A 251,309-nucleotide genomic window follows, 5' to 3' on the forward strand; every position below is an offset into this window, starting at 1 on the left:
TCTAAAGCCTGTAAAACCTTAACATTGCAAGCTCTTTTGGGAACTACATGTTACAGTAATCCTATTTTTTCCATTTACTCCTTTAGGAACAGTGCCAAAATATTTTCTGGAAGCCCGCTTTTCTAAGAAAATGCATCTTTTGATTTATACCTTATTTTTGATTTATATCTTATTTGTTGGCACTGATAATTAATAGGCTAAGGCTGGTCCTTTCACACTCTTATGGATTACTGGAACTACATTAAGTCCTGGAAGCTTTCATAAGTTAACAAGTCTGGCTCCTGTTACTGTCAGACCTGTGCATCCCAGAAATCAATAAGGGTTTGAAGAATGTATTTACCCTGAAAGCACAGGTGCAAGTTCATGAATGAGAAACAGTTCTAATTTAAAGCTGTGCCTTCAGAGAGATGCCATGAATTATTTTTAGCAGTTACTATAAGATCTTGGCAGAGGCCTAAAAAGCACTTACATATACTTGTACATAAAAACTCAAAACTGAGATTCCCCAAATTTTTCCTCAATTTCTGCATAACTATCTAAACTCTGCAGGTGCCTAATGTGTTCTGAGTTTAAATGTGTGCATAGATGTGCAATAGTCTTAAAGAGCTAAATAATTTGGCACAAGCCTGACTATGACCAGAAACTAAGCAGTCTTCTTTCTTTGTACATGACAGGCTCAAACTCATAGGCAATGCATGCTAAGTTCAGGCACTGCACAAAATGCAGGTGTGGCCATCCCTGTCTTTTGAAATACATCAGTGTAAGTGACATACTATCAATGTTACATCACAGAATAACTAATTGATGAAAATATCTGCCCAAGTGATAAATGGGGGCATCAGGGCTCCTCACAGAATGGAATGACATTTCTTATAAAAACAATCTGATGGTCATTTGGTTCTCCTAGGAAGAAAGCATTCACTTACCTTTTTAGGGTGCAATAAACTTTGATGTTTCTATTGCAATAGCTGGCACCTCTTCAACAAGAGGGATGGAAAGCACCTGGTCTCAAAATAGACTATCTGATGTTTAAGCTGAGTCTCCAGAGATGTAGATTTGAAACCCTCAGGGGAAGGACAGTATTCAACCCAATCACCTATTTCCTACCCAGTTACTGCAACATCTACATTAGTGTGTGAAAGGGTAATAGAGCATTGGCACACTGTCATTACACAAGCAGAGGCATCAATAACAACTCTATTTCACATTAAGGTCTTTTTACTATACCTTTCTTTTGAGAAGGGATTGATTTTTCTCATGCGTGTTAGGCTTGCTCAGTGCAATAGTAATTGATTAGTCCAGTAGGGACACTTAGCATAACTATGTCTAATATTCACAGGTGGGATTCAACTTGCCTCAGTTTTAGTGTCTATAATGTAGGTTGTTTACATGTAAGAGAAATTTGAGGGCTTCTACTACATTCAGTAGAGAGATCAGTCCAGTCAACAGACTCTAGAAAGCTATTCATCTCATGCTAGGGTGGACACCCGCATGTGATCATCTGAATATCTCTCCAGGCTTCAGCTCCTGGATTATCTACATCTAGATATACTATAATGTGAGCAAAGACTCCTAGTACACATATAGACAACAGCTCTAAAATTAAGGTAGAATGAATCCTACCCCATCTGCATTAAAAATATGATGGAAAAGAGGCAGCCATAGCCAGATGACTGGTGTTATATAAGCATGGGCTCAATTTTTCTAGTTGAAAAAAATTCTCAGCAGGTGTATACGTGTATAATGATAGAGGTAGAAGAGAAAAGCCAGGGAATCAATAGCACATACAGTATTGAGCAGATTCCCTAGGTATAGATCTTGGAATGGAGAATTTTTGATTTCATAGAGTTACACAAGCTATGAGTCTGGCCCCATTACATTTGTTTAACAGTTACTTTCTTGGTGGTCCCAAATGAAAGGCCAGCCTCTGATTCTCCTGACACTGGATTTACACTGATTAGAGTCAGAACAGATAAACCCAAAGTTCTCCACTGGCTTTACATAAATGTTTTCCAAACCTCTTTTTCTCTCTGTGGGAAGAAGTTTTGCAAGTTTTCCAGAAGATCGCTGACAACTCTTTTAAGACTTGAAAAACCAGTCAGTGAGTCAAGTTTGGCGTGATACTAATTAATAATGATAATCAGTGCTCTATATTGCCTTTTATCTTCAAAGCACAAAAGAAACGCTGACTTGGCATTAATTCTCACAATATCTTCCATAACCTTGCTGAGTATACTAACAACTGAGCTGCTGAGTAAAGAAAGAGAATGTAACACCTCTCTTTCTACCTGTGCTCTATAAAATTCACATAGGCACACAGCTCCTGGAATAGGCTCCCACTATGATCGGAAACTGTCCATATCTGAAGTTCAGCCAAAGGTGGATAAATTCCCCAGAGTTAAAAAACGGAACACAGTTATTATTTTTCACCTTGTGTCTGCACATACCAATTTTTGTGATTCCCTTTCTTAGATGCCTTATGCTCCAGAGGCAGTGTATGCACCTCACTCATAGTCATAAATTCCAGTACTTAGCAAAGCACCAAAAAGTTTAATGCTGTAATAAACAATTTATTTTTACAGCTCTAACTCTAAATTATTCTTAGAAATAAAGCTCAAGAAAGAACCTCAAAGATCTCTCTTCTGCTCCTATGGCAGATGGTTAAAAAAAAAACCCAAAAAACAAAAACCTAAGAGCATATGACAGATTTGTCCTTCTCGAAAGGTTAACAGCAGAGCTAACTTCAAAGTTAGATCAGGTTTCTCAGGGAATTTTCCAAGGATAGAAATTTCATTACCTCTCTTGGCAATCTGTTTCAGTGCTTAACCACTCTCACTCTGAAGTATTTCTTCCTTATATCCAAGCAGAATTTTCCTTATTACGACTTGTGACCATTACTTCTTGTACTTTTGCTGTGCATGTCTGAGAAGTCTTGCTGTATAACCCTCCTTTAGGTCACTGAAGACAGGAATTTGCTCCCCTTTTAGCTTTCTTTTCTCCAGACTGAACAAAATTTATTTCCCTCCAACTTGTACACATGGGCTGCAGCTGCTTAATCATCTTAGTGACCCTCTGCTGGACTCACTCTCTCTGGTACTGGAACACCCAAAGTTGGACACAGTATTCCACACATGGCCTTCAGAATGCCAAGTAGAGAGGAGTAAAGACTTCCCTTGACCTGCTGTCTATACGCTTGTTAATTGTACCTTGGTATGAAATTGGCCTCTGTGACCAACCAAGCACATTGCAGACTCATGCTCAACTTGTTGCTTGCCAGTACCTCCAGGTCCTTTTCTGCCTGGCTCTTACCTCAGCAGTCTGTATTGCTGCATGAGGTTGTTCTGTCCCAGATGCAGAACTTCACATTTGTCTTTGCTAAACTTCATGAGGTTCCTGTCAGCCCATTCCCCTCCAGCATGTCAAGGTTGCTCCAAATGGCGGCCATTCCCCTCAGTAGGGTCAGTCCACCTCATTTTCATGTCATTCACAAACTCACACTCTATCCCATCATCCAGGTTGTTGATTAAGCTGTTAAACAGTATTAACCCCAATACTGGCTCCCAAAGAACATCACTCATAACCAGGTGCTAGTTAGACTTAGAGCCATTGAAAGCCATGCTTTAAGCCTGGTATTCCAGACAGCTTTTCATACAGTTTGTAGTCAACCCAGTCCATATCTCCCAGCTAGGTTACAAGTTGCTATGGGATGCCACGATGCCATGTCAAAAGCCTTGCTTAATTCAAGGTAAATGACGTACACTGTTCCATCTGCCCCATACACAAAGCCAGTAATCTCATCACAGAAGGTAATCAGTCAGGCATACTTTGGCCTTAGTAAATCCATGCTGGCTGTTCCTAACCACCTTCTTGTCCTTCATGTACCTGGAAATAGCTTCCATGAGGTCTTTCTCCATAATCTTCCTAGGGACTGATGGAAGGCTGACTGGCCTATAGTTCACTATATCCTCTTCTTGCAGTGTTTAATGATCAGTATAACATCTGCCTTTTCCCACTCATCAGGGACCTCCTTAGGATACCATGACCTTTCAAAAATGATACAGAGTGGCTTCACAGCTCTTCAAATTTTCCTCATAGATCAGCTTTTCTAAACCTCTTACCACGCTTATTGTTTTCATTCATCATTCATCTGAACTTTTAGTAAAACATAGTCACCATAACAGGACATAGCATTCCCACTATTGCATATCACTACACTCTAGAATGAAAAGGAACATTACATTGCTGACAGCTGTCCCCCATTTGATTCATAATAGTGCCCACACTAGCTAATTTGAGATAGCACTGAAGTCTGGTAAGATGAAATAAAGATATTCCTGATTCATAGTATAGTGCCCAGATTACTAGACAATGTCTTTATTCAGGTTTCCAAAATACTGAATTCAATGAGACCTGGTGATTTATAACATCTGTCATGATCGGAATAAGATTCCATGACCAAGAATTGACTTGATCAAGGATTCTTGACCAAGAATTTTGTGATGTGGGATTAGCACAGATGAACGAATAAAAATAACTCACTTGTTATTAGACTCATTGTATATGTCTGCCCTACCATAAAAATGTAAAAATATTCTATTTCCTCCCCAAATTAGGTCACAAAAGTATTTTTAGCAGCTTGGTTTTAGTTAATATTGTACTTAATGTTAAGTATATATTCTAAACTCTAAAGTCTCTCAATTTATTACATTTAAATTTTAAATGCTCAATACAGAACATAAACTAATTAATTAATAATAATAATTCTTGGACAAAATAGAAAACAAAACCAGATTTCACCATCATAGTTATTTTGAAATACTTATTTAAAAATATATTGTATTAATTTTAAACCTTCACACATTCAGTTAGAAGCAGCATTTCTTTCTGTCTTAGCACTCAATAAGAGTTCATTTTAGTATACTACTCTATGCAGGTGCCTCCTGTATTCCTTTTTCAATTGTCTATCAACACAATGATCAACAACAATGAAGATGAAGTAACACTAAAAACCTCCTAGAGAACCTTTCCATTCCCACAGATACTGGAAAAACAAACAATCTTTTTGAGCTTCCTGAAGTCCAGTAAATTTAAGTTACTTAGAACCAACCACACAAAAAAGTTCTAAAGCTGAAGGTCATTTATGAAGAAAAAGCTACTCCCTTCTCTTCATTTATCTAGAGTAGAGGACTACTGCAGATAAACATCAGACCATCTAATTAAATAGGCATTTGAATTTCTCATAGAAATGTACTGACAATCAATGAAGTTATATCCAAGAAATGATTTAACACGGTCTTTGTACAAGACAATTAAACAGGCAGTCAGAACCTTCAGTAGCTTCAGACAATAAATAGTATCACTAGTTGTCTTTATGAAGAGTATAATGCAAAACTTGAATGGGATTGTGGCTGAAATAACTAGCAAGGTTCAGATCAGAAAGGAAAAGTAGTACTTTTATTATGAGATGAAAACATAAAAATTTAGTCAGACTGCAGTGAGGAGCATCTCTCATCTAAAAGGGATCTCAAGATTCTAAATCCCATCTTTTTTTTCCATGTGAATAGGGGGAAAAAGGTATTAAGTAAATCATTTAAGTGACCACTGGAAAAAAATGGAGGAAGATCAGAAAACTCCAGTTAGTTTTCTGCAAAAAACATAGTCTCTCTTGAAGAATGGTATGCATTCATATCCATTGCATATGCTGTCTTCATTATCAATAGATATGTTCCCCAAAAGTTTCAAAATCAGTACATTTGACCAAACAAAGTTTCTGCCTTACCCAACGCTTTTCACAGAAGAGAAGCAAAGTTTCACTACTGTCTAGCAGACAATAGGCACACTAGAAAGACACCCTACTTCATATCATACTGCATTTCAGGAGATGACAAATACTAAATGTAGAATGGGGGTGAAAAAAAGCAGTAGCTTGAATAATATTGTCAAGTTTGGTTCTCGGTCTATCCAAAAATAAAGACAGAACAAAAGGAAAAAACTGAGGGTGAGTATGAGCAGATAAAACTAAACAGTTGCATACAAAAGGAAAATAAGTTTGTACTCTGTGAATCACACAGTACATGATATAAAACACAGACCATCATTGCCCAACCCAGTAGCAATTATACTTTGATTATTATATAATTATAAATATATTATATATATTATATAGTGACTATATTGTATAAAGGATTACTATTTGGAAATCTGTGCAATTTTGATATCTCATTTTCCTATGTAAAACACTTAAAGAACTCATTCCATTAGCAAATATGTCAATCTTAATAACAAATATTGTATAAAAATTTATGATTTTACTTAACAAATCAACACTTGATTTTTTGAGCTTCATGGTTGTTTTGCCATTGTGAAAATTTTATAGACCATATGGTAATATGTGCATTTTAAAATGCTTACATTAAATTCAAACTTATACTGACAAATAAAAAAGTTTGATTTATCTTACACTTTATAATATAATTGATTCTTCCCTGATTATGTCTATTTATTTTTCATTGAATTTTTCTCTCCTTGCCCACTTAAAATGTTAAATTTTGGAAGTCAGATTTTGATGATGTTTATCAGTGATAAAAATTCCTTACCATTTATGAAGAAACTTCAGAGCTTTGACAGCTATTTTTATTATGAACTACATTGTATTTTAATGAGCCTTATGTTAACGTCAGGTGTTAATACTTTCATGTTTGTTTTTAAATTAATGCATTTTTAAAAGTGTTACCAGTTGCATGTAAAAAATGAAAAGTTAATAATTAAAATATATTCATATTTAAAAAAAGGCTGCTTAGAAAATTGCTCTATTTAAGATACAGAAGCAAATTCTGCACTGGTTTATTCCTCTGACCAGAAGGTCATAGGATTTGTAGGGCAATCACACAAGAAAAAATCTGCATTGTATTTCTGTATTTTGTAATAGACTGATATGAGATCATCGCTTTTTATCTTTCCTCCTCTTTGTAGGTGAGATGATAAACTTAATAAAGAGCTGCCATCTGAAGGACTATCTGCATATTTGGAGCTTCCTGAGTCATGTCTGTATCATCCATAATCATACAAAAGCCTATCTAGCATTTTCAAAATTGTCTAAATGGTGAATATACTTTGAAAAATCTTAACATTTAATTCTAAACAGTTTCTCCAGTTATGTTATTTATCCTTCATCTGATATCATCGAAAAGAGCTCTTGTATCATGTTACTAGAGATTAGCAAGAACCAGGAACACTCTCTCACCTATTCAACAACAAACTGACAAATTCTTTCAAGTAGATAGCCATAGCACAAGATTGCAATCTCTAAACTATAGGTGAATTAGTAGTTTCTGAGGCAACCCAGATCAAGGAAAATAGTTTAAGATAAGCTTTCAAAAACATGGCTAGTTTATTCTGTAGGCTGTTCTTCATTTATACTAGGTCCTTTTTCAGCCATAGGTTTATGGTGGGAAGATACAGGGTCTAAAACACTCAGCTCTGGAGCCACTGAGCTGGCAATTTACACACCCGCTCTCCTGTGTGGCATCAAAGCATCTCTCTGGCTTCTCCAAAGCCAAAAAAAAGATGTATGGCTATGCAACTGCCAAGAACATGCATGTCATACCCTATTCCTCTCTGTAATGTAGAGCTGTTTCATTAATGTGATATGACATGGAAATATGTCCAGTGAAGGAAGTGGACAACTGTTTGATTCCAGTCTACATGATGGATGCCTCTGCCCTGCTACATTTTTCTTTTTAAAGGGGAGTTTTCCCTGAGCTCTAGAAGAACTATTTTTATCAGTAAACTTACTCATTCTCTTTGTTCTCTTATTTATAAATAATGGTGGAACCTGAAAAATTAAGTGGTATTTTATACTACTTCCTTACTCACAGCTATACTTGGCCTTAAAATTTAGAATAATTAATAACATTTTCTTTGCTCATAATGTAACTTTTGCTACATTGAAAACAAATATAGCATTATTCTTGGAAGCCTTTCCTGGCAGTGCATGTTTCCTCAAAGCACTGGCCACAGGTGAACAGTAAAAACGCATCTTTTTCAGACATAGGAGGGATTCCATTTCTTTGCTCTGTAAGAAAAAGTCAACATATTTTTACCACAGCAACGTACCATGTGAGTTTAAAAGCTTCTGTAAGCAGTGGCAATACATGCACTAGTTTGTTATGGATGAAAATTTATTTCAAATGCGCCCCTAAGAAATATAGTACCCAATGCCATATCTTTCCATGTTCCTCATGCCATTAACAAGAGAATAGCAGAATCTAGAAAAATCCCAGGGCGCTAAAATTCCCTGAAATCTTGTGCATTACTTATATCTAAATACTAGAAGTAGTAACTTTTTCTGTCTCTCTTCATAAGATTAGTTTAACCTTCAACACAGATGGAGGAACAATATCCTTCAGACAACAAAGTCCCATGAAGAACTTATTATTTAGGAATTTCTGTGTTCTTTTGTAGGGAATGGGAACAAGGTGAAGGTTATTTTAGCAAAGACATCCATTTCCTTCATTCCACTACTATTCTCCTATTCCAAAATGGTAAAGAACTGCTATCTTGCTGAAGAACAAGCTTGCTTTTGTGCTCTTGGAACTGTGGAAGGAAAAAAAACCCTTCTCAAAAGCAGCATTTCTTTGTGATATTTTCTGAAAAACATTCACTGCAATTTTTAGATGTTTTGTTTAACTAAAGCTCCTTGAAATTCAGGGCATATAATGTTTGTGAATAAAACTGGATCGTAATTAAGCAGTATTTGCAACAAACTTTGTACTCCTATTGCTCATGATTGTATGGATTACAAAAGTATCCTAAAAACATGTTACCCTTAGCTGAGGCTATCACAACATTATCAGTGTTGTTTTTTCCAGTTAATTAGAAGACAACCATTTTCTTCACTATAATTAGCAAGTAGTATAAGACAGACAATGTTACTAACAGATCAGATCAGTCTCTTAGCTCTCTTGGACTCAAGTTACTGAGTGCTGGAGACAGTCTACAGCCTCAGATTGAATACAAAGGTTTACAAGGTTGTGTGACATTATGGAACTCTCTACTATAATAGTAAATTGTATGTGCAGGAGGCATAGCTCTTTTGAGTCTTTGAGACTGTGGCTTGACTTCCCATAAGGACTGAGATCCATCAAAGTTCTCCTCATCTTCCACCCAACACATGAGAGAAAGAAACCATCACTGCAAGAAATAAAGAGAAATAATACTTCACAGGATTTTGAGTTTTGGGCAATATGTGCAAAACTGAAAGAATAAATTGTGAATTCAAACTGTTCCAGCAGGTTTAAGATATTCTAAGAACCCCCCTCCCCCCAACCCCCCCCCCAACAAACTGCCTGCTCAATTTAAAGAGGTAAACTGTATCAGTGAAACACTCACTGAAAATACAGAAACTATCCTGTGACTTGGACTTTGGTATCCTGCCATAGAAGTGGGTACCTTGCTCCTTAGGCTTAAAAATTAAATCCTCTCTTGCTATTTTTACCTGGCCCAAAGAAAGAGAAAAATATTTTCTCTGTAGTTCTCAAGAGTACCTTCACATCCTCAGTTGTCTGATATATTCTCCTGGGAAGTTTTGGTTTACAGCCCTTTCAGCTAAAGGAGGTAATAGGATATAAGTCTCTCATTTCCTTGGCAACTATGCTAACCATTAGGTTATTCTATGAAAGAAAAGAGCAAGCCCAGCTGAGTTGTCTAAGGGCAAAATTGTTGGTGGTTACTTTCAAGAAAAAGCTATCTCAAGGCATTCTAATCAGTTCTATAAGCTTTCATTCAGCTAAATGCTTATTTATGCATTTCATTCAGGTAAATGCTAAGTGCAAGTGGATAAGATAATGAGACAAAGGCAATAATAAAAGAAGCCACAAAATATATGTACTAGATAAGGTTTGGTGGTGAAGAGCATTTCACACTGATGTTAACAGCATTTAAATAAACATAGCTAAATATAACTTGGCCCATACTGCGATACTAATGACACTAACCAGCACACAACTAACTATACTTCTTAGTCATGATGCCTTGTTGAGCAGGTATGTCTTGAATAAAGCTAATCCAACACAGAGACAGACAGAGTTAACAACTAAGCAATACGCTCAAGATCACTCTGTTGCCCTCTTTATTTCAGCATAGATTTACTAGAACTCTGGTAAGTTAATGCGTTACGTTTTCTCAGTTTTCAAAATGTCATGCAGGCTTCAAAAAATTATTTGATTAAGAATTAAAGCTAGAAATGCCTTAGGTTTTAGTTTAATCCCTGTGAGTCTATTCCTTGCATTTTTGATTTCGACAGCAGCAGTCCTACCTGAAATAAATTCAGAGCATTCTGGTTCATAATAACACAGCTAAAGTTAAATAAGAAAAGCAGGTGGATTGTTTTGTCAGTGAGCTTAGTTTTCTATATTCTACTAACAAATGAATAGCTTCCAGAAGCACCTTGTCTTTAGTACATTAACTGATAGCACATTCAAACTGCTACTGTCTTTGGTGTAGCTATATTCTGATTACAATGTCATTCTTTAACTTTAGCTGTGTTTTGAATTACTTAGAAAGTGTTTACAGTCTCCAGGAGTCTGGATATCATGGATTAAAACCCATTATGCTGGACAACATCCCTAAATCTCATCCTCCAGTCCTTTCTCATGCACAACTTTCACTTGCTTTTCTTTTTTATTTAAGTGAGACTTCTGCTTCATGTGGTTTTGGGGTTCAGTTGGCCTCCTGTTTCCTATCTATTTTCTTACAGACAAGGTGCTTCCTCACAGCTTGTTTCCAGCTGGTGGCTGGATTTGTCTCTGCTTTCTTAGGCAAATACTTTGCTAAAATCCGTAACAGGAAAGCCAACTGACAGATGTGTACAAGATAAAAGCATTCTTTTCTCACAAACATAGCAAATTAAAATTACACAGGAATCTATATTCACAGAGCTAGATTCCCTCCACCTATAAAGCATCCTACTACCTTATGCATTGATATGTTTTCAACATGACATAAAAATTAGTTACATTTATTCTGCAAAGCAACTGCATAATGAATTACTACACAGAACTACACTGTATACATACACCCTATGACATCTATTCCATCACTTTCACCAGTTCTAAATCTAACAGGGTCTTCAGAAAAACAATTTTTCCCCAACCTTCTTTTAAGATCAAAAGCTGAGATTTTTGTATGGCTAAGGGATGTCACTTTCACAGGAAAAATGTAATAGATATAATTGAACAACATGAAATCTCCTGGCAGTTTCTTTATGGAACAAAGCTGTAGAGAAATTCTGAAAATATGACCTCTTCTTAAAAACAAAGAAAAAGTGACAGTGGTTGCTTATTTGTCTTCCTGGCAGTTATTACTAGGGAATCCAGTCATGAGGGAGATATGTTCAACAGCACCGAGTTAATGAATCCCAAAGGGAAATAGGAAATGGGCAGACTCTAACCTACCACCCTGATAAACTCATGCTAAGTAAGTTTATCTGCCAATGAACATGGGGAATTTTTTTTAAGAATTCTTCTTCTCAGTTTCTACAAGTAGGACATTGCTATCATCCTCTCTGATCATGCGCATACTTTCTTTTAAATGTATTGCAAAGTATTGACTCATAGAAGTCATTGCAAAGTTATTTGATTTCTGGAGTTTTGACCAAAACTGAAGTACAGAGTCAATATTTGACTTCTTGTCACAGAAAAGACAGACACCTGCCAGGCTTCAATCTAAGCATCTCCTCTAAAGTAAGTATCCAAGTCTAGGATCAGCTTCTGTAGAAATAAGGCAAAGACAGAACCACAACAGCTGGATTCCAAAGGCGCTCACTTTCACAGACATTGACATCAACTGCTCTGTTGTTTCTTATTTACATTCTTATGAAGATGTTTGATCCCAATTCACTTTGAGCTACTTGTTTTGGCTCTGCCTTCCAAGTGGGGCACACAGAAAAAGAGCACTTGCATAATGACAGTTTTGGGAGATTCCTGTAGTCTCTCTACTAGTGTTACATGCAGAGCCCAAACCATTTCTTGCCCTCGTGTTGGAAATGCCCACATAGTCTTGAAAACTGCCTGCAACTGTATCTGCTCTTTCTTTCCTGTCCAATACTTGGTATTCTTCCAGTAGCAGTCCTAAGTACCATCTATTAATCTGCTCATTCATGTCCTCATTGCATTTGGTCATTTCAGGAAAGGGAAAGGCTAGTATGGATAGGAATGAACTTCCTCCCCAGTAAAGAATACGTTATATTGACTCCATTCCCATTTAGTGGCTAAATACTCTTTCAGCAAGCACTCTCCCATGGGAACAGTCTCTGATTCAAGAATAGATCAGGTGCTCTTCTCCATTACCTTCCAGGATAATATGCTGTGTTCCCTACCTCTGAAGTGACTGTCTGTAAAACAAACTCATTAGGAAAGCTCTGTACAGCTGTGGACAGAACTGTGTTTCAAGGGTTCCCTGAAGCTTTGTTGCAAAATTCCCTCCTGATTATTTTCCTAAAGGCATCAAGGTCAGTCAGGGAAGCAACCAGGATGCAAATACAATGGTGGCTTTTATCAGGAGATAAATGATATATTTTTTAAATCTTTCAAGCAGATCCCCTATTAAGACATGAGTAAAATCAAAAAGTCAATCAGGATAGTTTGAACTTAATCCCTGTGCTGAGCTTAATGCTGTCTGTCTGGCTTAGAGAGCAATGCAGATGATTGCCGAGCCAGGAACAGTTGCTTGTAGCAGTTCCGAATTGCATGGCTCAACCACAGGCAGAGCACCCTGACTAGGAATGGAGACGCACCCATGCACTGAGAACTCACCACACTGAGGCTTTGTGGGATGCGGAGTGAGAAGTCAGTGGTTCCCCTTCCTCTTTGCATTCCTGGGCAGCTGTTGCATGATTTGAGCTGTGGTGAAATTATCAGATTGACCTTTTCAGCCAGTTAAGTGGAACGAAGTTCTTGAGTAAGCTGCTTTCAGACTGATAAGTCCTACCACTCAGCAGTGCTGAGGTGTCTAGTTTCAGAGAGCCCGAAGTTGAGTCTCACAAACTCAGTCTCTCAGACTTGCATAGGACTGGGGCAAAGGGTTTCTACATAAAGGATTGTGATGAGATCATTATTATCCAAATAATCTAACTTTTCCATTTTTACCTGATTAAAATCCATTTAAGCTATTTCTCTGGAACCGCATAGGTAACTAGTGTTTTTCTGTCAACTGTGGAGGAACCTGCAGAATATATGGGTTCATGGGGCCAATTACACTATCATGCACTTAAAATCACACTTGCAGGTCTCCTACCTCACGTGATAGCAAGTCTGCTATCATCTTTGGGATGACAGTTGCTGAGGAAATCACCTGAAGCACAGCTGCTACAATGCCAACCACTCTGCCAGATCTCATCTTGTCCACATCTCTGTCATATGCTGAACAATCTGCTGGATCCATAAAGCATTTCAAGAGACTGCTCCTGCTCATGGTGGCAGAAAGGTGCCATGTCAGCCCACTGATCTGAAATCTCTCCTCAAAGTGTGTTCATTTCCACGGTAAACATGACCTGACTCAGCTGTCTAAACATAGGCACCTAGGGTATCTCTTCCTGACTCCTGTAGCCAATGAAGAATGGTGCACATAGACTTGTGTCATGGCTGGTGGTTCTGTGTATAGGCTACCCACGGCATCCTGAATTCTCTAGTGCATCTCAAATGACACTTACCAGTTATGTCTGGGGAACTAACCTGAGCTCTGTGTTTTGTGACAAGACTAGAGCTAGATAATCTCACTCTTGGCAGCGGCTGAGTCAGTTCTTTCAGTACTTTTGCAGCAGAAGGGCTGGTCTCCCATGAGATCTTGAGCCAGTAGCATCTCAAGCTATCACCTGAAGCATATGAATTAAGCATCTTGTCTAAAGCTGAAGTCATGACAAAACCCTGGAAAGGATATTGTGATATGGATTCAGAAGAAAATGTCGAGCTGAACACATTCATTGCTTCATGATTTTGAGTTTCCTCTCCTGTTTCTTACAGAGGGGACACATTAAGCTGAACTTTCTCCTTCTCCAAATGGAGCATGAGGCACAAAAAATAGTTCCAGGGAGAATCTGGTCTCTATACCTCTACAAGGGAGTGTAGAGCCCAGATCACAGGACTCTTCAGTGGCTTAGTTGAATTTAATTTAAATATAAAGTGTGAGAAGCTGTATCCACTTGCAACAATTATTGCATGCTTCAGCAAGAACTCCTCATGTGTGTCACTTGTTTTGGAAAACAGATTCATCAGGCAGATCTCCTCATCAACTTAAATCTGATTGGAAACAGAGAAGGAAACCTTCTTTCATGGGAAAATATTCCAACAGGAGGGAGCACTACATTAGTATCTCTAACTCCCAAACGCTGAGTAAGAAAAATCATTTGGGGCTTTGGTTAGCACGGAATACCAGAGGCTGAATCCTTTATAACTAACATTACAAAAGGTTGAATTTTTTTTTCCCCATGCTAACCCATGCAACTATTTCAGATTTCTGGAAAAAAAATACATAATTTAGATTAAGTCTGATTTCTGTGTCTACCAGCCAAAAGTGTCACAAGTCATTGGTTAGTCTTTGGATTTACCCTATCTTGTACCAGAATTGTATGTTAGGTCATCATAGGATCCATTTATAGACATGGGAGAAGAGATAGAAACCTCACGAATGTCCTTATGTTCTCTCAGTAGCATCTCCAGATGGCAAATTAGCCCACCTATGATCTGAATCACCCACTGACTGTTGAGAGCCAAAGGCAGCTGTATTTCCAGTTTTGAATCTTCAGTTTCTTGCTTAATGTTATTTGGAAAAAATTGGACTCTAAAATGTTTCAGCATGCTGGCTGATTAAGCTCATTGTTGAGTTTTATGGAATGAACTGCTGTCTGCAGAGCAGAAAGCAGAGTTGAAAAAGAAAAAAAAGAATTTCAGTATTTCTTCTGTGTAGTTAAATAAAATAGTCAGATATGAAGCACTGGTTCAAGTTCAGCATTCCTAAAAGAGTTTTCCATTTTTATCATCACCAGTCCCATTCTCTTATGTCTATTCCATCTAAAAGCTGTACTGGTTTTCTTATTAAATGGATTACCTTAATTAAAAATCTTAGAAATTATTTACAAAATTGCCTTGTATTTTCCCCCAAGCGGTTGAGCTAATCTAGCTTGCAACTATATTTCTTTGGTTAATTTTAATCAGACTTGCTGATCTCTCTTTTATTTCCTAACATTTTTAATATTTTACTAATTCATTTCTCTGTCTCTTCTTAATCATTGTTTCTTGTTGAGTATCCTTGTTTCTCCTTACTTTCTGATATATTATGTCACAAGACAAGTTTTTATGGTTTCTAAAAAAACCTGGTCCATTCTTCGATATTCTTAGCGAAAAGTCTACTCATGAGAAGGATCATCTTATCTTTTCATATATCTAAAAATTGCAAAAATCTATGTGGCCTACAGTCTCAGCATAAACATGCTAACTGAGGTTCAGCTAAGAACCTCAAAAGAAATTAATATATTCTTTATAAAGTCATGGTTTTCTATTTTCCTCAGAATACAACAGAAGTAAAAGTCTGGAAATGTACAAGGTAAAAAGATCTAGCAAAAACTAGATTATTAATTTTGGAAGCAAAGGAATCTTGTTGCAGAACTTCGTTGAACTGGAAAAAGTTAAGGCCTTGTATCTGACGTGTACCTCAATCAGTTGACACAGCAACATAAAGCAGCAGCCAAAAAGCAGTTCCTACATAAATAAGGACTGTTTAAAATGCAATGGAAAATTAATAGGATGAAGAGCAGCTAGAACTTTTCTATTAATTAAGGTCCGCAGACTATATTGGGATACGGCTTTAGCTGAAAGTGAACTGACATGAAAAACAAAATGATAGTAGCTGGAAGCAGGATTCTTGAAGATTGAAATATGTCTTTTTCTATTGTGGAGGTCAGGTTGGTAGGGCTTGGCAGAAGGCTTCTAATGAAAATGACTGAGTGAAAGTTTAAAGGCTAAGGAGAATGAAGGTATTTTGGCTGTACTGGCTCCTAAAATAGGTCTGTATCTAAAGGTACAAGTGTATTCAAAGCTCACCTATAATCAAAATAAAAATGGCCTTCTAACAGAAGAAATGAAAAGCATGGCTGCATCACCCCATTACAGGAAGAAAGACTTGCAGCTCACCTATAATCAAAATAAAAATGGCCTTCTAACAGAAGAAATGAAAAGCATGGCTGCATCACCCCATTACAGGAAGAAAGACTTGCAGCATGGGGCACATCTGCCTTCACATCCAACTACTTTGCATTGCATTAAGATGAGTAAAGAAACTGAAAAAAGCATTGTAACTGCCTGATTAAAGGAGGTCTACAGCTTTTATGTACTATTTATCTGTTTCAAGCTTTAATTAAAATATGGTGGGCATCTCTGGAGGGCAATTCATTCCATCATAAAAACAGGTGCTTAAGACAGGTGGGATGAATTGCCCTCTGGAGACACTCATCTCTTCTTATTTACTATGGAAAGAGCTTAACTAGTGTAGGCAAAATAGCTAATATATATGTATGGTTAAAATCAGTGAATCCTGCCTGGAGGAGATTGATTATTAGCTGCTAGTGGTAGATTTAGATATGTTACTTACTTAATTAAATATTGAGACAGATTAGACTGAGATACCTAACCTTTAGATAACTAAAATTAGATAAAATAAACCTTCCCTTTTGTGACAAGAATGGCTACCCAAGAGAAGGGGCTGTAATTCAGCTTCTAGCTTATTCCAAGTGTGAATTAGCAAAGGCCAATAACTTTTTCCGCATTTATGTTACTGTTGTGAGGAGGTAATACTCTAAAACTTCATCAAAATGTAGCTAACTAAATTTATATTATATTTTATTGTTTTAAATTCATTATTCCAATAGCTGTTTTTATTGGAGGGAACTGCTAAGAGGTGTGTCAGGTCACCCTAATTTGAACAGTTACATGTAGCACTTCCAGGTTATTTCTGAGCACTATATTGCAAACAGTCCTATTCTCACATCACCTGTAAGGCGGATCTGGAACAAAGGACAGTCTGTCTGTATATGACCAGTAATTTTGCAGATTGCTCCAAATCCTTGTATCTGTGTGCCTTTATACAGACATAAGGAAAATATATAGAGCGATATTTGCAAAGCTCATGCTTCATTTCTGGATAAAACTTTGATGAATATCATACTTGTATTTTTGTTCTTTGGGGCTTTTGTTAGTAAGTGTGCCATACAACTTTTAAAAAGGAAAAACATTCAAAATTAAAATTTAAACTAATTGGTTAATAATCCACCTATTCTACTTTAATGGATAGTCAGTGGTCAATCATAAATTAAGAAACTTATTTTAAAAATAAAGAGAACGAATACATCAATTTAACTTTATAACATATAAAACTGTTCTACCTTTTGCTCTGTAGAGTATAAAAATACAGGGAGTGTAAACAGATACAGATGTAACCCAAATAGATATGTTTCTACTTAAAAACCATGACTGCTCCTTCAGCTGGTTTCTAATGATTTCTACAACACAGAATATTAGCCTGGCATTAAATTTATATAACAAGAATGTGATTCAGTTAACTCTCTTTTTAACAGAATATTTGAGACGTTGTGATATTTGATTCCTAATTGCATTAATGCAACAAACATTAAAGTATAGTTTATACAGTTGTTACTTTAAAAGTTATTTTAAAACTTTAAATTTTATTGTGACCAGCACTTATTGCTGCCCACATTGATGCTTGCTGACGAACCACTTGTTTTTAAATATTTCTTTAATATCTTCATATAAACATTATATAAAATATATACAAGAATAGTGCTTTTGTTATACAGACAAACATAGAATATTATAAGATCCTGCAGGTCTTCACTGATCTTAGGGGCATGACTAAAGGATGGGGTCAGTTGTACTCCCTCTTCCAGCTATGCATACCTATATTGCTGCCTAAAGGATGTTTCCAGCTTAATAGCAGGCATCCAGACTGTTTTCTGGCAATCTAATCCAATGCTAGGGCAGGAGGAATTGTCTCTTTCTGATACACTCTCCAAGAATTTCAAAATCATCTTTTCAACGGCAATTATAGAACTGGATATACTGTTAAATACCTCAATGGCTTGGTATATACAGGTAGAATCATTTTTCTTCCCTTCTCTCCACTTCTCCAGTATATAATGAAGGATTACACTATGCCCTTTTTGGTACCACACTGTGCCTGAACATTAAAGTAACAGACAGTATGGATTCTTTAAGAACTTAGGAAAATAGCCTGCTTTTCTTTGTGAAGAAATGGTACACACCTGAGAATCAACTAAAGTGTATGACTCCCAACTCTTAAACACAGGCCAAGCTGAGAGAGAATGGCATTACTGGGGGTGAGGAAGAGGAAGGAGAAAAAGGTGAGAGGCTTTAGGCTTTGCATTAACTGAAGGATAGCAGTGGGGTGATTTTTGTTCGATGAACTGATTAATGCTTTCTTTTTTAGTTTGTTTGTAAAATAAGGCTTGTCTGTATAATTGCAGTAGTTGTATGTAGCTGGCAGCTGTCATGACTAGCCAGCTTTCCTGTTCTTGTTTCTCTTAAAAACAAAAAAAAAGAGAATTCCTGAGACTTGGTTTTGTGTACTAGAGATAAGATTCTCACTCTTTTTTCTTTTATTAGATTGTATTAAAAAGTGTATTCTTTGATAAACCTAGTTTACTAAATATTCCTGATTGTAAAAAACAAAACATTATGTTGCTCCATGGTTTTTTATATGCCTTTCTCTAATTTTTCTATTATTGATCTGTAAAAGAATGGGGTTGTATTCCTGACAATGATAGAAACATGTTTTGTGGTAAAAGCAAATCCTATGGAAGTGTCAATCACATATACTGATATATTTTTGAGAAGAATTTGTCAATTGGCTAGTTCTTAATTCATTTATTTTACAGCTTACTGCTTTCTGTGCTGTTGTTATCTGAATCAAAATACCGTGTAGTACTAACTCAGATGCCTCTAAGCTTTTACTTCTGCCAAAGAGAGAAAGATTTATTCAATGAGACTTATTCTTATATGGAAACATAACAAATATTATTTCACCTTGTTTCTCTAGCACTGCAATCTCTTCCATTTCCTGACTAAGGATTGACACTAAAATAACTAAAGGATAAATTATTGTTGTCATCCTGGTTGTACTTCTGAATACTAACACAAAAATCATATTTTGGTTGTCTTTTAATAATCTTTGACTACCAGGAAAGTTCCAGGAAAAAAAAAATCTTCGAATCAGCAAGGTTTTCAATCAGCACTTTCAGAATTCTTATGTGCCACTTCTCTGTAATCAGTTAATTTAAAAAAGCTTATTCCTGTCAGTCTTCTTAACATCTGTCTTAAGTATTAACCGAATGAAAAGTGCCTGACTGTTTCTAGGCAATGCAAGTACTTTCCAGATACAGAACAACCACATCAGAGTACTTAATATTTTTAACCTTACTATCTCTACTGACTAGTAAACAGAGGGATATACACCTCTTTGGGATATAGCTCTTCCGGATATATGTTATTGCTCTAAGTCACATTAGTCAAAAACCTTCCTTGATGTCAGGTTCTCTTTATTCATCTACCTCTTTTAATGTCTTAGAGTACCCTTCCCTTCTTATTTTTTTCCCCCCCTTTTCTCCACATCATGGTTGGTTTAATTCTGATTGTTGTCTTCATTTTGCAACTGAACAACAGGCTTTAGCTGTTTCCTCTTTCCTGACTTTAAAACTCTTTTAAAAATAATAAAATAAACTTTGAAATTCCCATCTTTTAGTATTTTTTCTGTCTCTATTTCTTCCTCCTAATATGCTTCAGTGAATTATCCTACCTCTAGATCTAGGCCTTCTAAAACACTAAATGCATATAAATAGTCACAATGGTTCTAAACAGAATACTTTTAGTTTTTTTCAAAATAATCAAGTCATTAGGATAGGTTTCTTGGTGACCACCAAGTTTCAGTTCACAGATCACCTGCATACTTAGTCCTTGTAGTCCAAGACAATTGTCAGCTTGAATGTAAATCTTCATATTTTAAAACTATGTTTCTCTACAAACTCCAGTTTTGTTTGAACCTTCATCACGTGTTTCTTGAAGTCCTCATAATATTAACATTACTATTTTTTAATGTTAAAGATGAGCACTGTCCTTTTAATAGTTTCTTTGGTTTGACTCCTTTTCCCTTTCTTTTTTAAAGTGCTGGAGTGATTAAACTGCCCATAAAACTATGTATGTACCACTAAATATAGGAGGGGAAGAGTCCCTGGTTCACGGTTTAGCTGGCATCAACTGAATCATATCCAAAATGCTCAGGACTGGCTTCCTCTAGAGTAAACTAAATGCACCTATATATATGACTTTGCATACAGCTTTGGGATTCCTCTGTGTACAGAGGTATGTATGATGTGCTGCCGCTTTCCCTCACATACCATCACAACCCTGGATTTCAGGAGAGCACACTTTGACCTCTTCAGGGATCTGCTTGGAAGAAGCCCAAGGGAGACTGTCCTGGAGAGAAAAGGGGTCCAAGGAGCTGTTTGGTATTCAAGGGTCACCTCCTTCTAGCTCAAGAATAGTCTGTCTCAGTGAGCAGGAAATCAAGCAAAGGCGACAGGAGGCCTGCATGGATGAACAAGGAGCTCCTAACTAAACATGAAAAGGAAGCATGCAAGAGTGGAAGAAGGGAGACAGGTGACCCCATATGTGTATAATACCTGTGGCAGCACAAGACTCTTCTCAGTGGTGCCCAGGGACAGGAGGAGAGGAAATGAGCACAAACTGAAACTCAAAAAATTCCATCTGAACATTTTTTTTTTTTTTAAATATTGTAAGGATGGTTGAACACTGGAACAGATTGCCTGGAAAGTTGTGGAGTCTCCATCCTTGAAATACTCAAAACTGGACTGGACACAGTGCTGGGCGACCTGTTCTAGCAGACCTTGCTCTGAGCAGGGGGGCTGAACCAGATAATCTCCAAAGGTTCCTTCCAACCTCACCAGTCTTGTTGTACTATGTTTTCTCTGAAGGGGTAGTAACAGTGTTTTACCTTCACGTTCATACGAACTGTCTCACAATTTTTAGTGAACCGTTTACATATACTGAATGGTTGTTCATATTATGGCAATTTCTTAATGCTTCTAGCATGCTCATATAAGCATTAAACAATAAAATATAGTGACACTTTTCAGTTTTGTTCTTGATGTGCTAGGTGCAAATCTGTAGCATATATTCTGTCTTCATGTGCTCTCCTTGCAGTGTGAAACATCTTTCTACTGTTACACCTCATTGTTTTGCTGAGATTAACACATTTTCCTCCCACAATGATAGAGATTATCTCACTCATGCATCTTTCTTTCCGACTTGATCTATTAAGTATTCAACTTATTTTCATGCTCATTTTACAGCTAACAATGTGTTTTAATATCTTCCAGTCTCCTCTGGAGTCAGCATAAGTGTCAAATAACACCAGCCTCTGATTTATTCTCATCAGATTTTGAAAGCATCTGTAACTTTCTAAAGATCCTGATGACACCAAATCATCTATCCACTGTGTTTTATCACTATTGGAGACTTTCTAAAGAAGTTTACAGTTCTTAACCATGCTGCTTATATTGTTTCATTTCTGTTCAAGGGAATTGCAACACTCTTCTCTCACCCATTACTGAGTTCTCTGTAAGACTTTTGTTTTATTCCCCTTAATCAACACATTACATCATATTTAAGAATTTGTCTTTCTAGGCAGGTTGAGGAACATCTTTTGACAGCTGCTAACATAATACTGCAAAGTTCCTAACCAGTCCTGGTCAAGTTCTGGATATCTTTATAATAGAGAAATCAAACATATTTATTGTGGCTCTCTGCATCCAAGCATAAAAGTTGCAGCATTATCCTCTGAAACTTCTTTTGTTTGCTGGCATGTATGTTTGTGTATGATAGGCCTTGGGAGGTATAAGAATATGACAGACATGCCTCTTTAAAACCTTTCTAAGTTGAAAATAATATTCAGCTCTACTGAACAGTAATAATGGCTGAGATTTGTCAGCTCAGTTGACCAAGTATTTGACTATCAGTGCCAAATCCAAGGATAGTGTTCTACTCCAGTGCCACTTGCAACAGTGGGAGTATCTGGGAGTATCATGAGTTGGTATATTCTTTGGGTCAAAGTAACATGCCCTGCTACTCGTAATAGTAACAGGAGAGTGTCATCTCAGTGGTACAAGAAGTAATTAGAGCTGCTTGAGTTCACTTCCTAAATTCAATAATAAATTATAATCTCACATTTTCAGAAACTCCAAGAAAATAACTTTACATAAATGGGTAAGTGGCACTTTAATAATAAGTAAGACATTTCCATGGATGTTTAACTTTCTGGGTGTATCTATATGTACATCATCATGCTCTGGTGTGTCCTTACTTTTTGTTGTTGCCTGTCATGGCTTTGTTTTACTATCATTTCTTCATCACGGGTTTTATCCATTTGCAGATATTTTAGTTTTCCCGCTTCTGTGTCATGTCTCTTGGCAGGTTTCTTATCTTTTCTATCTTCAGCTCTTCCTGTGTTCCTCAAACAAATTATTTAAAAAGGGAGAGCAAAATCTAAGACTGATTAGTAGCTTGTAAAGGACATTTTTCTCAAGAATTAGTCTTATATTTAGTTCTGACACATGATCATTCTTTGGAAAGATTCATCCTAATGTCCATATTACCTGTCGGCTTTCATCATTATTTATTTCGTTTTAAAACCCTTCCCGACATTTCAAATACCACATTAAAATGTCCACTAGGATTAAGTTTAGAATAGGCATGTGTTCCATTCATATTCAGGGTAATCCTTCAGTCAGTGGTTATAGCTGTTCCTTCAATGATCACCTTAATTTTTGCTATGGCTATAACTCTGATCCAAAGAGGATTTTGTTTTTTTCTTAGAACATGAATGTTTTGTTTAGGGCATTGCCTGAATTTCTATAATGTGATTTTGGTTCTCCCAAATACAGAAGTTCTGTTCAAATGCAGGATGGTATTCAGGTCTGCTTTCTCTCCTACTGTATGCTCTGCTTCTTGCAAAGTCATTTTGTTTGTATTTTTCACTTTTCTTGGAGTACATATTTTATTTACTCCCTGCATGTTTCTTGTAGTTTGCTAGCTTAGTCCACTGTGATATCATTTTATTTTCTTGTCAGAACTTGTAATGTAAGATACAAATGTGCTTGGATCACTGAAATCCACACTTTCCCTAAGTTTGACAGTAAGAAGGAAAGAAACATGTCTTTGGTTGCTAATCACGTCTCTGCAAATTAATTCACTAGTTACACTAGAACAGGCTGAAATATGATGTGCCTGGAACAAGTTCAGTGTTGATGCCCTTGCATCAGTGAGCCACTAGCCTCGTGACTATGGCACTCTTAGAAATATGAGACACTGAAGGAGTGGCCAGTTGAAATTCACTCTGACTCATATACTCAGTTTGAACCAAGGGTTTATATTTCTTAAAATGTGTGAACAAGATGGCTGTGACTTTTTTTTCCCCTCCTCACATCTCAGGCACAGCCATAATGTATTTAAATAGTCTGCACAAAATAGAACAGCTTCAGCAAAAAATGAGAGAAAAATCACCGCCATAACCTTTCATATAAGGTGACCAGAAGACTTTTTGGGAAGTGGAAGATGTGGTTTCGAATACGGAAAACCTGTTTTCAAATCCATCCATAGTAAACATCAACATTAAACTAATCTTATGGAGCTAGACCAGTTTCCTTGAGTGTTGCTACAAATACCTGGAAAACATAAAATTATTTTTGGGTTGAAAACATACTTTTCTTTTTTCATGGAGGTGAGAGAAATTTAAAAATTATCCCCACCTAATGTGAATGGATTCTTCTCTTGCACAGCCACTAAGCTACAAAATCACATAGTCTCACTTTGACTTATTTGTGTGTGTCTGTGCAGGTGTTGGAGGAAGGTGGGTGAAAAATCATATCAACTTCACTCACTACTTGGTCTCCTGATTGGGCTGGAAAATAACCAAAAATGAGTTTGGCTAACAGAATTCAGTCACCCAGTATCAGAGTAGCTTTTTTCTTAACCTTATGTTAAACTATCACTTCTGTGAAGTAATTCATCTAAATGCAGAGCACATTGCCTAAGCTCTATGGCAAAACTCTGTGCTGGTAAAGAACCCACTTTGTAATGTAATATAATGTAATGTAATCTGATATACTTTCTGTAAAACAACTGAGCTATGAAAATGGTGTTGTTCCCCTCCCCCCGCTTTGAATCAATATAGCCATGCCTAAAAGTACCTTTTGCAAAGTGATAGTTTATAGTCTTTTCCCTCTACTAGTCAACATTATTTTCAAGTAGCAGCTGTAAGTGTATCTCTGTTTTGTTTGTTTCTTTGATATTAAGCCAGTATCATCAGGTTGTGTTGTTAGTAATTCAAGTATGTGTGTTAGCACATGTATGCCCATTCACCGTATGCAGGAAAGTGTTCTGTCTTGTTTGGGTTTATACGCTCTCTAAGGAGAGAGGTCTGTTTGAACACCAAAGAAGGTGGTGTTTGAAGGAGTAGTGGAGGAGGACTTGGGGGTGGCACGTTTTTTAGGTCTTTTGTTTGTTGCCTAATAAGCCACACAAGTTAATTCGGTTATATTACCTAGGAGTTACTTCCCAGTGGAGAATAGTTTCATTCAGTGGACCTAAACCCACTGTAAACAGAGAGAGGCGAACAGAGAAAAGCCAGATCGCAAGCCTGGGCTGTGAAGTTGATGTATTATTTCATGTGACAGCAGTCTTATAGGCGAGGATCTGTGCCCTATTTGCTTTGCAAACAAACTAGCAAAAAAAGATGAATAAGGAATGGAAGAGGTGTGCTCCATGTCAGAGACAAAGAAGTAGAGGAAAACTCAGACTCGAGAAAAAAGCCAGAAAGGAGCTGCTTTGTTGCAAAACCTTTACTCAGACTTCTGCTAGCTTTGAAATGGATCTCTTGCAGAGGGAACACAACTCTGCTAAGACTTTCCTGGCATGCTTTGAGAGATCATGCACCACACTGCGTATGAGAACATCCACAGTTTTTCCCTCATTTTCCAACTAAAGGAAAAGATCCTGATAATCTGTCCACAGCAGATGCTACACATTATTAACAGTTCAAGGATTTTGCATTTACAGATGTCAAACCATGTTAAGTCATAAGATCTGAGACTTCAGAGTCTTCAGAAATGCTGTCTCCATGTAAATCATGCTACAGCTCTAAAAAAAGCAAATAAAGGAAAACAAGGCTTAAGTATAAGGTACAAAAATAATAGAATTTTGATTAATCTACATTCAACAGAGATTTGAGGGAAATGCTTTAAAGCAAAGCATTCAAAACTGTCACAGGCATAGCCCCTGATGCTTCTAAACATAGCAAAGACATTCACAGAACAAGGATTTTGGGGAGAAAAGATGTGAAGTAAATGGAATCTCATTTTGCGTTGGTGGAATGGGATTGAGAAGGGACAAATAGTGAGGGAGCCAGCTGGATCCCAGATTCATTCCATGTCCTACTAAGTCAGTAACAAGCCTCCAGAAGAAAGATCCAATTCCCAATATGCTATAAACATGCCACTAAAGCATATGATAAACTAAAGCACCTCATGGCAGAATTAACAAAATACATGTATTTGGATGCAAACCATTTAGTATGGTAAGGTATAGAAATAGGGAACACTCCATGAATAATGGCTGAGTAGGCCTTGGCCAAATGCTTTGAAATGTGTTAAAAAACAAGTTAAATAAGAAGTTGTGGGCTGCCTACTTGCCTTTTGGTTTAACTGTTTATAATCTCTTCCCAGAAATATCATGCATAGCCCTTGTTTCTAAGGACCATTTGAAATGTGTTAACTCAGAGTGGTATACCAAGTAGGAAAAAAGTTACAAACACACCTATGGATGTGGGAACTTCTCATTGGCTGATTTACTGATGCACATTAGTAAGAAAATCATCTATCAAGCAACAAATGTAGTAGTCTTTAGTAGTTATAAGTTCATGGGGCATGTTCATGAGCAGTGACAGCAAACAGGACAGGCCATCAGACTGATTCTGAAGGACTTCTGAACAATCTGTTCTTCTAAAACTAACTTATGAAGGCACCAAGTGGAGGAATTGAACTGCTAGAAACCCCACCTCAAAGCAAAAGGGAGAAGCTGAATGGAAAAGCATTTCATTCTGTAGCAGCAAGTAGGAGATGATAGCAAAAAAAAGTTGATTATTGTCAGAAGTAAGATACATTCTGGTCACAAAGCACTTAAGGGTCATTTTCATTTGAGTGAGGTCATGTTTTGAGGGTACAATAAATTCATCTTTCAGGCATCTACTGCTAGATCAAAAACCCTGCAGCTACATAAAGCAAAGGGCTAATCTGATGCAAACCAATTCTCCAGAACTACCCTACTACTTGTTTTAAACAAATATGAACCTGTAATCATTCTATCCCAATTGCAGTAGTATTGGCAACACTAGATCTGTGATGAGGCTGATCCAGATGAAATGTGTCCTGGTGAGTGTTTTTATATTGCATGAATCTAGTATTACCCAAATCAGTCTTGCAGAAAGAATGTGAAATGTGAGTACTGCACCTAATGTTTAAAAAAAGAGGAAGGGGGGGAAACAAAGGGAAAAGTGTGTTCCTCATTGGAAGAAGTGTGATCCTCACTGGAAGAACAAAAAAGTGAAAATATTGCTGGGTTCCGTAACACCCTCACTAGTTGTCAACCATTTTGTATTTCAAGTGAAGGAAAAAGAGCTTGGAGTTGGATGTATGGATGATGGATGATGGATGATCCAGAGTTATTCTTGCTTGGCAAATCCCAGCTGTTTCATCAAACATTATTGCGTATCATAGGCTGAAACTTATAGGAGAACTATACTCTGATCCTGTGGATACTTAACAAGATCCTCCCCAACAAGGAAGAAGAGTTGAGATTAAAAACACATGTGTAATAGTAGTTGCAGCTTTCAAAGAATAATGTTTGCCACACTGTGTGCAGTTCTGTACAACATAAGTCCAGACAACTTTGGGAGTTTGGAGCAATATGCAAGAATTGTAATAAATTGCATCACTTCATAAAAGCTTTCCAGCACTTTGCTTTCATGGTGCACACATTAAGACAGCTACAACAACAGCATGCGTGCAGAAGAAGCATTCTGAGAGGACACTGCTACAAGCGGAAGATAGTCCATCTGTCAGCCAGTATGCATTTGGTGAGGGATGAATTACTATTTGGATGTAAGAGAGGCAGCAGGTACAAGAAGACCCAAAAATGAGCTGAAAGTTTTTTCCTAGTTCTTGCCTATAGGAATGATTTTAGTCATTTGCTAAAAGAGGTGCTAGAAAGACTTATTACTCTGATTCCCAGAGGGAATACAATTTGTTGGTGGTTAGCACCAAATGACATGTTGCTTGGTTTCCTGTGGGTCCTAGTCTCACTGCCAGATTATCCTTTTCTTTTTTTTCTTTTTTGTGTACACTACACTATAAGAATTACGAGTTAAGACTTTTTACACAGTTAGTATTTTAAATACGTCTCTTTGGATGGACTCTGGTGCCTCTAACTGCATTCAGAGAGTAGCTTTTTCTTCAGTTATGGCACTAATCTGGCTGTCTTTCTGTTACCTGGACAGCTACCTTTGAGAGAACTTGTATGAATTTATTTATCTTTGACATTCCCAGCTCTCTGTAAAGAGTACTTGAAATTCGGCAGGAATGCGTAACCATTGGTGGGCTATATGCAAGCTTAAGAAATGACACTTACATAATTCACCTGTATTTGCCATTACGCAGGAAGAAAGTGTTGGAAAAAATATTTCTCTGTATTCAGCAACAGCAGCTTTCCAGGCTTTTAAGGCCCTCTTTTGAAAAGAGAAAATATGATAGCGTGCATCTTATTTGGGTGGTAGTTTTCTGCAGACTGCAATCCAACCTGCATTTGGCATGCAGACAAAAAAATGTACAAAACGAAAATATTGTTTTTAAAAGTGTCCTGTCATCTGTACAGCTGAAGTTTTCAGCTCAGTACTGCAGTAGAAGCTGTGATCAATAGCTTCTGGCAGCAATGAGGGGGTAGGGACAAAGTTGCAGGGCTAAGATTAAAACAGATGAGAATAAAACGTAAGATGAAGAGAAGGCAAAAAGGTAGTCTAGAAGAAAGAAGATAATACAGGAAGATACAGTGTAAGATTGCTTACTGTGATGCCTCCCTTACCCTCTAAACATATGTAAGGTATCCTGGAGCCAGTGAAGACAGTTTAAGGAAACTGAGGCCTAATGTGGCAATTGAATTTAGTAAACTTTTGTTATTGTGTTATACAAGAAAGAAAAAGAGTATTGTTTCTTGAAGAGCTCCTGGACAGCTAGCAGCAGAGCACAGAAACCGGTCACATAGTGCTGGAAAAGCCAGGCTCTGCTGCTGCAGTTAGTCACACCAGCTTTCTTCCGGCCACACACCTGAGCAGCACAGCCACCAGCCCTGGCGTGGGGCCTTGTGGCAATTTGGCCAGGCCGCGAGGGCCATCGCTGCCGAAACTGGGAGTTTGTGCGTCTTGCCCGAATATCACAGGACACCCAAATAAAGCAAGACTTCCTTCAACACTGAGGGGGCGAAGGCCGGCCGCGAGGAGGTGCTAGGCCCTCCAGGCTGTGAAATGACCCCCGAGCTGAGGTAACCGTGGGCTTCTTCTCTAGTAACGTGGGGCACCACAGCCTCAAGAGAAGCACAGGGGCTCCCTAACCCCAGGGGGCTGCCGCGACCGGGGGGCAGGCGCCACCCCCTCCCCCGCACTAACGGCAGGCGGGCTAACGGCCGCCGCGCGGGGGGGAAGCTGGAGAGGGCGCGCGCTCGCGGCCGCCCGGCCGGCGCAGCAGGTGCCAGCGCCCGGCCGGTCCCAGATTTCCCGGGGGCCGCGCGGGAGGCGGGGCCGCGCGGCGCATGCGCCCGCCGCCCCGCCTGGCACACGGCGGGAGGCGGGGCCGCGGCGGCGGCGGCGCTGGCTGTGCAGAGAGGGCGGCGGCGCTGAGCAGAAACTCCGAAGGGGAAGCGGCAGCCGCTGGCCTCCGCCCCCTGCAGCGGGAGGAGGAAGCGAGCGGCTGGGCCGCCCTCCCCCCCTGTACCCCCGCCCCCCCAGCCCGCAGACGCGCGGTCCGGCCCGGTGCTCGGCGCGCCCGCCGGCGGGAGGGAACCGCGGCCGGCTCTGCGGCCAGGGCGGGCGGGCGGGCGGGCAGCCGGGGCCCCGAGCCGCCGCTGAGGGCGGAGGAGGGGTGTTCCCGCGCCCCCGGCCCGGGTGGATGCGCAGCCTCGAGGGCGGTGGCGGCGGCTTTTGCGGCCTCTCCATGGCTGGGCCCCGGCGGTGAAGGCAGCGGGAGCCGCCTGCGTCCGTTGTCTCGCCGGGAGGCAGCGCAGCCACCAGGGGGCGGGCGGGGAGGGGGATGAGCGCTGCAGGCGCCGCTGCCGCTGCCTCTGCGGGAGCCGCCGTCGCCGCCTGCACCGGGGCCGAGGGCGGCTTCTTCTTCTTTTCCAGCGGCTCCGGTGCGGCGGGGCCCATGGGGCCCGAAGAGGGCTGTGCCGGCGGGCTTGGAGCCCTGCCCGGAGCCCTGGCGCCGCCGTCGCTGGGCTGCCGGGGCCGCTACCAGCTGCTGCTTTCGGGGAAGGCCCTGGCCGACAGATACCGGAAGATTTACACGGCGGCGCTGAGCGACAGGGAGCTGGGGAGTCACCCGGGAAGGTAACGTGCGCCCATCTCCCTCCCGGGCGAGGCAGATGCTGCCGCGGCCGCTCCCACCGCGGACTGAGAGGCGCTTCCGTCCCGCTGCCCCTCCCGTCCGCTGCCCTTCCCTGTCCCGCCGTCACGCACCGCCCTTGCCCCCGCTGTCCGCGCCATGTGGCCCCTGGTGGGGATAACGTGGCCTGGAGGGGGGAAGGGGGTGGTGATGTAACCCCGCTGCTGCCCGAGGACCATCCTCTCTCTGCCACCGAGGCCCTGCCACTAGTTTGGCTGGCGGCGCTGTGCAGATGGCGCTGCCACCCCCCCGAGGCCAGCGAGGCAGTTACCTGTGCTTGCTTCCCCTCCCCCACCGTGGAGACTTGGGGCTAGATCACGCCCTTTTCACGAAGGATAACCGTGTAAACTCCGCTCCTCCCATCCTTTTGCGGCCACCTAGGGTGATAATTCATTTCCTCATAGTTTCCATGTTGAAATCTGGATAAACAGCTAGCCCTTTGGACAGGCCTTGAGTCTCACTTGTGTCAGGGTCTGGCATGCCAAGTCTAAATCTTGTGTTTTCCATTGAGACGTTTTGCTGCCTCCTTTGCACAGCCGCTGCATGTCCTGCTAGTGGGTCATCCAAGTAAGCGGTCTTGCTGTTTTGCCTTATGTCAGCCTCTGGCTGTCTCGCCTTATTCCTCGTGGCGATCTCTTCCCCTGCCACTGTGTAGGCAGCCTAGCTATCCTCCAGCCTGCACCGCGGGCTGCCCTCTGTCTGGAGGGAGACCGTGTCCTAGCTGCTGGTAGCCTATTCCACGGGTGGGCAGGGCAGAAGGGTGTCCCCCTCCCCTTCCCAGCACCCCAGGCAGATGATGCACCTAGGCACCTCACAGGCAGCTGCCAGTCTTCACGCTCCTTCATCCCCAGGCCTGAGCAGGACCTGCCCCCACCCGCCCCTGCGGGCGCTTTCCACCAGCGGCGCCTCGCTGCCCTCCCCCAAGCCTGGCCGCGCACCGGCCGTGACACGCTGGCTCTCCCAGCGCCGCCCCGGCGAGGAGGCCGTAGCGGGAGGCTTTTGCCTCGCCGTCCGGCAGCCGCGGTGCCGCCGGAGGGGAGGAGGCTGCCGCAGGGCGACGGCGGCGGCGCGGCGGGCGGAGGCGATAAAGGGCTCGCGGCACGTGCTGGCGGGCGGGGCGGTGGCGCCCGGCGCGAGCCGCCCCTCCCCCTGCCCGGGCGGCCCGAGGCGGCGGCCGTTACCCCTCGGCGCGGGCAGCGCCCCGCCCGGGGCGGCGCTCCCGGGCCCGGGTGGTCGGCGCGGGAGGGGGCCGCGGGGCCGCGGGCTTGGCGGACGCTGCGTGACGGGGTGAAAGGCGGCGCTGAGGGCGGGGTGAGGGGCTCGCAGCAGGAGCCCTGTCGCGGCGGCGGCTTTGTGTGTGGGGGGCAAGGGTGGTGCTACCTCGAGCCCCCGTGGGCCCGTCTCTCCCGTGTGAGGTGCTCCAGTGCGCCCTATTGTTTTGCTCCGGAGGCTGCTGAGGGTGTGGATGACACGAAAAGAGCACGTTCCTGTATTTGCATCCTTTACTGGTATTAAGCTGTGATGTGGGTGGCGTAGTCGCAGTAGGACTATTAAGTCATCCTTGTTTGAAGTTTGCAAATGGTTGTAAAGCACTAGGTGTCTGTAGGGTTTTGGGTTTTTTTTCTTTTTTGCTTTTTCTTTTTTTTTTCTCTCCAGTGTGACTTGAACGGGTTATTTCCTCCACAAAAAGGGTGCATGCGGGAGTAAAATGCAAGAAACCAGAAGAAGAAAGTAACTTTCCCATTTTGCTTTTCGCAAGGGCAAGAAATGTGGACTCTTAAAACACTGACATTTGGCATCTTTGCAATTACCTGATCCTGTTCAGAGTATGTGATAGGGAAACTAATTTCTTTGATTCGGTACCTGTAAGAGTTTCTGTACTCTCATTAATCCTTAGCTCACTGCTCATGCTTTTTCTTTTACATGCTCTTTTCCTACTTTGAGTCCTATATCATTTAATCCTGGTAATGCAAACACTAAATGAAAGGAAACTTAAGCTTTAATCAACGATGTGGTTGTTCCAAGGTGTTTGGACATTTACCTAAACTTTACTTGTCTGTATCTTTTTTTAAGTTTTAGTTTTGAATTTGTTGTGTGCTCAGTGCCTTTTGGTTTTCAGGATAATTTAACTTATGTCTTTTATACTTACTGTTTTAGAAAATAGTAGCTTTGAGTGTGTGTGAATCTTGATGTTTCTTTTAGTTGACATTCTTAAAACATTTACTTTTAACTCCAAGGCAGCACAGATTGCATTCTTCTTGTATCTCTTTCTTACTGAAACACTATTACGAGAATGTCAATTAAAAGAAACCATGAAATTCAAAATTACTATATATCTGTATTTTTGAAGGCTAGATTTGATCATGTCTTGGCTACATTGTGTCCTCTTAGAGCAGATCAAAGAAGTCAGAATCCTCTACAGAGGGAAAACAGATTACAGTGAGTGAGGGACAACTAGTTTATATTGGTGAATACAGCCAGTCTGGACTATAGAACTTTTAAGAGGAGTAATATTTAATAATCAACTAGTTGTCCAGTATCTCTTGATCCTGACCTCCGTATCTATTGTATCATACTCATCACAGCCAAAGTACTGCTTATGATCTCCACTCTTTTTCCATACCTGTGTCAAAACAATCCACTAAGGTTTTAGAGATTTCAGCTACCTGACAGTCTTAAACAGAAGTGGTCAAAAATGCCAGTAAAAATTCCAAACGTACTTTCTCTTTAGAGATACTTTAAGATAATTTGTGACTGCATCTAGTTGTCACAGTAGATAACCTATACTGTCTTAATCTTGAATTAATCTATCTGATATTGTTATAACATGTCTTGATTTGATTTTTATCCATTTGGAAAATTGAAGCCTCTAAAGCTCTCGTTAACGGTGTTTGTGATGAGAAAAATGCCTTGAAGTAGCTTAAAAACTAACTAAAAAATTTCTCATGTGTTCAGAGAAAACTCGTGAAGAGTGATAGTGTAACCTGCTTGTGGTATGTTGACACAGAATTTTTGCTTCAAGTGCACTAAGTAACATTCCACCCTTACAGTGGTGTGACAGATGCTTCAGTGAGCACTTTATTACAAACCTGACCTTTATTTTTATGAAGAACTAGAAAGCAGTATCAAAATACTTATGCATAGACAAGGAGAATGAAACACTGTAGAGATTATTTAGGGCTACATGTAAGATTAACTTCACATTTGCAGGGTGTTTGTTTGAAAGTAATGAATATCACGTGTTGAATGGGATGCAGTCATTGGCTTTGAAGCAGAACTAACAGTGCTTTGCATTCCTTATGTGGTACAGGCCATGGTGTCATGAACACTTTTGTCTCCAAAAGAAACAGTTCCCTTTCTATGCTTGTTTCCCCTGCCATGCTGATGTAATTATGTATATAGCCTCTTGCTGTACCAGATTAAAGACCTGCTCTGGGTTAAAATTAACTCATCAAAAATGGTTTGTTTTAATCCAGATTAATTCCCCCATCTGGCTCACCTTGCATTTTTACCAGTGCTTGTGAGAGCATGAGGGGAAGAGTTGCCCAGGAAGTTATGTACAGACAAGCAGGATGAGAGAAGCTGCTTCTTTTGTCGCTAGTGCCAGCTTAATACGTTTATGAAAGAAAAGCAGAAAACAGTATCTTATCTTGTAATATATAACCATCTTTGGTCAGATGAGAACTTCAAGAATATAGTACTATTAACCATGGAAAACTTACATGTCAAGTCAAGATTGGTTTGAAAGATCTAATTTGAGTATACTTAATTTGTAATCTCTTGTTTTATGGCTACTGAAATAAATGAAAATGACTAGTAGTTGCATAATAGCTAGTGTAGCTGTAAAAGTCTGTAAAACACTAGTGGGAAGTATGAGACTGTTTAGAGGGCAAGTAAAACTTCATGTTATTGGAGTACTGTTTTTCTCCTATGCTTGGTGTTGAGTGGATGAAACTGGAATTGTGCTTTGTGTTACTGAAAGTAACGTTAACTGTTAGCTGTTTTCACCTGAAACTTTGTATTTGCAAAGTAAGATAGTTTAAGAGTACTTATGATTTTTGTATTTTAATGGCTTCAGGTGAATAGTATTTCTGCTGTATAACTTTAAACACAATTCTAGCAAACACTGCTATCCAACTGATTTGCTGCTATTCTCTCTTGTGCATCTCAGGATTTTTCCTAAACTGTTGGTCCCTTTTCTCTTCTTCCAACTGTATGTACTACAGAATCATCAGTTAGGCTTAGTGTGTTCTTTGAGAGTTTTTTTAATATATATATCCATATATCTATATCTATCTATCTATCTATCTATATATCCATATATATATATATATATATATCTCCATATGGATACATGCATAAATTTGTCATGGCTTTGTGGCCTGTATGGTAATGAAAATTTTAATTACATAATTTTGACTAAATTGAATTTTTGATTTTTACAATGACAGGATATTCTAAAATCATAAAAATTTCATACTTGTGTCTGAGTGTTTTCCCATCTGTTTAAACAGCTTATCAAATGGACTTAACCAAGAAGATGATGATGATTTTTTTTTTTCCCCTGAAGAAAACCAGCTCAACAACTGTAAAAGTTATTATGCAGAATTATTTCTAAATAGGTTCTTCTTTGGTTCCATGCACTTTAAATTACTTGTGGGGATTGTGCCTTGGTTTCTGTAGTAATATTAGATGTCAGAGGTACAGCAGTATTTATTGAAGCTAACCAAAGACAGAAAAGCATGTATTTTTAATGTTGAAGCTTCTCATTACTTTGAGAGGGCATCTCTCTCTCTCTCTCTCTCTCTCTCTCTCTCTCTCTCTCTCTCTCTCTCTCTCTCTCTCTCTCTCTCTCTCTCTCTCTCTCTCTCTCTCTCTCTCTCTCTCTCTCTCTCTCTCTCTCTCTCTCTCTCTCTCTCTCTCTCTCTCTCTCTCTCTCTCTCTCTCTCTCTCTCTCTCTCTCTGCCAAAATTCTGATATTTCTTATGCTCATTATTAGAGGTAATGTCATCCTGCTGTGGTCTTCACATTCTTGATTTATTCTTCATATGGGCTTCACTGGAAACATGCTATCAATTATTTTAAAAATAGTAATTTAAAAATACAAATGATTTTACTGGGTTACCTGTTTTGCCCATCTCTTCTTTATTAGAGTTGCCTCTTTTAAATAAGTTCTTCACAGAAGAAAAGCTTCTATCTGTATGCTGGGAAAAAACAAATCCGAAGTTGGCTTGCCTTGAGATCAGGGAAAATTCCAGTGATGCCTGGAATGTAGGATTTCTGCTGTTGACCTTCTACTTGTTTTTTCCAGCCATTTTGGCTGACGAAGAAGCAGCTAGATTCTTTGTACTTGAAGATAAAAGAAATTTTTGGAGGTAGGCCAGCTCATCTGCACTCTTAGTGGTAAATTATGCATCCTTTGGAGCAAACTGATCACTAATTTAATGTTTATGCATTTCAGAGTTGACCCTAAATCTTCCCTTTGCTAAAAAGTGCAATGCTGATTTGGCCCTGGAATGTTTTTAATGTTTATTTTTTCAGAATTTTATTGGAGAAGGGCTACTGAAGTACTTTTGCACTGCCAAGTTAATAAAAAATTTGTAGAAACCATGTTTAGTATATGTAGATATGCAAAATTTGGTTGTTGTTATACCAGAAAGCCTTAATTTCTTAAGATCTAAAGCCTTTACAAAGGTGTTAGCTGTTTTTGGTTTGAGATTTGGATTTTTTTTAAATGAAATTATAATTCCAGAAAGTTTGGAAGCTTTTTGTTTGAAAAACTGAAGATTATATGTGAACACTAATAAAATAAAGAGATATTGATGTTTCTTACGAAGTGTATTGCATCATCTCTCTTTTTATTTTTCTAAAATAAGGTTCACTGCTGTTTTTTTCAAATTCCAATGTTTTCTAAACATTGTTTTACAAAAAGTTGAAGCATAGTCCATATGTAAACTTAAAACTATATTTTATTGGACAACTGATGTGCTGTTGAGTCTTGCATTAAGCTAACCCATGCTTCAGAAAAGGTGATGAGTTGCTGTCCTCTGCAGGCTTTTTAATTGGAATATAATAGTGTTTTAATTGTTTATTGTGCTGTGGGTTAATAGGGATTAAATAACAAGTAAACCCATGCATTTTAGTTAGTTATCAGTTTTTTCGAAGTGGTTAATTTAAGACACTGTAGTAGACACTTAGTCCAAGTCCAGCAGGGTTTGTATTCATGCAGTGTTAGCATGGCGAACACAATTATCATGAAAGCTGAAAAGAAGCAAGTAAACTGCCTTATTGCAAAATTTTTATAAATCAAGGTGTTAAGAAAATTCAGGAAGGAAAACACTGGCAAATACGCTAAAATTTCTAAATGTGTTTAAAAGGACAAACTGAATTCTCATCATGAAATTGCTTTGAGAGGCTTAGGATATATGTAATTTGAGGAATTACAAAACATAGAATCCATGAGGAGAGTATTCAGGTTCTGTGGGTTGCTGGAAATGAATCTCCTTTTCACAAATACAGAGATGGAAATCTCATTAGAAGTCTAATGATGATAAAAGTGCCTTTTATCATCATGCATTGTGTAGTCATGCATTCTTCTGTTTCTTATTTAGAAGGATAGGGTGCAGTTTGGGAAAAAATCAGTGCCTTTCAGTCAGAAGTTCAACTGTAAGCTATGGCTGGAATTGAACAGAAGCTCCAAAAGAGCTGTCAAACTGGTCTTTTTAGCTAAGAGTGTGGTTGTAGGTCAAGTACCAGCAGCTACTGTGTTCAAACTGTTAATTAGTGACGTTCTGAATGTTTACTTGTGGAGAAGGAAAACGATTGGGTGTAGAACATGTCAGTTTGTTACTGAATAATTTGTATTGGTACCCTGCCCTTTTCGCTATAATATCTTGATTACTGTTGGTTAAACCTTTTTTAGTGTTCATGTGGTAATTGCCTCTGGAACTGTCTTTCTAGCACAATAAATAATGATGGTGCTGGATTGTCGCATCTTTCTCTACTCCCATTACTGGCTCTTGAGTTTCAGCTTTGGCATTTGTGTAGATACTTTTCAAGCATAGGTATGCACTTATGTCATTTTCCTTTGTTGCTAGATTAATTCTTAATGTTTGTCAATCTTTTGATATCATTGCCACCTTTAAGGATCTTGCTGGCTCAGCATGCTCTGAAGTACTGCATTTAATGTGTCTTAAACTTTTAGATGGATTGTCCTTTATAAATGACAGGTTTGGGATTACAGACGGGGATATTTTTGTGACTGTGATTGTAGGCATTAGTATCTGTACAATGTCAAAGTTTTTGGCTGTGGCAACACATCTGGCTCAAGTGTTAGCATTAAATTATCTCTGTGTGAGCTCACTTTACACGAATTTTGTTTTCTCTGTAGATAATGAAATTTCCTCTTTTTCACTTTAAACAAATACATGTTGCCTGACTATTCTGCTGAAATTCACAAGAACTTGGAATTTTCATATGCAAACATTAAAAAAAAAAAGACCACACAACTTCTAAGTGGGACAGAGGGAGGGGAACTCTCATATTAGAGTTAGAACAGTTGTGATTTACTGTTTCCTTAATATTTTAACCTGTGACTGATTTTTCTAATTTATTTCAAGATGGGCCACTGCTGGCAATTCAAGGAATAGCCGGAGTTATTTGGCTTAATTGAAATTGAAGTTTACCTAAATTTTTTTTCAGGTATATGAGTTCTGTTCGCAGTTTTAATGTGAAGTCTGATATTCTATTCTCAGTATTCTTCAGACTTTCTAAGCTACATGATCCTGGGAGATTCTTCCACCTCCTGATTTGAGACGATCTGTGTACGTGTTCCAGAGTCTCTCTTTTCTTTAAAAAACAAACAAACAAACAAAAACCAAAAAACAAAAAAACCCCCACTTATTATTTTTAACAGAGGAAATGCCAGTTAACATTTCAGTTTCAGTTACACTAACTGCCCTGGCTTGGTGATGGTCTGTTAGGTGGCAAATACAGGCAGTTAAAGTTACACTGTAGTCAAATGTTGCTGGAGCACTTTAAGAAGTTAACCATCCCCCACTGCTAGCTGTAATGGATGTCATAAATGGATTTTCTGCTTCCTAAAACCTTGACACTGAATTTGAGCTTCTAGTATGTTAACCATCTTTTTTTCTTTTTTTCATAATATTTTCAAGATACTTATTTAGTAAATTCTTTTCTTGGCATATGACTCCAAATATGTTTTACCAAATTTGCAACTTTACAACAATATTTACAACAATAGAGTATTTGTCTTTATAAAGAACACCTATGACATATCAGTAATGTAGTCTTTCATACTGAAGCACTTTCTGCAAACTGTGTTCCATTTCCTGTGTTAACTTTAGGCACTCGATCCCTTGCATCATCTCTCAAATACTTGATTGTATTTCTGCCTTTTTCCTACCAACTTGCCATAAGCAGTGCTTCAGACTGAGGTGCTGGTTGGCATAGTAATGTTTCATTTTAATAAAGCTTTTATATTTTAAGTATCCTTTTGCTAAGTAATCTTTTACGGGCGTCTAATGCCTACCATTCCTCCATTCCATAGGACCATACTAGAAATTGTCACAACAGGAGGATGGGCTAACTGTGCTATAAGTGGCTCCATTAACGTATATGATTTATGCATGTTTATGTATAATACGCTTCAGTTCTTTTCTTAGTATCACATATTTCATACTAGATATCATGTGGCTCACTACATTGCTGTAGACAGGTGAATGTGTTGATGGACTTAATCACACAATTCGTACTGTTGTCATAACTGAAAGATGCTTCTTTCTTTGCATGTGGTATAACTGTAAATACTTTAGGCTAAGAAAACTGTCGAGTTTTCCTTTTCTGATTTCTTTTGTTATTAATTTATTGACTCTAGATCTGTACCTGTTGTGCAGCTTAGAAAAGAGAAGCCATAATGCAGCTTCTGTGTCCCTAGATAACTTTGATGCTCTGTGCTTAGATTAGTGCCATTCTTCCCCCCTGCCCCAGCCTAGGACTTCTACCCATATAGATGCTTGAGTTCAAGAGAAGGTGGAGAGAAGACCCTTTCTAAAATTAATGAGCTGACTTTCTATAAAGTAGAAATCTAGGTTTAGGTCTCCTCAGACCAAGATTCATTACCTTCCTGTACTATTTTCATGGCAAATACTTTAAGCTGCTGGACAGGTGTGTTAGAATTGGTGTCACAGCCTCTTTCTGAGATGTCTTAGTGAAAGTTGTTGTGGCTGCTATGCTTTGTGGTGAATTCAATGCTCTTGGTGCTTACTAGAGGCAGCTGGCCCTCTTGTTTGAATCAGGTGCAAGGAAGACCAGATTAGGATTTACAAATAGGCTTTGTTACATGTGGCTTTATATGCACATGGAGACTATCTCATATCTATATTCTTGCGTCTTCTTTGTTACATAAAAGATTAGGCAGAAGTTTTTTGGATTGTTTTCTTGCATTTATGATACCAAAAATTGCATGATTGAGCTTTATATGCCTGCCTGCTCTTTTCCTTGTTTTGGTTTTACCCTAAGTCCCATTACGTGATTTTAACTTGTTTGAACTTAGAAAATTATTGAATGCATTTAGCTCTTTAATAGAAAATACTGTGGTTCAGCTGTTGTTTAGATTTAAAAAGTTTTAAAAATTATTATATTGAGTTAAAATTATTTTTTTCAGTTCCCTTTTGGATGCAAAGTGCAATATGTGTCTATTTTAAAGCTGGGAAGAAATTTTTTCTGTCTGGGACTTTCTTAAGGCAACTTAATTCCTTGCAAAGCCAGGAGAGGTGCACAGAATCCTTGACTCATGTTCCCAAACATAATTGTCTAAGGTAATGATTTTTGAACTGTGGTTTATGTACTCGGGGGGAGGGGGTGAGAATTTTAGCGGTTCAACAAAGGAAAGTAAGAAAAAGTCAAGAAGAATAAGCTTGTTGTTAGTAGTTTTTTATTTTCAGTAGAGGCTTGGATTACTCTTACTATTTTTTTATTTGTTTGTTTTGCAAATGAAAGTAACTGAAAGCCTCTTCTCTAACTTGTGCTACAGTGCCATAGTACTTAGACCATTTTGGTCCTGCCTTCCATCAGTCTGTAAAAATGTTGAGCTAAGAGTGTTAACCTTAACAGGGTCAAACCCTGAACTCTTCATTTCCCTTCTCCGGTGTCCTTGCTGCAGTTGATAACACCACCCTTTACTATTGCTGAGCCTTTAATCCAAGGATCGTCTTTATACAGATCTGCAGTCAGTCACTCTCATTTCATTGAGATCAGCTTGTTCTTAAAGACCTTATTCTCCTATTTTTATTATTATAACCTCTTGTCGCTTGTTTTGATTATTTTACCATGAACTATCTGTGTTCTTCCTAACAACTCGCCTCTTATCTGCTTTTGCCTTTCTCCCATTGGCCAAAATATTATTTCTTTCTAACAAATATACTCGTATGTTTTTGTTATGCTTGGGTGTTCTCAGACTAGTCAGATCTCTATTCCTTTTTTCTTCAATCAATTCTTTATCCCATTTTATTTCTAGAATATAAGTTGTAGTGTTTGCCATTGACAATTGCAAACTAGTAAGCTTTATTTCAGTTGCGTGCACTAGGTGATTGTCTTGTGTTGTTCAGTGAAGACAAAGCAGGATTTATTTGGTTTACTTGTGATAGTAATCGCTCTATGTAAGGATGCTGTACTGTCATTAACCACTGCTAAAGTGCTTTCTCTCAATAAATACAGTTCTTCCTAAACTTCATGAGGTATCTTACCTCTCCAAGTTGAGCCTTTGATAGAATCATATCAGCAGAATTTTAAGATTGCTTTGTATGCATTTTATTTGGCTTTGGTGGTTGCATTTAGATGGGAAGGTGGCCAAAAGGTGCTGATATTGTCATTTTTGCAGTGATTGAAAACCTTTCTGTTAAGGGTGAGAGAAATACATTTATTTTATATGAAAAACCTTGAGGTAGAATATTTCCTTTCTGTATGTGATTTACAGATCTAAGTTCTTAGATAATGTTGCAGCTAATAAATGAAACATCAGATAATTACAGAGGCAAACCTATAACTTTTAGTGTTTATATTGAGGTCATTTTCTTTGTGTAGAGAGTATGTTGTAGAAATACATTCTTGCATGTTCTCTTTGTTTATACAAGATATTTTTATACTGTTTAAAAAGCATTTGAACTTATAAAAGGGAGATTGACAAACACTGTTTTGCACTTTTGCAGCTCTGTTATGGTTAAATGAAAGTTAAATGTATTTTACTTTTGTAGTTGGTTTTAATTTCATTTGTAGTACACGCAGTATTTAGATTTCAGACCATACTGGAGAGGTTTAGAAAGGATGTTCCAGGAATCCGAATAACCCCTGTCTTTGTTAAGCCTCCAAAATTTTAGTTTTGAAGAAGAAAAAATGTTGATTGTTTAAAAAGTTTGTAATAATAGTAACAATACAGATAGATGTCGTAAGCTTGAAAAATAGCTCTGGGTTATAAACTGAGAAGTCCAGTGCAAAAAAATGTGCAATTCCAGCTCACAGATAGCACATCAAAGTCCCAAGTAACAGACAGTCAAGTGGCCTTTTACTTTTTCTGAATCAGTGTGTGGGGAGGAGTTCCAGACTGTAGTAATGTGACTATTGGTCTTACCTCAGTCTTCCAGATCTATCTTTGATGTCTTAACTGTCTGTAGCATCCGGTTAGCTCTTTATTCCTCCCCACCCAGTGTTCTCTCAAATCCATCTGTCTCCTTTAGTTTTCAGTTTTTCTTAACCTCTTCTCTTCAGACACCTTACAAGCCTAATTTAGCCCATCCTACTCATCTGCCTCTGTTTTCCTTTAAGCCTGTCTTAATTGGCTTGCAGCTGATATTCCTTACCCTGGTTTAGAGGGTTTAGGTGGTAGGATTTTGATGTTTTTTCCATTTCTAGATATGATATTTAGATGCTAATTTATGTTTTATATTGGGGAGGGGATAAAAGTTAACATCAGAATGTTTATTTAATAATTCAAAGATGATACAGTGACTGGAGGTGATTTGGAGGGCAGACTGTTAGAATGAGGGTTGAGCTATTGCCACTTTATTAAAAAACTGGTGAAATTCCTCAAGCATTACATCTTAGGCTTACCAAATGAAGCTGCTATTAATATTTTAAACATTTAAAGTCATCTGAGAGTCATAATGTCATTGTAAACAGCAAAAATTGTCAAGCCTTAATTATAGCTGAGGAAAAACTCAATTGTGCTGTGTAATGTTGTTTTGGGATCTGCCTGTCAAGTTGGAGCAGTTTCCCTCTCCAGTGATTTTCACAGCTGAATTCCTTAAAAAAATACCCGGTATCCCATTGGTAAAAACTACCAGCAGTACTACTACTGTTCAATAAGAGTAGATAATCTACAGGTGCCTTCAGGGCAATTCTTAGGAAAATAGACCGTAAGTAGGAAGGATGTCCATTTGAGGCATATGTGTCTGTCTTCTGACAAGAGGTGTCACATGAAACAAGTATGTGGAGTGCTGAACAATCATTTCTTGCAGCAGAGCTATGGCTGCAAGATGTGGTCATTGCAGTACTGGAAACATGTATTGGATCTCTAGACTGTCAATAGAAGTAAAGGGCTTATGGGCGGAACTGAAAATGTAGCAGTATGTGCAGAGCAAACATGGTGAGAGTTACTCAGAAACCCAGGAGTACTAGCCAGTGGCTACAGAATTTTGTTGGAAAGGACACTCTCTCTGAAGAGTCATGTAGAGTTTATTGCAAAGTTACAGTGGAAGAATTTAAATGGTGTATTTATTTCTTCAGAAACATACATTCTTGGCTTTTTCTCTTTCCTTTTGTAATTACAGGTAAAATTTGGGTTTTTTTATGAAGGAGGTATATGGCATAACTGTACAGTCTGTGTGCATATATATTTCATAAAGCTTGATAGTTCTTACAAAATACTTTGCATCATGCTAGGAGAGTGTATACATATTTGTATGATACGTATGTGTGTGCAAGGTTTCATTTTATACAGGTGCATTATCTCCCTCTCAACTGCCAAGTCCTTGTGGAATATTGATCAGTATTATTGCAGATGATGTGAACAATTCAATTATTAAAGCTTGAAGAGCTATTGTTTGTAAGCAGACTTTTTATTTATTAAGAGAACAGATTGGTATTTTGGGTTATAATGATATTTGCTGTCTACTGGCACTGTTCAGTGGTTGAAAGTAAGTTGGATGTTTGAACGATAGAGGGGATGTAGCTGTTGGCTACTTAGGCATCAGAGGGAGGTATCTGCAAAGGCAGTAAGTAAAGCAAGGAAAGCTTAAGAAAGCTTAAGAAAGTTCAGTAGTAGAATGCTTCAGATGTCTTGTAAGGATGATGAAACATTTGCTGAGACCAGTCAACATGAATAGCTCACTTTTGCACTGGCTGGGATTAATCCTTCCTATAGTAGATTTGTATTGTGGAGAGCTAGATGGAGGAGTCCAAAAGAGTCAAGGATAGGATTAGGAGTTAAATGGTATAGATTGGACCTAGTGCTTGAGCTCATTTTCTGAATATCTTTTATTTAACAATATTGCTTCCTTTAAGTGACACATTCTGTATGCCAGCTTCGTAGAAAGTATATAATGTTTTGATTATGTGAGATGTTTATTTCTTTCACTTTCTTACTTAGCACATTGCAAGGCAGTTTCTCATGGTAGATACTCAGGATTCTTGGCAACTGCAATGCTAATACTGAGATCTTACTGGAGAAATCAAAGGAGATTTTCACTGGCAGGACACTTACAGCACTGCTAAATATGGGAGGTATTGTGTCTGGAGATTCTTGAGAACTAGTTGCTTTTGAAAAATAAAGTAATCCTCCAGTTTGTGGAAGTAAGGCTGATGAAGCTTGTGGCTCTTTGTAAATAAAAAGAGGTACCAAAATAGAGTACACGAGTGCAAGACAAAAAGCAACTTGGCTATAAAACATGCTTTACAATAATATTTAATGTTTGTATTTTGTTTTCATCACTGCTACCCCTTCATCTCCTTGCCAACATCCAGATTCTCCTTGATTTTTTTTTAGCTGCTTAGTTTTCTGTGCATAAAACCTCTTCTCCATCTGTTGATTAGTCCATTAGAGCTCCGCTGTTTTCTTTTGTTTTGCTGATTATAGTCAGCTCCCTTAAGTGTGGCAATGCTTGTTTGTCCCAAGCTTATGGTGAGTTGTTTTTCTGTTTTTCCTTTGACTTCATGTTTGCCACATGCTTGTCAATTGATAATGGTGATAGTTTGGACGCCCTGTAAATAAGATTAAAAAACAAATTATTTCTTAGTTTATAGTGTGACAAAGGAGGAAATATTTCTGCACAGTTTTGAGATGTCTTCAGAGCGTTATAGTTGAAATTCTAGAGCTAAAAGGTAGTGAATAGTAAGTTTCTTGCTAACAGGTGCACTGGTCTGTCAATTGTAGTTCTCTATTATTGCATTTGATATTAAGATGCTTTGAAGCTTCGTTACAAATTTCCAGCTGTTCTGGAGCACTTTGGAGAGTGGAATAAATGACATGGGAGATTAGGAAGCCCAGCAGAGGCTGTGGTTGTGTTAATGTGTCTGTATAACAGATCTATCCTCCATCTGTGTAATCAAGTATCAAATAAATTATCAGCTTACAGAAGATACGGAAGAAACAAAATACACATTGTAATTCAGCAGAAGAGTACCTCCTGTTTTTCTGCATGGTTGAGAAGTCAGATGCAGATCTGGTAGAAAAGGCAGCCTTCCCTTATGGTATGTTAAAACAAATAACGTCAGTGATGAAAGCAAGAATATGGAAAGAACAGGCTAGAGAGTAGTTAATGTTTACCCAAGAGTCTGATAAAATTTCCCCTTTGGGTGTTTGAAAAAACTGGCTGAGGCAGTTTCATAGCTATTAGGGATTATCTTGGAGAATTCATGGAAGATGTATAAGGTTCAATAAGACTACTATAAAGTGAACAGGTAAATAGTCCCTGACTTGAAAATGGATAAAGGAGAACTCAAGGTACTCTAGAGCAGTTTGTGTAGATTTACATTTCTAAAAGTACTGGAAAAATTTCATGTTATATAAAAGAAGGTGGTGAAGTAGACACAAAGTGGATTTATGATGAGCCATGGCTGGGAAACTGAATACAGCATTATTAACAGCTGTCTAAAGCTCATTTTCAAATAATTATAGATGATCATTAGTATTTTCCCAAAATAAATCTTTACTTTAAATGCTAAGCTTGTTTTAAAATCAGATGATTTAGTTTGGATCCAGCTTCAAACACCCTGTCTTCCAACTCGAGGCTTTCTCTGAACCAAAACAAACCTTACAATATCCTATTATAGCAGATCAGATAGGACTATACCAGAAACCTACCTCTAGTCTTGGGCATGCACCAGGAAGCATGTACTGAAGTCCAAGCAGATGCAAGTGAGAAAAGCATGAGAACTGGTGTTGCCCCTCTCTCCTTACTGAATGGTCTGTAGCCTTCCTTTCTCAAGTGTTTTTTTTTTTTTCATGTTGTCCTACCAGCTCTTCTTTCCTAGAAGAATAGCAGGTTTGACTTCTGGACAGCCAGTTTGACTCCTCTGTTGTAGATGGAACTACTGGAAGGTGGATTCACAACTATTTAGAAAACCGCCCTTGGCAGTTGCTGCTGAATGGCTTGCTCTCAGATGGGCAGAATGGGTGAAGAAGTAGCAGTAGGTGTTGTCCATCTGGATCTGTCCTAGGTCCTGAAGTATTCAATCTTTTCATTAACCATTTTGGTGATGGAGTTGAGAGTATGCTAGTGTGTGCTTTGTATATGATGCCAAGCTTGGAAAGGTTATAAGCATACTCAAGATAAGAATAATCTCAATATGTGCTTAGCTTCAAGAAAAAAAAATCAGTAAGCACAGACATAAAAACAACTTCGTGAATAAAACATGAGGTAGAAGTTCTTCATGATAGGTTCTACATGTTATATAGAACTGTAAATTGAATGTGAATCAGCAGTATCTTTCTGTATGAGTGCTTGTGCTTTTTTCAAAATGCATTGGGAAGTTTTTTAATATACTTTAGGACACCTGAAGTAATTCATGACCTTTTTTTGCACTTAGGGATTGGGGGGTCTTTTTATCACTTTTTTTTTTTTTCCCCCTCACCAAGAAGGACTAATTGTGAATATGAGAGAATAGCAAAATTAAATGGTAGTGACATAAATGGTTTGTGGTTTAGAAAATATGACTGTTAGGCTTAAAGAACTGATACTACTTAGTTGATAGAAGACTTATTTCTCCTCAGTCTTCAAATAAATTCAAGCTAATTGTGGAAAAAGAATAAAGACTAATCCCTCTGAGTAGCAGCATAAGCATTGGGAATATCAACCACCGCTCCAAGTTTTGTATCTGCAGACTTCCTGCAAATGCACTGTGTCTTATCATCCAGATCACTAATGAAGAGGTGAAACAGTATTGGCCCCAGCATTCACCCCTGGGGGACACCACTAGTGACTGACCTCCAGTTGAACTTTATGCTGCTGATTGCAACCCTCTAAACCTGGCAGTTCAGTCAGTTTTCAGTCCACCTCACTGTCCACTTATGTAGCCCATACTTTCTCGGCTTGCCTATAAAGGTGATGTGGAGATGATTATGAAAGCTTACTAAAGTTGAGGTAAACAGCATCCACTGCTCTCCCTCTATCAGGTGAGCCAGCTTTCTCATTGTAGAAGGCTATCAGGTTCGTCAAGCGTGATTTCTCGTTCATAAATCCAGGCTGGCTACTCCCAATCACCTTTTCTTTCTCTTGTATGCTTGCCTTTTATAATCAGTTTAGTCAGGAGCTCCTTGTTCATCCATGCTGGCTTCCTGATGCCTTTGCTTGACTTCCTGCACATGCAGATGGACCATTCTTGAGCTTGGAGGAGGTGATCCTTGCAAATCAATTAGCTCTCCTGCAACCTTCTTCTCTCCAGGACCATATACTGCAAGGTTTTTCTAAGCAGGTCCCTGAAGAGGCCAAAGTCAGCTCTTTCCTGAAGTCCAGGGTTGTGATCCAGCTTTTTGCTTGCCATGTTTTCTCAGGATCTTCAACTCCACCATGGTCACTGGTGGAGTTGCATGGTTGCTGTATCTATGGCTGCCCCCTAACTGCCTAACTCTGACCAGTTCTTCTGTGTTTGTAAGTATGAGGTCTGCCAGACCACCTCCCCTCATTGGCTTCTCGATCACCTGTTTCAGGAAGTTATTGTCAATGCACTCCAGAAACCTCCAGGATTACTTGTGCTGTGCTGTGTTGCCCTGCTACGATAAACATGCTAGTTGAGTTTGGACATGGAAAGGTAAAGGAAAACCATCAAACAATGGTACAAACATGTGAAAATTACTGTTTGCAACTTTTAGGGAGGTATAAATTATACCTCAAAGAGACTAAAAGAAGAGAGTGATGAAGTCATGGCATTTTCTAGGCAGTCGTTTTATGCTGATACAACTCGGTTTACTCAAAATAATCTCCTCTTCCCCATTTCCCTTTTGTAAACAAGTCTGTAATACTTCAGTTCTCCAGTGGTAAATTAAGATGTAATGCTTGTGTGTGCTATAGAGTGACTATGAAGATAAGTCTTTGAAAAACTGTGAGGTGCACAGACGTTGTTGTAATACCCTTATTCAAAAAAAGAAAATCACAAAGAGATACAGACTTGAAACTGTCGCGGCAGTATTTGATCTGCTGGGTAGGAATTAAGGTAGGTAAGATAGGACATGGTGGCTGATGTCTAACTGCTTTGGCCCAATTAGTTTTTCTCTAGTCTTGTTGCCATTTTGGCAAACATGATGTTCATTTTATTGTGGTAGGCTTTCCATAGGGTATTTTGTAATTTGTGGATCCTTTATGGTAGTAATATACCTGTACAAAGAAAGCTGTCAAACAGACTAGCGATTATGTGATTTCTGCATGTAAATATGAGTATTTTTATTACTGATCTTGAGCTGTTGTTCCATATGAAGTAGCTGAGGAAAACAGAGTGGAGGAAACATCAGTTAGTTGCTTTTCAACCAGTGTCCACATGTCAGTACTCTCACTTCAGTATGTCAGTAGATCTGCAGCTTTTTAGGGAACTTGATGCTCTGATGTTTTTAGAGACCCTAATGATGATGCTGAGATATGATGGCAACTACAGAGCTTTTGGGGCTACGATGATTGTAGTTTGGAGTTGCAGGTTACTTGATTAACGGTTACTTTACTTGGTTGTTACAAAGGTAATGCTTTCTGCTTCTTATCCAACCAAATTGACTGTCAGTGATAATAATTCAGCAAGTTGAGGGAACAAAAGAATGAGTCAATATCACTAATATGACAGTGTTTCACTTCAGTGTCACTGAGTGGTTGCTGCCTCTAAGAGCATTTTCTCCATCAGCCCTTTTCCCTACTTTTCCCTAGGATGCTTAGCCACCTCATCAAAACCAGCAAGTTTAGACAAATGCACTGAGTTAAATTAAGTTGGAAGTTTTTATTTTTATTTTTTTTTAAAAAAAGCATGTGCTAACATGTGGCTTACTAAATTTGCTCCTTTCTCAAAAATGTACTCGAAGATTTAATCAGCAATAGAATGACTGGGTGTAAAGCTGTACTAGCTATCATGACCTTTGGTAACACATTTCACATAGAAAAGTTTTGGGTCAGACAGCAGTTTAATACAAGTTTGTTGCCTTAGCAGCAGGGACAGACTAGTACTTTTTTCCACTCATGAGTAATGTTTTTAGTGTTATTTGGCCTCTTCTAGGTGTGCAGGTGTGACACTACTGTTGCCCTGTATTTACTAATTCAGTGGCACTGTTGGGGGGGGGGAGAAAGTCCAACACACAGACTTCCTGATCTTTCCTGTTCCTTCCTGTTCTAATTGCAATTCATAACTTAAATTTGACTGTTGTGCTTTGAGGAAAGGCTCTTCTATTTGGATTTCATCAAATCTTTTGAAGAGATTAAGAGCAATGGTGGTAAGGCAGCTGATGAGTGTCTTGCCTTTAATATAGCAAATCTTGCAAATATTACCTAATGTTACTTCTGATTTAAAAACAAGTAAACTGGGCATGCTGTTACTTCCTTCCATTGGAGATGCCACAGAGTTGAATAGAAGTTTGATCATGTCATTTAACGGCTACTCTTAAGAGTTGTTCAGCAATTGGTCAGTTGCTTTCTTTTTCTTTTCTATTTTTTTTGTCTGCGACAATTGTTTAGTATTCCAGAACTGAACATTTCAAGTCTTTACTTTTATTCTCAGCTTTCTCTGTGAAGGCAGTAGTTGCATCACCTTTCAGTCTTACTTTGGGTCCATTTGCTATGAGCATTTTCTTGTTATGGTCTCCTGGTGTTCTGCACTGATTTGATATGCACTTTCTTTGGGATCCAATTCAAATTTACTAATTTAGTCTCAAATACTTAAATAGCTTGAAGCAGTTTGCAGAAAACTTGCCTAAGACCTGACGATAATAGTAGTTTGGTTCGCATGGACTAGACTGTTAACAGCAGACTTGGAAATTAAAGGCTAAAGGCCTTCTGCCAGTGGAAGCAGATTGTCAGCATAGAGTTCAGGACCTTTACAAATAGTAGTTGATGTCAATTTATAATTGTTAACCAAGAATATGATTAATAAATTAGCTTAAAAAAAATTCTAGGAAGCCATATCAAGTTTTGTTAATCTCTAGGCAGTAGAAGAATCAGAACTATAATTAACACTTGTGGTTTCCAACAGGAAATTACTCATAATCTGCTTAATGTTTTTCATGCATATACCTGCCCATATTTTATACTTTCCATATTAATATTAAGACTTTATGACCTCATGGAATGTAACAATAGAACTGTGGCTATCATATATATATACGTTAAATGTAGGTACGTTATCAACATATCAGTATTAGGATTATATGTAGTAATAATGATAGGTTGCTCAGAACTGTTATAAAATTAGAGTTGATGAGTGTTTTCATTAATTGATTACTAGTTCTGAAGTTTCTTTTGGATATTGCGTGGAAGTATAGTCCTTGACAAAAATGTTGGGGCAATATCCTTGAGACTTTGTTTTAAGAAAAGAAGAAAATTAGGAAATAAAATGTGGATTCTCAGCACGACATTTCTGTGCTCATTTAGTTCTCATGTGAAACATGAGCAGCAAGCCTGAAATTTGCTGAAGATAATGTGCTGTAATGGAGTGACTAGAAAAAGTTTATGCTTGCACAGTCTTTTAATAGTTGATGTGTGAATGAGGCAGATCATAGCACCACCACTTCGACTCTGAAAAAAGAAGTAAGCCCCTTCCTGGCCTTTCCCACTTGATAATTGAAAAAAATATTGCCAGGGCATCCTTGAGAAATGAAATTAGTTCTTAACATAGTTGTGGGTGGGGAGTAGGTTGTCATTTTGGAAATGAGCCAACTCTTGGCGGTGGGGGGAAAGGCTTAATTTGGGGATATATATATAGATACGCGTGCACACACACACACGCACACACATGAATACATACCAAAATAAAGGGACTGGTCCTGTGAAATATTTACAAGATGAAAAAGAAAATGTGTAAAAAGTTTGAGGAGTTTGCAAGGATTTTGAGAGGCAGGATTAAATTTGAAACGTTTTGGAGAGCTGAGTTAGTGTCCTTTAAAACAAAACAGAAAAACTTACCAGGTTGTTTCTGATAAATGCAAAGTGTACTGGCTCTGTTTAATAGGCATAATGAAGACCACACCTAGGTAAAGAGGGATGGAAGCTTTGTCTGCAGGTTTGTAGAAAAAGGTCTTCAAGTTACTTTGGATTGCATAGGTCTGCTGTGCCGTACTGCTGCAAAGAAGGCAAAATAATAGCTGGGTTATAGTTAGAATCTTCTATCTTTGAGGCATGAGAAGCAATTCTTCCTCCTCTGCTCGACAAGAAGTAATAAAATACTGTTCTCTGTTTTGCTGAATGCAGTTTATATGTGATATGAACTGAGAGAGTCCACAAGTCCAAAATAAATCAGGCCTTCTACACCCGAAGCTAGGAGGAAAGTTTGTCATATGGATATTTCATTTAGAAAAAAAGATTGATCATGGCTACAGAGTGGAAGGGACTATACTATTCATGTTTGGCAATAGAATAATAATTAATTGCATTAAACTGTCATAAGAAGGAAAAATGTGTTCAACAGAAGCATACTTAAATAGTGGAATGGACTGCAGAGTGTAGTTACAGAAATTTGGAGATTAGAGGTGGTGTGTGGGTTTTTGGGTCCCTCTCCTTTCCCAAATAACATGGGCAAACTGTGTTGCAAATGATTAGAGTATGATCTATGTTTATGTGCTGTTGAAGAAACTTTGCAAGGTCCTCTACATTCTCTTTATAAGCTCTAGTTTGCTGTGTCTTTCCCCCTCACTGAATCACTTCTGTTAATTCCAGGGTCATGGTAGTTATTCTCTTTTATATTCAAGACAACACCTATTAGTAAAGGGATGAGATAATTTGCTTCTTCAGAAAGTGTCCTGATCAGGAAAGTATGTCTCTTTCAAATCTGAAGGCTAACAAATGATGATAGGAAGGATGGTGAAATTTCTGGCAGGCAGCTTTTCTGGGATACTCTTTGCAGGGGTTTTCTGAGCTTGTTTTCTGACTGGTGAGTGCTGATCAAACTTCAGTTTCCAGCTTTCAGCTGCTGGACCATGAGGCTTTTATCCTCTTGAAGTCAGTGTGTTGTACAGGAGATAGTAAGTAATATCTTGTTGATCCCTCAAAAATATTATTTAGAACAAAGTTGTTCAAAAAAAAATTCAGATTCCCCTGATTCTCGATCTCTCTCCTACTTGTTATGTGAAAGTGCAACTTCTTACTGCCTATGATTTTGAGATTCCATATCATTATTATTTCAGTAATAAATATTATTATTAAACAATAATATTACATAATATTTTTCCAGCTAAGCTGAACTGTAAACTATTTGAGTGATGTTTGAGTGGCATAAAAATTTTAGTAGCTGTTGCCCGAAGTCCAATTTAGAATGAGTTGTATGCTGCACAAAACCTCTTTTGCAGAGGCTATGTAATCTGAATAGACCAGAGAAATGCAGAGTGGCTTAAAAAGGATACATCTCAAGCAGGGTAGTCTCTGTGATGGTGACAAGACAAAACAGTTGTGTGTATGGTGTCTTTTTTCTATAGTATCTTTTTTTTGAGAATGTTGTTTTACTGGATAAATAAAATGGAAGAGAAAAAGAATGTAATAGGAATGAGGTGTGGGCAGAAGGTGATTAGTGTGTGTGTTAGCTAGAGCTGTAATGTAAAGAGACTGTTGAAATTAAAAGTCTGTAAGCTTAGAGTGGGGAGAGTCCAACCAGAAGTGTTAATTAAAAAAAAGAAACCTTTGTGTTCAAAAGTTGTAGTTTTTTCCACCAGCTTTTTTTTTTCTGACGAATAATATATTTTCAAAGCTGTCTTTTTGTCATGGAAGGCTTGAATCTTTATCTAGTAAAGACTATGCAAAATGTACACATGTTCTTTATTAAGAGGTCCTACTACTGAAATTCTAAATTTGTTTCTAGTATTGGCACTGCACTGCTGGACTTGTAATAGGAACAGTAGGGTAAAATAGTATAATACTTAAGGATTTTTTTTTCTATCCTAGCATATTTTCTGCTTAAACTGATAAAAGTAAAGGCCATTGATTCAGTGGAGAGTTAGGAAAGCGTTATTTTTAAGACTTCTGTTTTATACGCTGAAATTCCAACTGTATTGGTTTCCTCTGCTTAGGAGAAAAAAGTTAGGAGGACTTCTAAAAAATTTTTCTTTACTGGTGCTGCTGTTTACAGTGGGTAGGGAAAGGGGTTTAATTTTTTATTCTCATGGGTTTTCTGCTCTTTTTCAGGAGTAAGAAACTTTTTAGCAAGAAAAAATTGAAAAGGAAACAGAAGACTAAATTAAAAGTAAAAACACGCAACAAGGTAAGACTGTAACTAACTCAGTGAGGTACAGTCCGAAAAACAAGTAAATTCAGCTGTGATAAAGGAAAAGTAAATGTACTTAACAGTTTATTTGCTTAGAAAAGATAATACTACAATAATTTTTGTTTTTGTTTACTGCGTTCTGCATGACTATGATATCAATGTTAATCTTATTAACTTATGTTTGTTATTAATGTTCAGGATGATATAATATTTTTGGTTTTCCAATTTCCAAATTGTAGATGTAGCTAATAAACATGTTGCTCTTCATAATTAAGTTTTAAGAGATGCATGTCTAACCAACAGCTAGAGACTACTGCTACAAAGAGTTCTTCTGATATTGCCTGAAGAAGAAATGGAACACCTAATGTCCAAGGAATTCAAAGTTACCCTTGTAAATTCCTCCCTACTGGAACAGATAATAATTATCTGTTTCTCTTCATATTTTTTTCCCCTTATAGCCCCTGCCCCCATCATTTTAAATGCCTGGGAGCAGTACAGTGAGCTTTATTAAAATATTTGCATGATTAGTTCTTGCAGAAATCTAGGCAGAAGTAACAGGAGTTTGAAATATTGCTCTGCTGCATTGGAGAGCTATTCTTTCTGAATTAAAGGCAGAGTCTTGGAGGGATTTTCATGAAGATTTTCCTCACTGTAGACACAACAGAGGATCACTCCTCCTAGGTTTCTGTCGTAGTCAGTAGAGAGAAAGCAGCTCTTCTCCAGAATGGTTCTGCAGGACAGTACTGCTGAAATATCCAGTAAAGCATTTTCTAGTCAGTTGAATACCCCTATAACAGACGTGTCATCAAATTGGGCATCTTATCCCTATGTGCCAAACCTCCTGTAGCTACTCTATCTCAAGACGGATGACTTTGGGAGGGCAAAGCAAGACCAATATCTCTTAATTTAGTCTTGCCTTTTTGTATACTTGCCAGGTTGTTCTGCTTATCTCAAGCAGCGTAGCTCCAGACTATGGTATGGAAGGGACTTATCTGCAACACTGCTTTCCAGTGCTATACAGGAAAATACTTCTTGTCCAAACTGAATTTCTCAGGTTTTTTTTTTCCAGTCACTGTGAAATTAGAGAGGAGTTTTTGCCTTGCCTTTTATATTAAAACCACTGCCAAGATAGAAGCCAAAGTTAGAAATTTGAAGGCAGAATGTAGTTAATCTTTGTGTGTTCTGTTTGGTGACATAAATTTGTGCTTTTAAAATAAGATAACTTAAAACTCTTCAGATAACTCTTTTTCGATCATAGTTACTGTATAGAGGGAACCTTGTCTTTCCAGATAGCAGTGCCCCAGTTGAAAAACCAAGCAAGAAGCTAAATCCAGAACTGCTGTTCTCCACAAGCTTGACAGTCAAACACATTTCTTGGATTTAGTTGCATTGGATAAATTGATCCCTTCAGAATGCCCTGAAAAGACACAAATACATTAAAGGGTAGTCCTTATCAGTAGTCACATTTGGCACTTGGTGATTGTCTCTGTACCTCATGTCTATGGATGTCGGTTCCCAATATCTTTCTTGGACTTAAACCAGCATTTACTTTAAGCATTAAGTGGGATTTATTTGTCTTTGAAAAGGCCTGATGTGCTTTTGTTTGTTTGTTTGTTTTTTGATATGTCCTTCACTATTTACTGGTACCTCTATTCTAGGCAGTCTTTCATGCAGGCCAGGGCTGACCAGCAGATGATTGGCGTTCATACTGAGACACTGAGGTACAGAAAGGCACTTCAATTTACTCTTGCAAGATAGCAGGAGATTTAAAATTTCCTGGAAAATGTAACTGAAGAGGGGAAAAATAAAATTGTTTTCATAACTTCACGCTGTCAAACACAGTTTATTGACTAAGTTTCTTTTTTCTCCACCTGCTTTTCATTGGGCACCAGAGCAGAATAAGCAAAATGATTCATTTATTTATTTATTTTTACCAGAATGTCTGAAAACAGACCTGTGTTTGGTCAGGGAATTTTGGGTTTCCATTTTAAGTCTCACATTAGGGCAGACCTTTCTGTAGTGATGGGTTTTCTCTCTGAGTGGGAGAGCTTGCAGGGATCAGTTTATTTTACAAGAACCAGTCTTGTAGTCCTAACCTAGCTTTCTTTTGGCAGCTTTCTTTTAATCTTTTGGGGTGGAGAAGAGTCTTAAATTAAGAATAATCTGGAAGAATCCCCCCAGAATTTTCCATATTTTGCAATTACTAAAAATAATAATTGAATAAGAAAAGATTGAGTGATTGAAGAGAAGAGAATATAAAAATTATCACTGCTGAGAAAGTGGAATAAAGTAATTTTCACCACTTAGGCATTACTGTTCTAGCAGTTAAACAAAAAATATTAATTGGTGTCTGCTACAGCACAGTGGTTTGGATCTTACTCTGTAAGCTGTGATCATGTTATGATCACTTGTATTTGAACTACTGTTAACTTTTGGTTTTGTAGTTACGTCTGGTTTTGTAGTTACGTCTTTTTCATTAAGGTATCTTTTTAAATTAAGGTATAATCACATTTTTTTCTTGTGCCTGCAGTGGTTTTGGCTTTAGAAATTCAGTGCTGAATAGAATTGCTCTTGCATAGGAAACGAATATGTGATCATTACACTTGGGGTTAATACCTTGGATACACCTTTTTTTGGAAACATCATTATAACTAGAAAACCGTCTCTGGCTTGTCTTTCACCCCTGTGAATATTGCCTTTTTTTCCTGTGTATTAGACCAGCTTCAAAATGAGAGGGAGTTTTCCCACTATATAATTACTGCATAAAGTTACCAGTTAAGACACTTATCTGAGAGGCTGGAACTTCAGGCTTGGATGGAAAACCAGAGTTTGTCATCTTCTGATGATGATTTTTTGAAGAATACTGAAAAATTGGAGTTTGCCAGAGATGGAAAATGTGCTTACAGTGAAAGGCATCAGGAGCTCCATCTGTTTAGTTTCTGCAGAAGAATTTTTAAACTGTGACTTGTTTAGCCTAATAGAAATGTAAGGAATAAAATTTTGGGAAAGGACTGTTCAGGTAGCAGAGAAATTTATCGCTAACTAATGATTGCATGTAGAAGTCGGATCAATTGAAATATTGATCTCTGTTAATAAAAACACATTTATCTTTTTGGATAACTTGGCAGTGTTTTCAATGGCTTCTATATTATTTGATGTTTCAACCTCAGGAGGGCATCTGTTTCTAAGAGATCTTCAAAGAAGAATTAGTGAGGTCCTCTGCTCTATGCACAGGTTAGATCAGATGGTTATTATAGCCTTATCTATCTTTAACAGCAGATTAACTTTCATTTCCTAGATTATAGTCTATTTCTGTCACATCCAAGAATAAACCGTTATTACAACCATCTGGTTCAAAAGGAAGGAAATAGATTGGTGAGAATATAAGCTATATCTGGATTTCATCTTTTGGGAGATTGGTTTATACAGGTGGGAGACAGGTGTAAAAGAGGTTTTGTTTTTCCCACTACTTTCCTGGAGTGTACTTGAACATTACAAAAGGCTAACTGGAAAGAGTACTTGTGAGTCTGGTTGCTCTGTTTTATTAAGAAAATCAAAATCAATCCATCTCTCGCGTGTGCTCTCTTGCTCTCTTTCAGGAAAAAAACACACAAAGGAAATAAAATTTATTTTACTTTGTGTTAAGACTATATTTATTTTTCTTTACTTATATTGGCTTTGCAGTTTCCCATTTGCCAGTATAAACTTGTGTTTAGACTTCATTATTTAGTAGTTCAGGATCAAATTGTTTTATTCAGTATCTTTAATACGGCTTTTTTAATTTTATGTAGGCTTTTTGGAGAACATCATCTCTTTTGCCTACCTAAGTACAGAAAGCTTTCATGAAAAATTTAAATTAACCAAGTTTCTTGCCTTTTACAGATACACCATTTGTTCCTCTGGAAAACATGTCATAGTCCCTCTGACCATTGAAATGTCTTCATCACTGTTACCTCATGTTGTATGGTTTCAACTGAGAGCTCCTTTCTGAAGTTTAAGATTGCACATTTCTTAAGAATGACATGTGGTATTTAAAAATGATTCTGCCTTTCTACCAACATTTAATTCTAGCTATTCTCTCAAGCACAAAAAAAATTCCACCACCCAAGACAGAAAATGTGCCAAACATGTTTTATGGTCTACTTCCATCCAAGAAGGTGGATTTTTGATTTGTGGTGATATGAAGTGAAATAACAAAGATTTCAGCATGTCCCACTTTCATATTCACTATCGCAAACTGTAATTTTGTTTTCCAGTCTTGGAGCTCTGGGGGTGTTTTGTGCTTTCCTCCCCCGGGGAGGAATAGTAACAATAGTATAGCACAATGGTAACTTCATACTCTGGGAAAGCAAATGCTTTGGGAGAAAAAAATCTGAGCCTGTCACCTTGTCTTTTACTTAGGGATCCTACAAGCTATGCCTCTGGTCATTCTTGTATTTAATGAGTGCTTTTGATTATAGTATTCCAGTAACTGTTAAGAAAGGACATTTAGAGGTGCAGAAAAAGTGGCTGTAGCTTTTCACCTTGCCCGCACTGACTGAAAAATCTACCTTTCATATGTCCGTGGATCTTGATACACTTAAGACCAAGAAAACATGCTATTGTTTTCTTTTTTTGCTTGAAATAATGAATTCCATATATCAAGAGCAGTCTGATTTGGATTATTAATTATCGTATATCTGCATAAAATTAATTAGTTGCTTAATTGAATTCTTAAAAAAATCATTAACTTTTTGGCTTAGTGTGCAGCTCTTCCTTGGCAGTGTGGAAGTATTATGTGTCAGTGTGAAATGCAGTGGTATCAGTAAAAGAATTGTCATAACACGAATAGACTTTATTAGATTGATGCAAGAATTACTAAGTGGGGTTCTCTAGTCACTGCTAGTGTTTAGATTGTCATAGTGATCTGTTCTACCTCAAAATCTAGTAGCAAGCTGTTAGAACTAGTTGCAGAAATCTCATATCACCTGGGAAGTCTGTTATACTGCTGACGCTCTGCAGAAGAGTGACTCATCGTGGATCTCATTAACTGCAAAAAAGGAAACTTTCAGATGATGGTGGGGTGAACTTCAGTCTGTTTCTTATCTTGATAAGAACATGTGAGCTCTGCAAGATACTCTGTGAAGTTAGGAATCTGTTGTAACCTGGAAAGGAAAAAAACTTTATGCTTTATATGGGAAACACTTTTGATGTCTGTTTTTGAATGCTTTGCACTGCCACTTTAAATAAAAGAGTGCCCTGAATGAGGTCCTTTGAACTAGGAGAGCAGAAAGATGTGGGGTTTTTGGGTTTTTTTGTTTGTTTTGGATTTTTTTGGATTAACTCCCTTCATCTGTGCCTTTGTAGAAGAAAAAGGGATGTTTATGTAACCTGTTCAGATTCCTCTTTTGAGCTGAAGTTTGTCTCAAAGACCTTGTAGTTAAAAGCCGCTGGGTGAGTTAAGTAAACTGATTCTGAATAAATTACCAGTGGTTTTTACTTTAGGGTAAATCTGGGGGGGAAGAGACAGAGAGAGAGGGAAAACAGATGATCACAAGTTCCCTTCCTACTTTCCAGAAAGAGGTACAATATATCTTGTTTTTATAGAACATCTTTCTTTTGCCTTGAGAAATGCTAAACATTCATATGCTTATACTTTTAACTAGACCAAATAAAATATAATAATTATAAGCTTGTTTTTTCCCCTCAAATGAAAGACACTAAACAGTGAAAGTCATAGTACATTTCAGTTTTAACCTCTTCTTACAGCCCTGCCCACTTAATGTTCAAAGAGGTCTGATGGTCAGTAGTTTTAAGCTGACAGATGTAGGTAGTGAGTTTCAAAATTATTCTTAAAAGACATTACTAGGATTACTACTATATTTATCAAGTATATAACAAAATGGATACTTCTAATTCCAAAGAATTAACAATTTTGATAGACAAAGTATTGTGGGAGGTGAGGTAGAGGTATGAAAGAAGACAAATCCAAACAGGAAGTTAATCTCAGAGCTAGGAGTCAGCTCTAGTTCTGGGTCGTATATTCTAGTGCTGTACAGTCTGTTTAGGTAAAGCAGGGATTTTGTGAAGAGTGTTACACCATATTGGAGTCTGAATTATTGTTTCTAAATTTCTGGTTTGTGCACTGTGGTAAAAGAATGAGAGGCTAAACACAGGATGATAGAGTGATTAAAATGATTACAGTTTAAAAGCTAAAGCATTAGGAAATGGCCTTTCTAATACTGGTAAAGTTGCTTGAAAAAAAAGCAGGAGTTTATTTCTGAAAATTAGTCAGCTTATTATTAATAGGCAAGAAAAGGATCATTGACACTTTATCTAGCACTGTAATGTCTAAAATTATCTATGCTGCTAAGATGATTTGGCCAGCCTACTTCAAAAGATGTCATGTGAGCTATAGCAAACCTAGAGTGAACAAAGACTAGGCTGAATGCATGAAAGAAAGAACTAAAAAAGTGGAAACTCTGCACATAACTTATGATTTCAATAGCTGATACTAGCTAGATAAGTGAACCTCAGATAGAGGTGCTTCAGAGGATCCTGGGGTTTTTTTTCTATTTCATGGCTAAACAGTTACATGAAATTGGAAATGCATAGCAAATTTACTACCTTTTCTTTTTTTTTTTTTTACATGTGCAGATCAACTGAGTTAGCTTTAAAGCTGAAAGCTAATATGGTTGATTGTGTATTTGCCTTTTCAGCAAGTGCAAAAGCTTTTGGGATATGTATATGAATATTTGACGTAGATAAGGATCATACAGACATATAGGATTATAACACGTGATTCTTATCTGTCTGTGCTAATGAACAGTTTAGTTTTCTGGTGCCAAATAATCTTTTAAGAGTGTAATAGCACATTATCATTGGTATCAATCCAAATCGATTTTGATTTTATTTGATATCAGAATAATATAGCAAGCTATATCTTGAGTATTTACATTGCTTAATCTCTTGGGTTTTTAGTAGCAGCTTTACCTATTAGTTCAAAGATTTTCATGTTGAATGAGAAGTAAACTTATGTTGTCTTTGCAGCCCTAATGATGAGTGCTATTGTGCTCAAAGAAGTCTTTCAATGTGTGTGTAGGGAACTGAGTTTTTCAGCTTCTTCTTACATTGTCGTCTTTTTTTTTTTTTTTTTTTGGTGCTACTGTTAACACTGACACAAGTAAAAAAATTAACACGCTCTCTCTCTGTTGGATAAAACAGATTTTGGACTAAACCACTGCTTCTTAATGTCTTAATCTGGAATAACTTTGCAATAATAATGCAAGTGAAGGATACCCAAACTTATACCACTACAGTTAGAATAATACTGTACTCAAGAAGAAATATGCAAGTTATGAAATGTTTTGAATTTGATTCAAATCTTCGGTTGTTAAGTGTTGCAAAACATCGTATTAAATGTTCTAACTTAGTTCATCTTATTTCTGGTAATTAAAACCTATATGCAGATAAAATGCATTATGAATCATTGCTTTGTTTTGATGTACAAAGTTATACCGTATTACAGAAAATAAATTGCCTCATTGAAACATTATCCAGTTCAGTGGTTCTCAAACTTTTTTTAAATTTTCTTCTCTAATAGTAAGATCCTTTTCTCATCATTTGTTTCACGTGTGTACTTGTATTTTGACCCTCTGATCTATTCCAGATCACTGTAACATAATTTGCTGTGTACTTCCCTGCTATATGAATGACTGCATTCATAAATGTCTCCCGTTTTAAAATATAAGAGTAAGAAGTCCTCCACCCCACATGCCCTAAAAACAAAAAACAAAACAACCTAATGAAGCTGGTCATGAACCTGACTCAGTCTAGCCTAATCCCCCTCCAGGGTTTACATTCCATGTTCAAGCACAGTTGTCCTGCATTCTTAACCTAGGCCTTCCCTGTCTCTTTAGTCTCTGGGTCCTTTGTCTGCATAGAGGTATTCTATATGGAACTGCTTATTTCCCTGTGGCAACTCAGGAGAAAGAACTACCTTGCCTGTTCATTCGCTCGCGCTCTCTCGCGCGCTCTCTCGCGCGCTCTCTCGCGCGCTCTCTCGCGCGCTCTCTCGCGCGCTCTCTCTCGCGCTCTCTCTCGCGCTCTTTCTCTCTCCTTGATGGGCTTCTCATTCAGGAATGTATACATTATGTTTTCATTTCTCTTCTAATTGTGTACTATTATCCACAACATCTTGCAGTGGGGATTTTTTGAATCTGCCATCTCATTGGTGAAAAAACTAATGATGTTTAAGATTTTTAATATAAATTTAGTAAACAGATTAATATTTTTTAAGTTAACAACTACAATAATAGCACACTTTAAAATTCATTAATAATAAAACTGATCCCTGTTCAGGACATGCATCTTGAAATCTGACAGTCAACTGGCAGAGCCATTGGACAACGTGCACAATTCTCAAGCCTGAACTGCCTTTGGCCCTGTTCATTTCCCATCCTGGTGTCCTCACTGAGTTATGTGAGATAGGGACTGAAGCCAGATGGAATATTTGGGGATTTCTTTCTCTTCCTCCTTTCTTCCCTGCCTAAAATATAGTTAGTGCCTTAACAAGAAAGTTCAGTCACCAGTTTGAGAATCGCTTGATTGGACAAAATTAATGTGAGACTGTTGAGATGACTTATCTTTGGCTTGAAATTTCTTTGGCTTGAAGCTTGAAACTGCTAGTAAACTTCATGCAAAACAGAATCTTACTTCCTGTTAAAAATCCATCTTGTTTTTCAGACAGAGAACCTAGAGAGTACAATAACTGTACCAGATATCAGATTACATAGCAACCCTTCAGCTTTTAATGTTTACTGCAATGTCCGTCATTGTGTATTGGAGTGGCAAAAAAAGGAAGCATCCGTATCCGTGGCTTCAAAGAACAGTGTACAGAGTGGCGATTCAGACAGTGATGAAGAGGAGGAATCCAAAGAGCCACCCATTAAACTTCCAAAGGCAAGTAACTGGATGCTGTTTCAAGTGTGCTGTGTATGTGGTCTAAAGTTGGTATGTTCTTTGTAGGGGGGAAAAAAAAGAAAAGGATTATAAGATAGCTGCTTGGAAAATAGAAATTGTTATATTTGTAGTCCATAATCATCTGCAAGTGTGATTGTCAAATGCATGAGAGCACTTACAGTTCTTAGATAATGGGAGAAAACACATCTTTCCTACAGGAGGAGTTTTGTTTAATCAAAGGTAGATGTATTTGCTGAATTAGGAAGATTTAGGTACATGCCAAATAATTAATATTAGTCAATTAAATATTCTTTTATAAGTACTTTTACTTGAAAATAACATGCAGCTTAAAGTCTGCACAAAACGCAGATAAAGAAGCTCTTACACTCTTTATTGGAATTGAGTTGGTGGGTTGTTTAAGATGATCTGTAGGTTATACCTGCAACTGCAGTAACTGAATTATTCTCATTACGTGTTTTTTTTTGTTGTTTGTTTGTTTTTTTAAGCTTTAGTGCCTTTTTCTCATAGATAATCCAAGGTGGTAAATAATGCACATTAAGGTTTTGGACAGTATAGTACAACAAACTCTTTTTTAATCATTTGAGATTAATCTCTTATTCTATGACTATAGCAGGATCAACAGTGTAAGGTCAGAAATCCTCTGTATAGGAGTTACTGGATTTTTTTTTTTAAACTTTTTAAATTTACTCATAAATCCACTTGTTTTGTACTATGTAACTGCTGTGGATTCAGTTTTGTTCATTGTTAGCTTATTAATGCTACGAATCCTGTTTCCTTTTGTTTTTCTTTGAGTCTTAAAAAAAACTTATTCAGAGTAGTTTTCCTTGTTTGTTCTAATCACATTACAAATACTGAATTAAAAAGGCTACTGCTGCAGTAATTTTGTTAAATGTTCTAGTTGCTTAGAAAATTAGAATTTTATAGATGATTGTGTTTAGAAAGTTTTATCCAAAGGACAAGATTGGTATTCTGGAAATAGCAGTGGAGAATTGCAGAGGAATGTAAACTAGGTAACTGTGCAACTTGATAACTGAAATTCAGTACATATAGTTGCAAAATAATGCAAAATCAGTAGAAAAATTATCATGTTTTGTGCATTGTATAAGACTCCACATGGATAATAATAAGTGAGACAAGTTCTGACAGATGCTTCATTTAAAACTTTACAATGTTAGATTGCTTTTTAATTAAAGAATGGACGGGAGCTCCAAAAAGATTCTGGAATTAGATGATGGTCAGAGAAGGACAAGATTTACCATGGTACAGGCAGAACACTTGCATGTGGAAGCTAAAAAATTGCTGTTAAGGGTCAGAGTTTAAAATTTTCAAGTTGTAACACAAAGGAAAAAACAATTATTCTCTCTAGAAACGTTTTAAGTCTTTTAAAATTCATTTGGAGAGTGTTAACTGTGTGAAGTATTCTGTAGGTATACATATGAAGTAATGCAGAGTAGTAAATATATTATTATATATCATTAGTTATTCTTAAAAATACATATAAATTAATGCAGGTATTAAATCATGCAATTATAAGGGGGGAAGTTAAAGGAAATAAAATGGTAGTGTAGATGAGACTTCTTGAAGGTTGTTGGGTTTTTTTTTTGTTTTGTTTTGTTTTTTGTTTTGTTTGGAGCAATTAGTTATGGGTCATAATGTCTGCATCCAGGATAGAAATGATATGTACTGTTCATAATGAAAGCTTATGCTTTTAAGTCTCAAAGATGTTGAAAAGGGAGCAAGAGGATGGATGTACAGTGACTGTCAGTGAAAGCTGGCAGGCTGTGACACATAGAAGTCGAGGCTGCAGCAGCACTTGTTTTGACTCTCAGAATCTTTAGAGAGCTGGGAGAAAAACGTTTAAGATGTCTTGAAAAGAACTACGTTTTTCTTGTGTCATTCAATGTATGGGATTTGGAGGAAGTTTTGTTGTTTTTTTTTTAATAATGCTCATATTTTTGAGTACCCTGTGCCTCAGTGTAGCTCCGATGGTGGATTTTTCTCAGCTTAGTTTCCTAGCCTGCATGTGCGCCCCATCGGTTCTCCTAGCAACACTTGTTAAAGCTATGGGGATAAAACTAAATAAAAAGAGGGGTCAGGGATGTGGGATACCATTATCTTGATTCCTCTTGGCTGTAGCAGTGAATGAACACAAACCTCTCTGGTTTCCAGTGATATGTCACTGAATTTTGAATATTTGCTTACTGTGCTTTTTTTCTGTTACATCTGTGTTACTTGGGTCTGTCTGCCAGCTTAATAGGAGGTATGAAAGTGAAGAGACCTGTCTTAAGAAACCTATCCAATCTGTTGTCTCAGATACTAAATAAAATCTGTGTAGATTTGGATAAACTCCAGTATAAGTATCTTAGGTTGATTCCAAGTTAGTTACTGTTGTAGTGAAAGTTCACCAAATTAATTTCTCTTCTGTTTTTCATGTGTTATGTTCTCTGCTTTCTCCAGTTGCTTCTGTGATCTGTGAAACAAGTCTTCTGTTTGAAGATCAGATAAAATTTGTAGACTTATCTCAAAAATATTATCACTGAAAGGAAAGTTTCTAGACATGTTCTACAGTGCATCTTATTCTTTAGCCTGCAAGATTATGCTGGGTTTTGGATCCTAGCAAAAACATCCATGCTGTCATTTTGTTGACAATTCTTTTTTCTGTAAATTCCATAAGTGTGTTTCATTTTTTCAAAGGAGAGGAAGGAAGTGTAAGATGCAGTCTGCAGAAAAATTGCTGTTGCACTTTGGAGACTTGATTGGATTTTGGTTTTTATTCTTTCTCCAACAGTCACACAGGTGGTAAAATAACTTCTGAAAGACAGGAGTGAGACAAATAAGATTACAGAAAAGATGGTTACAAGGCATCTAGTAGACATTTTAGCTGGCTGTCAGAATAGATCTGTAGTCCCATTTTAACGTGAGTGGCAGTTCTGTTAACCATTTTATTTATTTTCACATTTCAGTCTTTTTCCTTCAATCTTAATCAAAGGTAAATCTGTATTAAGTACTCTAAGCATTGAGGCCTGTCTCTTGACAGCTTAGCTTTAGATTTCTGAATAGAAACACACAGTGAACTTTTGAAGATGTGCTTGCTTGTTTGTAAGAAGAGTTCCCCCCCACTTTCTTTTCTTTCATGCACATAATTATTAGAGGTACTGATTTTGAGAAATTCCTGAAAGGAACAGTCAGTGGAGGGAACCATAACTGTAATCTCAGAGTATTCAGGAATGCTAAAAAGGGAAAGTTAAGAGTGACTGTAACACTACTCTTACAGATGTATTAGTTGGCATAACGTGTCTGTGACAAGTACATACAGAGTTTTAGTCACAAGTAACTAACCTTTGTTCTTCTTTATATTGTCACAAAAACTGTCTGAGGCTTTTGAGGGGGAAGTATTAATGGTGCCAATATCAGCTGAGAAATGCAGTATTACTCAAGTGGGGAACTCGGGTTGCAAGCAAGTTCTCACTTGCTTGCTCACATTAATGAGTGAGGAAAAAGGAAGTAAGGTCTGTCAATTAAACTGTGAACTCAGTAGAAATTAGAAAGAGTCAGAGGCATGGTTTGTCTGACAGTCCTGACTCTGTCTAAAAATTGAAAGTTTCCTATTTTTTTCCAGGGAATTATTAGTGTGTTATTACTAGTTGTGTAAGTAGATTTTGGGTTTGATTATTTCTTTCTTTGAGTTACTGTTAAATTCTGTATTACATAGTGTTGCTCAAATAACTGCCTTGTTCTGTGAACATTAGGATGTACCATTATTGATGAAGATCCAAAAGTTTGATGTTATCAGATATTCTAAAATATCTTGTACTTTTTTAGATCATTGAAGTTGGATTATGTGAAGTCTTTGAACTGATAAAGGAGACAAGATTTTCTCATCCATCCTTGTGTCTCAGGAGTCTACAAGCCCTACTTAATGTGCTCCAGGGCCAGCAGCCAGAAGGCCTCCAATCAGAGCCTCCTGAAGTCCTAGGTAATATCTTTCTTCCCCCCTTTACTCCTCATTTTACTTTATTTTCCCTCCTTATTTTATTTTATAGAAAGAATATAGAGGGAAATGGTTCTAGCAAGTATCTGTGAGACAGTAGTATTTTTTCCCTTGTTCTAATTAATGCAGATTTATGCTTGTTTTCTGTTCTGAACTGACTGACTTGGTTCTGGAGTGTTTGCCCTTATGGTGTATGTAACTACTTTTTCACCATTAATCTTTTGTAGAACGTGTAAAGGTGTTAAAAACAAAACAACAGTATTTTGTACTTGTGTAATGTGAAGTTTCTCCAAAACATAGTAACCTGTTAGCCTAATAAATTGTGATTCATTTGCTTTACTGAATCTCTAAAATATTTGGTGTTAATGGAAAGAAAATAATTCTATAGAGAACGTCTGTCCTGATCTACCACTCTATTCTATCACCGAACTATTTAATACTATAATATAATATTAGAATTTATATAAAGCTGTCTAAATTGTTAGAATTGTTAGAATTCTAGCTTATGCAATATGTTCTGAAAGCAATTGACATAAATTGCATGTTACTCTTTTTCAGAGTAGAATTACATTTAAGTTGTGTTTATTGGGTGTCTACTTTGGAATTGGAAACTGTTTCATGTTCCAAAACTGTTCAGATAAGCCTGTATACTTGAGGGCAGGAGAGAAAGCATCCTATGCTAGAATCTCTTAGTCAGAATTTCCTGACCTTCGATAATTTCCAGATGCTTTTGACTAGGTTCATGTGTGTACGTATGTGTTTACTGTTAATGATTTTTGTGATAAGAAAGTAAATGGTAGTATTAAAATACATGTCTGGGGTCATACTGATTTTTATTGTGAGTTCAGGGCTTTACTGTGCTTTTTGTTTTTATGTCCTGTTCTTTAGAACTTAATGGCTCACTGAAGCTCCACAGCAGTGTAGTGCACTTTGCTGTTCTCTTTTCTCCTCATCCACTGGCATAATTTTAACCATCAGTACAGTGTAGAGGGAGAAACTTAAAATAGGACTAACTTAACAGCTGAGGGAAAGATACGTACCGTGTATTTTGTAGGTTTAAAATTAATCTCCCATTGATTGGAAACCTGCTTAATGTGGTTTGGTGACTTGTCTATGTAATTGTTACCTTTTGTTTGCAGAATCCCTGTTCCAGCTTCTTCTGGAGATAACTGTCCGAAGCACGGGGATGAATGACAGTACAGGACAGTCCTTGACAGCACTTTCCTGCGCTTGCCTCTTCAGTTTGGTAGCTGCATGGGGAGAGACAGGAAGAACATTACAAGCAATCTCTGCTATCCTCACCAATAATGGCAGCCATGCTTGTCAAACTATTCAGGTCTTGCACTAAATCTTCTTTTTATCTGGAATTTTGTGTAAATTGTGTACATGAGCTCTGAGAAGATCTAGTATGTAAATTCCGTTACCATCTTTTCTTACTACTTTTGAGACAGATGTTTCTTTGTCTGTCTTGAGTTGGAGATAGTACATAAAATAGAACAAGAAAAATGGGCAAATGGATTTCAGAGTGTGAATTTAAGCTTTTTATAGTTCTACTATCTAATGTAAAATATTGTGATGCAAGTACCATAATCTCATTATTTATTTTACTGTTTAGGTGCCAACCATTTTAAACTCTCTTCAGAGGAGTGTACAGGCAGTTCTGGTGGGCAAAATACAAATCCAGGACTGGTTCAGTAATGGGATAAAGAAAGCAGCCCTGATGCACAAATGGCCATTGAAAGAAATATCTGTAGATGAAGATGACCAGTGCCTACTTCAGAGTGATGGTTTTTTCCTCTATCTCTTATGTAAAGATGGACTTTACAAAATTGGCTCTGGATATAGTGGGACAGTGAGGGTAATGTGATTTCTTGTCTGGTGAACAACAGTTAATATTTTAACTTAACTTTGATGATGTTCTTTTGCCTTTTAAAATCTTTTGTAGCTTACTGATGTTAGTTCTTTTACACTTTTTCTAAACTCTGATTTCTGTGAGCATTTTACACGCTTTTCTTTCATTTTTTAAAAATTCTCAATATGATTGAAGACATTGTTATTTAGATGATAGAGTAACTAACAAATGTCAGAATGACAATTTTAACCTATTTTTTTTTTCTTTTCAGGGCCATATATACAATTCTACATCCCGCATCAAAAACAGAAAGGAAAAAAAATCCTGGTTAGGCTATGCTCAGGTAAGTGAATACTTAGAACATAACCCCCTGCCCAGACATATAGTTCAAGTAGAGCAAGGCTTAGGGTAAGCTTGCATGGCTGTTGTATTATTCTTTTTGTTTTGATTATAAAATTAATTTTTTGGTATTGACTTTTAAATTATTGTGAAAGATGGGGAGCACTTACTTGTACTGGCATATAGAAAGGATTAATGAAAAGTATGATTTAATTGTACTGTCACTGTGACACTTTTTCAGAGTATGATGGTTTAACATTTGTGAATTGTGCAGTTGCTCGTAATTGATATGTTTTTACACGCACTTCATTATTTAAGAACACATGCTGTCATAACGAAACAGTATAAGAATACAATTTCTAGATGTTAAAAATAGCTGTTTACAAAAAGTAATTATTGGGGGGGTAAATTTAATTGCACCACAAGTAGGGATATTTGTTGACATTTCTTCTGCAAAGAGTTGTCTGTGTTTGGATTTTTTTTTTTTTTTTTTAGTCAGCTTTTTGGAATATCAACCACCTTTTCCTATACCTGTACCATTCATTATAAAAAATAGGTTTTGTTTAGAATCCTGTTGTTTCCATTGAGTGCTCAGATATTCCAAATTGAGAGGACACTGAATTTGCTTAATTTTGGAACTATTTAGCAAATTTTGTTGTATTTTTTACTATAAACTGAGTGAAATCTGGTTTTGCTTAGTATTAAAACAATGTGGCAGGAGGCATACACTCGGGAGCCTTTTTTTTTTTTTTTAATTAAATTGGGAAAAAATAGGAACCATACAGTTTCACTATCTATAGTTACATTTTGGGGCATTCTCTATATGGCTATAAATATATTGGCTATAAATATTAACACTGTTTTTTGAGTGCTTGCACGGGTGTGCAGCAAGTATTTCACACAGTGGCTGTACCCGTATAAAACCACTGCTAGTTGGAAAAATGTCAGGCTGAGGCTGTATTTATAGGAAGATGTGCAAGTCACACTTCTATTAAATCTGTAGCTGTAAAAGAGGTGGGATGTGCCCTCGATCTTATTTCCCTCCAACTGCTTGGTTAAGTCAGCTCAAGTTCAAGTCATTTTCCTTATTTCATGTCTAAATTACTTTAGACTGAAGCTTTTCTATCTACCTAAGTGCTCTTTACTTATTTTTCCTAGTTTGATTGTGAGTTTTTTCCCCCCATCTCACAGATTGCTTTATTCAGAAAAATTCAAGCAGTTTAGATGAGAGGGATTTAGGTGGTTTTTTTTTTTTTTTTTTTTTTTGATTACATGATCATAACCAGCATCTTATTCTTTGAAAAATGAAGATATTTTGGGGATATGCTTTGAGACCTCTCTGTGAAATAAGTACATCGTTAGACATGCAGAGTTCTTACCTGAGACTGTTCACACTTAAAGCAAGCACAAGCCATTGTCAAATCTCTTGGTGTGACATTGCTATTGTCAGAATGGTTATTTAGTCTTTGTTCATCCTGGCATCTGGAACCCTCCTATAGGTAAATACTAGTTTGCTTGGCATCAGATAAGCAATGAATACATTGATAAGTGCCCTTAAGTAATCTTTTTCCTTTCCTGTAGCTGCTTTTATGTCAGAAGTATTGTCTGGGAGTAAATCCCCTAATCCTGTTTCTACTCTGCTCCCTGAAGGGTTCACTGTCATTGTGGGATCAAAAAGACGTGAGCGCACAGTTACTACGTTGCCTCTCTTATGGATCATGTGTGTTATGCAGAATTGGGGTTTTTTGCAAGATCTCAAGTGTGGAGGGGGCCAAATTTCTGTTTTTGTCCTAGAATTTTGTTAGTGGAAAAGGTTAATTATCAAAATGAAGCAAACTTTATTTAAAAGTAAGAGGTTTCCAAAGTTTTTACAGAATATGTAAAATAAAGATGGATTTTTTTTTTCATTTTTCACCATACCCTTTGATGTATTTGAGAATATTTCATACTAATATATTTTTACTTTTACCAGGGCTATTTGTTATACAGAGATGTGAATAATCACAGTATGACAGCCATAAGAATAAACCCTGAAACTCTGGAACAAGATGGCACAGTTGCTTTGCCAGGTATGAAACTCCAAACATGACTGAAGATAGCGATAGTTTACTGTTTACATGCTATGTATTTTCAAGTAAACAGCAGAGAAATCAAGACAGGTTTTTGAGGTCAGACGGCTTTTTGCGAGTCTGATCTGACTAGTTCCTGTTTTTTCATTCAGAGCTCTCTCATCTACTCCAGCTACTGAAAGAACATCACAACTTTTTAGGATGTATAGTCCTCTAAATTGAAAGACTCCAAGTGTTTAACTCCCCTTTTAAAGGAGTTTTATTTGTTTCTAGTTCAAGCTTTGAGCAGTTGGCTTACATATAACTTCATTTCCAATATCTTTTATGTGTAGGTGGTTACAAACTATGACCAAGACCATTGGTTTTTAATATGGGTATATCCAGAAAACACATGCTTCCAATGTTTTAATGGGGGGTGGGGAGGTGTGTGGTGGTGGTTGTTTTTTCCTTTATATATAGGAGCATCATAATCTGGGTCTCTGTTTAGAAAATGAGTATGTTCCTGGAATGTGCTTATAATGACCTCCCTGTGGAATACATCTATTCTTAACCCTTCATGTAAACATCTTGATGAGGCACATAATTCTCTCTCAATCAAACAACGACAGGCTTGTTCTGTAGATCCTTTGAAGGAAGATTTTGTGTTGCATCCTGACATAAGTAAGGAAGCACTGATTGAAACCTCAGAAAAACTCTCCATGCTTCTATATTTCAAACATAAATAGTAATTTTTAAAACAACATATGAATGTAGAATCTAGTCTTTGTAACCTTTTGTAAGTCCTTAAAACGTGAAAGTCTATTTAAACTGTTTGGTGTTTGTGGAGCTGTAGGTGACATTTGAGTGAAGCATGTGCAAGGACCTGACAAATTGCCTTCTGGGATTGCTTTTCCACTTCCTTCTCCTCAAGGCAGCTTCAACCATTAGGGTGCTTTGAGGTCCTTAATTATGTTACCATTGATAAACAAATGGGTGTTCTTCATGCAGGTCTTGAGAGACACTTGAACACATTTGCAGTTTACACCTCAGAGCTGTTAACTTTCTTTTGCAAATCTCAGCCAAAGCAAGTGTCATTCTGCAAGACAGCCTCTTTACACTTCAAAAAGACGCTAGTATGACTTCTAAACAAAAATCTCTTAATCCTTTACTGCAAAAGCAAATTTTACAACTATGGGAATACCTATTCAGAAATCCCTCAAACTCCCTCGCACAAGTATATTTTGTATGGTTTGTGATAGTGTCAAAGAAAAAAAATGCTAGATGATGTTGCTCATAACAACCATTTTCATTTCAGCCCTTGAACTTGTGCTGTCTTGCTTTTTGCACTTCTACAAATTTATCTTGCAGTGTTATACTGTGAGCAGATATGGCCTTGTTCTTTTGGCTAGGACAAATGTAAATGTTACTTAACCACCTCCGATCATTTGAAGGTGATACTTGACAGTCATCTTCTCTTGAAGCCTATAATGAGGCTATGATTAACAGTTGCCTCTACTTATGTTCCAGTTTCTTCTTTAGGTAAGACGTAAGTCCTTCCTGGTATAGTGAATTCCAGATGGAAAACTTTAGTATCTTTTCTTGGTCCCCAGAGTAATTTCCAAAGTCAGATTGAAGAAAACTGCAGTTGGTCATAAGAGCCCCTTGCTAGTTGAGGCATTTTTTACTATCTTACTTTTTGCAGGTACTTCATTAGCCTTCTATTTTCTGCTCTCCCTATTAATTTGGTATTTAATGATTCCACTAGATGTTATCTGATTGAGTGCTAATGTTCAGGAAGTCTTTTGAAGAATATTAACAAACAAACAAACAAAAGGCATACTTATTCTCATTTTCCTTTTCCCACCATCCCTCTAAACAATCCCCCCCTCCCCCCCCCCCCCCAAGCTTATTAGGAGGTTTGCCTTGTCTTGAAAGTGACTCAAGAAATAAGCCAAACACTACAACATGGCAGGTGATGACCAGAATACCCTGTGTCCTCAACAGTTGTGCTTATATTAGCTTGTAACTTCTAACCATTCAAGGGGTCCTAATACTTACCTATGAGAGATCCAACTTCCTATGCAACATTTCAGAAGTATTTTAAGATGTTCAGAAACATCCTACAGCGTATCTGTTACTCCCCATTCTGCTTGCTGCTTACGCACAATATGGTTCATACCTATGGGCTCTAAGAGGGAAATTGCTTACCTTAGTTGCTTACCTTTTCTAAGAAGGAAGTTGCTTACCACTTCAAGATGTGAGAACCTTGTGCATCTTCTATCCCTAGTAAGGTGTTCTTTTGGGCTAAGAAGCACAGCTGGAAATAGTAAACAAGCTTTTGGGTTCATAAATATTTCTTCCAATGTATTTTTTTTTCAGCTGTATAAGTTTTTAATAAAAAAGCTGTCTTCCTAGCTAGCAAAAATTACTAATCCTGATGGTTGTGCTGGAAGCATATTCTCTGTGCTTCATCTAGCATTAAATTTGTCAGATAAACTGACTGCTGCTGGATCTTTGTTCAGGTTATGATGCAGGTATTTAGACCATGTAGCAGCTGTCCTGTATTCTTTTTGGAAGAGATCTTTCCTGTGTGTAATCGATAAAACAGGGGCATTACGTGCCATACCATCTCACTGTCTTTCTTACTAGCTCCATCAAGGAGCAAGAAGCAGAGAAGAGATGATGTAGGTGTGTATTTTTAAATTCCTAGAGAAAAGGGTCTTTACCTTTTTTCCCCCTAAGATGGGCAGAATATTTTTCCCTACTTTTTTTCCTTGGAAGTGGCTGAACTGTTTTCAATAAATGCCTGATGCATTCAAATACGTGCCTTCTAAACCCTAGATCTGTTTTCAGTTATTAGTTCATCAAAATTTATAAACAACTGAAAACATTAGATGAATGATGACGAGTTTGATTGTCATTGATGTCCATAGGTTCTATATACTGAACAAAACATCTTTTTAAAGATATTGACCTTGATTTTAAGAAACAGCAAAAAACGTACAAACAAAAAAAGTCTTTGGGGCAGGGGAAAGATTAAATCTCCCAGCAACATCAGAATTTAGTTGCGTTATAACAATTTAGGCTACCCTCCTGTAGGGTAGATGCTTCTACTGGGTAGCCCCTTTTATTTCATGCAATGGAAACAGTTTTAACAAATCCCTAAAGGGTCAAAGGAGTATTATATACTTTTGCTAAGAGAAAGAGGAGATCCTAGAGTAAAATAACATGTTATCAGTAGTGTGATCTGTCTTTAGGCAAATTGTCTGTCCCTAGAACTCTCTTAGTTGTAGTGAGAGTGAATTACACAGAAGCAGAGAACAGTATATGTTAATATAAATTAATGCAGTGCACTCCATCTTTTTTTCACAGATTGTCATACTGAAGGGCAGAATATCCTCTTCACTGATGGAGAATATATTAATCAAATAGCGGCATCAAGAGATGTAAGTGTGGCACGTGATGGGTAAACTTGCTTTCTCTCACCTGGTAATATTATTCGATAAAATGTGTAAAAGTTGCCTTTTATTTAATGTTTGGCTTCTTCCTAGCTAAGAAAAGTAAGAAAGAAATCCATGTAGGTAGAGATAATGAGAAATTACTATGTATGTACCTGATAAGCTTTTTTTTTTTTTTTTTTTTTTTTTTTGGTATTCATACATATGATTTTGATTTGTAATGGAACATAAGTTTTCAGATAGATTTTAAGAATAACTTTGTTGCTGTTTCTGGGGAAAAAGTATCTTGTGCCTGGAGTAAAAGGGTTTTTTTTAGCCTATTCTACAAGGTCTCTCTGGGATAAGCTTCCTAGTGCTTAATTTTTCTCTAATTAAACTTCTTTTAATTATTTTTATACTCATTGGTCAGTTTCAGCTAGATTTGATAGAAGATGTGTCAAAAAGTGCTACTTCCCAATAGGTTTTATATGAAAATTGACAATTGGTCAATTTACTAAAGGCAAAACAGGATTAGCTGTTGTATATTTTGTCTGACAAGCAATTATTACATTCATAGTTCTGGACTGGCCACTGGGTTTTTGCTGGTGAGAAGACTACAATAGAGGAATGGGGTTTAATGCTGTGGAGGGTGTCTGGAGGTGCCAGATGTCATCTGTAAGGAAACTGGGGTTAATCTATTCCACTGTTCTGTTCAAATGCAAATATCTAGAAATCATAAATACTTTTGAGTTAAGTATCTCAGTTAAAGAGAACATTTTAAAATAGTAGAGCAATTATGGTTTCTTACTGTAATCCAAGAATGAGAATTTCATCTTCAGTTAAGATCTGCACTGGAGACCAGCCCCAGTTGATGCACCTGTAAGCATAAACCTATTCTTCACTACTGTTTAATGCAATCACTCTTATAGTGCACACAGATCTTGAGTTTTGAATTGGGAGAGGTTGAGGGCTTAACAGGTAGATGGAAATAATGTTAAAAACAAGATTTGTGTAGTGAAGTTTAGTTAATCGTTTCTGTACAATTCACTATTTTTATAATAAAACAGAAATATTTTGAATTAAAATTCTGTCAGAAGGTTGTCTTCAGCTCATCCTGTTTGCCACTTTTTTAGTTTTGTCAACAGTTTTCTCCTCTATGTTAAATGTAACTTTGAGTGTGTTAACTGATAATATGATCTGGAATATTATTATGCCAGGTGCATTTAGGCCATGAAAAGTTAAAGAATGTATTTATTGTGCAGTATGAAGTGAATACTTTGTTTGTTACAGGATGGCTTTGTAGTTCGAATATTTGCAACAAGTACTGAGCCAGTACTGCAGCAAGAACTGCAGCTTAAGCTTGCAAGAAAATGCTTACATGCCTGTGGTATCTCATTGTTTGATCTGGAGAAAGATTTGCACATTATCAGTAAGTCGTCTTCTTTTAAGATTAATAATCAGCTTGTAATTCAATTAATACTGCTGAATCACTGCCCTTCCCTCTATTGCCTTTTATTATGTGCAAGAAGATACATCCCTATGATAAACATGTAGAGAAATGCAAGGGTTTTGAAACTGCTTAAACATTATTTGACTTGTAGTAACCCATATATAAAGACTGCTGTTAAAAATGAGTGTCTATGGTACTATTCATGGAGTTCATTTAGCTTTCTAATTAAACATAATAATTCTTGGCCTTGCAGTATTTTCTTCTAGTTTAGAATAAATATATCATTGTTTGAAGTTTAGACTTCCTAATAGTGCTCATAAAACATGTAGTTAAGCTATGGAACTCCTTGCTGTGGGGCAAACTTTACAAAAGTTTAAAGGACTGCTGGTTGGATTCATGGAAAATGAATGTAGTGAAAGATGCAAAACACTTGGAAACCACGTTCACTCAGATTTTCTGAGCTGTAAAAATTGTTGGTATCTAAGAAGTATTTTGGAGAAATATCACTTGGCATTTGCTTTGTTCTACTGCTTTGTTAGGTTTCGGCTTTTTTTCAGAAGAAAAGGATATTTGTGTAGATGGACCTCCTGTCTGACCAAGTGCAGTTACTTTTAGGTTTTTATGCTAGCTCTTTTTACCCTTTGAACTCTGCTGGGTCTAGCCCAGTAAGCTTTCTTGTGGCAGCAAAACTTCATTTCGCTTGCAGCTTTCTTGGAAGCTCTCCCGCGGTCTGACTTCAGTGACAGATTTTCCCTGGCAGGGTTAGGTTTGTAAAGAACAAAATGATCTGTGAAACCACCTGTTAAACTGAAATCTCACTTGTGCAGGCACAGGATTTGATGAGGAATCAGCTGTCCTTGGTGCTGGAAGAGAATTCGCACTAATGAAAACTGCTAGTGGAAAGGTATTGGAAACATTTTGTAGTAAATATTAAAATGCATCAATATATTTCTAAATCTTTTTAAAATTTAATTATTCATTTCCACAATTCCTGTCTACCTTCTTAATATGTTAGAATGAATTTGTGTGACTGTATTGTCAGAGCCCTCTGTAAAGGAAAAAATGAAAATGGCTAATTGAAAATTTAAACAGATGATGTTGGAACCCTTGGGAAATCTGTTCTTAAATGTTTCAGTGAGTTTATAGGAATCTTTACAGTCAGTCTTACTTGGAAACAATATGAGTCTTTCTGTATTGGATTAGAGGGGTTACCTTTTTTCTACAAATGATGTATTAGCACTTTTGCACACTTTCGACCTCTTCATGGCTTTTCATAAACATCTACCCATAGTCATTTATTTAAATTCCAGCCTGACTTTTTTTTCAGATACTTCTGAGAATTATCTTGACAATTCCCTATATGAAGGTTTTAGTTGACTTTAAACCTATTCTTAATCTTTAGTATGACAGCTCTGCTCAGGGGAGACTTTTTAATTTTTCTGAGGCACTTGCATATTCTTTGAAATTTGGAAGTAATTTTGCTCACTCTGACGGTGACTTTTCGTGTTACTTACTGTGTGTTTTCAGTTTGGGAAACTAATGGTTTTTTACTTGTGTAAGCATGGAACTTTGTTTTCCTGCAATCAGATTTCTTTTGCTTGTTTGAAATAGAAACCTTGCTCTACTCCTAGACAAACAGCAAGATTGAAAATGCTCATAAATAATGGGAACTAATTTGTTCCCAATAAAATTTAATAATGAAAAATACAGAATTTGATAAAGTAGGACTCTTCAGGCATTAGAGGAGGCAGACTAATTTGATCTTCAGACTGACAAATACCCCTTCAAATTAAAATGAACAAATTTCCAGTTTTTGGTCTCTAAAGTGGTGTGTTCAGCTTACTAAAACATGAAATACATTGCATATGGCATAATGTAAGACACCTCTAGGTGTCCACAAAGGTGGACTTAGCCATTTTTTTTATAGTGCTGTTGAATAGCATGGTTCTGGAAGAAGCCTTTTTGTCCTTAGCAGTATTCTGTATTTGTTCACATGAAGTACTATATTGTATCTTATGGTTTAGGTGCTTAGTGGCCGCTCTGCATTTACTAAAAATATATTTTAAATAATGCATGCCTTAAAGCCCATACAAAATGTGCAGTCATTTGGTGGTAATTTTTTATTTTCATTGTTAAAGTACCATATGGCTTTTATATGGACCTGACATTTCTCTCTCAAATGTTTTAAGTGTTTAGTTTCCTCTGAATAGTTTTCTCTTGTGTGTTCAACTTTTCTAGTAAAACAGTTATGTTTAAACCTAACCTTGTGACACAGCAGAAAGCGCATTTCGGAGGAAGTAGAACCTCATCAAAATGCTTCCTGCATGGTAGAGATATTGAAATGGTATAATAAAAATCAGATAATAATCTGTACATTTTGAAAATGACATGCTTTCAAAACAAAGGTGTAAATTTTATGTGCTATGACATACATAGAAATGACGTACTGTTTTCTTCTAGATTTATTATACTGGCAAATATCAGAGCCTTGGAATCAAACAAGGCGGTCCGTCAGCAGGAAAATGGGTTGAACTACCAATCACAAAATCTCCAAAGATTATTCAGTTCTCTGTTGGACATGATGGTTCACATGCCTTACTTGTTGCAGAGGATGGAAGTATATTCTTCACAGGTTCTGCTAGTAAAGGAGAGGATGGTGAATCAAGTATGTATTATGTTTGTTTGATCAATGGTTACTAAAAGCCTATTAACCACCTGTTAATTTGAGAGGAACAGTGCTAAGATTTTCATGGCTAGAATTAGGAGATGTATTTTATGTAATAGATCTGATTAGTAGGACTGCCTCTGTCCGAGAGATACGTTAAAATAATTACCCTATATTAAAAATCTGTTTAGAGTGTGAGCACAGCAACTAACTCTGAAGTTATATTCTCAAGCAACAACCTGATTGTTACAAGAACTTTACTGTTACAGATTTCCTAATTTTTCCAGTATCCAGATGCTTTCCACATGAACTTGATGCTGCTGGGTTTGAATTTTGCCTGGGGTACAAGTCTTGACAACCAGTTTCAGTATCTCCCCCAGCTAGAGATGTTAAACTCAGTTTTAGCACAGTTTACACTGCATGGTTAGAGGGCTGTTTTAGAGCTTTTCTGAGAAAAGGCGGAGAGAGGTTTGGTCATAAGATCATACAATCTAACTGGGACTTTGTCTTGAAATCAAAAAATCAAACTTGTGCCTTTTCACTATTGTTTTAGAGAACTTTGTGGGAACAGGTTTTTTTGCCAGCTAATGCTTCCCCATAACAGGAAGGATGTGGATTAGCAATTGTAGAATTGCAGCCTTCAAAAATTAAATGCTTCACTTTAGGAAACAGACTGTTGCATTAGGTGATTTGGGGGGAGAGGAAAGGTAAAGGATATATTCTGATAAATGCCTAGCCAAAAAAAAAAAAAAAAAAAAAGCTTTTAAATTTGTGACATCTCTGAAGTTACTGCGCATGTGTTAGTCTATATTGCCGTCTGAGAACCTTTTTGACCATGAGTTGCTTTATGTCAGTGCAGTGTGTGTGTGTGTGTGTATATATATATAAAAATCTGTAGATATAGTTTTGAAGAATCATCATTGGAATACACCTATTTAGTCACGATTTTGCTTGCCATTGAAATTTTAGAGAAACCAGTAGAATCCAGAGATCCTGGATGGAGACTATGCTGGCAGAGTTTTTCAGTAGCAGTCTGAAAACTAACCTCTACTTATAAAACAAATGTTACAGTTTGTGGTAAAAACTGTCTTTCAAGTTTGTTTTGTAGAATGACTTGTGATTTATTTATTTATTAAAGCTAAAAGTAGACGACAGTCAAAACCTTATAAACCTAAAAAAATCCTTAAAATGGAAGGAAAGATTGTGATATCTACAGCTTGCAATAATGGAAGCAGTTCTGTAATTTCAAAAGATGGAGAACTCTACATGTTTGGAAAAGATGCCATTTACTCTGATAGTACAAGTAAGTTAATTTTTGTCATGAAGTGATTTCTCAAATAGAATAATTGAAATCAATCTGGAAGAAAGTTTTAGCCTGTGAAAATGAGGTTTGCATGCTCCTTACTCTTCTAACAGCTTTTTGAATCTGCTGATTCAGTGAAATATAACAGAGGGTTAGAAGGAGAAGACAATTTCTTTGAGGTCTTTGTCCCCAGTCTTTCCATGTATTTTCAAATACTGAAATTAATCCTTGCAAAAAAATTAGTTATATTTTATTAGACATTAGAAGGCCACACAGGGAAAAGTCATGGAAATGAGGCATGTTTTGAAGAAAGGCAGCAGAAAATCAGGCCTTGTCAATTTCTTTGCTTATAGGATGGCCTGCTTTGAATTTGCTTGTGATCCAGTACATCTCAATTTAAATAACAATATTAAAGAAACAAATTCTAATTGTACTGTGACTCCTTTAGAATTATTTTTCAGAAGTAGTGATTTGAGGATCTGGGGAGGTTGTGCTTGGTTTTAGCTTTTCTTTTTTGTAGAACAAATAATCTAGGACTAATTCTCCTTTCAATTCTTATTCTAGCACCTTTTCTGGGTATATGCTATTTTTCTCTCTTACCCTTAATTTAAGAATTGTCAGTACACATTAATAATTTTATTATACTGTGGATGTTTCCTTCTCAGGAAGGAAGTACTGTTTACCACTCAGCTATTTTATGTCTCCCAGGTTTAGTAACAGATTTGAAAGGGCACTTTGTGACTCAGGTAGCCATGGGCAAAGCTCACACCTGCGCATTAATGAAAAATGGAGAAGTTTGGACATTTGGTGTCAATAATAAAGGACAGTGTGGACGAGACACAGGTTCCATGAACCAGGGAGGAAAAGGTGAGGAACCTAGATTTATTTCCTTCCTTTTTTTTGTTCTTGAAAACATGACAAGTGAGAAACATAGCTAAGCATTTTACTCAAAATATAATGCTAATACTACAGTTTAAGTATATACAATGTGCTTAAAAAAAGACAGGAATGAATGCCTTCACTACACCTGTCAGGCACTCTTGTTCTGTACACACTAACATACAGTTATGTAAAAAAAAAAATCTCAATTGCTTTTCTTTTATCAGTGAAAGAAAGCTTTTCTTTAAAACAAATGAACAAAGCAAAACCTCATCGCCTCAATCATACTGCTATGGAGTTGCCCTAGTAAGAATAAATTTCTGCCTTTCCTTGTTTGCCTTCCGTCTTGAGGCTGCCCTGTTTGCCTGAATGGGCCGTGAATGTACATCCGCTTTTTTCTCCATGCAACTGAATGTTTCCCTTACTCCTAAAACTAGGTGTGAGGAATCTGTCTCCTCCACCTTTGCAGGATTGGAATGTTTTACACATTCCGAGTAATTGACCTGTTACTAGTATACTGGATACAAATGTTTAATTCCTGTTCTAGTTGCAAAGGCTAGGTATCTACCCCAACCTATGCTTGGAGAGATTTCAAAAGTGCAGTCATACTGATTGAGCATGCAAATTGGGCATTTGTAGTCAGTCATTCCTTTCAAAACCTGATGCATAAGTATTCTTCAGATTTTCTTCAATAGCCACTGTTGGCCTCAGAAAACAGCTATTTTTTTGGTGTTTCAATATCTTACTAGGTTTTGGAGTTGAGAACATGGCAACAGCAATGGATGAAGACCTAGAAGAAGAACTGGATGAAAAAGATGAGAAGTCCATGATGTGTCCCCCTGGCATGCATAAATGGAAGCTGGAGCAGTGCATGGTGTGCACTGTATGTGGAGATTGCACAGGCTATGGAGCTAGCTGTGTTAGTAGTGGGCGACCTGACAGAGTACCTGGAGGGTAAGGAAATGTCTTAGCGATAGTGTGTTGAATGTAAACCAAACTACTGTGTTTGTACAATACAATTTTAGACTGAAGTTTATCTAAATGATATGTGCTTTTAAAATCAGAAGTAGGTTAAAATTTTTGTAAACAGCTTGAAATCATTGCAGATAATTCATTTTTAATGTATTTACATCTGTTTAGGATATACTTTCTGCTTTACTAGAAGCTGTTGAATATAGAGTAATATAGTTTGCCTCTTGCCTAGATGACATAAAGTACTACAGTCCAAATGACAGAGCTGTTGGCTTTGAGATAACCTTTCTTCGTTCTATAACAGAAGAATTTTATCTTGCATTTCATTTGCTTTTGTCTGTTTTTTCAGGGTTAAGCTGCATAAAATCATTGCTTTATATATTGCCATTACCATCTTCTCCTGCATTGCCTGTGCTCATTGTTTCCTTGTTTGTATTTTCACGTAGCGTACTTTAATTAAATGAAGAAAATTTAACGCTGAGAAGTTCAGCTATTTGTGGTCACTGTATGCCCTCTGGCATCATGCAACAGCTTCTAGGATTTAATCTAGCTGTACTTCCTGTTTATCTCAGGAAGAATTACATTATTATTCTGTTCTGTCCTGTCTGTAGACATGTATGTTTTAAATACCAAAGCATCAGTAATGCATGAGAATAAAGGTAGTGATAAAGCAACTCTGTTTGCTGCAGAGTCTGTGGCTGTGGTTCAGGTGAGTCGGGCTGCGCTGTATGTGGCTGCTGCAAGGCGTGTGCTAGAGAACTGGATGGCCAAGAGGCAAGGCAAAGAGGAATCCTTGATGCTGTAAAAGAGATGATACCTTTAGATCTCTTGTTGGGTAAGTGATATGAAATTAGCAAGCTGAGTTTTCTTGTTTGTTTGTTTTCACTTTTTTACTGCAGTTTTTTGTTTCCAGTTGAAGTAGGTATTATTTTTTCCTTGAGACTTCTGTTTGTACTCATTAAATAAAATCAGTCCCACTGCTGACTTTGAAACTTGAGACAGAGTAACAGGTTAGTTTAGAAACACGGTTGTTCTTTTCAGTTATTACTTGTTTGCATTTTGATTTTGGTTCCCCCCTCCCCGCCCCATGGTGTATAAGAAGGCTTTGTGTCTTAACTAGTGCAGTTTGTTCTTTGCAGTCATATTACTGAACTTCAGACTTTTGTGGCAGTTTTAGTATAGCAGTTATTAATATGGATAGAATGTTGCCCATCAGACAAGTTTTTTTTCTTAGTGATGTCATAAAGAGGGATTTTCCTGGTAAGTGAAACATTTTATACTTGACTTTACCGTAGATATGTGTGCCATTTTGACCTGCGTCATTAGGATGTTAATACTGATACTACAAAGTTTTTCTTGCCCTTCTGTGATAACTTGAGAATTTTGCTATAATCTTTCTATCAGAGATTTTTGCAGTAGAATGTCACATAAAAATGGGGAATACTATTTCTTGAAAATCTTTTTCTTTTTTTTTCCCCTCAGAAATTTTTGGAGAAAATGAGCTGCCAGGAATGTGAAAAACACTAATAAATACCATAGGGAAAGAAAGACAATGGTGTGATAATTGGAAAATACAGATTGGGGTCTTGCCTTCTTAAAAGATCTGTTACAAAAGCATTTTTAATATTATTAAATTACTATTATTTTAATATTATTAACTTATTCTTTGTACTTACAACTGGGCAGTTTTAGATTTTGGGGAGGTTTTGATAGCTCTGACTTCACTTTTTTTTTTTTTTTTTTAATATTTAAATGTGTATTTGGACCTTAATCCTACATGGAGGTAGCAACTGATATAGAAAAGGACTGTAAAATAATCAGATTCGTGACCTGAAAGTATATATATATAATCTCACCCATTTTTTTTCCCAAAACTGTAATAATTAAAAAAAATCCTATGCTATAGTTCTACTGTGGGGTTTTTTTTCCCCCCCACATATAAAAGACCTGGCAGTGGTTCTCTTGATAAGTTATTTTAAGAGTAAGGGTCCCTAATACCTCATTGTGCAATCCTGATACTTTCATACAGATATTCCTAAATATAATGTGCTTGGATATGGCTAGCACAGAAATAGATTTGGTACTGTATTGCACTGATGGTGAATGTGGCAGCAGCAGCTCTGCTTCACAGCTCTGTTCTGATGCATGACTGAGGAGGAGTTACATTTTCTGTGCTTCACACTGCTTTGCTAACTCCTCTACTAGCAGGATAGATGACAGCTCTTGGATCTGTGCTGGGTTTGGCATAGTTTGAGTTGAGGGCATTGAATTGGTGGGGTCACATCATCTAGAGAAACGACAGAGCTTCCAGGTGCAATTTGGTTTGATATTGGGAGCAGGGGGCTGGTTGTTCATTTGAAGATGTGATTTGGGAGATGCTGCTGAAGGAACATTGGAAAAAGGTAGTGCTTACAGCAGTTTTATTGTTAGATTCATTTGAGTCATGTTTTCTGTTACGAAACTGCCTTTCAGAGTGTTTTGAATTTTTATAGGATTAGCCAATGAGGTAACTGTATCAGGATTTACATACAGATGTATGCCTGTGTTAAAACAATTGCCTGTTTCTTAGTAAACACAGACTGTATGGTGGTAAAGTGTTCTTAAGCTAAAAAATATCCAATCCATTTAAAATGTTTAAAAATAAAACAAACATAAAATTGCTTTATTATAATAATGCTTTCTGAAACGTTTTGAGGAAAAATAGAGACAACCATGGCAACCCATAACTAAATATAAATATGCATATGTCTGATGGAAAGGAAGTATTACATTCTGTTAAGTGATGTTGAAATTGTGGCAGACTTGTGAAAATCAGGATGTTCAGAGATGAGGCCTAAGACACATGAACACCTGAAATTTGCTTGTCTCTTTTCCTTATTTCTAAATATCCTATCAGAGCTATGTAAAGGGCAGGTGGTAGGCCTAAGTTTTGATTTACTCAGTAAGTTTTACTAAGCTTTATTACTATAAAAACAACTTTTAAAGAAAGTTTTGTATGTTTTATTTTCTTAATTGATGTAGCTGTCCCTGTTCCTGGAGTTAATATTGAAGAACACCTTCAGTTACGGCAAGAAGAAAAGCGGCAACGTGTAAATAGGAGACACAGATTGGAAGAAGGAAGAGGTAAGTGATCTTCTTATTGATGAGAGATTTAAATAATTTAAGCAAACTTCCTAGTCCAGTTTCTAGCAAAGGAAATTAATTAGTTTTGCTCAAGTAGACCAATACAGTTTACAAAAAAAAATCTGAACCTAAAAAGCTAGCTTATGTTACTTAGCCTGCTTTGGAAAATTGTGAAAAATCTATACGTTTGTCAAGTTTACTCAGTAGAATCAGAATTTTAATGATGAAGATTAGCGTTTAATATATAGTCAGTTTTTATTTTTTGTTTCCTAGTTGAATGGTGTTTTTTTAATGTAGATGCTAATAATGCCTTATATAAAGAGTTGAGATGACTATATGCCTGCCTAGCGCTATTCTTGATGAGTATGAGTTATGTTGTTGTTATACTAAAAATTCATTAAAAATTATAATAATAATGAGCAAAAGTTCTTGTGTTTTATAAAGGAATTTTTTCTCTATTTGAATAGCATGAAAAAAGTCTGGTATACCAACCAATTTTAGAAAATATACTGTGTCACTTTAAACTTTTCTTGCCCTATGTATTGCTTGCCTCAGGAATTGCTGCTGGTTTTCACACAAATTGTGCTTTAACAGGTTTTCAATACGCCTCCTGTTTTTAAAGTACTTCAGAGTGTTAATCTGGTAAATAAATTGAGAGATTCAGACTGATTGAACTCATAATATTTTAGTGAAGCGTGCTGATGTGGTTGGTAAGCTCTTCTGTTGAGAAGAGTAGCAACATTGTTTAAGTTTTATGGGCTTCTCCGGTGGGAGTAAATATCATTTCGATTCTCCTTTTAAGAAGTAGATACAATTTTTTCTGATGTAAAATGTGCTCTGTGATCAAACTTAGACTCCTAGACTGCAAGCCAGTGAACTGTATGGGACAGCTTTTGGGTTTATTTTACTTGCATGTAAGTAATTACTATTCTTACCACAAATAAGGGAGGATGGGAAGAGAAGGCTTATAACTTCCTATACATGTGGAAAAGGACAGAATATTTATTTTTCTTTGAATCTCTGGGGGTTACTTTTAGGATAGGTATGGTGTGGTGTTCTGTCTATCTCATACTGGAGCTGCATACTGCTGGCAAATATTAGGTACAGCTAGCAATGCTAAAGTGTCCCGCATTGGTTTGTCTAATCTTTTTTTCTTAAATGCTTGTTACTGTGGCATTGGAATCCCCTGGGATTTTGCAAGGCCACTACTGTTGAACCCAGAAAGGCAAGGTTGATGATTGAGCTAGGAGATAAATTTTCCGTTTTTGCAGAAAGAAAAAAGAGAACAGAGGAGCATTTCAGTTTGCTTCCTTTTCTAAGATGTTATTAGGCTTTTTTTGGTAATCTGCATCTTAACTGTGACTGGAACTAGAATGAGACTATAATGTCCCTTTTGCGTGTGTTCCATCTCTTAAAAGAAAATATTTTTGCATCTAACCAAGCTTCAGATGATTGATATTAGGAATGTGTTTGTTATTACTGATTTAATAGGTGTACGGGGACTGTAGCCGAAGTGATACCGTTGGCCAGCTTATTGCACATATGCACATATTCTTACTCTGTTTCCAAGAACACTGAAATTCCCTATTTTTGTCAGTATTGGAGGTGTAGTGGGTGTGTCCGCCTGAAAGGGCAGATATTAATCTCCTATTTACGTTCAGAATGACCTGTATGATAAAGCTGAGAATAGTGGCATAAGAACTGTACAAGAAATTTAGCCAGTTGTATTCATCACTGCTTCTAGGTTATACTAAACTATTTTATGGATAAATCAGAATACCTCAACATAATTATTTGTGGATGTCTCTCAGCTCTTCACTTCTCACTTGAAATTAAGAGAGATAGTAAGGGAGATGCTGACGATCTGCCCCATACAAAGAAATTCGTTGTTTTTTTCCCAAGCTGATTTAGGGCTTCATGGGAGTGGTAGGAGGTGAGTGTAGTAGTTGCATTTTCCTCCTTTCCCTGGTAATGAGGAAGTTCTGTATGTAAGAATGTTCAGAACATGGTTAGGATATGTAGGGGTTTTTCTTTATGACCAAACACCAATTTTCATAGTCTTGGGGCATGAAATTATGCCTTAGTGGACTGTAGAATTCCTGGGTAAACAGGTTAAGGTATTACCATAGTATACACAAAAGATTACACTTGTAAATATATTCAGTTTACCAGTAAACTTTTTGAAGCCTGCATAAGACAGCAGTAGTTGTTTAAGAAAAAAACCAGTTGAATTCCATTAAGCTGAATTATTTTAATTAATACAGTATATTAATTTAAAAATAGACCTGAAACAAACAGTTAAATTGCATAACAAATTAATGATGGTACATCATTCTTTGGGATCTTTAAAATAAACCCTCAGTTTTGCAGTGTATGGGAATATACATGGTGAAAAATTGGTTCATATATGTTGTAAACGGGTATGTGGAATACACCTTGTACAGTGAAAGTAATGAAGCAAAGATCATTTACTTAGTGAGCTAATTTTGACAGCTGTTTCCATGACTCTTTCTGATTGATATTTAAAGTAATATAATTTAGAAGCAGTGAAGATTTAGAAGCGTTAACATTTCAGCCTGTTGCTTAAAGATAATTCTCTCAGGCTGCAAGAATATGAAAACAGCTTTTAACCTATTATTTAACTAATATACTAAAGGTACAGAAATAACTCTTAATATGGTGATAATAAATGGTTTCTGTTCACTGCTATTTTACTATTTCTCTGTCTCAGCTTGTGATGTAAAAGCCTTTAGATAATCCTTACCAAGATACAGATTTCATGTGTAATTAACCAAGGTTTAGCTTTTGATGCCTTTGTAGAAAGGGAAAACTATTTTCTTTCAATCTTACTCTACTTAGAAGGAAAAAAATATCTGGAGAAATTGATTAATCTTAGTTAAAACTGTTACGTGCTGAGACAGTATCAGCTGAGACTTCTTGCATTTGGGCAGTTTTTGACTTTCTAGAGAGTAACTGATTCAGTTAATTCAGTGATTTTTTTTTCCTGCAGTAGGCTGATTATCAAATCTATTCAACATCTGTCCAAGCAAGTATAAGCTTGAAATCAGCTTGCCAGTAATAGCGTTTTTTGTTCATTGCTGAATGTATACCTAAGCTTACAGCAAAACTATCAATTCAAATACAGTATTTTCATTGAATATTAGTACAGCTAAATAAATTATAGTCTATAGGTTGTTAGTTAAATATTTATTTTGAATCTTCCAGGACCTGCAAGTTATGTTTGTTTCAGAGTTTTTAAAAAGAAATTCTCGTACTTGATACAGTATCAATAATTAAAATGAAACTTAACCTCAGTGCCTCAGCATGGCAGGGTGATGTTCTGCAGGAATACTTTTGCCATGGTAATAAATTGCTACTTGTTGTTTGAAAAATGTAACTTAAATGGTGCAAGTTCATCATTGTCCCTGCCCCATAGGAATATTAAGTTTCATTTTCTTTAAGGTGAGAAATGGGAGATTATCTCAGTTGAACGTTTTCCACTTCTGGTGGAACTGAAACTAGGTATTTGTCCTTGATTTCACTTTCTGAAATGTGTGAAATATTTTTCTGTAAAATTTACCATATGTTGCTCTGTTGGATAAATATTTTTCTGTATTAGGTGTCTGATTCCCTATTTTATTATTTTAAAAAATCTTTTTTTTTTCTTACTAATGTTTCAGAAGCCAAAATAGTTTTACAGTAGGAAGTGCTATGCAGATGTGGACTTCAGTTACTAAATGTATACAGAAAACCTACTGTGTTTAAAAGAACAAAAACTGTGAAATAAAACACTAAAAAGTTAAGAAATGGAAGATGCAAGATTCCCTGTGCGACCTTAATTTCTATGGCTTGTGTATACACCTCATGATATAATCTTCAATTATGTGGTCATGTGCTGTTTTCTCAGGTAGCCTGAAATGCTCTGTACAATGGTCTAGCAGAGGGCAGTTGAGAACCTTGCATTTGGTTTTCTCTAATCACAGCCAGCCGAACAACAATTATTTAGCCAGAGATAACTTCCCTTGCTTATCTGTGTAGCTTGAGCTACCAAAAAGTAACTGATAAGAGGAATAGGTTGTTATTCCTCTCATAGGTCTACATCACAGGCTTCTAGCATAGGTTTTGGGTTGGTTTTTTTTTTGTCTTGTTTTGTTTGTTTGGTTTTTTTCAATAATCCTCTGGGGGCATTTTTTGACAGAATAGAGGAAATGTCTAACACATGGCTGAACTGATCTACTGGAATAATTCATAGAGTCTAAATACTGCTGCCTTTGTACAGGAGACCTCGGATATAAGCAGGGAGCAGATATGGACTGTATGAATTGTTGTAGTGGTTTGTTTCCTGTGGTGTTACTTGCAGGGCGAGGAGAAGGGGTCCTTTTACATGCTGCCAGCACATAACTGAAAATGCAGGCATCATAATCAAAATTAGATATTTCCTTTCATATTATGGTCATGTTACAGATTTGGCATGCATAAAAAGCCAAACAACTGAACAGTCTTGCCTATTCTCTTACATGGATTAGACACAAATTATCGCAGAATGGAGGAATCTTGCCTTTAACTTGATTTTGGACTTGGATTCTTTGTTTAGTGGATGAGAATATAGGGGATGTAAGGACCAAAGAGCATCCAGGAGCAAAGAGAAATCCTGCTTTGGTCAGAAGGTCAGATACTGTCATAGAGGTTTCAGCTTGAATAGAAGAGTGTAGATCAGATAGATGGCTTGGCAACTAAAGGCAGCATCTTACCAGTACTGTGCAGGAGCTGGCCAGATTTATGCATTCCGTATGTTCTATCTCTTCCAAACCTGCTATAATTCTTTTATTCACCCTAATGTACTTCAGCTCTTTCTGTCCTGTAATTCTCTCTCTTTTGCCATCTTTTTAACGCCAAAACATCAGAGGCTGCCTTTAGGCTGTATATGGTCCCCTGGCTGTATGTTGTGCAGGCATTTTCTGGACCTTTGGAATTTTTTCCCTAAGTTTTATAGTGATCATAGATCTTCTGTTCAATCACCCACAAATATCTTAGTCCCATATGCTTCAACCTAAATTCATCTCAGTCTTTGGATCTCTCTTTGCAACTGTTTTCTCATCTTAGTTTCACTCTTTTCATGTTGTCAGGTCTGTGCTCTATTTCTTGGGCTTTTCATTTCATTAGGAAACTTCTTGGTAAGCAAGTCCCAGTCTTCCATCCCTCTTTTTTTTTTTTTTTTTAACTTTAGTCTTTTTTCTCCTGCTCTTCATCCAGCTCATATCTGTATCTCTTGTTCTCCAAACACTTTTAGCTTTCATATTTGTTTTCCTGTCATTCATCTCTCCCCTTTTGTGCTTTTTCGTGGTCTGCCGCAGTAGATGACTCCTCAGTGTCTCCCCTCCAACTTTAAAAGGTGGAAAGAGGGAAAGTGATCTAACTTCTTTTTGTTCAGTCTAAACAATGGAAAGTAGGAAATTAAATGTAATGAAAGGTCTGGTGAGAAGTAATCTCTAGCAAATACGTTAATTGAGACTGTGATATGGTATATCTATTAAATGGAAGTGCTGATTGAGAGGAGACTGTGAAAAATGAAATAGCAAGATAGCTAAGGAGTCTGTAAGATAAAGGTAAATAAAAAAACAATTTGTGTTAGATCTTGATTGTCAGAGGAGTTAGTTCTTAGCAAGACAAGCTGTTTTGGTTGAATTGGGATAAAGATAGTCCAGATGAACATGGTAGAACCAACAACAGAAAATCTGTCGTACATAGAAACATGCACAAATAAAGAAGTTATATTAGCTAATGTAGATGTGAAACTCAAAACTAGGAGGAAAGGCAGTAGTGAATTTTTAACCCACTTCTAATTTTCCTTTTTAATTACAGTATGATCATAGTAGTTAATACTAAAACTTGTGAACCTCGGTGAACACAAGTTTCTTCATCTGAAGGTTCCAAACCCAAATAGATTTGTCCTGATTTCCACTTAAATTTCTATTCATGCTGTTTCCTATTAGTTAAGGATCTGATGGAAAGGTCAGGAAACCTGGGATGATGGGCATATACAGCAAGGCAGCGTATATTAATCTATCAATAAAGATTAACTAAAGAAATAGAATACTAGTGATGGGTGGGCAGGGAAGGAAAAATTACCTCTTTTCATAGGTCCTCTAAGGTATTTTCAACATCACACACACACTTTATTTTTTGGTTGATTTCTTGTTTTTTTGGTGGCTGTTGTTCTTTAAATACAAACAAGGACAGTGTCTGAGGATTGTGGGATGGTGAGAGAAGCATTTGCCAGAATTTAGCAGCTCCTAGTTCGTGGTTTCCATTGAATGTCAAACTTTTGGAACAAGAAGATGCCCCTCCAGAGAAATTTATGACAGCATGCTAACCTCTGAAGTTGAGGGGAAAAGTACAGATTTGGACAACACATTGCTGGCCCATGATCAAGACATAATCATCCTCAGTTTAATTCAGTGCATCACTGTAGGGATCCAGAGAAAATTTTAAATAAATATGATTGCTTTCTTCAAATACAGATCTCTCAAAGACGACCTTTACATAGAAGGGAAATATTCAAAGAATAACTTAAATAGATTTCAAAATGAATGAGCAGATCACAAAAAAAAAATCACATGGTTCAAATAATTCTCTTCCCAGGACAGATGTTTTTGGCTCACTATTTTCTTTATGAACAATAACTCTGAATTTTAAATAAGGGTAATTATGAACAGTCTTCTGGTTGTGGACTTTCTTTTATTTAGCATTGATATAGTAATATTGTTCTGAATTAGTATTTTGAATGCAGTATATTTTAGGATGTAGGGCATGATAATTAAACTAATTTTAACTATTAAAGAGAGTAATGGATATTCACTGTCAAATTTTACTCCAGTCTGGGTCTGTTGTATTTCCATTGCCTAGAGTACAGTTGCATACTTAAAAATCTGGGTAAAACTGTCATTGTGGGATATTTATCATTTCCTTGCATAGTATTTTTGGCTTTATTATCAAGAAATACCAAATTTATTTTAATTAGGGCCTTTTGAATTTAGAAAAACAGGATTATTATATAATAATATTCATTTTTTTCATTGCTTTTAATTTGAATTTTGTTTAACACACTGTTTCCATTTTTGTGAGCTTTTCTATGCATGTGCAAAATGTTTCTCCTCAGGCCCCCTTGTATTTCCTGGTCCTATTTTTATGAACCATCGAGAACAGGCTCTAGCCAGAATCAGACCCCATCCAGCACAGCTAAAGCATAAACGGGACAAGCACAAAGGTATTTGGTCTTCCTTATTGGCTAGGATGGAAATAAGCCCATCCTCCCAGTCACTTCTTCCATTCGCTGAATCTCTCTTTTCAAAGCAATGCACAAAATGGATTCTGCTTTTCTTCTTGTTAGTATTTCTTTACCTGAGGAGAAAGAACGCATTTAGATGTTAACCTGCTTTAAAAGTGTAAATTTTAGATAGTCTACATCATCTTTGTGTTTCTTTCCTTTTCCTTTGGTGTCATTATTTTTGTGTCTTTTTCTCATTTCTAAGGTTTTCTCCCTCCTAAAGTTCTTTAATTTTGCCGTAGAAAAATTTAGCACATTCCAGTGCCTCAGATACAACGTTTGCACTGTTATTGTTTTCAACCTTTGTGTTATATATCTGAGGCAATTGCTAGTGCATTTATTCCAGTCATCTTAATTCTAGCATAAAGTTTGCTTTTCATAGTATGGAATCTATTAATAAGCTTTTTTTAGAACTGAAATATCTAAAAATAATGTAAATAGCATAAGTATAAGCAAAAGTATAATTTTTATATTAGTGTTCTTTGGAGTTAAACTTTCTTTTGCAGAATTGTAAGTGTGGGGGTGTCTTTATCTCTGACACTTGTTTGGAAGGCTAATTCATTAAACTTGGTATTCTAAATGTGTAGTGTTCTCAGGTACAAGTGAATTTTTTAGCAAGATAGTGTGTTACTAAATATTTCGAATGAACTTAAAGTTGAGCTGTAGCAAATATATATATGTATATGTGTACACACATACACAAACACACACACACCCCACACATCCATATTTTTATATATATATAAAACAAATATTTAAAATGTAGACAACAGGCCTGAGTGAAGTAAGCAGAAAGCTCCTAAAATAGTGAAGGCCTGGAGCGCTGTGAATAGTCTTTAGAGAATAACTAAATATGGAAAAAAAAAAAAATTAGAATGGCATTTCAGTTGAATCAACAGAAGTTAGTGAAGTGTATTTGGCATGTACACACACAAATTATATGATAGTTTGAAGCCTTTTTGGGTATGATTTCAGTGTGTATGGGTAATATACATACCTAATTATAAACATACTGGATCATAAAATTCTGTCCAGTTAATTTTAGGGAAATGAATGCAGAGTATGGTCCTTTGTATTTGTATAATATATATTATGCAATGTATTTGTATAATATATAGTCTTGACTTCAACTGTAGTTGGGTTAAAGAAAATACATTTATCATAATCTCACTGGGAGATGTTTCATGCTGAAAGAGAAAACATAAGGAAACTAAATGCTGTAATTTGAGTGATAGTTAGCTGATGGCCTTTTTGTTCATCTGAATAGTTCTGGTAGTTGTACTGCTTTGCAAGCCCTTGTCCTTACAGGCAAGGAGTATATTTATTCTGCATACCTCTCTACACCCTGGGCATATTGGTAGTTGGAGCTTCCTTTAGTTCTGTAGGAAATATTTCATTAGCTCCCTCAAATACGTGCTTATGAAAGTTATCCATATTAGTGTCAGTTTGAGATTTTTGTTGTTTTTTTGGAATTGTAAGCCCAATGTTTATTGTCTGTATTATGTTGAAAGATTTTGTCAAATACTCCTTCTCAGTTCTACAGAGCATATTTTTCTGAAGTAACATCTTCAGAAGTAAGCTTTGAGACCCTTCTCTGCCACAGAAGATTGCTTCCCAAAAGAAGACCACAAATTTCACTACAAACTAGAAATATTACTTAACTTCTGGAAGAGCTTCAAAGGGAGAAAGGAAAACTGGTGAAGTGGGTGGTTATTAAAGTGATAGGGAGGGGGAACTCACGAGAAAAGGATAAGAAATAAACCTCATCCTCAGAAGGCTTGACTTTGTAAGCCTGTTTTACTATACATAGAAGATAAAGGCACTAATCTCAAGTGATCTGAGGCTGTAGTGTTGACTTCAGTGCGAGCACACCATAAGATTAACATCAGAATGCTTTTTGTCTTACTTTTGAATGTGATGCTTTCCAAACTAGCATCTGATTTCTGATGCTTTTGCTAAAGTAGTCTTGTAAATACTACACCAACCAGACCTTCAAGGTTTTCTGGGAGGCAAAATTTATTTTGATTGGTAGTACTGATGAGACCAGTACTAAAGCAGTTGATACCTGTTCAGGCCTGTAATTCTGGAGCTGCAGAACTTTACTTGATAATGACACGTATAAGCTTGAATGTGAACAGCTTCTTCAGCACTGACAATTATGGCCTAACAAACTTTTTTACTAGTATAAAATTATCAAATCTACCTCATTCTTTTATGTGAAATTCTGTTGAATTGCTTTATTGAAATCTCCTTTAACTTTATTAAGAACACACATTTTCTGGGAAGCTCGCCTGTCATCCACTCATTTCAAACCCTTTACTTGGGATTTATAGAGTCTGCTTATCAAGACTGTTGTTACAAGGAATGTGTTAAACATAATCTTTCTGATCTTTGCATCTTCATCATAAGTGAAGGTAGAAGGGAGTTGTTAGCACTTTCTTAGGACTCATGGAGTGCTTCGAGAAGAAAATTTAGCTTGTGCTTCATCCCCATTCTCTAATGGAGTAGTGATGACTTAGTCCACATCTCTAATCCCTGGAGATCACTGGGGATTTGAGTAGAAAAAGATATATAGAAGTCTGCATATGTCTTTCCTTTTTTCAGCTGTAGAAATCAACTGAGTAGAAGTAAAAACAAAACAAACTCGAGTCAGTTAAACATTTGTAGGAAATGCCACCCTTTCCTTGTATTCGGGCAGTTGCTGCAATTAAAAAAATGTTCTAAACAGTAGGAAACCAAATCCCCTCAAAAGGACAAAGGTTAGAAGAAGCTGAACCTATATGGATGAAAAAAGTTACGTATCAACCACTTTGGAAATGCTAATACCAAATTATCATATGGTTCAGGAAGATTTACTTGTAATTCACTTTCAAAACTGTAAAATACGCTCTCTGAAGGCTAAGGCACTTCAGAGCACTCACTGAAGGACATCTGACAATGAAAACATAGTTCTTAGATATGAATGATGCAGGAGTCTTTAATTTCCATATTGACATTTCCGTGGTCTGGTAGTCTTATTTTCAAATGCCATATATTCCTAAACAAGTTCAAAATGCAACTGAAGACTTGTTGCATAAGACTTTTGGAGAAGATAAACGTTGCACAAAAAATTTTGAGAGCCACTTTTTACTTAATAGGTTTACACACTACCATCAATGACAAGACACTTTAGGCAGGGACTTGTCAAACCTCACAAGAATACATAATCAGCAGCTGTCATCATGTCTTGTCACAAGTATTAATCGCAAAGGTTTTTTTATAAATTTATTTTTTGCCATTTTAAGTGCTATCCCTCTTTTCAGACTTCAATATCATCTTTCATATCTGCTCCTCTCTTCCCTATCACTCAGTCATTCTTTCTGGAGGTTAAAATTCATTAGATGAAGTTGCCCAGAATTTTGAGATTAGGAAAAAATTCTTTATGTGAAATACTGCAAAGAGAAAGCTATGCCTGTGATCTGCTGGAGCTCATTAGGATTAGTAGTGGCCAATAAAGATGATACTTCTGAAGAAATTATCTCTGTTGAACAGATATGTAAAATATAGTATTGATACAACCTTTGGTTCATTCTCTAGAATTTAGAAATAGTTGTGGTTTCCTTATCTTGCAAAAAAACCCCACCACTTAAATGATTTACTCCAGAAGATATATTTGTTAAGTCATAGAGACAGTTATTGTTGTCATTTGTAAGGTCCTTTTGGTATATGTGGAGAATAAGGTTAAATCATAAATGTGTGCCTTTTTGGCCACCTGATAATTAAAGTTGAATACCTAATAAAAGAAGATAACACTGAAGATGGTCTCCCTGGTTTCTGTTCTCTGAAAGTGATTAGAGGTGGACCTCTATAGTCCTGCAAAATACCTTTCCATGTGGCAAACTATCCAGTTCACAGAAAATACCTAAATATTTACACCGTCAGTCAAATACACTTCTACTTTCAATTCATATGGTATACAGAAACAACTACATGGAGATCATGGATGCGCTTTGCCATTGCTCAGGATTGCAGTTTCATTTGAGTCCAAGTCAGATGATGGAACAAGCAACTTGGCCTCTCAGTTCCTGTTTGCATTTACTCATTGGTTGAATTAAGCAGGCAAGCCAGTACTGGTACAAAAATTCAGGATACAGGTGTTCTTCTAGAGTTCATAATTTAAATGCAGGTTAATTATCTTATATGTCATGCACTTGTGATTCTACATACCAGGCTTCACCACGAAGCTCAGTTAAAGTGTATAGCAGCCTCTCAGGCATCCAACAGACTTGTTTGTTCTTCTGCCCTCACGAAATGGATAATTTTTCACAACCAGAAGGAGGTTACTTTCCCTCCCCTCCTGTATTGTAGCTGTAATAGCAGTTATAGATATTTTCAGCTGAAGCCTGGGGTGAACAGCCAAGAAGCTGCGCTCACAGGCTGATTTGTTCAAGAAACATAGCTATCTGTAAAGACTATAAATATTAATAAGGCATTTAGAACATCCTGTGGGGGTTGTATGTCACCAATACTAACCAATGGTAACTAGACTGATACCCATTATTTGGGTAATCTCTGCTAAACTAAACAAATCTGTGTTGTCAAATGCTGCAGTGTTAAGAGACATTTATCCTGTATGTTTTTTGTGTACACAGTCTTATTGCATTAAAGCTTTTAATCTGTAGGGAAAAGAAACGCACCAGTAGGCATCCTTAGAAGCACTTTTCCTCCCCTCCAAACTGGTCAGTGAGAAATTAAATACCACACAAACTACAGCTGAGGAACACTGACAAGATTTTTTTGCTCCAGGTCTAAGCCCAGGTATTGTGACGTGGACCTGTGAGAATGTATCATCCTCCCCCACCCCCATCTCATTTATAGCTCTTTATTTCATTTGCTAACTTGACTGAATGAGCTTTTTCTTCACTTACCGATTTTTTTTTGATTTTTTTTTTAAACCAGATAGTAGTTATGCTAGTTCTCTCAGTTTCTTTCCCCTACTACTAAGATTTCCAGGATTCTGAAATACCATCATTGTGAAGTTGCTCATGGAAACTGCCCCTCTGAGTGGACAGCAGGAAGTGCTTTTGAGCTTCCCCCCAGTATTTTCTTTTGTTCATAAAGATATGAAATATTCAAAGTTTTTGTTCAGTGGATGCCCAGCTGGATAACACAAAGTGCTGACTCGCTTGCTCTGCTCACAAGATATCATTCATTCAACCAGAACAGAGGCTGCTTCAGTAGTATTTCTCTCCATGCTTCCACTTGAGGATTAGTTGTTTTGGTATTACCACTAATGAAATGATTGCACATGGAATTGTGTGAAGAAAAGCAGACACATCTATTTTCATAGTTACCGTTGTTCCTCAAAGCACATGTGCAAATAAGCTTTTTGCATTGACTCCTCACTCGCATCTCAACAAATTCTCACTTTATCAAGGTACTGAAAGGGAAGTGGTTGACCCAACACTCACTTGTAGCCTTACCTCTAAGAGTAAGAAAATGCAAGGCTAGCTTCTCCTAGCCCATACTGCTAGAAAAATATCATATGTCTTGACCATGTAATGGAGTACATAGGTAGGCAGTACAGCCCAAAAATTCATGTGTAATGAGTATAAGGAGTGATGGTGTTCTATTTAGTCTGGAATATTTTAGTCAAAAGACTTTTTTGCCATAAGCAATGATTAGCTGAACCTTATTTTGGTTAGATAAAAGAGTTTTGCACTTACTGCACATAAATTATTTTAGACTGTTTATCAAATTCTGAAGATCAAGTCAATTCAAAATTCATGAGAGGGTTACTAACCATTCAAGGAAGGCTAAGAGAAGTTTCATGTTAAGTCTGCAAATATCATACTTAAGCGAAGTAAGGTATATCCTGATGTCAGTTGCTTTCATTCCTGCATTCTTAAATGCTTTGAGAAGTTAGCTTCACAACTTAAAAAGGCTGGTTCTGTGAAACTTTTTCCTTTAAAATAAATTTACTTCCCAGATAAGGGAATACAAAATTTGTCTCATGTGAATGGTCTTTCCCTACATCTGACACAGTAGTATGTAGCGTTGTCTTAGGCACAGATGGTGTCATACTTTCATTTAAAACTTTGGAAAAAATGAAAATATGCCTAGAATCATCTTTTGTTCAAAGTTTCAAGGTTGTATACTTATTATTTGTGAAAGCAGCTGTCCTAAACTATTGTTAGCAGTTTTTGAAGCACCTAAGAACAATATGTCCTTCCTTACAATGAGGCAGGAAAAATGCAGGGGCCTATGTTCAAGTGTCTGCAGATGACTTGATATGTCACTATTATATGACAAGAATACAACTTTCACTAATGTTTTTTAATATGACTGTATATTGGTTGCTGTGTATCTAGTTGGTTTCATCATTGGAGGCACCTGCAGCCCCATCACATGCTTACTGGATATGTGCATTCCTTGCAGGTGACTGGACAAGTGCATTTGTACAGTGGGAGAGGTTGCATTTTTTGTCATGCCCATCAATGATACAAGTGGAGACAGGGTCCACAGGCATAGACTTCCAGAACAATTCGCTTCTCTCTGCTCCTGTCAGAAAAGCTTGCGTGAAATAGGGAAGCAGTAAGTAGGCTGCCAACAAAATAAATTATTCTGGTGGCAATACATGTCCTCAGATCCATCTCTTAATTACCTTAGCATATAGATTTTAATACCAAAGTAGGCATAAAAAGTTTGTAGGTACTGTTTCTTGGCAAATAGTCAAATTGTTAAATAAAATTCTAGAAACATATTAAGGCAGAATTATATGACTAGTAGAAAAACTTTCACATTTTCAGTATAATCATTTTGGTTCAGTAGTTATTCTGTCTCTTTGTATTTGCTCTTGTTATTCCTGGTGTTCATTAAAAGATGTTACCACTCTGCAGACAAACTTTCAAACTTTTTTTTCCTGATGGGCATGTAGTCTGGTAGTGTACAGCAGCCATTGCTAGAAATGCCTCAAAATTCCCATGGCAATCCTGAGAGCTAGGCAGTTACTTTACCATGTCTCCACTTTGCATATGCCAAATATGTAGTACAAATGTGCTTCTTTTTGGTAAAGTTCGCCCACTTTTTAGAAGGAAGAGATACTTCACTTACTGTATTAAACCTAATTCTCTAGAAGCATTACTTAATATCTGGATGCACTGTTATCTCTGTAGACATAGAATGCATGAAGATTCAGTCATACACTTTTCACATACTATATTCACGTACCTTCTGTATGCAATCATCACTAGAAAATAACTTTTTTCAGAACAGTGATGTTTGTTAAAATTAGTTAATAATAAAAGTGCTGAAATGACTTTATCAAAATGGCAGTTTGCATGCAATAAAAAAATATATTTGAGCAATATCTATAAAAACAGGGTTATGTTTTAAGAAAGATGTCTGAAAGATTTGCAAGTCTTTAAGTGCTATACTGCACACAGTGAATAATAAAGACTCAGAGTTCAAAGACTTCCATGAATAATTATTCAGGAAAATATTATATGTAAAAATGATTGATTTAGATCTAAACTTACCAACACACTATTTGCAGCAGCAGTTTTTTACTTCTATCAATTTTGTTAATAAAACAATAATCAGTGAGAATTATCACAGAATGGATATGGAATCTCTCGAGGGCAGTTATTTTTCACTTCAGGAATTTTCTCTTGGCTCTCTGTGCTAGCATAGAAACCTCTCTGGTTTAAGTAGATTTTGTGACAGAACAGTAGCTGCAGATGTTTGCTGGCCCACTTTGGAAGTGTGAGTGTATATACTGAAGTCATACATGAAATTCTTCATTATGACAATGCACTTTTCTTTAGACCTTTCATTGACAGCTTTCTTCATAAGACTAAGTGGTTTAATGATGGTGAATATGCTGCCTGTTTCTCTGTCATTTAGTTTCCTGCTACTATTATGAAATCTTTGTGTCCCAGTGGCAATATAGATTCACAGAATCACAGAATGGTTGAGGTTGGAAGGGACTTCTGGAGATCATGTAGTCCAACCTCCCTGCTCAAGCAGGGTTACCTAGAGCACATTGCCCAGGATTGTGTCCAGATGGCTTTTGAATATCTGCAAGGATGGAGACTCCACAACCTCTCTTTAATTACAGTCTAACTGTTAGAGGACTTTAAAATAACATTCTGATTTTTGGAGAGGATAGTGGCTTTCAAGAAATTTGTGAATAATATACTTGTCACCTTAATGCTCGTATCTGATGTGAGGGCAGTTTGAGATTAGGAAGCAATAACATTCATCATACTTACTAAAGAAATCACAGAAACAATGTCTAAAAATACATCTTAAATCAAAGGGGAATGGACAGGGTAGTAGTGAATACGTTGGCATTGTCTGAGATGAACTGCTTAAATAATTGTTAGTTATGTAAAATAAGGACTGTATGGCCAACTTAGAGTCAAGTAAAATCCCTGACAAATTAGTATTAAAAAAAATACAGACCAGTTTATTCTGTTTAATTACTGTGCTTTCTATGTACTTCATAATGTTATTTTATTGAAGAATTAAAGTGATAGGTATTAAGTAAAACTTCCAAAGTTATTTCAAGTTTCTGTTTTACTGATCATTTTTGTCAGCTCTTCAGAAGTTCCTGCTTTAGAGGGTGCTACATTTTCCAGTATGTAACTTTGATGCAGTAGATTGTTTAGAAGTAGATTTTCTGTCATCTTTCAAGTCTACTTTCTTGGCACATTTTGAGCTGTCTCTCTCACTCTACTGTGAGTTCTTGTTCCTACCTTATGAAGTGGGGGGAGATTTATTTACTATTCTTGTTCTATTTTTTCTTCTAACATAACATTTTTAGAAGACTAGTGATATAATTATAAATTGTATTTATAGATGGAAGTGGGGAAAGAGGTGAGAAGGATGCCAGCAAAATCACAACCTATCCACCAGGGGCTGTCCGCTTTGACTGTGAACTGCGAGCTGTACAAGTCAGTTGTGGATTTCACCATTCAGGTAAAAAAAAAATTAAAATTTTAATTTTTGCTTAGAATTCCCTTCTAATAGCTTAGATTTGTTGTTGTTGTCATATGTAGTTCTACTGCTTTATGTTTAGTGTTCAATAAGGATGCGTACTGGGAGTGTTAAGAAGTTGGCTAAGTTTCAGTATCACTATGTAGCCCACTTTTCTGTCCTTTAGCAGTGAAAAGGACTAGAAATACCATATATAGAATGAACATGGAATTACTGTGAAATAAATATTATGGAATTAAGCAAGTTTGGAGCCATTTGGTAACATCTGCAAGGCACAGTTCCAGTCCTGTGTAGAAATATAAGCTGTGATAGATTGTGGAAGGTGGTATGAATCTTTTAGTGCAGTGTTCCAGTAGGGACTGCTAACTGTGCTTCTCAGAAAGGCTAACCAGCACTGGTGCAGTACCACGTTGACATGTGCATCGTACTTCCAATGTCTGAACTGGAGTTCACGTTGTTGCCCTCAAAGTGATTTAATGTTAGTGCTAGTTTATGCCACCTCCTTGCCAATGGCATCTCTTTTTCTGGATGATGAGAATGATCCTGTGTGGCTTCCCCCTAAATTTTGACTTACTAAAAGATGTAAACTGTAAATCTTGTGTGGCACAGGGTGCTTACTACAGATGAAGAAAGATCTGTATGCTGACCACCAGGCAGAAACTACTGTAATCATTTCAACAGACATTTTTCAGACTGAGCCAGTATGGAGTGCTCTTCAAAGAATATGTAATCTGTCATTTGCTTCTTTTCTAACTGTTCTTAACGGATATCTTGCTGGATAAAAGCAGAATACAAAACAATGTAAAAAGGGGCCATTATAATTACAAGTGGTGGTAAAAAATAGCACCCTCTTCTTCTAAGTGTTTACAAATATATTCATGTAGTGAGTATGTATATGTCTAAGGGCTTGATACCTGTTTTTTTTTCCCTTGACAATATATATACCTTACCCCAGCCCCACATACTGAATACCTGGATATAAAGAATTTGCTGGGGAGAAGATAGATATGTAGAAACAAGTTGTTTTGGGAAATCCAAATATGCATGGTAAAAAATATTTATATGAAATATAAGAAAAACTCCTTGAGAGAAGATTTTTGGCTGTATTGGAAGAATATTCTATGTACATATATACCTTCATAGAAATTCTAAGGTGGTCATCGTATTTTTGAAGTCTTATCTATCTCCTTTGATATGTATAAAATTTAACACTGAAAAGCTGTTTTAGCTAAATAACTGAGACAGGGATTCTTTTCTTGCTTACGTGTTATCCATATGCTTTAAGAATATTCACCAGTAACGAAAGTTGAAAAAAATTAGTCTTTCAAACTTGAACTTAATTTTCACTTTTGCTAATGACAACCTAAATCTCATTTGAAAGAACTGAATCTTGACATTAATGGTTGAAAGTAAATAAGGTGTTTGATTATGTCTTTTTTCTGTGTTGAAGTCCTGCATAAGACTATTTAAATGGTTATGTTTGATGTTTGCACTTAGATAAAAATGTCTGTCTGTGGGACCAGTCTCTCACAGTAAGTTTTTGAGTTGTTCACCACTTCAGTTTGTATAGTTCATCTTTTCTGAAGTTTCAGTCTTTCAGTAAGAAAAACAATAGATGAATGGTATCTTTTCCTTGCAAAAATAATAAAATGGATTTGTCCAGGTCTTAGCGAGCAAATAAAGGTGAAAGTAGTTTTGGAAATCTACTAATAGATACTTCAATTTAGCAGCAAGTTTTTCCAGTTTTGCTGTCTTGCTCATTTTTAATAAAAGGGCTTGCTTCTCCCACCCTCCCTCCAAAATACAGTTATGTTGTAGATCTTTAATCTCTTTAAATTACAGGATTCAAATATAATTTGAATGATAACATTATAATTTGTAGCACTTCTCATCTAATGACAAATTTGGAAATGTGAGATGTGGTCTACAAAACACAGAAAAGTCTTCTCTATAATGTTTTAATATGTGTACATGTAGTACTTGTGCAGCAGATCTTGTTCAATCCTTACTAATGTCAGCGCTTTGCAGAATTGGAACCTGAAGATGAATTTCTGTGGATACTTTTCCACATACAAATTTTAAGAGTCCAAATAGCTCTGGTAATGTTAATAGCTTCAGCAGTATCACTTCCACATTTAAACTGAAGTATATAATCCTTTTCCAGCTCAACAATAAAAATTTCTATCTTCTTTAGCCATACTCAGCTTCTTAAATATTTTTAATCATGTATGACACAAGTTGTGGACTTGCAACATACATGGACATGTGAAAGCTTTTAATATGTCTGAAAAATACTGATTTTTTTGTTTGTTTGCTTTCAGTGGTTTTGATGGAGAATGGTGATGTTTACACATTTGGATATGGGCAGCATGGGCAACTTGGACATGGTGATGTTAATTCCAGGTAAGCTGAAAAGTAATCAAAGGACATGATTGCATATTGATGGACGGCTGTATAAAGAGTGGCTAAAATTCTCTGTTTCTCTGTAGCTAGGAAGTGGGAAGACTCAAATATTGTCCAAATTAGAAGTTGATGAATTCTCAACCTAACCATATCCCCTATACTCTCCACTGGGTAGATACAGTGTTAGCAGTAACCATACTATTGCACTGTATAGGCATTCAGTTTAATATGTGAAAGTTTCTTTTTATAATTTTTTGCATAGCTTTGATAATGTTACATTAGTACTTTAGTTACAAGTCCCTTTGTGATAAAATCTCCTTTTTTATTTGTTTCTTAATTAACCTTCCAAATTAAGTTGCTTTTACTTTGGGACTCAGCTGCATTTTACAGACAAAACAGTCAGAGAAATCAATAGTGTCTGGAGAGCTATTTGACTAGATACGTACCTACTTGCTCAATGAGTAGCTCCATTAACTCTGTTGGCTAGATCTCTGTTGACTACAATGAGAGCATAGACAACTGAATTTAGGTGTCTTTAATGTGAAGCTCAATCCCACCCTTAGTATCTCTTCTGGTGACTAAAGTATCAGTGTCCAGCCATAAAAGGAAATGTAATAATGTCATTCTTTGAGCAAGCACATATACCATGCGCACATAAGACAGGGGATTTTGAATAGTAGGAATCATTGGGTCTTTTGTGTATGTCCCATAATGCCTAGTATTCTTATGTAAAAGGCATGTAAGGAGTGGAGCATCTGTGACCTGTCTTCAGTTCTGTCCTTTTTCTTGTAGTAGTGAGATGAAAATTACTTGAGCATCTATCCTCCTAATCTCTTTGGAGACTTTCAAATCATTTCTTTTGTCAAGTTTCTGAAGAAATCTTCGTCATCTTAAAACTTTCATTGGATTCACTAAACAAAGGGGAAAAGGGAAGGAAGGAAGACACTTTACTGGAAGTATTACTTTGCTCTGACTGCTATGCTTAGTGGTAGTCTCTAAACTGTTACCCCTACTCAGTTTGTATTGGATTGGTGAATGCAGCCTATGTTTCTGCCTGTGGTAGAACCGTATCACAGATAAGTACTCTTTTTTTCATTCCTGGAAATTCATGGAGAATTGGTCCAAGCTATGACTGCTTTAGCAGGCAATTCGGGTCACTGTTAGAATAAGGTTAGTTGCTCCCTTCACTACCAACTAGCTGCAAACAGCAGTGGCATTTGTACTGATAACTTCCTGTCTCCCGTTTCCAACTTTGATGAAATCACTTGGCATTTCTGAAGACATCAGGGCTATCTGCTCTATTCGTCAATATTTCAGGCAGTAAACCCCACATCTGTTGCTTATTAAGATAGAAACTGGATGGAGACCAAATGCAGTTTGAAATGAGATCCTAGAAGAGAACATGCAGCATCCTGTCTCAAACGATAGTGCTTGACCAGGCCTAGATTTGAGGAGGTACAAGGGGCTTGGCACTGGCTTACATATTGTTCTGCAGCAGACCTTAGACAATGTCTGAAAAAAGCCTTGAAAGAATTTGAAGTATGTCCTGTGCATGAGAACTGGCTATAATTCTATATTGCTGTTTAGCACCATCAAATGGTAATTTCCTCATTGATGTACTTCTTTTTCCAGCTTTAAGTAGAGATCTCTCCTCTGTCCTCACAGTAAGGGACTCAGAGAAGGAAACAGGGAATCCTTATGCAGAGTTCCACCTGAGTTGGGACGCAGTGGTGCTCAGATGGCCAGCTCCAGCCAGGTCAGTGGTATGTCAGTCATGCAGTGTGTCACATTGCTTGTATTGACCTCAAGAAGACTATTGTCTTCTGAATCCAGGAACTATACTCTACTGTGTTTCCAGGAAAAAAAAAAAGAGGAAATACCATTTAGGCAGCCTAGCTAATATACTTAAATATGGGGGCCTCTGAAAGCAAGAACTGACAGGAAAAATGCAGCTACTGTCATTTTCATCTGAGGGAGCTGTCTTCATTGCCAGGTGAAGAAATGATGCAAGTTCCTGGGCAGTGATTGATGACTTGTCCTTTCAGAGACTTCTGTCTCGAAGTGTAAGGATTTAACAGTGGGACTATAATTCAACAAGTCTTGAAAATGCTTTAATATTTTGAATTCTGTACAGCTGTCCAGAAATGTCTTTCTCCTTAATAAAAGGAATTCTGGACCTATGTCTTAGAGTATGGTAAACCCCACAAATTCTTCCTCTGGCTTCCCTAGGAAAGAGGCATATTTACATGCCTTTGTAGACTATGCCTGCCAGCAAAGAAAACAGCATATGAACAGGATGACTTGATTCTGAATAAACCATTAATGGAACTGAAATGGTATGGAGGAACAAGTAATATGCACAGGCTGGTGCTGTTTTTTCTCCAGCAAGAACTTTAATCATTCGCAGATGGACCACTTCAAGTATAAGTGATCTGGTTCCTGAGAGATGTTTTTTTCCATGTCAGTATGCTGGATCTTGGAGCCGTTGAACTGATCTGCATAGTCTTTCTGTTCTAAAATCCACAGTGGCAGATGTTGATGATCTATGCACAACATCAGGGATTTGTCAGCCTCTGTTACAGGGATGCATATATTCTCCTCAAACTAAACGCTGAATGGGTGGATAGAAACTCAGTGGGATCAGGCAATGCTTTGGAGTATCTCATCTTGGTGAAAAATAGTGAGTCTCGTATTTTGCTAAGTAAAGGGCTGTCTCTTCCAGATGCTTCTCTCAAGAAACTGTGACTCCAAACTCCAGATTCTTTTCTTTATTGTTCAAAATTTGCCTGCATTTCTTACACAGACTGTTGATTTCAACACTGCGTTAGCAAGCACATGATCTGGCGATCAAGCTCCAGAAATGGAACCACTAAAGTAAGACAACCCTGTTGTGTCTTTACTTCCCAGGAGTCAACAATAATATGGAAGAAATACTGAGCAGACCTTCCATGGACAGTCAGTTACATTTGTTTTGAGGATATAGCATAGAGACTATATCCTACTAATATCTCTAGGAAAAAACACGTCCATCATCTCTGCTGTATAAGACCATATTTCTAGACTCATTGTCTGGTATTTTTCAGCAGTAGAGTACAGCTCTTATTTACACCTTTTCACCGAATTTCCGGATACATCTACTAACATCTAAAATCAATAAACTCCCATTTTTTTACTCCCATATTGTCCAACCCTGACTGTGACTGACAGGAGTTAGTTCAGTTTTTACAGTAGCAGCCTGTGGTTTTTTGAACCTGGTTTTACAGCACGATGGTCAGCTACCCCAAGTGAACTCTTCCCTTGCCTGGCAGCCTGTATTGGCTGGATAAGTCTGGATAGGTACCATGGACAGCGATTGTTCCAGCTGTAGTTACAGGGTGTGTTTTCAAAAGACAACCACATCCACTTGCCAGAAATGCTTACTCTTCAGCGTGAAAGAGAGTTGAAGGGCAGGCAGCCTAAATGCATTTGGACCTTCTGCAGGATCCTGAGTTAACTGATGCGTGTATATCTTTCCTGCCTTTCATTCAGCTGCCTTAGGTTTTCCCAAGTAGTCTCAGGTTGCTATCTGTATAGTTGAGCTTTGTCTTTTGTGATTGATGAATGCCAAGAATCTGTTTCATACCCAGAAGCTAAAGAATCTGCTATGTCCATACCAAAGTTTCCTTCAACTCCTTTCCAGAATATTTCCTACTTTCTCTCATTCAAATGGAGAAAGACTGGTTGTCAAAACTTTGGCCGAAAGATCTCTCAGACTCTTAAATGTCTCTGCTGAGATTTTCTGTGTTTAGTTTCAGATGGATAGGGAAATACTCAACAACATCACAGGTTTTAAATTCCATATAAATCAGTCAGACATGCTCATTTTTTTTCCTAAATCCCTCCTTTTATGGAATGAAAACTATTTCTATATATTTTTACTTTCTTTTGTTGGCATGGCCAAATATCTTGGGCTTTTTCTTGTTAATTTTATAGAACAGTATACTTAGCCTCTCCAAAAGGTAGGGTATCATAATGATAAAGCTGTTTATGAGGATAGCATATTACATTTCTCTACGTTAGTTGCTTGTCCAGTTTAGCTACAGCTAACAGAATATCTTTCGCTCTCCTCAGATAACCTTGCTAGTAGAGTCAACCAGCAAGATAAAAAGAAGGATTAAGGCTTTGGAAGCTCTTCGGGGTTTTTGTTTGTTTTTTTAATGTAGATGACTGGCTTTATAGTTGTCAGAGTAAACATGATGTTTGTGAGAGTAAAGGACTGAATGCTGCTTGCTAGCCATCTGCAGTGGGATTCACAGAAACATGCACTTCAAGGAAGAAGTAACTCTGGCTCTTTGAAATTGTTCATGTGTCTCTCACGCTCTACCTGCCATCTGCTGTGAGAGTGTTTAAATCATCATGGGATTCAAACTACAAGAAAACAGAGTGAAACTTGCAGGGGGGGGTTTGCCCTATGTCATTTTATGTTAGAGTATAAAGAGTCATGCAATGCATATATAGCCCCAGGAAACACCAATTCACATATATCATGCCTCAGACACACAAGCTTTCATAATAGGGTCTTAATGAATTCATTACCTTTGGGATAAATAGCTTTTGTGATAATAGTTTAGTTTTCATGCATCAAATAGACAAAATGTTCACTTTGTGCTTACAAGTATAGGATTGATAATTTAATGCCTGCAGCTGTCACAATTTTGAGGGAAAAAAACTTTAATGAAAAGTTTTGAACAAAAAAATCTTCCATGGATTTTTTCTTTGTAAAAGGAATAATTTTAGGTTAGTTCTTATTTACATTTCATTTCTCCTTCAGTGTCTTTTCCAGCTTGCTTTAAAGTTAGTGGGAGTTGAATGATGTCCCAGTAATGTTTCTTTTGTTTTTAAAATGTTTCATCATTGCTGCATAGATATGCATCATTTCATCATTTGGGGGTGCGTGTGTGTGTAATCTTATTGGTGCCTAAACCCATGTGATTATAGACCAACAAAGGCCTTTAAGTTTATGAATGTCATGTTGTGCATCTTCTACCACATTTTATGCATTCTCTCCATCTCCACCATTTTTCTTTTCCACATTTACCTGTACCCCTATCTTCCCTTCTCTTCTCCTACCCTGTCTCTTTACCTACTGAACTCACATGATGCTGCTTCTTCCTCCCACTTTCTCTACTTCTTTACCTGCAATTTAGCCAAAAACAGAATGTGCAAGTAATGCATCTTTTTGCCCATCAGCTGCTGAACAATTCCTAAGTAACTGTGTACTGACACTTCTTTGTTCAGCATAAGACAGCGTGTTCTTATTTTAGATTAGCCTGCTTTTGAAAGCTCATATTTAAATGTGAGTTTAGGCAGACGCTTTTGTTCTGTGGTCAAAGTTCTCAAACATGAAGTCTTTCAGGAACAAGTTTTTCTTCAAATTCACATTCTTTCTAAGTTCAAAATAATTTTGAAGGATAGGTAGACATTCATTATGTGGTTCAAAGACTGCTACAGTTCTGGTAGGCCCCTGTCACTTGGGTGGCATTTAGATTAAAATTTTAGTTTTAGTATCTCATACTTTGTTCTTTCTGTCTTTTCTGCTATTTCTTTTCTAAGACACCATTATATTTTTTCTTTCTTTACCTGTTCATAGTATTGATTTTTCCCCTTCATTTCTGCTGAATTGGGATATTGATCTTCTTGGGCTTTGTTCATATTTGAGAGGCATAAAGATTATACTTTTCCAGACCTGTCTGGAAAACAGTATGGCAAGGACTGAGAGTCTGATTTTGATGTAAAGTAGTTTTTCAATGCCTTATTCTCATTAGAAAGCTGCTGGAGGTGGGTAGACCTCCCTTTCTTTTATAACTCCCTAGACAGCTATCTCAGGAGGGTCATATCGGTACTGCTTCTGGTAATTGTACTAGAGTGCCAACCACATAAAGCTTTGATTGTTTCAGTGTAAAGAATTTTGTTCTTAACCATCTTTCACACTACAGTATGTTTTAATGCTGCATTTTTTGCAGTGTAATCTATTAGTGTAATCTACAGTACCATTAGTGTAGTCCTAGTATAATAGATTAATTTTTATTCTATGTTAATTTCTGAGTTTAATTGAAAAGGACATTTAATCTGGTTCCCTGTAACAAGAGGGGACTAAACTTAAGTATCCAGAGCAGACTTTCAAACCTGTTTCAAAAGATTTTTTCCTTGATACTCCTTCAGTTCACTCTTGTTAGATATTGATTTTTTATTTAATATGTAAGATGTTGACTTTGGTTCCATACAGTATGTGAATATAGTGAATATATATCACAGTCACTGAAACCATGATAATACTAATGTGTTTGTTAAATGTTGCATAAGCATGTATTAATACAAAATTAATTTATTTTTATATAGGGGATGTCCCACTTTGGTGCAAGCATTACCAGGTCCTAGTACACAAGTTACTGCTGGAAGCAACCATACAGCCATACTCTTAATGGATGGCCAGGTTTTCACATTTGGAAGTTTCTCAGTAAGGAAATAATATTTACTTATGGGAATGAGCTAGTAGTTAATGTACTGTACATATATAGTAAATTGTTCAAAGACATTTCAAAACTGTTTGCTTATACTTGCACACATAGAACAACTCATGACTTCTGCATGTCTTTCGTGTCTGTGTCCCTGTTATGTTTAAAAATGTGGCTCTAATGCTGTTGTGGTTGGAAAAGCATGATGTCAAAAATTCTTGGAGTTTTATATTTTAATTAACAATCGGCATTTAAGATTGGGCTGTTTTATTAAGTGGACCATTTTTTTCAAACTGTCATTGTTGCAAGCTTGCAATCACAGATGAATATCTATTTTGTATTGTATTACCTATCTGTTTGCATCAGTTGGAAAAGATAACAGGGTACTGTTTTTCATAGAAATAGGAATGAGTTACAGACGTTATGCTTATGGTTAAGGGGAGTCATTGTTGGATGTGATACAGCATAACTCTGGTACTCTTCTTTCCTGTTCATATGGTACATACTCTTCTATGTCCACGTCGAATCCATTTGTATATTCATTGATTAAGCACTTAGACACCATTTAACTCCCCATTCTTCTGACTTTGCACCTTTATGCCTCCTTGTCCTGGCAAATGCTCCCCCACTGTAGTTTTTCCAGAGTAGTCTGTTGCTAGTACTTTCTTATTAATGTCCTTTTGACAAAAGCTAGAGTACAAGTATTGAGCTATTTTTATATGCTTAAAAAGCAATGTACTGCCAAACACAAAGGAAGAACACCTTTGGAAATCTGGGGTTTTTTTATTTACAAAAAATCAAAAGAGATGAAGAATGAAATTTTTAGAATCAGAAAACCCTGATTTTAATTAAATCTGTGTCCCAGGAAGACTCTTACATTAGATAATATTTTGTTGTTTTTCAGGTCTGGAGTAAAAAATTTTGGTATATGTTTTTTTCAGTGGTGATTTAAGCACGTGAAAGCTTAAGCTTTATTGACTTTCAGTGAAACAGCCTCTGGAAAGCCAAATTCACTTTGAAAAATAGGACTTAACCTGTCTGTTAATTGAGCTTTTTTTCTTTTTCTAAAAAAATTTTGAGGCCATACTTAGACCACCTGATTTATGTATCTGATTTTAATATTGTAATGACAGAAAGTTGTTTGAGAGCCTAATAAAATCAGAAAAGCTGAAATCAAGCACATAACTCGTAGATATCTTCACTAATTTCCTTAAATACAGATGGAAGTTTTCCTTTCTGGCACACAGTTTCTCTCATATTTGTCAAAAGTCTTCATTTGAAAATAAACTTGTAAATTGTAATAGCACAAAATAGGCAAAAACAGCTTTGAAAACAGAAAATAGAAATGAAAAGGAAATGAAAACAGAAATAGATTAATTTTTCAGTATTGTGATTTCCAGAAAATACGTTACAAAATGAACATAAATGCATGATACTATTTATTTGTTAATACAGTTTTAGTTATAAATAAGGTGTAGAGAACAATTGGGATTATGTTGGGTGTGTGTAGTTATAAAATATGGGCTGTTCAAGTTCACCTGCATAGAAGGATCTATTATGATATCAGTGTACCTATTGTCTATAGACATAATTTACTGAAACTGAATTTACTAGTTAGCATTCAAATCAGCAGGAAATAAAGTCTATATTATTAAGTAGTATGTGTAAGTGCGTGTGTATTCATTACAAAATTGTGTTGCATACATATAGTATAACAAACAATTGTTTTTCGTTCTTGATTTGGCTTTTACAAATTCCTGACATTGCATAACTGAATAGTGAATTCTCTTTATTCAAAGTCAGTTCAAAAATAAATTTTTAAAGGCGGACTGCAATGCTCCTGTTTATGTTTATTAGGTCATCTCATCAGTCTCTTCCTTTGTGTTTGTTTCTCCCAAACAAAAATGTTTCTTTTGCTTCAATATTGTGTTAAATAGAGCATGTGGAACACAAATTTGATCAAAAAGTAAGTAGTTTTGAAAGAGCTTTTGAATAAAGATCTTTTGGACTAGAAAAATGACTTTGGTGTTGAAAAATGCTAGAATGTTTTTGAAAAACAGTTTATAATATTGTGTGTACTTATTCTTCTGGTTTGATAAACTCAGAACTGTAGAAATAATTTTATTCTCAAAGACTGTCAATTCAAAATATTTCTTTAAGACATCCTGATTTTTCACTAAAGAAGCTATCTGTTGATTGGAGAGGAAAACTACTTAGTGTTAGAAAACTTGTGAATTTTGTTTCTACAAGGAAGTATTCTAGTGTTTGAGTGCTGTGTCTCTGCTTTCCCAAAACAAATACGCGTTTATAGAGCGAAGCATTCAAAGTTCCAGTCCATGCTCTATATGTGCATTTTACTAGGTTCCCCTCAATGGGAAGTGAATAAGCTCCCTCTGAAATTTAGAACTGTGTTCTAGGGAATTTCCAGTAAACCTGTGATTTAAAGGTCCCCCCACCACCACCCTTCCTGTTTTCTTAATTCTTAACTTTATGCACTTTGATCAATAGCTCATGTGTGTCCAGTCTCATCCGTAAAGTGAGACTTACTCACTGCTGTGGATGTCTGTGTTATGTAGAAAGAGAGATGTGTAACGTGCTGGACAGAAGGTATTAGCTGTATGTGCCTGTTCTTCTTCTCTCGCATTTTAAATTAAAAGTTACCTTGACTTCATTAATTTGCAATGAATTTCCTTCTGTCTGAGTGAGGTAGATGGAGTCTGAGCAGGTTTATTGCAGTAGTTCTCGCTAGATGCTTTAAATGGAGCCTGAGCAGGTTTGTTGTAGTAGTTCTCGTTAGATAGTTAGGTACAGTACAGGTCCTTCTTTGTCCCTCTCTCAGTAACTACTTGTAGGTTGAAGATAAGGCCCTAGGTCTCCATGTCAGGATGTTAATGAGCATATGCAGAGCTGCTTGCTTAGGCACTTGATACTCTTTTTAGCACAAATTTGATATGCTCGTTAGTCTCTAGGTATTGTTAGGTGGTATTTGCTCTGTATGACTTACTGTCCGTATAAACGAGGAGCTTAGTGGAATTTAGACAGTGAATCTGACTGTAGGGTTTTTGTGTATTAATTCATTCCTGGTTTAGGACTGAAGTTATTTAGATACTTTGTAGTGAAGCAAAATAAATGTTTTTAAAATTGATTCTGAAGATGGAAATGGGTGTTCTTCATCATGGAGAGTTTGAGATGTTTAAAAAATGTTCTTCATTCAAAAACCTAGCTGAACAGAGAGAAAAGAATCTGCGAGTACCTTGTTACTTGTATTTAAATGTGTAATGCTTCACATAGAGTAGTCACTGCTTTCTGAAAGTAATTTCGTGGTAAACTATTTTTTCCAGATTGCTTATTTTGTATGTTGAAACTGTCTAAATAAGTAACTTTTTTATCTGAAACTGTTACTGATAGTATTTCCCCATTAGACTTACTGTTACTGGTATTCACTAATTCTTGCATTCTGTCTATAGAAAGGCCAACTTGGTAGACCAATTTTGGATATGCCCTACTGGAACGCAAAACCAGCACCTATGCCTAATATTGGCTCTAAATATGGACGCAAAGCTACATGGATTGGAGCGAGTGGAGACCAGACTTTTCTTCGGATTGATGAAGCTCTCATTAATTCTCACGTGCTTGCTACATCAGAGATATTTGCAAGCAGGCATATAATAGGCAAGAACTCTTCTAGAATATTTTAAATCTGTTTATAGAATTATTGGAGAAAAATTAGATCGTCATGCAAGCAATAGAGCAACAAGTCAAAAAATGTGAATGGAGTAAATTCTAATATTTTGACTTTCCCTCTAGTTAAACTACACATAGTGGTGGTAGTTGCATAAGTAGAATACAAAAGTCTAAGCTTTTCTAACATTTTGATGTTTTATTGAAATCTTGCTATGGCCTACCTTTTGCTGTAGCAGTACATATGTTCTTCTCTGCTACATTATTACTGCATGCATAGAAGATGCCATATAATGAGTGGAATCTCCATATTTTTCTGTTCTTTTTGCTCCCTGATCTAGGTTTGGTACCAGCTTCAATATCAGAACCTCCTCCTTTTAAATGTCTTCTGATAAACAAAGTAGATGGCAGTTGCAAAACATTCAATGATTCTGAACAGGAAGACCTTCAAGGATCTGGTGTGTGTCTGGATCCTGTCTATGATGTTATTTGGAGGCAAGTGTGGATTACAGTACAGCTATTTAAGTCGTCGTATAGAATTAACTTAAAATAACTTGGAGGGCCTGATCTACTCATGACTTCATTATCTCCACTTCCCTAGTAAAAGAAAAACAGCTCTTAGTCTTTCGTGTGTCTTTTTTCACATCTTTTGAATGATGTGTTCCAGGAAACCCAAAACAAATTCCTTTTCCCTGCCTACATTTTTGGATTTCTGTTCCTTTTTGCATCATTCTCATTCATTCCACTCTCATGATATTTGGGGACACACTGATCTATTCCGCTAATTTTTTATTTCTTATTTTTTCCTGTCTTTCCTTTGTCTACTGCACACCATATTGAATATTTTACTTTTCTTGTCATACCCAGTTTCCACAACTTTGTGTCTTAAACCTTTGTCCTTCTCTGAAGCTTTAGGGAGAAACATTTGAATAGGTGAAGAGGAGTAATCGTATTCTCAGCTTTGACAGTTTGAGAGGTCAAGATGATAGTACTTATGTAGACAGCATAGACATACAAGTTACAGTCATGTATATTTTGAAGTCTTTGGGATTGGTTGCATTCAGTGGAGTCTTTGAGCAGGCATCAGTCATAAGCGCTTCTTTCAAAGTAGCATCATGACATCAAATTCTTTTATATTGATTTTAAAAAGGTTTAGTAGCCAAGATTTGGGAGAGAATTTTGAAATGTTACCTGGCTGCAAGTGGTGGATAATGTTTAGACTATTCGAAGACTTAAATACAAAAATTATCAGTTACAGTTAGAGTAAAGCAGGGAACCAACTGGTCTACATTCATCTAGAAAGATAGTATCATGTAGGACCAAAGAAGATCATTGTGTCCATAGGCTGCCTGCATGCTATTTTAGATGCCTTCATCCAAAACTGAGATTCAAGAACTTAATAGCCACTTAACATTGAAGCTGGTATGCTTGCTAAGCATGTTCCTTCATGACCTCTGAAGTTTCTTGGGCGACTGTAGTCCTGCGCTGTGCACATCCCCAGGATTGTCGGAGTCTCATTAGCTAGCTGCCACTACTTAAATTATGTTGAGATCTGAAGTGAGGAAGGGTACCACCCAAGTCCCTTAAAGCTCTTCTGCGTGTATTGTCAGCATGACTAAAACGCACTGAAAGACAGAATTTGTGAAAAGTGCAGTTATTGATGGCCATTGGACAGCATCCAGTGTTGGGAGAAAAAAGTCAGGTGATGATATTCAACTTGGTGTAACATACTAATGGTTATTCATCTTAAGGAAGTTCAAATCCATGTGTTTCACATTCTAAGAAAGCAACTTAAAGATACTGTTATGGATAAATGAGGATTGAGGTGATACCTTGTTGTGTTGTAGAAAGTCTAGAGCTTAAGGACTTAACTGTGAAGAATGGATTTTTGGAGTGTCTGTTTCCAGATTTATTTCTGAGTTATATCCTGTGTTTGTTTAACAGAAAATGTTAAAACAGGTTAGAGAAGAGACATGTTAAATAATATGCTGGTTAGTAGTGAAATAATTTGTGTATTAATTATTATTCCTGGGCATTTTTATTCATGCCTGTTGAAATGATTGGGGCAGTTCTTTTGTGCAAACAAGCAATCTTGATTACATAGATTTTAAAGATTTTCTTTAAAGCTCTATGGCTTTTTCAGTCAGTAGTGAAATTCACATGGCTAAATCATTTCATATATATGTATATGTGTGTGTGTATATGTATGTATACTTACTTATATATAAACTTAGATGTTGCTAACTCATTGAAATCCTGCTTATTTATTGTATCCTACAATACTTTTAGTTAAAACTATTTCTTTCTCAGTTGGTTAGGCAATCTTATCTCCTTTTGGATTTTTAGTCCAGTATATCAAGTAAAAAATTCATTTCCTTTTAGTCAGAACACTCTTAGGCTTGCATCTTCTAACAGTCTCTTCCCTTTAAAAAGTGATATCAAAGACTTAATTCTTTTTATTTTATTTTTCTTGATCTGTAATATAGAAAGTCCTTGTATTTCCTTGTTTATGCTGCCGTCTATAATCCTTCTTAAAACACTCACAGTGTGATGGAATCCATTTAAAAAGCCCAAACAAAACATGCTGGATTTCTCAAGATCTTTTTAAATATTTTTAAGATGAGTAACCTTTTTACTGTCACTTGGCATCTTTTATCGTTCTTTAGCACATCTGCCATTATATCTAGTACCTTGCTAGTCACATCATGCTTCTTAATAGATTATACCATTTTAATATTTTTTAGCTTTGAAAAGTGTCTAATATTTTCTGAAACTTGTAAACCCATAATATGATTTTTTTGACTTGAAGTATAACAAGAATATTTCTGTTTTTTCCATCTGCTAGTTTTTTGATCTAGTAAAGTTTATGTTTGGCGTAGTGGTGTTCAGTTCTAACATTTTGTACTAGCAAATCTACATTTTACATTAAATGGTTTCTAAAATGTAATTGTCAGATAATTTTTTTTTTTTTTAGTAAGTGAAAGGTCTTTTTTACTCTGTTTTGTCTTGCTTTAGGTTTCGACCAAATGCTAGGGAACTGTGGAGCTACAATGCTGTAGTTGCCGATTCCAGACTTCCTTCAGCTCCAGACATCCAATCCCGGTGTAGTATTTTGAGTCCAGAACTTGCTCTACCAACAGGTTCCAAAGCTCTAACCACCAGATCTCATGCAGCTTTGCACATTCTAGGTATACATTTATAGTTAATGAGTCAGAAGCTTAAATGAAATAAAAGCACACTACTTCATGTTTAAATAAATTGTAACCTGACAGCTTTCTGACTTTCAAGTTAAAAGTTCACTCAATAATCTTTCATCATTGCTCTTGACACTTAATCAGAATCATTGTTTTCTGCCATCTTAATGATGCTAGAGGGTTTTAGAGTTCTAGTTGGACCTACTACTAGAGGTAAGCAGAAGTAATGTAAAAGACCTTCCTAGTTAATCTTTTTTAACAATATGCAAAACATAGGAAATACTGCTTAATTTACCATGGAGTCTCCAAAAGACAGAAAAATCCTTCAAATATGCAATTTTTAGAAAATATAGAATAATTAGAATTTCTTCTTTGCAGTTTTGTATAATCAGAAACTAAGAGTAATATGATTTCCCTTTCTGGTCAGAAAAGCATACTGAAACAAAAAATAGTCTCACTGTATCCATGTATAAACTGGCCATACGTTACTTACTCAATGCTTCAAAGCTCAGCTTTGGAAATTACCTAGGTTACTTATTCCATGATTGTGAGGAGTGATCAGTTCCTTGTCCTCTGTCCCTCACTGTGTGTTAGAGACGCAATGATATTTAACTTGAACAGTACTTTTTTGTATCCAAGTCAGAATAAGAGGCCATGTTAGATTTCCATGTATATGAAACAAAATGCCTTGTATGAAGGTTCTCAAATCTGCCCATAATTCAGTGCTACTTCAATTCTTTTTTGGTAATATGGGAAATAAAAAAAAAGTGAGTATGTTGCTAGCAATTTATTTGCCATTGGAAAAGTCACAAAGTAGATTTAATCACGTTTCTTGGTTAATCAGGAAAATGAACTGATTAAATAAAATTGGTCTTTAACAGCAAACCTTAGGTTCTACAACAGTGACTCCTCTGACCTAGTAAAGTTAAAGTGATACTCAATAGCATACATGTGGCTTAGGGACAAAGCAGTTTTGTTGCTGCGATCTTTTTTATTAGTATTCATTTCCATTTCACCAATTATAATCAACAGTAAGACATTTTGATTGTTTCTTGATTTTGCTTTCTTTTAGGTTGTCTTGATACGTTGGCTGCTATGCAGGACTTAAAAATGGGTGTAGCAAATACAGAAGAAGAGACTCAAGCAGTAATGAAAGTTTATTCTAAAGAAGACTACAGCATTGTTAACAGATTTGAAAGTATGTACACAGTAAGGTTTTACTGCGTAAGCTAATTAGGCTTGTGGCATAAAAGACTATTTAATATAAATTAACTGTATTTTTGTTGTGTGTTTTTTTTCTGTAGGTCATGGAGGAGGTTGGGGTTATTCAGCCCACTCAGTAGAAGCTATCCGTTTCTGTGCTGATACTGATATTTTGTTAGGTGGTCTTGGTCTTTTTGGAGGTAGGGGTGAATACACTGCTAAGATAAAGGTAAGATATTTTTAAAAAACAGAATTATCTCTCAAAATCAAAACTTCAGAAATACCACTTAAAACTACAACTTTAAGTTTATTTCTTGATGAGTGAGTAATTTACTGTTTATTAAAGCATTAATAGTAGAACAGGAAGCAGGCTCCTCAGTGAGAAGTAATGAATGTTATGTACGTAAGGTGGGTGAGACAGAGAATTGAGAATTACTATTCTGAACTGTCCAGTGACCCATTCCTACCTTCACTAAGTGCTGTGCCATCTCAGGTGTCTTCTGGCAGTGGGTAGAATTGTTTTGTGATATATTTGCATGAAGGTCTCTGAGGTCCTCCTGCAGAAATTTTAGATGTGGTGGGCTTGAAGTTAGAATCATCTACTATGTCCGGATGCATGTGGGACTGCCTCTCAAAAATGGGAGAGTGTTCATCTTTAGCTGAAACTCCTTCAGAAGCATGGTCTACCTGGGCTGTCATTTCCTGCCATCCCTACCCTTTCTTTCTCAGGCTGCTGTCTGGATGGCTTCTCAGTTGGGATTCTTCAACTGAGAGTGAATTGTAATGTCACCCATCATACTTAATTCTGCTTTGTGCCAAACATAGATAGTTAGGACCTGAGCATATGTGCTGATTTAAAAGAATAATAATTTAAAAAAAATCTGGGTTTGAATAGAAAAGCACATATAAACCCATATTGTGATTGTAGGAGAAGTCTGGTTTCTGATAAGCAACTTGAATTCCTGCATTTATTAAGGATTTCAGAAACTTCCTGAACGACATTGAGAAGGAAGGAGCTAATATCTGTATGAGATTTGTATTAGATGTATGCATTCAGAATATGTTATTCATGTTTTTGTCATTTAGATGGTTGCTGAGATCTTTTTTTCTGTTTTCAAATGAGTAGAATTACTAATTATTAAGGTTTGTTTTAGGGAAATTAACAGGATGTGGTCAGCAGTAACATTTGTGTAGGAAAAAAATGGAAATCTGAAATAAGTGGTTATGCTTTAGTCTGGTTTAAGACATTGACTGAGAATTACAAATGATTAAGATTAAGTGACTTAACCAAAAAAAAAGCATGACTCATGTTTGGATGCTAAACAGGGAGGTGATAACCCCGTCAAACACTCATGTATTATTTTTTCCAAATTTTTTCTAATTGTCTAGGATTAGGTTATGGACAAGATAACATTTGCCAGTCTTACCACAGATACACTGTGTACTAAATAGAAGTTTACAAGAGAAGTCCCAGATACATATCGTAGGCCTTTTTCAAACCAATCTAACTGTGTAACTACAACTATATTGACTGAGTAGGAGGTCCAAGTTCTTTTGAGAAAGGTATCAGTTTCTGTCCTCGTCATCAACTAGCTAGTACTGACTAGCTCTGCTAAACAATCAAGCTGTCCCTGTTAGTTGACTGTATTTCCAACGTATTTCAATCTGTGAGAGTCTCTACCTTCTGTCCAACCTTAAGACTCATTCCACTAGATATGGAATCAAGCTATGGTTTCTTCAGAAACATTCCTCTGTATAAGCTGTGTAAAAACAGCTTCTTGGGGTAATCCTTTGTCTCTTTTAGTTGCTCTGTATTTGACTTGCCTGCAAGATTTAGATGGTCGATCACAGTATTTTGGGGTGCAAGGTTGGGAGGCCAGTGTTAAGTATTATTTATTTAACAGAAAATGATATTACAGAATCCTGACCTCCAGGTGGAAATTTGCCTGTCTAGAAAACCAGCCATCATTTTGGGGGGAAGAATAGTTGTAGAAACTTTCAGAATGTCAGACAGACAAAAAGTGGTATTATGAAGTTTCTAACACCTAAGACTTCTTTTTTTTAACTCCATCAGTTGTTTGAATTGGGTCCAGATGGAGGGGACCACGAGACTGATGGGGACCTTCTGGCTGAAACAGATGTCTTAGCATATGATTGTGCTGCTAGGTAAGACGTTTTCTTCATATGCATTTTAAAATTATTTTAAATATAAACAAAGATGATCTATATCATTAAAATTTTTAGTATATCACAAAATCACAGAATGATTGAGGTTGGAAGGGACCTCTGGAGATCATCTAGTCCAACCCCCCTGCTCAAACAGGGTCACCGAGAGTATATTACCCAGGACTATGTCCAGACGGCTTTTCAAAATCTCCAAGGATGGAGACTCCACAACCTCTCTGGGCAACCTGTTGCCACCTGTATGTGTGTGGCGTAAAACTTTTACCTAAACAAAGTAAGTGTGTCAGGGAAAGGAGTAAAACACCAAATACTACTTGAAGCCATTGTGGTACTAAATTAAAAAAAAAAAAGAACCGACACTTGCTCACGTACAAATCAAAGTCCAATTCTGTATTCATGTGATGAGCAGACAAGACAAACAAAACATTGTAGTTCTTTTGAATAGTTCTGTCAAAAGGATGCTTTCAAAAACAAATGTGTATTTGCATTAAAGAACTCATCATTAAACTTATTAAAATTGCAGCCTGAATTTATGATAATCAAAAGAAGGGTTATGTTGTAATTCAGCGCATTATGAGACACAGAAAATAGAAGCAGTTATTGTTTGAACTGTTATGTGCATCTGGAAAGGGTCAGCTCTGTTTTAGTGGCTTTCTGATTCCCTGTTGCTGAGAAAGAGTTTACTGATGAAGTCATCCATGGCTAATTCTCTTAGGCTTAATATTTACTTATCATGACCTCTAAATATATACTTTATTAGTTTCTTAAACATTCATGTGTAATTCCTTAAAATTTGTGTATAAACTTACCATTTAAAAAGAAATAACCCAGAATTTTCTGAAGTTGAAGTAAAAATTTACAATGAATATATTACTTCTAGTAGTAATTCTTACTGTATTTGGCATTTGTTATCTGATTCTTTGAAGTCCAGGATGGGCTTAGGCACCTGTAGGTCCTTCTGACTTTAAATAAATAAATAAATAAATAAAAAGCAACAATGTGTTTTTTCAGTAAAGTAATTTTTAATGTTTGATATAAATAGATGCCTGAGACATTATCTTAATTCTCTTTAATTTTTTAATCTATTAATATTCAATTTTCTTTTGTAAACAGGATCTCATTTGCCAAGTATTTTTCTATAAACTAATTCAGATATACCTTTTCCAAAATTTGCTCTTCTCAGAGAAAAGTATGCAATGATGTTTGATGAACCAGTGCTCTTACAAGCTGGTTGGTGGTATGTAGCCTGGGCAAGAGTGTCGGGACCTAGCAGTGATTGTGGATCTCATGGACAGGCCTCTATTACTACAGATGATGGGTATTTTTTTTTTCGTTATTTTTATGCAAGAGAACAGATTTAGTATTACTTGAATAATAATTGTTTTTTTTTCTTCCAGTGTTGTCTTTCAGTTTAAAAGTTCCAAGAAATCAAATAATGGTACAGATGTTAATGCAGGGCAGATTCCACAGTTACTATACAGGTAATATTTTGACCTGCATTTAGAACAATTTATTGATAAGTTCTTTAAACAGAGGCCCCGTAAAAGTAAGCATATGTTTCATGACATCATTATCGTAGTAAGTTAAGGAAATCAGAATATGAGAAATGTAGGGGAAGTGTGAAGTATCTTTGAGAAGAGTGATAAGTACAGTATCTGTTTCTCTGTAATTTTCTTTAAAAGGTCATTTTTCATATATTATGTTCTGTGACTTTAAATAATCATTTTAAAAGTGTCTCTTTGTTCTCTAGATGCTTATGTTATAGACTAGCAAGCTCCATTTTTTGGCTAGTTAGGAAGTATTCTGTTTAGCAGGACTCAGTTTTAACAGCAGTATATTACCAGACAGATTTTCACACTGATTTTAATGACAACCAGAAATAAATTATGCTCACAGTTACTCTAAATTTACTATTCCCATGACAAATGTTATGTTATCTTGTTTAAAAAAGCAAGAACTCTTTCACCGTATTGCCAGCATCTTTTTCAGATTAACTCAGCTATATATGAGGTAATACCAATTCTTCCAATACCAGTTCTACCAATCCTTCCTACCATTTCTCTGTCTGTCCTCTTACCATGTCCTTTTCAGGGTCCCTTATAATAACAGCTCACTTCTGCAGATAAGCTCTGTGTCCATAGACCCCTTCTGTCCAGACAAACAAAGTTGGCAGTCCTTCCTGGACTTGCAAATGCTCTTCAGCCATGTCCTCCCTTCAGGGGCCTCAAGGTTTGCCTTTGGGTACAGTCAACTCTCCATAGAAATTACCAAAATGATTAATAGTTTGTGCTAGGACTTTCTGTGCATGAGCCCAAATGAAACCTTCTTCAGTGATCAGAACTCCTTCTACTGATATTCAAACTAATTCTGTGATTGTTGCTTAAGAATCTTTTCATCACCGACATTTGTTGAGCAGCCATCTAAAGCTCCGTTTATACTTGAACAAAGGACTTCCATCACAAGTGGCAGTGCAGGAGTGGTGCTGCATTCACAGGTGCTGCCTGTATTGTTTCTGCTTTTATTGTGAGGGACTTTGGCACCCACTTCTGATACTTTGAGTGACTCCAAACAATATCCCATGCAATTCAGAGTTAAGAACAGACAGAGGAGACAAAGAGAGAAAATAGTTACTTAGGAGGAGCTAGAGTTCTTCAAGATATTAGCTGAAGTGTCCCTTTGCTTCCCACCCTCCTCTTCTCTTTCTTATAGTCCAAAAGCTTTTGTCTTTTTGGAGTGCAGTTTGAGTGGAATTAAAGGGATAAAGGTATGCTCCCACCTCTGTTTGCCTGCGGGAGGTGTGAACTGATTTTACCTCCACCATTACTGACAAGAAAGAAGGATTTGCTTTTGAGTGCTTGTTATGCACAGACATCTCACAGTACAAATGAACATGTGGCCTACACATACTAAGAAAACAGGATTCTTTGAGGAATAACTTTTCTAATCTTAAAAATGCCATCCAAAGACGTACAATATATACCTGTATTAATTCCATATGTGTTTAGATCTTGATCTAATTGAATGCTGTAAGCTGAACAGAAATCAAGATAATTGATGCTGGTTTAGAAATACTGGGAAGTGGAGGAAATTGTGCTGAAACTGAGCATTTCAGGATAATACTATTAAACTTTTCTTCCACTTATTTAATGAACAATAGAAACAGTAAAGCTTAATGCAGATTTTAAGTCAGTTCTTAAATTGTGTTTCCAGGCTGCCGACAAGTGATGGCAGTGCATCCAAAGGAAAACAGCAAACCAGTGAACCTGTGCATATTTTAAAGAGATCTTTTGCCAGAACTGTCTCTGTAGTGAGTATTATCGAGAACCCTCTGTCTTTCCTGCCAGTTCATCTATAATTACAAACCTGAAAGATGTGCATGTGTAAATAACTAATAATTATTCTCCTGTGTATTTCATCAAGCAGAAGTTAGGTACACTGATATATATGACAGCGGGTTTTTTACTTCTTCTAAAGAGTTCAGTTGTAAACTGCAGTCTAAGCTAAGCTTAATATTGCCCTGAGGAGGAGAGCCTGGAAGCACATTTGTTTATAAAGTTTAATTTACTTTTCATGAATGAGCTACTTGGATTTTTTTTTTTTTGAGTTCATAGTTACTTAGTTGCGTTCATTGTACAAGCCCTACACTCTGCCAAGAAATTATGTATTAGCAATTCTCTGCATTTTGAGGGAGCTTCACTATATGCTGTCTTATGTGGCTTTTAAATTACTATAAGCCATAATTAGTCATTGGTAATTTTGATTTTCCTCTTGGATGCATTCCAGTACACATTAAGAATCAGATAGAATTTAATTAAACTTTTGTAAACTGAGGTAAGGAGTGTTAATGGGCACACTGATATGTAGATATTAATAGAAGATATCTGCAATTCTTTAAATGCAGCAGGAGCTTAGTCAAATTTTGAGGGAGAGAATACTGCATTAAGTTAAAATGCAACATGTTAATGCAGGATAAGACCAATTTAGTCTTTGTCTTTTAAAAGTAAAGTCATTTCTTTGTCATTCACAAGTTATGATTATTGCTTTTTTCAGTTCTATCCTGTCTTTTTATATTTTATACTGTACTATGTTTACTGTTCATATTCTCAACTGATAGTCTACTTGAAATTATTGCCCCATATAAATACCCACAGCCTAATTTTCTTAACTAACTTTTTTTGTTATGTTCTCCTTTTCTTTGATATTCCCTAATGATCAGGATGATCTTCTGCTGTTCAGATTTCTTCTAGAAATGTATTTTCTATATGATTTGCATTTTTAGTAATCATGTCATTAGAACATACTAACAGATACTCTTAATATGTGTTTGCTTAAAGATGTTTGCCTTAAGCTGTGAAGTCCTATGGCTTTAATACTCTGCATTGTATTCTCCTCCTTCATTATCTTGCTGCTGTTATCCCTCCTCACCATAGATCTGAATTTGGGATAAGAGGAGAGATTTGGCTTTCTGGAGAGAATTAGGCATTCTGGACATTTTATAAATAACTTTGAACAATCAGCTTTTCCCTGCAGCTTGAAGGTATTCAATCCCAAATACTTGTCCTAGGTACCTAAGCGCCTTCTGAGGTACAGCTTTATGAAACTACTAAACACATTTAATAACAGTGGAAGCAAATTTTTGGACAAACAAAATTTTGTAAACTCTTAAATTTCTTGTGAACCACTATGCACTTCTGTTGAACTTTCAAGTACTGTAAATGTGACATAGTTCCATAGCCCTCCCATGGCCTTGCAGATCATACTATTTAAAAATAAAACAAACCCAGCCCTGGTAGAATTCTTTACTATTATGCCAAGAATATATTCTGTTAGAAGTAGGTCTTACGTTAATCGTATGCAGATTCAGCAAGTGAAAGTTACTGAAAATCTGTATTACAGACGAATAGAAACAGTTGTTACTTCTTAATTGTTTTATAATTGAGAGACTTCCATGAACATAGCATTACAATAAATTATAAATTGCTTTTAGCATGGCATTGTGTGAAGTATCCCTTACATTCTCAGTTCTCTTTTCTTATTCTCAAGCAAATAGGTTTTGTGTGATGCATAATACATGTGTGTAGACATAAATATATTTTCATGATACACGTGGATATAGATGCCTTTTGTTTTTCATCTTATCTTGATGTTGAAAGTTCACCTGTGTCTTGGGCGCAAAATTTTCTCTCTGTATCCTTCACATTCTGAAATAGGAATGCTTTGAATCTTTATTGAGCATTCTTCACTGGAGTTGGACAACATTGGTGCTAGGAGTTGAAGAACTTCGTGGACTGAAAGGATTCCAATACACTGCTACCCTTTTGGATTTAGAAAGGTTGCGCTTTGTGGGCACTTGCTGTCTGAGGTTGCTGAGGGTCTACACCTGTGAAATATATCCAATATCAGGTAGTTTTTTTAATTCAGTTAATTCATATTTGCCAGCAAATAGTGATATATGGCACACTGAAAATTTGGTCTAAGCATTCATGTTTGGTATGCTGTGGTGAAATTGCCTATACACATGTTTTTATTGGAGCAGTTACTAGATTTGCAGTAAAAAATGAGACATTAGCATTATGTGCATAACCAAGAATGCAGCACTACATGTGTATTTTAAAATTAATTTATTGTTTGGCTTTACAATCACGTTCTTTCGGACTACTTTGTAGCTTCTGTTATCCTATTTCTGTACATTGTGGCTGCTTTGCTAGGGGGCACAGTCTATTTAAATTTGAAAGACAGTATCTGTTTTTCATGCCTGTAGTTTAACAATGTTCAGATTAAAATGCAGCATATATTATGAAAGACTGGAAATTCAGGTTTCTAATATTCAGGTTTCTTTGATGAAGTTTAATTCTTATTTCTCCACCTTTCAATATTTTGCAGTGTGAAATTAACTTCTCTAAATGTAGATTCATCAACATTGCTAATTTCTGATTGTTCTACTTGCATGTATAATACACATTTTTATATAAAAAAAAAGTTTCATTTATTCTACAATAATGCACTTCTTTTTCTTACCTTCCAGCTACAGCTAAGGCTGTTGTAGAAGAAACCAGCAAACTAGCAGACTGCATTGGAAAAACTAGGACTTTGCTGAGAAAAATTTTATCTGAAGGAGTTGATCACTGCATGGTGAAGTTGGACAATGACCCTCAAGGATATCTCAGTCAGCCCCTGAGCCTTTTAGAAGCTGTCCTTCAGGAATGTCATAATACCTTCACAGCTTGCTTTCATTCTTTTTATCCAACACCAGCTCTCCAGTGGGCATGCCTTTGTGACTTGCTGAACTGTTTGGATCAGGTACACTAAAATGACACAAGTGAATATTACAGCTTAGCTTGCTGTTTTCTTCAAAGGAAAGGCCAAACAGTATTTATATTCTTTATTCCTTTTTTATGTTTATTCTGTTTCGCAACTTGAATTCTGCTGTGTTTTTTTAATCACTAAGAAAAAAACGTGTCCAAGTTCAACAAGAGCTAGGAGCTTCTGTCTCTCTTAGAGAAAAGATTCTTTCTCTGGGACAGTGAGGAAAACTTGTGGTGTTGCTGCCAAGTTCCAGTATATGCTTCGTTAATGTGTAGTCCGTGTCTTATATGTGATTTTTGATGCTGCACCCTGATTTGGAAGATACCTGTTGCTTTTTTGATACTCAGCACTAATACCCAAGTGATTTCTGAACATTAAATGTCCCAACTGTGCTCTGATCCGGAAAAGGTGGCAATACTATCCTAAATGAGCATTTTTCTTCTAAGCATCTTGCTTATTGTGAATGAGGGTCTTGTGTCTAAGCAGTGTAGTTACTTACTTGACTTGATTGCAATGAGTTTTAAGCAATTTGCTTCACTGCTTGAAAAACCATTAAGCATATTACAATTCAAGGAACAATCAGTCTTATACTGTATTATTTCAATTAAATTGATCAATTATAATAGTGTTTTGTCTTCAAAAAGTGTCATAATTCCAGAAGTAATTTTAACTGGTTTTATTTATTTTAAAATATATCTTAAAAAACAAATTTTAATTACTCAAATATGAAAGATTTAAATGGAAGCTCTGAGTTTTATCATGGGATAGATAAAGTAAAATTCACAGGAGAGCTAACATTGTATGAAATTACTTATTTAAATTATTTTATGATTACTGTAAAACTGGAAAGTTCCTTTCAAAAGTTGTTTTTCATTCACAATATTACAAGAATTACAGCAAGATTTTATTTTTTTCAGTTCTGTGTCTGTTGTTCTGAAATAGTCTGAAAGTTGCTAGGAAAATGGAAGAGGATAGCTACCTTAGCATTTAGGATTTTGGTATACATTCAGTTCTCAGTTCTGCTGTGAACAGAAAACTTGAACAGAATGATAGCATCTCTGTTGCATCCCAGGGTTCTGTGAAAATTCAGACATTAAGTATTTTAAGATATTAAAGTGAAGTGTACCATTAATACCTAAACTAAAATATACAAAAAGTGATAACGTTTTAAAACATAATCAACTTTCAGACTGCTGCTACCTATTTGTAAAGTAATTTTTGGGATGGGTTTTTGATGAATGGGGCATTGCCCTTCTGTTCATTTATTTTTATGTTTTTAGGACATCCAAGAAGCAAACTTCAAGACCTCCAGTAGCCGGCTTCTTGCTGCTGTTATGTCAGCTCTCTGCCATACTTCAGTAAAACTGACCTCTATCTTTCCAATTGCTTATGATGGAGAGGCGCTGCTGCGATCAATGGTCAAACAAGTCAGCACTGAGAATGACTCTGCTCTAGCCCATCGTTTTCCTCTTTTGGTTGCGCACATGGAAAAACTTAGTCAGGTTAGGATAATATTCTAAAAATATGATGATGTGTTTTATTTTGCAACAAAACATAAACAGTTATGTAAATCATGATTTTAGCATTTTAAGTTTGTAGCTGAATTTGCCCAAATGTTTCCTTTCTAAAGGGCTTATTTCAGAAACTTACAGTTTTATCAAACTTTTATTTTTCAGTCTGAAAATTTCCAATTATTTCTTGTGTAGAGAATGTTTGAGTAAAAATGATTCTTGAATATTTTTGAATTCTAAATTGGTAGAAGTATATTTTAAAGTTGTTGGTGTCTTCTGTTACCTATTGTTGCCTATTGTTTCCTTGATGCTTCAATGACCTAATGTTTATATTAGGTGAAAAGCAAGTTGTCTGTATTTTTCATTTTCATTTTCATATTACAGAGTGAAGAAAATGTTTCAGGGATGACAAGCTTTCGGGAAGTGCTGGAAAAGATGTTGGTCATTGTTGTTTTACCAGTCCGGAACAGCCTTAGACGAGAAAATGAACTTTTCTCTTCACACCTGGTTTCTAATACCTGTGGGTTACTTGCTAGTATTGTGAGTGAGCTTACAGCATCTGCATTAGGATCTGAGGTAAAGTTTCTGTAAAATCATTCTTAATAGAAATCTTTTAGGGCATGTATATTATTAATGTGATATATGCCGTGACTATAGTTATACAGGCGTGCAGATCTTTCACAAATGCTGTTTCTAGTCTCAGTAGCTTTCGGATGTCTGGCATAGTTCTGAAAGCAAGTGATCACTGTATTAGGGAAATAGTGCCAAAAATTAGCTACTTCATTATGGCTGAAGGATATTGTGAATTGTTTCCAATATGGCAGTATTTCTTTTTTGAGTGTTTTTCTTTTTGCATATATGTCTGGGCATGCATACACTTGAAATATAGTCTTTCAGTGCTCATTGGAGGCAATGCCACATTTCTGAGCATCTCTGTGCCTGTGATGGCATCATGGATGCCTTGTATGCTCTAATCCTATCATTTTTTCATTATGTGTCAGAATTTGTAATGTATTTTGTTTGTGCATCGTGTGGCTTCCCCCCCTTTATATATGAATATATATACATATATATGTACATGCATACATACATTATATATACATATATGTAAACTTAACACAATTCATGAGACTTCATTAGACTTTTTCTTGTTTATCTACTTTTTACTAGAAATTTTAGAGCCATGTTGAGTTCAACTACTGTGTGTGATCATGAAACTCTAGATTTTAAGAATATCCCTTTTATATGAGGTTGTAATGTCTTTGAATGATAGGAATGTATGTCATTTATTAAAGGCCCATCACTGTGTGTATACTGTCAGCAGATTTTTTGACAGAAAGAACCCAGTTTATGATAATCTCTTGATTAAAGATGTTTTTCTAATGTATTTTTTCTCTCCTGATCTTGGTTTTACCTAAGGCAGATGTATCTAACTCTTCTTTTTGAAGCATGGTTAAGCTATCAGCTGTGCTGATTCATCCTATTAAATATATATTTAAATATTTTAACATTTAGGAATTATATGAAATTATATTTCTGTTTTGCTGAAGTTGGAAAGAAGTCCTAATAGTGGCGTCTTTTACATTTTAACAGTCTTTTTTTTTAACTTACTGTGTTAAAAATCTGACAATTTAATTAACTTAACTTAGCTTTATTAAAGCTACCTAATGTTTAGCAGTTAATTCATTCTGTTGTTTATATTTAACTTTCTACAGGTCGATGGACTGAACTCTCTCCATTCTGTCAAATCCACACCAAATCGATTCACTAAAACAAGTCAGGGAAGAAGTTGGAATACTGGGAATGGATCCCCTGATGCAATATGTTTCTCTGTGGACAAACCTGGTGTAGTTGTAGTAGGATTTTCTGTTTACGGTGGAGGAGGAATTCATGAGTATGAGTTGGAAGTCTTAGTTGATGATGTAAGTACTGAATCTGAAAAAAAATTTGAACAAAAGTAACCTGTGAGTTTTTCATAATCTATTTTACAATATAATATGTATTGCTATACAGTCTAGACTACCAGTACAACAGTACATTAAGAGGTTTTTTGTTTATTTTGGGGGGTGTTTTTTTGTGGTATTGCAAGCTACATACCTTGTCCAATGGATTCCTTATTGTTGTTATGGCCTTTAAATCTTACTTCATTACAAATAATATTTTAATTATGGTGGGCTTTTTTGCTTCCTAAAGCTAAGTGTAAATTAGCGTCAGTTATCTCTCTGCATACCATTAAGGAAAATAAGAAGTAAAGAACAAGAAATAAGAAATAAAGCAGATAAATTTAAAACATTTGAAACCAAAAATTGGAGAAATGGATAGCCTACCAGCCTATTAGCTGTTAGGCTGTAGCTACAGGTGTTTCATGTGCTGTTGAAGTGAGATGTGTGATGAAGACACACCCCTGTTCTGTTACACTCAGTTGCTCACTTAAAATGACTTTTCTGACTTGTTGCAAGGGGCAAGTGTGTGTTGCTATGGGAAATTCACCTTTATTCAAGAATTTCCTTTTTAACAGAAAGGCTTAGCTGTTGATTCTGAACAGGTTTTTCAGCTTTGTTTTACTTGTAATGCTGTGTATTGCACTTTATGCAAGAAAATGTAACACCGTTACATGAATGTGTCTTTTTTTTACATTATAAACCTATTAAAATGGCTTTGTTTCCTTGATTCAGAGTGATCACACTGGAGACTCAACTCATTCTCATAGATGGACATCTTTAGAGTTAGTTAAAGGAACTTACACCACAGATGATTCTCCCAGTGACATAGCTGAAATCAGACTTGACAAAGTTGTGCCACTGAAGGTAAATAAAGGAAGTACGCGTGGCCATAGGTTTCGTATGACTTCTGAAGATACCAAGTTTTAGAATGTTACAGATGAATTGTTTTCTCTGTACACATTAAAAAAATTAATCTTAAAACATTTGCTTTATAAATTCTCAGTGTCATCCTGTAACTGAAAAGTGCAAATCTTGTCAGGAAAAAGAAATTAAATCTTGATTTTTATAATAACATTTAATATATTATAACCTGCTTAGTAATTTAAGTATTCTCAAATGTGCACAATTTTTATGTGCCATTTGGTAGCTAATTTTCTTGGATTTCTGGTCACTTTTTGAGTAATAAGTAATATTTTACATAAATTACGCACCACAGCTTGGGAGCAGCTTTAAGCAATAGCTTTGACTTTTGTTAAATGCCAGATCTTCTTCAGTTAATTTCATTTTTTGAGTGCTTTGGAGCACTTTTTTCACTTTCCAGTATTCATGTAACATAATAATCACTTTTATAATACCGTGAAGCCTAACTTGTGTATTTGTTTTATACTGTGTATTATTTTTGGCTTTCCTTTTTAAGGAAAATGTGAAATACGCAGTTCGGCTGAGGAATTACGGAAGCCGAACTGCCAATGGAGATGGAGGAATGACTACAGTTCAGTGTCCAGATGGTGTAACATTTACGTTTAGTACATGTAGTCTGAGCAGTAATGGCACAAATCAAACACGAGGACAAATTCCACAGATTCTTTATTACAGGTTTGTGTGTTGTTATGATCCATTTCCAAGAAGAGTGAATAAAACCATTGTAACGTTGTACCATTGAGAAGTAACAGAAATAAATATGTCTGGAGTGTGTGTAAGGAGGGAGATTCTTTAACAGCAGTAGCATGTTCTTCCAGTGTAGTTTCAGTTTCAGGTTATTTAATGAAGACAATTTGGGGGCACCAGTTGTCCTCTGCCTCTGTCAGCCTTGTTTAGATTCTCTTGTTTTTGAATTGGCAAATATTCTGATAGTTGACCTCTCTTGCTATGTCCATTATCATTCCTGCTTTTAAAGGTGTAATCTGGGGGACAGGTTAGATGCACTACTTCAATCTCTTTTTTTTCTATAACATGAGAGATTTTTGAGGGAGAGGAGAAAAGAATTTTCCTCGTTGAGACTAGTCACTGGAACCATTTTTCTCTGTGATTTCATTCAATTTCTTCCTCAATTGCCTGAAAGCATTGCATCATGTAGTCAATTAAGGTCCGTATATATATATAGGAACTGTCTCTTCTGTGCTGCAAAGTTCAAAGGTATAAAAAGAGAAATTGCGACTGCAAGAAGAAAATCAACTGAAGTGTCACATGTCCTGCAGGGAGGCTTTATTTTGGCCTGCTTGTTATGCTAGGGAATTCACTTAAGCTAATGTTTCTGCAGAAAGTGTCTTTCTCATTTTTGAGGTGCTTAACTTCAGATGCATGAAGACCTGATTTTCAAAATGTGGTAACATTTGAATATATGAATTGCTACTATTACCTGTTCAGCAAGGAAATGTCACACATCTTTAAGCAAATATCAATTTCTGTGGTAAATGGCTCATCATCAGTAGGTCCAAGGAATAAAAGCACGGAATAATAATTTATTTTGATTGCTAGTTATGTGGGAAATGTATCTACCCTAGATTTATGTTGTCATATTAAAGTCATAACAAAAGATGAAGAGCGTAAAATAAGTAGTGCTACAACAAAATGATGTATTTTGGACTAACAGTCACCATAAGAAGGTGTTGCTCTTAACAAAGCTTTGAAGATGCTAAAATACGATAAAATGAAGTTGCCAACAAAATTGTAGTAATAGTATACTGGAAGATATAGGATAGTTCTAAACCATTTTTGAAACATCAGATTTGTTGTACTTTGTCTGAGGCAAAGATTCAGCTCGTCAGTAATTGACAGTAGGTTGATCAACAGTCAACTATTATAGAACAGAGCTTGTAAAAGTCACACTTTCTTTTATTTGAAGAATGTTCAAATACAAACAGAGTTGATCTGACAGTTGTTGCTTATACAAATGCCAAGAAAAGCCATGCCAAAAGAAGTGTGTTAACATGCTTCTGATTAGGAGAGCAATTCATTGGAAGGATTTGTTAGAACTGTGCTGTTGGGGCCAGTCTCAGTGACTAATAAATTTAAAATAAAAAGGCTTGAGCCTGACAGCAAAGTTACAGTTCTAGCACACAGTGACAAAAAAATTTTCAGCACAAATTGTCCTATCAGTTACTCCTATTGAAATGTTAGTGTTACGGAGAAAAGAAAAAGTGTTATCTTAGAAACTGCAGAACGGTTCATTAAATGATGGTTTGGTAAGTACTTCTAGCCTTGCATGGCAATTGGAGGGTTTGTACCCAAGAGTGACTGCAGTTTCTAAACTTTCTCTCAGTTTTCTTTTGCAGTAGCATAGTGTCTCAGACATGTTTCATCTCTTCCGAAAATCTAAGTAGCAATAGGTGTGAGTCAGCGTATGATCAAGGACAGTTTCTGGATTTATTAGATAAATTCTAGAAAGTTCTAGAAAAACTCATTTTGTTTCATCAGTTGTTTCATTGGAATAGACCTTGGTCCTAAACAGTCTTGCTAAAACATCATTCAAGCCATTCTAAAGAACTATATATAATCTCTCTTACTTAGGATAACAAAGATTAGGGCTCTATTGCAGCTGGATGAACTGGCAGGTTTCATAGCCTTTTCTTCTGGGAACCATAATTACTAGGTTTCATCAAAATAAGTTGTGTACCTCCAGTACTTGATATTTCAGCACAAGTTTGGCTTGAGATTCTGTATTCTGTTTGACTGCTATTATAGCTCTCTTACCTCATGTCCAAATTCAAGAAATGGGAAGGAAGTAATGTACTATTTTAGAGTATGTTTGGCACTTTTATTTCATATGTGAACTCAACTGAGAGAAACTTTTCTTTATGTGAAGAAGTTCTAAAATGAGACAGGCAGCAATTAAATCCTCTTTCCAAAGACAGATACTATAATATTAGGGAAAGAAATCCCTAGATACCTAAGGATTTTTAAGAATGGTTAATTTAATTCCTAGACAGAGAAGGATAAGCATCTTTGCTGTACGTTTCATTTGGTTGCATGCTGAACTGTGAGCAACCAAATGAAACGTACAGCAAAGATGCTTATCCTTCTCTGTCTAGGAATTAAATTAGTTCTTGAGCTTTCTGAGGTGCTAGTGTCCTGGAATGCTCTTTTGGACGAGTCAAAGTTTCTGGACAAATGTAAGAAATCCAAATGAGATTTGGAAATTTGCTTCACCTGTTGACTGAGTGACTTCAATTGTCTATGCCAAAGCCAAATTGCTATGGTATCGAGGGCTTGAATTAAGTTAAAAATTATTGCTGGAGTGTTTTGAAAATATCAGCCAAAACTCTCTCTTATATGCCTCAGTGGAATAGTTGTGTGTGTCATCTCCATATGTTGATTAGGGGAACCTAATTTGACCTACAGAAAGGATTTCAAAGAGAAATCTATTTGTTAAGGTTAAGCCCAACATTGTATTTCTAAAGCAAAATTAATCTTTAGAATAAGGAGGGGAAATCTTTTTACCAGTTATGTAACTGCAGAAATAGCCATTGGAGGGGTTTTACTGGTTTCTGTGATGCATTTAGTATTTTTGTTCGGATGAGTGTTTGGTCTTAGAAGAATATAACAATGCTTTTCTACAAATCTGAAAAACATCTAGCCAAAATAAATGCTTCAGAAATGTTTTGCGTATTTTCTGTCCAAATAAAAATAAAGTGATTGCAATGAGCCAACCCTGAGGTATTGTCTCAAAGATATCCTCCGTGGTTGCTTTACTTGTTCACTTTGCTTAAATAAGTTGTTTCAACTATTCTATGCTAAAAATCAATCAGTCATGTTTTTTAAGTTAGTTTTGTACTTTGTGAACTTACTTTAACTTAATCCACCATCCAGGAGTGAGTATGATGGAGATCTACAATCACAGCTTTTGAGTAAAGCTAATGAAGAAGATAAAAATTGTAGCAGAGCTCTTTCTGTTGTGAGTGCTGTTGTACGAGCAGCCAAAGACCTGCTGCACAGGGCTCTTGCTGTAGATGGTAAGACTTTTCAACATTGAAACTTAGTTTCTTTCTCTGATAGCAGGAGTTAAAAGTAGGGTATCAGTGTTTTAACAGCTGTAATAATACTCTCTTCTGCCTTCCAAAGAATATTTTTCTAACCTATGATAGCTGTAGTTATCAAACTGTGAGCAACATCCTAAATCACTGAGTTGCATTTCAGATATCATAGACAGATATCTCGTCTAAACCTGCTCTTCACTTTAGCAAGCATCATATTAAGGCTGGTAAGATTCTGTAAGCCAGAAGATGTGCTGATGGGTCAGTTCCAGATCTTACTGAATATTTTGTACAGTGGTGGTAATTAGGAAAACTGGTGAAGGTAATGCATTTATAAGCACTTAAACATCTAGTTTTGAAAAATTTAGACATCAGCCTTAAAACTAAATGTTTTTAAGCTACCATCTTCTGTCATCCTAGTAAAAATTAAAGGAGTCTAGAATATTGCGTAGTGCTATAGAAATTGAGTTGGGGGGGGTATGGGTTCATAATAGAGAAGGTATGAACAAGTATCACAGAATGGAGAAGAATGCAGTAAAATTATGCTCTAAGAGGCAAAACTTTTTTACCATAGTGTTGTATATAATGGCATGTTTATCTCCGGTGAACTTTGCAGGTTTATAGTTTGATTTTGAACAACTATGCCTATACAGTGAAAGTAATTTAAAGTAAAATTTGCAAGTTTAACTTATAAAAAGCACACTAGAAAAATAAGTTTTATTCTGAACTGTGATACATTTGTTATAAGGAATGTTATAATACCTGTGTTATAATTATCTTCATTTAGCTGAAGACATTCCAGAACTGCTCAGCTCTTCCAGTCTGTTTTCAATGCTGCTTCCTCTCATAATAGCCTACATAGGACCAGTTGCGGCAGCTATTCCCAAGGTATGCTCCTCAGTAGAAATTACTGAAGAAATTTAAGAATATTTTATAAGGAAAAGGTTTAGTCTGAAACTATGAAAATGTGAGTGTTTTTACACTTTTATGAATTAGTGATTTATATTTGACCACTGGACTTAGTATGAATTTTCCAAGAGCCAAAAATTTTAAAAACATATAAAGTCATGATGATTTTTTTTTAACTTATCTTGAAGTCATTGTGAGAAAGATACTTTAAGGAAGCAGAGAGGAAGAAGAATGGCTTTGACAGCAGGAAGAGCCAAAAAAGTTAGAGGGGTCTGTTTTTATTAGTTATTTATTCCTGATTATCAATGGGATAAGATGTCCTTTATATTATGTAATTTCTGTTTATAGAATGAACATCCAAAGCAGTGGTAACTGCTCATTAAACAAAAATTATGTCTATCAAACTCAGAGATGGGAAGATGTCAAAATATAAATAAAAATACCCTCACTTTTCAGTGGCAGAGCATACTGGCCTGGAACAATCTTTGGAACATCTCTAAAGTGATGCTTTGTAAAAATACCTAACATCGATTTCAGTCAAATTAATATGCATTACAATGTTGGGATCCTTAACAGTCTTAAGTCACGGTCTTAAATCTGTGAATAGATTTACAAATGTTCCTAATCCTTAGATGATAGGCACTGTTGTCTTTTGTTGCTTTTTCATGAACTATAAACTCTCTTCTATAACTATAAACTCTCTGAACTTTAATTCCTCTTTAAGGGGGAAGGAAGGAGCACTGGCAGGTCAATATCTAGTGGATTCATTATATTAAAAACTGTTTCAAGTGTTCATTACTTTGTTACCATGATGAATTTTAGTTCTATAGCCAAGTGTTTTGCTTCACAAGTGCTCCTCTTCTTTGAGAATGTGATAAAAATTAGAGAGACAGTGTATCTACAGTACAGATACTTTGTACAGTGTAGAGACACTACATGCATTAAGAAAGCTGAATATTTGAAAAATAACAATATTAATATTTTTATAAAACAGTATAATTGGATAATCGCTGACTGTATGCTTTCAGTACAGTATTTGGCTTTCATAGGTGTTGTTTGTTAATGTTAATGGCATTTTAGTTGTTTATATTGTGTTTTAATGAATGCACAGTTGCAAACTCAGATTCTTGTTTCATTTTTTGTTAAGTCTCTAGGATGGGTATTTGGCTGAGATGGAGGTAGTGATGCTTTTTATGCAAGGATTGAATAGATGTAGAATTGGAAAATATGGCTGAATGAATTGTATGATAGTGCTATTCTGAGACTATCCAAAACAAGCATTGTAGAGGGATGTAGATTTGTGAGTATTGTTTTTACCCAGTGTTAAGTAATACTTTTTTGTATATTGTGTTATGATACAGGTTGCTGTTGAAGTCTTTGGCCTAGTACAACAGTTACTTCCTTCTGTGGCAGTTTTGAATCAGAAATATGCCCCTCCAGCTTTTAACCCAAATCAGTCTACAGACAGCACCACAGGAAACCAGCCAGAACAAGGGCTTTCAGCTTGTACTACCTCTAATCACTATGCTGTCGTAGAGAGTGAACATCCCTATAAACCAGCCTGTGTTACACACTATAAGGTAAGCACCATATCTGAATTTGCATGCAGTTTCTTAAATTCTTTGGACATGTGTTTTTTGTTTTGGTGAAAATGGACTAGCTGAAAAATTGTTGCTATGGGTGATACTCATATTGTCTAATTTAAGAGACTGGGTTTCCTATGTTATTATTGCATTGCTCTCTGCAGAAACCTGTGCTTCTCCAGTAAGTATAGAAGGCTGTAAGTTTAGACCGGTAATGTTGGTATCTAATTTAAGCACCTAAATTTGTTCAGTGTTAGATTTTGCTACTCTGTGGTGCACAGATTCTTTGCTCTAAATGTACAGATTTTGCACGTATTTCTCTCTCACTGTATGTGTGTATATGTAAGGCTTGAAATTATGAATTACAAACCAGTAATAAAGCACATGTTGGTAAACAGTATGTTGTCAAGTTTTTAATCTGGATCAGTATTTTGTATACCATTCTTAATACTTACAATTCTTTACTAGTAATTTCTTCATTAAAGATATAGGTGATTTATGCACTCTTCTCAAACTTACCCAAGATTTAATTTTTAAAAACAGAAATTATTTCTTGTTAGGAAACAAAATAAGCAAAGAGTGTATGCATGGAGTCCCAAAGCTAAATAGACAAGTAATGCAGTTTTGATTGAAATGACTCGCCCGTAAGCTCTTTCTGAGTTCCCATTTCTGAATTTAGAAGTTTGATGTCTTTATGTAGACATTATCCAATTGTATTGCAGACATTTTTACCTAATGCTAAAATGATGCTAAATGCTAACATTGATTTCAGTCAAAATGCTATGCATTATAGTGTAGTGTAGTGTACTCTGCCTGTTTACATTCTTCATGAATTATTGTAACTCGGACCATGGTCTAGGATTGCACAAGACTCTGAAGTCCTCTTTATGTAGAGTCACTTTGAGTGGGATTGATTGACTCTGTTAAAATAAGATTTTATTTTCCTGGAGGTCAATGAAGAAAGGCTGGTTTTGTATACTTGAATTAAGGGCTGAGGTAAATTACATGCCTGAGATAAATCTCTAGCGAGATATATCAGTTTAGTGACATTGATACCAAAACTGTAAATACAAAGGTTGCAAATCTAGAATCAAGTAAGAGCTGGCAATCATTAATTGTTATTACGCTTGAGCTGAGAAAACAAAATATCTGCTGCAGAAAATGTACTTATCCTTGGAGCTTCCTGAAGTGATGCTTATTATCTTTGTAAAAGTTTGCGGAGCCTATGTGAAGCCTTAGTCTCAGCTGTTGCTGCTTTTGAAATTCTGTAGCTACATGCTATCGTACTGCAGGACAGATTCACAAGTGTACTTCAGCTGCTTTGTACTTTTCTAGGGTTGCACAAAGCGGACATTGAATCTGACTTTGAAGTTTGTATGCAAAGAGGTATTTGAGAATTAAATGTTAGTAGTATTCTGTGGTTGTTCAGTTTAGTGTTCCCGTATTTAAAAATAAAAACAATCACAAATGGAATCATAAACTCAAGCACTTAATCTGAACATAGCTTATAATACATGACTATAATTTAGGTAAGGTTAGAATGTTTCACATATATCTGGGTTTCAAAGAATAAATCTTGAAAATTTGATTAATGTTAATTAAAAACATATCAAAACAACTACATAGAATTGAAAAATTGAATCACTTTCATAACCTGAAATCTTAAAAAGAAAAGACAAAAGGAAAATGTGCAATTAAATGTATAAAAATCCACTTAAAAATAACTGATTTTGGACTGCTGCTTTGTTTTAGGTGACTTTTCCTGAATGCGTCAGGTGGATAACAATAGAGTTTGACACTCAGTGTGGCACTGCTCAGTCAGAGGATGTTCTTCGTTTACTGATTCCTGTCAGAATTGCACAGAGTCTAGGATTTGGACCAAAGCATGGTTCTGTTCATGAAAACCTAAATTCATGGATAGAACTGAAAAAATTCTCTGGATCTTCAGGATGGCCCACTATGGTATTAGTATTGCCAGGTAATAAATATATACTGCTATAATTTCCAGTAATGTGAGTTAATAAAATAACGAAAAGACCAGTAAAAATCAATTATTAAAATAATGAAAAATGAATCTGATTGTTTTGCAAATGGAAAATTTGGCTTGCAGGAGTTTTGAGTCATCATAGAAAACAAAGGTGAAAAAGTTTCAGTCCAAGGTGGCAGAAGTTTATAATAAGCCATTGATTGCACATCAGTGAAGCACATTGATATTACATTTCTTTTTTGAAGTGTTGATTTGCGTATTGCTCAAGATTTTTTTCTACATGTTACATATGAAGCCTAGGTTTCATTTATATTTATGTAGTAGAAACATACAAAATAGGAGAAATATTGAAAGTTCCTATTTATTTATTTTATGTATTCTTTTGCTTTCTATAAGGAAATGAAGCACTTTTTTCTCTGGAGACTGCATCAGACTATGTGAAAGATGAAAAGGCATGTTTTTATGGTTTCAAATGTTACGCGATTGGATATGAATTTAGTCCAGGATCCGATGAGGTACGGAAAAAGTGAAATGGCTATAATAGCACCTATTTAATTTCCTTCTCTAAGGCCAGCTTTTTTTGTAAAAGTAATTTTATTTCCACTTCTGACTAAATAACTTTAGCAAAATACTTTTAAATGATTTTCTTACAACTATTTTACAGACACTTTTTGTTTGAAATATTTAAATCTGAATGTATGTTTGTGGAGAATGTTCTTTTATATATATGTGTGTGTGTGTGTGTGTGTATATGTGTGTGTATATATATATATGTATATAAAACTGTGTCAGTCTACAAATATATAGCATTAAGGTTTATCTATTACATCAATAGGATATGATATTTCCTAAAAATCTGACCTAGTCTTCTATACTAAATCCAAAGGATTGGTGCTTTCAGATTCACAGTGATTCATATTTCACTGTTACTGCTAATTATGTGATGACAGACTTTCTTCATGTACTTGAGAGAATGTTTTATCTTAGCTATTTTAATACAAAATACCTAACATGCTTTGTAATAACTTAAAAAAGATAGAGCGTCCCTTGTCTTGGGAGTGTTAGGCCCATGGCCTCATGTGAACTTCACAAGTTTTGCGTCTTGTTTACACTGCAACTGTCACAAAAGATTTATCGCATCCTATTCATGAAATCTGCTTAGGCTTGATCACATCTTCAAGTTTTCAAAGTGTGAGATTCTTTGAAATTTCATGATGTGTCTGATATGGATCAGAAGATATTTTGTAAGAGTAATAGCTATGATTGTCTCATTGGCTTGGAGCAAATCAGGTTTACAGATGTTGTAGATAATTTAATTAGTCTAATATTGGGTAGTATTTGGTTAATGCTGTGTTACTTTTGGTAGATGCAGTTGTTAGCTGCTTAAGCAGATATATGTTACTGGCAAAAACCGCTTTCCTGTGTGGGAACTCTTAATTCTTTCCTTGTGCTGATTCTAGTTTTTTAATGAGCAGGTAACAAGGCAGGTCAGGAAGCAAAGTGACTGAAAGTTGATCTTTTTTGCTGCACCAGCTTTTATTTGTCTTACACTGTTCTTCACGTAATCAACTGAACTCCAGTGCTTTTACAGAGGGAGTGGGGACAGTAAGAGTAAGTCAGTAAAGAGCTGGAAAGAAGGAATGGCTGTCCGGTTACCAATAGCACTCATTAGTAGTATACCTGGGCCTAGGCATATGTTCTGTCATAAAGCAAATCCCATTATTATCGTTATTATTATTTTTAACTGTGATAATAGACAGCTAGTAATAGGAGTTCTCAGGAACACAGAAGGCACCGGTAAAACCACAGTGTCCATAGAACTTTTGCTTAGGAGGAATCAACCTAGTGAAACTTCTTTGTCGAGATGAAACAAGAAATATGGTATAAACATCATAGAAGGTCAGAGGAATAAAGGCTTCCTCTTATGAAATACTTTTAATTGTATCTTTCTTTTTTTCCTGATGTCATAGATGATAAGGAAAAATGTTTGTCTTATCGAAAGTAATAGTGGCCCTAATACATTTTTTAGCACTGTAGCTACACATTTGTCAGGTCCCAGACAAATATATACCTTCTTTTTGTCTCTCATTAGGCTATTTTCTTAGCTACAGGGGATGATTCTCCACCTGAAGTAGCAATGTTCATCTTTTAGTGCTAATGAGTGCCATTTTTACTGCAAGATTTCGTACTCAGAGTGGTACAGCAGTTAGACTGCAAAGAAATTCTGCAAATAGAAAAGGAAGTGGTATATTGTTTAAGCTACATTGCATCTCAGAACTAAAGCCCCCACGAAAGTCACGCAACAGCAATATCTGTTCTTCTCAGTCATGTTTAAGACAAGGTCTTTGCTCACCTTAAAGGTTCTATGTTATCCCTAGGTATGGTCTAACTCTTTTCCTCTTATGGAAAGTTACAATACTCCATTTTTGGAGTATCAGCTTAACTTTAAGGACCTTAAATTAAATGATTGGACACAGCACATAAGTTTCTCATTCTTTTGAGAGCTATGTGGTGACAATTTTCAAGTGTTGCCACTGGCAGAAAAGGAGTATGTGTTCTGATGACTGCTCTGTTTACTCTAGCTTAAAAGAACAAAGTATCAGTAAGACCCAGTTCAGGTCAGCGTGCTTCATTTCTGCCTATCAGATTTTCCACTTTTAAAGGGCAAGCTTCCGGTACCCTTACCTAACTGTCGTGTCTTAAGTGGCAGACATTCTTACAGAAGTGTCTGGGGAAAAAAAAAGTGAAAGGATGCTGCTGAGTGTGAGCAAGTGCATCAAGAAATCAATATATAGGTGTAGTTGAACTATTAAACTTTGTGTAAGTCATAGTTTTGCAAAATTTGACTTAGATCTGTGCTTTCATAAATGAAAGCAAGGCTCTCTATATGGTCATTATGAAAACTACAAAATATATGCAAAAACTGCCACCTTTTATTCTGCATAAGGAGGCCAGTTACCTTAGCAGTACTATCAGTATTGAATTATGGGATGACCACACAGCAGGGAACTGTCAGGTATGTTGGCCCACATTTCACTTATTTTAGTTGCTTGCTATTTCAGAACTTGCAGTTTGAGTCCTAAAGATGTAGTTTATCAAGGGTTGGGTCTAAAATGCATTTTGGAATTATTTCCAAATCTTGGGAATCTTGGAGAATACAAGGCAAATCTAGGGTTACTGATTTGAAGCTCTTTGCACAAAAGGGATTTTGACCTTACATTATATATTGCCAGTCTCTGAAGGTCTATTTAGAAAATCCATCAGATGAATGTTTTCCATCTCTTCTACTTTTTCCTTCTCCTCTGTGGGAATAATCTGACATAGGTTTCTTGGAAGTGCTGAACCTTGCGCAGATTTCTTTAAAACTTAAAACTAGTATTACTCTCAACAGCATCTTTTTGTGAGCAGTTAAAGAGGCTGTGCTTGCCTGCAGTTGGTACAAATTGAAGGGAATATATCAAATACATTTCTTTGTGGCCAGAAAGCTACAGCCTCCCTAGCAATGCTGCTCTCTTCCCATTCCCTGTACCCAGCCTCCTTCCCTCCTTGTGCTTGAAAAGTGTGCATGTGGCCTGAGGCATATGGAATAGAAGCAGCTCTGTTCCCTTCTCCTGAGAATAGGATTGAAAGATACTGAGGGAGACTGTCTGTCGTGTTTTCAGTGGCAAGCATTGGGGGGGAGGAATCTTCTCTTCTCCTAGAAGGGCAGAATCAATGGGAAGAAAAATCTCTTTCCAGGGTAAAATTGGAGGGAAGAAACTGTGGAGAGCTTCTTCTAGGATTTATAATGGAGAAAATGTGGAATCCTTTTCCCATCCTTGCCTCTCCAGCTAGAGAGAGGAGGAGGAAAACAAAGTTTTAAACAGCATTACCTTTAAACAATACAGAAAAATGAGCTTGCATGGTGTATGTATATACAGCTTTGGAGAGGTATTGCTTTGTAATCTTAATATGTATCAGTAGTTTTTGCAGTAGGATGTTCCCTTTCTCTTTAACATTAAGGACTAAACACAGTATCTTCCTCTGATAGTAGGCTACCAGAAGCCTGGTAACCTCCTTAATAATACTCCTACCTAGTTGAAATTGTTCTAAAATTTTTTGTATTCCAGTCCATGTCACAGCAAAATATGACAGCATAAATGTAAGGCAAGGAGAATATTACGAGACACTTCAAATTGGAATACAGCATTAATATCTCTTAGAATAAAGTAGTGTCAGGGAAACCTGTTCATTCAGTTGTGTTTTCTGAAACAATATTTTTGTTTAAAATTTTATTTAAATTTGAAGGGTATTATTCAGCTGGAGAAAGAATTGGCCAATTTAGGAGGGTCATGTGCAGCAGCTTTGATGAAGAAAGATCTAGCGCTTCCGATTGGTAAGTCCTTCTCAAAGAACACATTTTGTTACTTCATCATTAACTCAAGTTTGCTGAATGAATAATACCTTTCAGTCTTAGTGATGCTTTTACTTAGAGATGATGATGTAAAATTGATTCTTAAAACATATTTAGTTAACAGAGATAATAAAATAGCATTGTTTTCTGCTTACACTATTCCCTTCTTGTGCCTATGGAGAGGAGGGAAACCTGGTCATTTAAATCTGAACCTACTCACCCCCATCCACAGGTAGTGTATCAGTGTACGAGCTATATCCTACAGTTTCCTGGTGGTACTCCACAAACGTGCAGGTATCTTATTTGTATTTCTCTCTCACTGTTTTTTTTTCTCCCTGCACTCTACACCTTTTGAATGAAAAATACCTGCAGCGTTGATTTGCAAAGTGGAAAATTGTATTTTTAATATTGAAAGTGGTCATTGTATCTCTAGACCTCACAGCCTAAAATATTTCTGCTGATTTTTTTTACAATTACCAAAATAATGCATACTTTTACAGCAGATGCAGCAAATACAATTTTGCAGTAACCCAAATGCAATTCAAGATGAAAGGAAATGTGAGAGTTTAGCAAAAATGAATGGATATGGAAACTGAATTAGAACTTTTTAACGATACAACCAAATTCTGTATAATAGGATTTCTACCAGTAAACATTAGTGCAATTAGGTTTTAATTTAGGATTGCAAACAAGAGCTCAAATATTGTTAATGAAGGTGGAAGAGAAAGGTGCACATTAATGAGCAGGAAGGCATTGATCAGTGTGCAGTTACTGCCACAAAACTTAATTTGAATTTTTTTAACCTGGTATTTTTCTTTTGTATTTGAATGTGCAAATCTCTTACTTTATGTTGTGAGTAGGCATCTCAGTTGCACTTGTAAATCTGTATTTCTCTCTCAAAAGGACGGGCAATTCTGTAGTTTAAATAGAGTGCTCTATTCTGTTATCCTTCCAACAATAGCCACATTAATTCCTCAATTTCATTGATGTCCTTAGTGCCCACTTACCTTGTTGTTCTCTTTTTCTATGCAAAAAAGAAGCAGAAATTTAAGTGCTTCTAACTTCCTTTCATTTCCCAGGTTTTCTAATACTTCATTCTTCTCTCAAAAGGGTTTTGTTTCGTTTTGTTTTAAATTATTTTAAAAAAGGAATGTTTAGAAAATGAAAGTAGGTGATGCATAATTTGCTTATCTGCTTTCAGATAGGAGGAATTTCAAATGAAAAACATGCAGCTGAGTTACTTATGCAGCCTCAGCAAACCTGTAAAAGAGGTTGTGTGTGAACTGCAACAGACCAATAGGTTCATTGACTGTAAAGGGTTTCCTGATTACAGAAGTAATTATAATTGATGCATCTGACCATTTACTTAACACCTACTCCAGCACTTCAATGAAGTCTGTTAGTATTGCTGATAGTGTTACAAATACAATGACAAAAAGGCATAAGCACACAGTGTTTCTCTATAAGACTACTGGACCCTATGAGTAAACAAACCTGATCAATTGTACACAGGAGTAGTAGTGTGATGGAAACCACAGTGCCATCTTTTTAAGACTGTTTTCAGTTGTTTGTAGTTTTGCTTAGTTTAAGTGTTTTGCCTGATATCTGGCCCACGAAACAGTGGCAGGGAAAGAGATGAAATCTGTTTTTCTAGAGCAGCATTTAAATGCCTTAGTACCAGACTACTTATCCTGCATTCTAGACTATTTCTCTTCTGCTTTTGCTGGAAGTAAAATGGTGTCTGTGTATTACATATTACTGGCATTGCTTATCTGTAGTGCAATATCATTTTATTCACAGGATGGAGTGTCCTTTAAGGGAAAATGTATGTAATCACATAAAAGACTGTCTTGTAATGCATACACACAAGAAGGCCTTTCCTATTAGACTTTTCAAACCTTTAGATGCTTTATTTTACAATTTTTGTAATTCTACCTTGGTTTCTTGTGTATGTGTAGATGTCTACAGTCTGAAGACAGTAGCCTAAGCAAAAGACTCACTCCAGAAGGGAATAAACAACTTCACTTACAATGCCTGAACTTTGGCATTTAGAAGTTAGGCATCTGTGTCTAAACTAGTAACTCCAGCCTTCTTTCTCTCTCTTTTGAAGTTAATGTAGACATGTTCAGAGGATGGGTCATTTCATCCTAAAAGGAACATCTAAGAAAAAATGAAATGAATCACCCAAAGCAGGGGCCTATAGCTCCTCCATTTCCCATAGAGATATCTTATAATGTCTAGGTCTGGGTGTATTATCTCACACTTTGCTGCCCCAGTGTAGGTAAAATAAATCCTCATGCATTTCCCAGATAATTTTTAGACCTCGGATCCAACTGAGTGCTCTTAAAACATAGAGATTTTAAAGAGAGAATAAGAAACTTGATGAATGTCAAGGCAGAATTTAAGAAAGGAAGAAGTAAACAAGTGCATGAAAATTCTCACCAGATATGTCTAGGAAGGTTGTGCAAAGGGCATCATGGGGGTGAAAAAAGACTTGTCTGGAAATGTTCTGTCAAGAAAAATATCCAAAATGACTGCATTGACTTCAAATCAGAGTTGGTAGTTGTGACTGGCATCCCTGTAGATCCTTTCATCTTTAGTATTATTTGCGTGATTGCATCTTGGTGTATTGCTTTTAAGGAGGTTGTCCTTCGCAAAGCAGTTCTGTGCTTTTTATTAATTTTCATAGTGGATATATTCTGTGTACATGTAATCAAATACTTGTCCAAGTGTTCCTCTAGAGCCATTAGGGAAAAAAAGTGATTTGCAAGGACATCAAGAAGGCATTAGCCTTTTTGCTCTGGAGGAAGATGCACTGAACTGCAATTCCTTCATGCATTAGGAAAGCTTCATCTGTGAGAGTGCACTCAAATATTATTTGAGTTACCACCTCAAATAATGTGACCAAAAGGTCACATTTTCTCCTGTCTAGTTCTCCAAGACTTTAAGATATTTGTTCTAGTGAGAGATCTGGTCTGTGTTTGTAATCTGACTTGAACAACAGTATGGAATTGATCGATGTATTTAACATTGTTACTTATTTGCTTGTTTCAACTCTGTATTAGCTATTTCTGAGAGCAGAATTTCTATATACTTTTATTTCTTTCAATTTTTTAAAATGCATTATGACTTTATTCTTTAGATTTCTCTTTCTCTCTTCTTACTAGTAGAATTGCCTGATATGTTTTTGACAGAGAGTAGAAATATGGTAACTACCTGTTTTACATTTCTTTTGTGTTAAAGACTGTGTTTGGCAACTCTGGTCACTGTGGAATCAGAATTTTGAGTTGCATTTCTGAGGAGCAAATACTGTATAAGAGAATATATTTGAGATTTATATTTTAGAAAGAATCATAACCTTGTAGAGTTTACCAGATTTTCAAATAGCATTGTGAGGGTAAGTTCTTATAGGGGAGCAGCTTGTGCACAGTTCATAAGTTCTGCTTACTGGAAATCATCTTCCCCTCCCAAAATCTTTCTCTGAAAATATCTAGTTACATCCAAAGATTTGCCATACATACTGTCTTGGAGATAAGAAGATAAGGTCCAAATTTTTATTTTATTTAAATTACATTGTTTATTTGCTTGTTCACTGAACAACACAATATTGCATGTTTACTGTGTTACTTGAAAATGTTAATTATTCGTTAAGGAATATCGAATTAACCTTTGAACTACTGAATAAATAGTGTTGCCCATCATCTTACAAATTTTAACTTTGTAATATAAAAGGCTTTACTGAATAGAATTGAATTTCATATTCTATAATAAGTAGATAAATGTCAGTATTATTTTTATGAAAAACGTGTTTATATTTTTACAGCAGGTAATGAATTTGAAGAAGATCTTGAGATTCTTGAAGAGGCTGCTTTACAGGTATACTATTGCTTCTTTTCCATTGCAGCATATTTCGCTACATAGTTGTGTTGAAATCTTTTGACAGCTACAGAAGAAAATCACTTGTAAGGTTTTCATAATAGGAGGGAATCTAGTTTGCTGTAAAACTATTTTAAAATGTTATTGAACCAGTAGCATTTATTAACAGGCATAATTTAATAATTTTGCCCTAAATTTTCAAAACTAGTGACTTTTTTTTTTTTAATCTCTGTTTCTCTCTTTCTGTTTCTGGCTGTCTCATAATTCCTCATGGGGAATATGAGCTTTTAAAACTGAAGAGCTGCTTAGACCATCAAAAGCATGCCATTCAAATTGTCCTATTCATGACAAAAACAATTAATAATTTGTGAAAGTGCAGTTTTTCCTACTTAGCTGAACAAGAATCATTAAACTGATGTCACTGCCTCTTTTTGGAGGCAGGGCAGTTTGGAATATTTGTAGGTATCCTTCCACAGGTCTTTTTAGCTCATTTGTTCATATCACACAGTAGTTAAGTCTCTGTAGAAAGTAGATTCTAGATGGAATATTGTCTGAGATGTAGAATTCTGATCCTAAGGGACATACAAAACATTTTTAGTCATTGGCTTCAAAATGAAAATTTTCAGTAATGGAACCCTATTTACTATTTCATGGTCAATTAATGGATCTGTTTTCAAACAGATATCCTGCTTGATAATGCATGATACAGAATGACTTTTCAGTTGATTTTTAGATCTAGAGTCTTTTGTGTAAATAGAATATAATATTACTTGCCAGTTGATTTACATTCACTTACATATTTCACAGAAGCTATCTTGAAAGAAATACTTTTTATGAAGAGTACCCTTTTTAAGGGATAATGGACATAGATAAAACATGTGAAAGCAGGGCATTCCAGACTTGATGTGAAACTATTTAAATTCTATCTCAGAATATCTTACAGAAGTTCGGTATTTATATGATGTGTTTCTGATAATAAACCTGCTCAGAAAAAAAATGCATAAATATCCCATAGGAAATCAGATGGCTTCTGGCTTAGGTTTTCTGATTTAACAACATATTTTAGGTGCTACCAAAATTAGTGTTTCACATATCTTCGTAATTGCAGAAAAAAATAGCTTTTTCAGTTGAACAATGATGCTTATGAAGTCCCAAATAATTTGATTGCAGTTTTTCTGGACTGATGATTTATTTTTGTGTTGTGATGATAGCCGGCGCTGGTCAGTAGTTCCCTGTTTATAGCCCATAGCTGACAATGAACAAAGAAAACAGTTTTCACATTCTTTCTCTTCTAATTAGCTTCAAGGCATCTATTTTCAGAATTAGGTATTACTGTACTTGCTGGAGAAATGTGCTAGTCTATAGTAGGATACCACTGCATAGGCTTTGTAACCTTCTTGGATGTCAGGATGGTGAAACAGAAACTGCCTGGGAAGAATCATCTGTTCCTTGAAAGGCACATTTTTTTCCATAGACTGTTCTTGGACCCACTGTGTGCTAATTCAAAAAGTGATTTAAGAATGTATATGCAAGTAATGGATTCATTTTCACTTTTAGTTCGATCTGTTCAATATTTTATACAACTCCCCACCTTTCTTCCTATTCCCCTTCTTGCAGAGAAGGGATTTCTTTTACTTTGTCTCACCAAAAAATATCTTACTTAAGAGGTCTGCCTTTCTCTAAGCTATATGTCCAGCCTTTTATTTTCTTTTGGGACATTCTCACTGACCACATTTCAGAAGGGCTTTCTTCATTCTTCTGGTCACAATTCAGCTGCTAAGGATACTCATAACACGAAAGTACGTGTTAATTTGTTATTTGTTCCAGAAATCCTCCTTCAACTCAAGCTCATTTAATCTCTTTTGACACAAATCATTGATGTTTCCTAGACTGAGTGGACAATACCAGAGGATATAGGAACAGCCTTTTTTTTTTTTTTTTTTTTTTTTTTTTTTTTTTAACTTTCATGAAGGCAGAGTTTATACACTCTTCTACTGGAATGTTTTCCAGTCCCCCAAAAGTCTTTGCCAATATTGTCATATTATAGGAAAGCAGCTACATATAAGATACTGAAAATGCTGTTTTATTGCCTTCCTTTCCCCTTCCCCCCACTTCTTCTCCCCCCAAAAAAGGTGTGCAAATCTCATTCTGGCATTCTTGGTAAAGGCTTAGCACTATCTCATTCACCTACTATATTGGAAGCTCTTGAAGGAAACCTTCCACTGCAAGTACAAAGCAATGAGCAGTCATTTCTGGAGGACTTCATTGCGTGTGTACCAGGATCGAGTGGAGGACGACTTGCAAGGTAACAACTTGTGTGCTGCATGAATAAATCCATTATTTCATGGTTTTAATGTGTAAATTTTGTATCAAAATAGAAAAAGTTTAGTTAGGTGTTAAATTTTTAAAACTGCACTGTTGCTTGCCCTAAACAACTAGTTATATAATTTTACTAATTATGTCAAATATTAATTAAGTGAAGGTATTTGGCTATATTGTTTCTGTTAGTATATTAGGGAAAAGCACTGAAGTGTTCAGACCTTCTGCATCCTTTCTTAGACAAAGGTCATGTTTGTACAGACTATGAATTTATCTTTTTTTGTGGCTAGAAGAGGTTTTAATATTAAGTGTTTCTCCTTGCTGTAGATGGCTTCAGCCAGATTCATATGCTGATCCTCAGAAAACATCTTTGATTTTAAATAAGGATGACATTAGATGTGGCTGGCCAACTGTTATTACAGTACAAACAAAAGACCAGTATGGGGATGTTGTTCATGTTCCTAATATGAAGGTAATTACAATAATCTTGTCTGTTCTTATACTTCATCATGCCATCTTTTAATAATAATCTAATGAATTAATTTTTAGTACTGTAGATATTCCACAGAATACTCTTGCATACCGCAGAGAGTGGCATTCTTAGATTCAGTGTAGTCAGTGAGACCTTCTTGCCTCTACATCCACAGAATTATGAAATTCTCTATTATGCTAACACCATTTCATGCAATCTGATTTGTAATGACATGTATACCTGTGGGAATAACCAATTATAGAATATATTTGATGATGATAGTGATGTGTAAAATGATGAGAATCCATAAAAATTGGCTACTTGATTTGATGTAATGAAGCATTCAAAAAAACCCAAATTGAACACCAAATGCTATTCACATAGTTTTAATAAATTAGTTTTCGTCTAAGTTTTAAATTCCACTATTACTCTGGACTAGTACAGATGTTTTCAAGACTTGGTTTTGCTCAAGCCCAGAAATAAATCAAGTACCTTATAACAAGATACAAAGGCATAATTCCTGCCAAAAGAATTCTCAGATCTACTCTTTGTATGTGATGTGAGTTATCTTACAGTGGGCTGTAAGTTCATTAATGAACTGTGAGTGTATAACACTAACACAAGATTCTAGTTAGTTACAAACACAACTTGATTGAAATTTAAATGTGTGATTATTGACTTAAATTCGTAGTAGAGGAAGTAGAAAGGTGAGTAGTGATCCTATTCTGTCAAGCAGGAAAAGGATTGATCATAATACACACATCAAAATAGTTGCTGTTTTTTACTGAATGACTATTTTTCTACATTACTGTATTAAAGTAGCAGAAATACTAATTTAATCATTCCTTTAGATTCATTCAGCATGCAATGTACTGATTTAACTTCTAGTAAATTAAGTTAAATTCTGTTTAACAGCATTAGAAATCTACAGCAATTAAACACACTTTATTGCCGATTTATGATCAGTAATAGATAAACTTACTTTCAAGATAGTTAGTTTGTTCTTCCTCGGAAAACTAAGTACAGCTGACTCTTTGTTATCTGCGGTAGTGGAGGTCTGTGGTACCTCAGGAGAAAAATCAAATAAAAGATGCATTAAAGAGCACAATATAAAGGTAGAGTAGGGTGATTCTTTTGTAGAGCTAGTCAAAATCCAGTTTGGCCATTTCTAAGCCAGATCTAGGAAGGCCCAGTGACTCTCTCTGAAACCTATGCACTCGTTTGGAAGGCTCTATCCTGCACTTTGTAGCATTTCCTGTGGTGGGAAAACTTAGCTAGGCATACCAGAATGCATGTTGTTTTCTAGAGAGTGCTTTGGGATAGGCATAATCAGCACAAAATTAGAACTAAACCCTGCTGGCCCTTACTGATGATATACAAAGTCACTTGAATGCTTCCCTCCTGTACTTCTGCATTCTCAAGTTCTGTGTTGAGATGCTTTACTTGGTTTTGCAAAGAGTTAATTGTAGGCCCATAGGTTTCTGACCCATGACTGGATTTATAGTGAATACTTTAACCACTCTGTCACTGTACTTTCTCAGATGTAAAAGAACGTGTGGGTGTGTTTTCTCCCTAAATCATCTTCTGCATTACGCATCTTACTGCAGGTAGAGGTCAAAGCTATTCCTGTTTCTCAGAAAAAAACATCTTTGCAACAAGAACAAGTTAAAAAGGTGCAACGAATACCAGGGAGTCCTGCAACAGCTGCTTCCCCTAGCACTGATATGACCTTTGGAGGACTTCCTTCACCAAAGCTTGACTCTTCTTATGAACCAATGATAGTAAAAGAAGCTCGATATATTGCTATTACAATGATGAAGGTAAACTACTGTCATTTGTGCAATGTAGCTGTAAAATGCAATATTCCAAGTGTGTATGAAGTTGTGCAGAGGGGAAGGAAAAAAGTATACTTCAGTTTGATGACAATCTAAAAATGAATTACTTAGTTCGAAATTGCCTCAGTTGTATTTATTAAGTTCAGGAGAGAACTGTGTGTATCAAAAGGGGCCAATTGCCTAAACTATAAACAGTTATGAGCCAGGTTAGAATTTAAAAAGATAAGTAGTGTCTTTGATTGATTTTAGTTACACTGATTAACAAACTAGCCTGAGTTAGAGGGAAAAGGAAAACCACTATTGAAATAGAAAAAAATATCAAACCTGTATACCCACATAGGGTTGGAGTGTTGATAGGAATCTGTATTATAAACATAGGAAAAAAGTCTGAGCTCAGCACAGTGAAAAGATCATACAAATGAGTTCTGTAACAACTTTAGAAAATTAAAATATCACATGTAGGAAAATATTTAACAGTATCTATTGAAAATAGCTATTGTCAAAAGAGACGGATCAGAGTTTGCTGGCAATGGTTTTTAAAGGGGTGGCAGGTGAAAACTGAGCAATTGGTATTGATTTGAGCATGTGTTGGAATCTGTGGGTTAAATTACATATATGCAATATATTGAGTCTATTAAGAGATGTGAGATTCCCCCCCACCCCCATATAACTAGGGGTTTGATAATAACATGATTAGTCAGGAATTAGAGAATAATACTACTTATTATAATTAATGTGGACTTATGGGAAAAATGAGCAAACTAGCATTTTTTAAAGGTTACAGAGTTGTTTTCTACAGATGATAATGCTAGAGCATTAAGAAGTTATGTATATATTGTACTCATATATAAGAATATATAAGGAGCTCAACTGGTTAGTAAACAGCAGCTTAATGGATCAGTGAAAGAAATGTGAAATCAACATGGTGTAAAACAAATGGTTTAAAAACTCCTTAAGTCACTCATCTGAAAATGTATTTACAGCCACAGAATCTGTATCAGGGAGACAAGTGGATTTAATTTTGATTTTATTTGGGGTACCACGAGGATCAGTTCTTAGCTTGGTGCTACTTGATATCATTTTCCAGTGACTTGATGAAAAAATATATTATTTACTCAAAGTTAAGGCCACGTGGGCTTTCTTTATACACAGGCATATGCTGCTGATTTTTTAGTAACAGGTATCAAACCTTCTTATACAGGTATTATGGTGACACACCTTGTAACACATTAGATAGTCTGCAGTAGTTGACTATGGAGCCAAGTATAAAGTATCCAGGAATTTGTCTTCAGAATTGATGTAGCCTTTGGGTGAGGAATATTTGATATTAGCCAATTAACTTGTAATCATCTTTAATTCACATCAGGGTAAAATAAAATGAAAGTGCAAGTATTCATTGAAAGTTGTCTTAGTAGATAACACTACAAATATTTGTAAAGGTGAAGAAGTAAAAGAAAATCACACACCTAGGTAAATACAGAAAGCATCTCTCTCTTGTTGTTCAAGCATGCTTGACTTTTCTATTCAACACCTTTTTGTGGAGTCTTCCAGAGGTTCCGTCAAAATCAGTCTTTTCTATCCAAAAACTTCAGCTCCTTTTTTTTTTTTAAATTCGGCAGAGAGTTGATATTTTGCTGTTTATAGTAAGGACTGTCTGACCTTCTGGGAAATGCAAGTGTGTTGTTACCTGCTGTTCTTGATTAGTTTATTAACAACTTACTGATTCAGGAAAGTAAAAATTCTCTTCCTCTTCCCTCCCTGCATTACTCAGCACGCTCATTCAGTGTAAAATGCAAACATTCACTGACCTTTCTGTTTTATATCAACATGTATGTTGTATGAATACTTGATGGAAACATCCAAATGTGATTAGAAACTGTAATTTCTCACTGCTTTTGAAATAAATCATGACAGGCTTGGGGACTGATGCCCCAAACCATCTCTCTTATAGATGATGGTTTATGTATTATAGATGATAGATAACGTAATGGTTAACCTGTGTGAGGTGTGCTCAAATGTTTTTATCCTATCTCTTTTCCCTCTGTTACTTTTGATGGAACATGGGAATCTGGTAACTCAGCAGCCATTGAGGCCCAGGGATATTCTTGCTGAGGTATTTACTGCAGTTCTGGGACTAATGTTTTCCATTTTTCAGGGGCTTTTTAGTGAAGTCATTTCACAAGAAACTGTGAAAGCAGGACAGGCTTTTTTCTAGTGGGAGTCAACAGAAGTATCACTTCTAGTCACCTCTTGGTGACTGTAGCATGAATTACTAGGCATTGTGGGCCTTGTTTTTTCTGACATCATCTCCCTCATCTTCAGATAGACATTTTAAAGATTGCTGTGGCCAGTCAATACAGTGGTGTCTTGAATGCAGTTGTGCTGTAGAAAGCACACACTTGTTGGCAGGTCATGAGACATAGGATGTTTCGGGAAGATAGGGAACTTTTTTTTTGCCTATTTTTACTTGCCTACACAGCTTGGTAAACAGAGTTTCAAGAGGATCCTTTGCTGATGAATCTAAAGATGTTTGATTGCCCTACGTGAGTGAGTAGGGCTGTGCTCACTGCTGACATTTGCGATTTACAAGGATAGACTACAGAAAGTTTTGGAAAAGTCCTGGACCACACAGAGCTCAAACTAGAAACTCCAGAATCTCAGGGATTTTCAAATGTTGGTGGACAGAGCCCAAATTACGTCAGAACCCAGGAAACTGTTTGCGTTCCTTAATCTTTGAACTGTCTCTAATTTCATCTGCTGGGAGACTAGTGAAATCTAGCTTTTGCAATTACTATATTGTATGCTCTATGATTTCTGAATGCCATATGGATTTTTCCCAGCTGTTTACTACAATAGTTCCTAAATTTCACGTCAGCTATTTAATAATCTAGCAATGTTCTCTAAACTTCTCACCCCCATGTCTAGAATGTTTATATGCACTCTATATTTCAGTTTACAGTGATTATTCAAAAGCGTCATTTCTTTTTTGTTCTGTGAAGCATCTTCAAATTATCAGGATTTGTTTTATTTCTGAGGCTGTGGTTTCAGAATAGTTTAGGCTTATCTAAGAGTTCATCAGTTCTACAATACTCTGGTCCATTTTCTGGAAAGCATATGTTTGGGCAGCTAGATTGGGGAATTAAACTGGCATAAACTACTCACTTTTTTAAGGTTAGTTTAGTGCTGTCATAGCAGTTTAACTATAGGCACTGAGGTGCTCATGGGAGGTTACAGAGAAGACAGAGTCACACTCTCCTTGGAGGTGCCCAGAGAAAGGATACGTGGCAGTGGACACAATTTGGGAAAAGAGAATTTTCGTTTAGATGTGAGGGGGAAGAGTCACAATGCGAGTAGTCAAACATTGAAATAGGATGCCCAGAGAAACTGTGGAATCTCTGTGCTTGGAGATACTCAAAACCTGACCAGATATGCCCCTGAACAAGCTGATTGAATTTGAAATTTGGATCCAACTTTGAGAGTGGCCCTGGTTTGAGCAGAGGGTTGAACTCAATTACCTCGAGAGGTCTCATCTAACATAAGTTATTATTCTATGATATGCACAATAGAGAATGAAATCATGAGAGCAGTGTTCTGGGATCATGCCAGCACAGACTTAGATTGACTTAAATTGTTGTGGTGCTGTATCCCTTAGATGCTCTATGGATATTTGTGACCTACAAGGAATTTAAAATCTAGCTTATTAAATACAGCTCTCTAGAGGGAGATAAAAAGAATCCAAAGACTTTTTTTATTAAGATTAGATTAAAAAGAATTCAAAGGCTATGACTGTAGTAAGTAAACAATGCTTTTGTTAGCAATATATATATATTTCTTATATATATACAAAATATATATAAAAAATATATATATATCATACCTAAATAATGGCTGGCAATTTATAAAGTGAAGGTATTTGTTCATGTATGTATGTATGTACACTTGTTTCTTTTTTTGTGTTTTGGAACTGATTTCTGATTCCCTACGCAATGCTTCTGGTAAACATAAAGTTAGATTTCTGTGTTTTGAGAAAATACTCCACTTTTATTTTTATTCCTGGTGGTGTTATAATTGATAACTGTTGATGTAATGTTTTTAATTTCATCTATTTATAGGCATATGAAAATTATTCTTTTGAAGAACTACGCTTTGCTTCACCAACCCCAAAGAGGTAAACATTAAAAATTGCCCTATAAGAGGGACTAAAGTTAAAATGTCCTGTCATTTCTGCTTATACCCGGAGCCACAAGCCTTGACTGCAGAGAAATCTTGGCTGAGTAAAAATCTGTAATGTATTTTCAACACAGAAAATTTTCTAATTTATATATCATTTTGTTTTCTTAGTTTTAGAGATTCTTTTTAAAATCTTGCATTCTTAATTTTTCTGATGTTGATTGCTTATTTTTACTATCCACTTTCTGAATGTGATCTTTCATCATTTGCTATAAATGCATGTGGCTAATACCTTTATAGGCAATAACTTGGGGCTAGTGCATTGGACAGGGGGAGACATGCTATTTAGGTTTTCTGGAAGAAAAAAAATAGAATAGCTTCTAAATTAAGTATTACAGATAATTTTTAAGAAGCCAGCGATTGCTTAATGGTTTCAATTCTGTTTTGTTTATACCTAGACCCAGTGAAAACATGTTGATCAGAGTCAATAACGATGGTACATACTGTGCAAACTGGACTCCAGGAGCAGTTGGACTCTATACCATTCACGTTACTATAGATGGCATCGAAATAGGTACCTAATTTTAACTGTACTTAAGCAAAAACTATTATTATATTGTGTGTCAGTAAATGAATAGGTTTCTCAGTGCTCATAATGCTTAGTATTAAAGTTTATAGCAAAACCTAGCAACCACATTTTGGCCCAGAGGTCTAATTTCCCGTTCTTTCTTAAGAGAAAAAAAATCACAACTATTTTCTCATTGAAATAAAGTCATATTTGGAAAACATGTATATAATGTGGCTAGACTGCAAGGGTAATAGAGTACCTTATTCCCTACTCTTCTTGTTGCTTTGAGAGGTTTAGGGCTGTAGGAAAAATGTCCTGTTTCAGCTGAGACTGGCTGGGATGTATAGTTAAAAGGAATAAAAATCTGAAGAACCTAAGAAAAGGGGAAATTGCTTCTGACCAAACAGGAGTAAATAGTGTCATCTCTCCTGTGGAAAATTGAGAAAGTGTGGTCTTAATTGAGACTTTCAAATATTTGTACCAATTTTAAATGCTTTGGATTTCTTCCTTGCTGAAAATCTTTTACCTGGCTTGCTGATCTTTGGGACTGTAGTATGAGATAGTATACATGAGGTGGAAAGAATACCTGTCCAAAAAAAAGCCTGTATCTGGAACTGTATGTCAAAATTCAGCATCTGAAATCGAAAAGTGAAAGAAGACTCAGAATATGTTTCATGTTACCTGTAATATTACAAGTCTAACATAAACCTATTTTATGGAAGTTTTCTGCATGTTAAAAACAACTTAACTGTTACAGTCTTTGAGACTGTTAATGAGACAGAGATGAAAACAAAACGAACCTGAGCTACATTGGTCCTACCTTGAGTAGAGGAGGGAGGGCCACCCAGAGGGGATCTGGACCCCTAAAGGTCACTTTCAACCTACATTACTCTGTTTCTCTTCTGTGATCCCATATCACCTGTTCATAAATACCAGGTAAATCCCCCAAAAATGCTTTCTGGAGCAAAATATATACATATATTAGAAGTGCCAGGAGATTTCTTAAATCACTATGCAGTTGCCACTTTTCAGTATTCCTTACGGCAGGCTCAGACTGAGAAACCTAGAAACCATTTTTTATCTGTTTGTGGGCCTAATAAATAGTCTGTGCACATACTTAACACTGTTTTCTCCCAGATATGCCTACAAATGTACACTCTCACTCTCCTCCTCTATCTACAATAGTAATTATAGGTAACCATGTCCAGATATGCATGGACAATACTTCTGCCATGGTTCATGTTGTAAAATGGGCTGATACTAGATCTTTCCATCACTAGAAGGAATTCAGGTGCCCTTTGAAATTGGTATATAGGGCACTCTAAGATGAGGTACCATGACCTCTGAATGGGCTAAAAGGCTATCAGTTGTTTTAGACCTAGCCAACAAACACTAAGTTTTTTTGAGGTTGGGATTTCCTCACTGGGGTTTTTATCTCAAATTTGGATAGGAAACAAAACCTTAGGCTTCCGGGCAGGCATAGCAGCTAGGTCAGTATTGTCAGGGTCAAGACAGAGGAAATAACAGCCCACAGTGGACGTGGATACTGAACTTTATTTAAAATCCAGCACAATTAGAGCTTTTATCCTACTTGGTTATTTCACAGGTTCACTCCTTCCCTCCCTCCCACCCCAGGAGGCAGATCGATGCTGGCCCGGGAAGGTCAGACAGTCATGTCAGTTTGCACCATGCAGCTGCTTGCAGTTAGCTGTCTCAGAGGGTACTGGCCAAGGTGCCTGGGCATCCCCTGGCATTTGTCTCTTCACGTTTCTCTGATCCCCAGGACCTTCCCCCACCTTCAAGATCCTGCCTCCAGTCAGGATCTTCACCCTCTTCTTTCCATGCCCTCTTCTTCTCTCTGAGACCCTCCCTCTTTTCAAGAATCCTTCTTTTTAGCCTGCTACTCTTTCTGAAGCCCCAAGCCCTCAGTTTTCCCAATCTAAATTGTCTATGTGCAGAAGCACATGTGATTAGTCTCCTAATTGGAAGATTCAGGACATGCAACTTTTGTTTAGTCCATGAGTTATCAAAATTTACAACCAGCCCATATCAGTTGCAGCTAGCAAGTGGTGGGCTTGTGGTTGTGTGTTCAAAAGTTTAATTTCTGACATTCATCCATCGGCATACACACATGCGTGCATACACCCCCTCACACCCAATTATCTGCTACCTGCTAGCATTCACAATTTAAGCTATTTTTTTTGCCTATAACATTCCACCCATGCTTTCTGCATCTAGACTATTTAGATATTATTATTTTAATGATGTAGAGTCGTTTGGTTAACAAAGTGTGGATATCAGTCAGGCTTGGATGTACTGTTATGCTTGTGTTGTTAATTCAGTTCCAGATGCAAGAAGGTAGCAATACTTTAGGCATCAATTTTATGGAGTAAAACTTTGCATGTGGAATTTGTAGTCTGATTTGTTAATTCATTTACCTGATGTAATTTATTAAGCAGTACTTCAGATCTGGAGTTGAGGGCAGTACTTTTCAATCTTAACGTTTTTATGAGGCCTTTCCATCTGGATAGTGCTTTCGGGTGGGCTTCAGTCTATGATTTTGTACCCCTCAGATTGTGTTGACCCACTTTTAGTGGGGTCCACGCAGTAAATAGGATGAGTACACTTCAGTATATAAAACCATGTGTTGAGTGCAGTACTTGGCAGCATCTGCTCTTGCCTCACAGGTGTTCTGGAGCAGGTGTTATAGTCAGCAGGAGGTATACCACATGTAAGCACATAAAGTTAGACAACGCTTAATATAATTAGTATAAACAGCATTACAATTGAGTGCATTTTCATTTCTAGCAGTTCTGCAGCCTTCAGGGTATAATTCCAAGAACAACCTTTTCTTTTTAGCTGTACAGTAGGCTCATGATTGGATGGTATTTGATTGATTATAACCTTGGTGATTGATAACCCTCCTATGATTGTTTACTTGTTTACTCATTTTTTGACTGTTTTATCAAATCAGTCAAATCTCTGGTTAGTCTTACAGGTAATATGGTGAATAGGATAGCAAAGATATTGAAGGCCTCATGGTTAGGCCCAGATCTCATAGGAGGGTTTATGTGAGTTTGTCAGCAATTCATCTCCCTCAGTGCTGTGCAGTTTCTTTTGTAAGTACACAGTGATTCTCATAAATACACACAAACACCCATACACGTAACATTCATAGTTCAGTATCTATGGCATTGAAATGGGATAATCAATCTTCTGCGTTACTTATAGAAGATAAGATTAATAAAAGATTGTTTTAATCATTATCTTTGTTCCCCAAGCTGAAACATTTTCCTTCATAGAGGTTTCCAATATACTCAATCACATTTTCTCCAGTCCTTTGTCAGTTGGTTCCCAGTCTTCTCTATAAATAGACAAACTTTACACTTCAGTTTAAATCAGTAGTTGTTACATTTCTACATAGAGTTTACCATCTTTTTCTGTCTTTCCTTTAAAGGGAAGGTGTTAACACATTACTTCAGAGCATGCATTGCATAGGGCCAACTTTTAGAAATACTAGAACACAGCTGTTAAGCTTGGTTATTAGACAGGTGTGAGTATCCTCTAATACTTATTTGTGCCATCTTACTTCAGTGTTACTCCTGTTCTGGTTCAATCTTAATATCTTATCACTATCACCTGTCAAGCCTTTGGATGCCCGTGCTTAACTTGAATACTGACAGCACGGATTTTCCCCTCTGTTTCAAACCTTTTACCATCTTGGTTCCCCTCCTAAATTCCTTCTGTTACTCACGCATTTGTTTAGAAGAACATTACTGAAACCAACAGTTTTATCGGTAGGTCTGACTGCTTCTTTTCAAGTTGCTGCTTTTCAAAGGATCACCCTTTAAAACGAAACAAATAGACTTACTAAGGTCACCAGCTTACTACAGTTTGGCTTTAATTGTGACTCCTGAAATAATTTCTCTTAAGATTACCCAAGCTTATATCCATCCGTTACTTAACTTTGAACTGTTTCTTTAAATAGATTTTTCTTTATGATCAGAGATTTTTTACTATGTCTTGGGATATTTTCCGGCCCATTCCATTTTTATGACACTGTTGGTAAGACGCTGTCTCTTTATGTTATAGGCCTTTTCTTGTTGTATAACTGTGCTTCCAAGGCTCATACTCGTTTATTGCATTCTTGTGATTAGCATCTCCAGCAGGGCATCATGCATTAGCTGTCATCTCTCCAGAAGCTTTGACTTGCACACTTTAAACATACAACTCTTCTCCGTTCATAGTTCTTGAAACATTACCCCTGCAGATACCGTTAGGATACAAAATTACCTGATTAATAGTGCTTCTGTGCATAATGTGTGACAGATATTTAAGAGGAACAATAAATGATGTATCTATAAATTTCCTCATGTGAAGATACAAATGTTGGGAAAGTAATACTTTGCATGGTTAAGCACCTGCACATGTTGCCTATGTGAGACAGATCAGTGAGTGGTTATTTTGTATGCTATGAGTTACAGCACAGATCAACTATAGTCACCTTTGATTGACATATCCCCTTATGGTTTTTCTTAAACTCAGTCTTTGTTTGCTTATAGATGCTGGACTAGAAGTGAAAGTAAAAGATCCTCCAAAGGGAATGATACCACCTGGAACCCAACTTATTAAACCAAAAGCAGAACCTCAGCCAAACAAGGTTTGGAGAATTAAAAAACATGTATTTTAGTAGTCTTTGAGTGGGGTTTTATGGTTGTTTAGTACATGCTTTATCATGTTATAGTGGTGCAGAACTTGAGGATATTTGTAAATCACTTTAATATGCTGAATACACATAAAATGAAAGATAGTCATTCCATTATCTTTCTGTTTGTCCATTAATAAAACTGAGAAATTGTGCAGAAACTACCTTTCTCTTGGTTTGTCACCCAAACATTGTGCAACCACTCTGAAGAATACAGACTGCATTATGCACCATTATTAGTTCTTTTTGTTTGATATTGTACTATAGTATGAAAAGGAATAATAGCTTTATAAAGATCTTGTTTGTTTTGTGATAAGGCTCTTTCTTCAGTCAATACAAAATGCTATATGAATTCAGTAACATCTTTCTTAGAATTTCATACTTTATTTTAACAAGTCCTGTCTGTAGCTTTTGACTTCCCCATTTCATGCATCCCAAAGGACAAATAATGGAGGAAAGCTGAAGGGTGTCAATGCTTTAAAGAAAAAGCCCAGATGGGGGAACAACCCCTACTTTCTCTGAGATGCTAAGGAGGTGATATCCAGCAAGGTGCTGAATCTCTTGTTCATAGAATTAACTTGTATTAAAAGGTGCAGAATTCTGAAATGCCACAAGATTATCCTCCTGTCTTATTACAAGAACAAAGGTGGACTATTCCCCTCTGCTATCTAAGAAAAACATTACAAAATGTTACAAAAAGGATCAAGTATTTGTCAACTTCTTACCTATGCAGTGCATCGTGATCTATTTCTTTTCCAACTTTCTGCATAATCAGAGACAATAACTTTATTATACAGCTCCCCAGTCCATAAATAGATCCAGTATCTGCTTCTGCCGCTAACAAGATCTATCTCCCTGCAACCCTGCCATAAAAGAAAAAAAATAATAAATTCACCTTTAATTACCAAGCAGCTTTTGACTCCTTAATGCATTAAAAAAAAATACACTCTTAGGCTTTCTCCTTTCTCTTGTGGTTAGGATTAGCTCTTCATGACTTCCTGGTTATTCTGTTAACCTAATTAAAACTCCCCATTCCTATTGGGTGAGATTTATTTCACATAACTTAATAACATCTCTGTCCAAGCTCATCATCGTATGTGTCATTTGCAGTCAGTGAAGTGAAAGAGACATCCGCTCCAGGGTGAGATAAATTGCTGGCTGGAAGTGGCTTTTATCTTTTCAGTTACTGCAGTGAGAATCTAGGTACCTTGCTTGTATATGATAGCTGCATTTAGTCACGTAACACTCACCGTGACAGTTATGAATGCTTGACAAAAGTTAGATCACTGATATTCTGAGATATTAGCCAGTGTTTAATCATCTCCCTGTGTCTTTCTGCTTGTATGTCTTGGTTTTTTGTTTTGAGTTGTAGGCTCTTTGAAAGAAGAGCCATCTTTCTGTCCTGTATACCTAGTGTCTGTAGAGGCTTCATCCATGGCGAGGATTTATTGGTATTGCAATAATACACTAGATTTTTTGTGGTAAATCATATTATTAGTCTTCTTTGTTCTGTGTCATGATTCTCATAAACAGTTTGAATAATTCTGTGTGTATGAACAGCAGTATTATAATTAATATAGGAAGGTAATTACTGTACTCTTCTCCATGCTTCTGAAGCCAAGAATGCAAATTACACATGTATCAGTCAAAGGTGGTCTGATATACCAAATCCTGTTTCATTGAGAGGAGTGGGCTAGTTAAGCTCTTGAAGCTTCTTCCTCTTCTTTTCCAGCCTTAAATTTCAGATAGTTATAACCAAAAGACACTAACAGCGCATTCTCAAGTGGTGATCTGTTCTCAATTCAAATATTTTCATTGAACCTGTGGAGCATTCCAGTTTTGAGGTCAAACCTGATCTAATCTCAGGTTGAAAGTGTTTGATATATCATGATTTTGTATTGATTTCTTTATTCTCTGTTATTTGAAATGGGATGAAAATATGATTTTCGTGTCTGTCAAAGTTGGTAAAGATAATAATCATAGTTACCTGTTTCCAGCCTGGAATAATAAGAACTGCTATTCCCGTATTGGCTGTGAAATTCAGATAACTAAATTTGTAGTCAATACCATGCCACATCCTATTGAGGGAAACATTCTCTCTCAAGTTATGTAATGTAATTTGGGGTATTTGGAACAACTACAAGAAAGCAGCCCTACTTTAGCTGAAATGGAAGGGGCATGATTGGTACCAATATGGTTGTATACTAACAGATTTTGATGGTTTCTTCTGTCTTTGCGTGATCGGACAAGAAGTGTGTCAACTGTGTCAACTAGTGTCAATGGCAAAAACCAGAAAAGCTCTGGGCAGGGGATTTTTTTTTTGCCTCTCCTCACAGGAAGGTAATGCTCTTGTTAAGGTGGTTGTATCCTGTACAACATACCTTTCCGTGCTGCAAAATGTACCTGTTTTCACATTCACCAAATAGGACAGCACAGTAACAGAGCTCTTGCAAAGCACTATGCACTGTTTTATATATACATATGTATGTATACATGCATATGTACGTTCATTGCTGTGCCTTTCTGCATTAGTCACTTCTTTCAGGCTAAGCCCAGTTTTGTTTGCTCCATGGAAGAATTGACTGTGAAGATGTTAAAGGAGAGAGTTACTCAACCACTGTGCCATAGGGAAGTGTTTAAAACAAAGAGATTCTGTATCAGAAAGACTGAGATAATTAGGGTTGTCGTGAAAGGAGAATGCCTCATCTGTCTTTTCTTGGAGTCCCTTAGACAGTCTCTCAGTGGATCTGATCGCTAAAGAATCCATATTTACAGTTTACGGTTTTCTATTAAATAATTAGTTGATACAAGGAGGGAGAGCGCTCTTTCCAGGCCTCTATATATTCCTAAATCTGATGTGTGAATGCTCCTTTCTCTTAATTCAAGTTTTTAATTGAAGCTCTGACCAACCCATCATGATTTCTGGATCCCAAAATTTTGGGGTAATAATGCAGCACCTCCTAATTTGCATGGCTTTGTTTATAAGCTTGTATATGTTGGGAATGCTATCCGTAGTGATTTAGCGTTGTATATTTACAAAGACCTTGAAAGTTCTTGGATGTGGCACTTAGTTTTGCCTGTTGAAAGAAATTAAATTCTTGGAGTAACAGGATTGCCACTAAACAAAACCTTATACATTTGGACGTAAAGTCACATTTGAAATTTCTGGTATTTACATGCTTCTTTCCTTTTATCAGTTTTCCTTTTTTTTTCAGTTAAGCCGTTTTCCAGTGAAACCTGTCTTTTTTTTTAACTAGCCTATAAAATACATGTAATTTCTTAAAATAATTCATTTCTTTAAAAAAAATGAATTAATGCACTTCACTATTAGATTTAATTACCTTTTCCTGAGCTGATTCTTTCCTTGTCATTTTGTGCTGTAGGTTGAATAAAAGTTTATGTTTATATTATTAGTTGATACTTTTTTCAGTTTTACATGTGGAGTTTGGAAAAAGCCTTCCAAGAGAGAAAGTTTTCTACAACATACACAGAATATGTGAATCTCTCAAGCCATCTTTTCAGTTTTGGAAATTACAGTTTCTGATTTTACATTTGGTCTTCAGTTGGTCAGCTGATACGGCACCTGACCCATTGAACGGCAAAAAAATGATAGTGAATAACAACTGGGAGATTTTAGGTGTTGTAGTACATCATACTAGCAACAAGCAACGTCTGATCTAACCTTCCTATGGAAAAGGGAGAAATTATTGAGATAGCTATCTTATAAATAAAATAAAGAAGTGGAAAGATTGGCTCTCTTACTATTTTTGAATTGCTACTTAAAATTCTTTAACTAAGAAAAATATCCAAATTTTGACTAAAAAGCTGACTAAACAAGAGTGTTTTGGTAGCACCAAATGGGAACCAGTAATCTTGGGTTGATGAGTTGTTGGAGATATTAAATTTGAAAAAACAAAACCTTGAACTCTGAAACTTACAGAAATCAATAAAATGGAGTTGGGCAGTTAAAAGAATCAGAAGCTTGTATTGAATATTGTATAACAGAGATTTTTCAGAGATTGCATCAATTCACTTCTACTTGTAGGACTTTTTTGAACATTATGGTTGTATTCGGTATAATAAAAAATACAATTGTACGCAACAGCCATGGGAAACTAGCAACAAACTGTAACTCTTAAGACTGCCATTTCATCACTATTGCATTTCAGAATCTGTTAAATCTATTTCTTTTTACGCTTTGAAAACTCTGTTCCAATTTTTCTTCCTTACTGTCTTCCTTTGCTTCTCTTAGGTTCGCAAATTTGTGGCCAAGGACAGTGCAGGGCTTCGTATCCGTAGCCACCCTTCCCTTCAAAGTGAGCAAATAGGCATAGTGAAAGTCAATGGATCCATCACTTTCATTGACGAGGTAATTAATATGAAGTTTCTATTGAAAATTGGTCTAAGATGTAAAGTTAATCCATGCTAATAATCACTTGAGTTTTTCATGTTTAGATGTTGACATATATAATTTAAGAACATATTAGCTATAAATTGCAAAATTCTAAATATTTACCAATTTCATTTTTCAAGTTGTTATTTCCTTACTTATTTTAAAATGTGTGCAGCAAACTTTTGAGACTGTGACATGAGGAAACAAAATTCTTAGAGTTCATCTTAATATATTATCTCTAAGGACAGTTCTTCATGGTTTACTATTTCAACAAAAATTCGAAAGTGTAGGTATCATTTACATTGCACCTTTCACTTATACTTCTGACAGCTGGCTATTACGTTAGACTATTGTGCATGTATTTTTCTTACAGTATAACTTCCTATGCAAAGGATATTTTTGCAATATACTAAATAAAAGCAGAAGTGGAAAAATCAAAAGTGGGGATAGTAAGCTTATGAAGGCTTAGCTTATTTCTTTCCTCTTCTCTCAAAGCAAATCTTATTGCATGATCTGATTTAAATTTTATTTCACACCTAGTCTGCTAAAAACATATGCCTCTGATTGCTCTGATACTCTGATTTTGTCAATACTCCTCTTCACCTCTTCTTACATTCTGCACTATAGTTAAGAGCCTTTCTCCCTTGCTGCTACTCTTTGCTTGTTTAAGGGCTGTTAATCCTTACTAGCCACAAACAGTTACAGGAGGGCATGGCTCGTTTTTGTTGCTTGTTTCCCATAGATCCACAATGATGATGGTGTTTGGCTGAGGCTGAATGATGAGACAATAAAGAAGTATGTTCCTAACATGAATGGTTACACTGAAGCCTGGTGTCTCTCTTTTAACCAACATCTTGGCAAGAGCCTTCTGGTACCTGTTGACGTAAGTAAAAGGTGCCTTTGAAAAATATCCAAAGTACACTCTGTCCTCATTATAAGCCTTTCTTTAATTAAGGCTGAAAATGATTAGTCCTGAAGTAAAAAGTCTTTTAATCACTAAATACCATCTTTTTGTGTTTGCTGTTTTGAGGGCTATTGTGCAATGAGGGTGGAGTGTAGAAAGGTACAAGTCTTCTTACGTTGAAAACTTCTCTTCTAGAAGAGAAACAAAAGTGTAAGGACCAGTATAATTGTATTAAAGTGTAATCATATTCAGTTATGGTCTGAACCAGCCGTTTTTGATGCAAGACCTCATTGTTCATAAAGCAGCCCATCAATATAGTGATTTCGGAAGAGGCTTACTGCCAGAAGTTAATCCATGTAACTGATGCAGTTTTCTTTAAACTTGAAAAAAATCCTTCAGATGTATTGTTTTTTCATACATATCTTTTGTGAGTTTTACATTTGAATTCTTGAATTATCAATTTATTACCTAATCAAAAAATCCTAAAGCATCAAGACCAAATAACAATACTATTATAATAAGAGTAAGCATAATTTTTCTGGATAGCTTTAATGGTGATTGCCATCACTACAATTCAAAAATTACACATTTCCTGGTGACAAGGTATAGCAAAGAAAAAAAAAAGTACGTTAGCCAAATCAGTGTTTCTTAAAAATTGTTATGAAAGTACAACCCTTTCTGGCCCCTCTGTCTTTGAGCATTCCCCAGAAGGGGCAAAAACTCAATATCTACAGGGCAGAATGTGAGAACCAGATTAGTTGCTGCTACAAGTGTTTAAACCAAACTTTTCCTCTGACTAGAGTGAGCTACAGCCTGTAGTTAAAGACAGTTAACAAATATTTGGCCAATTTAAACACCTACAGCCACTAATTTCACCCTGTTTATATTTCCCTATAGTAGAACTGAGATATTCCAGTTGCAATGAAACTGAGCTGCTTGCCATTAGCAAATCTGGCAATTCATGTATGACCTGTGGCTGCAGCCTGGTATTCTGAAAAACACCAAGTTACAGGAAGTCACCAGATCTTCCTATTCACCTTCTTGTCCATAAATTATGTGTTGACAGAATTCTATTTGGAGATTTCTTTCAATAAAATCTTTATTCTGAAGCATTACTTTAATATTGCATTTGGGAAGCAAATTATTTCTATCCTCAGCCATCAGTGCCTCAGACACTATACTACAGTGACAGGCATATTTATCTAGATTATTTTAGAATATATGAAAACACGGGAAAAAAAATAAGCTTTGCTTAAAATCTTACTTATATTTTTGGCCTTAGAAATCAATGCTCATTAGAAAATAGCTATAGTGTACTTCCGTGAAATACTAATGTTTGTATGCAGCAGTTAAATTTTACTCATTCATCCATAATAAAAGTGAATTCACCCATGACTAAATATTTAAGTTGGGTAAATAATCTGAGAATGGATGGGTATTGCTTTTTGTCAGACTTTTTTTCCTATTCCTGGTACTTTTTTTACTTGCTGAGGGCAAAATCTGGGGGCTCATGAGGTATTTTATATCCCTGGAACAGTAGTCATGTACATGGTTAGCAAGAATTTACTGGATGATATTTTTCACATGGCTCCAGTAAGCACTTTTTTTCCAGAGAAGAACATACTCTGTGCTCTCTGAGAATAGCTTGAAAGGAATGGTTCATTTAAAAAAAAAGAAAATGGACATTTATCTTGATAATGTAAGAGATTTCATTTGAATAAGTATGTTACATACAATGCATTTAATTATCATTTGTGCATAAAATTATAGTATGCATCTTTTTCATACATTTCACTGTATGATTGCTTTTTAAAGTTCAGAAAAAATATTACCATCTTTTGCTTCTTCTTAAAATATATTGCGAGCTAGTTTTGATACCATTTGAGCTGTTATGAGCTGAGAGGTATTACTAGTTTTCTTTTAACTAACCAGTTACATGACATCCGTAATGGCAGAAGGTAAAAGTCACATGCCTTCTTAGCATCAGATCATTAAGCAGCCAGTGGCCAGCATTGCAAAAGTTTTATGAAAGCAATTATACTGTGGCTGTGTATAATACCCGATGTATTTCAATAGTTATATAATTAGAAATAAGTTTCAGATGGGAGGTTTCTGTGCATCTCATCTTTTCAATTTTTTTGAAAGGACATAGAAAGGAAAAAAGAAAGAATGCTCTCTAACATTTTCTTCCTTTCTTAAAAACCACAAAATAAAAGTCAAGGTTCACCGGCTTACGTTTGAATGCACTTGTCTTTGCTGCCATGCTGTTATACCATAATGCACCACACAATCACACAATGAAATTCATGAAATTCAGTGAACTCTTTTGGAAGCTTCTGATTTTTATAATTCAGCTTAAAACTTGTTTTTCCTGCTGAATCTAGATTGCATGAAGTGATACCTTTATCTTGGTAGAAAGTTTTAAAATAAAATCTCTTCAGGTTATTACTGAGTTGAGACTATTGAAAAACATATATCTTTTACCCCTCTAAATTGTCCAAGAAAAGAACTGTATTTTAAGTTGTCCAGTTTGATAAATGCAGTCCTCTACAGGTGAATGACCCATATGACAAATGATGTTCAATTAGCTAATAAATGGTAGAGGTTCTATGGAACAAACTGAAATTATCTATATCTGTGCATCCTTTTATGTTGATTTGGGTAACTGAATGACATTTTGACCAGAATGTAGTAAAAATTCTGTTAATATACAAGATTTTTGGAATCCAAAGCTGTCCTACCAGTGTTGGCTCCAGAACAGGTAGACAGACATAATGGAAAAGTCTCAAACATGACTGAAAATACATATGGAAAATCAAATGGCTGAATTAGTTGTGTTATTCCCTGTTCAAATTAACGTCACTTTCAGTTACTTTTACAGTTACTGTTATTTGACTCCATTTTTATTTATCATGAGTGTGCAGACCTGGCAATGCCTATTATGCTACTTTGGTTACATTTAGATGCATAAGCCTTTTGTCATCATCCCTTCAGTAAATAGAATCTCTCAGTACATTTTGTAAAACAGATTTAACATACATTTTCTAGAGAAAGCTTTAGATATTCTGTTTCATTATTGTGTTAAGTAAAGAGTGAACAAAGAAAAAAGTAGAGATTTTCAGAAGTGCTAATTTCATCCTCTAGCCCTGTGTAGTGTATATATTTTTTTGCATTTTATACTTATTTATAGACATTAACAAAATACTTTATGATAAAGCAAATATCTAGTAGCTTAGGTCTCTGAAATGAACTGTTTCTATATATTTTGATCAAAGCTATTATATTTAAAGATAAAGGATCACAGGAAAGCAGAGATCCATTGTAATTGCGAGGCTCTACTTATTTTAGCTGTGGTCATTTACTTTGTAAGAAAAGCTGTGTAGTCAAATCTATTCCTTTTGTTGCTGTTGTCCTTTCATGAGGAATTGCTATGCAGTCATTGATCTAAAATTGTGAATATTATCCATTGTAGGTAGTATGATCATGAGACTGTAAGTTTATGCTAACCTTATTAGATCATGGTCTTGCATAACTTGCTTTCCTGGTAGTTAATTTTGTCTCTGTTTTGTGAGATTCAGGTAACCTTTTTTGAAAAATATTTGTAAAGTTCTAATAGAAAATGTTACGTATTACAGACAGATATGTATACAGGCTTACACATAGTATGTGGCAAAAAGTTACATAAAGCATAGAACAACACACAGTAGGGAGAAATAGTGTTTTATTTTATTGGATGTTAATTTAAGCTATGTTTTGGTTAAGCTCTGGAACTTGACTTTTTAAAATTATATTCTGAATATGTTTCTGTTACTTATTTCAAATGGCAACTATTATAATTACAAGGAATACTACACCCTGTGCACAGTTTTTATTGTTACGTTCCCCAACCATTGTAGGCAAACAGCATGGAGGAACTGGAGGTTTCTCAAGCCATTATTGCAGTGGGGAAAAGAACCCAAATTAGTAGGCAGATTGTGGTGTTTGATCACAGAATGTCAGAAGGCTTAATGTTATGTGGAAAAATTGAAGCACAGCTGCAGTAGACTTTCATAGTCATTTTAGGCATGATAGGGAACAACTGGAGAGTAAATAACTGTTGAGTAAGATGTTAAGATGATTGTTTAAGATAAGCTTTACTGCGTTAAGAAAATAATATTAATTGAGATTTTAAATACTCATTTATTTTCTGCTAATTTTTGATGGTGAATTGTATTCAATTCTATGATTTCTGAAACTTAAACTTTATTGGAAAAGACAGTGAAATTAGGAATTCCAGAAATTATTTTTAATTTTTGGAAGGGAAGGCTGGAAATTAAAAAGAAAAAAAAGAAAAACTAAATCTCCTGATGGTGGCATAAGGACTAAATACAGAAGCTTAGATGTAGTAGTTTCTAATTCTCGAATTCTAAATAAATGTATGTATGATGTATTCCTCTAAACTTGTATATGTAATGCCAGGAAGACAGGGAGTTTTAAAAGTTGAAATAAACTATGAAATAAACTCTTGATTGGCAAATTCAGGCTTTTTATAGTCATCGCAGTTTTATGTCAAACTGATATGCCTTTACTTTGCTATCTTCATACTTTAAAATGTGTCATACCCCCCAAAAAAAGACAGAAAAAAACCCCAAACAAACATCTCACTTGTCTATTAGTACCTCTTTCAATTCCAGATAGCTATACTCTGTTCTAAAGAAATTCTGGTGATTGACAATTTCTCTGTTCTTGTCAAAATTGTAAATTATTTGCATTACTAAACCTTGATGTAAGCAGAAGTTTTGCAAACAGTGCATAGCTAGATGATTTGCGTGTTTTTAGCATATGTGAATGTTTTTTCAAGGAATATAGAAAAAGCATGCCAAGGTTGTCAAATTCTTTTCATTTTCTTTAACTACTGTTAAATTTTAATGTGACTGTTGTACAGGGATTTCACTTGGTTTCCTAGTCAAAATGGAGATAAGGAAATAAGATTTTGATGTGTCTTTTAATATAGATAAAATTGTAGCTTTGCCAAAGGTTTTCTGTTATACATACTGATCGTTAATACTGCTATCTGTATATACTATTACTAATTCTTACATTTGACAGGAACAGTGGAAATTTCTTTGAAATGGATAGAAGCAAAAGTGATAATTCATGGAGAATATATAGCTTTTTTTGTGTTCTCCAAGGGCTAATAAATGCTGTCCTAGCTGTTCTGTGGGAGCAAAAAGTATACAGAGCATTGCTTATTTCTATTATATGGGCAACTGATTATAAAATTCATGAATTCTCTTTCGCAGCTCCACTTGGTTTATGATACTTCATAATAAACTAGTAAATGTATTGTATATTTTATAAAATTAATGAGTACTTGTTCTCCTTGCAGCACTCTATTAAATTTTTGCTTCTGATAGAGTGCCTTTTTGGTGTGCAAACTAGTGATATTATTTTGTACAAGTTAGTTGCTTTCAGCAATATTGAACTTAGCACTTCTGCATCTTTTCGGTATTGAATTGGTGACTAAAAGTCCATGTGCACTTGTCCTACAATAATAATTGAAATTGTCTTTCAAAACAGCAGACTGTCTTGCTTTAAAACTATGGCTCGTACTGGAACAATTGTTGTTCAGTGTAACAGAAGTGTGGGATTCGTCTTGCGCGAAGCCTCAAGCTTTATAAGAAATGTCTGGCTCTTAATTCAGTAAATGGCATGACACACTACATTCATTTTGAGCTTTCGACATACTGAACTGCTTTTGTTTAATAGATGATTTGCCATGGTGTGCGATGAACTGAGGTGACTCCATTAGAAAAAGCAAACTTTTCCCTTTTGCAAAACATTCTACCAGTAAAATTACTTGTGAAGAAAGTCTGCATATACTATCTCTAGCTTCTTCCTCCAATGTTTCTTTGTTCCCTTTTCTTTGATGATATTTGTCTTTTTTAAACTTTATTGCTCAGAATGTCTTTAATGCTAGCCAAGGAGTCAGGGATTTGGACTTTTTTTCATGGACTTCCAAAGCTTTACCCCCCAAGGTGAGTTAAATGTCAGGAACAGTCACATTGTATCTTGTTTTCAGAATGTACGTTATAACTCAACTTTACATTAAATATTCTTTGAGGTCTGTCTTACTTTGAAATTTTTATATGGAAAATGGCAGATTTTCATAGCATGCTCTGTCTGTATTTATTCCCTTATGATAAAGAAAATTACTAAGGGAGATTACTGAATTTTCACTAATTTGTAAGTAGCACCCTCGTTTTTTAATAAATGAAATGAGAAATTCAGAGGGATGGCCTAGAGGCATAATAAAGGCTTTCATTCTCTCTTTTTAACACAGAATGTACTAGTAAATTTTTTCTATTTTTCAAGGATACATGTTAAGTTACAGCATTTAATAAGATGACAAATTCATATGAGTAAGCTCACGAATATTTAATAAATACTCAGCCCATTTTTAGTCTATATTAAAATTATAGAATTATGGTAAAAAGTTGTTATATACAGTTAAGCATTTTAAATTCCCTGTGTAAGTGCTTTTCTAAATCTCTTTGCAACCCTGTAGTGATTTTCATGTCAGGTTTGTTTCTATATAAACTTCATAATGAAGGTTATACTCGGTGTTATACATTTTAGTTTAGAGGTTTAAAACAGTTGTTTTTCACTGAATCTTTTTCTCCAAAATAGTGAACTACTTTGCTGCTGTATCAAGATCTAGAAAATACTCGAGCTGTCTTTAGAACACAAGGAAGTTTTTTCTCCTTAAACCGGTTTACCTCAGCTTGCATTAGCTTGCTCTAAATTTATGTATTTGCAGAACAGATGCATTTTGTATAAAGGCTTGTTGGAAAGACTGCTCTAGTACTCTGGACATAGTGCACAGACTTGAATACCAAAAAGCTGAAAATACAGTAATTAAAGAGATCAAAGGAAATCATGTTAATTAAAAGCGAAATAACATAACTAGAAGATTAGTTTAAAACTGATGAAGGATGTACTCTTTTACACAGCAGGTAGTGAACTCCTGGAAGGTGTTGTTGCAGGAGATTGTGGTGGCAGAAAGTATCAGCACGTTCAGAAAGGAATTAAACAAATTCATAGAATTCAGGTTCTTGACCAAACACTAAAGAAACTCTGACATCCATAATGAAATGATTTAAAATGCTGGTGGTGTATAAGGGATGGACCACTAATAATGACTTGCATGCTGTTTCTAAACAGCACCTCCCGTTGCATTGTTGGAGACAATATACTGGACTAAGTGAGCCCCTGGCCTCACTTGGTAGGGCATTGTTCAGATTCTTAACTTTCAGCTGTCTTTTAAAAACACGTATGACTTGCAGTGTAAGCATAATAGACCTCACTCCTGCTTCTCATTTGCTTTCTTCTGATCTGAATGTCCGTAACACTACTCTTTTCTCTCATATTTTCCTGTACAATAGACATTTTATTAAATTACAGCTGACTGCAAATCTATGCCACTAGTTACCTTTTTTATTAGTAACTCCCCATTTTCCATGGTAGGAAATGCAAAACTGTGTTGTCATTTCAGATTTGGACATATTTTTTAATCTGTAGTTGGTACCAAGCAAAATAAATTTGCAGGCTATTTTTATTGTCATAATGAAAATAAACACACAGTACTATTTATGCAGACATTTAAGAATCTATGGTGTTGCTATTACTCTGTGTCATAACTTTATATTGGCAACATATTCTAAAACTGAAATCAAAGAAACAAGTGTTATCATTTGGAAAGAGACAATATTTAAATTCCCTTTACATAGGCCCTGACATTTTCTAGATTATTTCACAAAAAGAGCAGGAATACTAAGTTTCTATCCTGATAAATGTCAGTATGAGATGAGATTTAGTGGCAGTTGTAGAGTAAATAATTTCTATCTAACTGCAGATATGAGGTATTGCATATGTGTAAGTGGTTTCCATTTTCACCACTGTTGTTTTAAGAGTAATTTGATTCTTTTCAATTAATTCCCAGTTTACTAGTAGTTCAGTAGTTATGTTTATCATTGCATGCTAAAATTGACAGTGTAAATAGTACCTCTTAGCTTAGGAATTTACCTATTAGTCTTGAAAGAAGTATATATTATCTGAAGAGTTCAACGGTGTTATAAACAGGTTTCATTCTGTTCTGTTTTGTTTTGCCTTTTTAATTTTTCAGGAATCTAGGTCTAATTCTGATGATTTTTTCAAAGACCTAAATTCACACTGCCCCCAGGAAGCAGTGATGCAAGAACAAGATATGCCATTCCTTCGAGGTGGACCTGGAGTGTACAAGGTAGTGAAGACTGGCCCATCAGGTCACAACATCAGAAGCTGCCCTAACCTTAGAGGTATCCCAATTGGAATGTTAGTTCTGGGAAACAAAGTCAAGGCAGTGGGCGAGGTATGGATCCTTGTAGCTTCAGTTCATGTCTTCATAGATACCAGTGTATAACAGTAGTAAACTCAACAAAAGCATCTGCCCCTATACAGGTTTGCTTTTCCAACCCTCATGATAAATTCTAACTTTTGAACTTCATTTATGTTATAAATACTAATGCAGTTCTGTCTTTTGCCTTTTAGATATGTGTGCATTGATTGGAATAACATTAAAGTTGTACAGCAGTTACATATGCTTTTTTATATATTTCTGTTATATATTTCAGTATTCCTTACCAAATGTTTCCTGTTTCACTTTTTGATCATATGCTTTGAAAGAATTTTGTTTCATTGAAAAATTGTTTCTAGGGCCTAACTAATTAAAAAATGATTCTGTTTCTCTGTATTGATTGAATTGTTCAATTGCTGAACTGTTGTTACTGTTCCTAGTTGTCCAGCCGTGGTGTTTCATGGTTAAGAAGGGCTAAAGGATGTAGTGTGTCATGCTATTTCCTAAATAACATCAGGAACAAAATTAGTACACATATGAACATTTCATATAGAACTAGGTGTTATAACTTTTTTGTTGCAGCCACCAAAAAAAAAGCATACCATGTTGAATATTTCCTTCAAGTTCTTATTTAAGCTTATGTGGATGTTCCAAAATTCTGGTGTTGCTGTTTTGCCTTTACCGAACATAAGCAGGTCTAATATTTTTGAAGTACTCCTAAATGTAAATGTGCCATAAATGGTTTTGGTCTTTCAGTCTACCTCAGCCTATGGCCTTGATTTAAGAAACTTTTTTGTTAGTGTTTTCTTTGTAATATAAAGATTGCATATTTTTCAGATACTGAAACGTGTTGCTGAATCATGCTACTGAATTATCTGAGAAGTCAGTAAATTGTGCTTTTTTGTGTGTGTGTGCATCAGGTGACTAATTCAGAAGGTACCTGGGTGCAAATGGATAAGAACAGCATGGTAGAGTTCTGTGAAAGTGATGAAGGAGAGGCATGGTCGTTAGCTAGAGACAGAGGTGGAAACCAGTACCTCCGACACGAAGATGGCAAGTTTTTTTTTTTTTAATAACTTAGAAAAATTTTATAAGCAAATTAGACAGGAAAAAAGACTAAGGAAAGAACTGAATTTTAAAGAGCTATAACAATTATTCACACTTTTTCATTTGAATTACTTTGCATAGTTGAACTTCAAAGCTATTTTTAAATACATTCTTCAAATGTCTGTTTTTTAAAATTTTTCCTAGTGTTTTCTTTAATACCAGTTATGGATCTTAATTTTGTCCTTCTTTCTTTCAGCTTTAGAGATAATTTTCAAATAAGTAATTGTGTACTGCTCTTGTTATTTTCTTTGATCTGTTTTGTGTTTCTGTGAAAAGCAGAACAGAATCAATTATTTATGTCACTTTTGATTGTGTTAATTTTGTTAATTCTGCCACATAGCATCGTATTGAAAACCTTTTTCAGGTTTTTAAATACTGTATTTAAAATTAGCACCAAATTAGTTAACTGTTTGAGCTGACAAAGTATGATTGCATTCTGTAAAGATGCAGAATTTCTGTCCTGATAATTCACATTCAGATTAGGTAAAACCTTGATATAATAAAAGGAAACAAACAACATCTTAGTACACTTAAAAATACTAAGGTTTTTTAATTTGTTTTCTTAAAGCATCCTTCTTGTTCATCTCCCTCCAAACAGGCTATCATTGCTGATCTAAAATATCTTCTGTTCACCCGAAATGCTTCATGTGAATACCCTGAGGTTCCCTGAAACTGTTACTGTCATTTCCTTAACAGATGGTCTTGGACCTTCTGGATGGGTTCTCCTGTGCAAGATTATGGGCTACCTATATTTCCTTAAAAGATGGGACCAGGAATGCTCTGTCAGTATCTATACTAGCCAGTGAGTATCAGTACTGGCCAGTGAATCATAGAATAGTTTAGTTTGGAAGGAACCTCTGGAGATCATCTAGTCCAACATCCCTCTCAGTGCAGATCCAGTGCAGATCCAGCTAGATGAGGTTGCTTAGGCCCTTGTCTAGTCAAGTTCTCAGTATCTCCGAGAATGGAGATTTTGCAACCTCTCTGGGCAACCTGTTTCAATGTTTGACTCATGTTCATGGTGAAAATTTTCCTAATACCTAATCACATTTTCCCATGCTGTAACCTTTGTTTGTTGTCTCTTGTCCTGTTACTATGACTCTCTGAGAAGAGTCTGGCTTCATCTTCTCTGAATGCTCCTGTTAGATGGTTGAAGAGAGCAATAAGATCTCCCATTAGCTTTCTCTTCTTAAGTCCGAACAAACCCAGTTTTCTCAGCTTCTAAGATATTATGTGCTCCAGTCCTCTGACCATTTTGGTGGCCCCTGTTGGACTCGCTTACAGGATGTCAGTGCCTGTCTTGCAGTGGGGCAAAACTGGACACAGCTCTCCAGATGTCCAGTGTCTCTCTCCTGTCTTTCAAATGTCTAGTAGAAGTTACCACGGATCTTCATTGGCATGCTTTTATTAAATGTTTTGCTAAATGTTTCTCTCTGAGAATGCCTGTAAGGTTCTTCTGTTCATCAGTTTTCATAGAGTTCCCTATGAGATGGGTTTGTTTTAGCTCACTTAGTGAGCTATTATCCTTCCTTTTCTTCAGCGCATATTTCTCTGTTTTCTGAATAAATTTGGACAGTTTCTGTCTATAATCTTTTCTCTCCATTTATGGAATCTGTCTACCACATCCATTTGTCTAAAGCTCTCTTCATGAAAAACTTCCACCTCAGCAGTTATATTCTGCTTGTGCTATTAGGTCGTACTTACAATCTCTTACTTGTTCATTGTAATAGACTCTTTGCCCTGTTTCTGACTTGGGCATTTTGTGTTGAAAATTGTTTTACATTTAGATGCTTTATGATTATCATCATGTTACAGTATTAACACAGAGAAATTCCTTGGTAGTATTTAGGCATTTGTTGTGAGCTGTTGCTTGACTTTAAGGTATAAAACATTTTATGAAGACAGAGAAAAGACAAAGGTGTTTTATAAAATGTATATATTGTGAACAGAAACGGTTTGTTGAACACTTAGCACAGTATTTTTTTGAAGTCATAGATCTTCCATTTTTTAGTTTTGTCTGAAAATATCAAGTTCTGAAATTGAGTATTTATTAATCAGAACAGTATCTTACTGTTGAAAGCATGCATATTCATTAATACAGTTGTTAATTTTAACCTTTTTCTGTCCTAAAATGAGACTGTTCGCTTTTTTTAGTAATCTCATTTCTCTGCAGTTAATAAACTTTATCCTAATTCGTAGTCTAAATATTTTCATATTCAGGTTATGTATACATGTAGTTGTGCAAAATTATCCATTCATGAGGAATAGATAAAACTTGCATTTAAGTCATTTGGCAATATTTAGCTTTTTTGAGTAATCTTTTCCAGCTTTAGTAATTTATCCTTTCATCCTTTCTCTATAGAAAACGATTTTTCAGATTTCTCATTCTTTACAACAGAATTCCGAAATTTGGAAGACTTTAACAAATTCTTTATTTGTTAAAATTAACAGAACCTTGTTTGAAGGCCCAACTTCAAATTCTTGAGTTACATACTTGTACATACATACATACATACATACAGTTACATACATATATTGAAGGACAATTTCTGTATGTCTTTGCTCTTGCAGAAGAAGAGAAATGCAAGCTCCAAACTTTGAGGACCACACTATAATAGGATTTTTATAATCCAATGCACTGGGATGTTATTTTGGTAATTTTCATGTGTGACTCCTATGCCTGGTTTTATTCTTGTCTGGATGAGTCTTTGTTTTTATAATTAAGGTAAAGACAGATGCCTCTTGTGCATCTAGCTAAACAGTTTAAGAAGTCATCACTGCTATTACTGAGATATTTCAGCCTATTCTGTGTTCTGAGTCCATTTCAGTACCAAGCAAAACTAATGAGCTTAAGCCACAGCTGAAAATGATTTAAACTAATCTCTTTTATGTACCATGAAATGAATTAGGAATGTTCGCTGTCATGTTACAGTGCTTTTACTGAAGGGAAATAAAGAGCAGTTGGAGGAGCTCCAACCAGATCTGCAACTGGCTATATTTTTATCCAGAAATTATACCATTGTTCAGATTACTTTTATATTTTTATTACTTAATAAAATGATAAGAAGATTCTCAGAAAGAAATAGGTTTTTTTCAGAGACAAAGCAAAAGAGTCGTAATAAGTACCCAAATCTGTAGGCAGGTATCCAGATATTTTGGGGGAAACACTACAGCAAGATCTAGATTTACCTGTAATTCAGAAAGTACCAACATTTTTTTCTATTGTTGATTAAAGATAGGTTGGAGGCTCATTTTAAGTGCAGCATTTTATTATTGCTGTCTAATGAATGCTCTAACCTCATCCTTCATTAAGTTCTAGTACTAGTTTTCCTGTATCAGAGAGAGATAAAATCAACTTAACAAAGGAGGAAGTAGATTTATCAAAATGTGCAGGTTCTTTATTTACCTATTGCTTAGACTGTTGTTCTCATTTATAATGAAGCCAAAAAAGTGCTATGTGGGTGTGTTATGTTCTAACAATCAAGATATATATTTTTTAATTTTTCTCATGTAATTCTACATATGAAGGATGAAAATCAAGGATATTTTAGAGCCTTTCTTTTTTAAAACTGAATTTAAATTTCCAGCCTTCTCACTGATAAAACCTTTTTTTTCTGTATGTGTGTATTATATCAAAGTACATTCTCTGAAGTGCGGATTTGGTCTGCAATTCAAATTTTATTGAAATGGCACTTAGAAGAGTAGTGTTTTTGTAATTGTATTCATCTTCATTTTAGTTTCTTTACAAGAGAAAGAGTTGTCCATACCAGCCTGAACTTTTAACATGCATTTGGGGAGATTTCACATAAATTATTTTTTACAGATCATCACTTGGAATTATGTTCCTAACCACATTAAGTCAGTGATGTCTCTCTAAATCCTTTATATTCAAGTGGATCCTGTCTCTTATTCATGTTAGCTCCTCTGTTGTTTTGGGTATTCAAAAAGACCCCAGGCTGTTTTGGCTTTGGCTTTTTTTTAGTAGCATACAAAAGCAAAACTATGGTACTCAGTATATACAGTGAATAGATCTGTCAGGAAATCAGTGAAAATGTCTTATATCCCATGAACAATTAAGGCAGTAGCTATGATTAAAAATGTATTGGCTCTGAGTTTATTGTTGCTCTGAAAACTCTCTTTTCTCCACCCTATTTTGTCAAATGAATTTAACAATTGCTATCCAAAGAATAAATAATTGAACGGTGTGGTATTACTGGAAGATTAAGTATCAAGCTTGTTCAAAGCAGCATATGACAGAAAAGCTTACAGCAACTCAGTCAAAGATAAAATCAGTTTGCGTGGTATTAACCCCTTAATCTTTTTTGGTTTTAGAGCATGAGCTCTAAAGAGGAGAGATGTGCTTTCCTTTCTGAAGAGAATTGGGTAGAGTGGAAGAGTGCTATCTGTGGAAAAAAATTTAAAAATACTGCTCCTTTTCCTTGTGACTCATCTTGCCAATGTAAATCAGTTACTAAGAAAGTCTGATTCTGAAGTGATGGCTTTTTTTACAGAGCAAGTTCTTCTAGATCAGAATGTTCAGACTCCCCCTCCAAGTCCTTTTTCAATACAAGCTTTCAGTAAGGCGACAAGCTGTAGTAATGGACAAGGATTTGATTATGGCCTCGGAAATAACAAAGGTATGTTGTTACACTCAAACATTTTATAAAATAATGTTTTTCTTAATTTTGTGTATGTTTTTGTTACTTATTTCCCACTATTCTGCTGCATACCGATAGCATTTGAGGCATCATCAGATGTGCTCCAAAAAACGTAACCAGTAGCGCAGTGAGTTGCAAGGTGTTTTACAATACATTTAGTTAGTAATGTTGTAATTGCTTTTTTCTCTGCTTTATACACAGTGTTTATACTGAGTGAAATTTAAAGGGATTGGTAAATATCTGTATCTTATAATTGAAGCTTTCTGTAGTGGTAGGCACAAAATTATAATGAAGAAATGAAAAATATTTACTTATAAAACAAGATGAAATAAATGTTGGATTTAGATCATACTGGTTTTAAAAAAGATCAGAAAGATATATAAACGTTTCTCATCTGTCTGTCTTACCATTTTAAGTGCTTTTAAATTGATGACAAGATAAAAGATACTAATTGAGATTCAAGTTGTAAAACTAATTAGTTTTAGCTAGTGACCTTTCAACCACATAGATACCAGTTATAAATGCTTGGAAGTAAATAGTACCTTATTCATTTTACTGTCATAAAATAATTCCTTCTTTTACGCATGGTTTATTTCATTGCCAAGATATAAATATAGATAGGCCATCACAGTGAACTTAGACTGTATGCCTTTTGCTTGTTCATTGAGTAGATCTAGAAGACACAGAAGGGACTTTTGTCAAGGCAGATATCCTTGAGAAATATTACTGAAACATGGAGCTTTGTCATTCTCCTCTTAAATATCTGTACTCTGCTCATGCCACTATGAGTGTGGATCTTAGGGGCGCTATGTGTTTTTAATACCAACACATATTATGGGTCATTTGCTGAATAGAATGACTTCAATTGGGACTTGTTTTAAAGGCAGAAAGATGAAGGGAAAATTTATTCCTAGATTTTTTTGTCAGTTATTTTCGTAACGTGGAAGAGTTTTATGTCATTTCAGAGTTTTACCACGTAAGGAAGTAGTTCATATTTGTATACACATTGCTACAGGGAACCCCTTTTTTGGACAAAGTTTGGAAAAGTTCAGGTGGTTTTCTTTAGTTTATAGGGTTTTTTTGTACTTTTTCCTGGTTCAGCTATACTCATTTCAAAATAATGGCTGAATCAAGAGTGAGCAGGAGTGCTTAAGGTGCTCGGTCTATGAGGCAGTATTACAACTTGTCTCAATGTCAACTGTGTAATAGTACAGAAATATTACCCATTCTTTTCCTGCAGTAAGATACTACGAAAAGAATTGTTTGCTTGTGTTCTCCAAAGATAAATTCTTGAAGATAAATGTACTATACTAACAGGAATCCTAGTTTCTGAAGACATTGTGATTCCTTTCACTATATCCTATCTTAATCTCTAAGGTGCTTCTTTAGGGTGCTGCAGTTACAGAAAGTTTAGAAGGCAGTCCTGCATTGAATTCCATATCGTTATACATTGTATATGCATTATTCATATACATTATATATATATATACACACATTATTCTAGTGACATACTCTCAAATTTTGATATTTAGTGTGGATGAAGATCTCAGCTAAATGGGTGTACTTATTCCCTGTAACTGTAATTGCTTCTGAATTCCTCAAGAGTAGAGAGTTGTTGTCAACTCTGTGTGAAAGAGTAGAAATACTATTTTCCCCAAAACAGAATTCTTCTGTTTTAGAAGAATAACTTCTATTGTATCATTATTGTATATGTCACCTTCTGTCTTGCATTCTCAGGTCTAAGAAGCTTTGAGTTTTGGAAATAAAAAGAACTAAAGGTGGAAGCACTTTCTGTTAGGAGAATTTTTGAATGGAGCACTTCTGTTGAAGATGCTTGTCTGTCAGAACCCTTCTTGTAGGGATGTACTAGTTTCAATGAAAATTTAGTAACCATCTATGAACATTTCAGGCTGCTGGTCGAATGTAAAGATCCCCATGCAGTAGATGTGTATTTACAGTATTGTCTGCAAGGAAGAAGATGTACCTCTCACAATCATTCTGTTTGATTTAGCCATGTTTTCTGTATTCCAGCCTTCTACATTACCAGCAAGTTTTTAATATTCCTTGTGAATGGCCCTACCCCGATATGCATTTAGTTATTCTGAGCCGATAACTTTCAAATTGTTCTTGCGGAAACTTCCCTTTGCAGTAATGACTTATTTTAGGAAATGGGCTTGTCACATGGAGGATAGTGCTCTCACTATCCAGTGTATGCCAGTGTTCTTTCTCTTGTCCAGGTTAATATTCATGTATATAAACTGGAACATTTCCAACGAAAAAGGACCTCTCTGTATCTGTGCTGCTTTATATATGATATCGTTTTGGAGCATTTTATAGTTTGAGAGAGGGTCTGCTTGGTCTCACAATCATGAGCTTTGCAGAAACTCCAGGATTACTTTACAGACACTTCCAAGAGTAGCCTTTGTAATGTCAAACTATTTAAATAGTTCTAGTTACAGGTAGCTAGCCTTTCTTTACTGAATTTTTGAAAGTACTCTTCTAGAAAGAAGCAGAAGATTTAGCTTGATATTCCAAGACTTATTAGACATTTGAACAGTTGCCATTCTTTGTCCAGAGAAAGTGATTAACTGCAATAATAGATTATCTATATTAATTTCTAAAAATAAATAACCAGGTAACAGGAATCCTATTTTATTGTGAATCCACAAATGTTAGAAGGAAACATTTTCCCTGTTTGTATTTAAACAACACACTGGCTGATCTAGCCTTTTTAGTGCTGGAAGTCACTTGCCAGTCTTGGGATATCATCATAAGTCACAAGGCTACAGCAGTAGCTCCTGAGTCTAGGCTCCTGGACAGGCACAGAAGGAAATTTCTTCTGACTGCTAGGCCTTGCACACTGCTGTAAAAATCATTGCCGTGTCCTCTTCCACTGTATAAACACTGACAACACTGTTTGTATGGCTTATGTATAGGCACAGTAGATAATGTTTAGCTGTTAAACTTAGTTGTTCTTCTAATGTCCCCTCTACCTACTCTAAGAAAATAGTAGGAAAGACAGAAGACTGATTGAAATCATATCATGATTTTGGAATGTGGCCCAAGAATGTCTTTGTGCTTACATACAGTATAGATCTGAATTGATTAGATATTCAGGAAGAAGGAATTACATTAATTGAATTTTTTTAATAATCAGTGATATCCAGAAATTTAATCTAAAACATTTTGGGGCCTGGTAATGATGTTCTTTTTCACTTTTATAGATACTAAATATTATAACCGGTCTGAGAGCTTTAATAAATTTATAAATTTGATCAAGAAGTAAGAGTGGTTCACTCCTATAATTCTGCTTCTTACACAGTGTGGAGAGCTAAGCTACTGCATCTTGGGACAAGTAGTTCTCCATAGAGCAAAACCAACTGATGAAGCAAATATGTGTCAAACGCATGGATCTTATCACTATAATTCTCCTTTGGAATTATAAGAATTTGCATATTTAGTAGTAATGATGGTTGTTTTTAAATCAGATAAAGAAGGAGTAGCTTTATAACAGTTTAAAATACAAAATATTGTGTAGTGAGTGCTGTATGTGGAATAATGGGGTGACTGGGATAAATAAGCTCATAGAAAAACAAGTGGTGGATAAAAAAAGATATCACAGAGTATTCTCAGGAATATAGTACAGGTATGCCCAGCAGCTGGGAATTACATTACCTCTTGAGCTTTTTAGTTTCAGGTCAGCATCTACTCTCCCTCATTCAGCTTGCCTCCTTTAGCTCCAACAACCATAGACCCCCCTGTGATCCTCTGCACTGCTTTGTCTTCTGAAAGGAAGGGCTTATGTGTAGATGTGTAGATAAGATTCAACTGAAAGTGCACAAAGCACGCTCTGAACAATGCCAGCACAAGCGTTTTTGGATGTGCAACATGGTTTTTCTGCCAATGAACTGCCAACAGACAGTTGAGAGTTACTACTGGGCCTTGTTTTGTGGTGCTGGTTCTTTCTCTGGTAACTAGCATGAGCTGTATCTACCTAGAAAAATTATGCAACTCTTGGCCTGAAATTAATTTTTTAAATAGTTATGTTTAAGAACTAGAAGTGATTCTAGTTTAAGAAGAAGTGATTTACCAAGGATGTCTGTCATGTCTGGGTTAGTACGGTAAGAATGATTGTTGTGCAAGTACTGATTCCAACTTTTTTTTAGATATTCTACTTCCATAACAGTGAAATAAAATTGATTTATTGCTACCTAGAGGTGATTATTTCGATAGGATTTCCAGCTTTTTGCTGGTGTTTTTATTCTCTCACTTTTAAAACAAAAGTATCAAGGAAATAAGTGAGATATTTTATTTTGGAGTACTTAGATTATGTAGGATTCCATAGACCCACCAGTCTTTCTCTAGTTCCACGAAAAGACAACTGATAATCATCTAAACATGTTCCAGATTCAGTGAGTTGTAAATTGTGTATTAGCTGCTGATTTTTTTTTCTACCAAGTTTTCTAGAATGCTGTCAAAATGATACCAAGTTGCAGAATTAACTGATGCTGTTGAGGTTTGGCTGGCGATGGTTCAAATCTGACAGGCTCTCAAGCTCTTAGTGCCTCCATCTCATATTGCTTAGCTATGCCTGAAGTTATATCATGGTGTGATGAACTCTGCCTTGTTACTGTAGGCATCATATACTGTGAATGCTCATATATGCTTTTTTGAGAATTGGCATTCAGAAATTAAAACTGTATTTTTAACATGCCAGCTTTCGTGAAGACCCTCTTTTGTCCCTCAACGAATATATACAGTTCTTCAGGAAACCAATTTCAGTTCTTAAATGGTGTTTCGTTTTAAAAAAAACAAAAAACAAAAACCTTCAACCTGATCCTGACCTTGAAAAACAGCATGACAGAATACTTTTAAAGATATTTGCAAAAATAAGCAAATATTTTTCAAAGTCTGGCACAGAAATACACTTGCCAAAGCCTAATGACATGTTATCTTTCCCCTCTCTTCAGTTTTTCTAATCTTTATCTGCATGTTCTGTTGCATGTGTGTCTTATTGTAAATGCTAGGGATATCTGCTTGTTCTTTGGCTGCTCTTCATTTTTTAGCAAGATGAATATAAATTAAGCTGTCTTTTGAAATGTTTTAAGTAATTTGAATAAAATATTCATGATTCTTAGAAGCCCTGCTTGTACTTTTCAATAATTTTATTGCCATGCATGGGGTGAGATCTTTGTATTTAGCCATAATCAAAGCTCTGTGTGGCTAAATAAGATTTGTGAGATTTTTCTATTATCTTCATTTAAACTTTAATTGAGCACCATTTTACTCTGCTTTTCTGGAGAATGACAAGTAACAGGTTGTAGTTTTGACTGTTTTGCCCACTACAGGTGACCAACTGAGTGCCATACTGAATTCCATTCAGTCACGGCCAAATCTCCCAGCTCCTTCCATCTTTGATCAAGCTGCAAAACCTCCCTCTTCCCTAGTCCACAGTCCATTTGTGTTCGGACAGTCCCTTTCCTTCCAGCAGCCTCAGCCACAGCTTCAGAGTAAGTTTGTCAGCCTTACCTGCCTCATCAGTCCATTTCTGAAGCTTTGACATTGCTGTTCTTAGTTGCTTACCAGCTACTAATCATCCCTCCGTGCACTTTTCTGGTTTTGTTTTGTTGAGTTAGTTTTTCATGAATTGGAAGCATGTGAGGTAATGCTCCTAGAGAACCATACCTATTCAACTTTAATTTCAGTGTTTACAATATTTGCTTTTTTATGTGCTCTGCAGTGTAGATAACATTCATGAAAGTGCATTTCCAATATTGTATGCAACACTGGGTTTATAATTAAGGTATATATTTTGTACAGTACAAAGTGTTTATAATTCTTTTAACATGAGAAATCGACTGCAGTAAATTCATAGCTCTTAAATTTTCTTACCTCCTACATTCCTAATTTTGTCATCACTTCTAACTTGAGGGATAGCTGAAAAGTTGGGACACCCGGGCGATACTTAAAACAAAGGCTTTTGTAATCTTGTGTTGGGTGCTCATGGGAGTGACATGCACATCAAAGTTTGCATCTGAAGGTGAACAGCAGATAGTTACTGATGAGAGCAGTTACTGATGGAAGGACAAGAAACTATTTAGTTTTTGTTTAGTGAAAAATAAAATCTCAGTACTCATGATGCATGGCAGAAATCACAGTCCTGGAGAATAAACTCCTCCTTATCCGCAGACGAGGTATACTCATGCAAGCCCTATGAGTCATAGGAATACTAGTCTTCTCCTCTCTCCCATAAACAATCCTTCAAAAATGCCATTTTTTTTTCTTGTGGGACCCTGTCAGTAGTTCAGTCTGTATTGCTGTTCAGTCCTGGATCTCTTCATTTGAGTTTATTCAAGTGTTGGTAGTCAGTGAAGTGCATCGAATGAGACCTAGATAAAATCTCTAGTTCACTTTTATAAAGACTATCAGAAATATTCTAACAATTGCCTTCTGTACTTATTAAATTATTAATTATTAAACCAATGTCCTGAAAGCAAAATATTCTGTAACTCACTTAAATAAAACAGATGATAGCCAATGGCATCAGTGCCCCCTCACTGAGAATTTGTCAGCTGGTAAGAAAATGTGCTGTGTATCTTCTCTCCCATCACTTTTTCTTTCATTGGTCAGAGTAGGAAAGCCAGAATTTATAATTTCACTTTTTTATCAAATATGACCTTAATTGTCTTATTTCAGGTTTCAGCTGTTTATTATTTAATTTTTAGACCTGTATTGTATGAAAAGAAAAGCTGTCTAAATTTTTTTTGCTTGTCCAACAAACATAGAAAAGTTGTATTCTCTAAGTCCCAGTCCACAGTTCATGTTTTAGAAAGGATCCCTGATTCAAAGAAGAAGCCTTTTGTGTCAGACAGGAGCAGCACTGGTAGTCTACCAAATGAAATAATAGGGGATCTGTGAAAATATTTTAAGTTTGTGGCTGGATCTCAGCTTAGTATAAAATCTCAGCCTACTTGGTTATTTGCCTTGCTATTTTAGATATTCCAGCAGGGCAAAAATCCTGAACTAGAGCTGGTATACTGATGTGCTAACTAGTTTGAGACAAGGACCTTCTTCCAAACAGTTTATTGTCTAATTTAAGATTTGATGGAAACAGTGTAAATTACACATGAAGAAGGAGAGAATTACTAACTTTTTTTTTTACTGTCAAAAATTAAGGAGTAAGGGGGAGAAGGAGGGGAGAGAATTTCCTGTTAGAACTTAGTCTTTTGCAGATGTGTTAGTCCTCCCTTTACAAGTTCATCCAAAGGTTTAATTCAGAATGTTGTTTGGGAGACCCATAAGGCTTTATTCATATACTTGTTCATTTAATAATCAAGGAAATTATCAGAGACCTTTGAAAGTTAAATAAAACTGTCTAGATTAAACATTATTTTATGTTAAGCAATTACTCTGTTATTAATTTGTTTCTAGAAATTGTCCATATTAGAAAGCAATCGATTCATTTGCACTGTAAGATTAATTAGAATATCAAGGCATATAGGCAATAAAAATATTTAGACAAAAAATTCTATTAAGATCTAATTCCACTGTATATTTTTTAAATCTTTGTTCAACTCTGATGCAGCTTTAATAGAGTTGTAACAGAAATGCTTTTAAAGTGTGCCATTTTCATAATTTATTTCCAAAGTGCTTTATAGCCTCCTGTTATGAAACATGTAATTAGAAGTTAAATCCATTAAAAGACATATCTCAAGGCTCTGTGTCAAGTCAATTGGATTTTGCCCTAGACATGCATAGTTTCATTCCAAATTATGTGTTCTGGTCCCTAAGCAGTTCCTACAATTAAAAAAAAAATCTTAAAATTAAAATGAATGTTTATAGTCAATAACTGTTAAATTAAAGGGGCTAATGATAGTTTAATAGTTGTAAGAAGTAGTTCCTCTGCTTCTAGATTTCCATGGCTCTAGATATTATATGCTAACTACAGTTTTTGACTAAAAGTATGCCTAAATAGTTTAGGCTACCACTTACATATTTTGCTCTTCCTCATTTCTTGAGGAGAAACCTTATTTTGCAGCCTGATTTTCAGGGAAGTTAGCATCAAGCCAAACATCCCCTAGAGCTACTTCCTTAAGTAGCTATTTCGAACAAGAAGAAAAATGTCTGACTATAATATATAGCCTGGGCTAGTGAGAGATTGCTCTTTTTCTTTAGAAGACTTTGCTGTTCTCTCTGAAGAACAGCTCCTGTGTTTGGTGACGGAAGAGGGTGGGTTTTTTTGGGTTTTGTTTGTTTTTCCAAATTAATTTAAGGAAGAGGGAAAGGGCTTGTGACAACCTTTTATCTTCAGATACAGTGTTGGGTTATTTTCTGTGGAAATACTACAGTGTGTTAGACAACCAGTTCCTGAGATAGAATGCTTGAAAAAATGGAAAGTATTTCATTTTCATTTTGTTATTATCACACCATTATAAATAGCTTAATCAGAAAAAATCCTGTGCATTTTGCCAAAGGAACCTTGGAATGTATTATAGATGGGCTAATACAAAAAAGAAGGGGAAACTGTGTTACTCAATTTTTTATTATTTGCTAGAACTTTACAAAGGGCTGTATGTTCTGTATTATTTAATTCCTTTGCTAATTTTCACGTGTGCTTGTACAATAGAAAAAGATGAGAAATTACCTTCTTTTCAGAGGGACAGACAAAATTAAGATGTTCTTGTCATGTGTTTTAGATCCTTTTGGGGTCTTCTATGCAGCTTATAACTCCCAACAAAGCTAGAGGGGATGGCATAACCTAAATGGAGTTTAAGAACAGCTGTACTGACTTGGAATTATAGAAAGGAGCTTTTCCCTGAAAGAACACCAGTTTATCTATGTTAATTCCTTGCTTATTCCAACAAACAAGAAACAGTCTATAAGTACTCCAGCGTGAGTATGTTTGCTTTTGAGAAGTTCTAAAAATGAGCAGTAGCATATATGCTCAGGAGCTGCAGCTTCCCACAGCTGCAAGATTATTCCTGATTACTTGATTAATTGGTCTCTGAATTTTCTGAAAAACAGAAGACTCAAATTTCTGGTTGGTTCTGAACATAGCTAAAGTGTGGAAACGTAGAGGGTCAAGGAAGATCTTGTTTCTCAACCTCCAGCAGCGTGTGCTGGGTCACAAAACTTCTTAGATTCAACAAGTCAGGGAGACAGAATCTTGCCACACTGTCCAGCATCAGTAACTAAAATTGCAGAATTGGCTGTTGAGCTAGGAAGTTGGGGAGCAGACTGTGAGGCCTTGCCAGTTAGACCTTCCTGGCTTGTTTTTCTCTCATCTGAATTGCTACCACAAATGAAGAACATTTTTATTGGCTGAGGAGGCTTTGGACCCCCTCATTAGCCTCCTATGTCCCGTACTCTCCACTGTAGCTCTGGCAAGTCACTGCGAGCAGTTGTACAGCACAGCTATTTCCTGATTCATCTCAATCCAGACAGAAGCTGTGGTGCTGAGCTGCTGTTAAATACATGCATGGTGTCCTGTCATACTGCCTCCTCGTAAATCCATGCTTCTGGGTTGCAGCCTAGTATACTCCCTCACATGGAGGAGATCAACCCCTACCATTCATGTGAGGGATTCCTTGATACCTTCCTTCAGTATTGTTTCACCACTCTCTCAGTTTTTTTTGTTCTTTTACTTCCTAGGTGCTAGTTACAGAGCATTTAGAACCACTGGCTTTGCCTGCGCTGCTTTTATCAGCATTTCCTAAACTGTGGAGAGGCTATAAACCACTAGCACACATATGCAACGCTTAACCATTCTCAGTAGTGCTTCAGTGAAATGGAGGGAGAGACTTTTTAATTTATTACACTGACGTGTTCTGTATCACAAACACAGAAATGCCTTAATTGTCATGGTAAGCAGCCAGAGAGTATTAGTTTAGCTATTTTTTCAGATGCTACATATTGCCACAGCAACATTCCTGAAAGCTGGAGCTGATAAGGTAAACTGTTTTGTACCTTAGGCTTTACAGATTTGATATTCTAAAATAGATACAAAGCATACATTTCAGACTGTTTAAATCCAAAACCTTTCCTGCGGGGCAGGTAGGGTAAAGTTTGGAGAAAGAGCACAAATTCTTTCAACCTTTATTTTAGAAATAAGTTTGGTTTATCATGCCTTCAAAGTTATAATTCTGAATTACAAAATTTTAGGTTCATTTTATCTACCCTTTCAAGTGCAGGAATTTTTCAGTTAATATTTCTTTCAGTTTATATATTCAAGTGACTCAAATGTTGGTGCTCTAAACTTTACTTTCGGATAATAAACACTGCCAATATTTTTCTGATGAAACTGCATTTCAGCTTTTGCTTTTGCTCATTCATTCATTCCCCTACTAATGTTATCTAATATTACTTTCCCCTTTTTAATATTTAATATTCAAATGTGGATTTCAGTGTATTTTTTCTACTCATGTAGCAAAAGAATCCTGGTCCAACTGCCACTATGGCATTTTCAGATTCTAAAAAATGATGTATTTATTGCAGTGCTTCAGAAAAATCAGCTAACTGTGTTACCAAGCTTCCATATTGGTAGCAGTGAGTGAAAGAGGAATGTGTTCTTTTTGCACAGGCATCCACTGGGTAGGCAGGAGGGCAAAAGCAGGTCAGTGCTTTCCTCCATCAGCATACAGAAAGACAGAAAAGGAATGTCTTTTCAGAAGAAACTTCACCTTATCTCCCCTCTCCAGAGATATAGTTTTACTAGTCTTTTTCAGTCTATATGTTCAAAACAATCTAGACCAGTGTGGACCAGTTGGCAGTCAGTCATGCCTCCTGTTTGGCATACCAGCTTTCCCTCAGAGGAAGCAGGCATGGCTGTCAGAAGACTATGGGCTGCCATAGGAACTGAGCTGCCTCTTATGTCTCCATATTGTGCAGCTTTTCAAGCTGGAGCTATTTCCATGTTGGAGCAAAGAGTGTGACCGAAGATACGCAGTTGCATTTGAATGTGTCTTGAGACAGAGCTTGGACATGCCTTTGTAGTCTTTGAGGATGATTAAGAAACAGGACTTCTGTCCCTGTAGCTGACCAGCTATCCTGGATAAACATAGATCATTTCCCAAGGCAGCAAGGAGATTATGTGGGGAAGTCAGTCTCTTTGACCCACAGCCTCCTTCTTGAAGTGTTTGAGAAGCAGTACAGTATTCAATATAAATTAGATCACAGCACTGTGAAATGTGAGTATTCTCAGATACAGAATGGAACAACCAAAGTTTATACATGACCTTGGATTTAGTAAAGAATTTTATTTGATCATTTATAGAGCATAATGCTGATATACCAAGTTGACATTTTAGGCCTGTATTTGCAGAAGTGTTCTTCTAATGCAGCTTTGTGTTCCTAATGTGTTTTTCTGCATTTTACCTTTAAAAAAAAAAAAAGTGATGGTGCAGAGACAGCTAGTCACTCAGAAGTTACGTAGTTAGCACTGAAGCATAGTTATCATATGTAGGCATCAAAGTAGATAATACTGTTCTTAAGTTTATTCTAATACTGCACTGAGAAAATAAAGATTAATTTCTTGTTTTAAATAATAAAATGCTTATTTCAAGCATGTGTGAACACCTTTATTCTCATTTTACAGCCTGTAGAACTATAGCTGATTCCTTAAGAATAGGATTTCTAATATATTTATGTGTACAAACTAGAAAATGTGGTACCACACAGCAAATCTCTTAAGCTATGCAGGGATTGAAATCACTAATTTGGAAAAAACTTATCTTCCTTCATTTGTACAAAGAAGTCTTTCTAAAGCAGAGTATCTTCTAGTGAGTATACAAAATAAATCTCTTTAAAAATGTTAATATAAGTATCTTCTAGTGGATATACAAAATAATTCTCTTAAATATCATTAATGTGGTAAGAATTCGACTTATTTTTTTTTCCTACTGGAAGGAATAGGAATTAGAGTAAAAACAACACTGTAGGAAAGCAAAATGATAGACTTGTATCTAAAACTCCTTGTTATCTCACTCCAAGCTCTCTTTGAAGCTCTACCTGTAGCAGATTTGATGTTGGAATCTAACAATACTGAAACTACCTTGGATTATACCAGGATTTAACTTAGAATTTTTTCTTAAGGCAAATTTTTTTTTTTAAGGGTTGGTACAGATTAGTTGTCATGTCTGTACCATTTGGTTGAATCTCTTTTATTCCTGGTTATGTCTCTTAATAGTATTGAGAAGCTAAAGTTGGATTACACATCAAGTTTTTAAAAACAGTTCATTATTGAGATTCATTCAGATTTTAAAGGGTTTAATTTATTTTTTATCATTCTTTCCAGTGATTAATGAGACCTTCCAACACAAACATCCCACATGTTCTCTAATTTTCTCAGAAGGTTGTGAAACTCAGCCATTTAGAAAGCCATGCTGCAGTTTTAAATAATTCACATCTGTGAATTCACAGCTTAAAAGTTCATGTTTAAAAACAGTTTTGTTCAAGACTAGACACTGCTGTATTTTTATAATAAATCCCGTTGACTAGTCTCTGAATATTACCTTTTGTATTCTAATAACATAGACTGAAATCACAAAAGTGATCGTCTTTTATTCTTTTAAAAATGCAAATCTGGGAAAATGTTAGTGTTTCTCCTTTAAAACTAATGTAGGAATCTTAACGATTACCTCAGAACATTTAGCAGAGGATATGCATATCATTTGAAATGCTTGTTTTTATCTTTGCTATTTTTTCCATTGAATCTGTGCTGCTTCTGTGCAACTGTTTTCCACTGTAGAAACTTCATCCTGCTGCCTTGCTTCTCGTGAGCGTATTTACAAAACTAGTGATGTAGCTGGGCCTGCCTCTGCTATTTCATCTCTCTCTCACAAACTGAAGGGTGGGTATGCATGCAAACATAGCAAGGTTATTCAGAATTTGCAGTCAAAGTGTTTTCCTTTTCCTTTCATTCATTTTCATTTCATTCACTTAATAAAATACTGTTTTAAAAGTAAATGTTCAAGTTTGGTATTTGTTGGAATTCATTTGATGTAACCATTCAGTGTTGCGTTACTGAGTTGCAGTGATTTCATGATATATGATTTAACTATCTTTTGACATTTTGTAAACAGAAAGTTCACTATTAATCCAGTCTAATAGTACTTGTTTTCAAACAGTAAGTAAATGAAATATGAAAGAAGAGGAAAGAAAACTTTTCATGATTTTTTTTGATTTACAAATAAATCAATTTGATGCAGTATTATGCAGAGTTTGGTGATAGGGAGGGGGGATTTGGTGCTGATTAAGTCCAGAATGCTAAGTAGGGTCATTTACGTATATATGTAAAAATCATATACAAACATGTAAAAAACATTTTTATATTTTTATTACTGCAAATTATTGCTAGACTATACCTTTGATAAAACAGTTTTGCTCTAGCATGTTTTCCTACTTGATATTCACTAGTCATGCAGGTACTTTGAATTTGATACATTGCCCAGTGGTTTCCAGTGTTTTATGTCCTTTAAGAAGACAGTTGTCTTCCTTTCACTTTTTTTCCTTTTTGAGGAGTTCTGTAAAAGGTTCTTTAATTGATCATTTCTAGAGTATTTTCTCATCTAGAAAAATTTAAATTAGTCTTTTCTGTGTCTTGGAAAAGTGTGTATAAAGCAATTACAATTTTCATTTCTGAATTCCTATATTACAAAGGAGACTGAAAATAGTTTACTATTAGAGCAGATGAATAACTGAGTTAGCATGGAGGAAAGGTTGGATTGACATTAAATAATTTTTTTTATTCTTCTAACAAGGATGATCATTTTATAAAACAAGACATGTTATTTTATTTCTTCCCTTCCTCTCCCCCAGCAAATTGTGTAACTCATAAGAAAAAAGAATGAAGAAGGATTGGACTCTCAAAATTCCTTAAAGATGTTAATGTTTGAGATGTTCCCGTTATAGTCTACCATTTACATTTGGCATATTGTTCCTGAATATAGACAAAATATTTCTTCTCTGCCTGAAGAAGTAATGAACTCCTAGATTGTCCTATCCTGGGAGGCCAGGAGAATACCTTAACCTGCAAGCTTATTAAATATTCTAACATGGGTATCATTCACTTTTTCTTGATGCTGCTTCGTTTTAGTATAAGCTACATAAATATGAAGGATGGAAAATAACAAGAATTGCTCTGTAACCTGAGGAAACACCTTGTTTGTAGACTTCACCCCAAAGAATATATTTGTTTTTGCACTGTGAGGGGTAACAGTGTCAGTAGAAGAAACTGAAATCACTGATGCCTCTACACATTCTTTAGCATAGAAATAAGGCTTCATGCATGAGAGCTGGAAGAAGTTGGTTCAGATCCCATCAAGCAGAAGGAAGTAAACACAGATTTCCCACCTTCAAAGTAAATATTGAAGAAGACTGCTCTAATGTCCTTTTCTCCTCACCATTCTCATTAGAAATCAAGGTCCAAATTTTGCATATATTCTCTGATTAATTGTAACTTAATTTTTTGACAAATAATTGTTTTGCAAAAAATGTGCCCAGCTCAGTTTAAATAGCATTTTAGTGACTAAAAGTCAAATAATTTAAAGTACTGAAACCTCATTCTACAGGCTTTACAAGACATACTTCTTCATTTTAAACTAATAAAGGCCCATTCAAATCAGAAGGACGAATTATATACTCAAAGCTTTGCAGTGTAATGCTTTGCAGAAAGACAGTTATATAGAATAATCGATTCATGATTGCCACATTGCTTGCCAGTAATTTAAACATTACATGTCTTGAATTTTTAAAATACCATTTTACAAGAAAGATTTAATATGTTCATAGAATTGTTAGAAGCAAATTGTTTTAATGAGCTATTTACTTGCATATACTTGTGTTTAGCAGGTATTTATATTAAGCAGTGTATAATTTTTATAGCTTGGATTAATATATGTACAAAGTCAGTGTGCGTAGGAACAATAAATTACTGCATCAAAATAAGAAGACGCTGGAGACTGGAGTTGATGGTTTAGCTTAATAGTGATTAAGAAGCTCGTTTTGAGTAGGTTATGTTCTGTACCAGTTGGTAGCGTGTGGTCTTAAAAATGTGGATACCTTAGGTTATCTATGTGATTTGTTTTAAACATGCTTGTAAGCCTCTTACCTGCTTTACTTTATAGCTGTATTTACTTTCTATTTTACCTGACTTCTGAGCATGAAAGAAAATAAATCTGGTTGTACACATGATCTTTCAACAAGTCCTCTTGTTATAATCAGTCTGACACATGCAGAGGTAATCAGTACATAGTCCTTGGTTTTTCTTGCAACTCTAGTAAACTTAGTAAGTATTGCAATTCTAGCTAAGAAAGCAAATTGTGCTGCTTTTATTAGTGTTTTGTGGAAATAGTGAACTGTGGCTTTTGATACTTCCTAATAGTGTGTTTTCTATAAATATTTCCTAATGTATTTTGAGATGTATTTTTGGTATATTTTTGGGGAAAGTATTAAAATTATTTTAGTGGAAAAAATTCCCTTTAGATTTGCTTTCATTTTGATGTGAACAGAAGCCTGTGTTTCAATTGTATCTTGTGTTCAGGTCTTTAATCCTTGATTTGCATTGTTAAAAGTATTACTGTTAAAGTATCATAATTTGATTATAAAATATACTAAACAGGTGACCGAGTGAATTTCACAGCAGCTGCTAGACCAGTTTCTCCAGCAGGAAAATCAGACATGTCATCAAAACACAGGGTTGACAGCAGGTCACCCAAGCCTGATGTGCGAATGAATAGAGCTGCTGCTGACCAGAAGAAACCTAGGAATACAGAAGGTTTATCTGCCAGTGAATCTCTTATGCTGAAATCAGATGCTGCAAAATTGCGGTCAGATTCTCACAGCAGGTCTTTGTCTCCAAATCATAACACTCTGCAAACACTAAAAACTGATGGAAGAACAACTACTGGTCTGAGAGCTGAATCTCCAGGACCAGGAACCCGGTCATCTTCTCCAAAGACAAAGACACTTACAGCAGTTAGATCTGGTGCTAGTTCTCCACGATCCTCATCACCACATGAAAAGACTCTACCTCAGAAAGCTTCATCCCCTGTAAAAACAAAGCTTGATCCTCCTCGAGAACGATCCAAATCTGATTCTTACACACTAGATCCAGACACCCTTCGCAAAAAGAAAGTACCACTAACAGAACCCTTAAGGGGGAGGTCCACTTCACCCAAACCAAAAATTATTGCAAAAGATGGAAAGCCTGTTACAGAAACTGAAAATAGAGCTCCTTCCCCTCATGTTGTACAAGAAAATCTTCACAGTGAGGTTGTTGAAGTATGTACTTCAAGTACTTTAAAGACTAATAGCATTATAGATAGCACCTGTGAAGATAACACAGATTTTAAAAGTCTGGATGATGGTTCTAATAAAGTTCATTTCAGCATAGGAAAAGCACCACTGAAAGATGAGCAAGACATGAGAGCTTCTCCAAAAGTGAGCCGTAAATGTGCTGGTAGGCACACAAGACCCAAAAAGGAAAAGTCCAGCTTTCTTTTCAAAGGTGATGGCTCCAAACCTGTAGAGCCAGCCAAGCAAGCAATGTCACCTTCTGTTGCAGAATGCACTAGAGCTGTCTTTGCTGCTTTTCTTTGGCATGAAGGAATAGTTCATGATGCTATGGCTTGCTCATCTTTTTTGAAGTTTAATCCAGAACTGTCCAAAGAGCATGCACCAATACGAAGCAGTCTGAATCAACAACCAGCAGAAGAAAAAGAAACCAAGTTGAAAAACAGACATTCATTGGAAATATCATCTGCTCTTAACATGTTCAACATTGCACCTCATGGACCAGACATATCTAAAATGGGAAGCATCAATAAAAATAAGGTCCTGTCTATGTTAAAAGAACCACCTCTGCATGAGAAGTGTGAGGATGGAAAAACTGAAGCTACCTCCTTTGAAACATCTAGTCATCACACAATGAAATCAAAGTCACCTCTTCCGTTAACGCTGCAGCACTTGGTAGCTTTTTGGGAAGACATTTCTTTAGCAACTATTAAAGCAGCTTCCCAAAATATGATTTTTCCTAGTCCTGGTTCTTGTGCAGTGTTAAAGAAGAAGGAAAGTGACAAAGATAACAAGAAAACCAAAAAAGAGAAAAAGAAAAAAGAAAAGGTTGAGGCTAGGCCAAGGGGCAATCTTTTTGGCGAGATGGCCCAGCTTGCAGTGGGAGGACCTGAAAAAGACACTATTTGTGAGTTGTGTGGAGAATCCCATCCATATCCAGTGACTTACCACATGAGACAAGCTCATCCAGGTACGATTAGATATTTTTCTTCCCCTTATCTGCCTATAAAGTATATTATACATGCATTGGCGTTAGTTATTGTTATGAAAATGAGTTAAGATGCCTTGTTAGCATTTTAACACAGTTCACAATATAAGCTATATTAAAATTTGATGCCCTGAGCACTATACTTGTGTAAGTAATTTTAAGTGCAATGGGCCACAAAGATGATTAAGGGACTGCAGCATCTCTCATAAGAGGAGAGGCTGAGAGAGTTGGGATTGTTTAGCCTCAAGAAGAAAAGTGTCAGGCGAGATCTTATCAGTGCTTATAAATACCTAGTGGGAGGGTGTACAAAAGAGGGAGACAGCCTCTTCTCAGTGATGCCCAGTGACGGGACAAGGGGCAGTGGCCACAGATTGAAACACAAGCAATTCTGTGATCTGAGCTGTCAAAGATGCTGAAGAAGGTTGTTTGAAACAAAGCCAAAATGATGAACGGACTTTACAGGGCTCCTTCAGAAGCATACCATTTGTTAATATTTATGAATTCAAATTATGCCAAGAAAATTGGAAATAAAAATAGAAGTATAATATTGGTTATTTAGAATTGTCTAATATATAATATTCCTGTTACTAATTACCTGTTGTAATCCCTAGGCTTCGGTGACTTGTATCTTTTGGCTTAAAATTTATCTTGGAAAAAAAAATTTACAATTACAATCTCTAAAGTTTTAAACCTTAGTCAGAAGGCAGTTTGTAAAATACAACCTGAGTCTGCAGTTTTACTGTTGGAGGCAGGTCACTAAATCTGTTCAGGAATTGGTTTAATTTTAAGAAATGAAACAAGGTAAATCAGTGTTAGTTAGGCATTATTTAGCTAGTTAACTGAGTTTAAAAGATAAGTAAGTTGTGTTTTCTCTTGAAAAAAGGTCACTTTTAGAAGGCATTAGCTATCATGTAATAACTAGTCTTATCACAGCCTAAATGATTTATGTGTTTTGTAGCTTATAAACTAAACTAATTATTTTTCCAGTTACTGAAGTTAAGGCTGATGTATGCAGTAGTGTTAGCACTGCATAGGAAGTTACAGTGAAATTAAAGAGGCTTTAAAATTTGTTCTTATTCAGCAGTTATCAGTGACCTGAATTTTTCTGAGAAATAATAATTAGCAAAGGAATCCACTTTATTCCCTTTTAGGCTTCAGTAGACATGTGGTTGTGTGGGGGAGTGTGTTTGTTAAATTTCAGATGAGGTGAGCTACTGTGTAATACTGACCTTGTCAGTTAGCTGTCTGAATATGTCTGAATAGGGAACTACTGACGCTTCAGGCAGTATTATAATAAAAGCTTGAAAACTACAAGTGTGTTTAGATTTCTTGAAATTCAGTGCACACATGCGCGTGCGCGCGCGCGCACACACACACACACACACACACACACACACACACACACACACACACACACACACACACACAGACACACACCCTTTTTTCCCCATAAGTTAAGAAATCTAGAAAAGGAGAAAATTAGGCTCGGAAAAGATGTGTGTGTCTCTTTTCTTCCTCCCCCTTCCCACTCCCCGTTTTACAGGTAGGAAAATAATAATGCTTATTTTGAAATAACTTTTTTTTCATCTTTTTACCATATGTAGGTTGTGGCCGTTACGCAGGTGGCCAAGGTTATAATAGCATTGGACACTTCTGTGGAGGATGGGCTGGTAATTGTGGTGATGGTGGTATTGGAGGAAGCACTTGGTATTTGGTTTGTGATCGATGCAGAGAAAAATACCTCCGTGAAAAGCAAGCAGCAGCAAGAGAGAAGGTATTTTTATCTGTTTCTCCTGTGTTTATATCTTCATATGTTTAATACTAATATGTGTTCAAAAATTGAATGTAATGCAGGACCAATTTGATAAATTTTGAATTTCAGAATGTTTTAAGGTTTTTAAATATTCAGTTACGTCGTTGATAGTTTTAAAATATAGAAAATTTGCTAATTACTTCTGATTTGGTACTTCACATTACTTTCCAAGGTGTGATTTTTTCATTGTTGTATATTTGAAGTACTTCTACCTTCTTTTTTGCTTTTATTTCTAAAGTAATTTTATTTTTTATCCTGATACAACTACATTATAAGATTAGTACCTAATTTTTAAAAGTACGTCTTGGTTTATTTAACTTTGAATTTTTTGTTTATTGAATTATGAGCATTGTTTAACCATCCAGATCACCAAGTGTAATTCCATCCTGCCACTGTGTATCTGTAGTGTAGATCTGGTGTCATTTCTGGTTATAATTGTTTTTCATCTCCTACCGCATTGTTAGACGCAGAATAAAGAAGGGAAGTTTTAATTTCTGGTTTTTCAGATTGAAGGGAGGAAGTCTGTTCCATACTTCCACTGTTCATACAGCAAGCTCTGTTCATGGCCACTACTTTATTCATACAGTCACAAAACTTTGGGCTTTGTTATATCATTCAAAACACTCTGTGTTTGTGAAGGTGGCTGACTCAGACCGGTACATCTGAAAAGATGAACTGTTTCATAGAGTGCTAGTGCAGACTTCTTTAATAGGCTGTTCTCTCCCATGGGTACTGAGTCTTGGGAGACTGAACTGAGCCTTACTTGTGCTCTGGCCTAAAATGGTTCCCAAAATAAGGATGTAGAGGAATATAAAGTCAGTGTTGGCTTAGTTTTGTCCCTATTTAATTCGCAGATTTTTCGTGTCTTCTTCAAAGAATGGTTTCAAGAAGACAGTTGGAGAGAATAAGGATATTTCCCTGCAGGCTTTTGCAAATGTTTATCTGACACCAGGATGGTCTTTCTTTCTCTCTGGGAAGGCAAAGACGGGGAATTGTCCTTTATAGGAGAGAGCAGTGAGAATGCATGGAGCTCTAGGGACAGATGATGAGCCAGTCATGAGTTTATGGGTTAGAATTAGAGAGCAGGTCAATGTGTGTGACATTATGGGTGGGTATCTGCTACAGACCACCTGATCAGGAAGAAGTTGTAGATGAGGCCTTCTTCAGACAACTGAAAGAAGCCTCATGTTCACAGGCACTCATCCTCATGGGGGACTTCAGCCACCACAAGACCTGCTGACAGGACAGCACAGCAGGGCATAAGCAATCCAAGAGTTTTCTGGAATACATTGATGGCAGCCTCCTGACACAAGGGAATGAGGAACTGACAAGAGGAGGCACTGCGCTAGACCTCATGCTTACAAGCAAGGAAGGACTGGTCAGGAATGTGAAGGTCGGGGGCAACCTTGACTGCAGTGACCATTAGATGGTGGAGTTCAGGATGCTGAGAGGAGGGGGAAAAGGAGATAGCAGAATCACAACCCTGGACTTCACAAGAACAGATTTTGGCTTCTTCAGGGGTCTGCTTGGAAGAATTCCAAGGGAGATGGTGCTGGAGAGAAGATACGTGCAGGAGAGGTGTTTGATTTTCAAGGATCGCCTCCTCAAGAATGGTCCATCCTAATTAGCAGAAAGTCAAGCAAAGGTGATAGGAGGCCTGCATGGATGGACAAGGAACTCCTGACAAAGCTGAAACATAAAAAGGAAGCATACAGGAGGTGGAAGCACAGAGAATTGACCTATGAGGACTATAGAGAAACTCTCCAAGCATGGGTATGGGATTAGGAAAGCCAAAGCCCACCTGGAGTTGAATCTGGCAAGTGACATGAAAGCCAACAAGACAGGTTTCTACAGGTGAATCAGCAGCAAAAGGAAGAGCAACAAAAATGTGGGCCCACTGCTGTATGGGAATGAGGACCTGGTCACACATTACATGGAGAAGGCTGAGGTACTAAATGCCTTCTTCACCTTGGTCTTAACTGGTAAGACCATCAGCAGTTCCCAGTCCCCGAAATCAGTGAGGAAGTCCAAGGCAAGATTAACTTACTCTCAGTGGAGGAAAATCAGGTTAGGGAATATTTAAACAAACTGGACATGCAGAAGTACATGGGACCTGATGGGATGCACCCACGTGTCCTGAGGGAGCTGGCTGGTGTCATCGCAAGGCCATTCTTGATTATCTTTGAGAGGTCATGATGAATGATGGAGGTTCCTGATGACTGGAAGAAAGCAAATGTCACTTCTATCTTAAGGGAGGGCAAGAAAGAGGATCCAGAGAACTACCAGCCAGTCAGCCTCACCTCACCTGCTGGGAAGGAGATGGAACAAATAATCCAGGAAACGATTTCTGAACATACAAAGGACAAAGAGGAGTAGTCAGCATGGACTTACGAAGGGGAAATCATGTCTGGCCAACCTGATAGCCTTCTACAGACTGACTTGGAGGATGAAGGGAGAGCAGTGCTGTAATCTTGACTTTAGCAAGTCCTTTGACACTGTCTTCTATAGCATCCTCATTGACAAACTGATGAAGTACAGACTATGTAAGTGGACAGTAAGGTGGACTGAAAACTGACGCAACTGCTCAGGCTCAGAGGGCTATGATCAGTGGCATGAAATCCAGCTGGAGGCCAGTCACCAGCAATGTGCCCCTGGGGTCGGTACTGGGGCCAATGCGATTATCGTCTTCATTAGTGACCTTGGCAATGGGACAAAGTGCACCCTCAGCAAGTCTGCAGAAGATACAGAACTGGGAGGAGTGGCTGATAGACCAGATGGCTGTGCTGCCATTCAGAGGGGCCTCAACAGGCTGGAGAGGTGAGCAGAGAGAAACCTCATGAAATTTAACAATGGGAAGTGCAGAGTCCTTCAGCTAGGCAGGAATAACCCCATGCACCAGTACAGACTGGGGGCTGATCTGCTGGAAAGCAGCTCTGCAGAGAAGGGCCTGGGGGTCCTGGTGAACATCCAGTTGACCATGAGCCAGCAATGCACCTTTGTAACAAAGAAGGCCAGTGGTATCCTGGGCTGCATTAGGAAGAGCATTTCCAGCAGGTTGAGGGAAGTGATTCTTCCCCTCTGCTCAGCTCTTGTGAGGCCACATCTGGATGCTGGGTCCAGTTCTGGGCTCCCCAGTACTAGAGGAACATGGACTTATTGGAGCAAGTCCAGCAAAGGGCAGCTGAGATGAAGGGCCTGGAGCATGTGGCTTACAAGGAGAGACTGGGGGAACTGGGACTGTTTAGTCTGGAGAAGAAAAGACTGAGGTGGGGTCCTATCAATGTGTATAAATACCTGATGGGATGTCATAAAGAAGATGGAGCAAGACTCTTCTCATTGCGGACAAGATGCAGTGGGCACAAACTGAAATACAATAAATTCCATTTTCCATCAGAAAAACCTTTTTTATAGTGAGGGTGGTCAAGCACTGAAACAGTTTGCCGAAGAAGTTGTGGAGTCTTCATCTTTGGAGATATTCAAAACCCAACTGCATGTGGTCCTGGGCAACATGCTGTAGCAGACCCTGCTTTGAGTAGGGAGATTGGACTAAGCAATTGCCAGAGGTCCCTTCCAACCTCAGTGGTTCTGTAATTCTGTGACACTTGCCTGTAGGAAGTATACAGGGTGGAAACCAAACTCTCAAAACACCTGAGAAATACAGTATGTTGGCCCAAGGAAAAATTACGAGGAATGTTTGTGAATGATCAACTGGAGCTGCCTGCCAAAACAGAAATTCATCATTCTAGATTATTATTGTTTTTCCTTTAACAACTGTCTTAGCTTTTTATGAAGCTAACTTCTGAACCTAACTTTTCTCTGGCTTCTTCCTCCTGTTATCTTTTCATTCCTTGCTGCTTGTTTTAGTGTCTTAGCTCTGTAGTATTCATTGCGTCTTACAAACTTGGAGAACAAGCAGAGAGGTAGAGAAAGAGAGATGGAGCATTCCTACACACACACACACACACACACACACACACACACACACACACACACCCCTTAGAATAACAAAGTCAAGTCAACAATCTCAAAAGAATTTTAATCTCCATAAGTAAAAGTACGTTTGTAAAAGTGTAAAATAGTACATACGTGGCAATTAGACATATTATTGGCCACAGCTACTGGCAGTATATGTGATGGTTGTTGCTGATCTTCCTCATCTAGGAAAAGCTCAGACTACGCTCAGTTTTGTACTCACATGTTTCTTCTTCAGAGCTCCAGCTTTATTTCTAGTATTATAAATTCCATAAGAGATCTTATGTTAGCTGGCTCTGTTCCTTGATTAAAAGCTTTTTGCATGGATTCTCTGTTACCTAACGTTGTCTACTCTGTAGGCCATCAATGTTTTTTTCTCTTTTGTCCTTTTCCCTATAAGCTTCTAGACAGAGATGCTCCAGTCCTGGCAGTCCCATGCTGGTTTGAGTAAACGAATCTGAATTGAGGAGCAATTGAGGTTTAAAAGGCATCTCTCTCGTAATGGAAACAGTTGCTGTCCTTGAAAGAGCACTGGAGGTGTGGCCTGTCTGCTCCGCTGACAGCAAAAGTAACATGAGTGCTGCATTGATTGTAATGGAAGGAATTTTGGAGGTGGTGGGGAAAGAGTCTATTAGTCAGAGACTATTTAGTTAGGCACCTAACTAAAATGTAGTTATTTCTAATTTAAGTTTATGCAACACTTAAAAGGTAGCCAGGGAAGCCTGTCATGGTGATTCAGAACGTCTAGACTAGACTTGTAAACTCATTATATAGCCTGTACAGAGAACTTAGTACTTCAGAGAGCTCCTGAAGGCCAAGGTACCTCTTCCATTGGCAAGAGAGATTATGAGGGACGAGAATGATTCATATCATTGGTGTCTTTCTAGTGCTGTTTATCTGTTTCTGGTTTTTCAGTCACTCAGTAAATAGAAATGTCATTCCTAGGATGTTGACCAGAACATGTACTCTTCTGTTTACCGTGAGTCCATCTTCTCGCTCAGACACTTTATTGTTTATTCTTGTTTGTTGATCTACAAATTTTGCATTCCAGAGTGCGCTCTGACTGTAGTGTCCTACGTGGAAATGGAATCTTTCTACTCAGGCAGTGTTATCACTGGTGGTTGGTTAGGGTGGAATTCAGGCTGTCTATTCAGACCACTTTCTGGTGAAGAAGGACCTAAACCATAGTTCTTGGGAATGTTCCAGTTACTAGAGGTTTTTTAAAAGGTTTACCACTGGTACTTTATCCTTATTTCATTTAACTGGACTATGCCATGTTCAAAATGAGTTGTGCAGATCTAAGTTATATGTAGGAGATTAGCCATCTCTGGGATTTGAAGACTGACTCTATGCATCTTCCTGCTCATTACTGAAATGCAGCAAAGTCGAGGCAACTGTCTTCCCAGACCAGGGTGTTTCTTAGCCTCATGAAAAGGCTGAGAAAGCTTTTTGACTCAGTGTGTGACAGAGGTAAGTGCAGAGTTGAAGTGCTCGAGAAGAGGAAATATGTCTATTGTTTGTTTGCTGATAATTAGATACCTAAAATCCCAGTATAGGTAGAAACTAGGCAAAAATTCTAGGATATAGCCATGTGTTTATACTGTGGAACTAGAGTAAAATTGTACAAGCTACCTAATTCAAGAATTCTTTAAGTTGTGATTGCAGTTGCTTTAATTTACAGTCTTAATATTTTTTATGTTAGAAGTAACATTTTAGTGTTTTTAAACCAAACTGAATAAAATAGGAATGTTGTTGTGTGTCATCATGGCCAGGCCTTTATGTGAGGACGTAACTACGCTTCAGGCAAACTGGAGCATTTCTAATGGGAATAGCAAGAAAGATGTCCCTCTTATAAAAAGTCTTGCCTAACCAATTTAAAATCCTTCATGCAAAATATACAAATATAAGTGGGGCTTTTTTGATACAAGCAGAACAATGTTAATTTAACTTCATTCTTAAAATGAAATTTGTTGAAAATTTTGCACACAATAACCATCCTGAGGTAAACATCTGGCATGAAAACTTTCAGCTGTTTGTTAAAAGTTTGCAGAGTTATGAAAATAACAGAAGTGTCATTTTATAATGGGAAGCATCATTTATGATAGGAAGAAGCAATGTCACATTGTGACACTTGTGACAATCAAGTGACATTGTCAGCTTTTCCTGGGATGAAATATAATTTAAATACACTTTTTTTTTTGTATTTTTCTAGATTAAACAATCTAGGAGAAAACCAATGCAAGTTAAAACTCCTCGTGCCTTGCCAACTATGGAAGCTCATCAAGTGATTAAAGCTAATGCACTGTATTTGCTGTCACTGAGTAGTGCTGCTGAACCCAGTATCCTCTGCTATCACCCTGCAAAAACATTTCAGTCTCAACTTCCCAGTGTCAAAGAAGGAATTTCTGAAGACTTTCCCATTAAAATGCCATGTCTTTATCTACAGACATTAGCAAGGTAATTAAAGGCCGTTTAAAGGCAGTAAAATGACTTATTTTGCATTAGCACATGCAAGTCACAACTGTCTTCAATACATTAGGTGGACAGTAAATGATTACTGTTAGATGGTTAACTGTATTTGCAAAGGACTTGTGTGTGTGTGTTAGTAACTTCTAGGCTTAATGCTAACTTCAAGTTCTGATTTGATGCAGGCATCATCATGAAAACTTTGCTGGGTACCAGGATGACAACCTCTTCCAGGATGAGATGAGGTACCTGCGCTCAACTTCAGTACCTGCACCGTACATCTCTGTTACTCCTGATGCAAGCCCTAATGTCTTTGAAGAGCCAGAGAGTAACATGAAATCTATGCCCCCAAGGTACTTCCTTGTAATTCTAGGTGCTACTTACAGATGCTAAAACATTAGCGCACCAAGTGGAAAAAATAAAATGGGAAATATTGCTGTAGTTAAGTAGGTAAAGTATCAGGTCAGCCCAGACCAGTCTATTGAAACTGCAGAAAAAAAGCCAATAAACATATTAAAACATAGCTACAGAAATATCTTCAGTGAATCGTGGCAGTGTCAGATGTATTTTCAAACACTAACAGTATTACTAAGTTTGCACACCAACTCTGTTTTTCTGATTTAAAACTTGAAGGGACAGTGCAGGTGAATTGCCTTTCTCTAGAAATGTCTTCGTTTCACAACCTAAATACAAACAAAATGTTTGTTCGGAAACAGATGAATGACTCTTAGCATACCTTAGGAAAACTAATCCTTACTCCAGGCCTGCTTATGTCCCTGTAGAGACAAATAAATTTTTTCCAGACTCTCTAAAACTGCAAAACTGAGTAAGTGATCAGAAAAGCAATGGTCCAGGAACAGTAGCTGTTGCAAGCTCCTTGAAATGTAGCGATTTTTTTTCTGTATTTCCATTCTATAACAAAACTGACTCTAGTGCAGATGGACTGCCCTTTTGAAAGGAAGTAGCTGGCATCTTCCATTCAAGATTTTACTCTGAAGGGAAGTTTGAACAGGAAAGAATTCCATTAGCACACCTTACATTTTCAAAGCAAATTTTGCTTGTTCTTTTGGTGGGAAGTTGCAAATTTCACTGAAGAAGTGACAGCTTAATGATATCTAGTACCAAGACTGCTGGATGGATTCTGTTAGGTTAAGCCAATTTCCTATCTAAATGAGTTTACTGTAACCTAGTTGAAGCAGTTACAGAGTTTTTTGTTTTGCCTAGGCGAGAAAGGCTCTTAGAATATCTTAATAAATAGTCCAGAATCAACTTTGATGCTTGGGTTTTTTGGGATGTCAAACAGTGATTCCTCATATTATAATGAGGACATAATGAAGCAAAACATTGCTATTAATCTGTTTTTATTTCAATTTGTTATATTTTACACTGGCTGAAAAAAAAACAGTGTATTGGAATGCTGCAATCTACAATATAGTCTTTTCAGAAATAGAACTTTTCTAACAAAACTCCTTAAGAGTGCATCGTATTGGTATATTCCTTTATTAAAACTGTGGACACCATGGTCTTCTGAGGTCTATAGGGAGAGCATAAGCTGGGAGTTCTTCTGCAGACTGTAAGAAGTCTACTGAAGGTAAGGAGTAAAACATGTCAGAGGAGTAGCCATAGCAATTGAAAATGGGCTCATGATGTTGGAAACTTTTATTCATTACACAAACGTCTAAATTTCAACTGGCTTGCATATTTAAAAATTCACTTCATAGATGTTTTCACACACATTCCCAGGGAAAATTTTGTCTGAAATTTCAGGCATTATCTGAATGTTTGTATTCTCTCTAAAAAATACCTAAATTCATGGAACTTACTGTATACATCATTACCTTTGTGCATAAGATATTTGCACGCTTTTTCATCATAAGTAATTCTAATATGTGTTTCTTCTTTCCCATAACTTAAATAATTATTAGATGCATAAGACAAACTTTCATACAATAGTAGTACTCATTATGAAATGCATGCCTCTTTATTTAATATATATGTGTAATTTAAGTATTATATTCATTAATGGGTCTGTAACTTCACTCATTTCTTTGTAGTTTGGAAACCAGTCCAATAACAGATACAGATCTTGCAAAGCGTACAGTCTTTCAAAGATCATATTCAGTTGTTGCATCAGAATATGACAAACAGCACTCAATTTTGCCAGCACGAGTTAAGGCGATCCCCAGGAGACGAGTCAACAGTGGAGATGCAGGTAAGAGAACAGATATCTGAAGCAGGGAAAAAATAGTCAAAGATATGGCATTGGATTTACAGTTCTTGGAAACTGTAGACAAATATGAATTGTTACAAATACATGCAATGGCTTTTTTTTTTTTTTTTACTAATAAATATTAACTGTTTGTTAATCCACATAGGATTAGTCCAAGAACAACTCAGGAATAACTGCAGTTTTGAAATATGTGGTGCATCTTTTGTGCTTGATTTGAAAACTGGAGTAGTATTTTCTTGGTTTTAATGTCTGCTTACTTCCTCAGTTGAAGCATCACTTTTCCACATTGTTTTTATTATACAATTTTGTTAGAAAAAATGAACAAAAATATCAGTTCTATGATTACTCTTTTGCTTTTTATTTTTACTGTGGCTGTAAAATTACATCGCACGAAAAATCTAATGTATGCATATTTTTATGCTTTTAAATAGAAGTGGGGTCCTCTCTCCTGAGACATCCATCTCCTGAACTTTCTCGGTTAATCTCCGCCCACAGCTCTCTTTCCAAAGGAGAGAGAAATTTCCAGTGGCCAGTACTGGCATTTGTAATCCAGCATCATGATCTGGAAGGACTTGAAATAGCAATGAAACAAGCGTTACGGAAATCTGCTTGCCGAGTCTTTGCCATGGAGGTATTAATATACTAATGGATCTGTCTATAATAAGACATTAGTAACTTCTGTCTCAGATATGTTTTAAAAGAGTTTTTTTAATATATATATATATAAAAAATACATATATATAAACAAAAAACAAAGAAGAATTTTATTACTGATTTTGAATTCTTACATCAGTAAACCTTATTAAAAATTTCACTTAGTTGTATTATTAACTCTAAAAGTCAAGAATACTAATTTTTTCTGTAAACCTTCTCCAGTAGTATATTTGCATTTGTTCTATAGAAAATCTCTGATTAAGGCTGCAAAAATCAATTATTTAAATATTGTTTTCTTCTTGTTACTCAATATGTTCCATGTCTTACTCGCAACTCCTTTTTCAAATCTTGGTCTGAAAATTGTTTCTTTAGAATTGTTTTGGTGCAGATAATATCTGGGTAGTTCACAGCTTCCACCTGAAATAGGTGAATGCTATCCAGGTTATATAGATAGTGAATGAGCCACCAAAAGATCAAATACTTATAACTTGTGAAAATCTAGGTGTATTTTCTCAGGTAAAGAGCTCATCTCTACTGTTAGCACTACCAGTCAAATTTCAGGTCTCAACAGCAATGCACAAAAGGATTACAGCTTTCAAAAGAAGAATGTAAGAATGTTACAGTCTTGAAAGCTTTTTTTTTCCCCACTACTTTCATTTTTTGGACGTGGCCAAATTGTTTAGATTAATTCAGCCAATGGCAGAAATCAAACAAGGAAACCAAACCTCAGCCTGCAAGGTCATAAATTAAAAGTAATCTTTACTTTGTTAACCAAATTGAGTAATAAGCAGTGCTGCCACCTCATCCTATAATAATTTCTGGAAATACACAAGGACTTTGCTTTTTTCAGTCTTAAAGCTTTTTTACAGAACTTATTTTTGTAATAAGGGCCTTACTTGAAGACCTGTGTTACTGTTTGACTTTCCAAACATGTCTATTCATCTTCTTATATAAAGAAATTAAAATATAGTTTTACTTCAGCTTTGCGTAGCCAATTGATAACTCTTGGTGTGTATTTTATTTTAGGCTTTTAACTGGCTTCTTTGTAATGTCATTCAAACAACTTCTCTTCATGATATTTTATGGCATTTTGTGGCTTCCTTGACTCCTGCACCTGTAGAGCCTGAAGAGGAGGAAGATGAAGACAATAAATCAAATAAAGAAAATGCAGAACAAGTATGTGAGGTTCAGCATACCTTTCATAAATACAATATCTTCATGTATTTTGAAATCAATTTAGAAATATTTTAGTATGTCTAAAAAGAAGCCTTACTCCTCTTTTCTGGGAAACAGAAACCTAGTTATGGAATGAAAATTTTTAATCTTTAATCATAGAATATGTGCTTGAATCCCTTCAACAGTCATAGTTAAATTTATTTTTCCTTCTCAAAATGCCAGATTTTGTGTGCTGATGAATTCCAGTCTTTATATACACTATTCTTATGCATATTCAAACAGCTTAAGAAAAAAATACACAAGCACATTTTGTAATCCAATAACAAAATAATTTTACTGTTTGCTTTCTATTTCCCCCACCCAAAAAGAAAAAAGACAGAAACGAGAAAATATTTTTCAGAGGAGCTTTTTTGTTCTGTATGCTGTGTCTTTCAGCACATTAAGAAAATGCATAGTTTTCAAAATCTAGCATGTGAAATGATGCAGTCTAATACAACATTCAAAAGGTGTGATCACACAGTCTCTTATAGATTTAGCTGTAATTATTGAAAACATTATCCTACCCGCCATGATACCTCAAGAGATCATGCTAACATTCCTAATAAGTCAATCAGGATAATTTTTATCACTTCAAATTTAATCCAGCTCTGAAATTAGAAGTTCTGAAATGATTCCTTTCAGCATTTCAGCTACAGTACATTTCTATAGTTGTTTACAAAGTGACTGTAATTCATTCTAAATTTTGTGTGAGATAATCAGCTTTTGCATGTTATATCAACATGCAGATTTGTAATTCTATATACTTGTTTTTAAGAGCCTCAAGTGCTAGTATATATACATTAAAGCTGATTGTAACTAGCTCAGTCTATTACACCCTTGAGTGCTGTTTCTGTGCCAAGCTCCAGTAGTCTTCTCCCCTGTAATAACTTCAGCTGGTGCATCAAAAACACTGCCAGAGCAGTGGAACTGTTGTGTTCCCACCAGTCCTTATACTTAGCCTCCAAAATAAGATCCATTAATATCTAAATCAATTAAAAAATGCTGTTTTAGAGGTAGTTTGGATAATTACTGATTGAAAGGAAAAGGAGATTAGAAGGGAATGGAAAAAAAATGCTACTTCTACTCTGGTTGGACTACTTCTTCTTTTTCGATATAATGACGGAGGGGCTTACAAAATTCACCTTGAACACTTGACTAGGATGAGTAATTTTATGGCATACAAGAAACTGGCAACAGTTTTCAGCTAGTTGCTAAATACAGCTCAAGTGATTTATATTCAAATCTAGTGTCTTCCTTCAATAGTGTGATCATATGATAAAAATACGTATCATAAATGTATGCACACTATGTAACTAATTTAAGACAATTATTTGGTACTTCTCCAGCATTAGGATTCATTTCTGTGTGCGAAATATTTAGATACATTCTTTTAATTCACTGGGGGTGGGTGAGAAATCCAGTGTTGAATTCTGAAAAATTGGGGATGGGAATCTAGAATGAGAAAGGGTTTCATACATAAGATGTAGATCCAAGGGGTAGTGTCCAGTCCAGTTAAAGCAAACAAAATGCAGCAGTTACTAGACTACAGAGGAGGCAGGAGGGAGCAGGGTGTTAACCGTCTAGTTAGGATACTCTGGGGAAAGTGAATACCTAGGATTGGAACTTTTTTTGAATAACTGACTGGGCCCAGTCCTGGACTGCCTGTTGTAGGTGACCCTGCTAGAGCAGGCGTGTTGGGCTAGCTGATCTCTAAAGGTCCCTTCCAATCTCAACCATTCTGTGATTCCGTGACTTAAAATTTATTTTCAAATGGATCCCTTCAAGGAATTGAGTATAATGTATTGGTCCTTTTTCCTGTCCTAAACATCAAATTTCCAAACAGTCTTGCTGTCCCACAGGTTGTACAGTACAGAAAATTTGACCCTTATCTCTAAAACCAAAAAATTCTCATCCCAAATATTTTTTTCTAATATGTTTGAAAAATTGTCTCAACAGTGAAAGCTAATGAATAATGTTCTAAACAGAATTTTCATGAAAAAACAGCCTGTATTAACACAGCTGCCACTTTTAATTTTCAGAATGAAGTGCCAGGCTGCAATCAGGTGATATTTTTTGATAGTGATCTATGTTCTATCATTATCAATAAAACTAATGGTTTTACTGGACTGAGATTTTCCAGTTGTAGTTATAGCAGTATAATTAGAGTGGAAAAATCCCTTTATTGAATAGTCATATCTGCATAATTATATAATATAAGCTCATATTGATTCAAGCACAAAAATAAAATTAACTTTAGTAAGAGCCCTTTCGGGTCTCTACATTTCTTCATACTAATGTGTAAATCTGATCAGGTCTGGTCATACTCTGGAGAAATGCACTGACATATTTTCATTTGTCTAGAGGGAAGGATGGTGGCTGGAAGGTGTGCCAGCTAGAAAGACCATTTTTGAGTACAGACTCCTTTCAGGACACCATGGCTTTCATCCTTGGCATCAGCTCCCATGAGGATCAATAAGAGATGATGCTCATGATGAAAAAGTGCAGCAGTGATTACCCTTTGTCCCACTGAGAATAATTACAAATGTGGACCATTTTCAAAATGGGTCATTTGGGGAGGAAGAAGAAAATCCTATGCTGACCACTCTGAAAAACATAGTGAAAAATAATGGAAGTGCACAATGAAAAAAAACTGGTTTTCGAAGTTGTTTGTGGCACCAGATATCCTTAGTAGAGTGAGAGTGAGGAAAGCATGTATGTATGTATGTATTGCTGAAGAGGGATTAAAGGGTTGCAGAAGAAATGAGGAAGAAAACTGTGTTTATGTGGGATGAGAAAGTTGGCTTGCATGTACCAAAGTGTGGAAATGCAAAAGATGGTGCATGCTGGGGACTGGGTAGTGTGTTCAAGAGCTGTGAAAAGGTACAGGTAGAAGAGGCAGTTTATAAAACAGAGAAAACAGTCTGTATCCTTCATAGATGAAGTATTCCCCTGCCTTGTAGAACAGAATGTGTCCATTAAAAAGTTCCTCCTTTTCTTTCTCTGCTACCCTTGCCCACAACATGCCTTGGTGGATCCCATTTTTCTTGGACCTCTGCCACTGCCTTCTCAGCCACTGCCAAATGGAGCTTGGCTCTCACTGCACAGCCTCTCTGATACTGGCGCATTATTGTCATTATTTTCACAGCTCTCACGAAACAAAGCAGCTATAGCCTTAGCTTAATTACTGAGTTTGCTCTGGCTGATGCTTGCTGCTCAAAAAAATTATAGCAGCTGAAATGTGTTAATCTTTCTGGGTTTTTTTAAGTGTTCTTTTTGTTTTTTAAGTGGTTATAATGCTTCCCATCTTTAAATTGCAAGAAATACCATGTGGTAAGATACTTTCCAAAATTATTCTTTTGTGTTCCTGTATTGGTTGTTATTTTAAAAATAAACATTTGTTATTTTAAAAATTCTCAGACAGGATCTACTTTGAAGTTCACATTCATTATAGGATTACTGCAATTATTCTCAAAACAAATACTATAAATGTTTTTACTCCTATCTTTTTTGTCTAAAAGTCTATTAACAAATTCCATTCCGTCTTAGGAGAAAGACACAAGAGTGTGTGAGCATCCTCTGTCAGATATAGTGATTGCTGGTGAAGCAGCTCACCCATTACCCCACACTTTTCATCGTTTACTCCAGACAATCTCTGATCTTATGATGTCTCTTCCCAGTGGTAGTGCATTACAGCAAATGGCCTTAAGGTAAGCACAAGTTAGGAAAATTCTCAAGAGGCTCAAAGCGTGTTAACAGTAGTGATGAAAAGACTTTACATTGTAGATCAGAAGTTCAAAACAACTTAATGTGTCTGTAAAAATGCGCACGTACCTCCTTACACATAGTATAAAAGATTTTGAAAAGTAAAAATGAATTTCATCTTAAATTCTGTAGTGTATCCCCTATTTAAAAAAAATATTATTGCAATATGCCATAGTATCTGTGTGTATGTGCATGATAACTTAATAACATTTGCTTGAAAAATCTGTTATCTGACTAGTCTCTGTAAACTATTTGAAATTTTTTCCTGTATATTTGTCTTAAATACAAATTGAATAATACTGACTCTGTTTGTAGTTAAGGTACAGTTTACTTCTGCCTTCCTCAAGATGACAAAGAAACTATTGCGATCCTGCAAAAATTTGAAGTTAAGGGTTTATAAAAACATTTTGAGAAGCAAAAATGTAATTAATAACTTTGCTGGTAGGGTCTGTCTCTTAAGCAATGTTCAAAATTTCAAAATCCACTAAATGTTTTTTCAGATGCTGGAGTCTCAAATTCAAACAATCTGATCATCAGTTCTTGCATCAGAGCAATGTTTTCCATCATATCAACAATATTTTATCCAAGTCTGATGATGGAGATAGTGAAGAGAGTTTTAGTATCAGTATACAGTCTGGTTTTGAAGTCATGAATCAGGCAAGTATTATACCTCTATCGCAAAAATAGAGATTAATTGCAAAAAACTTGTAGTCCCTGTAATCAAACTGTCTTAATTAAAATGTTTTTACTTGCAGTGTCGTATTTCCTTGAATGGATCTTACTGGAATCTTGTTGATGTTCAGATTTTCATATTTAGCTTTAAAGGTTCAAATGTTGTCCCTTAACCTGAATGTCATTTAAATCTACATTTTAGAGCAGTGTTTGTGTTATGTTAGTCCATTTTTTAAACAGGTATTTTGAATGCTGAGTGCTTTCAGCTTGTAATTGCTCATGTATTTTTTCTTCTTTTATTCTGAAGAGAACAAATTAATACTCCTAATGAACATCTTTAAAGTGTTTTCTTCCATTTATTAATTCATTTAGGTATTTACTAGTATATTTAGTTATTAGTCTTTCCTTTGGTTATAAGAGCTGAATAAATTTAACCTATGAATGACAAATTTCTTCTTTAATTTAGAGAACATATTCCTCATAACAGGTATCTGCGTGGTTTAAAAAAGTATAGACAATGTATGTATTTGGGCTTAATTTCAGATATTTTAAAGTCTCTCCTTTGTTTTCACAGGAATTGTGTATCGTGGTTTGTCTAAAAGACCTAACGAGCATTGTTGACATTAAAACATCAAGCCGACCTGCCATGATTGGTAGTTTAACAGATGGGTCTACAGAAACATTCTGGGAGTCAGGAGACGAAGACAAAAACAAAACTAAAAACATCACAATTAACTGCGTAAAAGGAATCAATGCTCGTTATGTGTGTGTACATGTAGACAACTCCAGAGATCTCGGGGTAAGAGGAAAATTAAATGTCTCTTATTGAAACTGCATAGTCAAAGTTGTGTATATTCATCAGTCAAAAACTACTGTTTTCTTTGCCCAGATCCATTTGGAATTCTAATTCAGAAGCTCACATTTCAAAAATAAAGTTTCTAATTCCTGTGGTTTTGAAGGCTGTGTCTACTATAAATAGACTGATTCAATTAAATTTACGGTTTACATGAGCCTGAGACTGGGAAATTTAATTCTCAGTGGCATGTTCAATTTCAGGGGTGCTTTTAAGGATTTAAATTATTTCACCATTTACTTTTACTGCTCATGATTTCTGTAGAAGCGTTCAAATTAAGAGTTTTTTATAATATACCAAACTATTTTCCAGACTTCTGACTATCACAAAGTGCAACTGTCCTCTTTGTCCCATCTCATAATTTCTTTTTCTCTCAACTTATCTTATGCACAGTGGTAATACTCTGTAAAACATAGAGTTGTTAAATGTAGGGGAAAGTATAACATGCTTAATTTAATTTAACTAACTCGAGCTATCATGATAACACCAACAGGCCATAGTGGGATATCCCAGGTTTTATCATCTTGTCAGAAGGAAAAGACTTTTCACTTATTACATTATCTTTATTGATAGATCTATACAGTAATGCTGCAAATATACCTTTATTTCAACTACAGCTTTTATACAAAGAGAAGAATATATGTATTTTTATTTTTTGGAGAGTTACACTTTGGAATTCTTTGTTGTCCTTGCTACTGATCACTTCTTAAATTTATTTTCTTAATAATACAGTTTGTCTCTGTTTTATGTATGCACTCTCTTAATATGGAAGAAATCACCAAAATGGTCCTTACATGCACAGTTAAAGTATTTCTTTCTTGTTTTATTTGTCTGTTGCAGAACAAAGTGACTTCAATGACTTTCCTAACTGGCAAGGCAGTAGAAGATCTCTGCAGAATAAAGCAGGTAAGCCGTTTTAACAGTTGACAGGTGTAAAATTTGCAGTCATTTTTTGGCTGCACGTAGCACAGTTTTTCTGAGCAAATAGTTTCTATTTACTATGATAAACATCAAAATGCTTTGCATCACAATGTCCATGGAAAATATGGTTTTATTAGTGACAGAATTCAGTCATTACACATACCAAATATCAGTCAAGCTTTTACCCTTTCACTGAGGCAGTATGAGGTCATATAAATTTTCCTTAGATTTTTCATTACTAGAGCTGAAAGGATAAGGTATCGCATGGAAAATTTTCTAAACAGACTATTTCAGTTGTGTTTTACAAGTCCAATAGACTGTCTCGTTTCTTTTAGGGGTATTCTTCCACATAATATGCCTGAAATAATTACATAGAGTAGTATGAAATATTGTTAGATATTCGGATGCTCAACTCATCAGTGTTGCACTGACATTTCTTTTTTATCTATCTGTTCAGTTTCCTTTAGAGAAATGCAGCTTAAGAGTCAGCAGAAGTTCAGTACTATATAGAGGAGAAAATAAAAAATTTGCCTTCAGCCTGAGGTTTTTCGAGATACATTTTCTAATGCGTATTTATAATGCATATTTTTCCTTGCCGTTTTTAGTTCTCAGTTTCAGGTAGCTCAAGACTTTTGTCCAGAGATTCACATTTATAATGGAATTCAGTCTTGATTGTTCTGTTCCTAAATCAAATGATAGATGTATGTTTTTTTTAAACCAAGAACAATGTTTCATACTTTGAAATCAATGTGTCCCATCAAAGATATTAAGATTTCAAATAGTCAGTTGCCATTTTGGGCTCAGAACTTTATCATTTGGCTTATTGACAGCCAATGGTAAAGTTTATCAAGGGGAAACATTGTCTTTAGGTGACGCAAAGCTTTTCGACTTTGTTGTGATAGCATCTGATAATGCAGAAATTCTGTATAGTGAAAATTACAGGAAGGTGTTTTTTTCTCTGCCTTCTGTGTCCTCAAAGGACATAAATACAGCTCCAAAAAGCATTACAAACCAGAAGAAAGTAAACTTTGGTACAGTGGATTCGTGCTAAACAATGGAGTGTGTATGTGTATATGTATGTAGACAGATCTAAAATGTATATGTATATGTATATCTGTGGGAATATATATATATATGTACACACACATACACCCAATCTCTTGGAGAATCACAGCAATTGTAGTGTAAGTAGCTTTTTTTTTTTGTGAGTAGACTTACTTGGTATGTCTTCCTATCCAATTAAATAAATAAAGGCCAAGGCAGAGCTCAGGCACTTAATTCCTGGTCATTCATACAGTTTAATTGCTAGTTCACTCCCTGGCTTTGTTTATGTCTTCTCAAACACAGTGCTTAGGCATTTTCCATGGGTGGTTCACTCCCAGAAGATAGGCAGGACTGCACTGAAGTTTGCTTCCTCCTTCCTTACTCAGTCGTCGTACACTTTTCCAACAGGGTTTTTATTTTCAAACACACTCACATGCTACACCCTAACTCACGCGTCATATACCTTCTGTTTCACAATACTTAAAAAGAGAAAAACAGTTTTGTCTGCAAGCAGTACAGTTCAATGCAGACACTGAGAACTACAGTAGAAATGGGGGAAGAACAAATAATAGCTTTATTATCAATAGTGTTTGGGCCCCACAGAAGTGAGAGAGGACTCAGGACCAAGTGTAATTTAGGCCCACACAAGTTGCTTTGAGCAGCAGCATGCGGCCTTGTGCCCTGTCATTTTTTATTTTTCAGTGTTCACTGCATTTCATTATTTTTTCATTCATACTGATTTTAAAATAAGCATAAATATAATTTGATGCAGTTCATGTCTTTTTTACAATTATTAAGTCCTGCCTTTCTTAAAAAAGAGATCAGACCTTAATTCCATAAAGTTAAGATTTCTTTTACAGGGTGTGTGTGCATAGAGTGGTATAATTTAAGTACTGATAACTGTGTGTTATATTTGAGGTAAATTATGTGGTTTTTTCAGTATGTGTTAGTGAGCAAACATCAATTCAAAATGATTTATGAATATGTAAGCTGTGCATTAGATGATAAAAGGGATTGTTAGCATACTGTTTTTAATAGGCTTTAGAAATGAACAAAAAATAAAAGGCTATATGTCTTTATTTAAATCTAAGGATTCTTATCTTAATCCATGAAGTTTAGTACTTTTAGAATTAAACATGTTAGTAATCTTACTATTCAGAATGAGAACTTTATAGCAAATGGTATACTGGTCAACAGGTATATAGTGGGTTTGTTTTGGATGTAGGTGAATTTTTTGTTTGATATTGTGTTGTCAGTTTGCATCTTTATATTCCTGCCTAATAGGTAGACTTGGATTCAAGACATATTGGCTGGGTAACAAGTGAACTTCCTGGTGGTGATAATCACATCATCAAAATTGAATTGAAGGGTCCAGAGAACACATTAAGAGTTCGACAAGTGAAGATTCTTGGATGGAAAGATGGTGAAAGCATTAAAATAGCAGGCCAAATTTCTGCAAGTGTAGCTCAGCAAAGAAACTGTGAATCTGAGACGCTGCGAGTATTCCGACTTATTACATCCCAGGTGTGATTTTGCCACTGTATTATACAGTAAAAAATTAAAGAACATGAAAGTTACTATAATTTTTTGACTTCTAGTGCTTTATATTTTGATTCAAAATGTCATGTCTCCATGAGTTTCTTTGAGCTAATTGTCCCTGTCTTCCTTCCAGGTATTTGGAAAACTCATATCTGGAGATGCTGAGCCAACCCCAGAACAAGAAGAAAAAGCACTGTTGTCTTCCCCAGAAGGAGAAGAAAAAGTACACAATGTATTTATTTGTATTCTATCAATATTACTTTGCTGCAAAAATTATTCAGGATAATTTTCAGCATTTGTCCTATGTCTTTAAGCTACATAATTTTCAGATCAAAACAGTAGTAAAATGTCACCATTACATATTATTAAAAAATTGTCATTGATAATTTTCATTAGTAGATTTGAATTGGGCCATATGCATTTAGTGGAAACATTGTAGCAATGGTAGTGCAAATTATGTCAACAATTACAGAATAACTTAAAAACTGCAGTAATGATCAACCCAGAAGTCCCTCTTTCTCAGAATCTTGTCTCTCAAGAGAAGCTAGTGGCTCTGCTGAAGTTTGGGAAAAAATGTGTAAGAAACAGCACCAGTATCCTTTCCCTAGTATACTCTTTCAGCAAGCAGTAGTTTAGAAAGTGTTCCTGAACCAGTGGTTGTGTGTTGACCATCATGTTTAATAGCCAAAATTGAATGGTCCTCAAAGAATATAATTTCTTTTTTCAGTTCATTTATGCTTTTGCCTTACCTAGTACCTTGTGGCAGTAATTTCCGTGATTTAATTATTAATTTTGGAAAAGTGTATTGCTGTCTTCTTACACCTCCTGTGTGTTAGTTTAATTATGTTTCCTGGTTCTTATATTTTTCCTGTGCCTACCTTTGCCACTTTTCATATGGCCTTTATTTTTCATTTCAAGATGTCATTTTTTATACAGGGCTCTTAAAACTTCTGTAAGGTCCTCCCCTTCAATGGTGTCTTCTTCAAGCTCAGCTTTAGTGTCTTCAGTTTCTGGTCATATAAAAGTCATTCTACTCACCTAATCTGTCTTGTCACATTTTCTTCTTCACCTTTTATAGCTCTCCGATGAGTTTTTAGAAATGGGATGACCAAAATCACGTTACTCTCTGATTTGTTTGTTCTTCCATCTTCATTTCTTTGTATTTACTGGTTTTGAATGTCATCTTGTTGGCCAGTTATTCAGAATTGTGAGAACCTTCTGCAGTTCTTCTCAGTCCTGTTTTTCAGTATGTACGTTTCCTAATAAGCAGTCTACCATATTTAGAAGAATAAAATCTCCAAACATTTTTTCTTTATGTACTGAAAAATATTTTTATAATAGCAGTTAGTGATCATCTTAACAGGATTGACTTAACCTTTTCGTTCTGCCTGAAGTATAAAGTCACTTTGTTTTGCATTCCTACTTTGAAACTTAGCATGCAGATAATTCTGAATTTGAGAAACTACCCATTATTCCCTTGAAAACTTGTCTTGCCTAAAATCAGTTGCTGAATATAATTTCTTACAATCTCTAGTAAGGATAGTAGAGCGATGTTTTACAAATTAAGGTATCCAAATTATCCCTCTGTAAATAATATGCTGACTGGTGTATTGTGCCAGAATATTCCACATAGCTCATCCCTTTAGTAGGATGCAATTGAAAAATAAAAAGCCTCTTTCCCATCATCTAATCAAAATGAATTTTTGTGTACAGAAAGTTTTATTGAGGCAAAAATTTAAAAAGCCTACCTATCTGTCATTCAGTCATCATTCAGTTATCTCGTACCTCTAAAACTTAAGTATGCAAGTTAGGAATTTCAGCCACTGCTATCATAGAAAGCTCACACTGTCTTCCTTGAGCCCTAATTTCTCTTTCGATTTCTCATGCAACAAAATGTCTTGAAAAGATTAAATCTGTTATGACCCAGGGAATTCCTATGTGATCTTTAAAACAGAAATTTGACACTATTGCTACATCTTTCTTAGTCTCATATATATGTCTTTTGAACAGCTGCTGCCAGACAATAATGGCAAAAATAAACAAAAAGCTTTGGATAACTTCCAACAATCACTGTAAATTCCTGACAGCATTTTATTGCCTTTTTCATAGCACATAGAATTTTTAAAAATGTTTACTCTTACTGTGTTTCTCAATTTTGGGAACCATTTAAATATATAAACTGGAAAGTGTATTTTGTACACTGCTTCATAAAGACTTCAGTCAGTGAGTGTATTCAGCTGCACAGAGAAGCTGTATCTGATGCTTATTAATTATTTTCTCTCATCCTCCAACTTCATGTCTTATAAAACAGGAAGAAAAATGCATCTAAGATGTATTATTAACCATAATTATATTGATCTGGCTTATTTATCTTTTTTCTATGTAACAAAAACCTGCAAACTTTTAGAACAAAGTTTGTTGATGTTTCATATTAATTGCTACAGCAATTAGGAAATGTTCTTGAAACTTGTGATGTAACATTGAATATGCTTTTTATAAAGGCAACATCAGATGCAGACCTGAAAGAGCACATGGTAGGGATCATATTCAGCCGGAGCAAACTGACAAATTTACAGAAGCAGGTTTGTTCATTCTTAAATGCTTTGATGCTTATATTTTGTGTATATTGTAATAAGTATGCTCTTTTTCAGTAAATATGGAACCTTTTATTTGACATTTTCAATTAGAATTTCTGTTGTTCTCTATCATCAAAGTTTGATTTATGTTTTAAATTATGTATGTGAGCGGGTTTATATGAAAACTCTGATGAAACTGATAGAGAAAAAAAATCCATTTTAATAGGATAAAAAACGTTTTGTTAGCCTGAATTTAAAATGATATAGAATTGAGTTGTAGATGGTACTCATTCGTGTTTGCTGATAATAGTCCCGTGACAATAGACCAGGAGATATTCAGTTACAGAATTTAGATTCTTTCTTCAAACATCTTTTCTCCCCATTTCTGCCATTAGAAGTATTTAGGTTTGATACAGTACAGGACTAAAAAGGGAATCAGTATATTATTAAATAATTCCTTTCTGCATAGTCCGTAACAGTTTGTATTTGTTGTTTTACTTACTTACCTTTTGTCTTTCTCAATAAAAAGCAGTAGTTACAGAGTACGTTTTTGATTTTTTTTAAATATTTTTTAATATACGCAATAGAACAGCCTTTTATTTATGTAACACCTATCAGGAGACAAACATTGCAGTAAAGATTTTCATGGCAATACAAGAGGAGTTAGGCTGCCTTTGAATTTTAGTAGATTCTGCATCATGTGTTATTTCTCTAACTTTTCTTGACACATATCTGTATGACCTTTAAAATCTTTTAAATATCCTTTTTAACATGCTTCATATGAAAATATGCTTTGTAAAATCTTTTGAACTTCCTAAATAGTAGACTCTACAAGAGACTATAAGTAGTTCTAATGAGTACTTTTCTTTTGACTACATTGACTAAATGTACTTCTTTCTGCTCTTTTTTATTTTTATCTGAACCTTACGTAAAAAGCAAATTAAAAGGCAGGTACTTAAAAAAATTTAATTCAATGAAATTTTTTAGAATGAAGATGAGCAAATTCAGTATTAAATCTACCTATTCTAAATTTGAATTTATGTAGAAAAGTAATTTAAGTACAGACCAAATTTCACAGGCCTTCTGGTTTTGTCACAGTCATGAGAATATTTAAAATGTAATCTTTTTCACTCTCTAAAAGTTTGAATGTGTTACTGTGTATTTGGATTCTGTTTGGGTAGGTATGTGCTCATATAGTGCAGGCCATCCGAATGGAAGCTACCCGTGTGCGTGAGGAATGGGAGCATGCCATCTCTAGCAAAGAGAACGCCAACTCGCAGCCTAACGATGAAGATGCTTCTTCTGATGCTTATTGCTTTGAGCTGCTGTCAATGGTGCTGGCACTGAGTGGTTCCAATGTGGGCCGGCAGTACCTGGCTCAGCAGCTGACCCTGCTCCAGGATCTCTTCTCATTACTACACACGGCTTCTCCCAGGGTGCAGAGACAGGTGAGAGTTAGCTGCTCCTCATCTATCTTGGTATTCTGAGGAAAATGTCTTTAAAATCATATAATCGTGTTCTTGATAGAATAATATGTACCTGAAATTTGTGAAATGTAGTGTCAGGTTTTCACTTCAAAAATGTTATCAGGATCAATTGCAGACTATTCTAAGTTGGAAATAATTGTAAATAAAGCAGCTTACTTTAGTATCGCATCATGAGTAGAGGCCAAATAGAAAGTTATGAGCTTCTGAAATATTTTTTATCATAGACTCTATCTTACTTCTTTAAATATCAGAGCTGTTACTTCCCATTTCTCAAATGTATGAAGTTTGAAAGCTAGTTTATTTATTACAAATAATTCGGTAGAAAAAGCAGTTCGGTTTTCAGGTGTGGAAGGAGTTAGTGAGGTGATTGCTCGTTTTTTTAGTACAATCTTGTGCCAGTTCACTATGGGGAAGGTGTCCAAGAGAGCTACACAGTTATCACCATTTAGGTAAGTGCAACATATGCTTCAGATGTAAATATCTGTATGCTTTGAGGAGGCCATCATGAATTCTTACCGTTTTAATGTTGTTTCTGCATTTCCTTCATGTCCGGCCTCAAGGCACAGTGGCAGCTAAACTTATGGGATAATTAATGAGTGTACTGCTAAAACATCAATACTAGAAGTAATACACTGTTGGAAACACTAAGGGAAAAATAGATCCTGACATCTTTGCAATTTTTTACCTTTTTTTGCTCATCAGCATGTCAAATTTCAACCTATTATGTTTAAGAGAAAAACCAACCTGTTAAGATTTAGCCCTTTCAGTGTAAACAAACATGTGCTGCTTTTAGATCAATGTTGTAAAAATTATTCCACCAGAATTAGAACTATTATTTTATTCTGAGATGCAAAATTACTAGTTATTTAGCTTCTAGTATTAAATAATTGCATTATTTTTAATTTTTCCTTTTTTGAAATTGTTTTAAAATAAAAAATTGGATTAATTGCAATACTAAGATGGCACAACTTGCATTTAGGAAACAGAAGAATTAAGACTCCTGAGGAGTCTTAATAGTTTGGTCATAAAATTAATACTATTTACTTGATATGTAAATATATTAAACCATACATGTAACTAGAACTAGGTTGTGTTCATTACGGGCAAATTGAATATTACCATATTACCTTTTTATGAATTTCCTTGTTTTTATTTAAACCACATATTGTAATGTAGCAATTGGAGATTTTAAATAGTGATTTGCAGCAGAGCCTTCACTGGTTTAGAGTAGACCTTGAGAGAGCAGAGCAGGGTTGAAATGTCTGTCAAATGGACAGGACCCAGAAATTCAGAGTTGTTTGAGTATTTTATCTTATACTTACATAAGGCCCACATAGCCTGTACTGTTTAGATTAGAGGCTTTTGACTAGCAGTGTGTACTTTTCATCTGCCATGTGTCTTAAAAATCTTTATATCTTACACTCAGGATACAAGTAGTGTGGACACTTCCTTTCTACTGTTAATGCCCGCAGGCAGAGCTTTAATGTCCATGTTCACTTCTGAATGTTTTCTGTGTATGTGTGTATTTATTTGCACATAGTATAACATACATATATATGTTTAAAGTATTCCCTTTAGTACAGTTTATGCAGTAGCTGGCTGTTGCTAGTCAGTATGCCTTCTCTGTGTGGATTTTTGGTTACTTTTTCAGGAGTTTTCACATCCATGCTTTCTGCATTTCTTTTTCCAATTCTCTGGACTATTAGAATGTCTCATCTCAAGCTGTCTTCCCCTCTTGGCAATTCTGATTTATTGTAGATATGCAAGATGTAGATATTGCTGGGGGAGGTTTTCTTAAAATGTAAACACTTTTTCAAAAGAGCATCAAAGGCTTGAGAAATCAGATATAAAGTGTTACTCCTTAAACTTCCATACATCTTGTTTTGGACCAAACCTTGCTTGTCCAGTTCCATCCCCATTCCACTAGCTGGTGAGGTTGAAGTGTATCCTTTCAGGACAGCTCCTGTTAGTTCCACAGCAGTTAGCACTGATTTCCATTTCAAAAAAAAAAATAAAATAAAACTCAAGGAAAACTAAGGGAAAGGGAGAAGATTATCATGCTTATCATTCTTTAGAGGCAGGTATTTTCTATTTTAAAAAGTCCTAAAGTGGTCTTTCACTGTTCTACCTTGGATTTTCCATCATCTAAAGATTATATGCAAAGTGAGTATGTCTGTGAGTATGTCCAAACAAGTCAAAGTTGTCCAAACATCTGTATGACTGCTATTAATAAGGTCGGTACCAAGCACATTTTTCTTACTATATTGAAGTCAAGTGTTGTTCAAGTGAGATTGGTCCTGAAATGTTAGGCCTCATCTCAGTATATTAATAGCAAATAAACTAAAACTCAGTATATATTCCATTTCAAAGGATGATAGAACCTTCTTACAGGTATGATTTAAATTTAGAAAGTAGATTCATTCCTTCTCACAGAAATAGCCTATAAAGAAGGAAAAGCATTTTATTTAATTTTGCTTGAAAACTCCAGCTGTCCTACTAAGAGTTTTGGTGTTTTGATTCTTTTTTTAGGTAACATCGTTACTAAGACGTGTTTTGCCTGAGGTAACCCCTAGTCGCCTGGCTAGCATCATAGGCGTGAAGTCCCTTCCACCAGCAGATATAAGTGATATCATTCACTCAACAGAAAAAGGAGATTGGAATAAACTGGGTATCTTGGACATGTTTTTGGGATGCATTGCCAAAGCTCTCACTGTACAGCTAAAAGCCAAAGGAACTACTATAACTGGGACAGCTGGCACTACTGCAGGCAAAGGAGTTACTACAGTCACACTTCCAATGATTTTCAATTCCAGGTTTGTTTAAAAAGATTATGTTTTCATGCTAAAGGCATAAAAGAAACACGTCAGTTACATTCTTTGTCTCTGTCTTTTACAGTCTTTGTTTTATAACCTGTAAAATTTATATAACACTCTTTTGACAGTCTGAGTCAGCAGTTATTACAGTGTTTGATGCAAACTACTGTATGCTGAATGTGTGCTGTATTTGTGGTAGATTTTGACAAATAGTAACTAATTATTCATGTTTGTTTTATGTACTATAATATGTCCTTTTGTAGCTATATTCGGCGAGGTGAAAGCCACTGGTGGATGAAGGGTTCAACACCTACACAGATTTCGGAGATCATTATCAAACTGATTAAAGACATGGCAGCAGTAAGTTTCTGTTGTCTAAATGTGTGGGTGATATTCAAATATTTCTGATAATGAAGAATACATTTTTTTCATTAATCTTTATTACAGTCAGTACTGGGTTGAGTTGTTAAAGGTGAGTGAGTGTCAAGAAGAAAAAAAGTATAGTCTTTTGGGTAGAGTCCAGGCTTAGGAGCAGTAGTAACAAAGTTCTGTTTCTGACTCTAATATATATTTATCCAGTATTCAAATAAGTTTTTGGATGAGTCACTAGAACCAAAAATTCAGTGTTGCTTTCTACATTATTAACTTAGAAGCCTGATTTTTAGAGTGTCTTGTGCACTCAGAACTCCAACTAAAAAGTGAAAAGTGTCTGTGAAGTAAGATAATAGTGTTTTTTTGACAAAATTTCGTAGAGTTTTTATATGCGGAATTTCTTCTTAAGATAGCTTCTTTCAGTCTAACTGAAATCTACATTTATAGTTGTTTATTAGTTTCATCATCTGGGCTAAAATTTTCCATGGGTGTATCTGCTTCAGGCACGTTTTTTTGGCGGAAGAATTTGATGAAAAATGTTTCAGCTATTTCCCAGAAATATTATCAGGGAAAAAGTAGGCTTTGTATATGTTTATTAGGAGAAGAGGGAAAGTAGGTTGTTGGGTTTTATACTTTTTAATTCTATACCTATTTCAGTGAAATGATCTAAATCACTCAGATTTTCCTCTGTGATTACCCTTTGAAAGTTCTGTTTCAGCATGTTCAGCAGATACATGTTCAAATTTGAAGCCATATTTTCTAAAGCATTCACTATATTTAAATTAAGGAGATCCCTTCCCAAAGTTGCTGAGCCAGGGTGGGAATTCCCTGCAATTACTAGTCTTGATTGTGACCACAAGATTTCAGAATCTCACCATTCGTCTTTAGTTAACAGTTATTATTAAAGTATGTCTCATCCCTCAGCCATGCTGGTCCATGCAGAAGATGATGACTTATTCTTGCCGTCAGTTGCTCCACTGGCTAGAGTGGAAAGGTCTGTTGTTGGTACCACTGTGACTCCACATGATGGATTGTTTTTCTCTTTGCTTTTTCAACATTTTAGAAAATTGCGTATAAAAAAATAAGACTGAAAAAAGGCATCTGCAAAGATAAATACTCACAAGACAGTAAATGCCAGGATTAATGTGGTGACCCTTGTATGTATATGCCCATATGTTTTCCTTAGGCTGCCCACTTCCTTCAGTTTACAGGATGCACCATACATTGGGAAGGAATTGAGCAGGGTTAACTTGTTCAGAACTGGGTTTTTTTAAGGATTGTTGTCAGTGTATGTCTCCCACATACCTAAGAGTTTTCCTGTAGTGCCTAGCTGTTGGGTATGCTGGTGTGGGTCTTCAAGTCTTTTGTTTAAGCCATTCTACTTGGAATAAATATATAGTTACTTACAGGAATTTGAGGGTGAATTTCAGCAGGTCTGTCTAATTTGAAAATACCTGATTTACCAAGGTCATCCCTGACTTTTTCTGTTTTAACCTGAGATCCTAACCTAACTTTGCTTGTAGTAGTTATTACGATTTTAGTTCTTCTTAATATTTTAAAGGGAACACTACAATAAATTGAGTTTTAGACATTTATAGTTTCCTCTTTAACAGGGTCACCTGTCAGAAGCTTGGTCTCGTGTGACAAAGAATGCTATTGCTGAAACCATCATAGCTCTGACCAAAATGGAAGAAGAATACAGATCACCAGTGAGATGCATCGCAACAACTAGAGTAAGAACTTCGCTAGGTTTTACGTTAGTTAATTGCAAACATGCAGAAAAAGCCCATTATTTATTTACCTTAGTTTTTTCTCTTCCTCTTTTTATCTCTTTCATTATATTTTCTAGAAACTGGGACTCACTTAACCTCAACAGGTCGCTTTTAAATTATGACATTCCTACCACTGTAGGTAGTACAGATTTTGGCTTCTCAAACATATAATTACACTTAATAATTCTGCGTAAAAGAAGAAGTTTGCAATGGTTATAAGCATTTGATGCTCATGATTTTTTCCATCTTAAAAGACTGTGTCAATTGTCTGTTTCATCTCCTTGCTCATGTGTTCTCAGCTCTTTGGAAGACACCATCTCAGGAAAATACCAACTACAGCAGTTACTGTGTTAGTTTAATCAGGACCTAAAGTATCCCTGAATATCAGGCCAGCTCTCCTGGTGAATGAGCTTTGTTAGTTTTATCATGGAGTTACTCTTTTTTTTTTTTTTTTTTTTTTTCAGTCCAGTAGAGTTTTTCAGCCTCTGATATACCATTGCAAAATGCAGTTGCCAAGTACATTTCAGTCTGGGTTGTAGGCCTACTGACAAAAACTTAGTTAGCCTCATGTACCTACTCTTAGGCTCTCTTAGGCTTTCACTGTACACAATGGAGAGAGAGAAGCTTCCTCTGAAGGCTGTTTAGTTCAGAGTTCTTTCCCAGACAATCTCAGATGCCTTGTGCAATCAGGAGAGAACACGGGGAACCCAGTCCCACCGGGCTAAAGCTACTTTTTGGGACTGTCCTGTTTCCTTTGTTTTCTTTTTCCCCCAAAGCCTGCAAGGTTTGGGAATGGCATGCAAATGTTAATGATTTCCTGTATTTGCCGTATTTCTCTATAATATGGTATGGATGATACTGCTTTACTGTTTCTCTCTTGTGTGATAACTAGCATGTGTATGACCATGAAGTGACATACTTGCAAGGAAAAGGGTAGCCCCCAAAAATGCTGTTCTTATCTGCCAAAGTTTATATTTTTAGTATTTTGGGTTTTTTATTTAGTATGTCTAAAACATTTAATTCTACCTTCCCTTTCAATAGCTGTGGTTGGCCCTAGCATCCCTCTGTGTGCTTGATCAGGATCATGTTGATAGACTGTCATCAGGAAGATGGATGGGAAAAGATGGACAACAGAAACAGATGGTGAGACTGAAATTCATATCCTTTTTATCTACTTTAATTTACTTAGTGGTCAAAGAATTTAGAACAAGTGATAAGGAAAAGTTGACTTGGCCTAACTTTATTCCTCCCTTTTGTCCTCCATGGGAATGGCATATACATGTTTGAAATGCCTGTGTTCTAGATGCACACAGCACAGAAAATGAAAATCTTAACTTATAACAATAATAAGATAGCAATTCCACTGGTATCCCAGATGAAGCATGGCCTTTCCGACACCTGTAGGACGTATTTTGAGCATAGATTGACTTGGTTCATACAATACCCTCTGTCAGAGCTTATTCCTTTCTATCTGGATCCCTATGACATAATAATGTCATTCATCTGTATTATAATTGTAAGATTCAAATCTTTGTGGTGCACAAGAACTTTCCTTTCTCTGTGATTTAGCTTCCTCTTGCAGGCCTGGGTGAGAGAGCGATTACCCCAATGCGAAAGAAAGATTTTGTAACTGGATAAACAAGCTGAATATAGTAAACATAAACATTCACCTAGATGGTTTGTGATTTAATCTGAAATATGATGGATGGATGGATGGAGTTGCTGTCCACATTTTTCAGTGTCATGAAGCTTATTTTTTTTCTTAAATGTGAATCAGGAAAGATCAAAATAATGAAGTTGGTCTCTCTGTGATTTGGGTTAGGTAGATCCCTGTGGAAGGCAAAGGAAGATTGTGCCTTCCTGCTAGCAACGGAGTTTGCTTAGAAGAGGACACCTCTGAAGCAATTTAATGCAGACAGAAAGAATATAGGAGACATAGCTAGAGAAAGCTGCAGCAAGAGAAAGGACTAAAACTTTGCTGAGTGAAGGAAGCAGACACAAAGGTCTCTGAGGTGATTAAAAAGAGGAGACTTTTTCTAGAAAGTCAAGGGACTTCTGTAGAGCTTGTTGCAAATCAGCTACAGAAAATTGCTCAACTAAGAGAAAACCTGAAGCCTGGAACACTCTCTGCCAGATCATGAGCAGAGAAAGATTTATTTTTTAATCTTTAAATTCTGGCTTCCCAGCAGTTTTGAGTTTTTTACCTAAAAGGTCAACTTTGTTTCAATGTATCGTTTAATGAAACAGCTTCAGAAATTGAAAGCCTGGTTGGTGTTTTTAGCTGTGCTCACTTTAAAAGCTCATAGATCCACATCAAAACTGAATGAGTCGAGATCTCTTCTAGTGGTAGTGAAAAAGGGCTCAAAAACCCAAATGTGGTAATACCTGTCAGGCCTTCTATGGAAAGGTTGAAACAGCAGCCCCAGTAAATTAAGTAAGGACCCTGTAGGCCTTATGCTGATTTAATTCAGATGGAATGAACTCCATTTTAGGATAGGTCTACGCTAGAGATTTTTGTTAACTAATTAAATAACTGAACTAGAAATGTGGTTTCCATAGTAAAAAAGACTTTATGAAGCTAGAATGAACCCATTTCATCTGTCCTTGTTTCCCCAGAAAGAGTGCTCCATTGCCTCAGGCCGCCTGTATTGTTCCACAGAACTAGGCAGTAGAGCACTAGAGAGCTATAACAGAGATCTGGTTTGTAGGCAAGAAGGAAAAAGACAGAAATCTGGGCTTGTAACCTGGACTAGTGGAAACCTCAGAGGAGCAGCCAACGTGTAGGCGAGCAGGGATATGAGCTGCTGAACCCGGTCTGAAATTCCCTAATCCTATTGTATAGCAGGGTATTCAAATTTTAAGGTGATTTGTGTGTTTTCCCTACTGGGAATGCTCTTGAAAGGGTTCTGATCTAAGCTGCATGAACAATATCATTGGAAACCACGTGTTTTGGGAGCATAATGAAAAGTCATTCTTAGAAATATGCATAATCAAACTCAGTCATCGAACTCTCATTTGTACGGGTATTTTTAATTGTAAAACCCCTGTGTTTTACAATATTACTATACTATGAAATGATACTATATCAATAGAATAAGTAAATTTTATGGTGGATTTTGAAGTTTTTTACCTAGAATGTATTCTCTGTATTATGGATGACCTACAGCTTTGATTAGGTGCTTGAACAGAGTAAATATATTGTATTACAGTAATTAAGGATAAATGCCTTGCATGTTGATTTATCTCCGTATTCCTATCTCTGAACTTCTCTGTTAAGATACCTGTAACCCATGGTAGCACATAAATCTTTCTGAGTAACTCAGGCTACTTGAAAATGATTTCTCAAATATATTGTTGAAGAAAAGTTTTTGTTGCATCAGACAAAATATGAGGTCAGAAGAACTGATGTAGTGCTGTGGGGCTTTTTGTGTCTAGGAGTAATTGTTTAGATAGTGATTATTCTAAAGATACAATTAATACTCTAAACAAGCTCTTTATTGCCCCTTACTGATTTTCTTTCTTCATTTTTTTGAGAGAATAAAAGACAGAGATGTTGAAAGGAAATGAGAGATTTAATAAAGAGAGAATTATTTCATTGCATTTCTTCATTTTTTCCAGCCAATGTGTGATAACCATGATGATGGTGAAACTGCTGCAATTATTTTATGTAATGCCTGTGGCAATTTGTGTACAGATTGTGACCGATTCCTTCATCTCCATCGACGAACGAAAACTCATCAGAGACAGGTACAGTATATGTGACATCATGTTGTAGGCATTTCCTACATTGTGTGCATTTCCTCAGTTAATAGTTAAGAAAATGGTAGTAGCGAGAATCAAATCTGCCAATAGTGTTCTTTTTTATTTTGGAGATGGGATAGATAAGTTTCCATTTGATTCTTTGTTCCATTTTAGTTAAATTTCCTTGTCCTTCATCTTTTGAAGAAGATTGCAAAATAATGTAGCAGTCCCTAATTCTAGGGCATTTATGCTACCTTACTTTTATGCTACATCACTTTTTCCTTTGTCATTCTAACATTGTTTAGAAATGTTTCTCAGGAAAATCTAGGAACAGCGTAGCCTCTCCTAAATACATGTTGATTCATTATTCTTTTTAAGTTATATCTCCTTTACTTCTTCTGTCACATGGAGTCAGTGCTTGTTACCTCCTTCATTTTTATTTTTTTTAATATCCAGGAAGACCACTTGACAACAAATTTTCCTACTGGTTTCCTTACGTCAATCTTCTCATACGTGATCTCTAGGTTCCTTTTGCACAGAAATGTGTTGTCATATGAATAGGCTTGAAAATTTCCTAGTTTCTTTTAGTTTGTTTTTTAGGGATGTAATGTATTTCATCTCTAAATGACTTAGATGGGTTTTTATAACTTGTTGTGTATTTTCCCAATTAATGCTCTATTGCATTACCCTTTTGTCCCCTCCACCTCTGAACCTGAAACTACATTCTCCTTGTGGTATTGCCACTTACTTCTTTTTCTCATTGAAGATTTACCTTGAGTATGCCGCTGCTTTTGAAACTATTGAACGTTCCCTCTTTCTTGACCCTTTCATGTTTTTTGTCATCCTTTATTTCACTGATTCCCTATGACTGCTTACCTTTATACAGAGGCTAGAATAACAGAGCTCATTAATAAAGTTAATTCAATAGAAATCATTCCTCAAACTCCCATCTTTGAGTGCACCTATGTTAGACTTTTAGTTTGGATCAGGAATGTGCTTTTGAAACAGATTTGATCATCTCTACTTACTGTGCTTGATTCATGTTACAAAGCAGTCCTGGAGTGCATGAACTGAATTCCTTTCAGGTGAAGCTAAAGAAAATGATAGATCCAGGGACACACCTAGTGCCTTCCAGCTGCTAATGGGCGTTTGGTCCAAGGGATCAGACTAGTGCAAAGAATGTGTAACATCAGATACTTGGCACCAATGATTTCACTCTACAGGTCTGTTCCTTGGTGCCTCAGTATTTGTAATGCAGACTCAGCCTTGAAGTTGCATGTGGATCTATTCTCTTCTATTTCTTAGGTAAAGTCTTTGCAATCACCTCTGAAAATTTCCAATTTTATCATCTTAAGGAGAGTATTTTACATGTCTACTTCCCTGTCATGTCACATCACAGTCTAGTCTCATTTATTTTTCTGATTTCTCCTATATAGCCTGTTCAGATTACAGTTGATAAAAGTAAGTTCTTATCTCACATAAGCTCTCACATCTCTCCTTTAATCTGTCCAAAAGAGCTATTTATCAGATTTTACTATTCACCTCTAAAAGCATGTTTAAACTTTTAATATATATTTACCACCTTTACATTTACATCTCTCATGTCTAGCCCCTCAATTTAAATTTTAGATTCTGTCATGTTCACTGTCTGCTATCTTCTGTTAGCTTCCTTTTCTATGTCCACCTTCTGTCATACCATTTACGATATTTTCTCCCCTCCAGGAAAGGACAGCCTGTAAGTTATTACGACCTGCTTATACAAATCCTTCCTGAAGAAATTAGGTTTTTTTCATGATTCTAATACAAATAAAATAGTTTAAATTGAGTTTATACATCCATACCAAGGACAATTCTAACTTCTATTGCATTGTAGGTGAAACTAATGAAAACAGAACTGTCTTCAAAACCTACAAAGGAGGAAAAGAAAAGACCGCATAAAATCCACTAAGAATTTCATGCAGTTGTTTGATATTATGAAACTTTTAAAGTCTCCTGATTTTAGCTAGAAGTATTCACTGTATATGGTAAAATTGTAAGTAACCTGTTCCAGAGAAACTAGGCTCACATAATGGACTAGAAAATAACTTACTTGTAATATACAATACAGTGAGTAACTAAAAAGAGAAAATGTGAAGAATTTACACGTGACAATAACATGAAATGGCTTGATGTACTATATGGATAATAAATAAGAAAGAAAAATGTTCAGATTGAAGCTTGATATTGTCTTGAAGATCACTAACAGGTAGTTAATCTGTCAGGGTCATACCAAGCTTCAAAGAAAGTTACAGAGCACGTCTGGATGGGACCTTAGCATGAACCAAGTGTCTGGATGAAAACCTATTATTGTGTCAGTAGCATAAAACTGTTTTCATGTATCTAGGCAGTCAACTATAAGTAACTCAACTCAGCCAGTAGACCTTAACATATTATCTTAATCTGCAAAAGGTAAACAATAATAAACATATTTAACATGGAATTAACCATCTTCTACATGATGCAGACAGATTTATCTGATGACTAAACAGCCTGGCTTTCTGACTTTTGCTCATAGAAATATCCTGGCTATTTCTTAGTCGTACTACCTCTGATTCCTCCCAGTCATCCCATGTTGTATTAACAGCACTAAAGTTAATTTAGATGTAAATTCTTTATAATTTTCACTGCTGCTTTGATAAACTACTTTGATAACACAGTTATGTGGAGATACTTCTAATGTTATCTTATGCTTTTAATATGCTATGGCCTACTGAGTGAGTTGAATGGTAGTTAGGAACTCCAAGTTCTATATTCAGTAAATTAGAAAAAATGTTGTGCAGCTCACCTCTTAGCATTTTTGCACTATTGTTTTCCAGTTCTGTTAGTTCAAGCATTAATTTTATATATTTTTACCTTTAAAAACAAAAAGCTACACAGCTTTTATCCATTCTGCAGTATGTACAAATTATGGAATGTGTAAGAAAATTGCAGTAGACATGGAATCTATAAAATACCTGATGAAAATCCAAAGAGGTAATGACAAAAATAATATAAGGATGCTGTTTATTATCTGTTTGGTTAAACTGGCAGGTATTCAAAGAAGAAGAAGAAGCTATCAAAGTTGATCTTCACGAGGGTTGTGGTAGGACCAAACTTTTCTGGCTGATGGCGTTAGCAGATTCTAAAACTATGAAGGCTATGGTGGAGTTTAGAGAACAGACAGGTAAAACACAAGTGCTGCTACTTGTTCTTTATCCTGATTATATTTACCTTACTGAGCATTTGTGAAAAAAAAAACCCAACATTTGGAGTTTTCTCCTGCTTCAGGACAATGCTTTTGATAGTTGCTTGTTAATAAAAATAAAACATTTTAAGCTTTTCGATGATCAGTGATAACACGGTACTTGGAACATTAAAAAATAAAGAGGGTCTACTCAGGAGGGATGAACAAATACAACAAATTTGAAGCAGAATGCTGCCAGCAAAGTAGGACACTGAAGGTAGGATTCATCTGGCCAGTTGTGTAGATCCACAGCGTGGACACGCACATCTGCGACAGTTGTCCAACATCCCTTTGTAGTTGATAGGTATGGACACTTTAAGGCACCAAGTTACCTCACTCTAAATAGTTGTCTAAAATAAGATTGATGAATTGCCCTGAAGTCCTAAGGAAATCACAGGATGTTTACATCTGATGTAGATGTCTGTGTTGTTGATGTCTAAAGATAAATATCAGTCAAAAGAACTGAATTCTTAGTTTAAGAAGGCCCAGTAAAAGCCCAACCACTTTCCATCTCAGTTTTAGCTGCATTTTAAATTATATGGCTGTCAGCGTGAAGCACTCTTCTGTATCTGTTGCTAAGTTGCCTAGTATTCTTTTAGTCTTGTCAATAAGAATATATACATTTTTCTTGAAGTATTTTTCTGTCAAGAATTAATGGTAATTTTCATCATCCACAAGTAAATGCCTTCCCTGAAGAACAGAGGGTTCTGAGACATGTTCTTAACGTTCAGAAGCTCAAATTCATCTTCATTTATATACTATTGTATTGATGGTATATTTGAAGGAACGAATCCTAAGGTATAGCGTGTTTTTAATAAGTGGCTGTAGCTAATTTGCCAAGCCCAGTTAAACAATGTTTTTAATTATAAAAATTATAAAAAGATACATGTTAATCACAAGTATTTTCAAAATAGGCAGAGGTTTATTGTCTTAGAAAACTTCAGACTTTCTGAATTACCTGTACTTAATTTAACAGTTGCTGTTTGTCTGTTTTATGTGATTTTTATTTATATGTCTGTTGTTAGAATATTAATCACTTACATTTCATTATGACAATTTTCATTTTTGTTTATTTTTTGGGGACATAGGCAAACCGACCACTAGCAGTTCTGAAGCATGTCGTTTCTGTGGTTGTAGGAGTGGAACAGAATTATCAGCAGTGGGGAGCGTTTGTTCTGATACAGATTGCCAGGTGTGTACTAATAAATAGCAATCATCATGAGTTACATAAGATAGAAGAGGCTGTAGGATCTAAATAATTTTTTATTTTGAGAAAACCTTATTCATACTAGTAGTGCATTTTAAATCATACCTCTTATAAGAAAAAGGTTTTAATATTGAATTTGGTTTGAATATTATATTACAAATTATTACAATATTTACAAGTTTGTAAACATTCAGTTTAATTACAGACTACAAACACCAATTCTCAAATGAAATTCTGAGTAGCTTCTTTTCATTATTATTTTCAAAAGTATCTCAGTTTTCACAATAGTGTTCCAGTTGTGAAGTAAAATATGCACTGTCAACATAAAGTCTAGTGTATTCAAAAGTTTGATAAAAGTAATTTGAGTAGCAGCCTGTATACATCATGCGAGTATAGAACATTTAAGACTATGGATTGTTTGACCAGGTTTTTCTGTCAGCTTGTGATCATTATGCGATCATTGTGTGAGGAGATGTGTTTTAACTAGATGTTACAATTTTAAAAAGATTATATTAGTATGTTGAATACCCCAATATAAAGTTATACATTAAAACAGGATGTTTGTGTTGTGTTTCCCCAAAATACGTTTTCTTTACATAAATTATGGTTTTGCTAGGCCATTGCTATTCAGGAGTAACACATTATAAGTAAGTGAAAGTATCGGTTCTGTTTCAAGTACACAAAATGTGCAGTGTTTTCTCCCAAGTATCTGCTGTAACAAAGACAAAGTTTATCATGATTCTTTCACCTAAGTTTCATTGCATGAAGTGGCAGTACTTCAAAAAGTAACACTATATCAAACCTTTTCTTGGAGGAGAGTGAAAAGATTAATTCAATTATTTCTTTTTTTAGGAGTATGCTAAAATTGCCTGTAGCAAGACACACCCATGTGGTCACCCATGTGGAGGCGTTAAGAATGAAGAGCACTGTTTGCCATGCTTGCATGGTTGTGATAAGAGTGCTACAACTCTTAAACAAGATGCTGATGACATGTGCATGATCTGTTTTACTGAAGCACTTTCAGCAGCACCAGCTATCCAGGTTGAGCTTTTTTTCCCCTTTCAAGAGATCAATACTGTGGTAGTAATGTTAAATGTAGACACATTTAAAATATAAAGTCCCTGGAGTTATACTCTCAAAAGTTCCAAAACAGACAGTATGAAAGTAACAATAACAGTATGAAAGTTGATTGAAATGCTTTCTTTTTGTCTGTCATTACCACTATTTCAAGAAAGAAAATTGCATCAATTTAGTCTGTTATGCTTACTTTATTTAAAGTATATTGTATTTTATAAATGGGAAAAACAAGTGAAGTGATTACTGGATATATTTTATATGTATTTTCTATATCCACTGGTTGCTTTAGAGTGGAAAGCTTATGATTTTAAAGACTATGTAATATTCTTTCTCTTTGTTAAGAAGAGAATGGAGGTCCTCCAGGTTTTTAAATCAGGTAATTGTGGATTTGATACATGTTGCCACTTAAAAGCAAATAACTACATATGTTACAGTGGTTAATGTAACTTCAGTGTTCACTTATATGTTTTATTTTTCTAAAGTTGGACTGCAGCCATGTATTCCATTTGCAATGCTGTCAGCGAGTACTAGAAAACAGATGGCTTGGGCCAAGGATAACTTTTGGATTCATGTCCTGTCCTATTTGCAAGGTAAATGAGCTACATGTTTACTGTCTAGGTCAAGAGAGTTATCCAATACTATCTTTTTTTGCCATCAGTCATATTGTTTGTTATGAAATAAATAAGAAATACATCACTTTTTTCCTTAATTTCTCATCTCACTAAAGAAAGAGTATCACTAGTGTATCTTCTTGCCTTCCTAACTGTTCCCTGAAGTAAGGCTCCTCTTAAAAAGTAACCATAATGCAGACATTATCTTAATACTCTTCTGCTTTTAGAACAATCAGTTTATAACTTCTCAAGATTGGGGCACAATAGGCAGGCACAGGAAGCGGAGGGAAGGAAGAACTAATCTTCATTCCTATTATCTCAAGCAGGAAAGTTGGGTTTTCTCCTTTTAAACCTGCTTTACTTTTCAGTACAAGGAGGACAGAGCTGAAGAATATATGTACCTACACTTAATTCAGTTTAAATTGCTAAAAATTCCTCTTATAATCTATAAATTTGTAATTACAGTAAACAAAAGAATATGATAGCTGCTGGAAAAAAGAGCACATTAAAACCTAGCAATAGTGAATTTGTGAGCGGTCAGCCATTCTGCATGCCGTCTTGTTGCTTTTGTTTTCTTTCATGCTGTATTTTGGTAATTTATGGCAACAGCTCCTGATTGTTAAATGACATAGATGTGATAGAGAATACTATCCGGTATCATTGTTACTGCTGAGCAGTAGGTGGAAAAGGAATAAAATTAGAGAAAATATATGATCAGAATATTGGTGTACTATGGTGAATCTTTCATGTATCCTTTGTGATTGTTACAGTTTATTATAAGGGCTGATTAATTTATGTTACAAAAAGCCCTGTAAAAAGCATTCCTGTTTACTCTTCTTGCAGCAAGTGAAGTATGTACTCTATCAGCGTTTTCTTGAAACATGAATTCTAATATTGCCTGAGCACTGTGTTTTTATGGCATCCATTATGCTTTTTGTATTCTACCATAATACAAATTAGTACAGCTATTGTAATAAGAGACAAGATATTCTAATTAGTTTTCTTTGTTTCAGAACAAAATTAATCATACAGTGTTAAAGGATTTGCTTGATCCAATCAAAGAACTCTATGAAGATGTAAGAAGAAAAGCTCTAATGAGATTGGAATATGAAGGGTTGCACAAAAGTGAGGCCATCACAACACCAGGTGTTAGATTTTATAATGATCCAGCTGGCTATGCCATGAACAGATACGCTTATTATGTTTGCTACAAATGCAAAAAGGTATGACAATTAGTACTTCCTCAGATTAAAAGCATATGATAGTTTCAAAAGTCATTTGTATAAGAATGTGGCATGTATTTAATATACTGTGTATGGAGCAGGAAAGCAGAAAAAGAAAATTATGTTGTTAAATCTTAAAAAAAAAGAGTATTAGGCAAGTTAGACATACATAGTTTCTGTATTGTGAAAGTTAGAAGTATATATAGACCAATTCAGAAACCAAATGAATACTGAGGTGATAGCCTTCTTAAAAGAATGTGCAGATATTATTGTGCTAGGATATCAAGTGTCTCTTTGTCCCACTTTCAATTCAGGTTTTAAATGAACATTAAAACAGTTCATAACCTGGATGACATCTATGCATAACATACATTTCATTTTAACTCTTTGATATGTGGAGTTGATCACTAAGATTTCACCTGAATATTACTGTTACTTGAGTTGGAGTTCAGTGGAAATGCAAGAAACAGTGAATTTGGGATAGAAAAATGACCACTGCTGCAAACTTGTTCATGTGGTTTTCCCCAGTGATAGTCTCAGATGATAAGAAGAGCTTCTGTAATTTTGATTTGTGACATTAGAAGTGATAGTGCAATTGTTCAGAACAGGGATAATGAAACTCTGCCACACCTTAAGTGATTGTACACAAGTGCAGATCTTAGCACCTTGAGTTCCAGTGAAGTGCAGCAAATATGGAGCTGATGGCCAGATGTGTTAGAAGAATGAAAAAGGAATTAAGAGAAAATGTGCAATCTAGCCTGCTGGACTCTGGGTCAAATATGTACAATTTTCTTCAGCTAGAAGATATGAAATGTGAAATGAAGACAAAAAACTTACACAAACAGCCCCTGGTTTCCCCACCACCAGAGAATAGAAGACAAATATTCTTTATCTGCACAAAGACTAGGGTTAGAGAAATTTTGGATAATCACTGATCCCCTCCCATTGCTTCTTTGATCTGTGGGTGATTTTAGTGCCCATTTCTTCTTGCATATTTTTTCCTTTTCCCTTTAGGGATGAATGGAATGAGACCATTCCATGATTTTTCAAGGCAAAACTTAATAATTTTTGTGTTAAATGGAAGTGCACAATTTAGAGCTAGAGGAGAAAGGACTGACTTCTCTTCCATATGCTAGAGAAGAGCAGTAGCTCCTCCAGCTTACTACTACACGGTTATGCGGTTCACTTTGTTCCTGCCTCCCACAGTTAATCAATTTTCACGCCTCATGCTGCAGCAACTGACCTAGAAAATGTTTTGGCTCCCTTCCAAAAATACTTTCTTTTTTTGGTCTTATTTTCTCCCATTTTTATTCCTGTCCCAATTTCTCATACTTTTCAGTATTTAATACTCAGTACTTAAGTGTTTTTCTTGTTTCCCTCCTCCTGCTTCCCTTGTATCTCATTACTCCCTTTTGTACCACGTCCATATGTCTTAACAACAACAACCAAGTATTTAATTTTTTAACTCCTTCCCTCCCTCCAGCCCCTGTTCACCCCAAATTAATAACTAATTCCCTAATACACATCCTTTAGGAGTTTCTCTTTTCTATTAGTTTGCAGAGTTTGGGGGAAGTTGGGCTGGTTAGATTTTTTCTTCCTTGCCTTGAGACCACTCTCTCTTTCCTTTTACAAATGTACAACCCTGATTGTCACTGCAAAAGGGAGTCATCATATGAACTACAGAACTGTCGAGAGCAAGAGTTCTGTGTATTAGCTAATCCGATGGTAACAAAGGAAGCATAGATGTTACTTCTTGCCTCACTTCACCTTCCATTCCATTTGGAAACATTTTAGTATAGGAGGAAATCCATCAAAGTTGGCAGTCTTACTTGGTGCATTTTTGTGCCCAATGTGTCCTGGTAGAATAAGGTGAGAAAGTATACTGAATTTCCAGAAAGTAGTAAAATTCTGATTATAAGAGATCCTACATGAGCATAAAAACTAACTTACTTCATTCTATTCAATTCTGCTAGTTAGAAGCCCTCCTAGTAAACCGTTTCTGTGTTACCTTGAGTCTCAGTCCTGTCTTTCTCATATACAGTTCATAGAACATCCAAAAGTTATTACAAAAGCCATACCTTACAGTCACTTGCATAGATCAGAGTACATTAGACAATTTTTGGTCTTGTTTATCATGAGGCTGAGACACATTGTCTTAGTGTCCCAAAAGCATGTATATAGAAAGAGCCACAGAGTCAAGAGTTATTCAGCATAGTGGAAACTGTATTAATGGCCTTTATTCATGACCTTCCCCTTACAGATTGATTTTGTTAAGATAACAGTTGTCTGTGGTTTAATGTCTAATCATTCCTATATCAAATTTAGGCATATTTCGGTGGTGAGGCTCGTTGTGATGCTGAGGCTGGGCAAGGAGATGACTATGATCCAAGAGAGCTTATTTGTGGTGCATGCTCTGATGTTTCAAGGGCTCAGGTGAGCAAAGAACTTGTGTTTATGTTTTTATTTTATTGTGAAGCTTTTCCTATGAGTACCTGAGCTGTAAAATAATTCACATTCATTTACAATTACATGTTTTGTATGATTTTAATCTATACTTCAGAATATAGAAATGTATTGGTCAGATTGGTACAGCACGGGTACTTGATTTATCAGTGTTTGTTTTCTTTCTATTTAGATGTGTCCCAAACACGGTACAGATTTCTTAGAGTACAAATGCCGCTATTGCTGTTCAGTTGCTGTTTTTTTCTGTTTTGGGACAACACATTTTTGCAATGCTTGCCATGATGATTTCCAAAGAATGACAAGCATCCCTAAAGAAGAACTTCCACATTGTCCTGCAGGTAGTATTTTTACAAAACAAATTTACCACACTAAATTCTCAGATAAGTAATTACTCCTAATTGGTATTCTTACATTTTCTTGCTGATAATTTTTAGGAATTCTACAGGGTCAGTCATATAAATTGTAAATTCAGCATCTTATGTAATCCTAGAATGGGTTTGTTCTACTATGTGGGTTTTTTGTTTGTTTGTTTTCTTGGAAATAATACAGACAGTGCTGTTGTCACATACGACTGATCTTTGAAACAGGAAACATTAGATACTTTGTTACAGAAAAACATTTCAACCTACCTACAGCAACCCAGACTCCAGGTGTGACATGCTGTATTACAATTATAGTAAAAAATTTAACTACCATTAAATGATATATCCCAACTTAGGTATCTCTCATCTGCAAACTATTGCCAATGCCTTAGTTTCTGACTTCATGTGTCATTGATTTGATGCTGTTCTCATTAAATCATGTTGTTTGTCTTGCTGTTGGAAAACAAGTGAGATCATTTTGATTAAGATATTTACATGGAAAAAATAAATAAAAAAAGATGAGCAATTCCTGATGTAATCTTAAAATTACTCGATTGCAGGGCATAAGTCTTGTCCATATTTACAGATGTTGAGTTTACATTGTGCTAATTTTTTCTACAATATTGATGAGAAGAAATTTATTTTAGCTTTCTCTCTGTAAGCCTTTTGCCTTTTTTGCTTTAATTAATTAAATTTATTTAAATGACAGTCTGGTCATTTAGGTTTTTGTTCAGATATGAATTTAATGTTTGACGTAACTTAGTGTTTTAGAGAGGTAACACTTCTTGCTCATGTTTATTTAGATCTCATTGAATGGCACTTTTTTCTCTTTGTCTATTAACCCTTCAGACTCCTTGCTTGAATTTGACAGTGTGAAAGCACCTTCCTATCTGCTGTTTCTTAAGCTTTCATTATTGATGCCTTATGAATTCTTACTATAGAAGTGTTACCTTTACTTTAACATATTTTTGAGGAAATGTAATACGTATTTATCTAGTTTGCAAGCATTAATCTCTTTTTTTTCTGTCATCCTTAAATTCACTGTAGGTCCCAAAGGTAAACAACTTGAAGGAACAGAATGTCCGCTTCATGTTGTTCATCCACCCACTGGTGAAGAATTTGCTCTGGGTTGTGGGGTTTGCAGAAATGCTCACACTTTTTAGACTAGCATTTTTTTTTTTTTTTTACCAGAGCAAAGCAGGTGCCCTCATCCCTCAAGTGTCCTGAGAATAAAGTCCAGTTGGGATGAGGATGGGACCATTTCATAACCCAGGTAAAAGGAACAATTTACAGTGCAAGAAGGATGCCAAATACCATGTACATAATTCTTGCTGTGAGAAATTGACATTTTTTGAACCAAGACATCAAAACTTGTGAGGTGTTTGCATGTGGCCATTACAGTCATCGGCTAGGAAACATTGGACATTTACAAATAAATAATTGCTATTAAAGGATCTGTGTGTCTGTGGACTATGAATGATGCTGGCTTTCAGGAGAAAGAAAAAAAATATTGATTATTGTATACTGACTTTTTGTAATCTTGTACAATTGTAACGCATCACAAGTGGGGATGGAAAAGAGGAATATTCTGGTTTATTTCCTAGACTGTTATAAAAAAAATTGTGTTAGGAAGGCATAAATGTAACAAGTATCACGCTGTATATAAAGGTATCAATGTTTGTCCTGTATAAGAATTATTAAATTACAACAGCAGTTTCATTTAAACTTCTGGGTTATGTTTGAGCCTGAAATTTTAATGAAGTGCAATACTGAGTGTGCCTCATATCTTGCAGCTGTAAACATAATGGAATGTACATGTCAATAAAGCCACTGTACATTTTTATACAGTGAAAGTCTAATGAATGTGTTAGCCTCAATTTTCAGAAATGTTTTTTTAAAACAAGGTTTATTTCTCATACTTACTTCTGCAGGTTCTTTTAAAAAGTAGGACACTTACTGGGTAAACTGTTTATGGAATTACTTAAAACATGAAAAATGCTGCTCAAGTCTTTTTTAAGAGAAAAGCCGGATAACTACTAGAATTCATGTAAAATACCGTACTTCCATTTCAGCTCCTGTCAGTGTTTTGGAACACAACAGAAAACTTAATTTTAAATTGTTTTTATCAGTTGTTAAGAATCTTCTTTGAGTAATATATCACCCCCACCTTTGGTACAAATAACCTTTTGCCATGAATCCAAAAATACTCATTTAGCAAAGTCCCTGTAATCAGCCCTCTGCTCCTCAACAGTGACAGCAAAATGCAAACTTTTAAGTAAAGACTTTTTCCTATAAGGTTCTCTCTTCAGCCTTTCTGTGTTAGATATGCTCAACTCCTTTTCTAGTATTTCTATCTTAAAGTTAGTTAAGGGATGTTATATAGGCCGCTGGTGGGCCCTAGGGCCGAGGGATCCCTCCTGCCTGCCGCTGGAGCCCAGCCCTGGGCACCTGGGCACAGTGAAAGCACACGTACCTCACTCCCCAGTTCACAAGCACCCCCACACTCACATATCCCTCAAATACCAGCACAGCCCTTCTGTCCATCTGGTATCCTTGCCTGCATCCTGGGCCTCCTACTTGCCGGCTAGTCCAGCCTGAAGTTTGGTAGCAAATTACACACACATGCACACCAGGTTAGGGGAGAATACAAACACTCCAACCCCACCAGTAGCTGGTGCCCAGGCACATGGAGCTACGACATGTGGTCCCACTCCACTGGCTGATGCGAAGGCCCTCACCTGCTCCACTTGCTGTTGCTGGGGCTCCCACTCACCCCAGTTGCTGGCACCACAGACACAAGGGCCACCATCACCCAAGACTCCAGTAGCTGGCCCCAAATTCACTCCCTCTGCCCCCCACAGTAGCTGGCACTCCTTGCGCATAGCCCCATAACCCTGTGCTCCCACCAACCAGTGCAGCTGTGACCCTCACTCACCCAGTTGCTGGCACCACAGACACGGGAACCACTGTCGCCCAAGGTCTGAATGCAGTTGCTGGTCCAAGTCCACTCACTCAGACTCTCCTGTTGCTGGCACCTAAACCTTACAGCACTTACATATGGGATAGAGATTACACAGAAAGTTTGTTAAAGGATTTAATGAGAAAATAGGACAGACCATGGTGATCAGGTGCAGGACTCAGTCAGACAAGCATAATGACTGGCAACTGCTTCACACAACTGGCCCCTTTTATACCCCCTCCTCTTTATGCCCCTCTTGGTTCCTCAGAAAGTTTGCCATAGTCCCACAAGCCTCTCTCTTATCTAAAAATCCTCATGTTTGCCTTGTTTCCTCCTGATCAGTGACACAGTCCATGTTGGCCATGTCTGCAGTTTCTTAATGGCCATCAATTAGTGACTGAAGGATTTGCTGGCTACCATTTCTCCATTTTAGGAGCCTCTCCTGCATCCCAGAAAGGTGATGTTTAGTTGATCTATCACCTCTTTTCCTCTCTATCTCTCCTTCTTAAGATGCCTCCATTATTTCCTACTCACTGCCATGAAATAGCTGCACAGGAGGATTGGTCAGGAGGACTCCTGGTGTCTGCAAGGAACAAGAAAGGTAGCCAGAAATTCAGGGCCTTCATGTTTTGTGAAAACTAAATCCTTTCCAGAACAGAAAGAGACAAGCTAGCCTTGTCCTTTGCAGAACTGCCAATTCTTCTAGTGGCAGGGTGAACTTAAGTTTATGCTGTAGGGCAGATTAGCTCATTCTGCACACACACATAGTCCATTTGTCAGCTCAGCCCAGAAAATGAATACGCTTGGGTATTTTCTTCTCATGTTCGCCATCTTAAAAACACTGGCTTAAATGTGTGCATCCCAACTTATTTTTTTCAGGTGACTCATATTTGGGAAAATTGACAAGAGACATGCCCCACTGTGAAGTTGGTATTATTTTTTTTCAAAACAAAAAGGCAATAGGGCACCTTATAGCTGAATCACTTGACAGATTGTTAGGCAGTAAATAAACTAGTCATGCTAAAGACAGAGATGAATCACATCTCCTTTACTTTCCAAGGTTTCTAGCTGCCTTTCTCACCAGTCTTTGAGTGGAGAAGGTAACTAGAAAAGTGCTTAAGGGAAAATATCTGGATGCTGACGTAAGCTTAAGAGTGAGGAATGAATTTCAAAGGGACTAATATGTTTTTTGAGATGATGGAGAGATTCTGGGGTTAAATATGCATAGTCTTGGAAGGATGGGGGAGCAGAAAGAGCATGGCAGTGTGTGAAATGTCACTGTTCTGGGAAAGAAACTGCAGGTTGCAGAGTGATGTTGGAGGAGCTGTGAGGAATAGAAGATACAGGAATGGTTTTGAAAATGAATGTGTAAAGATGTGCATCACTGAGGTACTTGAACATGCAGTTGGAGACCATTGGGATCAATCTGGTACCTGAGGACTGTGCTGATGCCACACAGTAAGAGGTCCCAGGGAACAACATTGATCACTAGTTAGGCCAAGAGGAGTATAGTGTGTTTCTGCCATGTGTAGCACTGACTTCTTTGCTGCTTTTCCTTTCCCCATTAAAAAAGAAAGAACAGGAGCTGGGTTAGATGGAAGGACAAGGTTTAGCATAACTGCACGAAGGGGATGGAGCAGTGTCCTGGGCTGATCCATTTAGACTTGCCGCACAGCAGGGCAGCAGGGGGAACAACACCTGAGCCAGGCCGGAAACCACTGCTCTCCCTGGCTCCCCACACAGGCAGGGAGACAGGGCACTACCTGGAGCTGCCAAATCCAGCCTGCCTCATGCCATGCTCGCTGCCCCATGCTCTGTTTCTTCCAGGACCTGTGTTTCACCAATCAATGCCACCAAGATTACACTTATATGGGTACACAACTGCTTAGAAACTATATTCAGAGAAATAACTAAAAGTTTACAGTTAAATCAGAATAATATTGAGTGATACTCCCTGGAGGTCTGCTGTGGGTCTGGCTCTGTTAAGTGTTTTCATTCATCACCTGAGTGATGGAATAGAGAATAGCATTATTACATTCATTAATTGTATTATGGTATATAGGAGCACAAAGATACAATTAGGTACACCCTCAGCACTGTTCAGCTATTTTTGACTGATAATTAAGTTTTCAGCATCATATCTGCTGCTGTCAGCCTTTTATAAAATAAAATGAATGGTTTGTCTATGTGCTGATTGTGATTTTTCATTGAACCACAACTTCCATTAGAGTAGAAGCTGAGGCCGAAGCTCATTGGTATTAATTTATATGTTATTTTACCTTTTATTATTCATTTATTTTTAGCTAATTCTGACTTGGAATGGAATTGAGCGCAACATCAGTTATTAAAAAGTTTCACGAAAAAATTTGTCAGAAATGCCTGCAGAAAAAAGTTTATGAAGCCCTCCAAGAAGAATACACAGTAATGGCAGCGTATCCTTTAAGCTATAAAGGCAGTTTTCCCAGTTCCTCACTTTGCATTATATAAGCTAAGCGAGGAATCTTTTTTTAATGATCAAATTTGAATCTAACAGTTTTTACCTGGGGTTTTGGAATGCATTGTCCTTTGCTACATCAGGGTAAGGTTTGAATATGTATTCTTTATATCTGGATTGCAGTACTTACCAGGGCTTTTTGATGCAAAAATTAATACAGTCAAAGGAAAAAAACTTTTTAGCAATATAATGTATTTCAGTCCCAAATAGACACTGGTACATTTTTAACAGGAATGAAGTTTATGCAGCTTCTCAGGTCAGATTCTGTGCCCTGATGTGTTAGTGCTTCCTAGACTCCAGAGGACACTTTGTAACCATGAAAGCAGAGCAGCCTATACAGTACCTTACCACATGCCAGGGCCGGGCCTGGCAGAGAAACAAAGGGAGAATTTGTCCTTCTCTGTTCAAAGTGCTGTTTAGACTTTAATACCCTTGTAAGTATTATCATCCTCCTTTCATAGAGGAGGAAATGAGAAAGTGATGTAGGCTGTTCACAACTACTCTGTCTTCCTAGATTCCAGAAAGAACTTCAACCAGTGTTTTTACAACAGTCCTTAAAGTGTATCCTGTACCATTTTAAATGCAGTATAAGAGGTTAAAAAAGGGGAGAAACTGAATTTTTTTCTGTGTAGGTACAAAGGATAGAATTCATCTCACCTTAACTTACATGTTCATAATGCAGGTATTGACATCTGAGTGAATCATCCTTGGCTTTTTTTTATTATCGATAGAGAGAAATTGGCATTTTGGGAGTACAAACAATCAGATCTATTTTAGATAACTATTAAAGAAAATACACTATGTTATACTGACCATGTTACACTGACTATATTAATTATGTCTCTGTTACTTGCAAACAGAGGACAGGATGATGACTCTGACAAAGATGGTCGCATTGAATCCTATCTAAAATACTGCAGCAATATTAGAAGGGAAGGTTTTCTTAGCCCACGTATTAACTGTTTGTTGGGAAAACTAGTTCAGGGTGATGAAGGGGAGGGGATTACATAAATTCCCACCTGCTATATAATTATATTAAAACTTGGTAATTTGTATGACAGGACTGAGGCTCCCACAACCTCAGAAAAGCCAGGTTTATAATTCACAGGCTTCTTATTTCCACTCCTATACTTCTCCTTAATTCCATAGCCTTCAGGTAACCACCACATACTTGAAAAATCTGTTACCTAGTAAGTATTGTTCCTAGTGTTCCAAATCATCTCAATGCGCATTCAATAAAATTCCTAGTCTACAGATGCTGGTCTGGGATTGAATTACACTTTAGACTATTTCTTTCTTCATTCTTCTTCATATAGACAAAGAAAACTGACATGGGAAAACCTCATCAGAGCAACAAAGCTTCACTATATCAGCAGTAAAACTGAAGTCATTTTTACCACGCCTAGGAAGACTGCAGATGCACATCTGTGTTATGAAATCTGTTTGAGAGTATCATATCCTTCCTTGAAGACTGTCCTTCAAGTTTCTGTCTTAACAGTGTTTACATAATTACCATGTTTACATCCATAACCTATTTTGAAAGCGTCTCTGGATGAAACATCCATAATCTATTTTGGAAGGCTTTTAGAAATATGTTTGCTAGATCTTGAGCTTTCTGTGTTCTGCAGATGAAAAGGAATTAGGAAAAATTAGGAAATTAGGAAAACTAATATTGTTTTTTCAAACAACGTTCAGTACCTCACTTGAATGTTAAAAACCCCACTGGGTAAGGGCAGCAGCACAATAGCCACTGGTTAGCTAGAGCTGTATTATGTCCCTTGGATGGCCTTCTGTCTGGTACATTCTCTATAACTGCAGGAAATTATCTATCTACCAGCATCAAAACCTCTTACTTCACTCACAGTCCAAAACATTCCCCCCTCCAAAGCTTGGCTACTTTTGCTTCATACATCTTTCTGCCCCTTCTTTCTGCTACTTCTCTCTTATCATATTCCTTTCTTATGGCTTATTCATGGCTTTATTGTTGCTCTCTTTCTTACCCATTCTCACCATCCTAGTGTCTGTCATCCTCCAAACAAACACTTTATAAAATAGGAAACAAATGAGTCTGAGTCCATTTGTTCCATCTCTCACTGAGACTATCAGTAAACAGCAAGTAATGCTAAAGTGCTGTAATCCTGGTTGGAGTACAGTGACAAAGCCTGAGAATTTTTATACCTTCTCTGCACACTAATGATATGTTTTATAATTAGGAAATAGATAACTGGGAAAATCATAGTCACTATGTCTCCTGAGGAAAAGTTTCTAAGCCACAGAGCTCTTCACTCTCTCTGTGTTCAACATCACTTTGCAAGGCTCTTCAGCTAGGTTTTACAGGCATTGGATTCATAACAAATTAAGAATAGAAAGCCTAGAAACAGAGCTGGGGTGGGGGAGAGGGAGAGGAAGGGAGAAGGAGGGAGGAAGGGGGGGGAGAGAGAGAGTGTGCGAGTGTGTGTTCCTTCTCCTCACTTTCCAACATGCATGTTTGCCCCTCCTTCTATGTGCTTGAGTAAGAGTGTTTCTGATTCTCCCTCTTCAGTTCTGTTCTACATACTTTTACCCGTCCCAGCTGACTCCTTATACACAAAAAGGAAGTAGTAGAGCAGGGAAATTTGGAGCACTTCAACCCCTGTCTGTAAAAAAGCAAGAAGATGGAAGGACAGTACAGAGCTCAATTTTCCCCTACTTTCCCTGTTCCTTGCTCCCACTCAAGAAACTGCTAGGTTTCACACTGGACATCTTATACGCAACACAACTAGAAGAGGAGATCCTGCTCAGAGAGAGCAGGAGATGGGGGATGAAGGGAAGGTTTCCTTTTCTCCATCCCCCCGTAGGCTCATTACTGTGCCAGGTCTGAGGCAGTTGGCATAAGTACAACTGAGGTAGGACTGGGCACAAAGGATTGCCAACACTTCCTCACCTTCCTTGGTTCCTGGGGCTCTGGATTCCTTTGAAGAAAGAGTCTGTAAGAGCTAAAATAAAGGAGAATCAAAGTCAAATTTAGTACAATTTGCTAAAATCCTACCTTTTTTAACTACTACGGATTAAAAGAACCGCTGGTCCTTCCCAGTACACATTCATTCATTGACTTCACTGGACATTGCACCAACCTACAGCATGGAAGAATATGGCAGGCTACATAGTTGGCTCCAGTTGCAGCTGGATTTAAGCATTAGTTGAAAAGTACTCTTTACATAAAAAAAGGGCACCAATATGAGAATCTACCAGTATGAAAATGACCCAAATGCGAAGGTTATGCCAGACTTCAGTCCACCTCATTGGTAGGTATATCATCAAATCTTTGTAAACTAGAGCCAACCCTAGTTTGGATGCAGTTATCCCAGCAAAACTTGGCTTTGTACCAACCTAATGAACTCCTTACCCCTCCCCCCCCCCCCCCCGCCACACACACACAACAAAAGCCGTATAGGCAGAAGCACAGCTTTGCTAAGGTTGCTTCAACGGCACCTAGTATGTAACAGGTATGGCAGCACTTAAACTAGAGATGTCAGCATTTTCATGCTGACCAGCCTGGCCACCCTGAAGTGCAGTAGCCAAGCAGAGCCAACGGCCTGCCCGCCAAGGCAGCCGCTGAGGAGTACTGCACGGCAAGAGACAGTGAGCGCCAAGTCACGGCCAGGACAAGGCGGGCGGGAGGAGGACGGGCCGGCAGCTCCCTCCCGCTGACACCGCGGCGGCTGCTGCCCCAACCGCAGCGACCGTTACGGCTCCGCAGCCACCGTTACAGGGGGCAGCCCCGCTCGCGCCACTGTCCCCGCCCCCCCCAGCCCCGGGCCGCGCCGGGCTCTCCGGCGCGCAGCCGGTAGCGGGCGCGCGCGCTGCCGCCGAGGCCGCGCGGCCTCGCAGGGCGCCCGCCGCCATTTTGGCTGGGGCGCGTCGCTTCCGCCGCTGCGGAGTTAGCGGAGCGGGAGGGAGCGTGTCGGGCGCGGACGGCGCTGTCGGGCGAGGGAGGCGTCGGGGTCGGCTGCGGTGGAGGTGCTGATGTGGCCGGAGCGGAGGCGCCAGCGCGGCCCGAGCCCCGGTTAAGGCGAAGCGCAGCAGGGATCCGCCAGGTAAAGGGACCTGGAGGGGGCGGTGGCGCCGGTCTTTCCTGTGGGTCCGGCTGCGCGGGCTGGGCCGCCGGGGCGGGAGGAGGCAGCGGGAGCGTCGGGCGGTCGCGAAGCGGGGCC

General features: G+C 36.3%; 2 protein-coding genes and 1 long non-coding RNA gene across 18 annotated transcripts in view; all 3 read left to right on the forward strand.

Annotated features, from left to right (window-relative positions):
• The first annotated feature begins 29,037 nt into the window (after positions 1-29,037).
• Positions 29,038-243,522, forward strand: MYCBP2 (MYC binding protein 2). Of its 16 annotated transcripts, none has more exons than XM_064504730.1 (85): positions 29,039-29,805; positions 52,729-52,804; positions 61,532-61,747; positions 65,591-65,744; positions 66,899-67,095; positions 67,375-67,617; positions 67,883-67,954; positions 69,923-70,019; positions 73,371-73,444; positions 74,726-74,864; positions 75,713-75,789; positions 77,346-77,550; positions 78,689-78,853; positions 79,562-79,720; positions 80,482-80,686; positions 81,394-81,539; positions 83,726-83,827; positions 90,987-91,094; positions 99,996-100,115; positions 102,455-102,536; positions 108,915-109,032; positions 112,498-112,702; positions 113,053-113,206; positions 115,727-115,899; positions 116,978-117,103; positions 117,210-117,337; positions 119,183-119,274; positions 120,476-120,610; positions 120,690-120,773; positions 122,503-122,599; positions 124,503-124,695; positions 125,318-125,592; positions 126,879-127,100; positions 127,494-127,685; positions 128,825-129,031; positions 129,785-129,916; positions 130,470-130,648; positions 133,862-134,004; positions 134,813-134,913; positions 136,296-136,514; positions 138,270-138,495; positions 138,901-139,019; positions 142,792-142,879; positions 146,721-146,773; positions 148,906-149,078; positions 149,420-149,564; positions 151,172-151,384; positions 155,512-155,567; positions 156,028-156,143; positions 160,700-160,797; positions 165,095-165,211; positions 165,978-166,118; positions 172,082-172,156; positions 174,304-174,528; positions 175,434-175,566; positions 180,132-180,257; positions 185,603-185,788; positions 195,895-197,538; positions 199,161-199,330; positions 205,554-205,798; positions 205,993-206,160; positions 207,862-208,019; positions 208,469-208,668; positions 209,718-209,867; positions 213,453-213,613; positions 214,169-214,325; positions 214,915-215,139; positions 216,034-216,099; positions 218,443-218,682; positions 218,831-218,929; positions 221,199-221,279; positions 222,455-222,721; positions 225,290-225,573; positions 225,837-225,933; positions 227,559-227,678; positions 228,759-228,860; positions 231,336-231,464; positions 234,528-234,660; positions 235,809-235,912; positions 236,780-236,968; positions 237,487-237,594; positions 238,629-238,838; positions 241,164-241,271; positions 241,474-241,639; positions 242,711-243,522. In XM_064504730.1, exons 1-85 carry the CDS (start codon positions 29,510-29,512, stop codon positions 242,824-242,826), a joined length of 14,295 nt encoding a protein of 4,764 aa, XP_064360800.1. In that variant the 5' UTR covers positions 29,039-29,509; the 3' UTR covers positions 242,827-243,522. The 16 variants fall into 16 exon arrangements, 15 of the variants coding, with proteins under 15 accessions (XP_064360800.1, XP_064360801.1, XP_025976638.2 ...); XM_064504731.1 differs by having other exon boundaries at positions 218,831-218,920; XM_026120853.2 differs by having other exon boundaries at positions 185,627-185,788.
• Positions 243,523-246,928: 3,406 nt separating this feature from the next.
• On the forward strand, positions 246,929-249,179 carry LOC135330217 (uncharacterized). The gene is made up of 3 exons (XR_010392081.1): positions 246,929-247,054; positions 248,273-248,306; positions 248,433-249,179. It is a non-coding gene; the product is annotated as an uncharacterized LOC135330217 (long non-coding RNA).
• A 1,751-nt stretch (positions 249,180-250,930) lies between these two features.
• The window catches only part of FBXL3 (F-box and leucine rich repeat protein 3), a 19,184-nt gene continuing 18,805 nt past the window's right edge, over positions 250,931-251,309 (forward strand). The window contains exon 1 of the mRNA XM_026120904.2: positions 250,931-251,192. The gene's annotated coding sequence lies outside the window, so the exon portion shown is untranslated. The remainder of the gene's footprint in view (positions 251,193-251,309) is intronic.

Source organism: Dromaius novaehollandiae, chromosome 1 (genome assembly GCF_036370855.1).
Source record: "Dromaius novaehollandiae isolate bDroNov1 chromosome 1, bDroNov1.hap1, whole genome shotgun sequence".
Classification (NCBI taxonomy): domain Eukaryota; kingdom Metazoa; phylum Chordata; class Aves; order Casuariiformes; family Dromaiidae; genus Dromaius; species Dromaius novaehollandiae.

Excerpts from the sequence above, each read along its gene's own strand:
- MYCBP2 (XM_064504730.1), top strand. The coding sequence starts at position 29,510 with ATGAGCGCTGCAGGCGCCGCTGCCGCTGCCTCTGCGGGAGCCGCCGTC. Across the intron at positions 75,790-77,345 it reads TGAAAACTGCTAGTGGAAAG|ATTTATTATACTGGCAAATA; the intron begins GTATTGGAAACA and ends GTTTTCTTCTAG. Across the intron at positions 209,868-213,452 it reads ATAAAGAAAATGCAGAACAA|GAGAAAGACACAAGAGTGTG; the intron begins GTATGTGAGGTT and ends ATTCCGTCTTAG.